Source organism: Syngnathus floridae, chromosome 20, assembly GCF_059516105.1.
Source record: "Syngnathus floridae isolate MCC-2025c chromosome 20, RoL_Sflo_1.0, whole genome shotgun sequence".
NCBI classification, from domain to species: Eukaryota; Metazoa; Chordata; class Actinopteri; order Syngnathiformes; family Syngnathidae; genus Syngnathus; species Syngnathus floridae.
In genome coordinates this window covers 5,074,343-5,310,319 of record NC_142432.1, presented here as the reverse complement: position 1 = coordinate 5,310,319, position 235,977 = coordinate 5,074,343, and the positions used below count along the sequence as shown (strand labels likewise).

The following is a 235,977-nucleotide window of genomic DNA, read 5'->3' as shown; positions in this document are numbered from 1 at the left end:
ATACGTTTTTTATTTTATTTTTTTTTAAATAAACAATCTGTGTGTGAATTCTCAGAGGCAGTAAAACAACAACATTTGATATTGACTTAGTAATTGTCCCCTTCGTAAATTAATTTTTTGGGGTCTTTTTTCTTGCTTTGTCCTTTTGATTGCGATCTGCAAACTTCACATTATGTGTTTCCCTTTCCAGATGATCCCTTCACATATTTTCACAAATGACATTGCGTCACAGGAGCTGAGGAGGGATAACTGGACCAAAATATTTGGAGCGACTTCCTCACAGGAGCCATTCCAAATTCTTCAAATGAAACTGTAATTGTCCATCTTGACCACTTGATGGCGCAACTGCACCATCATTGTGCACAGGATTTAAATTATGGGCTCAGGTGTCAAGATGTTTGTTTAAAATAGTTTTGCCGCGATAAAGACAAACGATAGGTTCAGTTTTTGCATTATAAAAGGTTAAAGCAGTGATTGTCAGGCGGTGGTCTGCGGCCCTCTAGTGGTCCGTTGTGGTATTGCAGGTGGTCCGCGAAATTGGAAATGGAAAATTGTAACATTTTTGAAAATATATTGATTTATAATTTAGACTTGATTTATTTTCTAGCTAATTTTGTGTGACATTATTAGTTGCCATTTGAGGAAGCTCGTTCTTCAATTCCAAAAGTAACATTTTTGAAAATATATAGATTTATTATTTAGACTTGATTTATTTTCTAGCTAATTTTGTGTGACATTATTAGTTGCCATTTGAGGAAGCTCGTTCTTCAATTCCAAAAGTAAGTAAAAAAGAATTAAAAATAAAAGATTGCAGGAAGGTTTTTTTTTTTTTAATTGGGAAAGACATTGATTCATATCAGTTGAATTGCAAAGTGTGGCCTTGCACACGACTAACTCCAAGGCAAGGTTGAAGATGGAATTTTTGATGTTGTGCGGGTAAAAAGAAACAGTCCAAGTAAGGCAAGATTAATTACACTAAGCAGAATACTTTTTCCTATTTGATGAACTGAGCCCAGCCCTGACTGGCGACTCCTGGTAGATGCGCAGGAGTTCATTTTTTCCATCTTCTTTTCCGCTGGAATCCGGAGCCTGCCCAAGTGTGGATGAATGAACAAAGTCTGGCTGCCTGGCTTACGCACCCCCCCACCACCCCCCGACCCAAACACGGAGCCGCGGCAGTGTTCAATTGTCGTTTAGTTCAAGTTGCAAATATCACTTTCACATGCCGTTTTCAAGCTCATCTTTTGATTTATTTCTTTGCATTCGGCTTTGAGGGACGAAATTGTGGAATAGTTGCGCTTTCCTGGGCGACTATTAAAAGCAGACGTGACCTTTCGGCTCGAGTAGCTGCCAGTCATTCTTAGCACAGATAGACAAAGATCCCAAGCCCCCCCCCCCCCCCCTCCATTCCATGCCCCCCACTCTTTGGAAACTTTGGTATTCATGCTTTTGTTTAATTGGTGTTTTGACGCTGCAAGTATTTCAAGAAAGCTGACTTGTATGACAAAGAATCTTCTCAGACATGGCAGAAATCTCCCCAAAAAACAAAAACGGAGGCCACGGCGCAAGGTGCGAGCGCCTTATCGGCAAGACGGCCTCTCTGCCGGCGTCCCTCGCATGCCGGCGTGACGCTTTTTTATCAGTCCCTGGAACTCCGACTGAGCGCATCTTTTATCTGCGTCTCTGTGTTTGTTCAAGGAAAATTCCAAGCGGCCCACCCCGAGAAGCTCCCGAGGCCAGACGAGGTGGCGGACGAAAGGACGATGACATCAGCTTCTTCCCATAGAAATTACAATTTTGTAGCATCATTAGCATTGTGCTAACCGATCGGTGCCGAAGATCGTTCTAGGCCGCTCAAAATGGGAAAAGAAAGTTTGAAAATGGCAGACAGCCACAGTCCCCCCCCATCTCCAGGGACGAGCTCAGACGTGTGAGCAATTGTTCTTTGGGTGGCTTGCTGAGGGCTGCTTGCTCTCAAGTGCTTTAGCTGCTCAGGCCTTCTGCTTAAGTCAACAACTTAGGCGGGATTGCATTTCCAAATCCCGCCAGGAATGTTTCAAGATGGTGAAGCTCAATGTATTTGGAGGAATCCAAATTGTCTCAAAATAAAATGTGCTCCTCGCACATTTGGGCGGCTCGCTGTCCAACACATCCTCCGTCGCTCTTGATGCTGCAGAAGCCTGATCAGCATCTTGAGGGAACATCTCAAAGCCCTGAATCCTGGACACTAGAAAGTCTTTACCCAATAGTGAGCCAACAATTTTTTTTCCTCCTGTAATTCAGTCTCCATGATGAGCAGAATGATTTTGATGAAGTTTGTTTTCTCGTATATATTCCAAGTCAGTTTGGGGATCATTCAATTGAAATCGATGGCTGTCAAGATGTTTCGAGGTCAAGGCCACACAGAAGAGACTTTTACTTCAAAGTGAAAGTGAGGAGGAGGAGGACTTCACCGCTGTGTGTTTTGGATGAGGGGGGGGCAGCATCGAGGAGGGACGGGATTAGAGGCCGGTGGTCCGGAATCAGGTTTCAAACTCCCCTTCCCGCCCATTTTTGGAGGAGCCAGTGCACTGAAGCTGCTTTGTTTGGGGCAGGAGGAGGCGGGGGAGGAGGAGAAGCCGGGTTTTTAAGCTCGGCGAGAACCCGCAGGAGTCAGAGTGGACTCCATCTCTCTCTCCAGAGCAGGCTTGAGTGCTGATCTAAAGCTGTCAAGATGGACCCACGGTACGGCAAGCGAAAATCCAATTGAATCCGTCAAAATGAAATGAAAACTTTGGAGTGAACTTTAAAATGTGACTTTGTGTATTGTTGACTTTTGCAGGATTCCTCCCTGGTGCATTGGATTATTTCTGGTGCTGAGGTTCTCGGCAGCTCAGCAGCTGGACGGTGAGTGTCTTCTAGTTTACGTTACCATGACGATGATGGGATTGTGGCAGACTGCAGGTTGAAGCTCGGAAGAGTTGAGCAAAACTAAAGTAGCTTTTTGGAAGCATCACCAAAAGTCATTTGGTCACAAATCAAAGATGGAGCAGATAAGTTTTGGTCTTGAGTGCAGTCAAGGTTGGTCATTTTTAGAAGGCCTAAAAAGTTCTGGGCTGCTCTAAACAAATGTAAACACAACGTTGGCCAGATCAGCTGCTGTCAACCCATTTTGCTTAGTCAGCATTTTTCCTAAACAGAACCCCCAGCGTGTAGCTGCATGGCCACCTTGTCTTCATTTGTGTTTATTTTTGAGACTCTGTCGAGATGCTGAGTTTGTGTGAGACGCTCATACGGAGCAACTTCTTAATAACGACGCCGAGTGTGTGTTTGATAAGATCAGTTTTGAATGTGCACTGATTGCACGACCTCCCGTGGGACTAAACACGCTGCGATTAGTTGATGGGAAGGCGGAGGCCCACTTAAGTCCCGATGAATTTTATCAGGAGTTTTGTCGCCACGGTTACATCGTAGCTCAGACGCTAGGTACATTAATGTGAGATCTGGAATTGGGAACAGACTTTGAGAGATTTGCTTACGTTGTGATGTTCCTTATATTTTGACCCTCTGAGCGCGACTCCGGGTCGGCCGGGTCGGCGCCGGCCATCCGAGCGGCCGCGCGTTTATCTGGAGACGCTATCAGCGTGTGACAAAAGCTGCATTGTGCTCGTTGGCTACATCCAGCGCAGGAATTGGGGGACCTTCCTTAACAAGAGCGGACCCCCTCAAGACAGAGCAGGATTGTTTGGCATCACCTGGCCGGGTAAAATAACATAAAACTCATTTTAAGAGGAAGGAAATTCAAGTTGACACTTTATACTTTGTAACTAAAACCAAGATACTAATCCAGCCAGCTACTTATCAAATGTGGCCAACCTGGATACATTTTGTTGGCAATTTTTCTGATTGACTCCAGTGAGAATATTTTTTTTTTTTTTAAGAGTTATTTTTTGAAGGATTTAGTGTTTCTGGAAGCTATTAGTGATTTGGAGGCAAATAATTACAAATTGGCTGTATGCTGGTGTTGTTGCCCAATCAAAAAATGTCAACGCCGCGTGTCCTCTCATCCGTAGTAGCTCAGCGTCGTCATTCTTTCCAAAAGCTGCGTCCTGTCAGGATCTTGTCCAAACACTGCTAAGCTTTGATAGCAGCCATGATCAGGTCCACATAAATTAATGAGATCATGGTATAAAAAATGAATAAACACAAAAAAGGCGAGAAAAATACAGGGCGCTTGATAATCGGAGAGGTCAGCCAGTTTTAGCGGGGGTGGTCTTCAGAGGCTCAATAAAGAGCTCAGGCCCTCTCGAGCTGAGGTCAATAAAGACGGGAAGAGTTGTTCAAACGTCACGTTCCACTTACCACCAAACTGTCAAAGGTGCCTCCTTATGAGCTCATTCAGAAGTCGGCCTCCACATTTTGTTTTGCGCATGAACATCAAAGTGTGTTTTGAAAAGGAAACGTTTAAAAAGCCCCCACGCAGGAACTGACGGCGGCGTGCTATCTAAATGGCAGGCCGCAAATCAAAACAGGAATGGCTAAATTTACTCATGACCAAACAACTTTGGGGTCAAATGTGAGGACAAACGCAGGGTGTGGTGGCATCACGTCACACCTGGCTTGAGTTTTTTTTTTTTTGCTGGCTCTTTTATCATGTGGATGGCACAAAGTTGACTGCGTTGTTGCTAGCTTTTAGCATGTTAGCTCACATGTCTCTAAAGCCTGGGAAAGGATGACTGAATGGCGTATATATTTGAGCAAGTCCAGCTTTTACGGCATTAAGTGACAACGTTTGAGAGGCAGCATGAAGATGTTATGAAAAATTGGAAAAGTCTGCTTGAATGATTCTCGCCGGTCAAGCTTTAGGACACAGATGGTTTGGGAAACATCTCTGTGATGCTGTTAGCTTTTAGCGGAACGTCCCGACCCAACGCAATGTTTGTTGACGGGGGAGCCAGCGCCTGGCATCCCGGTTGTCTGGAGCTCGCATGGAAAGAGTGGCTCAGAGCGGAAAATAGAGACAAGCCGAAAACAAGCAGGTACTGTTCTGGTGTCATAGCGCAAGTATTGAGAGAGGGATGACTTCAGCATCCTCTAAATCACTTTTTTTACAAGATCATGATAGCACCACTGGAATGAGTCAATGTTTGTAACCCCGAGCAACCATGACATCCAACCAAAGAAACATTTCAAATATGATTTTTGAAGTCATTTCACAAACTGCTCCTCCAAGTTGTCTTGTTGTTTTGTTTACTCAGCTGGGCTGCAGTTTAAAACCCGAGGTTTGCTCCGATCGTTGGCTGGTAAACGTGAACAATTGGCTTCCCGTCTTACAAGGTTGCTTCAATTAACCAAAGTTTACGCTCCGCCAGCCAAACTTGATAAGCCGAGCTCTTCTGTTTCCAAATATTTTGATTCGGAAAGTCGCAACCCGTGGCAGAGTGCGAGATGAGGACTGGAGACGAAGCTCTTGAGATGTTTGCCTCTTATATTATTTCACATGACAAGTTGACGAAATAGATTTGCACAAGGACCGACGCTCGTTAAAAGGAGCAGACAGGTCGTAAAACATCAAACATCTCTGAAACGCAAACAAGGCGAGAAGGCACTTTTGGTGTCCCAGCATCAAATTGTTTGCTGGGGACAACCCAGAAACGATCATCTCGCAAATCATTGGAAGACGGCTAATCGAAACGGAAAACACAAGATAAGCAGCCAAACACAGCCTAAAAGCAGGTTCTTGCTTGTGGCTGACAGACACATGTGACTTGCTCCATTTTAGGAAAGCGAGGAGCGAGGGAGGCTGCCTCTTCCAAATGTGGAGATCTTTTGCAAAGACAAACTGTCAAACCGACTTGGAGCATTGAGTGCTAACCCTAGCGCTAACACTTTTTTGCAACAATAAGCTCATCTGCCACTCTTTGTAAGATATTTAGAGTGATGCCTTTGGAACTGAAACTTCTCCAAGCGTGTCTTTGTGAAGTTTGATTTTGTGTCCGCCCTTTGATTGATTGATTAGGGAGCAAGAATTTCTTGCCTGCTTTTGGTGATGATGCTTGTGAATTTGCTGAGGGAGAGATTCTGTTTTATAGACTTTGCTTTGGACACATTTGGAAGCACAAGTTTCAAGATTCATCCGGACCCAAGTAATTACCTACGGAACTTTGAATTGGACATGAGTCGACGTTGCACTTTGTATTCGACTTCCCGTAATTGCTGTGTGGGCCCGCCTCAGAATGTCTTCCAAGGTTTTCAGGCTGATCGGGACTCTCTGGGAGTCGACTTGACTGAGTGAGCCAGAGCAGATGGTATCACTCAGGAGCGCCCCCCCCCCTTCTCCCCCCGCCTTCCCCTCTTCTCCCTTTCCATCACCCCCCTAGTAGGAACAGTTTGATACAGTTCCACAAGTATCTCAAATGTGATGAGCACAAACATGGCAGACTCCAAAGCTTTGGCGTCCGTCACTGAGTGGCTTAGAGGGAAAGGGGGGCGGGGCTAACTTCATGTCTGCAGGGGTTGTTTTATGCTGACTAAGATAAAAGCTTGCTGCAGATATTTGAGTCACACCTCGGCACATTTGCAGGAGTTCAATGTCGTCTTTTTGGGTGCTCCAAATCACATCTAGGTCTGGTTTGGGTTGTTTCCTCGCAAAAACCTAATTGGCTCAACTATTTGTTTCTTCAAGGCTGCCATCTGGGGACAGGCCGCCAATAAAAGTGTAGTCCCGATCTTGCTTAAAATGAATTTTGGACCAAATGCAAGAATGTGCCGCGCACTCTGACACGAGCCCCTCCTCTGCTTCTTTACCTGTCTCGCAGAAGGCCTTCATTGTGCTCAGCTCCCATGTTTTGTCCACAGGGACACACATATATGGCTTTTTTTGGCTCTTGATCTTCATTTGGGATCCATCCAAGCCGCTCTCATTTGCCATTGCGGGTTGAAGGGCTCGTTTGGCGGCCCGTGATCCTGAACATAGCAAAGAAACGGATCTCTTCCATCTCCCATTCAATACAAATGACCAGCAATGGCCTCCCGTGGAATTTCCCTCCAAACATTTGGTGTTGAAGATCAGCCAACGAGGTCATCGGGCTCTGTTTTTTTTTCTTTTTCTCATTATTGGTTCCCAATGCTAAATGAAGTCAGCTTCAACTCAACTCGGTTTACTCAAAACATGAGCAGCGCGTCACAGTTGGCAGCGACCTTTTGTTGTGTGCGTTGCAAGTTGCGCTGGGATCATCTGAGCTCTCTGCTTGTGTGTGTGTGATCTGCCCCCTCTCTAATGAATTCGCTTAAAATTAGTTTTGTTAATCGCAAGCAAATGTTGAAGTGATCTCACAGCATGCAGCCGCCATCAAGCATCGGCCTGAATGACCACATGACAAGTGTGCATGTCTTCATTCTGCGCCTGCTTCTCATCAGCGTTGCCAGTGCTTTTAAATGCTGGAAACAGTTTTATTTTTTTTTATCTATAAGACCCGAACCACAATTATAACTTTGTCGATGGCTGACCTGGACATGGCACTCAGCAGTTCCTTGACAAGTTGGATGGGAACATTGGACATGCCTTTGTGTGTGTCCAGCTGTTTAGTCAGGACATTAAGCGATCACGTCACGGAGCGAGCTGCGGGAATGTTGTCCCGAGAACCTCGCCAGGAACCGGCTGCATCCCCTCGCTCATCATCCGGCCCTGCGGGGAGGGCACAGTCATGGGTGACATGGAATCAAATTTAATTAAGGAAATTCCCATGGATGGCACGGCAGGAAAGTGGATTGGAAGAACAGATGAGGAAATGATTCTGACACATGTGAGCAGCCATTTTCAGCAGCTTGCTGAAAATCTAGAAGAACGTGTCATCACGTAAGAGGGTTTGGAAGCCCTGCTCAGGCCGCCTTGCTCGTAATTAGTCAGCAGTCAAGTGGAACAGGAAGTGCGTCAGACGGCGAGCTGAGTCAGCTGCTTTCCGCCTACAAATGTCAAATATATTTGTTTTGCCTTTCGTCACAAAAAGGCCTCGACAAATATTGGCGACATCTTCTAATCTAGGCGAGGGAAAACTCAAAAGCCAATCATAATGATGTGAGGCTTACGGTCCAATTAGAAAACATGGCAGAAGTGTGCCTGCGGGGGGCGTCACTAACCCGCTGTGAATCTGATTTACAGGAGCCGCCTTTGTGCTGTATTAGCGCAGCCTTAATGCCTTCCAGATGTGCAATGACAAGCTGACACTGGGGGGCGCTATATTAGAGGGTGGCTGCTGTGGAAAGCCAGCTGTGTGTGCGTGCACGAGCAGTCTTCTGGCCTGTCTTTGTTTATTATCCTATTAAAGGTGCACAGAAGGAGGCAGCGGGTTTTCCACGAGGATGGATAAATGGTATTTCTAGTGCATGTTGTCAGACTCCTGGCTGTTGTAGAAAGACAGATGACAACTTTCCGGTGAGCAAAGCACAAATTTTGAAAAAAGATATCCACCTGAAAGCACAAGACGTAATAGAACACTCTGTGGACCTTTCATTAGGTACACAGCCCGGATCCAACCCTTCGTTTCTCAAACATGTTGCCAGGAGAGCTAATGTGCTACCACATTGCTTTGTTGTTAGCATTAGCATGCCTCGGTTGTGGAAAGGCCTCGTGTCTGACCAGTGTTGTGTCTCATCCCCAGATGGAGGGTCTCGGGACAATCTGGATCTGACCGAGTTCATCGGCTTCCCTCTCCCGGAGTCGGTCTCCTTCGTGACGGGCTTCCAGGGTTACCCCGCCTACAGCTTTGGACCCAACGCCAACGTTGCCCGTGTCACCAAGTCGGTCTTGCCGGACCCCTTCTACTACGACTTTGCCATCACTGTCATTGCCAAGCCCACCACGCGGCAGGGCGGCGTCCTCTTTGCCGTCACAGATGCGGCCCAAAAGGTGCGGTCCTCGTTTCTACAGCGCCGTCGGTCAAATTGAGCCCCCAACTACTTCCCCCATCTTACAGGTGGTCCAATTGGCCGTGGCGCTCTCTGAGGTGGAGGATGGTTCCCAGAGGGTGCTCTTCTACTACGCCGACCCCACCACCGGAGGCGAGATCCGGGAAGCGGCCTCCTTCAAGATGGCCGACCTCACGGGAAGGTGGGCCAGGTTCACCTTGACGGTCGAGGGGGCCGAGGTAACTGTCGTTATTCCTACAAGCGGCACGATGCCGGTCGAATGGTAAAGCTTGACTGGAGATCATCCTAAATTGTCCTCTTTGCTCTCATCTTTGTTGCCTCAGGTGAGTCTCTACATGGACTGCGAGGAGTACCGTCACGTGGCCTTCCATAGGAGCCCTCAGCCCCTGACCTTTGAGGCCAGCTCGGGGGTCTTTGTGGGCAGCGCTGGGGCCTCGGGCCTGCCCCACTTTGTGGTGAGTTCCCCGACGACGTGGCACCCTGGCCCGCTTTAGTGACGGCCGCACCTTGTGTGAGGTTCATCAAGTTCTTTAGAATTACAGAACATGCTCTTAATCTCTTCCAGGAAATGTAAACTTAAAAAAAAAAGGCCAACCATCATTACGCTTGTGTGGTCAAGTAGGTTGGTCCACCTTGTGGCTTCTGTCAGGACCTCAGATGTTCTCAGATGTTCGCAGATGTTGGATGTTCTCAGTGGCCCTTTATATTGGCAGATGTTACACTTGGTGCTCTTTGGAGTATCTGGCACAACATTACACGCAGTACAGGAATAGTACACACACAGCAAGGCGTGGAGAAACCCACGTTTGTGTGCATGTGCGTGCACGATTGACAGGCCGTTCATCGAGAAGAAGACTTGCAGGCTGACGTCGCCCAGAAACAGTGCAAATGTTTTCTCGCCTAGTCTTCATCTTATCTTCCACGCCCCCCTTCCGCCCCCTCCGGCTCCCCTTTGTTGGGTTCCAGCTGTTTGCGCTGGTGACTAACAAATCTGATAAATGAGCCACACAATGTTGCGTCATAACGTTTTGGCTCTCATGCCCCGTCAAGAAAAAACATCATCCTAATGACAAAGTACAGCTGCCCCCCCCCCCGAAAAAAGTATCATTTATATTGTTGCAAGCCTATAGTAAATTCTGCAGTTTTTTACATTTAATTTAGTTATTTTTTGCACACCGCTAGAGGGAGCCCGCGTACCACTACTCGTAAAAAGTGTATTGTGGAATTCATAATTATATCATACATATTAAAAAAAATAAAAAATTAAAAAAGGCAGACTGTGCAAATGACTGATGGAGTGCTCCACGACACGTCATCATCTTTGTTCCTTTGCCTTTAGGGTTCCATCCAGCAGCTGCTGCTCAAGTCCGATCCCAAGGCCCGCGACGACCATTGCGAGGAGGACGACCCTGACGTAAGAAAAGCGCTCACGCGTATGGAAACAAGCGCGCGAGCGCTCTCTATTGGCCAAAATGTACATTGCAGGATTATTCAGCAATAGCCTAACCAACCAAATAATAAATTAAAAAAATAAATCGGGGCTCAAAATGCTTCCTGATTATTTTTCTTTTTTGCATCAGATAAAATTACCAAAAAGTAATTAACATGATTGAAAAACTGCTTAGCATCATATTGAGCAAATTTTCTAAAATAAATTAAAAAATGATTTTTACAAAGCAAACAACTCTCCTCTATATTTTGAATGGTCAGGTGTCTGGAAGCGGTGACGACACTTACGAGGACATGGAGAGAAAAGAAGTCAAGAAAGTTTTCGAAGAGAAGAAGTACACAAAGGTAATTTATAATGAAACCTAATTTAATATTTATCCTGTATTTCACACGATATATCGTCAATGTCCTTTTATAAAATGGCAACAATTGAACTTGTTTTAGCTTCTGGAGTTTGTCGGAATAGGAATATTCAGGGTGGACAGTAAAAATCCAGCCTTTGGTGTTTTGCACTAAAGAGCGCCACCTACTGGCATGTGTAAGGGACGTCCTTTATAACGATGATGATGATGTTGCCATGGTGGCAGTCCGATCTAGATGGAGGATAGAGAATAGAACAAGCATTGCATTGCCATTGTGCAGGATTCATAAAGGTTTTCTGTTATGTCATTTTATTAGGAAGGGGTGGAGCCTAGCTACAGTAGCCCGGTCCAAGCCCCACCCACCGAGTTGCCTACCAGCTACGACGACGATGATGAAATTGGAGACGACTTGGAAGAGGCTTCCGGGCAACAAATACAGACCACCACCCCTGCGGGTAAAGAAAGAAAAAATGGCATTTATTATTCATATTGATATTTGGTGGACAATCTTTTCATGATTGGACGTTTGCTCTTAGCGACGGTGCAACTCGACCTTTCACCAACAGCAGCCTCCAAGTCCAAACCCGTAAGTCCACACGAATGCTTTTAGACTTGGTGAAGCAGCATGAGGCTCACTGCCTGACGTTTCACTTGCTCCTATCACAGAAACATCGACGATAAATGCACAAAAGTCGTTGAGTTATCTACGCATACGTTGATTCTGACCAGGTGTCTGCGGGACTGAAAGGCGAGAGAGGTGAGCCAGGCCCACAAGGCCTCCCGGGACCCGCCGGCCCACCGGGACAAGACTCAGAACTTGCAGGCGAGCCCGGACCCCGCGGACCGCCGGGACCTCCGGGACCTCAGGGCCATCCTGGACCTGAAGGCAAAGACGGACCACATGTATGTTTTGCTCACACCTATTTCCACATAAAGCCTCAACTGAAATGAAATTCACTGCTTTTTGCCCTGATTTTTGTCTCACAGGGAGCAAAAGGAGAAAATGGCACTCCAGTAAGGCAATCACGTCATAGACTACATCACATCAAACCCTAGAACAAGGCAGAGTCTAACGCAGAGTAAAAAAAACAAAGAATACAAATTGTGCTCAAGACAAAATGGATAAACAGGAAAACAGCAGTGGCCCCAAAATTGAGCCCTGAGGAACACCATCTGACATGTTAAAAGGGTTGCACGATTTGTGTGTTTATGTTTCATGATTGCTTTTTTTAGGGAGCCAATGGCCTTCCAGGATTCCCGGGCCTTCGAGGAGAGCCCGGATCCAAAGGCGAAAAGGTACAATGATGAGAATTTTCACAAAGTGCAAATTGAAAATAAATATGAATCAATATTATGTTGTAATCGACTTCAGGGTGATACTGGAGTCGGACAGCCAGGCCTTCCAGGACCTCCCGGACCTCTGGGCCGCTTCTCCTCCAAGTTGCTGGTAATTAATTGTTGTTTGTAATGTTAACATTGAGTTGTCGAATCATTTTGACGCCATTGCGTTTGTCAGGAGGGCTCGGCTTCGAACTTGGATGAATTTGACGCCGATATGGAGATCATTCGAGTGAGAACGAGGCCGGCCGGCGCAAGCAATGATGTCATCACTTTTTTTATGAGTGATGCATTAATCGTTTCCTCTGTCAGGGACCCCCCGGCCCTCCTGGACCACGAGGCCCCCCCGGGGCCCCATCTGAAGAAGTCATACCTGGACCACCCGGGCTTCCTGGGAAAGACGGAGAAAAGGGCCAAGCTGGACTTCCTGTAAGCACAATCGTTTCCAATAGCAGGTCCTCTTAAATAGTCTCGAAAAAATCTGTTTCCATGGTTACCTGTTTCACATACCGGAGAAAGGAGAGGGAGATGCAACAAAGCAAAGGCACTCTTGAAACTGCAAACTAATGCAAGTCAAATGTAGAATTCAAAACCTTATCATCGCCTCCTCCTGGTGGCTGTGATGTGGCACTGCTCCATTTGCCCCTAACGGCCATAGACTAAATATAGACGGCCTAAGAAAACAAAAAATAATTCCAATAATAAATTTAAAAGTGTGTTAGAAATCAACCAAATATCTGTTTCAGGGAGTTGATGGACACAAAGGAGAACAAGGACCTGCTGGAGACAAGGGAGACATGGTGAAGAAGAAATAATTTTTTTGATTTCATTTTGTGTGTGTTGTTGTTCAAATGTTAATCATTGTAATCCAACTTGCTTGATTGAATTCAAACAGGGAGAACCTGGAGTAGATGGCCAACCAGGACCAAAGGTATCGTTCACACTTCTTGATTTCTTGTACATGTTGATATACCAAAGAATCTTGTGCTAACTATTGTCTTCTTCCAGGGAGAGCAGGGCCCTCAGGGCTTGCCCGGACTTCAGGGGCCCGAGGGTCCAGAGGGCAGAGTCGGGTCCCAGGGTCCAGCGGGTCCCCCCGGACCGCCCGGCCCCGCCGCCAAACCATTTAACATTGAGGTACGTGGAATGGAACACTGCGGGGTGCGCTCCACCAATGCAATACTGACAACACACTCGGATACTTTCAGGATCTGCAAGGTTCACCGTTGCTCAGCGGTCCTGGTTCGGAACTGTTTCGGGTAGGACTCCACGTGGGGTTTTGTCAAAATGGGATGAATATTTATTTGGTTGCATTATCAACAGGGTCTTCCGGGGACTCCTGGACTTCGAGGACCTAAGGTAATGAGCACTCCTTAATACCTTCCATTTGGAGTGAAGTTGTACTCTGAGTCTGGTCAGCCATTACTTGCTCTCATCGTCATTTCGTTTGCCTGATAGGGTGAAGAAGGCCCCCATGGTCCTGCCGGAGAGCCAGGTCTTAAGGTCTGTGTCCAGATGTGGACTGTATGCTGGTCAGTTCAGCATCATGCGTGCTACATGTGTAACTTGTGCAGGGGGAGCCCGGTGATGTAGGTCCACCCGGCTCAGCAGGACCGGAGGGAGCCAAAGGTTCTGAGGTCAGTGAATGTGCCACGACAACAACGAAATGTTGCGTGACTCAGAAAAACGATGTCCGCTGCCACGTGATTCTTCGGACATCTGTCTCACAAATGGCTAACGGCACCATGTGGCTCTCTGACGGGGAAGTGACCGTCATTAGCAGGCTGCTACAGAGAGGCTGCCAGAAACGGGCAGGCAATTAATTATGTTTGTGTTGCATTCAGGGTCTTAAGGGAGACGCCGGCACTCTGGGACCAAAGGTAAAAACCCTCAGCTGACTTTGCAATTGTTTTCACTTCCTGACCCACTCACTCACATCTTCACTCCGGTCCTCAGGGCGAACCAGGACGCGATGGGCTCACACTACCCGGCCCTCCAGGACCTCCCGGACCTCCGGGACCCATCTTCAGCCTCAGCGAAGTAAGTCGCGACCACGTCGGATCACTTAAGTTTGGAAACTTTGTTTGTTCTTCATGCCTCCTCTCCTCCTCTTCCTCAGCTCCTACTCAACGACACGGACGGCCTCTTCAACCTCTCTGGGATTTTCGAGGCTCACGGATTGGTTGTGAGTGTAACAAAAACTGGATCTGTTGCAGTCCAGTGAAGGAACATGTAGTGACGGTCTCTCCTCACTATCCAAAGGGACAACAAGGCCCCAAGGGAGACACCGGTGCGCAAGGTGTTAACGGACTTCCAGGACTCAAGGTAAGTGTGCGCGCACACACAGATTGGGCCACAACTGAAACCAAACCACGTCTGGAGAAGGACCTTTGAAGTTTCAAGGTGTTCTGCAAAAGAGTGAACAAAAAAACACAATGACAACGTTTTTTTGTTTTGTTTTTAAATTTGCATGAAAAGTCCAATTTTGACCTCAGTGGTACTTTACATACTTTTACATCATATACTGTTTGTACATAAAGTATTTTTTAAAATAGATATTGTTTTAACACTTGAAGAAATGTCATTCTTCTGTAAGAATACTTTTTTTCTAGACTTGGTTCCCTTTCAGATAGTACAATTTATTCTTTTCGGTGTAGCCTGGCAAGTCTAATTGCAATTCAACTTATATCCACACGGTGGCGGCAGAGTATCAGAAACAGCTTGCCTGCTCTTTTTGTGAGCTAAGCCATTGCAGCCTTGGAATAGAATAGGATTGAGTGAAAAATGCTTCTGAGCTTGATAAGAAGTAAAAAAAAAAAACATGTTAGCATTTGTGTGTTCATGGCCGGCCTTTTCTCGTATGCGCAGGGGGAGAAAGGCGAGCCGGCGATGATCATATCTGAGAATGGCTCCACCTATGACCTGTCTGCTCTAAAGGGGGACAAAGGATACAAGGTACGCACTTCGGAAACTTCTATAACGCAGCCGTGAGTAATAAATAAATAAATAAATAAATAAATAAATAAATAAATAAATAAATAAATAAATAAATATTCTCTGTGATTGTTTGCAGGGTGATGTTGGTGCAATCGGACCTCCCGGACAAATCGTGAGTCTTGGAATGCAAATGGATGAGTGAGGACGATGCGTTCAAGGACTGCGGGAGCTGACCATGTTTTATTCCCAAACAGGGACAGATGGGAATGCCAGGACCAAAAGGGGACTTTGGTTTCCCCGGAAGACCCGTAAGCACTTGAAATCACTTGTCGTGATATGATACCAACAAATATAACTTGCTTTATGTATTTATTGTCTGATATCAGGACAGGTATTGAGTGGATTGTTTGTGCTGCCTTTAGGCTCATTGACTCAGTCGTTTTGACACAAACATTCCATTTGTTCACGAGGATGAGTCCCTCTAGGCGTCGATTTGATGGGATTAAGACAGAGAACTGGTCTGGATTTATAAACACGAGTCAATGTTTACAAGAGCTTGGTGCCAATGCTATACAGCGTCGGGTCACATCATTAGGGACGGTAACAGTTTTTTAACAGGATGTTCAGTGACAAGCGGCGTATTTGTGTGTAGGGCCGTGTTGGGATGACGGGACCCAAAGGAGAGAAAGGAGAATCTGTCGGCAAACCCGTGAGTGGCTGCCTCACAACTTGTTGAAAAAGTGTTGAGTTGTTTTTTTCTTGACTGGGACCTCATCCGCAGGGACTCCCGGGCCCTCCCGGACGACCCGGCCGCCCTGGAATGTTCCGATGCTACAACGGAGTAAGAAATCAATACAAAACAATCATTTAGTCCTGAAGTGTTTTTTATCCGGGAATATTTTCCAGATAAAATTCTTAAGTGAAAATTATTTTTGCGGAAACCAATCGTGACACTCTAATATATAAACACAAAACGCTATCGAGGGGCAAAAAGAAATGAGTGTTCCTCTCTGCTGCCTTTTTCAGAGCGTGTTTCCCGTCCCCATCAGACCCTTCTGCAAAACTCCGGCAAGTCACATTCCTACATGAGAGCAGAATGTCTCACTTCTGCCAACCAATTAGCCTTATCATGAGTTTGGAATTACTGACAGCTGTGTTTAATCCCCAGCTCAATCCCGACGGGAGCGCTACGATGGGTAAGTGGACCGCTCGTTTCCCATCACTGATGGCATGTTTCGAAAGACTTGTCGCCAATGACGGGACTTTTCAAAACAATCTTGTTTATGCTGCCAAGGTGACCATGGGAAAGGACAAAAGGGAGAACGAGGCCTTCCCGGCATTCCGGCGCCACCTAGTGAGTTAAAACCTCCAAAGTTGTCACCTTCATTTAAACTCTTGTGCAAGTTTCCAAAGACATGCATTTATTATTTCTAAAAAAATTTCCTTCACACTTCAGATACATTCAAAGGACGCTTGGTAAGTTCCAAAGACATAATCATTATCTTTCCTGTTCAATGCCCAAAGGCAATGAGACTTTTGTACGTGTGTTAGGGAGTGAAAGGCGAGCCGGGCCTCGATGGAGAAAAAGGAGAAAAGGGCGAGGCGGGGTTGCCCGGGAAACCGGGTGCTCCGGGGAAACAAGGGCCAGTGGTGAGAGCTGTTGCCGTGGCGATGCAACCGTGCAATGTTCAAATGGGGTGACTCGGGCTGTGACGTCTATTTGCGAACCCTCCAGGGACCCAAAGGTGAGTCTGTGCTCGGACCACAAGGCCCCCGCGGGGAGCCGGGAACTCCGGGTACCCCGGGCTACGGCAGACCCGGTCCGGCAGGACCCCCCGGACCACCGGGGCAGACGGGAAGCTGGTCGCTGGGCTTTGGCAAAAAAGGTATGTGGATCGTGTTCTTGATTTGTGTCCAACAGTAAGCAACTCTGAATGACTTTTTATGTGTTGTTCAGACGTGCGTATCCCCGGACCACCAGGACCACCCGGGCCCCCTGGACCCGCCGGATCCCCCGGCACACGTGGGCCCTTCGGAGGTTCTGCCGCGGTATGTTGGACCGACGCAAATCCTGGCTGGATCGGATTGTCTTCATGAAGCTGCAAATTTTGCAGGTGACGACATTTTCCTCGGTTGAGTCCATGATGCAGAAGACGGCCAGGGAGGCAGAGGGCATGCTGGCCTACGTCGTGTCCGTAGGGCGCCTCTTCCTCAAGGTGCCCGAGGGCTGGAAGGAGATACAGGTGCGTGCATTTCAATTGGCAAAAGATCTCTCGGTGCACAAGAGAGGGGGAAACAGTAAATGATTTTTTTTGTTTTTCATACCCCCCCCCCCCCCCCCCCAGCTTGGCAGCCTGCTGCACCACTCCAGTAGCGTCCTCCCACAAGACGAGGTGCGTGCATATACCAACATCAGTTGATGACTAAGGTACATTTTCAACACTGGCATATTCACGTTTTGGTGTCTGTTTAGCCTCGCGCTGCCCAGCAAATTTCCAGCGGCACAATCGAGCGAGTGCGCTCCATCGACAACAGGGTGAGTGAGGGGCACTTGAATTTTCCGAGTCCATCTATCGCCATGAACTCACCACGTTCTTTGTTCAGCTCAACCTGGTGGCTCTGAACCAGCCGCACACGGGCGACATATCGGGCCTGGACACGGCCGACCGGTTGTGCTACGAGCAAGCCAAGGCTATGGGCCTGCCCCCCAACTACCGTGCCTTCGTCTCCTCCAGCAAGCAGGACCTGGTCCACGTGGTCTCCCCTGGCTTCAGGGACACTCTGCCCATCACCAACCTCAGGGTGAGACGCTCCCTATTAATTGGCACAAAATGGGTAATGGTCTGGAAGACTCTCAGTTCTAAACTTGACGGGAGCGAAACAGAGTCAGCCCACCGGAATGATCTCTTCCTCCTCACAGGGAGACGTGCTCTTCAGGAACTGGAGGTCCATCTTCAACGGTGAAGGAGGAGCCTTTGATACCAGGATACCCATTTATTCTTTTGACGGACGCGACGTGTTAGCCGATCCTTTCTGGTTAGTGAACAATACAGAGAAAAGAATAGCTCAAAAGTAGATTTGGTATCAAATTAAATGTGGCTGGTTTTCTTACAGGCCCGAGAAGAGCATCTGGCACGGCTCTAGCCAACGAGGTCTGCGCGCGGTGGACAAGCACTGCGAGACGTGGCGCACCGACCACATGTCGGTGGCGGGCCAGTCGTCCACCCTGACCTCGGGCCTGCTGCTGGGCCAGCAGACACGCAGCTGCTCCAACGACTACGTGGTCCTTTGCGTGGAGACCCACAAGAACCCCTGAGAGGAATCGGAATCCCCCCTCGTCCATTTGGCACATAAAATATGAAGCATTGATGGGGCCACTTTTTCCTTTTTTTTTCTTTCCCAACTCTGGCTAGAGTTTAGGTTGCTGCAACTCTTGCCCACCCGAGAGTCTTTTTTTTTTTTTTTTTAAATGTTCCCCAAATAACCAGCCATTGTCCAATCCAAGGGAAGTAAACGACAGCTCTTAGGGGCTGTTTGGTTTTGTTTACAGGTTGATACATTTGATGCACTGTACTTCATTTCTTTGCTTGAGCTTTCATTTGTGGTGTTGGCTCAGCACCGGGCTATTTAATTTAAATCCATTATTTATATGTCATAGCACATAAACATGAAATCAGAAAATGAAATCTAAGAATGTAATTTATCATTTGTTGTTTGTTGTGTTTTTATACTTTTGTTTTCTTGCTAATGGAGAAGAGTTGGGATGCTTATTCGAAGGGTTGCAAGACTTCCATATGTCTTGCGACATATTTTCATGCCGAAAGAAAAAAGTAGAAAAAAAAATCAGGTGTTGGTTGGTGCTTTGTTAAAAATAATAAAGTTTTCTCCTTTCAAAACGTCTGCCCGTGATTTTTTGACGGCACAAAAAATCGCCTTTCAATCGTGCAAACATTGTGTCGGTGTTTCTTTCGCGGTAATCAATAGAATCAAATTTGGGTTGTCGGATAATTAATGGAATTATTTACAAGAAGTGAACATTACAAGGAGCAAAGTAATAATAAAAGAAAATTATTCTTTTTTTTTTTCACATTTTACATTGAAATTGCAGAAGTGCCTTGAGACGCACTTCCGGCCTGACACAATCCGCAAATCCCAGGATTGACGATCTGGATCCCCTATCCAAAGGTTACATCTCCCATTTATCGATTTTCACGTCGCTTCCAGATTCTTTCTGATGACTGTTATTGACAAGTTGTTGACCAAGCGAGGCTGCCGCACGCTCGAATCGCTTCTGTCCTCCTTTTTTTCCCTTCGAAACATGTTTGTGCTCACGTGTTGCGTTTCTTTGCTTGTTTTGATTTGGCTGCCGGCGCTTGACTCGACGCAAGTTGGCACCAACGACAAGCCCATAATAGGTCAACTTCCTCCATTTTCAACTTTATCTTCTTCTGAGCTGTTTATTTTTTGTTTAACGTGTGTTCATTCTCTTTCGTAGGCATACTAGCGCAGGATCTGTCCAAGCCTCCAGAAAATAAGACTTCTTACATCGCTGCCTCCTATGTCAAGTTCCTGGAGGCGGCAGGAGCTCGAGTGGTCCCCATCAGGTTCGGCTCCACATCATTTCCATCAACTCGTTGTCGTGGCGGTGCATTGGAGCTTCTCTTTTTGCAGGATCAATCAGACTGATAAAGAGTACAAGAGACTCTTCGACTCCATTAATGGGTACGTACGGTTTCACATCAATAAAGCCATGAACATTGCTGCTTCTGGCACATCTATGGTGATTGACAGAAAACATGTTTCATAGGTTGACTGCTTGGTGACTCTGCGGTCACTAACCCTTTCCAAAGTCCATGAATGTGTGTGCAAGTCTGTAAATCTAGCACGTGACTCACAAAAGCAGAGGGGCAATATTTTAACCCCCACTGCTTCATTGCAGAAGATAAAGTCCTGCAGTATATTTATGGCTCTGTGGCCTGGCGTTCCAAAGTTTTACCACGAAAACATCTCAAATGATCAAATCCATTTGGCGTTGGTCAGTTTGGCACATTCTCATGGTTGTGAATTCTCGCCGCTCGTTGCAGCGTGCTTTTCCCAGGAGGCGGAGCCAGCATATTCTCATCAGGCTACCAGAGGAGTGCCGAGATCTTCTACAAGATGAGCCTGGAGGTAGGCACGTGGTTGCGCAACAAACGCCCGCTCTTGTGAGTGAGACAGAGGATGTGTCCGGCACAGGCCAAGGAGAGGGGTGACCACTTCCCCATCTGGGGAACATGCCTGGGCCTGGAGCAGCTCCTCCTCTTGACCAACGGCGTCTCGCTCCTGACACGCACAAACACCAGCGACGTGTCCTTGCCGCTCGACTTCACCAAAGGTGTGCTCTTCGCCACCCGCTTGGCACCTTTATCTCAACGTGGTCATGGATTAGGGTTACCCTAACCTTACCCCCAGAGGCCAAAGGCAGCAGACTGTTCCGAGACTTCCCCGCTGAGCTCATGGATGCGTTGGCCTCGGAACCGCTTACGGAGAACTCACACAAATGGAGTTTGCCCATGGAGGTATGACCATCGCGCTGCGACATTGCTGCTCTTTTGCCAACTTGTTGTTTTTCATGCAGGCGTTCAACAGCAGCAACAGTCTGACCTCTTTCTACAAAGTCCTCTCCACCAACACAGACGGAAAAATCGAGTTTCTGTCCACGATGGAAGGTACACGGAATGAGCCGTCCACTCCCGCCGCCTTACGCTTTTCCTGACGGACGGCCCGTGTGCTCCGCAGCGTTCGACTACCCCATTTACGGCACGCAGTGGCACCCGGAGAAAAACGCCTTTGAGTGGAGGAAGCCGTATGTGAAGCACACGCCCTTGGGAGTCCGCCTCACCTTTTACATGGCAGAGTTTTTTGTGGGCGAAGGTAAGAAAGCGGCCTGTGGGCTCTTGCCTCGCTGAAGGTGCGCTTGTTTTGTTTGCGCTCACAGCCAGGAAGAACTTCCACCGATTTGCCACAAAGGACGAGGAGAGTGAAGCGCTCATCTACAACTTCAGTCCCGTGAGAGCCAGCGCAGAGAGCATCTTTGAGCAAATCTATTATTTCTGACACCCCCTCACAGTTCACCTCCCGATAGACTTCATGTATAGTAAGGCATACTATGTATAGTGAGGATATCCTATGCAATCATTTTTACACAAAATAAAACTCGTGAACTCTGCAATTTATGCTCTTATTTATTTACTTTTATTTTTCTAATGATTTTGTCCTTTTGTTTCCATGTTTTTCTGATGTTTTGCAGCACTTTGGAGACTTTGTCTGTTTTAATGTGCTTTGTGGATTAAAATTTGGACCTTTGCCTCTGATTTAAAATAAATTATCCCACAACTACACTGTTAGTGTTCGTCACTATATCTTCTTTGCAAGAACCACAGTGGAGACAGTTTGCAATTGCAAACACATACACACACTGTTCCTTTTTATTTAGTTTTTTATAAATCAAATAATCAAAAATCATGGTCAAAGCTTCACGGAAAGTGAAAAGTGCCACACCTGCCCTTACCCCCACTTTCTGATTGGCTGTTTGATCTGTGACGTCACTTGGACATTCCATTGGGTACACCGCCATTTTCAAGTGTACCTAATAACAGGCAGCTCTAGTCCTCGGGGCCGCATTCCAACATGTTTTCCAAGATTCCCTCGTTAAGTGCACCTGCGTGAAAAGTTTTAGCTCCCGAGGACGTGAAACTAAGCTAAATCTTTTCACGCAGGTGTGTTTAACGAGGGTAACTTGGAAAACATATTGGAACGCGGGCCCGAGGACTAGAGCTTGATACATGTGACCTTTGACCATGATATTTCCCTAATAAAGTGGCCTGTTATTAGGTACACTTGAAAATGGCGGTGTACCTAATGGAGTGTCCGTGTGATTCCCTCGTTAAGTGCAGGTGCGTGAAAACTTTTAGCTCCTTTTGAACGTGAAAGAAGCTAAAACTTTTCACGCACCTGCGCTTAACGAGGGTCACTTTGAAAACATGTTGGAACGCGGCCCCGAGGACTGGAGCTTGACACCTGTGATCTTTGACCATGATATTTCCCTAATAAAGTGGCCTTTTATTAAGTTCACTTGAAAATGGCGGTGTACCTAATGGAGTGTCCATGTGATTCCCTCGTTAAGTGCAGGTGCGTGAAAACTTTTAGCTCCTTTTGAACGTGAAAGAAGCTAAAACTTTTCACGCACCTGCGCTTAACGAGGGTCACTTTGAAAACATGTTGGAACGCGGCCCCGAGGACTGGAGCTTGACACCTGTGACCTTTGACCATGATATTTCCCTAATAAAGTGGCCTTTTATTAGGTTCACTTGAAAATGGCGGTGTACCTAATGGAGTGTCCGTGTGATTCCCTCGTTAAGTGCAGGTGCGTGAAAACTTTTAGCTCCTTTTGAACGTGAAAGAAGCTAAAACTTTTCACGCACCTGCGCTTAACGAGGGTCACTTGGAAAACATGTTGGAACGCGGCCCCGAGGACTAGAGCTTGACACCTGTGACCTTTGACCATGATATTTCCCTAAGAAAGAGGCCTGTTATTAGGTACACTTAAAAATGGTGGTGTACCTAATGGAGTGTCCGTGTGATTCCCTCGTTAAGTGCAGGTGCGTGAAAACTTTTAGCTCCTTTTGAACGTGAAAGAAGCTAAAACTTTTCACGCACCTGCGCTTAACGAGGGTCACTTTGAAAACATGTTGGAACGCGGCCCCGAGGACTGGAGCTTGACACCTGTGACCTTTGACCATGATATTTCCCTAATAAAGTGGCCTTTTATTAGGTTCACTTGAAAATGGCAGTGTACCTAATGGAGTGTCCGTGTGATTCCTTCGTTAAGTGCAGGTGCGTGAAAACTTTTAGCTCCTTTTGAACGTGAAAGAAGCTAAAACTTTTCACGCACCTGCGCTTAACGAGGGTCACTTGGAAAACATGTTGGAACGCGGCCCCGAGGACTAGAGCTTGACACCTTTGACCATGATATTTCCCTAAGAAAGTGGCCTGTTATTAGGTTCACTTAAAAATGGCGGTGTACCTAATGGAGTGTCCGTGTGATTCCCTCGTTAAGTGCAGGTGCGTGAAAACTTTTAGCTCCTTTTGAACGTGAAAGAAGCTAAAACTTTTCACGCACCTGCGCTTAACGAGGGTCACTTTGAAAACATGTTGGAACGCGGCCCCGAGGACTGGAGCTTGACACCTGTGACCTTTGACCATGATATTTCCCTAATAAAGTGGCCTTTTATTAGGTTCACTTGAAAATGGCAGTGTACCTAATGGAGTGTCCGTGTGATTCCCTCGTTAAGTGCAGGTGCGTGAAAACTTTTAGCTCCTTTTGAACGTGAAAGAAGCTAAAACTTTTCACGCACCTGCGCTTAACGAGGGTCACTTTGAAAACATGTTGGAACGCGGCCCCGAGGACTGGAGCTTGACACCTGTGACCTTTGACCATGATATTTCCCTAATAAAGTGGCCTTTTATTAGGTTCACTTGAAAATGGCAGTGTACCTAATGGAGTGTCCGTGTGATTCCCTCGTTAAGTGCAGGTGCGTGAAAACTTTTAGCTCCTTTTGAACGTGAAAGAAGCTAAAACTTTTCACGCACCTGCGCTTAACGAGGGTCACTTGGAAAACATATTAGAATGCACCCCCGAGGAGTAGCGCTTGACACTTATGGAACCCTCGCTCACATTGAATGGAATATATATGGTTTTATTGAGCAGCTCACAAGTAAATAGTTATAATGGCTATATGGGGCAGCACACAAGAAACTGTGTTGCAAAGTGTTTTGCTATGATAAAACATGTTAGGTTTCACTGGGATTAGAACCCGGGTCACTGGGGTGAGAGTCCAGAGCACTAACCACTGCACTGTGGAACCCTCGTTCACCACGAATGGAATCTGTATGGTTTCATGGAGCAGCTCACAAGCAAATATAATTGCTATACGGGGCAGCACACGACCAACTGTGTTGCAACTATTTCTATGATAAAATATTTTAGGTCGCACTGGGATTTGAACCCGGGTCACTGGGGTGAGAGTCCAGAGCACTAACCACTAGACTACTGAACCGTTGCTCACATTGCTTGGAATATATGTGGTCTTATAGACCCTAGCCCTAACGCTAACCCTAACTCCAAACCTAACCCTTGTGCTAACTCTAACACTAGCTTCAGCTCTAACCCTAGCTCTAACCCTAACGCTAGCTCCAGCTCTAACCCTAACCCTAGCTCCACCTCTAACCCTAGCTCCAACTCTAACCCTAACCCTGACCCTAGCTCTAACCCTAACCCTAGCTCCAGCTCCAACTCTAACCCTAACCCTAGCTCCAGCGCTAACCCTAACCTTAGCTCCAGCTCTAACACTAAGCCTAGCTCCAGCTCTAAGCCTAACCCTAACCCCTAACCCTAGCTCTAACTCAAACCCTAGCTCCAGCTCTAACCCTAAACCTAGCTCCAGCTCCAACTCTAACCCTAGCTCCAGCGCTAACCCTAACCTTAGCTCCAGCGCTAACCCTAACCCTAGCTCCAGCTCTAACCCTAACCCTAACCCTAGCTCTAACCCTAGCTCCAGCTCTAACCCTAACCCTAGCTCCAGCTCTAACCCTAGCTCCAACTCTAACCCTAGCTCCAGCTCTAACCCTAACCCTAGCTCCAGCTCTAACCCTAGCTCTAACTCCAGCTCTAACCCTAGCTCCAACTCTAACCCTAGCTCTAACCCTAACCCTAACCCTAGCTCTAACCCTAGCTCCAGCTCTAACCCTAACCCTAGCTCCAGCTCTAACCCTAGCTCCAACTCTAACCCTAGCTCCAGCTCTAAACCTAACCCTAGCTCCAGCTCTAACCCTAGCTCTAACTCCAGCTCTAACCCTAGCTCCAACTCTAAACCTAACCCTAACCCTAGCTCCAACCCTAACCCTAGCTCCAGCGCTAACCCTAACCTTAGCTCCAGCTCTAACCCTAACCCTAGCTCCAGCTCTAACCCTAGCTCTAACTCTAACCCTAGCTCCAGCTCTAACCCTAACCCTAGCTCTAACCCTAACCCTAGCTCCAGCTCTAACCCTAGCTCCAGCTCTAACCATAACCCTAACCCTAGCTCCAGCTTTAACCCTCGCTCTAACTCTAACCCTAGCTCCAGCTGTAACCCTAACCCTAGCTCCAGCTCTAACCCTAACCCTAGCTCCAGCTCTAACCCTAGCTCCAGCTCTAACCCTAGCTCCAACTCTAACCCTAGCTCCAGCTCTAATCCTAACCCTACCACTAACTCAAGCTCTAACGCTAACCTTAGCTCAAACCCTAACCCTAGCCATAACCCGAACACTAACTCTAACCCTAATCCTAGCTCTAACCCTAAATTTTAGGGAGGCGTATGGTTATATGGGGCAGCACACGAGTAACTATGTTGAAAATTTTCTGTGAAAAAATTTTAAGGCCCCACTGTAATTCGAACCCGCATCGCTGGGTTCAGAGACCTGAACACTAACCACTACACTATGTTAGCCACGCTCATAACGCTTGGACTATATATGTATTTATTGAGTAGCTCACAAGCGAATAGACTGGTCTCCAACAATTTTTGCGCCACGGACCGGTTACGTGTCAGAAATATTTTCGCGGACCGGCCTTCGTATGAATAAATAATACATTTATGATAAATATATAAATACGATGAAATAAAATGATGCGACTATTTCTTTCTTTTAGTTTTAGTTTTGTGAGTTTTTCCTTGCTCTCTTGGGAGCTTAAGATCAGGGGATGCTTTGAGTATAATTGTCAATTATATATATGTATGCATATATATGTGTCCTTGGTGACATTAGGTACTGTAAATTCCTGCCGTTTACAAGCTTCTACCCAGCGAAAGCATTATGGCCACCGCGCATGCGCAGTTTGTTGTTCTAAAAAGTTCATATGATTTCAACCAGTAGGTGTAAGTAATGCCCATTGAAGCTGGTGCCACCTCGCCGTAAAACAAAACGAAGAAGAAAATGACGTCACGTGAGCGATTTGCATTTCATGGAATATACATAGTTTTATGGATCCTTTTTTTGTTTTCATGCCCAAAAAAATAAAAACAAGGAATAAAACACCAGACAAGTTTTAACAGGTTTTAATGTTTATTAAAATAATAATAATAATACAAGTAAATCTCAAACCAGCAATCTAATGTGAAATTGCAGTAGATATATTGGATAACAATAGGCGTATATATGCATACACGTTATTTAAAAACAACTATAAGTGTTATACTACTATACAGCAGTATTTACCAGCTCAGTGGCCTTGTGTTAGAGTGTCCGCCCTGAGAGTGGGAGGTTGTGGGTTCAAACCCCCGGCCGGGTCATACCAGTGACCATTATAACAATGGTACCCATTTCTTCCCTGCTTGGCACTCAGTGTAAGGGGTTGAATGGGGCTCCGCTGCTGCTCACGATCATTGGGACTTTAATTTTGTAAGTTAAACTTATAAAATCAAGATTACCCAAAGAGAAGCATAATCTCCCCGTTTTTGCACAACGGCGCATCCCTTCATGCAATAAAGTTAGCCGTTAGCTTGGAGAAAACGTGCATAAGTTCTTTCTTTCCTTGGCAAATCGTGAATCGACATTCTGGCTTCCATAGTTCACGCCAGGAGACGCAACACATTCACTGACTGATCCGTTGATGCACGGGAAGACAGTTCACCCATTATCTCGTTCGCGAACGGTAAAGTCAGGATTCGTTCCCTCACTGATCCGTTCTCGCGATGAACTGGAAACTCAAATTACTCACTGACTCGTTCACTCACAGATCCGTTCAGTTGGCGAACAGGAAATGCAATTCACGACTCGTTCGTAAACAGGAAGTTACGTCATTTTCTTTTTCGTTTTGTTTTACGGCGTGGTGGCACCAGCTTCAATGCGCATTACTGACACCTACTGGTTAAAGTCATATGAACTGTAAAAAGAACGAATCGCTTTAAGAAGTTATTCACTGAAAAGATTCGTTCTTTTTGTTCACTCACTAGATACTAATGGAGCATTTTAGACAACTAAGCAAGAGTGTTTCCACATCTGGAAACTTTCAACAACCGAATGTGGAAAGTTTCCACGAGTCAAGGTGGAAGGTTTTAACAAAGTTAATGATTCTAGTCAACATTCCAATACAATCATACAATCAAAATCATTTGTCAACAGTTTTATTTTGGTGGCCATGAGACTGCATTGTGTCATCAACCACAAACACATTTAACGATGAAGCCAATTGATTAAAAAGGTGTTTATTGAATCCGAATATTGATCTGCTTATTTCCATTTTCCATAGTTGCATTGACATACTTATAAAATATGGTCTTTCTTTGAGTAACATTTACATGGCAGAGAGGCTCATCTCACAACGTGGAAATAGAATCAATGGTTTCTGTGAAGGAACATTCAAGATGTCAAACAGACAGTGCGGCAATATTATTAATATGTAATGAAAGAAAAGAAGACGATGGAAAGAAAATGACGCTAGTGAATTTAACTTTAACTCAACACTATTGTCTTGACCTTTGTTTACTAACTCTGTACACGTTAGCCTTGTGCTCATGTAGCTCATATTCACTGACACAGTAAAAACAACTAAAAAAGCTCTCCAATTATCAAAACAATCATTCCAGAAATATCACCAGTAACATTTTAAGGATTCAAGATAGCTTTATGAAGTGCGCTTGCTCATGAATGCATTGTGACGTAAATATCTTTGTGACAAACGAAGGCAGTATGGTGACAAAAGTGAGGAAATGTCATCTTCCCCAACCATTTCACAATTACACGGTGGAAACATTTTATCGTGTGCTATTTTACAAACATCGTGAACAATCGACAACAAAAGAGAAATTAGAGAACACAGTGCAACATGAAAAGTTCATCACAACTTTAGAAAATTGCCACCCAAGTCCCATAAAATGCAGTTTCATCACTTCGATATAATACAAGATTTGACGCGTCCCCTTCTGCGAGCGTCAAGTCCACGTGAGAGCTCGTCCATCGGAATATTCCCGAGTGTGTCTCTGGGAACAGTTTGGGCTTTCGCGGACAAGTTGAGAGATGGAGGTGATCCTCGACTGCTTCGGAGGCAGTCTCAAGTCCAGCGCGAGGTCCACGTAGATGCGTAAAACCCAGGACTCATCCGGGGTGGGCGCGGTGGGGTGGCTAGTCGTTTTTTAGGGGCGTGCAAGGAGCGAGGGGCGGCAGTCCGGGTGCGGTCCGGGCTAACCCTAACCCTCGTCTTCATCGTCGTCGTCCAGCTCGTCGTCCAAAAGGTGCTCGGGTAGTCTGAAGCACTCCTCGAAGAAGTTGACCAGCGATTGGCTGAGGTGCTGCCGAGTGGCCTCGTTGCGGATGAAGTGGCCCTCGTCCGGGTAGATCTGAGGAGAACATATCGGAAAAATATGGCTATCTGTCAGGGTTCGGGGACTAGCCGTAATTCACAATGAACAAAACGAGTCACTTTGCTGTTTATTTAAAAAGCTAAATGTTCTCTTCCTGTTACGGACATGAAAGCAAAAATCTCAATGTCATTTGTGCTGGTTGGTTACCTGTAAGGTGTAGTTGGCCTTTTCGTGGATGAGCTGAGCAATAAGTTTGGCCGAATGCTGGAAGTGAACTTTTTCTGCAGGAAAGATAAAAAAAGCTAAATTCAGCATGTTGGTACACCGGCCGGCGACTGCGTGGCTTTCTTACCGTCCGCCGTCGGATGGATGATGAGGAACTTCTTGTCTAGGAACTGAGCCGCTCGGTGCGCCAGGTTGGCCATCTGACCGGTGAGCAGACACCAAAGGACATGGTGTGAAAAGCAGGACACAGTAAGCAAGGCAAAAAGGTCATCGATGGAATTGAGGCGTGAGTACCGCATAAGCGCGAGGGTCGGGTTTGGGCATCCCCAGGTAGCGCTCGGAAAAGGCGGAAGCTGGAACAAAAGGAGACGCATTAGCATTAGCTATACCCTGGACTGGCAGCGGTTTGAAATCAAAAAAGGATCCTCACCGTATAATTCAAAGTCTGTGATAGGCGAGAGGACGGCGCCACATCTGGCAGGAGATAGGTCGCCGCTTAGCAACAAGCTAGTGACGTAACCGCCGTACTCCTACGATAGCACAAGACAGACGGTTAGCATTCTTAGCATTGTCTTAATTCACTGTGGTAGGGTTAGTCTCAAAAGTCTCCACAAGAAGGGTTCAAATTGTGCTTTGGAACATCTGCGGTCCTGGTGGTTGAGAATCACACAACCGAGTCCTCAGATCAAGACGACGCTTACCTGTCCGAAGACTCCCACTCGGGTCTTGTCGATATAGGGCTCCTTCAGAATGATGCTGCCGCAAACACAAAGGCGTCAGATATGTCGATGGGCAACATGCCTGGAATTTGTCGGCCGCACCCACTTGATGGCCTGCCTCTGGTCCAGCTCCTCCAGGGCGCCGGGCCGCTTCTGGATGCGCTGCAGCAGGTCGGTGCCCCGGAAGCCGCCGCCCCGCCCGTCGCAGCGCGCCGCCACCACGCCGAAGCTGCTCACCAGCACCGTGGCCCAGTCCAGGCGGAAGCGCTCTGACACGCTCTGGCCACCGGGTGTGCTGTCGCTGCGCCGGCACAATCAACCATTTTGCACGTTGCTGCACACACTTGATCCGTCCGCAAAGCGCACACGCGGCACATACATGAGCAGCACGAGAGGATAGCTGGCCGACTCCACAAAGCCGGCAGGTTTGAGGATCTGCATGGCTAACGCTGAGAAACACAAGACCAAACACAAGATGGGTTACGAAAACAGTATGGAGCCGCACGGGGCGTTTTCACACGACGCACTGTAATCGTCAACGCCGACATCCCGGAACTCCGCGATGGGCGTCTGCATGTTATCCAGCGTCCACCTCAGCGGCTGGTTGCTCTCCACTTTGTACACCTCCACCATACCTGAGCACCACAAAGCACAAGAAGGAGTCAGTGGAATTCAAAAGTCCTGCATCACAATACTTTTGTTCCAGTACGAAGTGCAGCAGGAGAATCGATCGAACATCAGTATTCGAGCAACCGGAGGGGAAAAATATGATTACATGGCTCACGTACGCTTGTAATTTCATGAGAAGGTATCCTTTGAGAGGAGTAATCAGATTACCTCAAGAGTGGACAAACATCGTGAATGTTGTTATTGGGCTATAAAGGCTTGTGTTCTATACACGCTCGATTACTCACTGGATCTGTCCCGCGTCTCCACGTCGACATGGGCATCCACCTCTTTGCGATCCGTCTGCGTCTTGTAAATGGACACGAACGGCACATCCGGACCTAGATGGAGCATGGCGATAAAATGTGTTGACAAATTGTAGCCGTGCTGAGCTTCAGACGTCCGTGTGTCGCAACGTGAATGTTTGGTTCTGGTTTGTGGAAAGAAATAAACACACCAAGACCTTGTAGGTAAAGGTGGCAAAAACAACTTTGTTCCTTTTAGGAAAGTGGCAAGACAACATCTCCGCAGACAAAGAAATGAGTGGAGTGCTGCTCTTAATAAATTGGGAGCACAGGTCACACTTGTTCTTGTAGCCGCGCTCGCAGTCCCGCTGTGACCGTGATGATGTCACGACTTTATCAAATCATTTTTACAGGCGCCCCAGTGGGCCGACGGAAAGCGCTTTCCTCGAGGAATCTCATTTCCCCCGACGACAGATGATGATTGGATACTCGCAATGCTATTCTGTAAACCTGATATAGTTGCAGAACAAAATGGATCTTCAACAACACCTTGGCAGTGGAGAAGGAAGTAGCTCATGTTGTGGCAGAAGGAGCCGGCGACGTAGCCGCACGCGTCAGGCAGCCCGCACGACAGGCAACGGCGGTTGAACGACCCGAAGGTGTCAGCGCTGACGACAAAAAAAAAAATGTTTGAGTCTCGTTTTGGCCCTGGGAAGTGCAGGAAAGGCACCTGTAAAGATGCCGACGCTTTGGACCATCTTCTGTACTCAGGAAGTATCTGGAATGATGAAACAAGGCTCCTTCAGAATCGGGGGCTCGTATCCTGCCGATCACGGCGGGCTGACGTTCACTAAGCGAATGCCGACTCACATGCGCTGGCTTTGCTCATCGTAGGCCAAGACCTTGGTGACGTCCCAGTCACCAGACGTGATGGACTGCAGGGTGTCGGCGCTGGTGTTCGGCTGCAAACAAAAATTGGACATTTTAAGTTGTACAAACCGGGAAATAGTCAGATCCCAAACACTCTGAAGCATTGAAATAGACAAGCTGATTTGTACCTGCGAAATGGACATGGAAATGTGGAAGAACTTTCCACGGCCACCTTGCGGGATGGCCCTGGTGAAGAACAACTTGAGGCCATCTTTAGAGAAGAGAGGCACCTCGTTCTGAAAGACGAGCGGGTGAAGGAAATCATTTTGACTGGAAAAGTCACGTGCCCGGCTCCTGACGTTCTCACCTGCCGGTAAAGCCATCCATCGCTTTCATCTTCGTGTTTCTGGAGAGAACAGTGGAGTTGTTTAGAGCTCATTTTCAATAGCTGTGCCCCATTGATGCTAAAGTCCGACCTTGGTGCAGACCCCCGTAGTGGCCTGGCACAGAGTCAGCATGGAGATGTTCTGCGCTCGGTTGAGCCAGTTGACCGCCAGTTTGGTGGCGGTGGCCCACTTGACCATGGTCACGTAGAACTCACTGCAAGGTACACCCGCAACGCCCTCATCAGCCTTGTTGAAACGAGGCGGCGGTCACCTGATGCGAGGCTCTCGCCTTGCCTCAGTCGGGGGTCGTCGGGTCTCCTCATCTCGATAGTGTGAAGAGGCCCGTTCAGGTTGACCACGTACAAGGTGATCGTCGGGTTCTCCTCGCCCGCCTGGACGCAAATGCGTTTATTCTAGCCAAATAGAACGAGAAAATTGAAGACGACTGGAAGCAACCTTGGGGTAGTGGTACTCCTTGCCCGTCGGGTAGGGCATTCCGGTGAACATGGGCAGCTCCATTTTGGGCACCAAGGTGTCGTTGATGGTGGCGTACGCCAGCCGAGCGCCATCCGGAGACCACCAGTGGGCCACGTGGGAACGGAAAATCTCCTCTGAAATATCATGAGATCAAAACATGGGATCGTGACATGGCTAACGTGCAACTCAAAGTACGTTGTGACGTAACAGAAGTCATATTTGACTTGCGTTGAGCACATTAGCAAGTGCGCCCCCTGGTGGAAAGACGTCATCGGCAGCAAATACTCATCCTCGTCCTGAACTGCTTACGTGTGACTTTTGTTAGCTCGACAAACGAGATGTTCTCCGTTTTTGAGCTGTGCCCTTGATGACCTTTGCGCTTCAGCTTCTCCAATATTTCTAGCAAGCTTTGCTCCCGGCTCTTGCTTCTTGCAGAACATACACACAAATCTTGACACAATCAATCATCGCTAAAACTGTAAAAGTACTGAAAAGGCCAAAAGGGAACCACTAAATGGCAAAAGACGATTGTCGTGAAATAGAAAAAAATGCGTTAGACTGTGGTGTGTCTATTTATTTATTTATTTATTTTTTCCTCTTTACTGCCTAACCTTGCTGTTGTTCTCACGTCTGTGTTTCTCTTGGTTTGCCATTGACATGCAGATGTTCAAGAAGACATTTATTGTGATTCAGTCTTCCACCTCAATAGCTCAAGTCGCCACACGGCTTCCACTTGACTCCCAACAAAGGCGAGCAAAGCGGCAGCTCGGGCTAATTGGCTCTTCTCAAAACGGCGACGCGCGTCTACCATTCAAAGCGCGAGAGGCGCAACTGCTGATCACGACCAACTCGACGATTGACTCAAGGACCCTTGAGCGCGGCGGTCTCTAATGGGCCTCTCCGCCTTTAAGGAGAACGATCGCACGTGGTTGGGCAAGTGTCCAGGAATGGCCACCGGGCTCATTTGGTGCAATTAGCGGAGGCGGCGGCGCTATTGTGCATTCCAATGAGCTCGATTTTGTTCATCAGGGTGCACCATGTTGAGCAATATGATTTTCTTATCTTTTGAGAGTCACTTCTTGAGATAATAAAGACATCAAGTGGAGCAAAACTAGCATCATTAAAGCAGCCAATTTAATTTTCAATCCTTTTTGTCTTCTTGATAAATGACAGTGAACCCTTCAGATTCCTAACGAGCAGACCCAAGTGCTGCGGGGGCGCTAAAACTACTTTTAATTCTTTAATACAGTCCAAAGAGGATTTCCATGATCAAAAGTCCTAGAGTTCTATTTTTTTTGTGTTTCTTTTAAAATTCCCCCTCTACATTGGTGACCTGAATGAAGATTAGAGAAAATGGATGGATGCTTATTTCAAATGGAATTTCGGGGGAATAATTTTTCAAAATAATGGCGTGGTTTTATTTATTTTTTTGTTATCTCACCTACGAACGACTTTAGCTTGCTGTTTGTTTTTCCCAGCCGTGCGTGAGCGAGTCTTTATTTGTGAGGCAACGAACAAAACAATTGATTCGAACAGAGCGCCGCTCGCTCCGCCCCGACTGCGGCGACGGCGTCACAAAATCTCATCAGGGATGCTTCTGTGGGATTAGGAGGTGAGACGGCAGCGAGAGCCTCAGCAGCGATGCAATCTTGTCAATTTATTAAAAACGCCGCCCCCCCAACCCCCACGCTGCCGCACTTCAAAGAGAGGAAATCTGAGGTTGACATCTTTACTTGGAAGTCGGCCGCAGGAACACAAATACCCGTAAGGCAAAAGTGACTCAAATCAAAGTCAGGCAGGTCTTTTTTTTTTTTGGCCTTTATCAGGCCTCAGCAGAATACAAGGGGCCGTCAGGGACATAATTCACGATTACCTCTCACTCCATAGATCTAAAATAGCCGCCCAGGAATCATCAAGGCGGTTGGACAATTGCACACACTCCTGTTTTTTTGTATTTGCAGTCTCCTCCGTCCACGGAAGACAAAAGCCGTGATGCGAGAGCCGGAGGAGCTTCAAGGCCGAGAGATTATTGGCGAAGCTTTTCAGCCGCCCTGTTTGTCTCAAATCTGCCGCTCAGTCACAGGCAGGCGGATTTTCATTTCTATTCGGAGGCAGCCTGAGCCTCCGCTTGACCTTGACCCCCCTCCCCCATGGATAGACCCTTGAGGACCGCACAAAGTTAACAAGATGGGTGGCTGAATAAACTACAATTATCGCTTGATCGATTTTGGTCCAATTTGTGCTCGTCGTCCAGATTCTCATCGAAGTGAGCGGTCTAAATAAAAACTTTGTAATCCCGCAAGTAACCTTTTTGTGACAGCGGGCGCACAATTATATTCAATTAGATTGCAGCGGCCGGCGTGGCTTTTGCTCGCCCTTCTTGCATGTTGTACAGTCGGCGCTAGTTTGTCTCCATCTTCCACTACGTTGCCACGCAGCTCCAATATGAATCGCTGGAGCGGAGCGTGCACGCCAACGGCGCCCATACAAATTCATTAGCGGGATGCTAACGCAGCACCCGGCCCTCCTTTTGCTCCTCTCGCTCTCTTTTTCATTTCTTGACTCATATGTGGTGTCGTCCACATTTTCGATGCAATAAGGTTTGAGCAGAATGCAAACGAGGCATTTTTTCAGCCGCCAATCTCCACCTTACCTTCGTAGAGCCAATCGCCGAGGCCATTGAAGATGACACCCTCCTTACCGGAGGAGACCAGACGGATGGAGCGGCTCTCCACCGTCGAGCGATAGTAGATGTTGTTCTCGAATATGAAGATCTACATGGAAGGGGGTAAGAGGGGGGGGCATAAAGATGGTGTTACGAATTAAGAGGAAAATGCAAACGGTGTGAAAATGTTGGCCAGAATCCGTCATTGTTGGCAAGCTGGAGTTATCGCGCTGCCTCACCCTAACGCGTCTACGGGGCAAATCTGCTCACCACCTTATCTCAAATTGAGCCTCAAGCTTTCTTTTCCCATTTCTTAACGTGTCCTCGGCCATTGCGCAAATAAAAGTTTAAATCCTTGCGCTGATCTCTTGCGTGGGGCGGGTTAAAGGCATGGCGCTAATGCGCCGTCGGCGGATTGTCGCCTGAGATAAGGCAACGCCGCGCGCACCTCGCTCTCCTCTGCGTGCTGATAAGCAAACGTGCGACTTTTCATCAGCGGCTCTCGATGGCTTCCGACTATTTGCTGGCCTTGGCAGAGGTCCAAACTGCGCTAGATTTCAAGATACTTGCACAGGTTACATTTGTAGGAACACGCAAAGGCTTCCGGCGGGCAAGGTTTCAAATTCAGCTTTTCAGAACGTGTCAGGATTTCAAATGAAAGCTAGCGTTTCAAACGAGGACTGTATTTTAGAAATAAGCTTTTAAATCAGCCTTTGAAGACAACGCTAGGTTGGGTTAGACTTTCAGATCGGGCTTTCGAGCTTGGCTTAGTGGACTTGAAATAAGATTTCGGTTTGCGGCGGATTTCAAATGATTGTTTCCGAGGCATTTTTGTCAAGCTGCACAACCTCGACATTCACACCACGATCATTCTTTCTACAGTATTAACTCCCTGAAAAAACAAAACAACAAAACATTGTGACAAATGTCAGCCATCTTGGGGCAAAACCAATCTAGTCGGCGTGCTAATGAATCCAGCGGCAAGATAGCAGGTAATGAACAGCGTTGCGCTGCAGGATGTCATCAATTTGCTCGACGCAAGCTAATTACGTTCCGGCGAGCGCTCGCTCAACTTTGTTGACCTGCAAAAGTCAACTTCAGCTTGAAAGCGCTCCACTTAACTAATGACCATTTTCGCCATTAATACAATGAAGCTTCAATGAAGCTAGCGCGAATGTTTCTGGAACGGCGATCCTCACCAGTTGCTGGCCCTGCGGTCCCCAGCCGGCGTACTGCAGCTGAGCGTTGCGTACCTCGGGCGGGTTTAAGTTCACCGTCTCCCTGGAGGCCCCCCGCCCCAGAACAAAAATAAATAAGCTCCTTTCAACAATAATTCATAGGCGCAATATTTACACTGCTAACTTGTGGTGAAAAATGGAATGGAGAGAAAATGGCCACTTTCTGCCTTTCTGTCATTTTGGAACCACGTGAAGCACTTTGAGTCATTTCAACGATTTATATCGAGACTCGAAAGTGTGCTAGTTTTCTCGTTCGGTGTATTTGTCGTATTTTGCGATTGTACAGAAATGAAATTGGGGTGACTTACGGCGTCTCCAGGCTGCAGATGATGTAGAAGGCCGTGTAGGAGTACTGGTACACCTGCAAGGAGGCACACAAATAAATCCTTGATGGTGTCGAGGGTGTAAAAGAAAAATCTGACATCCAGAAGCAGATTTTTCGGCAAGCCGAGCTCACCGGCGCCACGTTATAGGCCAGCAGCACATGCTTCATGTCAGGGGACACCTCGTACTTGCTGGCTTTGTACATCTCCTGCAGCAGAAAAATGTCACATCATTTCAATTCACGGGCTGCTCACATTCATCTCTGCGCCTCCTTGGAGACCTTTACAGCCAAAAAAAAAGGATTAACTACACGCAGCACATTTTTGACTCATAATATTCGATTTAATGAAGCTTTAAAATAAAGTGGGGGGTGGTGGGTATTAGTGAAGCTGCGGTAAAATTAGATCGGAGTTCCTCGCTGACTGTGCCTTCCTGTAATTGGACGACTTACAAACTTCTTGTGGTGCACCAGTACGGTCTTGTCGTCGTTGTCCACGTTCAGGAGGACCACGTTGCCGTCACGGTCGCGGTACAGCAGCTCATTATCTGCAGAGGGCAAGACAAGAAGCAGTCCACGTTAATTTACGGAAATACACGTATCATCAGCACGGGTGGGGGGGGTGTTGTGGGGGGGGGTCGTCTGTCCTTTCCTTCCCTCGTTTGTAAAATGAAAGGCAAGCGTGTAAAGCCCTTCAAGGTGGGAAGACGGCGGACGTTGACGCTGCTTGTCCTCCTCGCTTAACAAGCCTTTCACGTCCACCTTTAGCCCATCAGCTCTCCTACGCTAAGCCGGACACACACGCGAGCTCACACAAACACACACACATTCAGCGGTGGCTGAGCTAATTAGCACCCGGAGATTGTTATGCGGCGTGTTTGCTAGCTGCTAGCTAATTGACCATTAGAGGTGACTAAATTACCATTACAGCGGCTTTGATTGGCGACGTGCTCGGGGGAGCAAGGGAGGATATTTTTAGATTGTTAAAGTGCTACGTTGGCCGCCCCCTCCCTCTCCTTTCCCTCCATTGTCTTGTCTCTTTGTCACACGGATCCAGCAGAATACTAAAAAGCCAACCAGTAAGAAGAGTGGTTTCATTTTGGGATTCTCCAAAAATCGCATTGACATTTCAATAAATATAAGTACAATGGCAGATGGAGAAGGAAGACAAGTAAGCGCTGATTCAAAAGTAAAAGTTGTCCACGGCTTTTGAAAAGCTGACCGACTGACGCGCAATTTCGATGTCATTGATATAAATGAAAAGTTTTTGAAGAGCGGCGGCACCGCGCATACGGAAGACGAGCTGTCAAGTGCGGAACCTGACGTGCAACTTTGCTGTCCCTCGTAGACAAGAAGAACTTTCAAACAGCCGCAGGTAGACAAAAGTAACTTTTGAGTCCACTGCGGCAATCACAAAAAAAACAAAATGATGACAGAGAATTTATGTGTGAATTCAAAAAGGTGACATGGGCATCATTACTTGTGTAGGGGTTCGAATTTAAAAATGGAAAAACAAACTTTGAAAGCTGAGGTCACACATTCTGATGACGCGACGAGAGTTCTTCATGAAGGCAATTATGACTACCGTAATGTTCAGACTATAAGTCGCACCAGACTATAAGCCGCACCAGCTAAAATTCGTGATTCAGGGTTCAAAATTTGAGAAAAAAGTAGTGGCTTATAGTCTGAAATTTACTGTATATTTTTTCCTTGCAGTTTTGCGTTATTGGCGGTCGGGCTGTAAACGGGCACGACACGTGCTACAAGGACAAAACACACGTCGCCGTTACGGGACACTGTCAAAGTCAACATTTCTTTGCAGGATCCCCAGCTGGGTGAGAGCAGAACAAACGGCTCCCGCTCGCTAAATTAAAATGGCCAGCAGCTGCTCCAGTCCCAGCGAGGTGGCCCGCGGGGTTTTGAGGGGGGGGGGGGGCTTTCACCTTGGCTGAATAATCTGCGTCTCCCAACTGTAATCACCAGGCTGATTTTGAAAGACGTCTCGCCATGCTGATGACGGCGAGCATGCCAATATGTCTATGATATATCTTTAATCGCACACCCATATCAAAACGATCCCTTCTCAACAGGATGTGCCCTTTGAATTCTGATCCGCACAACCTGCTGTGTGATCTTTAGGAATAAACGACACGACGTCCACGAAGAAACGACTTTTTTCGTTATCCTCCGATCTTTAATAACAGACGATAACCCGGTTGTCACCACGGAAACCTGCAGCAGCTGTAAAAGTCCTTGTGGCCTTATCTCAAATGTGATTTCGCCGCCGTCAAACCTCACGCTCTATTATTCAAATCGACCTTCATGTTCATATTTGATTCTCTTCGAGCAGAGGCGGCCTCCTTTCTAGCTGTGTGAATGTACGTTGTGTAGCATGCTAATATGTAGCATGTTAGCAACATGCTCTGACTCATCATCTTCATTTGAGAATGTCTATCGAATCGACACTGTAGTTTTTTTGCTCCATGCTAACACGTCATCAAAAAAGGATAGCGAGACAATTGCGAAAACATTAACAACCAGAGTGGGGCTCAAAACCTGAGCAGCTTGGCTAAACACACTGTTTTTTTAACAAAATATTTACTTGGCTGTATAATTTCACACTTGAGAGCAGATTTGCATACGAGCAATTAAAAGGCCCAATTTCCATAAGATCCCGTTTAGAGTCAATTCTCATTAGCCAGACTTTGTTACAACGTCTCGTATCGGAACTTATTTTGCTAATTGGCCGGCGCCTTGTTCTAGAGGAAGCGGTACGAGCAAAGTCGATATTATTCTTTGCCGATAACGAGCATCAAAAGAACTCATCGGCAAGGAGCTGATGAAGCGCAAATTCATTATTTCATCATCTTGAGCTAGAAGCGCTAAAGTTTTACGCGGCGTAATGAAAGCGCCGCATGATCACCTTTTAATGTCTTAATTGTGTTAAGGAAACATAAAAGCGGCGTTCGGCGTCCAAAAAGGTCAAATGTGAAACGCGTGTGCGAGAAGATGCCGTTGGACCTTCAAATGAACCCAAGAATTTGCTCTTGACATGCGATTTAGCGCTGCTTGACTCTCGGCAACAACGTGTTGAAACTCCAGCGGAGATAATCAAATCTCGTACGCTGGCAGCCGCCTGCCGCGTAGCTTCTGTTCAGCTCCACGCCGAACAGATGTTGGCCCCCAGATGTGTTCATGGCACTTGTTCTCCGCTAAGCTCATTGGACCGTGATGGACTCGTGTTTGGGGCGGTGCCAAAGCGGGCCACCGGGGAGGAGTAGCGGGCCTCCGCAACATACGGCGAGCAGAGGTCACGACCGCCCGGCAATCACGCTGCTCATCGGCGCTAATGGGAAAATGTACGGCAGCCAATCGGGGAGGCGGGTAAGATCGGGGACAGAAAAAGAAAATCTACCTCGTTATCCCGTCACGTCTGGGCGGTGAAGCCTGCCGGCGGTGTGAGCACAGAGGAAAATCAAGTCTATAATTTGCCTTCCTGCAACCCTGCGAGAGTTTGCGGCACGCTGCGTTTTATTTATTGCGTCAATAGCGGCGGCCCTCGCGCGCCTCCTGCGGCGCCCTTGAGAAATACGAGCACTGCGCTCGAAGGTAATTGGACGTGCGCAATAAATGGCTCGGCCCGTGGACGCAAACGGGCTTCCTCGATGGCTGGCGACTTTATTGGACCACAACAGCGTTTGACAAAGATGCCTCCAGATTCGGTCAGATGAGACTTAAAAGGCCGACTTACTGCTGATCCATCGAGCGTTGGGGTCGTGGACCTTGAAATCTTTTCTGAAAAGGTCCTCCACGCTCACTTTGCCCTTGAGAGCCAGACGGTCATCTTCGCCTGTGAAGAGAAAGAAGCCAACACGTTGTGGGAGGTGCAAATGAGCATGAATACCTGAATACCGTGACTGCCTGAATATCAACGAGGACCCGAGACCGAGATCCGATTGAGTCGAGAGCGGCACCTCGTCTGTTCTCCAGACGCGGCTTCCACGCAGGAAAGCGACGGACCTCAACCTTAACTTCCGACTTTTCCGAGCCACCTTGGTCGCGCTGATGTTTGGACAAAGGACGGCGCTTGTTCTTCGCTACGATTTATTAGTAAGCTAATGGCTACGTCTGTGCGCGATAACGCCCCCCCCCCCACACCAGGTGCGGCATACCTGGCGTCAACAGGATGACGGAGGTGACGATCAGCGAGCAGATGACCAGAATGACAAGGAGGGCGATCGCTATTCCCTTCCAGTTCCTCTGCGGCGGGTTGCTGCCCACCAACTCCTGCAACGTGGGAGGGGAGGGGGGGGGAGGCAGATGCACCGTGAGAGTCAATCAGGGCGCAATTTGCACGGAGATGAAGACAGGATGACAGAAAATTGAAAGGAGCAGTGTGTTGGAAATGAGAGAGGAGTGACGACACGACGATCGCTCAACAGCTAACGAGATGAATCAGAGGGAGCGCAGTAAAAGGGGCGGATGGGGGGGCCGGGGGGAACAGTTCCCGCCTCGTGCATTTCAAGGAGAAAAACAACGGTGGCGCTGGGAGAAAGAGGGTGAGGAGGAGGAGAGGAATTTTCCTAATGATCCGCACACGGGCCGTCGATGGATTTGACAGGCAAACACAACCTGTGACACATCTGCGCTTGAACGCATCGCAGTAGATGAGGATCGGAGGGGGGGGGGGGGTCTGCCAAGCAAGATGTGGGGGGGTGCCTAGTTAAAAACAACCTTGACAACCTTGCAAAAGTAGGAGAGCAGAAAATAACCTGCTTCCCTGACAGCCCGGGAGGATTTGCTTGCAGGCGTAATATTTTGGACGGAATGCGGCAACCAAGATCTTCTCCCTGCACTGAAGCCCCCATCATCGCTTTCAGTTGGTCTGTTGCATTCATGTCATTATTTCCAAATTGTCCCCCACTTTTAGTAACCAAGCTTGCGCCGCAGTTCCAACATCATTTTGTAATTGGTCCAAATATTATGAGTCAAAGTTCTTTTTCTCGCGGGCCACATCCAAGTCACAGTTTCCATTAAAATTGTCAATCCAAATAAATGTATGAACGTCTCGTTATATTTATAATATCGGCTACACAACAAAGTGACGAATAACTAGTTTACAAAACAGAGTAATAAAAACTGTATAAATATTTAAAAAATAAATTGCTAGCAATGTTTCAATTTTTTATTAATCAAAACAGTTATTTTAGTATTGACATGAATTTCATGCGCAATTTGTCTTTGCAGGCCACATTAAAATTACGAGGCGGGCCGTATCGAGCCCCCTGGCCTTGAGTTTGACACATGGGGTTTAAAAGGACCCAGATCGTGAGATGATGATGGATGATGATGGATGATGATGATGACAGAGTTGCTAATTGGTTGATAAAACGGAAAGAAGAGAGCAAATCAGGAGCAGATGAGAAGTGACCCCCGCGCTCCGTTCGTAGCTTCCACCTCGTAATTGAAAAAGAGCCCGAGGCCTCGTTAGTCGGCGCGAGCGGACCGGTTGTGATGATCCAAATGAATTACAAGCCAAATGGAAGACAAAATGAACCAGAGTCCAACAATTGCAGGTGCAGACAATAAGCTCAGCCGTGCCTGCCATGCAAAATGCCATTTTCTTCTAATTATGTGTTGATCTTCTGCTTTCAGAACAAAGCTTCTTTCATTTGGACTGGACATCCCAGTGAGAGGGTGTGTCACTTTGCCAACACTTTATAATTTCGTGTGTGTGTGCATGATTGCTCGGCGCTGGGAGAAGATAAGTGGGCAAAATGGCGACAGGATTGTAGAGAAGAGGAGCGACAGCACATCGGCGTGGTTGTGGGATGCGAGATGCGATGATGAGTCACGTTATAAAGGCTTCTTTGTGCTCGTCTAATAATAGCAAGCAGCTGATTGGGCGCTAGCTTGCATGCCTATTGTGGAACCGCAAAAAATTCCTTCCTGTCTTTGTCCCAACTAAATAATAAAAATAGAAAATAATGGAGCGCAAGATCCATTGATCCTCAAAGTAGAGTGAATCACATCTTTTCTTAATGCACGTGCAGTGATACACACTTTTTTTTGCGCACATTCATCTTGTCGACAAAAGCGGAACAACGCCGAAGCCTTTCCGCCCGTTTCATCACATTCGCCGACAGCGAGCGTGAGCGAGGCGGCGTGTCGGCAAATGCGATTCGCACAAACGCAGCTTGGCCTTCATCGTTACACCCAACGGGCGTCATGATGGATTGCCGTGGAGGACGCAACTACCTTTCAACTGACTGAAATACAAAAAAAAGAAAGCGGTCGAGCTTGCTGATAACGTTTAATTCCCCCCTCGGGAATGATATCTAAAAAAAGCGTCAATGAACATGTGCTGCTTCCACACAACTCGTGTTCTGTAAATTGTCAAGCAACTTTTATCAACTATGATGGAGCATTCAATGGAAGGTAAACAAGGAGACACTTTATAAATTTATCCTTGCGGTTTTGGCGCCTTGGCCATCGGGAAATGCTATCATGCAGCGTTGGTCTTCACCCATCGCTTAAAAAAAAGCAAGACGGAGAAATTGTTTTTGTTATTGTGCCGCACCGAGAGCATGAAGGATTGAAAAGTAACTTTTCTTTTGTTCTTATCATCTCGCGCCTCCATTCCGTGACGTGCCGCCGTCCGTCTCGCCACCATAGCAAAAATAAATTGCCGTCACGGAAAGAATGCAAAAGCTCACATAGACTTGCATGAAATGAGATGCGGCCGCATACTCGCATTTGTGTGCGCTGGGGTCTCATAAAACGCGGCCCCTGCTGATGTTTGCTCAGGCTAATATATTCCGGCCCGCTGCTTTTTCTCGTCTCTTCTTTTCTTTTTTTATTATCGCCTCCTCAAACAAAATATGAACATCCATGTGAAAAGAAGAGACCCTGGACCACTTATGGCCGCCGTTCAGTTTGATTGAAGTGCTCTCTAGATGCCAAAACTCAGATGCTTGTGAGAACTTGTTTCCGCTCTGTTGATGTGAAAGAGCGACCCAAAAAAAAAGAAAACGTGTGACAAAAAACAAAGCTCTAAACGACCAAAATCTAAATTGAATTACGACGCTGGACACTTGGCGGCCATTTTGCAGTGTTTTGACTCATCCGTCAAGAGCGACGACATGATGTTCCGCCAACGACAATTCCAAGCGATGTGCGTTTATCGTACTCTCAAAAAGGTTTCGACTGAAATGTCACGATGAAGCGTAAATGCGCTAACCTTTACGGATGAACTGATTTTGACCTTTTGAGTGACTCCAATTATTTGAAATGCAGACTGAAAGTTTGGAATGATTTTTACTTCTCCTGCCGCTTCAACATGGCCACCACGAAGCCTCGACTTAGTTGTCAGATGAAAAGTTCAAAGACGCTTGGCGAGGGACGGCATGAAACGGAAACGTGAAAGTGGCGGCGGATCGCTACGTGGTAGCTTAACAAGCTTTTTGTCGAGTCAATAGTGTCTGGCCACGAGCGGCGGGTCAGGCCGTCCGTGTTGCTTTGACGACGCAAAAATCTTTCACCAAGGTGAAAGCACAGCCTTGGTGAGGTCAGGCAATCGCTCTTTTTTTTTTCAGACGTGGTGAAGCAGTATTGGGCTCAGGTCCCGAGACCTGACCTCAAAGCACTCTCCGCTCTTAATAGCTCGTCGAAGCGGTCGTCCCACTGAGCATCTTATCCAAATTAGCGCCGCCTAAATTTACATTCTCAGAGTAATGAAGTCAATTCGCCATCAGGATTCCGAGACGCAAAAGTTCCACATCGAGGGACTGTTTTATCGATTTCGACGACAATGGAGAAATAAAGTGAAACGTGAGCAGGTAGAACATTTTCGATGGTGGCAAACATTTGCTTGACGTCAACTTGAAGCACCGGTCTAAGCGTGACCGAAGGGAGCCATCACGTGAGCGCCGGGCCAGCGGCGTCATGCATTTTTCATGACAGCCAAGAAAGGAGGAGTGAAATCAAATCTGCAATTTAAGAGAACACAAAGGTGATCTGCTCGCTGACGTCTGGCAGCCGGCGAGCGAAACACGGGCCCCGGGCCCGGTCCCGAGCCCGGGGCCGGTGTAATTGTCAGCCATATTGATTTGTGGGCCCGTCGTCACGGGCGAGGTGACCTTTTGTTGGAGAATAATTGCTCTATTAGCGACTTTATTCAGGCACCTGCTGGCTGGCGTGCGCCATTATCGTGCAATCCGAGTTCTCGGGCCGGTAAAACAGTGAGCCGCTTGTGATATGTGTGGCGGGCCCCGACAGCCGCGCTGATTGCAACCTTCACTCGACGAGCGGCAAACAAAATCACTTTTGCTACATTGAGCCAATTCAACAAGCAGCTGCCGGTGCCCAAACACAAATAAGTCCAAAAAAGGGCCCAGTTGTTTTGCTAAGCCGCTCACTGCGGCTTTCAAACCAAGGTTAGCCATTTTTCATAAACACTTTTTCTGCTAACTGTCACCAAGCACAATAGAAATAAAAATGGCTACCAATAAAAAAAAAAGCACACAGGACTGAACATCTTTTCATGCAATGACTCATCTGACCATAACATATGTGCCAGCCACATCATTCAAGTTCTCTTTTGTCCTGTCAGTTATTTGCGCTAATCAGCACTGGAAAGCCAAGAAGTGCCAGGAAGTCAGCTTTGCGTTTGCGTAGCACGGCCATGAAAATCCCCCGCCGACCGCATCGACTTTAACGAGATCGATAGCGCACTCGGCTCGCCATTCCTCCCCCTGACTGCTGTTTGCCTTACCCATTGATCGCTCCCGTTCACTCGTGTCCAACTAAGCGTCTGGCTCATCCCGACTCAGCTTTCCCTTGCATGGCAGATTAGCTCATCTTCACATTTTATTTGTGGGAGCCGATCGGCTCTGAAAACTGAATCGTTCTAATCGCTGAATATTCATCACGGCATCTGAGAAACATTTAAGCGCTGCTGACAATGGAAAGTAATCGTGGACCGGCCGACCGGCGCCGCCTGAGCGTGGGCACGCGACGAGCTTGCCGTCAAGGACCAAGTGCAAACGGGAAGCCGATTATCAGTCTGTCAAGCAAAGCGCTTCATCTCGGCCACGCATCTTATCGGCCTCATTAGCCCAAGCAAATCATCTCAAGAGTGTCAAGCGCAATCGCGACGGGTGACCCGGCAACCAGCCCACCTCCTGGAAATGAAAATGAAAGGCTGTAATCAGAGCTGACAAGGTTGTCACCTGAGTCCGGCCTCATGTAATTGACTAGATCCGGAAGATTCCAAAAGAATGCAGGCGTTTACACAATTACGGGTGAAGGGCAGGAAAATTTTCTCATTTCCATAGTAAGGCAAAATAGTGAATTTTGCAAATATTCCAGTTGAGGTTCATTCAACTCGGGCTCAGAATGAAGCGGTCAGATTTGAATTTGTGTTAAACGTGACACACCTGAAATCAGTGCCTCGGATTGAGCTCGGCTGTTCTAGGGGGCTTTTCCTGACATTTGCAAGCCGCGATCAGCCGAGAGACTCCAGCGACTCTTTCTTTCTCAACCGGTCCGGTCCGGTCGGACACATGCTGACTGCACACGCGTCTCTCAAATGCAAGCAGTGCCGCTGCTGTTTGCTCCCGTCTTGACTTGATACATGTCCGGGAATTTTTTTTTTTTTTGCTGCCTTCCTGTCCTGTCCACATCTGCACGTTTCTTCAATTAAGTGTGCACAAAATGACTCATACGCCGCTGCCGCACATTCAATTCCATTCAGCCGTGGTAAAGAAGATAATTTTCCTGATCACCCGCGCAAGCAAAGCTTTTTTGAGCCTCTCGTCTCGTGTGTGGCTTCAGCCATCGATTGGAAGAACATGTGAGAGATGTGGAGTTGATGAGCGTGCGAATGCAATTCCCTGGCAACACACGCAAACCACAACGCGGGGTGCAAGTGAACGCGACTCTGCAGCGAGGAGACGCCGCGCACTTTGTGCCTCAAACGGGCTGCGATGGATGTCGCATGCCGGCTGATTTGCGCCGCTACCTGCTCCTGCTGCTGAGCCGATTTGAGCGCGTTGCTGTCCTTGGCTGTTGTCATTGTCGGGAAGCGGCGCGGGCAGCCAAACAAAAATGAAGATATGCGCCCGTGTGGCGGCAACCGGTGGGTGCCGGCTCAGACAGAGGAGGATGAAGAAGGAGCTCGTCCAATGAGGAAGGTGAGGAAAGGACGCGCAGCTCGGGACTAAGAGGAGGAGGAGGGGGGAGAGAGAGCGAGCGAGCGAGAGAGAGAGCGAGCGAGGGCTGCCGCGCCGACGACGCGCATGCAAATGAAGCCCCGGGACCTCCATGTTGAATTCATGAGGAATGCGAGCTCATTGACTATTAATTGGCCACCCCTGGAAGTTGCTCATTTGCATGGCTAATAGCTTAACGGGAGAATAAATGCACCTCTGGGCAAGTCAGCGGGCTGAGAGAAGCCTCACTTGCGCGGCAATTGCTCTTAAATAAAAATAAAAATAAACTTTTATGAAAGGGTTTCATATAAGTCGTCTGCAGCGCCAACAAAACTAGAAAGTGTCCTCTCCTGGATTACAAACGTTTAGCTTTTGTCTTTATTGCGATTAACACCCAGCGGGCCGGAGGTGAAAGTCCCATCATTGCTCGAAAGTGGCCTCGAATATTCAGCCAGCCTTATTAGCTCACGAACAGAGGCCAGCCTGATGGTCATTCTGATTTTGCCATCAGCATGGCCGCCAGAGAGCCAACTATTCTTCTATCCATCTTCCATTTTCTCTCCATCCCTCCCTCTTTCTTGTCTTTCTTCCCACCCCACTGTTTGCCTTGACTGCTTTCTCCTCCCTCCCTCCCTGTTTCTCTTGCTCTCTTGTTCTAACTACCTCCAAAGCCACGCCACACTCTCCGCGTCCTCCATCATGTTTGTCAAACGAGAGCGTCAAGGAGCGCAGCGGCCACCCGCGGCGTACGAAGACGAGGAGGCGGCGGCGGCGGCGGTGGGGGGTGAACCCTTCCAGAAAGCATTTAATCAAAACAAGTTGCAACTTTTGTTTTTGGGAAGCCCGCCAGCAGGCTGCAGGGCGTCTGGGGATTTGACGAATGATGGATGATGTCGGACTTTGGCGGCCTCGGCGACGTCTTCCTGTCTTGTGACAGACGATTATAAATTTCACGCAAAAGTGAGCCCTTCCTCGCATTTTGCAAAATATTGCAAAGTATCATTTCATGGCACAATGCTACGATATCAAGTACAGCTTATATAAGAGTGACAGTTGCGTAACCCTGACGTAAAAATGTCCAATTGACGCCCAATGAGTCATTTTACCTTCCCGATCTCACGTGCGTTCTTTGAACGTGTACCTAATAAAGTGGCCAGTGTGTGAACAATAAATGCGTGTAATAAATGGACGCGGTGTAGGTTCAAGAGATGCTTCCATCTGGACCGAGGGGGCCGATAATGGAGCTTAGATTTTGTGCGTCGAGTTGCCTCCCGGTGCAGATAAATGTTAACGAGCCTCTCAAAAGGGAAGCAGCCGTGGCGGCGGCAACACAACGATAACAGCAAAAAGGCTTCACACATCCGGCGAGCTTTTGTTTCGCTTTGTGTGGAGATCACAAAAGCCGCTTCGCTCCACTTTCTTTTGCAACCGAAGCCCGCCTCTTTCCCTTCCTTTTTGACCAGGACAAAAAAAAATCGACCAACCCCTCTCGGAAAAATATTGATGGAACACCGCCGTGACTCGGCAAGCGCGCTCCAAAGAAGATCGAGTGACAAATAATCCTCCCCGGGGAGATGACGAAGCCAGCAGCGAGTGGATTTGGATTGGAGCGCCTCTGGACAGACGGACGTAAGGACTGAGTACCAATCAAAAAAAGGCATCAACTTCTCATGGCGGCAGCCAAGAGCATGCTAGCAACACATCATGATCAAAATGCTTTTTCCCCTCGCCACTAATTCTTTTCCAGAAAGCCACTTTGCAACATGGGAATGCATGTGAATTAAGCCACAATCGATGGGAAAAGAAAAAAAAAAAACATTCATGAGGCCAAGGAGTGAAGCTCTCTCTCCAGAAAATGTTGTCTGGGACACGGGCCAAGGAAGAGAGCTTTTCCATTTTGGTGTGTTACCAGAAAAAAAAGTGCTGATGTTGGATCGGAATTTACATTTTTGTGAACATGGCAAGATGGGCTAATTCCCAAGCAATTTTCCCCTTAACGTCCGCGTGAATAATGCATGAATGGTAATGGCTGCATCCGCGCGCTCGCATGAGGAGTATTTATGGATGCCCATCCAAAAGGCACTGCTTTGCAAACGAGAAGATCAGGGCTCATTTGGAAATGCAATGGAGGCACTTTGACAGCCACACTCGCGGGCCTTCCTACTCGAGCGAGTCAACGAGCCCATCTTCTGCTTTCCACTGATACAAATAGATAATGGCCAGACGAGATGATGGCGAGAATATTAAATTGCTTCACTCAGTTCGTGAAGAAAAGCCAGACGTCGTTCTGAGGAGAGCGTCATGGGAAGGAGAAGCCGCCACTGCCGCATTCCCCCGTTGCACGAAAAGCGCTGGGCTCAGCCTTTTGCCGCTCTCGCCCCAAATGAGAAATGTTCCAAACAGCCTGCTCGTCTCGCCCCCACCCCGAGGGGCCAGGAGACAATAGCAACAAGAGCGTGACTGATGCACAAGTGCCGCCTCGCCGCAGCTCGCCGTGACCTTAAAAGCGGACAACAACGCCAGCCGGCGCTTCAGGTGCGGACAGCGACTTGCGCTCTGTGAAAAACGGCGTTCGGCGGGGGAACGGATTTGTCACGCTGGGCCAACAAGTCCCCTCATCACAGCGAGACATTTTTTTTTTATTCTTCCCCTGTGAGGAGGAAAATTTTGCATGGACACGGATCTTCACTAGCCGAGGCTCTTAGAAAAGCGGACGAGTGCCAGCTTAAATCCGCGTCCAATTAATGGCGGCGTCAAAACGTGTCACCCGGCTGCTGCTCGGACAAGACCAAGGACAGCGTCCGTCAAATAGCGCCCCTAGGGGTGAAATGGAGCAAGTCATAATGCATTCGAAGCGGGCGGGCCAATAGACAAATGCACCGTTAAGTCCGCGCCAAAACGGGCACGCTCATTAACGTCGCAGTTAAAACATAAATATTTGATGGCAACGTAAAAGGCTTCTCGTTGAAGGCGGCACGCACGCACAAAGCGGGAGAGCTTTGGCTTGGCGCCATGCCGCCGACAATTACAAACGTCTCGGAACCGCAATGTTGTTAAACCTTGCCAATGAAGGCATCTTGCGCGGTTGCTCGAGTGAGCGCAACCAATAGAGAGCAAAGCGCTGAACAAAACATTCAACTTGGGTTCATTTCTGCTCGTCTCTCTATTCAAACGGGAAGCCAACTCACCAGGCAAGGCAAACATGAGCCCAGCTACCGACTTGGACCCGATTTGGCTTGAGTACAAGTTAGCGGCGCACGGAGGCATCAGGTCAGACCCGATTAGGTTCCGAAAAGGGGCTGCCTGGCATCGCTATTCAGGACCAGCCGGCGCTTTTATTGTCCCGCAGGTGGTTGATATCGACTTGCCTTGCCTCCGCTCCTCGGACTTTGAGCCTGGCAGAACCTTTTAAAAGTTCAGGAAGGCTTGCGAGAAGCCTCTCAGGGGCAGATGGATCTGTCACATTACTTTTTTTCTTGTGCTAGTTCCGCCGCACTACATTTGTCTGACAAAAAAAAAAAACGGACACAGCTGCTCCCGAAACCCAAAGATGGTGCTCCCAAACGCATTTGTTTGACTCTGACTCTGCTGAACGACTCATTTAGATGCGTCCGAGGACCCCCATTAACGTAGCTTGTTCGTTAGAGTTGAACAAGACAGACGGCGGCTCGCTGACAAAGAGCACAATTGGCTTTGATGCCGCGTCACTCACTTTGCTTCACTTTCCTCTCTCAGCGGCCACGGAAGGCAAAACTTCAACTGGCATGTCTTCACGTCTTTGCTTCTCATCTTCTCACGCACGCTCGCCTTTGTGCTCATCTTCAAACGTGTTATCCAAGCGCAACGCCCTTTCAAGAGGCAGTCAGCGGGTCCGATTGTCGGCGGCGGCGAACTTCGAGCGCGATCGTTGCGGCACGTGACTTACTCACGTCGTTTGCAAACCTTTAAAAAAAATCAGGAGATTGCAAAAAAAAAGCCCATTTACAAGTGGAGTAAGTTCCATGATTGATTGTGTGGGTGTACCTAATGAAGCGGCCAATGGGCATGCTCCACATGTGGCCGCATTCGCAACTCACCCTCCAGTATCTCTTGGCTGTCTCCACCCTGGAGGGCTTCCTGCCGAGGCCCAGCGGCGTCGCCAAGGGATGCTCGAACATCATCGTGGCGACGGCGTACACCTTGTCGTCCTTTCCACAGCGCGGAGGTTCTGCCCCGGCATCCCACGGGCGCTTCCCTTCTTCAGCCGGCCCCGCCCCACCCCGCCCCGGGCTGGCCCATTAGCGCAGGCAGACAAAAACAACATCCGTCCATCCAGCCCTCCATCACCAAACTCCACCCCGCCCTTTCATAAAGGCTAATGGAGCTCGGCCGAGACGGCCTTTTCTACTCCGGGCTGTTCCAGGAGTGCCTCGTAATAAACTGCAACGTGACTTATTGACGACTGGCGAGTGCGGAGGGGAGGTGCGGCGCGGGCGGAGGTAATTCAACACCTGCAAACGAGCCGGCGCAGAGGGAACAATCAGCGCTAAAGTGTTTACGCCGCCATTAGAGCCAGATGATGAGCCTGACCCAAAAAGTCTGGCTCAAAGTGTCCTTTTGGAAATGCACCAGGCACCATGTTGGTATGTCAACTTTTTGGACCTGTCAAAGAAACCCGCCGTGTGGCAGAACGGTAACCGTGACGACGACCTTGGCCCAGCCCACGCAAAGTGATTAAAAGCATCTCGCTGATTTTCGACATGCCGTGAGCCGATTCAATCCAAGCGGGAGCTCGCGCGCAAACGACGTGGGTGTGCAGAGCGACTCTTAATAAGTCGTCGTTGCCTCGGTGCGTCGCCCACTCGTCTTCAAAATCCGAGTTTTGATCACGGCAACACAAGCTTGACTTTTTTTGAATGCCACGCTGACAAAAAAGGCAGTAATGAATTATCTCTATGCCCATCTCATTTCGATTTGGAAAATTCCATGAGGGACTCTTCCGACACAGAAGCTCCACCTTATTAAAATAAAACACACTGCAATCAGAGAAAGCAAAAAAATAGATAGGATCTTAATCACATGAAAATGACATTTGTTCATTCTTCATCCTGCTGGTGTCAGCGGCGGCTTACGCAAGTTGAAGATGGAGACATAAATACATCAACCAAGAGCGGGCCACGACAGGTTATTAACGATGCTCGGCGTGCTATCAAACGACTCGTTTCACTTGCGGAATTTATCTGAGGACCAAAAATTCCTAAAGTCGTTCAATTGCGAGTCTGCGGAAAAATCTCCAGCCTCAGAAGCCGTGTTTGCGCCGAAAGAAAATGACATGAATGATTGATAAGCCCCATCACTCAGCCATCATTCAAACGCCCAAGTGGCCGCACAAGACGCTCACGTGACGCCGCAGCAGGAAAACAAAAATGGACTTCAAATCACAGCAGTCTTACCATGACATCATCATTTGTGTCACTCTTTTTGTTTTGTTTTCAAAAGCTTATTTTCTCCACTTTTTGATCGCAAACGTTGGCGGAATACAAAAGCTCTCAACAGGGGCCTGGCAATATTAGCTGTGGAAGGAGAAAACAACTCGAACGATACACTCTCCGACTCCCACGGCAACCACTACTGGAGTGTGTTTGGGGGGGGGGGGGGGGGGCATCATTTGTAGCGCTGCAGTCGCTTCCCATCTGAGGGTCGTTCCTCACGCGGGCAGCCGGGGCAAGGCACATTCATCCACCGGGATGGAGCGCACAGCCGCCCAACAAATTAAAAAAAAAAAAAGATTTAAAAAATAAAAAAAATCCCGGATCGGCCCGGAAGCTTCATTTGGACCAGCAACCCACCTCTCCAAAAACAAGCTTTCCGACATTTTCCAAACGAGCCACAAAGTTGATTTTGGAACAACAGAGCATCTGCTCATAAATAATAAGTGAAGCATCAAAAGCGAAAATGCGTGCGCGCTCTTGTGTGGAGTGTGCTTCATTTTGCCGGGCCGCAAAAGCCTGGAAAGCGCAGCGGCCGGCAATAAATTTTGCGCTCGTTATCTTGCGCCATCTGTCGCTGCCAGCAGACGGAGCGGGAGGAAAAAGTTAAGTCGCCTTACCCTAAGCCGACTTTGAAGCCGCGTTCAGAAATTAGCCTATGTCAGCAAATTAGCCAGATGAAGGCGATGCCAAAATTATATTGACGCCTCATAAGTGGCAAAGTAACGCACGCCCCAAGTGATTACATCATCTTTGCAGAAGAGTCGAACAAATCCATGATCGATTCAAAGCACCCGAAAGAGAGCAAGCAAAACGACTCCAGTTCATCGAAGGGAGCACTAATGGACGAGGCGGAGGGAACATCAAGTCAAAGTCCTTAGCAACCTACTCTTAGAAGGTCACAACACACAAATGCTGGACATCCGTTGCTATGGTGACCTCCATTAGGCAAACTTGTGAGGCTTGTGATTGTGCTTTTCGACAAGGAGCCTTTTGACCGGGCCCGCCGGCGCTTTTACGCCAATAGTTTGCCAGTGTTAAATTTCATGCGCCGCTTTTAGCATCCCCACGAACGAGCGCACACACACAGACACACAGTCGTAAGGTTTTATGACGTGAAGCCCGCGAGTGAGCCCGGATGTAATCTGCTGAGTCAGGCAAATGATCGCACCATAATGTGTTGCGAGCGGCGATGTTAGCACAACCGCGTGAAGTGCACACCAACATTGTCAGCGGCTGTGCTAACAATTTGTTGCTCATTCCGGAGTTAGTACTTAAGGGATATATAAATATAGTAATCCACAAAAAAACGATATCATGATTAGATCGTTGAGATGAATGGAGATGCCACTCCCCCTCCTCACACACAAAAACCGTAATGTGTTTTTTAATAATTGCACTTTGTAATATGGTACCTTATAAAAAACATAGCAATGACATCATCGGAAACAATGAGCTACTTTTTTTCTTCAAATGAATGGATATTGATCTTTACTTTAAAAGCGTTTGGGCAAAGTTAAGTGCTTACTTCAAAATAAATAGTTACTAATTCTAAAATGGCTAACGATGCTAACCGTTGGAGCGTTTGGATGGCAGCTGCAGTTTGCTAGCGTCTTCTCGAAGAGCTCGAAGGTTGAATTGAGGAACGTCTCCTCTGCATTTTATTTTTGCATTTCCAACAAATCTTTCCTTCCAGTACTTGAGGAAAAGAAAGCAAAAAAAAAAAGAACCCACGTGACTTTCTAGAAAACAGGCATACTTTATTGTTGCCCATCCTGGAGGGAGAATTTTCCATTTGTGCCTTCTCATGGATGGCAATCAGAGAAATACAATTTCCCCTGCGTGTGTGCGTGTTGTGATATTAAGATGCGACCGTGTGTGTGTGCGTGCGTGTGTGTGTGTTTATCTGCTCCTCCCCGTCTTAATGCAACGTGCAGCCGCAAAGCCATTAGAGTGCAGACTTAAGTGTGACGAGTTGGTTGGCAAAAGTACGTGACGGGAGCTTCACACACACGCGCGCACACACACACACATCGCGCCCAGCCCGTGTATGCGTGTCACCGCCAGGTCTGCCTCTGATATCTCCAGAGTCTCATTACCAGTGTGCTGATTGGTCCACCCCGACACAACAAGATGACTGCAAAAGAAAAAAAAAGTAAGAAAGAAAATAGATGTTTACTCACTGCGGAGAGTGGAAACAAGAAAATCACACCACCGGGACGACACCTTTGATTGCAAAAGTAAAGATCTATTTGGACTTTTGTTTTTCTTTTAACTGTTTTTAGTTGAGCAGCCTAAACGCTACCCGAGGAGCCGTCTAATTAACGAGTGTGAAACGAGAGGTGCTGGGCTGACTTAAAAGAGGAAACTGCAGAGGCTCGGAGCAGAAACAAACAAAAAGGGGAGGGGGAGGTGACGATTTGAACTCAACTCCAAAATCAACTCGCTTAAGACCCAAAATATCAGAAGGAATCAGTCATGGTCATTAAAATCTTTTTTTTTTTTGTCCAAATGCAATCAAGCTATCATTCTGGTATGTGTGCGCCTTGACCACACGGGGGCACTATAACACAGACAGTACTGCACTGGCGAGTCAGCTCTTCTCAGCTTCTTAGTACGGCAGTAATGTCACTCTTTACAGAGGCGAGAGACTATATACCTTGTTATATTAATAACTTGTGTAATAAGTCATGCTACCACTCGAGGGCATATTTGGAGCAGAACTCAAGAAACAATCTTGCAACGAGATGACCAAAACACGTTGGCTGATCTCCAAAATGACATCAGTCAAAAAGATCTTGGCTGTGCTGCTTGAAAGCAGAGGCTCGAGTCAAAGGGGGTTTTGAAGTTCGCTCGACGGGGGGCGGCCCAGCGGGCAGGCGGGCGGGAGAGCCCTTGATCCCGGTGGGACGGAGCCCTCGTCGGCTCGGCGCCCTGGTCGGCTTGGCGGGATGAAAATGTCACCGGCGGCAAGGGGGAAGGCCTCATTACGACACAAAGCGGAGGCCTGACAAGGAGAAACTCTCGAAGCGCGAGGAAAGGCTTTTAAAATGATCCTCACGTGGACCGTCGCAGCTCGGATGAGAAGTCATCCATCCGTCTCCCTTCAAGATTGACAAGGAGGGAACATAACGGAGCGCTTGCATCGATTTCAGCTCAGCCGGGACTTAACGCGCTAACAAAGACCTCGAGCGGCACTAAATGAATCAAGCTCATGTTCGGCTCAAACGCACTGATGATCTGCACAACCAACACCAGCTCGGTGGGGACTCGGGATGGACGAAATGCACAGCAGAGACTTTTTTTAGTCGAAACTTTAGATAAACTAAGAATAGAAAAAAATACTAAGATATAAATTAATGTATCAGGTTTTCAAGTTGCTCATTTCGGTGTTGCATACAGCTCTCCAGCCAATTCAGTTTCAGCACCAGGGCTAGCACCCCACCAACGCTATTTTCAGAACCATGGATAGCACTGCGGTCAACTTCAGTTCCAGCACGGCAGTAAACTCAAATTTCAGCACTGCGGTTAGCACCATACCAAACTCTAGTTATAGCACTGCTGATAGCACTACAGTCAAGTTCCGTTTCAGCACCACTGACAGCACCTACGGCTTTCAAAACCACAGACTTCTATTTAAACACCGCAGGTAAGACCATCCAAACTCCATTTTCAGAACCACTGATAGCACAAGCGGCAACTGGTATTTCAGCACCACGGATAGCACCTCGACCAACTCCAGTTTCAGCGCTGCTAACAACCCTCCCCCCCCAAAAAATGGTGTTTCAGCACCGCGGTCACTGCAACAGCCGATATGTGCTTCAGCACAGCGGAGAGCGCTCTCGCTGTGAGTTTCAGCACCACGGACAGCGCCAAACCCGATATCATCTCTCTAACCAACTTCAGCTTCAGCACCGCGGACAGCTTAAACAGGCACCGGATGATCAGACTACAGAGGGATTTGACTTCATGCACAGCGTCGCCCACGTGCACGTTTGAAGAGTGGTGACGTCACAGCCGATTATGAGCCATTCGAGTGTAAAGAACCCGCAGCCTCTTTTTCCTGCGTCTGAGTGGGGTCGGAGTGAACGTGACGTGACGACTTTAATCGGCATTGCGAACTGTGCGAGTTCCGTGCAGAGAGCAACACCGCCACCGTGTGGATTAAATGGTGCAAGAAAGCCTCAAAGGCTGTTTTTTTTTTCTTTATCGATCCCATATTATTTCACTCCTGACTGACTAACATATGAGCATCTTTTTTGATGGAAGCTAAAATCATCCTAATTGATTATCAAAAGAATGGCGGATATAGAATAGGTGGTCACACATGTCGATTTTTTTATGAATATAAATAAACGGAATGTGACATTTGCTACAATAGGTGCAAAAATCAGTTTGTACTTCAAGCTCTGTCTGCTTATGTGCAAAGCATGCTGGGAAAGAAGAGGCTGGCGCAAAGGTGGTCTGTTATAAAACGGCACAAACGCAGACAGCTTCCTAAATGCATTATACCCACGCTGACTCAATTACTCGGCTGCTGCAACACAACAGACCGCTGCAAAAAATGGCTTACCATTCACCCCCCCCCCCCCCCCCCCTCGCTGTTTATATATAAAAGAAAAGTGCACAGCAGTGTATCCATGCGTCACTGACCAACCGGAAAAAAGAATAGTGAGGCAGCAGCATTGAAGTTGATCTAAATAAGAAAGACAATATCAAAGTATTTATCATTTGCTTTTGGGTTAGGTCCGATTGATTGATAGATTGATTGATTCATGACATGATTCCTAGAATGATTGGCGTTGATTTAAGACAGTAGTCCACTAGGTTGCAGCAGAATGGTGCAGTTCATGTTGCTGAGCACAAGCACGCGCTTAATTTGCATGACGCTCAAGGTGCAGGGGAGACCAAATATTAGGAATGGCCCTCACCGGGACCCAGCGCACGATTGTCAGCAAAGGAGCAACCGTGCCGCATCTTGATGGGCTGTCTGACATGATGTTTTGCAGCTGGCTGACTCGGATGCATTCTTCTGCCCCCCTTCAAAGACCAACAGGTCACAACATCATCTCCATCACTGATGACATTCTCTAGCTGTACCTAATGAAGTGTCCAGTTGGTGTATTTCAACATGCGCACCCCTCAACAATGCAGCATGTTTACCCCCCTCCCCCCCCTCACCTCATCCAAATATGTATTTCAGACTGGTTGTGAAGGCAAAAGCGTGGCCGTCAAAAACATTCACATTTGCGAGGGCATCCAACCCATCAGTGATTTATGACGGCTGTGTTCTCATTTCATGCTAGCACGCCTCACGCAGAGCCTCCCAGGAATGACACGCACAAAAACACACACACACACACCATATTGAGTGCACATGCCTTCAGCGGGCACACGGAGGCGGCAATCCAAGTGACAAGCTACATGTAAACAACGACAGAGACTCACATATGATATTTCTTTGAATATCCAAATAGCGGCCAACCTAAATGTGCTCTCTAATTTATGATTTGTGTCGTTAAATTCTTTTTAAAAATGTGTTAATTTGCACAAAGATTCAGCTTGAAATTCTTATTTTAAATGGATTTTTAAAACCCTCGTGTCTTCTCTCCATTTGATGGAAGTAAATTGATCGTCTAGCCGCGGTAGTGCTTTGCCACAGGCGTTGATATTGGTGCAATATTGAGCCGAGAAAAGCGCTTTGGGGCGCCATCAAAGTTGACACAAGTCGTACGCCAACGAGCGAGCGTGTGCAGCGAGAAATGTGAGCGAGCTTTGACCTTGTCAAAAAAAGAAGAAAGCCTAGACGGGAGAGCAAAGAGTAGAAAAAGACGCTCGGCTGTGTGAGAGGCAGAGAAGCCATGAATTTTGAGCACCGTGCCACATTTCTCTGATGGGGGCCATTTTTCACCGCGAGTACTATCATAAACCTGCACGCACCTTCAATCCCGCGCCGCTCGCTTGGGGGGGGGAGTGGGCGAGGAAGGGGGCGGTGTAATCAATGGGGCCGTATAAAGCGCACATTTGGAAGAGCGAGAAGAAGCCAATTTGCAATAGAGACGTCGAGCTAGCGCATTTCAAAGCGGGATTTAAAAGGCAAGCCGTACCTGCTGGCTGCTTTTCCCGCTCTGAACCGTTGGGGTCGGAATGACGGGACGGGGGCCCGACTAAAACCACTCTCGGACTACAAATCATCGAGACTTGGTCCTCATCTCTTTGCGGCAGCCAATAACAACTTTGAAGAACGTAGCTCCGCTCGTCGTTGCGGCACTGATTTCACTGTTGTTCCATATGGAGGATAAATACTACACGAGTGTGAGGCTCCTTCCGAAGTCTAAATATTGCTGTTCATTCATCCGTCCATTTTCCGAAGCACATCTTTTTGGCAAGTACTTTATGACTGCATCTTCTCAACGCTGTGATTCATTTGTACTTTAGTTGCCACTCGATTGTCTACGTGCGGATTTATTGCAGCGCTTCGATACTGCACAGCGCATATTAAATTTTACGGACGCAATGAACGTATTATTTACGGCTTCATTTCATGTCGTAAATGTATCAGTTGATGAAGAAAATGCCACTTTTGCGACCGGTACGACTGCTCAACACAAAAACCTTTCATGATGGACAACCGAGGAAGTTGGAGGAGCAAGAGGGGCTGGATCGGCTGACACACACACATCAACATTCACGAAGCGAAAAGGCCTAAAATAAGACTACGAAAGCCTCACACATCTCACTTCTCTCACCTCCGACCACGCGTCAACGCTCTCGCACGGACGAGAGAAGAAAAGACGGCTGGGGAATTAAAAAGACAAAAAAAATCCCCTGAGGCTTGATTTGTAGTTTTGACAGCTCAGCGAGATGTCGACAAATCCAACAGTTGATGGAGAGAGAGAAAGCAGCTATCGAGTTCAAAAGGACCCAAACGTGCTACAAAACAGTCTGCTCGGGGCTGTCCAGAAACGTCAAACGCAACTTCCACCGTTCCGCACAAGTCAGCCACCTTAATCGCCGCGCTTCCCAGAGGATAAAGAATATATGCGTGAGAGAGCAAAGTGCAGCACTCAGTCTCAAGTGAGGAAACACGAGCGGCACTTGGTTCCGCCTCAAAAGCGGCAAAATGGAGAAATTGCGTGCCACTCGGCTGCACAAGTGACACATAGCGTACCGCAACACAACATTGGAGAGCGAGCAAAAGCGCCAAGTCAGCAACGCGGGTCAACACAAAGGCCGCAGGAACAGCGGCGTTCGCTCTACCGGAACGCTGAGTCGTTCGCATTCGCCGGCGCCGGCGTAAATCATCGTGTATTGTCTTTCGAGGATCGTACATCAAGAGAGTTTTACTTGACAAGGCCTGACGGGGACTCTTTCAATCAATCGGCCTTAATTGCCTCGATGAAGACGAATGAGCTGCAGTCGCGTGTACGCGATCAGTATGCGTGGCGACGCACAGCCACACGTTGGTGCTGGCCACTTTGGAGGCGGCTGCCTGCACGAGGCAATTAGCTACCGATCATGTCGTCGTTGCTCACTCTTAAAAAAAAAAAAAAGAAAAAGTTCCCGGCGCAAGAGGAGCACCCCCAGGCGTCCCGGTCATAAAACCCGCCAATCCCGGAGCGGGTCAGCAGGCGCCCATCAATCACATCGTGTCACACTCGGTTACGTGGGGATCCGTTCGGACTTTGCTCCCTCTCTCCTGTACACGCCGCATTCTTCCACCTCTTTCTTTCAAGAAACCTCCAAAGTGGGTCCAAAGATTTGAAAATGAAATCATGCAGCCGCTGACAGTGACGCTCTGTATGTGTGAAGGATGTTGAAGTCCAAAAGCAGCCATTTGTTCATTGCAAGAAGAAAATAAAGCACTTTCAAACCGGGAAAAAATAACTACTGTACATCACTTCAGGCCCAAGACTGCCCAAAGTCAGTAGAAACGAACGCCGTGACGAGATTTACGCCCCCCCCGCAATTTGCCCTCGTAAATTGCGGCAACCATCTCCCGAGGATCGCAGGGAAGCTGCGGGCAGTGAGAATTTATGTTGCGTTTAAAAAAAAAAAAAAGTGCAGTCGCGCATTAAAGTCAACGCTAAACGGGCTCCATAAACACTCAAGTATGTGGACAAAAGTATTGGGACGGGTTTTGCATCCAGGAATTGAGATGCAGTTACTCAAAGCGGCCCATCGAGTCACGGCAAGTCTTTGGCTGAGACAATTTAGCCAAACACTGACAGAGCAGCCAAGAGGAGGCGTGGCCATCTCCGCCTTTCATTTGGCCAAATCCTCACTGCGGACGTAGCGGTGTCCCCTCGGGTTACCAATAAAGGAGGAGACAAAATGAAGAAGAAAAAAAAATAGCCCCGGAGGTCAGGGGAGGTAATTCCAACTTATTGGCCGGTTTGACGAGGCGCTGCCGACGCTCGCGCTCATCGAGCCTCTCGACGACCTCTGAGGGGGGGGGGAAAAAAAATTCATGGCGGCTTTGTGTGGCGGGCAACACAAATCTCTGCCATTGTTTCTCAGTTTAGCAGTACTTCGGATTTGACTCCTGTATATTTTTGTCCAAGGTCAGAGCGCTCGACGGCCCGCCGGTTCATCTGGACCGCAGGGCTGGGCCGTGAGCGGTGGGGGTTTGCGCAGGCCCGCCATGACGGGCAGCCAAATGCAACCCACCGCATCGGCATCAGACGTAACCTTGCTACTGCCGTTCCGCCCATCTGCTCCTCGTCGCCCCGTCCGACAGATAACTGGAGCTCGTCCAACTTTGAAGCGGCGGACGGGAGGAAACAAAACGTGAAACGGAGTCTTTCTGGACAGTCAAGCGGGTCCTTGTTAGCACGCATGGAGTGAGTGACGCCCCCCCACACATCACTGCCCAAAGATTAGAAGCAGGAGCGACGTGCAAGACGGACAAAGCATTGCCACATCCCCTCGGGCCGCTCCCCCCTCCCCCACCAGGAGGCGGCCTCATCGCTCGGCAAGATGAAAAAGGAGCGTTGGAGTCTGACGGCCCCGAAGGTGAACGTGGCGTGCGTTCACAAGCAGCTCCTCGCTTTTGCCAGACGCGTGCTCGTCTCGTCGTTCGCCGAGGTCAGCGGTGGCGTCAAATATTTCATTTGCATGGCGCCCGTCGCCTTATCGCTTTATTTGAGCAAGCGATCAGGCGGCGGATAAAGTCGCCGAGGTTCAAATGTCTCCTTGGCCTCGCGGGTGATTGACGCAGCGTCGCCGGCGTCTGCCGTGTTTGCCGACGGCTAATGCGACGCCATAAACAAGGCAAATATTGGGCCAGGGTTGAGCTGGCCGCGTCGATACATCTCATCGACTCTCGACCTCGGCGCCCCGTTTTGAAATGAAAGCCGAGACTCGCCGCGGCAAAGTAACAAACATCAAACATCAACAACTTTCTCCCGATCCAGCGCTCACGTCATTCCTGTTTGTCTTTCGGGGAAAAAAACTGCCAACGTCAGAGATACCTGCCTGGACGTTTTCATCTCCATCTGAAAAATTACAGCAATATCGACGCAACTCATCGAAAGCTTTGCATGAGTCACCGTCATTAGAGCGACATCATCATGGTCGTCATGCAATTTCGCTGTGGGACAACAGCAGCGCAGACGTTCCCGCAGCGGAGCAATGAGCCGCGGCAAACCTGATTAGGGCTCGCCGTAATGGATGAACAAGACGGCCAGACGAGGGGGCGACTCAGGCTGCAAACAACCAGGAAAATGAGCCACAAGTGTAGCCTGGGCTAATCTTCAACTCTATTCTTACGATACCCTGCGCTAAGCTTAAGCATACGTCCACGAGCTAATGCTAACCACCTCGGCCCGAGGAGCCCACTCTAATCCCAATTCTGACACTAAGACGCCACCCAAGGGCCGAATCCTGAAAGCCGAGCCACTCCATCTAAGCGCTACACTAAGCACCTAATGTTGCACAGGCGATTGGATTGGAGAGCTACGTAAAGATGCCATCGATGGAGTTGTGGATATTTTCTCCCGGGCCAAACGTTGATGGCGACATCAAAAGCAGCTGCTGATTGATTTACAGCAGACAGTTTCCAAGCCGGGCTGGGCAGATAGTCGGCGAGTGAACTTTAAACTCAGCACGGGAGCATCCGCGTCCAGCTGACAGCGCCTGATGTTTGATTAAGCAGCACATTGACCTTTGCGAGGCGTCGGCGGAGGACTAGTGGGGGGGCGGGATGCACCCTCACCTGACAGCCTCCGACTTAAAGCCTCTCATTATGTCCAAATTCCATCAATCCGGCCACATTTTCTTGCTCGTTTTGCCGCCGGGGAAAAAAAATGGAAATGTCACGCGCGTGCGGATGAGAGGCGCACTTTTGACAAAGATGCAACGGCTCGGAGGGGGGGGTTAAGCGAGATGAAAGGAAGCGAGATGATGGCTCGGAAAGACATTCCGAGGCGAGTGGCGGCCGGCCTCTCATCAGCGCTCGCCAATGACAAGGCAAAGGTGAGCGAGCGCCACTCAACCGTGCATCCGTCAAGAGGATCAAACAAGTGTCGCCACAGATCTGGCCCTCTCATTCCCATCCAAGCAGAGTAGGAGGCCACGCCCTTCCATGCTGGCTGATGAAGTGGATCGAAACGCTCCACCATGCTCAACTGAACTTGATTGTTTTAGCTTTCTTGTCTTTACTGCCATCAAGTGGCGCTGCTAGCCCGCTAGCCGCTAGCTTCATTTGCGCACGAAGGAGCGGCAACAGTCTAAATAAGGCCGGCCGCCTCCCCGGCGTGCGAGCAGATTGGGCCGACGACATGGCCGGCGAGCATCTGCCCCTCCGGCGGGGGTCTCCAAACGTGCCCTTCGCACATTGGTTCCGCTTCACCGAGGCGCTAGCGCAGAGCGCTACATATTCCGATGGCAGGCTCGCTCCAAAGTAATTAATCCAACAAACGAATCCCCCATTTTGTTTCATCTCTGTCCTCGTGTCGCGTAGGCCTTGGCGTGGCTTTTCCCGTCGCCAAATAAAGACAATCAAAGCAAGATGACCTTTGGCGGCAAAGAACTTTTGATGAACTCATCAGAGAGCCACTTATGAGTTTAGATCCAGAGAAAAATACGTGATTGTGCAGCGAGAAAAAGTCCACGAGGACTTCAAGAGCCCTCCAATTAATTCAAATGAATCTCCAACATCAATAGGATGATTAAAAATGAATCGGTAACGACGTGCGATTATGGCGGCGAGGAAGCTCCTGCGAGCTGATGTGCCTCCAGTATGGAGCAATTGCACGACAACAGGTTCTCGCTCGCTCATTCATCTTCAGCCCGGCGAGCTTTAATGATCTCATTAGACGGCCCAGCCGCTATAACAAAGGGGAGGGAAGGGGGGGGGCTGGCATCTTCTAATGGAGGCATCCAAACACAAGATGGACACGACGGCGAAGCTAATCGAATTCTCCAGCCCGCTCCCTGGAGACTATGTGACAGAGTGCATTGCACGCCACTCAACCGATCCCACATGGGAGCTTCAAGAGCTTCCTCGGCGTGAGGCCGCTGGTGGTGACAAAGTCATGCGCAAAGTGCTTAGTTTGCAACATCAGGGGCAAACACAACATGGTTTATTTCCCGCGTGGGTGATTAAAAAAAGTGCAGCTCAAACAAGCAACAAAGGCACACTTGAAAAGAATAGCTTTTCTCTTCGTTGACCTCAAGTGAGCGAGCGAGCCTGTCTACTCAGCAACAACATCCAATAAAGCTAACTACTGACTGATTAACTAGCAAAAGATTTGTTTCTAAGCCTCAAGAAAAGCCAAAATTTCCAATTCAACATGGCTGATTCTCACGAGATGGCCTGGTGAAACAATATTTTGTTAAAAAAACTGAGCATCATCTCCGCTTCTCAATCATTCGATGCAAAAACAACATAACATAAATCACGACTTTGGTAAGACAGGTTCAAAGTGAGTCGTTACTTTTTCCGGTTTGCTTTCATTTAATCTCCAACTCTGATTAAGCGTCTCCTTGAATGTTTATGGAGCAATAAACAAATCACACTTCACTAGTGCAAAATGAGGCATCACATATCATCAGAAATTGCCCCAAGGTCAATTTTGAAGCCTGGAATTCATGACAAAGAAGTGAAATCTGTGATGTGAGCTTGACAACTTGTTGATGCAAGAGGAAAAAGTCAACAGCATTTGCAAATTCGTAAATATCTATAAATTTCAGCACTGCTGGGTCGGTCAGCAACTAAAGCCACACAGTCATCCAAGCGCAATATTCCTCAAAATCCAAAATTGAAGTATCCACGCACGCACGCGTCCACGCAGCAGAAGAACATCGTAAGCAAAAGAAAGAGCTCATAAAAGAGGACAAAACTTTCTTGAAGTGCAATTCACGTGCAGCGGAAAAGGGCGTTAACCCCCAAAAACAAATTCTCCGTTTCGAACATAAGTCCACGCACGAAACGGAGTAAAAACCGGAACGGCTCACTAACCAGCACGTTGCCTTGCATCTTGGCCGTCTCGATCAGGTTCCTCTCCTTCATTCTGCAATTTGCGTGACTTTGTTTGGCGTGGAAAGCTTCACTCGTCGTGGGGCTCAAGCTCGGCTCGTCTGTGGTCAATGCGTGCATGCGCGCAGGCGCGTGCGCGCGCGTGCTGATTGGCCAGGCAGCTGCGCGCTCCCCCGCGTAAATACAAAGCAACGCTCGTATACGGGGGGATCAAGTAACGTGATTTAGGGGGGGAGAGAGTATTGCGCGCGCACGCTGGCTTACAGAGTCATTTCCACCGCTCCTCACATTACCGCAGCAAAGCTTTCTTTTCTATTCAGGCAAAAATGAAGCTTCACTTCAAAATTACCACTAAGATGCCACCAGATGGTGCCAAAGTGCCATTTTGATGTCTGACCTGGTCTTGGCCCGAGGACAAAACGAGTCCTTGGTTTTCTAGTACTTTTTCCAGGCGCAAAAACCAACGCGAGCCCACTCCAAAGAAATGAGACCGCTTCGATTTTGTGACCCGCAGTCCAACTGAGCCAAAAAGCTTCAATTTACCGTCAATGAAGCAGTTGGACAGGCTAAGAATGTTTCATGGTCAAGCAGCCTTCAACCAACATGAATTGGTACTTGGGGCAGAGATTTGAAGCACTTTAGCGGTTGTTAGCGGCCTTGAGAAGAATAAACACACAGACACAGCTCAAGCCTCACCTCGCTCAGCGCCCTTCATTTCAGCTCAGTCCGCTCTATAAATCAATAACCCTCAAAGTCTGAATTTAGACAGTGCATTAAAAGCTGTGATGGCGCACCGCTGGAGAAAAATACAAAGTGAACAATTACACGTCTCGCATGAATCCCACTTAGTGAGGAAAAAGATGAGGGGGTCGACGGCGGGGGAGCTATTAATTGCACGGTGTCAAAACAAGCTAGCGGGGCCGCAATAAAAAGCGGACTCAATAGCGACTCAACTTGTTATGGGCCGGCCGCCGCGAGATGTCACAGGAGTAGCCGGCTTTGAGGCGAAAGGACGGGAAGGAGAGAAAAAAGCCCCATGGCAGGCCAAAACGTCAGCCAGCAAAACGACCAAGCAAAAATCTGCTTGGACGAAACCGCTCAAAATGTTTCCACCAGAACTACAATTTGTAGAGAAAGTAACAAAAGCCTGCAAGTCGGCACTGAACTCGAGTAGCAATCAGTGGACACCCTCACAACTTGGCAGACTTCTCACCTCAACTTTTTGATCTCAAATTTATCATTGAGACACTTTCTTGTATGTTCCAAGCATCTCCTCCTATTGGTCCTGGATGAAAGATGGCAGGCACACATCTCCCAAGCCCAAGATCATTTGTACAACAGCTCGGGGCCGACTGACCTTGCCCGCCCCGAGCTGTCGCAGAGGACGGATCGTTACCGCCTCTAATGAATCCGGCAGAAGGGGGGAAAAAAAAGGCTGTTCCTCTGCACCGCCTTCATCTCGCTCACAGGGGGTCTATTAGCGCTCGTGCCGTTCTGCGGATGCATTTGCTTCATAAAACTTTGCTGGACTTCTCTGCCTGGACCGGAATGGCCATTTTGAACACGCACCAAAATGCAAGTCCAAAACGTCTCCGAAGCACGGCTGTGTTGACGTCACCATCTATGATCAAAACTTGTGAGGTCAGAGGCCACTCGAGCGCATCACAAGACAGAGAAGTTGCTGTGGTTATTTTCCAATTTATCCTCACCCCATAGTGAGAATTGTAATCAAGCAGTTGGCTGGAGCAGCAGGCGTCTGTCAGAAATTCGAATGGGCTTCACGACTCCACGCAAAGCCTCACAAGCGTAAAATGAACAGAAAAGTCCAAATTTGGACATCAGTTTGTCAGCCGCGCAAAAGTGGTGGGAGGAAGAATTCCAAACGGCAACGACGACGTTGCTGCCACGAGACGTGTGCAATTAGGAAAAGCGAGATGAAGCTTTTAGTCATTGTCACCCCGCCGCCGTAAGAAAGCTAAACATTTTGCCGCTTGAGCTGGCAGGCTAATGATAAAAGATGAGGCCTTTAAGAAGATCCGCGCTCGCATTAACGTTCAAGTCCGAGCGTGGTGTCAAAGGATGAAAGGCGGCGCAACTCTAACAAGCATTAAAGTTGACGGATAGCTCCATTAAATTGGCCACAGGAGGCCGCCGCATGCCGATTCCAGCGGAGGCCTCCCGTGTTGGGTCGTACCACAAGCTGACATGGCCGCTCGAGTTCTGCACTCGGAATGTTTTTATCGGTGGGAAACATCAATATTTAACCAAGACGGCGACGGCGTTTATGTTGTGTGCTGCAAACGCATACACTTCTGAGCGCCACTATTTATCAAGTCAACACATATCGGCCGCCGCCAGCTGCAAGTATGAATGTGTTTGCAATAAATCCAGAAAATTGCCCGCGTCTGTTTGGCGGCAATGGGATGTCACGCAGTTACAAGTCAATACAGTGCTACCTTGACTTACAAGCTACAATCCCTGTCCAAACTTGTAACTCAATTTACTGGACTCCAATTTTCCCCATTGTAATAAAATCAAATCAGCAAAATGTCACCCAGACCACTAGGTGGCGCACAAACATGACAAAAGTCCCTAAAATGCAATTTGATACACATTTAACAAACCAAAACAACAAAACAATCCAAAGAAATAAATGTTTGCAAGAGTTTCGGCTTACCTTTGTAATCAGCACCACAGGCTACGAGCGCGAACGAGAACAAAAGCTACGAAACTCCCTGCTGGGTGGCTCGCATCATCACAAGATTTTTTTTAAACGTGCATTTAAAGAACAAAAAGCGGAAAATAATGAGCAAGACAGGAGTGATAACACAGGATCTACAGTTGTGCTATCTTCCAAAAACACCTCCAACTCAAATCATGCAAATAATTAATCCTTGAGCAGAATGTCACGTGACCAAAGGTGAAATCTAATTTCCCCTTTTTTTTAACTAACTTAAACACACGATATGATACAGGTGAAGCCTAAGCATCATATATGATAGACTTAAATATTAAAAGAGGCTCCATTTGTAGCTGTCAGCTTCCGTGATTATTGGGACAAGTCACTTATTGATTTTCAGCCACCACACGTGAGCCAAAGTGAAAACAAATGGCGACGTTTGCAGTCAAGCTCCAAGGGGGGGAAAAGCACGTAGAACAAATGTGAGGTACAGCGACAGAAAAAAAAAATCTCTGCAGGTGTCAATGAGATAGTCGCACCTCATTCCATGAACTTATCTGCAGTGTTTCTTTTTCTTGTCTTGGTTTCTATCTGCTTTAGGAATTTGCTTTTCACACTCTATAAAAGATGAATAATTCCGCCTGAGGCGTAAAAACTTTATTTGCACGTCTATAGGTTTTATGGTGCTATCAATATTGCAGATGGAGCTGTTTATCTGCTCGCCGGGGAACGCCAAACAACAAATATCAAATTCTACAAGAGCGAGCGTTAAGCGAGAAAGATGCTGAGAGGAGGGCCGCTCTGTTTTCACGCGTTTTTTTCCGTATTCGACTGTACGTGTTATTTAAATAACATAAATAAATTAAATTAAAAAACGAAATAAATATTTAAATAATACAGAATTCTGTGATAAAAAAAATCACAAACGCATCCATGTGTCAACAGAATCATGTTCGTCCAAACAAACGGAGAAAAGTGACGATGAAGACGACAAGCGGAAAGATTTCCGGCGCTAATTAGCGACGTGTGGCCGACAAATTGGCGACGTGATCGAGACAAACGTTGGGCCGCCGGAGGACATCGATAATCATTTCCATGGAGTCCCGCGAGGGTGTTGAAGGAATAAACGTGCAAGATGAAATCCCGCAGCGTCACAAGCCAATCCATACTTGGCACGTTGGCCCGTGCAGCCGCTAATGAACGAGGCCGCCCCGCAGCCCATCTTGGAGCGATACATTTGCTGCTTTGGCAAACTGCAACAAGAGCTCCAATCACACCCGGAATAAACCCTGGAATAACACTTGGAATCATGCCCAGAACAACACATGGACCAGAAACAAACATGGATTAAGTCTTGTAATAAGGCCAATAATAACATTCTGAAGAACTCCTGAACAAGTCCTGGAATAACACCAGGAGGAACCTCATATTTAACATAACGGGAGTTTACGAGGACAGCAATATTTTTAATTTATCTTACAAAAATCGTCGCAGTATATTCAACGTAAAAGATAAGTTATATATCCATATATAAACAAATACTTTCTGTTGATGGCCAGCAAAGTCACTGAGGCCAACGAGTTGTGTCATACCGCCACCTTGTGGCTAAAATCAGCACTACTGCTATTTTCTGTGCAAACAAGAAAGTGCTGAGAAAGCGTTGAGAAAGGGAAATGAAGCGTCAGAGAGCACTACAATAACCAGAAGTACTTGGGAAACCGAAATGTGACGTCACACAAAGCCATATATATATATGGCTTTGTGTGACGTCACATATTATATATATATATATATATAAAATGAAATATAATAAATATATTAAATTAAATGTATTAAATAAAGAAATAAAGAAATATATATATATATATATATATATACAATTTATTTATCTATTATCATTTATTTATTTATTCTTTGTGCAGACTTTTCACTCCGTCACTTCATTAGGGACACCTCCTCCAGTACGACTGATTAGTTTCACAATATGGAAAGACCTCAAGTGCCTATTGAAGTCAAAATATGGGAACGTGAGCTCCGCCAAGGACAGATAAGACGCTAAACGTGTCGTGAATTGAAATGATCGTGCGATTTTGCGTGTTGACAGCGCATACCAACAATTACGCACGCACACCCGTAGGGTTTCTTTCTTCGCGTTCCACCCACATTCTCTTGTTTTTTTTTCCCCCCCGCAGTCTTTCACATTTTCATCTTTCCCCGCAATCGCCCCACTCCACACACACACACAGCTTCGCGACATAAGAAGAAAGAAAAGTTCCATCCGACCTTCTCCCCCTTGGAGCATCTCCGGTAAGCATTGGTGGCTCCCGCGGTTTGGTTCATGTTGCCAACTTGTCGAGTTGATGTTCAAGTCTGCTGGACTGAGTTCCACAACGACCTGCTGAATCTGGGCTGCAAGTTGGTTTGTTTTCTTCAGATGCTGGAGCGCGCGCCTGTGCGCTACGAGTGAGCCCACTTTGCGCTCGCTCTTGTGGCTGCATGCATACAAGAGATGCGATTGCGCATGCGCAAAACATCTCGCAACACTTGGCGAGAGAGCCTGTCAGAAGCATCTCACGCGCTCAAAGGTCCATCCCTTAGTGAAGTTGGACCCACTATATAATATTGCACTGCTGTGCACAACTAGGTTGTGCAAGTTCAACAACTGGGACATACTAGGAGAAGGATGATGTCACAGTCATGATGTGCTTTTCACCATGCACTTGTAAAAGTGAATGATTTGGGTGTACAGTGTGAGTTCCCCTGAGGAAAAAAAATCCGAGCTCCGCCACTGATGTTAACTCGTGAACGGTTATATGGCTGCAGGAGTCATTGCTAGCAAGATGCTAGCCCCCCCCCCCGAAGTCTACGAGTTCCAAGCTTTTTCTGGCCTAGTATGTCAAGGTTCCTGCAAATTGCCGCTCCATCAATACTTGTCCGACAATGTCAATCTCATGCATAATTGATGCATCAGCTCGCCATCCATGCATTCCCGCGGCTGTGTTTTAAATACTTGCACATCCGCCGAGCCGACCTTGAACGTCGGCTAGCGGCGGCGATGGTGGCGGCGGCGCCATCAATCAGTCTCCTGGTCAGCAGTTGGCTCGATGACAAGCAAGGGCACCCGACGCAGCACCTCCACTTCCTTGAGCCTCACCTCTGACCTTCGCTGAAGGCCTCCACGACACGGCACATTTTGTTCGGTTTTCAAGAAGACCGTCTGCTTTTGAAAGTCAAACCACAAATGCAGCACAGCTCAAGAAAGAAAGAAAAAAAGGCAAAGGGATTCTCTTTGTCTGAGGAAAGTTGGAAATGTCAAAAAGTAAAATCCAATGGGCGAGGGGGGAGGGGGCCTTCTCTTCCACCAAAGCGTCGACATGACAGAGATTATCTTGATTTTCTAACCTTTTGCTTTACGGCGCACAGACGCCCGCTGCTGAATGTTAATTTGCTTCTTCCTGCCTGGCTCAGAGCGGAGCGCATAATGGATTTGTGCATAATAAAGCTTGCCGGGGATAATCTCCTTGTGGATAGCATCTTGGGATTATCAAAGGAGCCTTTTGAATGTGGGCTTCGTATTAAAACGTAGCTTCTGCTCAATTAGTGTCTAATAACGCTCGAGGTCACACTTATTAAAACCTGAACTGAAAGTACTGTCATATATATGTGTGTGTGTTAGGTGGTTGCTTTCAGTCTATCTCTCTGATTTAAGCAGATCCTTTTACATTCATCTTTAGTAAAAGGTAGATCGTAGATTTGAGCAGGAGCTAGGCCGTACGCGGTTGCGGCGGTCAAAGGACTCGCCGACGGACGCGTAGGATGAACGCGCCATCTGCTAAAGGTGTCGTTGTTAACTGCATAATGGATGACTCCCGAGAGTTGTAATTGTGTCCTGCCAGGAAATGCTCATCTTAAACGGATCTATTTCAGCCATGGCGCTGGAAACATGAGCCCGATGAAATTCCGCTAAATGAATCTCAGGAAGCGGCAAGAAGAGCGCACAGCGAGCGCACGGCATCCTTGCTTTTTACCGTCGCGTATGGAAATGAGAGGAGCGATTTGGAGCTCTCGTGGGGGGACGCCATTTGCACGTAACTTCCAGAGTTGGATGACAGCAGGAGAAATGGATGCAGGCAATTCCTGCTGCTCGCTTGCATGGGAAAAATTTTGTCTGTCTTTTCTGAACAAGATGACAAAACAAGTGCTTAGACGCAATTAGCACTTGGGCAAGAAGATATTTGCTATTTTTATCCAAGCGCCTCAACTTGTCTTCTCTTTTCTTGCGTCTTTTGAAGCTATCTTAAAAGACATCCGAACCATGCAGATGGACGAGGCCTGGGACCCGACCGAGCACTCGGAGGCGTCCGCTGTCTTTGAGGCTTTTATTTTTTCCACAAAGGACACAGCTGCCACAAAATCTTTCAATTGGCGCTGTGACTAAAGTTCATGTTCCAAAGTTTATTGGGCTTCAAAGCGTCAAAGCTCACAGCGGGGAAGCGCTGGAGGGTTTTGTCAAAATGCAAAAAGAAAAGTGCCCCCCAAGTGACAGCGTGAGTGCCGTCTATTTGGCTTGAAAGCTCCTCTTTGCCAAATTGGCGACAGACAAGAGCGCTCCCATGTGAAACCTTAGACCCTAAAGGAGATAAGCATGGATTTTATGGAGCCGTTTCAGATTGCCGGTCAGGGAAGAGCATTTGCTTTTCATTGTTTCCTGTGCAGCGGACAGCCAATTCTCAAAATGGCGTCCAAGCGGATAACTCAGACAAGTCAAAAGGAAAGCAGCCGAGCTAAGAAACGGAGAAAGTTGAAACCAGCTCATATTGCCGAATCAGCATTTTGCGTGTCCGAATCGACCCATGCTGCATCGATTCTCATACTAGCGAACGGAGCGAGGCGGAACCGGCGCGTGAACTGTCCTCACGGCACTTGATCATCTCCACAAGCCCGCAAACGACACGGCCGTTAAACAATTATTGAACGTTTTGTCGTCACATCTAGGCGTGTGAAAAGCGTCTGAGACATCATCAGCATCATAAAAGTCTCCCTGGCCCGCTCGACGACAGGAAACGGGACGAAAAAAGCTCAAACGAGAACTATTTTTAGAATGTCCGGGTCAGAGTGAAAATTCTATTTTGGAGAAACAAAAGAACTGCTGTTTGAAATCGAAGACAGCGCTGTGTTTCTTCGTCAGCTTTTGCAAAACAACAAACTCACAAAACTTGGCTGTAAGTTTGTGTACGGGCGGGTTTCCACAATTTTGGAGCAGTAGCGCCCCCTCTGGGCAAAATTCAACCCCAGATGCCAATTTCACTTGGCAATATGTCTGGCACAAGTCGACTCTCCAAAGCTCACTGAAATTATGCTCCCAGTTTCTTTGCAACCAACTCGCACGTTTTTCGTTCCCGCTTGTTTTTGTTGGCAACTGACCCGAGTGTAGCGGCGCCCCCTCTGGCAGACAATGTAAAGAACCCTGACTGGGATTCACCAGCCAAGCAGACAAATTCCGGTTAGACAAAGCAGTCTGAAGTGTTTGATGAAAGACTTGCACAATGAAATCACAGAGCCAGTCGCTCCGAAGCGCGCCAGATGTGTAGCACAAAGAGGATGTTGGATAAAAAATGTATATTAGACCTTTACTAATAGATTAGGAGCTTCTTGAGCTTCAATGGATTTTTGTTTTGCGCTCAACCTGTCGTAGTTTGAAGAGCAAAACATCTTCCGCAATGTGCACACACTGAATTCAAAATAATTCCCTCCTTTATTTTTGAATCTGGAAACATATCAAACTCATCTAACCCAAATAAACACATAGATTGCAAATTTCAAATGATCTATATTAGAAATATGTTTTTAAATGGAATACAACTTGCTGAACTAATGACATGAATGACTGAATAATGAGCGTAAAACATTTGATGAAGACGAGGTGTCCAGAGTTCAAAGTTCACTGACATCTGGGCGAGCGTGAGGCTTTGCAAAACCAAACAAACGGACTCACCATGTTTGTGACAAGACAAAAAGTCAGGCAAATAAATCCGGCACTTCAAAACTAGCCAAGTGACGACACAACGAGCCACACTTGCACAGCCACAAGTGGCTGGAGGAAGCCCATTGGTTGAGCCTTTGACTTTTACACTGCCACCTAGTGGAAAAGTCTGCAATTGCAGAGCAGAGGAAGCTCAATCACTGCCCACTAACAATTGGATGTCTTAAAATAGGACAGTTTGTCTGTGGAGCTCGTTGAGGACCACGTCGCCGCTGGAAACCTCGGACACACCACTGTCTGCAAACACCGACCCTGCGGGGACAACCGAATTCCAAAATGGCGCATTAAAAATGCCTCAATGACTTTTGGCCCCAGCGCTAGACGTACCGCTGGCGTTGGTGCTGGCGAGCGAGGAGCTCCGAGAGGCCGGCCGGCGGCTCGAGACCCCCGACGTGCTCACGGAAAAGTTCCGCTTGTCCCGAGCGGCGGTTCGACTCCAGTCTGCAAAGAGCTTGTGCCTTAGTTTGCTTTTTTTTTTTTTGAGGGGCATACTTTCATGCGTGACATCACCTGAGTTTTCAGCCAATCGCAGATGCCCGCAGCACAGGAAAGTTCGCCACTGCCTGCGGACGTTTTCCTTGCAGGCACAGTGGAACACAAAGAGAAAAAAACCTGCAAAAGAGAAATGGCGTCAGCAGTAAAAGTAGTGCTTTGCCACCGTCTCAATTTGAGTACTTGGGTGGGAGCTGACTTGATCTAAAAATCCCTGTGGCACCCTAACCCTAACCCTAACCCTAACCCTATGCTGCGGTGGGTCAGGTGCTTCACTTAGACAAAAGTAGTGCTTTGCCGCCATCTTGTGCTATCTATAGGCAAACGTAAACCTTGTCAATTTACCAGATTGTCGCCTTTCTATTTTGGAGCCAGGTCAAGGAGTCGAGTCGTTATCGAATCGGTATCATGTGAGTACGTTTGCCACGTCTGCTCAAAAAGGAAACCTTTGTGGCAGTGACCTTGCAGAGAGTTGAAAATGCTGAAGAGGTAGACGAAGGGCAAGCGCAGCGGGCCCCAGGCGAAGAGTGCGAAGCCCCAGGCCAGGCCCAGAAGCGCCACCAGACCGGCCACGCTTCGCAGGTCGGCCGCCGGCCCGCGCTGCGGCAACCGGTGCTGCGGGTTCTGCTTCTTGATGCGACGCAGCTGGGCCATGACCACGCCGAAGACCAGCAAGCAGGAGGCCAGCACTAGGAGGAAGTAGGCTGCCACACCTGCGTAGAAGGCCACGTCGCTGCGCAGCCAGCAGCTGCAAAGCACACGCAAATTCATACATCATGCCGTCGGGCCGTCGAGGTGCGTCGCTTACAAGTCTCCAGAGGAGCCATCTGCATCACGGCTGTATACAAGCGGGCCATAATTGTCTTTGTCCACCGAGATCACCACCACCACCACCGCAGCCGGAACCCCTGCCGGCCACGACAAGGAAGAGTGAGAAGTTTTTTCCCGAGCGCGGCGCCACATCAAGAGACGGACCCCAGCCGATGAGGGAAAACTTGAGCATGTATCTGCTGAGGTAAGGCGTGAAGACCCGCACGATGCTCAGGTACATGTGCAGGGCCTCCAGCCCCGCCCAGGTGAAGGAGGTGAGCAGGAAGTAGTGCAGGAAGAAGGCGGCGCCGATGCAAAGACCGTCGTACGGATACGTCGCCAGCCAGCCGTCCAGCAGGTACGCCAGGTTGAGCAGGAGCAGGGAAAAGCAAAGCTGCACCAGGATCTTGGCTGGAATGTCGCGCAGCAACTTCCTGCACAGTTCAGAACCCAACATATTCAGAAAGAGCCCCCCGAAAACCGGATCGAGGATCCTTACCCGAACGAAAGATACGTCAGCAAGGTGGCGGCCAGAAAAATGGCTGAAACGCCGCAGCCAATGTACGTGATGAAAGTGAGAATCTGAGCCTGCCGGGGGTCATCCAGCCCGCTTCTGGATAGATCCTATATTGTGCCGCCAAAGCGTTAGCGGGCTTGGCTTGTGCTAAAAGTCACGTGTCAAGCACTGACCAGCAGGACGGCGAAGGAAGTCAGGTGGTTGCAGGCGCACGTGGTCGTCCACGACGTGGCGCTCACTAGCGAGCAGCCGGCCGAGCTCCAGCCACCCGCACCCCCTGATGCAAATTCATCCCATAACATCAAAAACTGGGTGTTGCCGCGTGACACACGAGCTCACCATTCAGGGCAAAGTCCCAAAAGCAGCAGACGGCCTCGTTGTTAGCCTGTCGCGAGCGATGAGAAGAAGTTAAGAGAAGCATCGACGTCAGAACCGTTTGCTGCTCGCGTTCATGAGCACGCACATGCATCGCTCGGCTGTTGCGAACGGTGAAGTGAATCTTGTCCGTGAGGTTGCTGATGGACACGTTGCTCACGCTGGACGCCAGCACCGGACTAACGGTGGTCTGCTTGGTCAGTGTGTGGTCCTGGAACACGCTCACAAAAAGTGACATTCAAGGATTCCCGATGGACGAATATAGACGTCAGTGGCAGTGAATGCACTCAAGAGTGCACGGGTGAGAGCACCTGGAATAGAATGGCTTTAGTGTAGAAGGTGAACTGGACCCTGTCGACCTGTTTGCGCTCGTCACCGCTCAAGTTTTCCGTGATGGAACGCGGCAGGTACACGGAAGCCAAGGTGGAGTCCCGCTTCCTGGTCCCGCCCCCGCCGTTGCTCATCTTCACAAAATGCACAATCAAAACTCAGCGAGTTGTCAACCGGGACGGTCTCACTACCTGAACTTGCTCGGTGTTGAAGATGTCGACGGACATCTCAGGAAAGTCGGCTGCGTCCACTTTCCGGACGGCCAGAACCAGCGAGTTGGACGAGAGAACTGCAGGGGTGTCGCTCACAAGCAGCTTGAGACCCAAGTCCTCCACCACTCTGATGATCCTGCAGAGAACCGACCGAGAATCTGACATGCATCTATGCATCTTTTTTTTAAATTAAAAAAAAATAAAAATGGAAGGACCTGTTGGAGGACGGGGCAAGGGCAAGGGTGTCGCCCTCCATTAGGTTGCTGATGATGCTGACAATTTTCTTGGCCAAAGCTTGAGACACGTTGGGAGCATCCAGAAGCTTCTCCAGCTCCGCCACCAACCTCGCCACCTGCCATGTCCATCACAAAACAAAGCTAACTACTGGCCAATGAAATCTCGCAACTCAGGAGGATCATCAGAAGATGAAGACGGGTCCAAGCTCAACTTTAATGTCATTGGCTTTGATTTGTACCTGTGAGGAGTTGAGCTGAGATACATCCCACGTGCTTTCAAGAAGTTTGTCGGCTCGCTCCTCCAGGTTCTTCTTGGTGCCTGAAGACAACGTGGTAGTCTTTCCGATACCTTGAGGGGAATAACTGATTGGCATCATTTCACAAATGTTGGGGAGGGGCATCTTACCAGATGAGGAAGACTCTGGACCGACGTTTGTAGTTTGAAGCGTCTCCGCTGTAGTGGTGGTGGCAAAAAGTTCTCGGGAGACTCCAAGTCTTGTACTTAAATCCACTCTGGCTCGGGAATCGTTGCGTGTCGATGCTGTGGGCGTGGCCTCGTGATTGCTGCTTGTTATAGAAACAACCGTTTCACCGGTGGCCTCCGCAGTGCGGTCGCTCCCTTCCGTCACGTTGTTGGATGTCGTCGGACGGTGAGAACCAGGATGTGGGTTTGTCATCGTATTGCGGTTGAGTACGTCCGTGGAAGTCGACGTGTCGGCCATTGTGACTGCCGGGTCATTTGCTTTACTTTCACTTACATTGGCAATTGGTGTCCAGGAAGTTAAGTTGTATGGCGACGTGTCTTTGATGAGAAGGTTTTCTGTAGCGACATTATTCTCGAGCGGTTGTAACAAATCAGATGTAATGTTGCGTACCGTTGATTCTGTTACATTGTAGCCTGGTGTTGAGGAAGCCGTGTTGTATCGTGACGTGTTTTTGATGAGGAGTGTGATCGTTACATCGTGCTCAGGTGTGTTGTTAGGTTGGAAAAAATCAGAAAAGGTTGTGTCATTTGGAAGATGTGAGAAAGTCGTTACACTATAGTGAGACGTAATGGATGGTGTACTTGAGCGGGACTTTGGGGTGTTTTGGAGTGTTATTTCACTCCCGGTAGTTATATTTTCGACAAGATTATTGTTGGTAGACATCAAAGTGCGGCTTGTTGTGTTGACCATTGTGTCATTTGGAAGATGTATAGATCCTTTGGGGTGTGTAGTTACGTTCAAGTCAGATGGAGAGGAAGTCGTGGTTAAGTTGGAATGTGACGTGTCTTTGATGTGGTGAGTAGTGACACTTAATGTAGTAACATTAAGTGTATAGCTAGCAGAGGGTAGTAATGAGTCAGCTGTAGCACGCTTTGTGTAGTTTGACATTTCATGAGGCGTCATGGTGCTACTTGAGATGTGACTGGCTGGGCTGTGGTCAGTGGGTGGGGCTAAACTTTGAGGCAGAGATCTGATGGGTGTGGAGTCACTGGTAGTCATGGCGAAAGTGACGTTGATGTCCAACGACGTCGTGGCACTAGGAGGTGGCATCACGGGTGGACTGGGTGTGCTTGAATGGTTTTTTTCCCCGTGGCCACTAGAGGTCACTGTGACTGGCAGAGTCTCACTCTGAGGGTGGCTGTCAATGGATGTTGAAACTGAAAGCAAAAAAAACAATATGGAATAAAAATTTAGGCGACTGTGCAGAAGTGAACACAAGCCGGATGCGGGCATTGTGATCGACTTACCAGGTGGAGGGGAGATAGAGGGTCCAAATTCAGGTATTTGAGCTAAAAATAACGCATGTGCTGGTTAACACTTGCTCCAACATATCCTCCAAATAATGAAGACTAAAAGGGCTAGTATTCACCACAATGGAGGTTGTGGTCCGTCTCCCGAGCCTTGGGGCTGGTCACGCCCCAGAAGCGAGCGCTCCAGCCGATCACGGTGCCGTCCTCGCAGGGACCGTGCTGAGCTAGGTCGGCCCACACGCGGAACATGTAGACCTCTACCTGGCCATGCGCCGCACCGCGCGGCCGCCGCCGGGGGCGACAGCCCAGCCACAGTGACCCCGAGGGCGGGACGGCCTGAGCGATGACCGTCCGCTTGGCCACCAGGCGGCCGTTAAGCTGAAACCCAAGTCCATCACAAATGGCTCCCCAAACAAACACTCGGACTCCTTACCTCCAGACTAAAAGAGTTTCCGGGGACGTCTCTCCTCAAGCATACAGTGTGCCAGCGAGCTAGGGACAGACTGACGGGGAAGCGGTGCCGCACCCCCAGGAGCCACCCGTACACCGCCCCCTCGTTGCCCTCCAGACCCAGCTCGGGCCTGGGTGCGTGCACTGAACTATAGGAGAAGGCCACCCACTCTCCAGAGGAGAGCACTCGCACATCCAGGCAGACGCTCATCTGCAACAAGACGGGCATAGACGTGCCGTCCTGCAGGGTCCAGTGGTCTTCGCAGCCGTCCAGCACCGCCTTGGTGTCTCCCAGGAAGTAACCAAACGCTTTCATAGAGGACAGGCCATTAGCTTCTGGAACCGGTTGGGTTCTGGTTGTGAATTCAACCCCAGAACTGGCTGAGCACCAGAACCAGATTGGATAGCAATGGGGTATTTGTACCTGGGACTGGCGCAGCTCCCAAAAAGAACAGTCTAAGGACTTGGAGCAGAACGTATGCGCACCTCCACCGTCCCTCAGAGTGACGAGCCCTCCTCCTCCTGGAAACACAAAAGTCACGGGGCAGATTCAATCTGAGGCTGGACTCGATCGAGTCCTTCTCAACTGCTCATCTTCAAACTTGGTGGCAACACATTTGGAGCTCCCTTGTGGATTTCCATCACATTTATTTGACACCATGTGACCAAAGAACAAGACGATGCACCTCAAGGTAGGGCCGCTGTCTGCTTTTGTTGGCCGCCTCATTGTCCCGATGCTCGCACGGCACTCCGCATATCGCATGTCAAACTCTCACGGGCTTTGTTGACACTAAGTCACGCTATGTAGTCACCTTCTTTCAACTCGCATTGAAATTAAAAGACAGACTCATACAACAGAAACTCGAAACAAGCCTTACCTGATGCTTTTCGTGCTCCTAGGGTCCATTTTGCATCTGTCCTAGGTTGGAAGAGTGGCCTCATGGTGCAGATGTCCCGCCATCGCACTTCTTATCCATCTTCTGCTGCAGAACTGAGTCTCAGGCACTCTGCAGCAGGAAGAACACGCCTACAAAGAGGAGGGCTGGGCATGTCCGTCCGTCCCACCTGCCGCACTTCATCAGGCTGCGTTGTCCATCCTTCTGTCTGAGCCTCCCGTCAACCTCAGAGAATCATTCTGTCCATCTCTCCACTCCACTCCAATCGGGCCGCCTCGGGGCGACAGCTGCAGCTACAGGATGCAGGGCCAGACGCTTCCTGGACAGAGTATTAACCTTTATTTGATCCGTCTCACTGTGCTCACCTGCGTGCGTGCTTGTGGGACAACAAACCACAGAAGAATGTTAGGATTGTATAAAATAGTTGGGCTCAACTGTGAAATGGATTCCCGTTAGCCAAATGCAAAACACACACACAGTCATGGGTGTGGCTGTGAATTTGAGGAACGGGTTCAAGTCATCCGTAAAGTGAAGCGGACTGAAACGTGCTCAAGGCCAGGGCGCCGTGACGGGCACCGACGGCTCGAGTGTCAGCCAGCTTTTGTTCAATGCCATCAGACAAAATCGGATCAGCGAGCGACCTTTGCTTCCGAAGGATCTCTTTTCATTTCGGTCCTGAACGTTGTTGTTGTTGTTGTGGTCGTCGTGGCGGTCTTGTGTTGCTCCTGAGATTTAAAACGCGGTTTGCCGGCTTCGATTAAGATTAAGGACTAAATCGGGCCTGAGCAAAGAAAGTGGGGCGAAGCATTTTGAAATGAAGTTAGCTTTATTTTACCGAGAAAAACGTTGCAGTTGGAAAGACAACCAGAGCAGCTTTCAATCACTCTGACTTTATTCGTCCGGCATTTGTATTGTGATACGGCTGATTGGCTCCTCAGGTTGTGACCGATAAGAACACTGAAACGAACAAAAGTATTGGGACTCCTACGGGAAGTGAAAAGCAAACGTGGAGGAGTGTCCACCTAAAGTTACTTCCAAATTCTCTTGATGATTCAGTAACTGGGACCGTGCTTTATGTATTGCAAACAAAGAAGGCCTCGGAAGCAGATAATTGTCTAAAATGTTCTTGATGAGATGGGTTGGCGTGGAGGTTCCTATTATTGATTGCAAGGTGCGTCCCAGAACTTTTGTCCACGCGGAGCGGCGCTCAACTATACACAAACAGTCGGCAGCAGCTGAACGATGAGATCGGCCGTGCCTGAGCTCGGCTCTTTGGTCGTTTGCCCGTCGCCATGGAAACGCTACATCCAGCTCCTCCATCCAAGGTCAGACCGTGGTGATTTGGTCGACCACCCGAGTGCCGTCTTCCATCTCCAAGCACTCGGCCTCCTGCCGGAGGGCGTCGCCGGAAGCGGGCCGGCGGGCTCGGCTTTTGGAAGGCGGCAGGAAGGTGAGCAGGGCGGGCAGGAACGCCAGCGCGTGCAGGGCGGAGCATCCAGCCGTCAGCACCAGGCAGCGGAAGAGCGTGCGCGTCAGGTTGGAGCGCACCGAGCCCACCGGCGCCAGGGCGGCACCGTAGCAGAGTAAGGCTTGGAGTGAGGGCACACCGTGCCTCTCGAGGGCCACTCGCACCCAGCGGGTCCTGCCGTCGCCCCGGCCCGCCGCAAAACCACACAGTAGCGGCCCGCTGCAGTCGGTGGCGTGTCCCAACGCCAGGATCAGGCACATGACGGACGCGCAGTCCAGCTCCACGCCCCACAGGCTCATGAAGCCCAGCACGCCAAACTGCACCGAGAGCAGGGTCAGCCCCAGCCACACCGACACCAGGGGCTCCACCAAGGCCAGGGAGGACAGGCCCAGCAGGAAGAGGGCGGCCAGGAGGGAGTGGCGCAGGGGTGCGCTGACGGCACCAGCATAGCGGTCCAGGTAGACGAAGGACGGGTTGAAGACCAGGAAGCGCACGCGGGAGGTGAGCGACAGGCGCCGCAACGTGTCCAGCAGCACCGACATCTCCTCCCGCTTGTTCTCCGTGGTTTTGGCCACCAGGAAGATGCGAGACGCCGCCACCTCGGGCTCCTGGCCCGGACCCCGCTCGGCGAAGATGATGTCGTCGGCAAAGTGGGCAAACTGAGGCTCGCGTAGGAAGTCGTGGCGAAGCGCGTAAGTGAAGTTCTCCCGAGAGCAGCTGCCAGACTGGTTGCGCTCCGCCAGGTAGGCCAGGTAGGCCTCCAGCCAGCTGATCCGCCGGAAGCCCTTGGCGTACTCCAACAGGTCGCTCTGCACGGTGGCGTTCCAGTAAGGGGCGCTCTCATAGATGTAGAAGCCGATGACGGGCGAGTAGGAGCTGAAGTAGAGCTGCTGAGCGTGGGCGTACGATGCCGTGGCTGTGTCCATGGCGACCAGTGCGCTGGGGTCCGAACCCTGGGCCACCTGGCGGAAACACAAAACGGGTTCAACTTCAAACCTTTCCTTATTGAATTTTGTTGAAAAATGTTTCTTGTCTCACCTGCAGGAAGCCCATGAGTCCAAAGGAGACGTAGACCAGGTAGAGCAGCACCACAAAGGGCTTGACGTAAGTGTTGGTGATCCAGTCACCGTAGCAACGCCTCACACAGCCCAGCAGAAGGTGCGAGTCCTGGGGGCGAGCGTCCGAGGCCCGAGGCTGGCCGGGTGTGCTGGGCGGCTGGTCGTTGACCGCCCGAGGGTGCACGTAAGTGCGCGTGTGTGCCACATTGGCCGGGTAAGGGGCGTGTCCTGGGCCGTGCGGCGTCCCGGTGGCGGTCTGCGCCTCATCCTGGTAACGGGTGTACATCAGGCATCGGTACCAGGCCGGCTTGGAATCCAGCCGCTCCTGTCGGGGCACTCGTCGACAAAAACAGCCGTGCCGATAGCCCGTCTCCAGGTAGCCGGTGAAGACCAGGCAGGAGCTGTAGAAGGAGAGCATGTAGGCGTAGCTGACGGCCACGGCGAGCGCGGCCGTGCGGCAGAAGAGGCGCACCGCCTCCATGTTGGTGAGCGGCGAGGCGGCCAGGCCCAAAGTCATCAGGTGGAGCACCGTCGAGCCCGAGAAGCGCGGCATGACGTCCTCGAAGACGCTCGCCACACGCTCCTTCACGTGCTGGTCCTCGCGCGTGCGTCGCCATGACGACAGCATCTCGAAGGAGCCGAAGAGGCCGTGACCTGAGGAGGGGGGGCATTTTTATCAAATTAGGTGTAGCGTCAACACTGTTGCGATGAGCTAAATTGAACCATTAAAATGAAATATTTTCAAAATGTAACATGAAATAAAAAAATAAAAACATCCAATGCAGGTTCTTTTTTTGTTTACTATTTTACCGAACGAGATTTCCAAGTAGAAAGCTTAAAATTCATCAACATCCTGAACGATCACATTGCAGTCACTCTGCTTCAACGGGTACATCTCGCGGCTTGTGGCTTCTCCTCTGGTTGCCACGGCGACAGTGATTCCGTCATGGCACACATAAAAACCTCATTTGTACGACCTCAACACGACAAAGCACTTCACACCTCAGATGACACCTCACAGGGCGACTTTCATTTAATTTCAGCACCTTGCCTTGCTGAAAAGGACAATTTCATTCGCATTCTCCCCAAAAAAACACGTCATGGCTCCTCAGTAAGCCGCAGTGATGTTCTTTGCAGAGGATAAAGAACGGATGTCTGCAAGTACTGCTGTTATCTTTCTTTCTGTTTCACAAGAATCACGGCTACAACCGGAGACTAGCGGTCACTCACTCACCCAGCATGACGAAGGGAATGCCCAAGTAGGTGGAGTTGTAGGTGGAGCCACTGAGGTTGAGAATCCCAGCGGCCGTCAGTCCCGCCAGTGTGACGGAGAGCAAGGCCAGCGTGCCCAACCAGGGCTTGGACCGCACGCAGTCCCGCATGGAGCAGCATAGGATGGCCAGGACACCGCACAGCCCCAAGCCGGCCAGCAGGGGGCGGCGCGCCAGCACCGAGGACAGCTGGAAGTCTGTACCGAGGGACGACGAGGTGGCCGGGTAGAGGCCAAGCTGCGGGTGCAGCGCCGCAAAGTCCCGCAGCCGGCCACAGAAGGCCTTTTCCCATTGGCCGGCCACGCCCTCCATCAGCCCGCCTCGCGCCTGCAGGTAGTAGGTGAGCTGGAGCGCCCGGGCTGAGCGCACCCCCTCGCCGTCGGGGCCCCGCGTTTGCACGCCGCCCAGCTGGTGGCCGATGTACGCCCGGCGCCCGCCGGCCAGCTGTGTAATGGGGTAGCGGAGCGTCGGCGCCGAGCGGTTGGCGGCCCGGGCCGAGCGGATCTCCTCCAAGGCGCCGATGATGTCGTCCACAATGCACGCCTTCTTGTCGTCGGGAAGACACAGGTGCGAGAAGGAATAGTTGAAGCTGTCGGGGCTGCTCGAGGGCACCGTCACCTGCATCTGGTAGATGAGTCTGTGCAGCTGGCGAGAAAGGAACGGCGTGCCATTAGTCGTGAATGACAAAAGTAGTGCTTTGGCACCATCTCACTAACTCGAGGGAATGACGCAACCTTGCCGGCAAGCTGAATTCTGGCCGTATTTGTGAGTTTGAGTTTTTGAAGCCTTCTCTCGCACGTTTGGGGGGTTGCAAGCATGTTGACAACATCCCTGTGCAGCTGCCAACAGCCGCACGGTTGCCTAGCAACAAGCTGGATACGCTCAACTTTTTCCTGCTGTTCCATTACCAGTTGCCTAATGTTGCTTTTCATTTTACGCTCAAATTCAAATTGGCTTTCCGCGTGAGCTCATTTGTCAATTTAAATGAAGTCAGTGTGGGGGGGAAATACCAAGACTTTTTAAGATAAAAAATAATAAAAAGACAATAAAACCTCTTCCGCAAGATGCGTTTCACTGGCCTATATTGGGGAGAGAGATACTGGCTATTAATACCTCGGAAAATGGGTGGCTTGTAGTCTGCGCACTTGTCCACTTGCAGAAGACAAACGGAGGGTTGAGACTTGAGAGCGGGTGGGCGTGGGGCGGGGCCGGCGGCTTTTACCTTGAGCACGGCGTCCAGATTGGGCGGCTCCAGCAGGCTCCCGCGCCGGGCGGTGACGATGACGCGGCCGTAGCGGCCGGGCGTCTGCAGGTCCGAGTAGAGGGCGTGCTTGGAGTGGTTGATGGGGAAAAGGCTGTCCACCAGGTTGCCCTCGATCTTGGCCAGGCTGTGCTTGGGCGCCAGCAGGCTCTGCACGTCCTCCTCCACGCGGTAGCGGCTGAAGCTGGCGCCCAGCAGCACGGCCAGCAGCACCGGCGCGGAGGCGAACAGCACCGGCTGGCTGGCCACGAAGCGGCCGAGCGCTCGGAAGCCGCCGCTCAGGCCGGCGTGCAGCGCCTGGCGCAGCATGGCAACGCGCGGCCGAGGAGCCCCCAGCGGGCCACCCAGCGGCCCCCCCAGCCTCTCCCAGCCGGCGGAAAGCCCCGAGGCGGCGCCGAGCTGCATCAGGGGCGGCCGGGCGCATCCGAGCACGCCCCACTTGTCTGCATCTGCAATGCGGGGAGGGGGCGCGGGGGTGTGCTCACTTTCTTACTCCCGGAGCCACCGGGAAGGGTCTCGGCTTGGTCTACGGTCCTCCACTCATCCGTCAAGAAGTCTCTTTACAAATTAGATCGACAATTAGGTTGTGAGTCATGTCGCCAGCTAGCGCCCCCCGCCCCAACCGGCCTCCATCCGCCTACCTGATGCTGCAGCGGGCATCCCCGCTTAAGACGCGTCTTCAGATCTACGTACCCCTCTGGTAAGACCGAGATATGATATCTGCACCCCTAAACACTCAGTTCAGCTCAGCCCAGCCAGCACGGCGCCGCTGTTTAGCCGTCTTTGCACGCGCGCGCGTGTGTATGTATGTGCGTGTGTGTGTGTGTGCACATGCACTCTCCACGCAGGAGGAAAGATTTCAAAATAAGAGCCTCATTGACAACGACAAAGCGAACCAAGTCCAAAAAAAAAAAAAATGATGACAGCATTAATACAAGTAAATGCTCGGGTTATAGGCACGTGTGCGCCGCACTTAAATTTAGAAACATCCGATTAAGTATCTAGAGCGAGACCATGACGACAAGGGGATCATTTTCAAACTCGGTGACACCATTATGGTCCATTACAGCTGTCCAAGACAGAAGGCTGAGAAATGGGCGGGGCCGGCTCAAAATTTAATTACAGGCCGGAAAAGGCAGACAGGGAAACGTGCAATGTGACAGAGAAGGCAAAAAAAACATCTGGGCAGTTTTCTTAACCACCCAACACCGAACAAAAACAAGTGATGTTAAATACAAACAATTGTTCTGTTGTTAAACTCTATGACTGTATTTCAAAACATGCATAGTTTGAAATTAATCGAGTGCTTCTTTCGCGGACCACTAGAGGGAGCCCAAGTAGCCAAATTGGCGCACTGTACAAACTGCGCCTTTCAGAAAGCCGCTGCGGCTTCACACTTTGAGCTAAATAGGAACAATTCTCAGCATTTGCTTTCAACACCAATGGCTGAACATGGCTTATTTACACACACACGCACACACACACACGCACGCGCAGGCCAATGGGTGGTTTTGCTAATTAGCGCTTGCCGCTGCAATAGCCGCCAGGGTTGCCACAGATGCAGCCGAATAACAGCGATGCCTGCTTGCCTGTCACTCAGAAATCCCATTTGGGTGACCCTGATAAGAGCGACGTCACAATGAGTTGCCATGGCAACGCTGGCATCCATAAGGGTGAGACAATGCCTATAGTATGTGTGTAATGAATAGCCACTGCTCAATAACAGAGGTCAAAATAAATGGGGGGAAAAAAATCCTTGGTCTAATATCTGGTCAGGCCTGCAGGGCAACATGTTGTTAAGCAGAATCTGTAACTTGTTATTGATAAAATAATTCATAAACGGTGTCATCTTCAGTTCACAATGCTGCTGAGTCAGTTGCCATGGCGACATGTGCATCACAGCTCCAGCTGCTTCTGAGGTAACTATTTGCACAACCTATCTAAAATTACAAAATCACATTTATTTTGGTCATTGAAAAATACATAAATAAAAATACAAATTTGATTTTATCCCCCAATGATTAGTCTCAGGTTAGTATCAAGTAAAATATAGGTAACGCAATTATACGATCGTACAGTGATGACTTCGAAAAGTACTTGGGTAATAATTTCAAATGAGTGATTGATTTCTTCATTTTCATCATTCGTGAGATTTCAAATTTGCTTTTAACAGGAGTTTCACAAACAAAATAAGGTCACCACACTCGACAGGACTGCGCCCCTCTGTTCATCGCTGACGAGTCGGGGCAGTTGAAGGCCTTGCTGAATTCAGGAAAGTTACTCATCGCTCCGATCACCCTGGCACAGGGGGAAAAAAATATCTATTATTTACTTTGCATGGCGGGGAGGAGCTCAATTTAGCCTGGGCTGGAAGTGGAAAAGAAGGAAAGTCCAGGGTAGGTCTCCTTCTCCTCACCGCTGAACTCCCATTCATACGCTCACCTGTATTTTGGCGGACTATGCGCCCCACTTTGCACTTGGTCCCTGGCGGCCTCGGCTCTGAACGCGTTGCAGCGGACCTGCGGGCACAGCACGAGCAGATCAGACCCCGCGCGGTGCTGACGGCCGCAGAGCTTGCACGCTTGCTTACGTGCGAGTAGCTCAGGAAGAAGAGCTGGTTATTGTCCAGTCCCACGCCGGGCAGAAGCGGCTCCTCCGCACCTCCTCGGTTCTCGTCCACCCAGCGTCGGTACGCCTGAGGTGGAAAACAACAATCGGACCTGCATCTGTGCCGCCTGCGCTAACGTGGTCGTACCTTGAAGGCTTGTCTCATTCCACCGTTGTCTGCGATGTTCTCCGCGAGCGTCCTCTTCCCACGGACCTGCAGATGCGACAGTCCTCACAGCACTTGCGATGCTAAATGTTTTGCATTCTGTCTTTGCATTAAGCTGAACTTTTTTTTTGGAAATAAAAAGTGTAAAGCCTCGTTTATTGCCAAAAATGTTCTCAAACTTCTACTTGTTGTGCAGTAAATCGAGTTTGCCGCGGCACTCTTAGAGCTTGTATGCTCCAGGTGAAGCTTAAACCTATTTCGGGTCACTCGTAAAATGTGTTTTGGCGTCCTCTAGTGGACTATTAGGGCATTGCAGGAAAAAGCACCAAATTTTGCAATGGCAAAGTAATGTCGTTTAGAATCTGACGACTGAGAAGCAACAGCACAAAGCTCCCGCTGTTGGGGGGGATTAGGGTTAGCTGCTTCCCAACAACTACTTTTGGAATTCTGTAAATGATCTTCAGATGAGAACTACAAAAGAAGAAAGTTCTCACATTTAATCCCGCCTCCTCCCAGTAGTAGTCGTTGTACTGCTCCACCATGCACTGAGTCTTGTCCGTGAAGGCCGCCACCGATGAGTTGCTCCACCACTGGTCCAGGTTGCCATCCTTGTCATATTTACGGCCTGGCCCGGCCGGCGAGGAATAGAGAAAAGGCTCCGGTTAAATCGCCAGCTGGCCGGCCTGCGTACTCACCGTTGCTGTCGAAGCCGTGCGTCAGCTCGTGGCCGACAATCACGCCGATGGCGCCGTAGCTCAAAGACCTGCAAGGGTGGCAGAGGATGGTTTAGTCCGCCGGTGCTATCTAGTGCCCAAAGTATGTCTGCTCGGAGACGTCTAACTAGGGTGTCACCTGGGATAGTCCTTGCCCCAAAAGAAGGGCTTCTGAAGCTCGCCGGCAGGGAACCCTGAGGTGACATTTTTTTTAACACCAGAGATTGCTTGGCCAAGTAAAATCTACATTTCTCTCAGTTTGGTAGACAAAACGAATCCTTACGGATCTGGTTGGTGGAGGAGCTGTAGAAGGCGTTAACGGTGGTTGGGTTAGTGAACCACCTGCAAGGCAAAACAAAGGCCCGGCAGCTCCGTCAAGCCTCCCGTTCCATTTGGCAAAACAACAGCTTCGTCTTTTACGGCTCACTCCGTGCGCGGGACTGTCTTTCGAAGCCAGGCCACGTCGAACTCAGCGATGAACTTCAGCGTCTGCATCACGTTGCCGTAGTAGTCGTTCTCGTCAAAGTCCAGCTGGAATTCGCCGCAATGGTTGGTTTCCGCAAAACCGCGACCGTAATAGGAGGCGGAGCACTGACCTCCTTCAAGTCCTGGTTGAGGTAGGTGTCGTTTAGGATGAACTCGGGGTAGCCCACTTTGGCCAGGACGGCGTGCGCCTGAGGCACGACAAGGTGATTTCAAAGCATCGCCCAGAAGGAAGCAAAAAGAAATAAGGAAGCTCGTGCGGAGCGCTCACCTTCTCCACGGCTCTCGTCTTGGTCGCCTCGTCCATCCAGTCGTTTTCTTTCTGCAGCATGTCGATGAACGCCCAGCGAACGCCGTCGATGAGCTCGTCCATCTGCCGAGAACGCGAGAAGCCTTCACTCAAACCGTCATCATGAGCGAGAGAAAGACAAAATGCCCACCATGTGTTTCTTGTCCTCCTGGAAGTGGTTGTCGACAAAGAGGCGACCCATGGCGTAGCGGAGCGAGTTCTCGACGTAGTTGATGCACTTGTCCCAACGCGGTGTCAGAGAAGTGGTTCCCGTGGTAACCTGCCAAACCAGGTCACAAGCATCAGCACGAGCGGGATTCCTTGCGGTCTCGGCGCGATCGGAACGGCGCCGACCCTGGCGTAGTCCAGATATCGGTAGAGGAAACGGCGGCTGAGGGTGGTCAGCTTGGAGAAAACCACTCTCCACTGCACGTAGTTAGCCACCGTCCTGTAGCAAGAGAAAGAGAGAGACATTCATGAACCTCCTCAGTTGAAGGACTCGGCCATCACTAGGGACAGGAAGTCCCTGCATGCGTCTACCTCGGGTGGGTAACGTTGAGGAGCTCCACAAGGTCCCGCAAGTACTGCGGCGCCCGTACGATGACAGGTTCAGAGGAGGAGACCACGCGTGATGGGTCGCTGTCGGACTCCACCACCGACTTGACCAAGAACAACCAGTCCAGCTGAGGGAGGAGGAGCTCACAATTTAGCGAGCAGTGGGGGCAAAATATGCTCGGACCAAATGAAATGAAGGTACCTGCGGTATCTGGCGTTGAAGTCGGGACAGCGTGTATCTGTTGTACATGTTCTCGCTCGTGCGGTTCTCGTAGGGAATGATCATCTGTCCCAGTGAGAGACAAAACAAAAGATGTCTACGTGTGTGTGTGTGCAGCTTCTGATATATTGCTCGAGTTTTGTTTACATGAGCTAGTTTGGTCTCAAAGTTTAGCACTTCCTCCATCTGGACCCGCGCCGCTTTCTGGGGAGCACCCAGCATCACGGCCGTGTCCACCATCAAGCTCAACAAGGCCGCGCGGTACTGCACACACACAAACATGTTACATTAATATATAAAAAGTCTACACACCCCTGTTCAAATGCCAGGTTTTTGTGATTCAAACAACAAAGGCAAAACATTTCCCACCATTGACCTCACATTTATAAATCAAAAAATTGTAAAAAAAAATTGGGGAATTGATTCAACCTCAAATAATCCAAAAAAGTTCTTTAAGTTACCGTCTGTGCAGCGGAGGTGTTGGTGATGTAGTCCTCCCTCGACGGCAGACACAAGGAGGCCTGATCCAGCTGTGAGAAAAAAAAAACATCTGGAGTTTGTTTTTAATTTCACTGGAGCGTAAAACAGCAAAAAAAAAAAAAAAAGCAGCTTCTTTGACAGTCCATCACAGTCCACATCACACATGTGAGTGCACTTGGTTGCTTTTACCATCTGGGGGAGACAAAAGTCCCACAATGCACCTGAGTCTAATTCGGTTTGACAAAAATGACTCCACCTTGATGATGTATATGGAGGAGTTCTTGTCATCGGGGGAGACGAAGATCCGGATGAGGACGCTCTTGCTGTGCTGGTTCCTGACGCGGGCCAGCGTCCGCAGGAGGTTCCAGTCTCGCTCGGACCAGCGGAAGTCACCGCCTCGGCCCTCGCCCAAAACGGGCCAGCGGAAGTCGGGCTCCTGCAGCGTCCTCAGCATGGGCTGTGCGTCCAGCTCCTCCAGTAAACCTAGACAAAAAAGAAGCAAGTGTGAAATCTGTTGCTGACGATTTGGTTCGGCGTCATTTTGTGTGGCGCTCACTCTCGTTTATGCAGGAGCGGTAGAGGATCTTGGCCTTGGTCACCGCCTCTAACTCGCCGGCCTCAGTGGGAGCTTCCAGTAACTCTAGGAGACAACAACTTTGAACCTCAACATATTTTGGACCCCCCCTCCTCCTCATGCCGAGCACCTTTGAGCCGCATGTCCACCTGCTGGCGAAGCCACGGGTAGATCCCGTACGTGGACGAGTCTTCGGGAATGGGATTATTCTCAAACCAGCCGCCGCAGGAGAACATGTAGAAATCCTCGCAAGGGTCCACCGATTTGTCCATTTTACTTAGAACGGCTCCAGCTAGAGAGATATCATTACATGGGCCACGGAAAATGTAGAAGAAAAAAGAAAGGGTGTTGCTCTCACCTGCCTCGATGCATTCCGGAGTCAGACAGAACTGCTGCTGTTTGCTTCTTTGAGAAACTGAGGGCAAAAAAGGTCATGATGGGGACGAGACAAACTCAAGGCCACGGGTGTCCCCGATGTTTCCCGACTGGCCAGTGATTCAAAGGCTTGGAGGAAAGCCTCGCTTTCTTTGAGCCAGTCTTTGCAAGCCCGTCAAGAATTCAAAGGACACCAAGGAGACACTGTGAACTTCCGTCTCAAGCTGGCGACGCCTCATTTTGACAATTTCCACGCTGCGTGAACCCGCACGAGTAAATTGCAAGAAGCAAAAAACGGAACACTCGGCATTCTTGTGTGCGGCGGAGGAGCCGAGGCTTGGCTTTGGAGTGGGCTTGCGTAATTACACTTTGGCGCCGCCACAAGAGGGCGTGACGCGCGCGTGCACTCGAGCGCAACGCTTCAAATCTTGCTAAATATACCAGACAAGCAAAACTGTTTGGGATGATGTGAGTATTGCCCTAGCCGCGAATTTGAATGTCATGGCCGTGTTGAAAAACCGCAACTTCCCCAAGGTGACCCGCAGCAGTTCTGTACTTTGTCGGGTAAAATTAGACATTTGGTTCTTGCCCCAAAAAAGGCATCATGTTGTTTAACATGCCCGGATGTCCAAATGGGGCCAATTTTGGGCTGGTGCTAGTATAGGAAGGCAAAATGAGGTCAAAGGGCAACTCGAAGGATGCGGCCTTGGAAACTCAAGAAAAATGGCTGTTTTTAGACATTTCCTGCTGAAAAAAATTGTTTTCATTTGTTTTAAAGTAGATTTGTTAGTATTTAGTTTGGAGAAAATGGGTTGTTTCACTTTAGTTTCTTTAAGGTTTGGGCGAGTGATAGATAAAAAAAAAAAAGTTGAATTCTCCACTGAGCAACAAAAACAAAGAAATAGTTTTAGTTATGTTGTCAAGATGAAATTTTGCTTCTTCAAGCCAAATCATTTTTTTATTTTGTCAATCTTTGATGTAGGTGTTCAGCAGCTGTTTTTGGGTTTGTTTGTTTCAAGGCAGTTGAAGGCTTGAAAACATCCCAGAAGCCAAATTGCAGTCTTTGCGTGTTTCTCCCGTCCCAAAGGGCCTCCCGGGCTGAGTGAGTTTGGGAGAGGCCGGAGCGCAGCGCAGCGTATGCTGAAACCTTAGAGCAACCAGAAATAGACCCACACCAGCCAGGACCTCACTTGGGCTCCCCATGTGCACTCCGCAAATTATTATGCACCGTGAGGGAGAGTGTGTGTGTGCGTTCGGGTGTGTGTCGGGACTCACTCACCCACAATGAGCGCAAGCAGCAGAATCCCACAGAGACAAGCGCACACAATCAAGGCAATCCTGTACCGCCGGCTGTGGCCCCGTAAGGGTTTGCCCCCCGCGCTGCCCCCACCGCCACTCAAACGTTCCGCTTCCATCATTTCCAAGCTCGCACCCTAATCGGAGAAAGAGGCCGGAAATATCAGGATGAGGTAGAACTTGATGGTAAGAGATTGCACTTACCTTCTGGTCTCTCTGCAGCTCCTCCAACTTCTGATGGGCTCTTCAAGCAGCCCGCCCCCTCCTGCCGTCACTCCACCCTCCCGGTGTGTGTATGCGTGTCAGCTGATGATCGCCTCCAGCAGACTTCCAGCAGCAGATGTACGTCTTACAGTGACGCAAAAGATGCTGCTCAGCAGTCTTTTTTTATTTTAGAGAAGCGTGCCATTTTCAAACTACTCACACTACATAAATTATGGTATTTATTTTGTATAATTTTTATATTTTTCTCAAATATATTTACCAACATCATCTGTGATTTTTGTATTATCCCCATTTTTGCACATTTTATTTTTTATATTAAAAGTGTTTCATTTTTATTCATACCGTCCTTCACGCCCGCACGGCGTCCATCGAATCCCGCGACACAAAGCTTTCCATGATTGGACGCCCGGCCGGGCCCGGCCCAGCCCAGCCCAGCCCAACGCAGCCATCTGCTCATCCCGCCGCAGGGAAGAACCGTTTCCACACGTGCTCATTAGGGTTTGGGGCGCGGGCCGCAGTGTCCTTTTATAGACTTCCTGCGGAGAAAAAACAAGTAGTGGTCATCAATCTTGAGCGTGCGGCTCTCTCGATGTCGCTTATCGAGATCACGCGATAAGAAGGAAACTTGATGAAAGGCCACTCGCAACAAAAGCCAAATGAGAGCTCATGCAGGATTAGTTTTTTGTTTGATTAAATATTTTATCTTTGCTAAACATTCTTCTTTGATGACCAAATATTATTTGAGCAGTAATTTAGTCTATTTATTTGGTTCAACATTTTTTAAATATTCAACAAGGCCATGAGAAAGCACATGGAGAGTTGCAAAACAACCAAACGAGGGCGTTGAAACGCTTTGGGTGCCAACCTTGGGATTTTCGAAACTCCATCAACACCTCGTTAGTCTTCCTGGTCGCCTCCTCTCCACTTTGGCTAAACACTCGGCAGGCTGCTGTTAGTGCGAAATGAGCGAAAACACACACTTCGAAAATACACGGACTGGGATGGATGGGTGGACCTTCGAGTCTTATCCCAACACAAACAGTGGCATCCTTCAGCGTCGGCGAGCGAGCATTTTTTAAGGCTGTCAACAGGAGGCCGGGCTACGCAGAAGCGGCACCACGAAATCAACAAGTCTCAGCATTTGTCATCCCTTTGGCATCACGACGGCCGGCAGCACTTTATTGAAAGATTTGAAGACGGATACACACTCGGACGGGCGAACGCTTCCGCCGAGGCGCTTTTGAAAATTAAAGCAGGGCCAGAAAGAATTCCAACGCGCTCACTCGGTGGGAACGATTTGATGCGATTTTGTAACGTATTATACTTGTGAAATGCTGGATCCAACCAAGATGAAAAGAAATTTGAAAAAAAAAATGTCACTGAACAGCCACGATGGACCTCCTCGGTTCCAGTAAAAAAAGCCTTAAATGAAATTTTCATCCTCATTAGATGTGCTGGTTCTTTCAAGCCAACCTTTTGATGGTCCCGTGCGGATGAGTTAGAGTTTCAAAGGCAAACCTGGGGGGGCACCACGTGCTCCCTTCCCCGGTTTTGGACTTATCGCGCCGTCACCATCCACAGGCCCAGCGCCACGTTGGCGGCCAGCAGGGCGCTGCCGGCCAGCAGCAGGAAGAAGCCCAACAGTTCGCGCTTGCGTCGGTCCGGCACGGCGCCAGCCAGCGCCGCCTCCAGCAAGGCGTTCAGCATCCACTGGCCGTCCAGAGCAAAGCACGGCACCGAGTTTACGACCGCCAAGGCGCCTGACAGGGAAAACACGTACCTGGGAGGCGGGGCCATAAGGAATGCACAACTCTAAAATATTTTTCAGTACTTGCCTGTCGCTTTGGCGAAATCAAAAGGGCCACAGGAAAAAGGATACTTGCAGAATGTCTCCAAAAAGATAGGTAGGTCCAAGTGGAGGAAACCAAATCGGGGCACAAAGTTGGTCAGACTCACTGTGAAAGGGGGGGGGGGGGGGGGGGTCAATGTCAAACGTTTGGTGCTCATTTCAGGGAACGGCTGCGCTGAAGCCCTTCTGAGCATCTAAACAAGGACGGAGTCTTCGTACCGGCGTGCTGGAGATGCGGAGGGTACCCCACGAAGAGCATGGGAGCGTTGGGGGGGTGCGCCACCCGGATGAAGCGGGTCTGGTTCTGCAGGGAGGGCGTAACGCAGACGCCGCCGCCCTGGCCGGTGTGAGCGTCGCAGTCACGATCGCTGTGGCACACCCGCGTGCCCGTCACCATTTTGCGCACCGGCATGCAGGCGTACTGCAGGAGGAAAAATATATCACCGTGTCAAAGCCGAGAAAGTCGCCAATTCACTCAAGTCTTCACCTCTCTCTCAGCAGCGGGCCCTTTCATGTAAGAGAAGCAAAGGTCCGTCAGGCTGTTGTTGCTGCAGCAGTCCAACGTCCCGTCCAGCCGCTTGAACGCTTTTGGCGAGAAAACAAAACCCATTACAATTCCAGCAGGTTTCTTCAATCTGCTCTTCAATCTTGTACAGAAAAAGTGGGACAATTGCTTCTTTTAAATTAGAAACTGTGTGAAGGAATTGTAAAATTCAACAGGGCTGAGGGTTGAAAAAATTTGCTGTGATGAGCCTGCACCAACCTCGTCCGTGGGCCCAGCTGGGCTGCAGGCTGGCAGTCGGCACGCAGTAGCCCGTCTGCGGCGCGCGGGCGAGTCGAGACAGGCAGCTGTTCCAGTCATCCACCCCCGTGACGTCACACTCCTCCAGGCCCGTCACGATGTCCCCCACCGAGAGGCCCCGGGGCCCGTCGGCCGCCGAGCCCTGACGCGCACCCACACCGACATTGTCAGATTTACCGCTTTGGATTCTCGGGAATATTTGCACCCACCTGCGCCACCTCGGTGACTAGCGCCCCGCCGCCGCTGGAGTACAACGGGAACAGGAAGAGCGGCAAGAGGAAGAGCAATGCCAGGGCCACTATGCACAACACAAAATTATGCCACACTCCTGAGGAGAAGACACACAAAAGATGTTTAGGAAAGCAAAGCAGAGCTTTGCGCTCAAAGGCCATGTTTGACAACAATAATTAAAATGTTTTCAATAATATTGTCATAATCGTATTTAATCAATCATATTTAATCAAAGATGCTGACTCAAAACATAAAATATTGAGTTTACTATTTTTTGCTTCTTATAATAAACTGTTTCACAAAATAAATGAGTAGAAAAACATTATGACTAAATTAATACAAATAATAATTTTATTATTTCATTGCATAAATAAAAATGACCAACTAAAATGTCTAAACAATGCAGGATGTCAATGGCACAAGAAGGCTGGAGTTTTTCTTTCTTCGATCATCCATCCATCCATCCATCCATCCATCCATCCATCCATCCATCCATCCATCTTGTATACCAGGAATAATATGGGCAGCCTTTGAACCACAAGCACAATATCAATAAACTTGTTTCGTAATGTTTTGGTAGAACAGTAAAACTATTTTGGAATTATTTTGGGGGTCTTTTTCCTTTTGGGACCAACGCAGCTGCTTACAAGGGAGGGGGAAAAAAACAGGGGAATGTGCAGCACATGCTGCATCTGTACACAACGGGACCAAATCATCTATGCTGGTTGCAGAAAATCACGCAGAAGACAAAAGCATCAACAGCCACTCTTTGCTGCCCTCCGCAGGCTTCAATGAGAAAGAACAATTTTGCTCACCGGCACAGAAGATGCGCAGCTGCTGGGCGGGCGACACGATGTTGAGGTGCGTCGTGAAGAGGTCCACGAAGGCGCCGGGATACACCACGAACACAAACACGCCAAAGCCGTTGACGCGCACCTGCTCCCTGCGGGCACACGGGTTGAGTTTTGTTTGCTCGACTTACTTTGACTAACTGTGTATGGTTGGCGTGGCAACAGGCGTACCTCAATGCCGCCACGGCGTGGCCCAGCTCGTGTATGATGCCGCTGAGCAACAGCGCGAGGAAGAAGTACGCCAGGTGACTCGTGGGTAGGTTGACACCAGGAACCTGAAGAACATCATTGTGTCTTCAAGTAAAATTCATTTAGTGATGATTTGCTCCAACTGATCTTGCCAGGACACGTACCACCACCTGCAGGGCCTGCTGGGCTCCCATGCGTGGATTGTCTGTGGTCATCTGAGCGAGGGTCCCCTGCAGCGTCTTCACCAGGAGCACCGCCGACGCCAACATGGCCGCCACACCGAACACCAGGCCGCTGTTGAACCTGGAGAACCACAAAGTCGCGCTCCTCACAAAATGCAGCTCACCCCAACGAGAACGCGTCACTCACCAGACGTAGAGCGCTCGCGGATGAATGCGAGCACAGTACGCAAACAGTCGGTTGAAAATGGTCGTCTGCCATCTGATGTGGAACGGGGACAGCGTCAACCCTCGCCTGGCCAGCCACGACTCGTAGCTGATCCGATGAGTCGGCGACGACTGCGAAACAATGTCACTTTTCACCACAAGCATTTCTGCTTGTTATCAACAGATCGAATGAGCTTTTGTCTCAATTCAATAAGATAAAATTGTAGCTTTTGGCAACGTTAAATATTTTCAGTAGATTTTTCAGGTTTCTACACTTGTGTTGTTTTTTTATGATGACTTTTCCTTGCTACATTAGAAAACAGTCTCATTATTTTGTTTTCTACCTCCACCAAATAAAAATGACCTCAAAATGGGTATTGACTCTGTCGTAATGTGCCGTAATTTTGCCTATTTGTACTTTCTAAGAAAATGAGTATAACCAGTAATTTGTCTTGAGTCTTCTTTTAATACAAGTTTACGTACTCTTAGTCATTCACTACCATTGACGACTATGGACGGCAAATATCCATTTTAATTGGGCTGGCACTGAAAGAGTTAATTACCGGCGTTGAGTACTTATGGTCGCCTGTTGTGGTTTTTAGTTTTAATTTAGAGCACGTTTGTTGTGTTTTTGTTTTGTTTCTTACGCGGAGCAGCGTGTCCGCTAGGTACACGGCGCACCAGCCGGCCAGGACGCACACCAGCAGGGGCACGGGGATCATGGTGCGTCCGCAGCTCCGTCACACAATCAACCGCACTGCACCGCCTCCATGGCTGTCTTGCAACCGCCGCGCGTCCGTCCAGCTATATGAAAAGACAAAAGCTCCTCAAGTCCTCCATTGCCTGTCTGCTTTATTAACACACAGTTCCGGGTTGCGTCTCTCCTTTACTTCTTCGTTTAGGGTAAGTGCAGGTGAACAGTTCGCTACTGCCACTTAGAGTCGAGCGGCGGAACTGCGCCCACAAGTTGCGCTGAAATCAATATTTCGGTTTTTTGTCATATCCATCCATCCATTTTGAACCGCTTTATCCTCGCGAGGGTTGCGGGCGTGCTGGAGCGTATCCCCGACAGCACTTTCAAGACACATCTGAAAACTGGGCCAATATTTTTTTTTAGTCATTGATTATATCAATAAATAAGTACAACGGTGTGGTGCAATATATTGTTTAGAGATGATTTGTTTAAAATAAACAAAATGGATTTGCATCATTATTTTTATCATTCAAGCCATATAATTTCTGTGCCATCAACCCAACAATTTTGTTGTATTGATTAAGTCATTTTTTTACTCAGTCCATTTAAATTGATATTACTTATTAAATTCATAAACAATAAATTAACTAATCGCAAAAGTTAAATACATTTGTAATTCCAAAATGATTGATAAATTCATTCCAAATAATAACAATAATAATAGAATCCCTGATGGAGCACAAAGGTGCTTTAAAAAAGTCACTGTTCTTTTTTGACACTGCAACAGGAGGAGGAGCCAAGCCTCTCTCCCAACCAGTGAGAAGAGGCTGAAACGGGTCAGGTAGCCGAGGAGGACCTCATAGGGAGCATAGCAGCGAGGAGGTAAGAGGGCACACACGTCATTCACGCACCTTTTTCTTATGGCACCGGTATGGATGGCCGTACTGAGCAAGTGTGTGTGTGTCTGTGTGTTTGTGTGCGAGCTGATACGCAAGTGTGTGTCCGTCCAGAACTAGGCCGGTGCCATTTTAAGATTAAGAGCATCCTAGCAATGGGATCCGAGCTGAAATCATCATGTTTCCCAATGAACTCTGGTTTTGCTCCTTCACCAGAACGGTTTGCCCTAACTTCAGAAACAGCAGAGTTCCACGCTTGAACTATTTGTCGTTGTGTGTGACACCATGTGTGTGTGTGTGTGTGTGTGTGTCTGTGTGTGTGGATGGAAGGCAGGTCCCTTCTGTGTATCACTCGTCTATTTATAGTGAGAACAAATCCCAGATATGAGAGGAATCCTGCCGCCACTTAGGAGAGAAGAGAGAAGAGAGAGAGAGAGAGAGAGAGAGAGAGAGAGAGAGAGAGAGAGAGAGAGAAGAAAAGAGATGGAAAGTTAAGAGTGTGTCAAGTCAGCCTCGCTTCAGTCAATGCAACTTTTGTGTCGCCAGAAGGTACGTTACGTCTCATTTGGGTCTTGCTGTTTGGCACAGCAGGCCGTCGGCTGCCAACCTCACATGAATGTTGCATGTGTGCGTGTGTGTGTGCGTGCGTGTGTGTTTGTGTGTGATACGGGATGGACAGCAAAGTGTGTATTGAGTGTGTATTGTTGTCGCACGATCAAAGTGACGTGTAGGCTCTCATGTAAACTAGATACTAAAAAAAAACATGCATGTCTGAGGTCCAAAGAATTCGCAATGATTCGAAAAGCACTCTGTGAGCAAAAGTATTGGGACACCCACAGGAAATGACACTAAAGAGTCGCTCGCCCTTTTGCAGCTGCAAGAGCTTTCATTCTTCTGGGAAGACTTTCTACTCACTTTTGGACGCGTGGGTGTGTGAGTGTGTGTGTGCATGCGTGTGTGTGTGTCTTTCACATCAAATCCATCCTTTTTTGGCCCTTACTTTGTGAACTGGGAACAGAAAAGGAAAATTGTCAAACAGTTCCCACAAAGCTGAAAGATTGTCCAAAGTGTATTCTTGACAAAAAATACTATTCAGGGCTAACTTTGGGCTGTGGTGGAATTTCTTCTTGATAAATTGATTGTCTGAGTCTATATACTGCATTGAGCATTTCATTGTCCTCTCATCAATGATGCACGCGTCGGTTCCTTGCGATCCGCCGCTCCGCTCGAGCGTCGCTAGGCAACCGAAATGCTATCCCGGGACGGAGAAAGCCCATGGAACGTGACGCACGGTGTCGCATATCCACGCCTAATGTTTGTAATCTCTTTCTACTACCTTCAGGTCAGAGGAGACTATGTCTAAACCTTCATCCAACGTCAAGGCCCTGCAGGTAACAAATGCCTGGATGAGCCCTAAATGCTCAACGCTGTAAAAAGAGTCCATTTGTGTGCGTTTAAGTCTTTATTGGTGAAGGCAAGTGCGCATGAATTGCAAAGAGGCTTTGGGACTTTAAGTGAGGCGGAGCGCCGACGCATCATCAACTATGCAGAGATAGAATATTTGCTTGGATGTGTTGGGATGCTTTGTCGTAGCCCGCTTGTGCTCCTTTGCTCATCTAACCATGAGTCGGCAAAACTTTCCTCCCCTTCTGTCATTTACAGAAGAATAGCATCGCAGCCAGAACGCAAAAGTACAATAAACACAAAAAGCATTTTTCTTCTCCTTTTTAAAAACAAAGCGGTCCTCTGTTAGTCTTTGGTTTCACCCAGCGGAATGTTAGGCGGTGATTGTAAACAGCACGCGGCATTTATTGAAGCAAACATGCGGCGGATGGACTCCTCCGCTCCATCCAACGCAAACTCGGACAAAAAAATCTGGAGGATTGGGCGTCAAGGCTCGAGGTTATTTTATTGGCTCGTTCTCGACGTCCGTCAGGCTAATCTGAACATCCCGATGGGAGCTCTGCGTCCGGGGGCGGGACATCCTGTGAGGAGGAGAGAGGAGACGGGAGACACGTGCCAGGTAAGACATTGTGTTCGGCGCACAGATCTTCGCTGAGTTCAGTGTGGTGCAAATGTCCCTTCGGTTTTGATCTCCCCCAGGCCAGCTCGCCGACGGAGCAGCCAAGCGATGCCGCGCACCCGCCGCAAGAAGAAAAAAAGAGTTTGCCCGGCGCCGTCAAACTGCCCGGCCCGGCCTTTAACCTCTCGGAGCTGAAGAACGTCAAGAGCGAATTACGCGGGGTCGGCAAGGAATAGCACGAGGTGAACACATTTCTGCAAAAAAAAAGATCCAGTTTGGTTTGTGAATCCAAAATCCACTTTTGACAACGCCGTCGATCAAACATGTTCACAAAAATGTTTTTGCGTTTCAAATATTTTCATTTTTGTGCAACACGTTTTCGCGTGGCACAACATGTGAGTGTTTCCACCACAAGCTAAAAAGGGTCGACGAAATGCGGGGACATTGAGCTCCGCACGGCGGCGGTGTCGCTCGGCTCACTAGCATGAAGCGTAGGCAGCCCGGCTGAGTCAGGCGCTATTTATAGCTCATCAAAGTGAGCGTGTCACAGTCAAGTGTGTGTTTTGGACCTTCTGCTGCAACTAAATAAGGTCAGGCCAAGCATGAGAAGAGCTCGGCGGAGACATCAGCGTGTGAAATGTCTGATGATTGTTTTTTTCTGTTCATTCAAGCCAGCGTCCAGGCGGTGAGGGAGGACCATTCATCCATTTGCTGGTTACCACGGCGATGCTCCGAAAACCACAATCTTGGACAAAGTTTCGGTCGAGGGTCACCCAACCAAAATCCGCTTCGTCCGTTGATGTTTATCTGCCGCTCAAATCAATTGCGATCCTTTTCGAGGCGGCGCTCCAAACAAACTCTGAGCGTGTTCACCTCATTTGAGTCTTTGGGCCGATCATGATCAATCGCAAGGACAATTTTTTCTTCCGTTCTTTTGAAGAGCAATCGACTTTTTCGCTCTAAATGGCTTTTTCGTGCTCAACTTTTGTGCTATTTTTGTGTCTTTATCAATAAATCATTTTGGTTGAATAGCAATCAAAATGAAGTCGGGTTTTGGGCCTGAGTCAGCAAAAATATTTCAATGGACCCTCGCTTGTATGCTCTCTTAGCTTCAACCGTTCGGCCTTTTTAATGAGGTGGCTTTTATTTTGTTTTCAATTCACTTTGTATTAATGCGATGGTAGTTTTTAATAGTTTTGAGAAAATCGTAAGTCACTGTATTGCTTCATCGTGAGTTCTTGTATTCCATCTCCTTTATGGTGTCGCGAACTGTCGTGTTTACTTTTTCTTCAAAGGGATGGCTTTAAGCTCCTCCTAAAGCTACAAATCCATCGTGTTCAAGTACCATACACACTCATAGGTGTCCTATCCATCATCACTCCACATGCCACACACACACACACACACAAATAGAGAGAGGGGGGGGGCAATGCGGAGCAGCTGTATCTAAGTTTAGCCTCCATCAGGTCATCGTGCAACGCTTACATCCACGCGGAACAATCTGACTTTGTGTGGCAAGGAAGGAAACGGCCATGCAAAGAGGCGTGATGCTTATTTATGTGTTCAAGTGGAATGAACATGCACACCCTTGGATTCATCTCTGAGGGCGGCGTGCAACTATTCAGAGATGATAACCATAAATCACAGCCAAGTGGAAATGGCAAGTGCGCAATGAAACAAAGTCACTTTCATGCGGATGACCGCATCGTGACATGTTGTTGTTCCTGCATCAGCAAGCGAAAAACACACAGACGGCTCTGGGAGCTCCCCATTAATCAAAAGGCCATAAACACGGTGAAACCTGATAAAGGGACCTGATCTCTGCACCAAAATAAGCTTGCAGGCTTAGCATCCCTTGTTGACCTCCTTGTCGCGACACTGGCGCCAAAATATGTTTGATGCTTGACTCCTTTGAGCTAGTTGTTTCTATTCCTGTCACCATGGCGATGAGAGCACCTAAGTGCCTTGGCCAGGGCGACCTTGGATTCTGACGGGCAGCTGCATCTACCAATGAGTTCATCCATTGGGATGGACACTAAAGCCTGCCAGACTGGCTCCCTCCCTCTGCGTGTGGTATTTGGGCGATACTCCCACCCCGGGCGCAAACCAAAGGGCAGCGGACAAAAAGCAAAGGCTCACATTCAGGACATCACAAATCCGACAGGAGCCTGTTGGGTGGGTGTGTTCCTGCGGAGGTCATCCGTTGAATTTTTGACTCGTCCAGCACAAGAGAATAATATCAATGGATAGCTACTCCATCCTCTACAGCTCGTCCCACAGGACGGAGCTGCTCGCTCGCTTCCAACGTCTGCGCTCGGCCGGGAGGATGTGCGACGTGGTGCTGGAGACCGGCGACGCCTCCTTCCCATGCCACCGGGCTCTCCTGGCCAGCTCCAGTGAGTATTTCTGGGCCCTGTTCGGGGAGACTACGGCAGAGAGATCGGCAGGTTGCGTCAGGCTCCCGGCTCTAACGCCCGTAGGCTTGGATGTCATCGTAGACTTCCTGTACTCAGGTTGGCTCAGAGTGTCGGCGAGCACGCTTCCTGATGTTTTGGAGGCGGCGAGATACCTACAGGTGGACACGGCCGTTTCCATATGCGAACGCTTCATTGTGGATGAGCTCGGCACGGAGAACTGTTGCCTCTATGCTAACTTAGCAGAGCACCACATGCTTCCAGATGTGCTGGAAGTAGCTAACTACACCATCGCCACGGAGATGGCCACTCTTCTGCGAGAAAGACGGGACCATCTCCTGGGCTTGAACGTCCACTCCCTGATGGCGGTGTTGGATGCCGAAGAAATTCCAGCAGTGAAGGAGGTGGAGCTGGTGGAGCTGGTGCTGGATTGGTTGGGTGAGAACGGGCCCCTCCCGCCGCTGCAATCCAATCAGTTGCTGAGCCGCTCGCGCTTCGGATTGATCGCTCCCGAGGACCTCGCACGCCTTAGCCATGCCAGCAAAGCCATGGGCACCCCTCTAATCAGGAGTCAGGTGACAAGGGCGCTGGAGTACCACAACGCAGGTTCGGCAAGGCCAATTAGGCAGAACAAACAGTCGACGCTCAGGGCGGCCAGTCGTGTGCTACTTGTCGGCGGGGGCTCGAGTCCAGATTGTCCGGAGCAGCAGGTGTTGACGTTCGATCCCCAAACCAGGACTTTTGCATCCCTTACTTCCTGCCTTCCCCTGATACTAAGGAACCACTGCGTATGCTCCTTGGGCGGCTTCCTCTTTGTGTTGGGCGGGGAAGCGGTGACCCAGGTGGACGGGAAACCGGTTGCAGCAGAACCCTCCAACCAGGTGTGGAGGTACGACCCCCGTTTTGAGTCTTGGCAGCGGGTAGACGCCATGTTGCAGAAGAGGACCAAATTCGCCTGCTGCGCCACCGCCCAGGGCATCTACGCCATCGGGGGGCAACACACACCCGCCGATGCCGACGCACCCGCCACGCTGGCTTCCGTGGAGTTTTACGATTTAGACGCGGGGGCTTGGAGGAGGAGACCACCTATGCCCACAGCGCTCCACGGCCACGCTTGCGCCGAGCTCGAGCAGAACATTTACGTGTCGGGTGGTCTCTCGGACAACATCGGTGTGGACTTGATCCTAGGCCAGAGCCGATGCAGAAAGGAGGTTCTGTGTTGGGACAACACGGGCAGATTCTGGAAAAAAGCAGCACCCATGTCCGTCGGGCGGTTCGGACACCGCCTGACGAGTGTCCACGGTCACATTTACGCCCTTCTCGGAATGTACGAGACCTATTGCGAGATCGAGCGCTATGATCCGGGAAGAGACCATTGGACGCGCCTTCGGCCGCCGCTCACCGCTTCGTTTGGCTACGGAATGGCGGTAGCACCGACCGGGAACATCCTGGTGTTCGGCGGGAGGAAATGGAGCAATGGGCAGGAGGTGGTGCTGAAGAGCGTGCTGGAGTACGACCCCAAGAAAGACCACTGGAGGGAGATCTGTCAGCTTCCGAGACCCCTCACGGGAACCGAGTGTACGTTACTACCCGTGCCTGACTAAAGCCCAAAACAGGTAGCTCGCTCGCATTTCACGTACATTTTGCCGCTAAGATTAGGAGCTAGCTAGCTAACTAAGCCCCAGTTGGTTTGTTGTCTCAGTCCTGGATGAGGATAGCTGGGCATAAACCGTGCAAATATATCCTCTTGATTTAGCCAAGTCTTGTCACACATAGCGACAATTGAGCTGAATTTGAAAATTCCATCCCCTTTTGTTTAAAGTCAGCAAAGGCCCGATCAACAAAGGCCTTGAAAAGGCAATCCTGGGTGATTATCCTCTGGAGTGGGAGGTAGTAAGAGAGAGTTTTCCTCCCCTATGTGCTCAATATCCAGGATGGCAAGTTCTTATGTGTCAACAACACGGTGGGCCAAGTCACAACATCTTGATTGGGAAATGAAACAGGATGACAGCCAATCAGGAAGCAACCTGAAGCTTGTGCTAATCCAGACACAAGTAGACTGGCGACTGGTTGTTTACTTACTCGAGGTTCCTATCTTCAGACAACGTCTCGGAGATTTGACTTCCAACTGGATTATCCTCATTGAAAGTGCAAAACGTGGATTGTTTTCTCAGTTGACAAACAGCTTGAAACGTGCACTACCGCCATCCACAGGACTGGAGTGGAACAGCGCAGACCCAAAAGCACAGGCTTGACTTTCCATCGCAGCTGTAGTCTCGAATTTCAAATGCAACATATCCAAAATCCAGCAGATACAAAGAGAACATTTATTTTACTTTCACTGCTACCTCTGGTTTGTGTCGCAGTGCGGTAACAAGCGAGGTTATCCGGGATTTACAAGCATGTCATTGCGCGTTTTTAGTTGCCCTCGGAGTAGTAAAGTCAATAACTTTCTGCAAAAACTGTGCAAATAAATATGTGTAAATATAAATTGTGTTCATTATTTCACCTTGCACAAGCACAAAATAAACCACCAAATTTTATTAATCCAGCTACGTCTTCCAACACAACACACACAAATCATAATTTCATCATAATCGGCCAAACTAATTTATAATCATGATATCATCTCGGCACGCCTACAAAAACGGATCGAGTACAACAGCCAAGACAAGACACTCTCTAAAGTGACTGACTGCATCGAGTACTTTTGAAGACAGAACTTGATGATGGTCATCAAATAAATAATAATATTGTGCGTATTTACAGCAAGTACATGCTGCCGCTCACGACAAGCATTGGCGGCATGAAGCGACAATCCAAGCTCGGCGTTGCGTTCTTCCTGTCAATTTCTATGCACCGTGAAAGTCAGAACATTAGGAACACATCTATAAAGATATCGAAATATAGAAGAAAGAGTTTGATGCATCGCAGTCGTAGACGGCCGCAAACTGCAACCGGAATAATAATGTGTTGAATTTTCGGATTATCTTTGCATCTTTGGCAAACAGTTCTAATGTTAGATGCGGTAAGATGCGTTGGCGTGCCTAATGTTCTGGCTGAATTTGATGTCCCATTGATGTGATTTAGAAATACACTGGACAACGAATGATCCGGGGAAAGGATCCGCTCTCCTTTGCATTCTGTCCATATTCAATTGATAATGAAAATGTTTTTTTTTTTCATAATATAATTCTTGTCCCATTTTTGTCCATTTAAATATATTTTGGTCTTGGATGCTAACTGAAAACAAATGACACCCAAAGCGTGTTGAAAATGACTTCTTCCCGCTCCAAACGATGACATTCAACTCTGCCAATCACGCCAGGGCCTGCGGCCGGGCTCATGACATCACTTCCTGCTAAGTCAACACTCTGCGGTGGCTGCTCCTCACGCATCAGACATGCGTCTCGATATAGGAGTGCGTGTGGGAGAGCGAGGGCGTCGACGGCGGCCCGGGCTCGGGCTCGGCCTCAGGCCCAGACTCGGCCTCGGGCCCGGACCCGGACTCGGGCTCGTCGGCCTCGTTTGGCATCTGTGAGAAGTGCTCCTGATAAGCTCGCTTCCAGTCCTGGAACTCTGCGGACGACAGCTGGGGGCGGGCCAAGAGCCTTTCAATCAGGGCTAGCTGCCCCTCTCTGTCCTACGCACAAACACAGGAGGGGAGCGCAGGTGTTTGAGTTGTGTTTTTTTTTAGGTGGTGCGGGGTGTCTGACAAAGCGTGCCATCTTCAAAACGCAGACACACGGAAAGCAAGACAGACACAAAGTTTGGGGACGTCTGATGTTTGTAAGGTGTCAGACATCCACAATCCTAGTCCAAACATGGAAGCCAGAGCCCTCCCCGACAAAAAGCCACAGATCCTGAAGCCACAAGACCGACAAGTGAAGCTCCCCCAACCATCGGAAATGCATCAGGCGGCACACGGCAGCACAGACGAGCTCGCAAAGCTGAGCACAAGTTAGAGACGCTAACATAGCACACACAAATGCACGAACAGGGTGCAAGCCAGCCGAGCAAGTTAGCTTTTATCAACTCCAAATTTATGAGTAAGAATGAACTCATAGGTTCTTTTTTTTTCATTGATGATGTAAGTGAGCCATACGGTTTCCAATGCGCGCCTAAAATTTATTTTTCACATAATAGTTTGGACGATGTGGTGCGCACCGACCTTCAGCGTGGAGCTCAAGATGCGTAGGCGGTGCAGGCGCTCGTTGAGCTGCGGGTCGGCGGCCCGCTGGAGAAAAGACTGCCTGAAGCGGGACTGGCCTTTGGCCTCGGACTCCCGTCCGAGGGGACACACGCCGCCCTGCTCGCAAGCGCGGAACAGGTCGCCCAGGGACGCCCCTTCGCTGCCAACTTGGGGCACAGATAACGTTTTTTTTGTCACAAACGGGACTTCTACGGTGAATTCATTACCCCCGTTCTACTCCCCCCCTCCCCCTTACTGTTGTGCGTGTGCTGCTCGTCCATGGCAGGAGGCACCAGCAGCGCATGTAGGTTGCTGTCGCGTGGCAGCGTGAAGCTGCGAGGTTTCCCTCCTTGCGTTGCCATAGGGATCAGCCTCTGCATCGCCACGGGCAACGGTACATTCCTCGGCGCAGGAAGCGTGTAGACGGCCCCGGCCGAGACAGGCGTCGGGCCGGCCGGGCTTGGCTCGGCGAACACGGCATCCTCTGGAAGACGGAGGAGATGAGGGTCAGGGATATTTTAGGGAAAATGGCACCTGTATGCAAATACTCGGATCCAGGTTAAAGAAGCAGATAGGTGGAGCGATGCTGGTCTCGAGGGAATCCCAGTCTTTTCGGAAGTTTCCAATGATGTTGTAAAAAGTCACGTGATTTGTTGTGGGTTACTTTTTACCAAATAACGGGGGACGTAAAAGTGGCCAGACATAGCAAGACAGTGAGTTGCTTTGTCACATTGCCCTGACTCCGCCCCAAAGTCCAAATGGCATGCAAATGATCCGGTGTTACCTAGCGGTCCCGTCTGCAGGTAGTGCAGTCCTGCTTCCGTCAGCGGTGTCTCAATTAAGTCCTGCCAGGAACGTCTCTGAGACGAGGAGGAGCGGCCAGGTGAGCCCGTCTCGCTACTGCCCCCTGCGGGACTGGAGCGGTACTGCAGAGGTGATAAGTGGAGAGTCCAAATTTTATGCTGTATAGAAGAGGAAGGGTATTCCAAAAAGTAAAAAAAATCCGTGAATTGACGAACACCTCTGCGGGGTCGCATCGGTACGCCAGGTCGCCGCTGCTGCTGCTGCCACCCGGCCTCCTGCCACCGTGCACGGCGCCGCCCCCGAGAGGGCCGGGGTGGTACTGAGGCTCGGCGGCCGTGGCCGTGGGCTCGCTGCAAAGAAAGTCCTCCTGAGACGAGCGGGACCGCGACGTCTCGGTGGACGACAATCGCGTAGTTCGGCCTTCCACGTAAGCGCTCATCTGGAAAAAAAGATAGTGGTACTTCTCATGTCTTTTTACTCTGCATTGAGTGCATTGATCGTATCTCAAATCATCAGTTCCCATTGAAATAAACAGTGTAGCCATTAATTTGTTTCAGGCGATGTTTTTACGTTGCGAATTTTCACCGATTTGGGGGTGGGGGTCAATAAATGTGGCTTCACCATATATGGGCTGTGCACAACTCACCGACGGGGGCCGCGGGTAGGTATCGTACGGAGGCGGGGGGCTGTCCTGTTTGGGGCTGGAGGTGGCGTCGTCCTCGTGCTCGCTCTCGCTCCAGTAATCTGCAAGAAAGCCACGAGGCACATTCGCAGGCTTAAGGTAGACATCCTTCTGAATTTCAAACCCAACACCGTCGCCAACACGATATATTACACCGTATGGACAAATTTATCTGCATTTGTCAGTCAAATCCTTCTAACATAAAAAGCCGAGAGATACTCGTTTGACGTATGGCATCGCCCCTCCTGCTGTCTTGCGAAGGAAATCCTATTCTCTTGCGACGACTTGACCTCTGTGTCGATTAGTGATGTCCAAATTGGGGTGAGAATTGCGACATGGCAGCATCAATCAAGGCTCACCCTGCTCTTGGCGAATCCTCTCTCTCTCCGCGTAGCCCACAGCAGCCGTGTTGAGTCGACTCAGCCACCTAAGAGTCGCAAAGACAAAGGCGTTGGGGCCGAGCGTGTAGAGAACAGTGTAGATGATGTCGAGAACATATCGTGTTTGCAAACATCTGAGAGCGGGTGGATGGAAAATTGTGGAGGGAGATGGGTTTGGTGACCTGTTCATGTCGTCCACGCCGTCCGCCGCAAAGAAGAAGCTCTTGATCTTGGGGTGGCATGCTTTGAATGCGCTGGTGGGAAGGCACAAACACAGTAAGACACACAGACATGGACATTGGCGTATTGGCTTGTGTTCACTTACTACTTCTTTCGGCATTCACTTGCGCGATCGATTTTAAACTCTGGCAGACTGACAAAGCCCTCTGCTTTCTCATCCTGCACACAAGAGATGATTCCTAATGAGATGATGGGCAGCAAAACGAAAATATTACACCTCACAAACAGCGCTGTGTGTTTGTTTGAAACATGAGATGTTCTAAATTCGCCGCAGTCTTTTCAGGACACGTCCCGAGTGTCTCATTTGAGCAAAATGTTTAACTCGAGCGGTTCGGCGGCTGTTAAAGCCCCGGAGCGATCGTACCTCCTTGTTGATGTACCAGTAGAGGCAAGTGTCCTTCAGAACGAACCAGTACTTCTTCCATTTATGAGAAAAATAACCCTTGGCATCTCTCTTGCGCCACAACCAGCCCTCGCAGTCACCTCGGCCCAGCGCCTTGCAGGAAACGCGCCGGCGGCTCAGGCCGGCCAAACTTCGACCTGGAACAAAGAGAAATGTTCACGTGCGAATTTGCAGTAGGTGCATTTCTGGGTTTGACAAAATCACTGCACTGCAGTAGGCCAGGGTGTGTTTCATAGCTCCGGGGAGGGGAGGGCTGCTTTTCTTTCACCGTAAGAATTGAGAAACATTTTTCACAGCGGACTTACTCATTAGGGCCTGCAGCGGCCAGGGAACCAGTCATCCATTTATTTCAGAGCAAAGAGCAGATTGCAATAGTGCTGAAAATAGGCAAAACTAACTTGGAATGAGTTTACAGTGCATAACGTAAACTCGAGAGCCACGACAGAAGGTTTACAAGCCATTGAAATCCAACAAGGGACACGCAACAGCTTTACAGAGACAACAATGCTCATTTTTAAGTATTATTTTAATGGCATGTTTATTATTTTGCTTGAAGAAAAGCACAACGTCAGCCTATTTAATTCAGGTTATGTGCTCCAGGTTGCGGCCACAGAAAAGAAAGTCTGAATAACATTTCATTGCCTACTTAGTGGAAGAAGGGCTTAGATTTGATCATGTTCATTTGCAAGCTTTTGTCACAGTTTTGTAAACAAACACACTCTGCTGAAACATGCGGATGGAGCTTTGAGCAGATGGTGAAACCAACCAAAAGGCCAGCGGGAACCCAAGGAAGAAAAAGTGACAGTAATAATAATGCATTCTGTTAAAAATAATAAAATGCATTTCAAAATCATGTTTTAGCGGGAGAAACATGAAATAGACATATGAAAATACAAGGAGGATATGTTGTGGAGAAAATGCCAAATAAATTGAATAATTAACAAATTTATTTAAAATAACTAATTCCTTGAAACTCACGATTTAATTGTATCAAATATGCGTTAGAATGTTTTCATGTTTTTCAAACACAAGCTAAAATTCGGGATTATCGTTTCCATCATTATTACTCACTACTATTTTTTCGTTTTTTATATAGGGTCTACTAATGGCAGTAATTTTAGCCAATCAAATTTGAGCATATCAAGATGGGGCGGGAGAACAGGTGTTCGGTGACGTCACTACTTCCCTGTCCTTTGATTGGACAGTTGGACACTTTATCGAGTGCAGCTAACCATTAGCTAATCGCTAGCTTAGTTTTCGTAAATTGGTTCTCTTTTTTTCCCCCTTCCCCAGTATTAATTCCTTTATTCGTCAGCCTTTTGTCAGCTAACCATTAGCTAATCCATAGCTTAGTTCTCGTACGTGTTTCTTCTCGGTTTTCCCCAGTATTAATTCCTTTTTTTTGTCGGCCTTTTTTTACAAGGACGTCTGAGTATATATATTACACAACAAAAGGACTCACAAATAACTCCACAGGAGTAAAGGTGGAAAACGAAAAATGAGCTGTATTCTACAGTTGTGGTGAGTTTGATGTATTTTTATGTAAGCCTTCTTGTTGTTGCTTTTGTCATGTAATGAATAGCACTAATTCGTGCAGTATAATGTGTAATGTAGTTCTTTCTGTATATTGTTGGCTGCACGTGACACATTCTGTTGGCGTGAGGAAGTGGGTATCAGATCTTGTGCATTTGCAACGATATAATTGACACATTCAGAGGTGTATTCATTCCATACAGTGATTGCCAACCAATGTGATGTGCGAGACCTTCAAAAAAAAAAATCACCCAATTTCACTGTAACAGTATTGCATTTGCGTTTATCTTTGCATGCTAGAGATATATAGTGACAGGGGGAAGAATTAGTAAAATATGTGCTTTGGGTTAATTAAGATTGGGAAATGCTGATTTGGTTATCTCCTTTATTGGTGCCAAACTGTCGTTAAATTGGCAATGTTTTGCCATCATTTGCTTGCGTTTGATTTACACATTTATATCTCACGTCTGTTGGGAAGCTGTGAAAGATTTTTGGTGTGTCATTTGGTTATTAGGGAGTGACAGGCATCCCGACGCAGGCGTCCGCTGCCAAACGTCAACTCGCTGGCAGGGTTGCTCATCGAGCGCCGGTGACGGCTGCGTTAACGTCAGCAGAGAATGACAAATGCTCGCTCCATGTTTCACTCCACTCCTTTTAATTCATGTGAGACGAAAGCGGCAAAGTGGTTGCTTGACGGAAGATGAAAAAAGCCAACAGCTCGCTTCCTGGCTTACCTTTATTCTTCCTGCGTGTCTTTTTATGCAGCGAGGAGGCCTGTTGATACGTCTGTCAGAGAAACAGAAGAAAAAGGGAGAGACTGAGAGGGTTAAACAGGCTGTCAGGCTGTTGAACGTCTCGCCGACCTTTCTGGTTCCAAAGCAGCTTGGCTAGTAAATGTGGTAGATATCAAGGAATCCAGAGGAGAAGATGATACCGGCCTTATTTCAAGGTATCAAGTCTCAAATGGCGAGATCGATCACTGATACTTCAAAAAAGTCTGACCTTGAAAGTCTGTCTTGCCAATAGTTGGTGCTACACTGCTGCTATGCGACATTATCTGTCATTATGCTAATTAGATTTTTTGTATGATAAATACCAATGGTATCGATACTGGAGAGTACTCAATAGTGGTGTCAGTCTGAAAAAAAGTGGTATAAGGACTTGCATGGTAAATGGAGGCGGGGTCTCTGGGTGGCGACTCTCTCTGATTGGCTTGGAGAATGTAGTGGGAGGGACTCTGACTGTGGTGGCTCCGCCGCTTGGCGCGCCCGGCCGTGTCATCGCTCCGCTTGCCCGGACGGGCCGTGTGGCAGGCGTAGACGTCGGGCGCGGTCCGCTCTCGCGCCCCGCCACCCGTCAGGCCCACGTAACGCAGCAGCGATGCCTCTGTGGAAACGGGAAGAACCATTGCAGCGCCTTTCGGGGGCACTTGGTTTATTTTGAGGAGGCTCTTCTTGGTCCCAAATGGACGGAATGACGCTCGTGTGGAAAATGGGCCAAATGATGACGCGTGTATGTTTGCAGGTTCTCGTCCAAGGCTACCGCCGGGATACCTGCCGTGGCCTGGTTGCTAGGCAACGAGCGAGCGGCCAAGAGAAGCGACAAGAGCTGTCGGCGTTGTCGTGGCAACAGTGCGAGTGATTCGTGTGGAGGTCAGGAAGAATCGTCTTTTTCTTCCCCTCCTTTCCTCTTTAGTTTTCTGTCTGCTAGGACGGATAATATTTTTATCCATGCAGCCGGCAGCCAGCCTGTCTTTGATTTTTTTTTTTCTTTTTTTTTTTGCGCCATCTCCTGTCCTCTCACCCTCTTGTGGCTTACGCAAATCACACAGGGAATTAGAGAACATGAAGGTGTACTGATCTCCAACTGGTTGATTTCACCAAAGCTCGCGGTTTCTGCCCAAGTAGCAGAGAAAACTAGCGCGGATGCTGACTTTAATGCTAATATTTGCTGGCTTTTCATGGCCAAATCTAGATTTTTTTTCTCAGATCTATAACAGCGCCTGTGAACAGGTACCGTGATGCAAAATCTTTGTTCTACGTAGTACACATGAACGTACTCTGCTCAAGTGCGAGGCGTTGGCGTGTCTCCCCCTCACGAGCGTCACGACCAACCATACTTGACGAATATATGCGTCAGTGGCAATAGAGGGTTGGATTCTGGTTGATGAAGAAGAATGTTAAGTGCCAAACGGTTTGCTACATCCGCTGATCTTCGAATCGTGTCTTGTGACGGGAGCCTATGACAGGCCGGTGCGCTAACACCGACTCACCTCTGCGGCTTTCTCGGTGAAATTCGGCGGGGTCTTCATAGTCGCCCCCCCAGTTGCACTCTGCAGGCATGGAAATGGGCCTGAGCCTGCCTGCAAGCGGCCACAAGTGGCAAGTGAGAGCCTCACTCTGCCCATCGTTTCTGTCCAGTGGCTCGATTCGGGAGAATGAGAACGAAGGCGCCGCCGCAGCGATCCGATTGATAAGCGCGTACCGTATGTCGGCGCGGTGCAGTAAAGCGGCTCGTCCTCTTCTCGCCGCCGGGATTCTTGATCCAGGAAGGAGTTGGGCGAATCTGATCGTTTGGCCGCGCTGCTGTGGCCGCGAGATGCCTCGTCCGAGGCGACCGTCTCGTCTCTGAGTTAAAGGAAACACACAGAGGTTTTTGAATGATCGAACGTTGCCGTTACCTAAAGTCTTCCTCGGCAGACCTGGGCGCGTAAGGCTCCGCGGGCGGAGGCGGAATGTAAAGTTCCCGGAGGGCGGAGGTCTTGGTGGGGGTCCCCGATGGTGTGGCTGAGCCGCTGCCCGGGCTTCCGGTCGGCTGGAAAATGGGAAATACGGAGCCGTTGAAAATTGATCAACAAGTTCCGAAAAGGCAAGATGACCGTTTTTCACGGACATTTCCAGAAAAGTTACACACGGTTCAGGCAAAACCGCCTCTATGTCTATAATTGAAACGGATGGCGGCTTATCAGTGTAACCCGTTCCCTCTGGTCTGATTCGTTGGGCAAACAAAACCGGCGCTCTGTCCTAATTACACACTTAAGCCGAGGCCCGCGAGGCACCAAAGTGGGTCAGCGGGTTTTTTTCATTTTCATCAAGTCTATAATAGGTAGCGACCCACCTGTAGGGCCAGTGGCTTCCAGCGCATGTTTTTGAGCAGCGCCGGGGCGGAGCCCAGCGTGCTCTGCGGCCGCTTCTTCAGCGTTAGCGACACCGAGCCCTTGTCGGCCCGCAGCGAGCCCACCAGGTTGCGCAGCTGCCAGCCCACCTGCAGAGAGATGCGGGCGGCTGGGCGTCAGGCAGTCTTGCCAGTCGTGATGATTGCAGGCGGAGGTGGCAGGCTAGCTCGAGAGCTTTCTTACGTAACCTGCCCCTTGTGAAATGATTTTATGTTCACCTCCAGATGTTAAAATGCGCACGTGTGCAAACCCACCACGGTCTGGTGATTAACTTGAATGACTTCATCCCCCGCGTGGATCTTCTTGCAGCGGTCAGCTGGAGACTAGAACAAACGGGAAACGCTTGAGTGCACGGCAAGCGTATTGATCGCAACCCGATATGACGTCAGCCTGGAAACGAGTTATTCGTCCGTTTGAGTGCCGCTTCTCACCCCTTCCGTGGTCCCCGTGATGACATGGAGCCCGTCGTAGGTTGACTTGATGTACATCCCCTGGTGGCGAACACATTGCTTTTGGAATAGAGCAATTCGTCATTTGCCCCCGCTCGATCGAAGCGGCATGTTTACCAGGCCTTCGGAGGCTTTGACGTTGGCGAGGCGGACCAGCTCCAGATGGGCCGACTGAGACGCAGGCGGGTCCGACGACACGCGCACGATGTGCTCGCACACCTCGGACAGAGTCTTGCACTGGAGCGGACCGAACGAGAGGTGAGAACACTTTAGAGGACCTTCAGTCGGCGACTTAAGCAAGCTCGGCAAAGCTCCGAGCTGTTGGAATAGCTCGAGACCCAAAAGCAGTTGAACATACGCAGGTGTATTAAATATGAACGCCAGATGGATGACATCATCCCTATTTGGAAAATACGTGCCGATAAGATGAGAACAAGGCGCTCAAGCGAGAGATTTTTCTGAACCGGCATTGTCAGCGCTGACTCGAATGTGAAGGCCGACTCACCACGTGCAGGATTTTATTCTCCGTCTCAAACACCGTACAGTCCTGAGGGGCACACAATCGCAGCGTCAACCACGTCTTCTCAGCTCAGCTCATCCGCACGTTTACGAACCTGCTGCACGATGGTGGTGAGCTCCAGACAGAGCTGGATGACGTTATTTCGCGTTACCGAGTAGTCGGCCACCGCGGCGAATGGAGACCTGCAGAGAAACGAAAGAAGCTCATGGTTGACGGGACGTCCGATTGGGGGGGCAGTCTGACGACTTCTAAGCAAATAGCCCAAACGATGTAAATGGCGCCCACCGGTAAAGCTTGGTAGCCGCCTATAAGATCTCGCTCTCACCTGTCCAGCCAGGCCAGCAGGCTCTTGGCGGCGGCGATCAGGTCAACCACAGAGGTCAGCAGGTCGTTAGGGAGCCGTCGCGACGTCCTGCTCTCCGATTGGCTGCCGCGACGGCGGCCCGAAATGAAGTTCTGCAGGTTTTTGGCCGAGGCGCCCAGCTTGTGCGCCAGCGTCCTAACGCTCTCCGTCTCCAGGCCAGAGTTCTGCGTGATACGCCAAGGTGACCCGTGTTGTATTCTTCTGTCATAAATCATCGGACACCTTACCAGCGCACAGAGCAGGTCGACGGCCTCCAGTATGAGCTCCTGGTGTCCGATGCGGGACACTCCCAGGTCCTCCAGTTCGGCGTGGCTGATCCTCAGCAGCCTCTCGCCGCACACGCCGCCATGTTCAAACATGCACACGTACTGCTGCAGGCAGTCATCCAAGCCTGCAACGTTGCTAATATTAGCTCTTCTACGTAGAGGAGAAAGAACCCACGCATCTGGTTATTTATATATTGTCTGTCTACGTGTGCCACTGCACCGTTTGTGTTGAATCTGTTGCTTGCGGACTTGTTACCAAACTTAAAGGTTGTGAAAAGTTGGTCCAAAACAACAAAGGTCAAGCAGCTTTTTGTTGGAGCACTTGCCAACGTGGTGTCTTATGTGATTTCAGGTGCATTTGTGCTCTCTGGCGAAGAAAACGTGCCCACGGAGCTTCTGCGCCCGCCTGCCGAAACGACGAATATATCCATCCTCTGACCTACGAATAAACACGCCTGTTGGAGGGCAAGTACCCACACACACTCGTTCACGTACGCACACGCGGTCCTTCAGTGAAGGCACGAGCATTGATTTCCCCTGCTGCTCCAAGCCCCAGCTCCATAACTCACTCATCAGTCACAAGCCCTCCAAGCCACATGCAAACACAAGGGAGGAAAGAATGAGTAAGGAAGTTCTTCAAGCGGCTGTTAAATTGCAGCCCCCCTCACACACACACACACACACACACACACACACACACACACACACACACACACTCTTGCGTCCCCATGGACAACTCCATCCTAAATGAAAATACAAATCCTTCCTCATTCATCGGGTTGCAGGCACAGCCGCAATATATCGAGACCATAAAAAAAAAAGTCTTATTTACAGGCAGTTCCCTAGAGTGTTTAAAAGTGTCCCGCTGAACACCAGACAAATTATCCAATAAAAATGCACACTTGTACAGCATGTACAGTTTCAAGATGGCCACCATTCGGCCAGCCCACCTGCATGGCCAGCCTTTTGCAGGACTTAAGGCAAAGGTGGGAGATTTCATATTTGCCTACGGAACACGGTGAGCATGCGCCACGGAAAAAATGCATGATTCAGATCTGACTCACGCACTCCACTCCCACGGATGCACACTTTGCACAAGAGCAGGCCAGCCAAACTCCCACACGCGTGCACGCACACGCGCAGCAACTCCTTGAACGTTTAAAAGGTGGACAGTACCACCTTGTGATATGAAAGTTTAATAGGGGGCAAAGCTGCAAGCGCAGCAGGACGGTATCGAGAGTTTTTGACAAGTTGCTAAACCCATTAGCGACTCGTCAGCTGATGCAACACTTCCATACAGCACAAAATTGCGCCTTTTGTGCTCTTGACACAATCGTCACACAAAAAACACACATAGTGTCTCCCGTCCCCCCGTGTTGCAGACACACCCAAGAGGCCCGACATGGATCAAATAGCAGAAGAAGGCACGGCACACGCGTGTTCTGGAGCGCGTTGTATGCACGCCCCGCCGGTGGCCTTCTGTTCTGTTGGGTTCGGGCAGCCGTTGCTCTCGTCAGCTGTTGAGCACAGACGCTCGGAGACCAACAACTCGCCATACGCCCACATGCCGAGCACACACACACACACACACACACACCATATGCACATGAGCAAGCGGGTCCCTCGCGGAACAAAGTGGCAATGTCCCTCACGATGACTGCTTGCACGTCACCGAGTGAGGCATCCTTGACCTGATTTTTAGCCATCAATATTCGACGTCTTGGCTCTGTTATTAGTTCGACATGGAGGTCTGCTGTTTGCTAAACAAGCCGTAGCCTTTGCCAGTAATGGAGCAAGTATCATTTAAAAGAGTGCACACATCATCAAACAAGTCCTGTCTGACTCCGCTCCGATATGAAAAATAAGAGAAAGGAATTTAGAAGCCTTTTTTGCACTCTTCAAGTTTAATATCACAATCGAGTGATTTACTTTACGACTGCAACTTTTTGATTCACTAGCTTGATTCATAGCGCTTGGCTAACATGCCTGACGTTGTGGATTTAGGAGTCTCCTTTTGTTGCGTTCGTTCAGTCGGCTCTCCAAATTCCGTGTTCTTTTCAGCAACAGGTCGACTCGAAGACAGTTTTGTGGTGCCAGCGTGCCTGCGGCTGACGGTGGCTGAATTATGCACGGTCGCAAGCTGTCATCTACTGTGAAATGAGAGTCGAGGAAGCTTTGTTCTCTCAAAAAAGCCGCTAGCAAAAAAAAAAAAAAGTCTGGCCTTCTGCCATTCACTGCTTCATCACGGCTTGATATTGCTTTAAGCTACGTCGTGATATAGCGGGACTGTGCGAGACCGATATTGGCGCCATGGGTCGTGACTCGTGTTGCTGAAGTAACATCGGCCGCGATGCTTAGCGCACATGTACGGAACAGACTTTGCACACGAAGCTTTGAACGATGTGCGCAAATGAACGACAGCTGACGTTGCCTTCTGACACGACATGCGCATCTGGACCCCTCCACATGATCTGCGGACCCTCTATACTTCAAATATTACCATTGTAATCGGCACGAGTGAGAATCTCCCAAAAGGTGCGCTAGCCGATGTTGCGAAGGCTAAACGAGCGGCGATTCTCAATGTACCTTTCATCCAGTCCACCACCTGGCTGGCCGTCCACTTGCTGACCGGCTCCATCACCAGCGCCATTGGGTCAACTTTGCGCCTTCACCCCCGTCCTGTCTCCCCCCCCCTCCCAAAAGGAAAAAAAATCGTGCACCTCCTGTTTCCCCCTCCACCAGGTAACTCCCCTCCTCTAGTCCGCTCTGCTCCCGTTAGCGCAGCGGCGCGCGTGGCGTCAGGCTGCGGCCGTCTGCCGATGCCGGGCTACATTCCTGAGCTGCTGTGCGCGCCCGCGTCGTGGCTCCTCTCCTGGCAACGGGAGACGGCGAGATGAGGCGCGTGCGTGTGTGCGGAGGTGTGTGCGCGAGAGCGGCATCGAGAAGTCACACGCATTCTCTCTCTCTTTTTGGCTGCGCACGCGCCTGGTGGGTGGTTCCTCGCTCACGCACATGATGACTGTGAGGCAACGTAGCGAGGCAGATCGGGCGGAGGGAAGATGTCATCCTCCAGAGGTCTTCGCTGTGCGAGGGAGGGAAACACCACCTTCAGCTGCCTTGTGTGGGAACCATAACGAATCCTCAGCTGACCTCCTCCTCGTTCTCCCTCCAGGGTGCAGAGGCGAGTCGCAACTCCCGCTCCCCCCCCCTCCCACTTGCACTTTCTCCATGGGGAACTCCCATGAAGGTATTTGCAACGTCCCCTTTCATGCTTGCCGCATCATGATGATGACTGCATCAAGAATAGCAGCAATGAGCAACAGCGACTGCCCCCCCCCTTATGCTTACCCTACCAAAAAAGCCTGAAAACGCCGCAAACACTACTTTTGTCTAAATGACACTCCCCAACCGACTTTAGCAAAAGCGTGCTCTTCCAATCAAACATAATTTTCAGTTTTAATGAGAGTCTTGATCAGTCGTCTCAAGGGACTGCGATGACGTCACGTCCTGCAGGTTGTCGCTTCTCTTTTCTCCTTCCTCATTCGCATCAAAGACTCGATCCTTTGAATCTTTACAAACAAGTGGAAATGGATTGTGAACCTTCGAGGCCTTTTCCTCACAGTTTGCGTAACTCTTTATTTCATTATTCTGAAATACCATGCTTTATTTTGAAAATGTTATCGGGATGTCACGCGTTATCTCTTCTTTGATTGAATCGTCATTACTTTTTTTGTCAAAGCTGACCGACTGACTTTGGAAGTTTTTTATAGAAACCTTTTTTGAAGTCTTTTTTTTTTTACTGTGGAGAATTTGCTGATGGAAGACCGCCATTGGTTGAGAGCAGGCCAAAGTGTCCTATGGTGTTGGTGGTGAATCTCAATCAAGGCGTGGCACACTTTGACTCAAATTAATCTGAGAGCCGTGATTGTGAGTAAAATCGTATGCAGTTCCGCTTTTATTTCCATTTGGTATGAAACCTAACATAACAGAGAGCAACTTCCTCCTTTCGTTCTGACTGTGCAACCCTGGATATTCCGCACGAAACTTTCTCAGCCCTTGTGAGCCATTGAAGAGACCACACGCTCTCACTTCCTCGCACGTGACAGTGAAGAACAGGATTCCCACACTTAGAAACACAACTTTGACATTTGTGGCACAGACTGCTTTACGAGCTGCTCGGAAAGTGTGGAAGAGCCTTGATGAGCCTCCATCCGTGGCGTCCTTCTCTTCTTGATTTTGAAGGTTACTTTTCATATTGTTCTTCAAATATGTCCCGTTCTGAATGGACCTAATTTATACTTTTGGAACAACGAGCTAGAGCGACTTCTCGGACGATGGATGATGGTAATGACCCCAGAAGTGGACGGTTCTCGTGGTTGAGCTTTTGTTTCGTTTTCTCTCTGAGCGCCAACTGTTGCGCCGGATACGTACTGAAGGACTGTAAAATAAGCTACGACAACGCCATCTGCTCGAGCAGCAAGCTACGAGCCGTCCCCCGCGACATCCCGGCATGGATCAAAACCTTTGACTTGGCCGGGAATAAAATCTCCAAGCTCCGAGCAGGTGATTTCCTCAATTACACGCTCCTGACGCAGTTAGACCTGAAGCGCAATAACGTTTCACAGATCGAAAAAGGCACCTTTGCCAACCTGCGCTTGCTGCAAAAGTTAAATCTGAATAATAACCGTCTGGCACATCTAGGAGATGTGTTTGAGGGTTTGAGCAACCTGAGCGAGCTGAGACTAACGAGCAACGTCATAAGAACTGTGGCCCCTTCCTCCTTCAAGCCCCTGACAAACTTGACAGTCTTGGACTTGTCATTCAACAAACTGCGGCGCTTGACTCAGGTCCACTACGCAATACAGCATCTACCCAATCTGAAGTATCTCATCCTCAAAAAAATCGACGTCACCATTTTCCAGTCCTGGCAACTGACCAACAACACCGTGGGCTTCGCGTACCTCGATCTGTCTCAGAACCGTATCGACGTCTTTGCCGTCAGCGCCAACGTTTTCCAAAACCTGACTTGGCTGAACTTGGGGGGTTCTCCGAGAACGCACAAGTTGTCGTGGGAGATTGGCCGAGGGCCTCTTCTCGGACGGCTGACCTCGCTCGATATCGGCGGGCTTCACTTGACGCAGAAGGACGCCGGGGTGCTTTTCCAGAGCGTCAACTTCTCGCTGAGCACTCTACGGATGAACGCCATGAAATCCAACCTCAGGCAGCTGCTGGACGTGTCCTGCACCATCCCGACACTGACTCAGTTGCAACTCAGACGCAACAAGCTTCGGCTGCTTGATGGCGGTCTGCTTCGGCTCTGCTCCAACGTCACCGAGTTGGATTTGGCCGACAATTGTATGAAAGACGTTCTCAACGGCTCCTTTGGAGCCCTAAAAGATCTGAAGAGGTTGACTCTCAGTCAGAACAGTCTCTCCTCAGTCCCGCCCGCCGTTAGGAATCTGTCCAGACTTCTAGAACTGGACCTGAGCTTCAATAACATCAGCACGCTCACTTGCGAAGACTTCGCCGATCTCGGCAATCTCCGAATCCTCGGCCTTTATCAGAACGGCATATCGACCCTCCACCAGTGCGTCTTCAAAGGTCTGGCCAAGCTTGAGGTCCTCAAATTGCAGACCAATCGAATCACTCAACTGGCCAGTGCATTTAAAAGATACTTACCGAATCTTAGACAGCTGAAACTAGATAATAATACAATCAAGGTTATCGAAATGGGAGCATTTGAAGGCTTGCGATCGCTCCAGAAATTATCGTTGCAGAAAAATCGACTGACAAAGCTTGAGAACGGCTCTTTCGTGGGCCTGACGATGCTCACCGACCTTTTGCTGCAATCCAACGAGATCCAACAGATAACCGCGGGCGTTTTCAATGATCTGACCAATTTAAGACGGTTATATCTGTTGGACAATCGCATCAAGTACAAGAGCAGTTTGCCGTTGCCGGCGGCGCCGTTCTCTGGGCTTTCTCGCCTGGAGTCCTTGGCCATGGCGGGCCAACATAGCAGAGGCAGGTCCCAACTGCCCCGCAACTTTCTGCAGGGTTTGACCAACCTTCAGATTTTCGACACGAGAAACGTCCTCCTCGCTTCCTTGCACCAAGACACGTTCAAGCACACACCTGAGCTTCAGAAGCTTGACATCAGCGCAAATGAGTTAATCGATATCTCCCCTAGCTTGTTTGAGCCCATCCGGAACCTGCGCAGCCTCTACATTTCAAGAACCGCTCTCCGGTCGCTCGATTTCCTGAAGGAGGCCAACCTTACCAAACTCGAGTTCCTCCAAGCACGAAAGAACCAGTATTCGGTCATCACCAAGGGACAGATTGACGCCCTTCCTTCCCTGGTGTATTTGGACCTTCAGGGGAACAGTTTTCTATGCGATTGCGACAACTCCCAGTTCCTGGTGTGGTTGAACAAAAGTCAAACCCAAGTCTTTGACGCCTACAACTTTGTATGCAACTACCCCCCGAACCTTAAAGGCATGAAGCTGCTGGACCTCGACATCCGATCCTGCTCGGTGGATGTAGAGTTCATCTACTTCATCTCCACCACCGTGGCCATACTCTTGTTTCAGTTGTCGTCCTTTAGCTATCACTTCCTGCGGTGGTACCTGGCCTACGCCTATCACCTCTTCCTGGCCTTGCTGCACGAGCGGAAATTCCGCGACAGACAGCCCGAGTTGCTCTACGACGCCTTCGTCTCTTACAATGCCGGCGACGAGGACTGGGTATTCAGGGTGCTGGTGCCCAAACTTGAGGAGGAGCAAGGCTGGAAGTTGTGCCTGCACCACAGAGACTTTGAGCCAGGTAGGGTTGCATTCATTGCAGTTTCACCCGTACTCCAAAGGATGTCGCCGTTGTCCTCATTTTATTTACTCTTCAGGGAAGCCCATCATGGAGAACATCACCAACGCCATCTATGCCAGCAGGAAATCCATCTGCATAATCAGTCGCAAATACTTGCAGAGCGAGTGGTGCTCCAGAGAGATTCAGGTGGCCGGGTAAGAGGAACAAGTTTTTGTGACTCAGCGTTTTTGCTACTTCTGCTAATGACCACGACACGTCAATGGCACTCTGATTAACTGTGTCCCGACAGCTTCCGCCTGTTTGATGAGCACAAGGATGTTCTCATCCTGATCTTCCTGGAGGACATTCCCATCTGGGAGCTGTCTCCTTACTACCGCATGAGGAAGCTGGTGAAAAAGCAGACCTTCCTGAGTTGGCCTCGGGCAGCCCAGTGCACCGACCTCTTCTGGGAGAAGCTCCGGCAGGCTCTGCACTCCAGAGACGATCCCGGCGGGGAACTGCTACTGCTCACCGTGACAAACGGACAGACAGACGGAATGAGGTGAAGGCTGGATTCACACAAATTCAAGAGCTTGATTTTGATTGCACGGATGATGTTTCATTTGCTCGCAAAATCAGACTGACCAGTCCTCGTTTGAAATTGAGCTTACAGATTTATTGCTGTGTTGCTAAATCAAGAAAAATGGTGCTTATGGGTGTAATGTTATAACTGTGAAATGTTTTGTTTGATCATTATTATTTTGTAATGGGGCAGTGTAATAGTGTTCCCAAAGTTTGCCAGCGAGGTGGCATTAGCTCATCGGAGCAGCAAGATTTTATTACGTCATTGCAGCGACTGAGGAATGGAACAACACGGACGTGTGTGGTACAAAAAAAGCTTCTTTAATAAATAAGCAGACAACCAAAATTGCACAATGCCAAAGACATTTGAAAAGCAAATCGTTCAATTCTCAAACGAGAAGATGTGAGATAGCTACTCTTAGATGTTTACAAAACAGAGCTTACATATGTCTTCACATCAAAAGCAGTCAAGTCCAGTTGAATCTCCAACCAAAAGCAACAAGTCCAACTTCATGCCGCTGTGGTGGTTTTGGCGGTTTCCTGAAGGGCCCCTGTGTTCTTCCTCCTACGCTCACTAAAACGGAAAACCTCAGTCAGACGCAGAAACGACTCTGAGAAAATCACGCGCGTCCTACTCACTCGATGCAGCGCATCACTCGTTGGGTCCAGCTCAAGGCGGGATTGGCGCACAAAAACCTTCCGGGGAGGTGAAGGCTGCAAAACCGGAAGAACCAGCGTGTTAATGAGCAGCCTGGAGGAGTGTCAGCTAGCTGATGGTTAACCCGCTGACGTACGAGTAAATTTCTTAAAACTGCTTCAGCAGGCCAATATTTATTTCACTTTGAACTCACATCAAAGTTTCTTGTCAGCTTGTTTGCATAATGCGTGGTCCACTTATTCCACGACAATGTCATTTGTCTCCGTAAGAGGCCCGTTTTGTCTTTGTGTTGACTCACTGCCAATGAGTGAGTCAAGACACCAGTGAACAAAAACTAGATGACGCAACTAAAGTCATCTGCACTCCCAAGCGCCCGCCTGCCACTTCCCCAAATGAAATGACGTCAATTCTGCGCGGCACCTTTGGAATCATTTGTAAACCTCAAAAAGGGAATTTGTTGCACCTCATACTTTTTACTCCATTCTTTGATTTACTTGTGGTTGTTGTTTATTCCTTTTGATCAACCTTGTATAATTTTTTTTATTGCTCTCACATAAAAATTCACCAAACATTGTCCAAACTTTGATAAATGATGTTATCTGGGTGAAGGAATGTGAGAATGGGACCTTTGAACCGAAATGGTACGATTTAAAACCGTTTTTCAGGTTCACTCAGCCCAAAAAAAAAAAAGGAAGTCGTGTTTGACAGACTCTTGAGAACTTGAGATGGACAATAGTCACCAAAATCTATTGAATGTGAGTGTTCTCATTTGTCAAGGTAACTCACATGACAGCGTTGATATCGCAGGACTTTCCCATGGACTGGTAGGTGTAACCTGACACCCGTTGGCATGGCAACTGCCCCCTGATGTACTTCAAACAGCAACTGGCTGCAAAAACAGGGTAAAAGTGGTTTTAAACATCATCTGGGATTTCGGCAGAAATAGAAGAAGGCGGTGTCTTACCCGAATGCGTGCCGGCCATGAAGCTGGTGAGGATGAGCAGCCCGCTGAGGAGAAAGATGGCGTGGCCTCGCATGCTGGTTTGTGTTGTTGCCTTGAGGGTGTTCGTTTCCAATGTGTCGGAGAAAGCAGCCGTCTTGATTTTATGTAGACTGCCGTCTGGGCTTTCCCACCCTGTTGGGTGGGAGGGAGCCTACCTGCCCACCTGTGCTCGTGCAATGGTTGGAAAGGGGCGGGTGTCCTTTTCATCTGCAACATATCAGGATGTGCTCACCTGAGCTCACATCATACAAAGGAATGCCGGCCAACATTTTCAGGACCTGTTTCATCATCATGTCATACTTGATGTTGCCAAGGTGTCCCGAAAGACACAGGCTCACATTTTGCAATGATTGTCGAAACCACCCAACTAGGTTATGGGGACAAAACAAAAAAATCAAGGGCGATCAACGTCAGTATGTTGGAAGAGTGGGAAGCATGTGCGCCTCACATTTCTGGGGTTCAGGGTTAGAATCCCAGTTCCAGGCTTATCGTCTGGAGTGAGCTGCATGTGAGAATTTTCTTTCAGATTTCTTTCGTTTTAGAGCAACATTTACTGGAAATCAATATTTATATATATATAAATATATTTTATGTATATATATATATATAAAAATATATAACCTATTTCTACTGTACTTGCTCTCAGCCGCCGACTTCTTTGGGTGGCGTGAAGTTGCTGCATGGAGCGTCACGATCAGCCCATAATCACCAGTCACTATCACCCGACCATTGAAATCTGAAACCAGACAGCTAAAAAAAGAACAAGGTGGAGTCGCCAACAAGAGGCCATTAACACATCACAGCAGCATTACGTTGTTGATGATTTCCTCGTTCGCAAAAGATTGCATCACTGTTGGCACTCAATCGTCTTTTCCGAGCTGAGCACATTTCGATCCATTGATTGAACGATATAAAGATTCTGATCTTCGATTACCTCGTACCGTATTTCAATGACTGATGTTGAAACTAGCCTTGACTTCACGTCATCTTAAATGTTTGTTGTCTCGCTCATTCAAAAAGTGTCCGAATTTTCTAAACCCTGACGCTTGTCGGCTGTTTTTCACTTTTTACTTTGAATATAACAAAAGCACTCCACCCCCCGTCCATATCACTTTATCACCACGCAGGTCCATTAACCGTGTGTACGTCAAGGAAATTTCACCCGCTTGATAAATTGTGGAAAGTTTGACGTTTTGTGACGTCTCAAAGGCACTTAGATAGTAAACAAGTTTATCTAAATCATTCGCGGCGTCCGATAACACACACGTGAAGGGAATTGTGTCACATTGGGCAATCTCACCTACTTCAACGGGATTAAGGATGGCAAAGTCCAATGGTGGAAGGGGAGTGTAACGGCCTTGACTTGCATTTTTTTTTTCCACAGTGGACAAAGGGCAAAAAAGACGAGACGGATGCGCATCATTTCCAAGTTTATTGCAAAGCAAACAGGAAACACTTGCAAAGAAAACATGGCTGACAAAAAGCTGATAGCATCCACAAGTAAAGATGGCGGCGAGTTTGCTCGTGTTGAGAAAGAAAACAGCTTTGTCTCCGTTGATAAAAGCTAAGCTGAATTTTGCTGAAAATTACAAAGGTACGCAAATCGTTTTACTTTTCCAGCTGTCGTTCAAATAGAATAGGTGAGTGGGTAGGCCCCGCCCACACAAACTGCAAACAGGTTCACTCAGATTAACTTAATTTCTTTTGAATGCTTCCTTTGGTCCCTTTTCTCAACAACCTAGTTGTGTTATGCAGTAAAACACATTTTGGCAAAATATGGCAATACGATGAGCACACAAAGAGAGAATTTTGGTCAAGTTGGGCAGAAAAAAAAGGCACAGTGGAAGGTTGGCGGCGTCAGGCTTCGTCCTCCGAGCGTTCGTCTCCCTTCGGCCTCGCTCGCTCCCGGTGCCTCTGGATGGCCCGCCAGATCCGGCACAGGACACCGCCCCTGTGGATGAAGGTGGAGCTTAGGGAAGGCATTGAAAAGTACGCCAACGTGTTGATACCTGAGGCGGAGACAGCGTAAATCATCTCTGGTGACCTCGTTCAGGATGTCAGGCAGCGTGTATTCTTCCAGCGCAAACTACACAGATTTAGAACTATGATGAAGTGACTGGAGGAAAGGCAGTGGTGCACATCTTAACACAGTCATCACCTTATCGATAGTCTCCGGGTCCGCCCCCTGCTTCTTCAGCCAATCGGCGAGCTGCTTGTCCGGCTCGTGGTCCGCCGGAATGTGGAAGATGGAGGGAGGAGAAATGTCTGCAGAAAGCACACAAATTTGGGGGAGGTTTGAGATCCTACATAAACTCTGTGCAAATAGTAAACAATAATATGACTTGTTTTTCACTGAGGATAAAGAATATATGTCATTGGATGGATTACAAATGCGTCTTAGAACATTCCGTTAACCCAACGATGGTGTTTTCCATTGGGTGTTAGCATTAAGTTAGTGGGAAGAGCTAAAGTGAAGTTTTGGGCTTCCACCTGGTGGTCTGTGACGGACTCGGACCAGGTCCAGGTCTTGGGTGCGCTGTTGCAGTGTGGCCTTCAGCACCTGCTGGTACTCTCGCTCCTTGTGCAACAGTTCCTCCAGAAGCCTGTTGGGGGCGCCAACAGCGCGTACTGATTAAATGTGATTATTCCACCAATTTTTTTTGTTTTTTTAAAGAAGAACAAAATCAAATGAGATGAGGTCACCATAATTCCAGCCATAATGACTCCATGTCCACATTTTGTACCTGCTGGTCTCTTGCTTGAGGCGGCCCAGTTGCGCACCCATCTGGTGGTGGTGCGAGCGCTGGTGCTCGTGGGCCGGGTGTGGCACAGCCGAATGCGGCGCGGGCTCGGCGGGGGTCCCGGGCTCAGCCGAGGCCAACACCGGACCGAAGTCTGCCTCCTCCTCATCCACCTCGTCCTCCTTCTCCGCTCCCTCGCAGTCCGACGCTGGGCCGAAGTGCGTCTGAAGCTCTAGAGGAGAGACGCGACTTGAAATTAGCTGCTGTTGGGAATCGCTGGAGCAAAGTTGGCTGGATTGAAATTGGCCACATGTCCAGCAGATGTCGCCCACCTGGAATGAGAATAGTGATGGCGGCCTGCACGGCCCTGCGGATGATGTTGTCCATGGCGAACATCCAGTGAGGTTTGATGTGATGATTCCTCAAGACCTTGTTCACCTGACACAAAATAGGGACAGGTGAGTACCGTTGGCAGATATAGATGCTATCCTCATTTGAAAGTTCTTTTATGTCTTCCAATCAAATAAAGTAGCAGAAACTCACTGAGTCCTGGAAGCCGAAAAGCACCAACTGGATCTGGTTGATGGAGGTGGAGTCAAAATCCAGGTCCAGCTTGAGCTTGGAGATGGTGGCCGCCATGACGCGCCTCTCTGGGGAATGGATGAAGTCTCGCAGGATGCAGATGATCTGCTTGATGTGCTCCACCGACAGTTGCAGCTCCTCGCTGCCCTGGAGTGTGGACGACGCCGGCCCAAAAAAAAACAAGTAAGAGAACGCGGAACGCATTTTCACTTTTTCTGGATCTTCTGGGTTGGCGAGGCTATTTCTCTCTCCAATAGAGGGAGCCACACAAGCGGTCCTAATCCGTTACTTGGCACACCACTCATTGTATTTGTGTTTGCACAAGCGCACCTGGATGTAATTCTCCTTCAGGTTGGAGATGACCTTCTCCTGGTCCTCGTTGAGGACCTTGAACAAAATAGCTCTCCTCTCACTATCCTTCTTGAGCAAGAAGAGGCCGCCGTCTCTGTCCTCCGGCGAGGGCGGAGCCCCGCTGCGGTCCTCCGACACCGAACCCTCGTCCGGAACGCTGTCACACAAACACGTGCTGTCAGCTCAGCGCAGGGTTTTTTTTTTTTTTATGACGTTTGCGGATACTAGACTCTCCTGGCTACTGTGTGTGTCTAGCAGAGTCAACAGCAGTAGCTTGTAAAGTTATCAAGCTTCATTATATCCGTGCTGTAAAAGGTAGTGGTGCATGCTGACAACACTAAGGCCATCTGCCACCAACACACACACACACACACACACACACACACACACACACACACACACTTTTTTGATATTAGGAAAAAGCGCAACGTTCGCAAAACGAGGGAGTTTCTATTCCATGACATCCAACTAGTTCTGTGTTTCACCTTCAGCAGAGCTCTTGAAAAGAAAAAAAACTTTTAAAAAAATGGACAGAGTTCCCACAAAAAACTTTGTACCGATTTGTTGCCAAGGAATTTTGCCAAAGTGAGTTAAGGAGTTTTTTATTTCTAGACAAAACTAGTTGCTCAAGCACTATGTTGAATCGAGAAGACAAGAATGGTGCCTTGGTGACATCATGTGGCATCTCGGTGTCAATGTCAAAATGAGTGGAGTTGTTTTATTAAGACAAACCTAGTGCTTTGTCGCCACTCAGGGGATCGAAAACCGCTGTTCGAATGTCAAGTATTGAATTGTTCACTACATGTGGCAGGTGTTTGGTGCACGGTGGCACCTCAGGTAGTTGGAGTTTGGCGGCTTGAGCAGGTTCTCCGAGCCAGAGCTTTTCTTTTTGTGGAAGAAGACGTCGTGTTTGGAGTCGCAGTCGGGACTCATGGAACCGTGCTCACTGCTGCTGCTCCCTGCGGCCTCGCACTGGAGCTGCACCGGCAGCGAAACGTGGATGTAGTCTGAGGAAAGCGGAAAAACCTCACCGTTACTTCTTCTTGGCAAAGGAAGAAACTCATTTGCATATTCTCTGAGAACATGGCGCTAAAAATGTGTTCCAAAAGATGAAACGGTAATTGGGAACTGATTTGGACCGCACCTGAGGCCTTGAATGCGATCTTGCTCTTCTTGCCCTTGGCGTTGTGTCGCACAAAGGTGTCCCTCAGAAGGTCGGAGGCCAGCGCTCGCTTGTGGGGGTCGGGCTCGAAGCAGCGCAGGATGAACGACTTAGCCTCCGGCGATAAAGACTCGGGGATCTCCGGGTGGATTTTGAACATGCCCACCTAAGTGTTTCAGGGCAGGCGGGAGGGCCGAGACCATCAAAGCGGATACGCTCTCTCAGGATCGCCGATGGAGATGAAAGCGGTCGGCAACCTTAAACATGGCGGCTTGCGGCTCGCCCAGCTCGTGGAAGGGAGGTTTCCCGGTTGCCATTTCGATGATGGTGCATCCCAGGGACCAGATGTCGGCCGGGGCTCCGTAACCACGGGGACCCTTGTCGATGATCTCCGGAGCCATGTACTGCAGAGTGCCTGCACGTGGAGATGGAGCTCAGTGAAGCCATAACATAAAAGTTTGTCCTTGGAAGATCTGGAATTTGCCCCATATAGTACAATAAACCGGAGAAGGAGATTAGGACAGGCACAGCAACACAGATGAACCTACTAATGAAAGATAAACAGCGTTGTGCCTGCGCTTGATTAGCTGATCTAATTGCACAAGGCTCTGACAGATGGAGGAGGCCAGATGCTCGGTCAATACGCGTGTGTGCTCCAGCATGCCACCTCCGAGCGTTTCCATGGACAGCAAGTGAAGATATTTTTTAACTTCTCCCTACTATTGAATTGTTGTGCAAAATCAATCTTCAATTTGGCATTCCACAGACAGAAGAGTCTTGCGTGCAAAGCTGCCAAATTAGCTGCCACGTTACCCGTGAAGGTCTCGGTGCAGGGGTTGACTCCTGCCAGCCGCTTGGAGGTACCAAAGTCTGAAATCTTCAGGACGCCACTGTAGGTGTTGACCAGCACGTTGTCACCCTGTCGACAAAAGTGGTGAGTCAAAATGACGAGCGTTGCTTTCTCTCGGTCAGACCTTGATGTCCCTGTGGACGATCTGGTTCTCGTGCAGGTAGCGCAGGCCCTCCAGGATCTGCCGGGTGTAGAAGATGATGGTGGCTTCCTTCAGCGGACCCCACTTGGAGCGCAGCAATGCTGACAAGCTCCCTGGAGGACGAATGAAAGGATGACTTCAAGTTTCATTCGGTCCATGATGGAACTTTCAATTTACTTGGACGCCATGAACCCCACGCAGCCACCAAAAGCCAACTTAAGAATCTCGTAAGTCTAACAACTGTTTCAATTTCCTTAAAATGCAAGTAGGCCAAGTGCCTCTGGTCTTGGGTAGACCACAGATGCACACCTCCGGGGACTTGCTCCATGAAGATCTTGATGTATCCATTCTCTGAAACGGAGCCCAAGTACTGAACGATGTTCCTGTGCTTCAGGTACTTGTGGAGGGCAATCTCTTCGTGAAGAGGTTGCGAGTACCTGATTTACCAAAACAAGGGAAAACAGATTTGATTTGAACAGATTGCTTGATTGATTTGACAGAAAGATTGTGAGATGCAGTAGCTACTTCTAAAGGGACTACCCGGGAACCGAAACTCTGCAAGGGCTTGTCTCAAAGGGCTTGTCTTTGGCGGCACCCACCTGCTGTCTCTCTCCGGTATCTCCTTGATGGCAATTCGGACCTGGTTGCTGACGTCCCTCCCGGCGTACACCACTCCGTAGGTGCCTCGCCCGAGCACCACCCGGTCGCCCGTCTCGTCCGTGTCGTACTCGTACTGCAGTAGTACCAACAGTGTCACGTGTACGTTTTGACTTGCAAGTATAACGCCCAGAAAATCCCAAGTCAAGGTTCTGGGTTGCACTCACCTCCAAGGTGTCTCCATCTCCTTCGCCCTCCAACTCCACGGAGTTACCCGTGCCGTCCGATATCATCTCCTTCACCATGGAGCAGAACCTGAGTGGACGTGTGATGACCCATCAGGCTCAGTCTCACCAAAACATAACACGGAGGTGCACTTCCTCACCGAGCACACTGCTCCTCGGTGGAGAAATAAATCTGGAAGTCATCAGAGTTGTCGTGGACATAGAGGAAGCAGCAACGTTCGTCAAACTTGCTGATGCTGCAGGTAAAGAGAGAAAAAATCAACAAACTTCATTATTACACAAACTTAATTGCATTAAGCCATGACTTGAGATATCTTTGGACCACGCTCTACCTGATGCCTTTGATAGACATGGCGGTGAAGTTCCATTCATGTATGCCTTTCTGCAACACAAGAACGCAGCAGATGGTCACCAAAGGAAGGTTTCAGTTTCAGCTGTGGAAAAACACCACGGACCGTTTCAGCTGGGGACACGTGCCAGATGGAGACGTTCTTCTCTTCTGCCTCGTTGTTGATGGACACGTAAGAAGGCTGGTACACTTTAGTGGGCTCCAGGATCAGCACCTGGAACATAGGGATGTCAAAGAACCGTCTCGGGGTATTGGATCCGGCCGGATGCTCCGTCTGGGATCCGCACGGGAAAACGCAGTCGGTTGGTGGTGCCCTGTGTGGCCTCCACGATGATGTCCATCCAGAAGTTGAGTCTGTCCCTCTGGGGGGAATGTTCCACCAACTGCTTTTTAAACCTCTGGATCAGCTGTAGGTTCTGCACCACAGAACGCAGGTACCTATGAAGAGGGACACAAACCAAAAAGTTCAAGGCATTACTGTACCATCAAATTCGGGATTAGTTCTCACAAGGACATCAGATCTTACCAGAGAGGTGGCTTCAGCTTAAAGAGCTTCTCAGCAGCTTGGGTGGCTTTAGGGATATCGCTAGCCAGCATGCTAACAGTGAAGAACTGGCCCACATCCCAGTAGTTGTTCATTTTCTCCAAGGAACCTTTGCGCCCCAACAGACTGTTCAACCTAACACCTGGAAAATACAGCAAGATCTGGACTTCAGCGTGTGGTTGTGTGTTTGCCTTGGAGGTCATCCACGAGTCGGGATGGGAAAAAGAAAATTCGGTGGCCCGGTGATATTCTCTTACCAATTTTCCTCAATTCCATGGAGCTCTCAAATTGTTGGCCAGCGACTATGAGGAGGACGGCCAGGTTAATTCCTGAGTAGAGGGTAGGCTGAAGCTCAAAGCCCTTCCTGTACCTGCAAAAGTTTTTTGGCTTTGACTGCACCAGACATCTTACATGGGTTCAGATGTACGTGTATTCTTACCACTGTATAGCGTTGTCCCTGTTCTTGGTGTCCTTGCAGTCAGAGTCCAGGAAAATATCTTTGTATATTCGCCCGCACAGGCAGAACATATCAGGAGCCGGGTGTTCACACGACTGTAGGACGTGGAGCATCACACGTAGGGCCTGCTCCCTGTCGCCAGGACTGTTCCTCCTGCAAAGAACGCGAGTCACAAAATCCACTCAAATGCAAACTATTGGAGTTCTGCGTGTGACCTGTTTAACGCAAAGGCGTAGTGGAACTGGATCATGGGCTGTGTCGCCAGGTCACAAGTGGGCAGCATCTCCAAGGTCTGCACCAGTTTGACCATGGCATCGTAGTCCTGACAAAGCAAACGGGGTGATGCACGTTTTATTCTTTGGAACGGTTCATGATCGACATGAGCCCACCTGAATGTCCCTGTAAGAGAAGAGAAGATTCATGACAATGTCCTGCGTGAGGACTTCGGTGTTGTCGATGCGGAGCTTGATGCGGGAAAGCTCCTTAGCCAGCTCCTCGCCTTGATACTTCTCCCTGGCCTTTCGGATGTCGTTGAGCAAGGTGTCCTTAAAGGAGGCGCTGCAGACAGGACACGCTAGATATTGTGGCCACCGAGAACCGATGGTAGGAAACTTTGGAACCACGTCAAGTTTTGTTTCTAACCAGGATGTGACATGTATGTCCTTGAGCAGGCTGGTGAAGCGGTCCATTAGGGGGACACACAGAGGCCCCAAGAGGTTGTCCCAGCTGGGCTGCATGTACTCGCTGGCCCTCCGCTGTGCGTCGCTCTCGCAGCAGGTGTACTCGTGGTTGGGCGTCACGATGTAGGGGATGAAGTAGTAGTTGCCGCTGGATGCCTGGAGACGGAAAGGAACTTTTAAAACGAGACCTGTCCCTGGCATTCTGTCAAGCCTCGAGTCGGCCTCGGAGAATGTTGTCAGGCATCATGCCGACAAAGACAAGCTCAAATACCGAACGCTGAACCAAAATAATTTCGAAAAAGTTCAAACCACACATCAGGGCACCATTTTGTTGCCGGCAATGGCGCTAAGTCACGCTGTATTCCCGACCAAGCTTACCAAGATCATGCTGGACTCTGTTAGAGGAACAAGGTGGGCTCGCTTGTCCATGACTCAACAAGGCTCCTGCGAAACGTTTTGTGAGCACACTAGTGTGAACATTACAAGCTGACGTTCAGCCTGGTTGCCTTTTGGAGGTTTTCTTGCACAATGTGACCTCCTGTTCCTCCTCGGTTAGAGAGCACAATCCCCCAGCATGCTTTGCTACTCCACTCTACCTTACTTGATTGCGCAGGCCAGAGCCTCTGTATTCCGGAGGCAGCTGGACCCAGGGGAAACCTAGCGCTGAAGGACCAACTGCTTTCTCCAAACACAAACACAAACACCATTCAGACATTGAAACCCTTTGCTTCACAGAACAGCTGCTAAGGTCTCGTGGCCTGCTATTTCAGGGGCACGTGGGGTAGTGATTGGGACAGAGCGAAAGCGTGATTCTCAAAATAGCCCAAGAAAGTGTGTGTGTGTGTGTGTGTGTGCACACGCTCCTTTCCCATGCAGACACTTACTGTGTTCTTCTGAGCGACCATATCCTGAAAGCACACCGCAAAAGACAGTTTGAAAGCTGGGCACAGCACAAGTGTTAGAAAAGCTTTGTGTTACAAAAACGCTACCTTGAGCGACTGCGCCGTGTCGGGGTCGGTGTCGTGGTACAAGATGACGTTGTTGGCCATGTCGAAACTCTCCCTCACGCCCAGGTGGTAGAACAAGGACGGCTGGCGGAAGACGTCGCTCATGTCCACCACCGCAATGTCTGCACGGATAAGACACGCATCCATTTTTTGGAAACTTGGTGTTGTTTGTTTTCTTACACTTACTAGAAGAGTAACTTTTTGTCGGACTACCTTTTACTTGAGTCATATTTCTCAAAAGCAAAACTTGTCAAATTTATTTTATTATTTTTAGCTACACTCCTTTAATCGCTATACTGTAAATAAGATCTTTCACTTTTATTCTCAGACTTCCTTTTATACTTTTTTAAATTTTGTATGTTTGCACTAGGAAGGGAGCAGCTATCCGAATTTCGTTGTACAACTAAGTTGTAAAATGACAATAAAGGGCCTTCTATTTTATTCTATTCTATTCTATTCTATTCTATTCTATTCTATTCTATTCTATTCTATTCTATTCTATGGTCAAGTCAAATGTTTTAGAAAGCCATTTTACCATACTCACCGGTGACAATTATCAATATTCTTATTAGAAAGGCTATTGAATTTATACTTTTGCACGTGAGTACATTTCAGTGCTTCTATTTTTTCACGTTCAATTAAGCAAAGTCTGTTCCGTTTTTTGTTTTTTTTTCTCTGTAGCCTCCAGCGTGAGTACGGAACCGAAAGTCTCATCAGAAAGTAGAAAGTAAAGAAAACGCTTGCAGTGCACTTTTGATGTTGCAACTTAATCCGAAAGTCAGACCATAGCAATGGGAACAAATCACGCAGCAGCAGCACCAGCCGAACTTGGTACCTGCGTCGTAGAAGCTGTCCAGCACGGAGGTCTCCCCAAAGTCGAGCCTGCCGAAGGTGACGGTGGTGAGCAGGGCGCTCTCGGCGTCGCACGCCCGTTGCAGACACTGCAGAGCGCCGGACTCCGGGCTGCTCGCCATCACCGCCTTCAGCCCGTCGTTCAGCACGTAGACCACCCGCAGGGAGCGCTGCTTGGCCGGCGGGCTGGGACTGGACAGCTCAGCCCGCTCCCGGTCCCGCTCACGCTCCCGCTCCAGCATACACATAGCGGCCGAGTGCTCGCCCGCCATGCAATCCGCCGCTTGCGCGCTCTGGCCGGCTTCCATGTCGCCACGCAGCCTCCGCCCCCTTGGATGTCCGTCAAGACTTGCTTTTTCCGCCCGGGGCACGTCCTGCTCCTCACCCGGTGCGCACCTGCGGTCTCCTTGAGGAGAGGCGCGAGTCCGAGGTTGTCCCCGCGCATCTCCGCCTCATTAGGTCGCATCAGCGGCCCATTATCTCGCACCAAGGGGTCCGCTCACTCCTAGACCGGTTCCGACTAGATACCCGCCCCCCTATAAAAGACGAGGAAGTGCATGTGTGGAAGTCAACATTTCATTCCGTAGACATGACATAAGCCCATGGCAGTGGCGGTTCTTCACTGAATTACTCCCCGGGCATGCCTACTTCCGAGCCCCCCCTGTATAACTTTTATACAAAACATCCCCCCACAAATTATAATTTTAAATAAAAATGCTAAATATTATTAATGTAAATATCATAATAATGTAAATGCATAAATAATGATAACAAATCAGTACAGAAAATAGATAGATTAACATAATAAATGTAGGCGGCACGGTGGGGCACTGGTAAGTACAGTTCAGAGGGTGCGGGTTTGATTCCACCTCCGGCCCTCCCTGTTTGCATGTTCTCCCCGTGCCTATGTGGACTTTCCGGTTTCCTCCCACATCCCAAAAACATGCATGGTAGGCTCATCCAGCCCAAAATGGTCTGAGTGTGAGTACGGATGGAATTCCCCACACAGTGATATGACAAATAGTAGAAAACCACTTTTGCGACACTTTGTGTGAAAGGTCATCCTCATTTATGTTCCTGACGCATGGAGTACGCTGTTTCAAATAGTTTCAAAAAGTCTTTGTCTACATAACTTTCGTTATCACCTCCTGCAGATTGCGATATTGTTCGTGTTTGTGTGTAGTGCTACTTGAGTTTGACTCCGCCTCTATATTTGCATAATTGGGGCTGATCTCAAATGACGTCACGTTTGCTCATAAATATTCAGTGGATGCGGTCAGTCGGACAAACATTGTGTCCGACTGACAGTGCAATATTTTGGAAGAGGACGGCGTACTCAGTTCCAAATTCCAACACGATTTTATTGCCAAAAATAATGTGGAACTACTACAAACGTTGGCTGACACGCAGAGGCCTCAAAGTCAGCGGGAAGAAAGCCGTTTTAGGCGATAGGTAAGCGTTTTTGTGTGATAGCTCTCTTACTCAGGTGAGGTCCTGCAAGCTAACCAAGCTAACCTCGTTAGCCCATTTCCACTGACAAAATGTGTGTTTGAGAAAAGTCATTATTTACCCTCGGATTAAAAAAATGAAACACATACACTATATAATAGCTTCTTTATTCCACGGAAATACAAAAGTATATATATATATATATTTATTTATATCACTATCTTGGAGAAAGAGAAGAGCAAGTCAAGAAAACAATTTGCAGCCATGGTTGTTTTTGTTTTCTTGTAATTTGAGTGACAAAAGAAAAAAGATCTAAACGAGAGTGGAAGAGGAAGGCCACAGTGATGTGTTGCCATAGATTCTGTGCACAAATGTCGTACGAGGAGGAATCAATCGGCCGTGCATGTTAGCCCACACGCACACACTCGCACCTTCACAGCTAGCCTACATTCCCTCAACCCTGTCGCTAACCTGACTACTGCTGGCTAACAAAACACCAGTGCCAACTTGAGGCGACGTACGTCTCTGGTGAGGTCAAAAAAGTGCACAATATTTTCAAATCAACATTATTTTGATGTTGTACAAAGGCAAACTAGACAATATCGTGACCATAGACACAGATGTGCTCATGCATTAACGCACTCATTGGGAGGCAATTTTCATATAAAGCTAAAATAATTGGTGTGAAGGTTAAACTCAACCTGCAAGCTGGCTTGTCCTGTCATTGTGCCTGCAGGGGGCGCCCCGTTGCAATGATCTTTGAAAGTGGAATGTACGGTGTGCTTTGTGCCGTTAGTGATAAGCTAACCACCGGGTGAAGGACAGACTCGGGCTGGACTTAGTTCAAGACTAATAATATCTCGAAATGCTCAATCCAATTTTGCACCAGGTAGATTGGTGAGAAGAATACACCCGTCACAAAAATCTGGGGATATTGTAGATTTCTAAATGAACCAAAATAATTTACAAAATATCTCCGAGTTTTTGTATAATAGGCAATAGGAGATATGATAATGCAAGGTTAGCAACATATCAATGCTGAATAAGGACACAAACGTCAATCGTCAAGTTGGAGCTCAAATGTGCCGCTCGCAAAAATATCTCACACAGACGTTCACGCAAACATGTACACGCAGCGGAGTTTCGTGGCGGGGAGGTCACGTCGCGGCGGCGGGCGGGCCTAACCGACCGGCCTGCGGGGGTTGCCATGGGCCTTCGCCACCTGTTTCACGCGAGCACCGCTGACTGATGCGTTGCCACGGCAACACGGCGGTCACCCGCCTGTACCGGCGAGCCTGGCAAGCCAGGAGAGTAGACAGCGGAGAGAGAGAAAGGCTGCTTAGAAAATCAACTGAAGTAAACACAAGGTAAGGCGGCGATGTCATGGTGGGGTGCTTGTTAGGTGGGGGAGGCGGGGTCACATTGTTTATGAGTCCACCATGTTCGCTGCCGATGGCGATCGTCATGATCATTTGGCACAAAATGTAGTTTTGGCACGGGCTCATTTGGACAGGATCTTCTTTATGTGCTCCACTTCCATCTGTCACAGGAAACACAAACACGTGATTTGTACGTCGAGAATCCCCAAGTGCTAACTGCTCATCTCACCTGTAAACCGAGACGAATCTTCTTCTCCTCGTCCAGCGTGCCGGCCAGCTGCTTCATCTCCTGCCTGTGCTGACTCTTGAGAAGCTCCACGGAGCTGCGCAGCTCTCGCAGTTGCCTCCTCAGCTCCTCCAGCCGCAGCTCTGGAGAGGGACTGGTACCGCCGGAAGGGGATGACGGCGAGGCTGGATGACGGCCGTTGCCGGTGGATAGGCTCAGAGATGAGGACGATTTGGCGGCCGGCTGAGGTTTACTCTCGAGCACCTGATCTCATTATTAGTTTTCATTTTTTCAGTAACAAATATCACTTATAGTCCCAAAGTGAAGTTTAGAGCTTACCAAAATGATGGGAGCTCCCTTCCTCGCAAAAACCTCCGCAGGTCTGGACTGGACCGGTTCTGGGTCTTCCTTGGCTGGTGCCAGGTGGTCTGCGTCGCTGCCGGTCAGCGAGGACTGCAAAGTCGGTAAGTCCATCAGTAAATTTTTACTGGGCTGCCGTTGAACAGGTTCAGTGGTTCAATGATTCAAAGTGACCACCTTCAATCGAGGTTCATCAATAGTATTAGCTTCTAGACTTTACTCAAACACTCTTGAAATCAAAATGTCCTCGGTTCACCGCATTGGCGAAGACGTTCTCACCGATGTGATAATCTGCGAGCGAGGCCGGCGGTCCGTGACTCTTGGCCGCGACGCCGTCGGGTGACTGAGCTTCTCCGCTGCTGGGACCACTGCGTCCAAGTCCAGGTCTGCGCACAAATATGGAAACACATGGAACGGATGGCGTGACGTCATCCTGTCGGTACGCTAACCCTCACCGGCGTTCTGGGACCCATCAGCGACCGATTCAGGTGTCCAGGCCCCACCCTCAGATTTGGGACTTTCACACCTGAGCAGTCCGACCGCGCACACGGCACCAAGGTTAGGGTGAGATGAGGTGGGAAGGGTGGGGGGCATGCAGGATGTTGTGGGAGCGCGTACTGACGCCAGAGCGGGAGGTCTCTCGGGGCGTCTCGGGGGTTGTTGGCAAGTGGACGTCTTTGGAGGGAAAAGTTTCTTGGGGAGGACAGTCGGGAGGGAGGGCTTGAGGACCTCGTCGCCTACACACACAAGCAAACACACACACATTGGGGCAATCTGATTCTGTTTTTTTACAAAGCGAAACTGTAGAAGAGTAACTCAACCCAAAATGTTTAATGGCAAAATGGCAGATGGCGAGAAACAGCTCCTTAGCTTAACCTCGCTATCAATAAAAAGCTATGCATAGAAAAAAAAGGTGCACACTCTTTAACGAGGAGTTCAAGTGAGAACAACGGGGGTACCTCGATCCTGGTCTCTGTGCGGCAGGTGCTCGGGCCGCTCCGGAGGAACCTTCTTGCCATCCGACTTTTTCTCTAATGGTCAGTTTTGTCTGCTCGTCATTCCCTCGCTCTCTTGACGCATCCACATTGTAAACCGCAAGAGGACGAAGGACGAGTTTCTTACCTGCCGCCGTGTGTTTGGACGACGGTGCGCCGGGAGGTGGCGGCTTCTTTGGTCTCTGGAAAGGAAGGTGTCGACGATGAGGCAAAAGTATTGGGACAGCCCTCTAGTCAATTGAGTTATGCGTTTCGTTCTTCTCAACTGGTTGTTTTCAAACTCCCAAAACTTTGTTACCTCTTTGTCGGCTTCCAGCAGCTTGACAAAGTTGTCCGGAAAGACGCCCTGTCTGCCGCCCACCTCGCCCATCCACCAGCCCGTGTCGGCGCACTCCTGCATGGCAGCACCCCAGGTAAGGTCCAACGTAAGCCCCTGCATTAATTCCAACACACCTTGGTGATGATAGCGATGATCTCGCCCTCTTTGATGGTCAGCTCATCTTCGTTCTGCGCTTCGTAAGGAAAGAGGACTTTACACAGCTCTCGACCTGGAAGCACATTCCCAAAGAAAGCGACGTGCGGCCCATCTTAATGAGGACGAGCGCTCCAAGAAGACGGACGGACAAACGAATGAGCTCAAGTTGACCTTTTCCTCTGCTGTCGGGGTCACACTTCATGTTGTCGGGGGCTGCTGCGCTCGCCGTCTTCCACTCAGCAACCTGGAAGACGCAAACGGTACCTTCACTCTGGATGTGTGCGTGTGTGTTAAAGAGCTCCTTGTCTCGAGGTGGAAGCCCTCCTCCGTGTTTGTGGAAGCTTCTTCCACACTCACAGGGCTGCTTCTGTCCCCAACGTACACACGCTGCTCTGTTCACAGCCCCCGCCTTCCATGCCACCCCCTCCCTTCACTTGAAAAAGTCACATCTGATTCAAACTAAATGTGCAATGACGCACGCCCAACTCCAGAAATTCAATTCCCATCTCATCCAAATTGCTCCTTTGGCCGTCACGCGCGAATAAACACGTGCTGCAACTTCAGACGGCCGGGTGTGGTCTTCTCACGCCGGTCAAGGCTTGGCGGGGTTTTTGTGCCCGCTTACCTCCCACCGCTGGCATTTAGCATCTTCTCTCAAACACAAGTTGCGTTTTGCAGTGGGCTGACGTGGCTTTGGGTGACTCAACCCCCTTCCCGAATACAACCCTAAGGCCACCCTTGCATGTGGTGCAGATGCCGGCCGACGGCCCATAAAACAAGCCACGTGCGGCGGGAGGGAGGCCGCACAACATCCTCATGTGACACACATGCTTCTGCATTTTGCAAGCCAAATCAACACCAGCGCCCCCTTACGGAGCTAAGTGGTATCAAACAAGGATGGATGGAAACTATATGCCGTGTCAAAAACTTGATGCAGTTTGCAGAGGGAAGGCTGAATTCAGCACACTGCACAGTTTTGGCGCCATCTTGTGGACATTTCAGAAAACACCAACATGCAAAATGCGAATTTGTGAAATGCGGGTCAGAGCTTGCTGTACTTGGACTGATGTCAGTGCGCCAATTCACCTTGTCGCCCTCAGCGTCCAGGTCCATGGAGCGAGGGCGGAGCTTGATGGGCTGGTCTTTGAAGATGTCTCCGAAGCCGAAACCTCTCACCTACAGGGAAGACACAACAGCGCCATCTTCAGCTCTGGCAACACAGCTACGGGTAATTTGAAAGCTTGTTTGTCACTTTGGGGCTTTGCCATGAGTGACTGGGAAGACTGTCGTGTAAAAAAGGGCAACTAAGACCCTGATGACCTTTTTGGGCTGGATTTCCTCAAAGCCTGTTTCAGATCGACTGTCCCCTCCATCGCTCTCGCTTCCCGGACTGGTCTTACCTGCACACATGGATGCACACACAAATCAATATCTGAATCTTTGACAGATCGCTGTCTTATTGGCCGAGACTCACTGCTGCGGCCGCTGCGGGTGTCCTCCTGCGAGGCGGGCGTGTCGGCGGTGGGCCCGTCAGCTTCCAGGAGAATCTCTTTGGTGAAATTGGAAGGGAACATCCCACTTTTGCCATTCAGGACGCCCTCCCACCAGCCCTCCTCCACCTGCGCACGGCACAAAACACCCAGAGCACGCGTCAGACCAACGGGGCACAAGGAACAGTGTTGAGGTGAGTTGAGAAGCTTTCGTTGGTCAAAAGTAATGCTTTGCTGCCATCTTGTGGCACATGCTGACAATTCTAAACCTTTTTAGGACAGGCATCAACGAAATTGGCGTTAATATTAACGGTGATGATTAATCGTCGGTATCTAAACGACGCCCTTTGTTCTTGATTCCCAAAAACGACTTGACTCTTACCTCGGCTACGATTTCGATGATGTCGCCTATTTTCAGCTCAAGCTCGTCTTCGTGCTGAGGCACGTAGCTGAAGGCCGCTTTGCAGCGCCGCTTGCGGATCTGCTCGGCTGCAATCGACATTGGCACGTGAGTTAAGGACGTGATCCACAAGAGGGCGACATTTCGCTTTGGCTGCTCCGCATCAATGGCAGAAAGTGTCAACACCGACACAAACGAGCCCGCTGCCAACTTGACGGACGGCCGCTACATATTAGAGCAAGCTAGCTACCTTTCTTGGCCGGTCTGGCGCCGGGCTCGGACACGGGACTGGCTCGGCCGTTGGACAAGTCCGCCTTGACCTGACCGCCATCGCGCTTGCCCTCTTTCTTGATCTCCTGCAGAAAGAGAGCTGTGATTTTTGCTTGGTTGACCGGTTTCAACTTTCATCTCGTTTTCTTCTGAAACAAGACAACGTTGTGCTCGTAACGTTACACCTTGAAAAAATATTATACCAGATTAATAAGTAGACAGGACACCAAAAAGGGGCAAAGGAGCCAGGGAAGGGGAACAAGCTGAGAAAGTGGACATGACGGGTCACATGGCCAACGCTGCAACCGTGGCGACGCTATTTCGTAAGCCGCTGGCCTGTGAAGCAGACAGCCTGGTTGGACTGACTCACACACACACACACACACACACACACACACACACACACACACACACACACACACACACACACACACGCGCTCTCTCCTCACATGTGGCATGGAAGCCTTAATGAGCCACAAAATTCAACTATACGACGCCATTTCCTAGCTGTAGCTCTGACCAGATTTGAACAAATTGTGACTCTGATGATTGATTGACCTGTTCTAGATTACACGTGTGACGGATTTCCGTTCAAGCGAATCGCGATGCGTTCGTGCGTTAAGTATCGGAACTTGCCAGCAATGCCACACGTGTTCAATGCGGAGACTGCGGCCACTTTCAGGGTAGGCAGAGCAATGAGGAAGACAACATGATTCGGCAGATCTCAACAGGAAACATCTGTGTATTGTGTTGTGTGGGGGGGGGGGGGGATCTCTCACTCTTTTCACTGAAATTGCACTTCTCTATTTCAGGCCTGAGCCAAACAAGGTAAAAGTAGCAATGCCGTCCAGGATTGAATTGGTTTGCGCGAAATCAATGCGAGCGAGGAACATATCAGCCAAAGGTCAACCTCGGCATTTCACGGCTGCGGCGCTTCAATGGCATAAGTGCAATCTTGTGACACACCAGCATGCTATGACTGAGTCGACCGCACACACACGGCCATTGTCCCTCTGCCCGACAGTGAATGAGTGCTGTGACGGTGGCTCAGCACAAATCCAGCGCCTGACAAGAACGCAAAACCATCCGTGCTCATTGTGTCACTTCCTTCCAACACACACACACAATTCAAGACGCTCCCTGTTTTTTTTTCTTGCTATCTAAGCAGGTATTAAATCTAATCGACTCAAGCTCAACAACGGTTACTCACCCGCACAAAGTTGTCCGGGAACAAGCCCCGCCGGCCCCCCAGCTCGCCCTCCCACCATCCTCCGTCGTCTCGCCGTATGTTCACGATGACGTCGCCCACGCTCAGGCTCAACTCGTCGTCCCGCTGGGCCTCGTAATCAAACTCCGCCACGGCCTCCACTGCAAGGCAGAAAGTCGGAAAGTCAGCGAGTGTCCGAGGTTTTTAATTCATTGTTCGTCACCCAAGACCTCTGCCGGTGCCGAGGCTCCGGATCGATCCGGTTTTCGTCTTAACGGCGACGCAAGGATTCAGGACCAAATGTAACGTAGCTCTACACAAGCACGACGACTTAGAGCTCGATCTGAAGGTACCGGAAAGTCGCAACTTGCGAAGCTAACTAGCGCGAGAGATTAGCTCAGATGCAGATGGACGGACGGGCAGATAGATGGCTGGATAATGAAGCGCACAACTTGTTGCATAGGCCGATGCTTGATCCATGTCCAAAGTGTTTTACGGGGTGTGGTAACCATGGAAACAAGCATCTCAACGAGTAGCTGTGACTCATCCACGCTGGCTTCCCCGGTCCAAATTGATGGCTTGACGCACACGCGCGCAGCACGTGAATCATTTTGTGTCATGGAGACAAAACACGGCAAAATTCTCATGCTAGTGATGGAAGCAAGACTGTGTTGATGATGGAACGGAGAACGGAGAGATTGACGGACGCGCCGAATGCTGACGTGGGCTCTCGATGACGGCATATGCGTATTCTCGTATTTGTACGGAAGCGGCTCGCCGAACCTACTCAAAATGTGGCTTGCGCAAAATTTGCCCACGTCAAGTCAGAATGTACCCAAGTTCATCGTCAGACCGATCTGTATTGGTGAGATCGGATTGGATCAGAGATATTCCTTTCGTAAGTCCCACGTTGTGAAATTACAGCTCCGACACGACTTGAAATGCTTTTTCCGGGCTGCCCCCACACAGCGAACAACAATCTGCTGCCTTTCAGATTTATTCTTGCTTGCCAAGGAAGCTAATCTACTACTCCATTTCTGGACTTTAGCTTCTCTCTTCAAAGTCCATTCATGTGTCACTTGTAGATGGAAGAGGAGCGATTCAAAGTCTCCTTTGCCCGCCTTGAAGTTGCGATGGCAGTGATGCCACTCAAGTTAAACTTGGAAGTAAACCGGCAACAGGGAATGTATCAGGTGCTGTCAGATGCAGCCTGAGGTTGTCTCCTTCAACTTCTGTTCCTTCTTTATGCAGCTTTGGTCTGTTGTGGACATTGTTTTGAGATCCAGGACTCGTGTTTCTCTGCGTCGCAGCCCAAAAGTCCTCTTTACAAAAAGTCTCTGAGAAAATCGAGAATCGGTTTCTCCCTGGAACATCTTAGCCCAATTCTCGGTGAAGACCCGAAAGGTTTTTCCAAAACAAAATATTTGTGACATTCAGATGACACTTGGCCATTTGTCAAATAGGTCTTTTGGCAAATCCCAAATGGTGACTAAGCTGGGCTTCACTCGACATACTTTTCTGTGTTTTCAGCTCAGCGTTCACCTAAGCTCGGCTCGGTTTGTTTACACGCGTCGCGATGAGTGACTTGTCATCTCTCGTGTTGGAGAAAAAATATAAAAGTGAAAATATCGGACGTCTCTACTGCCTGTCTGCATGCACGCTATTGATGAAATAATTGGCCGTTTAGCAATGGATGACTTGGCCATCAGCCCCTCGCTGCACCCTGGGGGACGCGCTTAATGAGGAATGTCACAGTCAGCACGTACACGCGCACACGCGCAAGCGCGCGCATGGACGCATAGAGAGAGTGAATGCAAACGTGTCAACATCTGCAACTCATCATCTCATGAAACCCCTCACGCACATCCACGATCAACCATGGCGGGAGAGGACAAGATAGTATACACACACACACACATTTGAGCACCCACGGGCGGAGAAAATGAGGTCTGGGAGCACCCAGTTTATGGACATGGACTTTCCGGTTCTGCTCATCCAGATGCGCTGGGGGATATTCTAGAAGACAGCAGGCGAGGAAGAGGGAGGGAGGATACAGAGGGGGGGTCCTCCAAATATAGGGGGAGAAATGATGCACCTCACCCATTTATGTCTCCTCGGTGCTCCTCGGGCTTGGTTCGGTACCGTACCAGGCGGTCGTTCAAGGTATCGAGCGCCTTTGTTGAGCGCCGAGCTACGCAGCCTCCTCCTCCGCGCTACCACAGATCCGCTAGAACGGGAGGAGCGTCACATGAAACCATGCTCCTTCCTCTTTTTTTTTTTCTCCCCCCACCACCCCCCATCCCCCGACACCGACGCACCACAGAGAAGTCAGCGAGCGTGTGGCCAAAACGGGAAGCAAGCTGGCTGTTCTGGTGCCTTACAGTGCCCTCGGAAAAATAATTACCGCCCTTCCCAAAACTGAGAATTGAGCGCGCTTGGACGCAATTGGCTGGAGCGTGACTCTGGATTTGGATGAGTGTCACAACATGCGTTTTTACACAACTTTTAAGGTTTGACTTTCCATTTGTCATGATTTTCTCATTTATTTGTTTGTATTGTTTATTTTATTTTGTACTTTTACTCCAAACTACAGCGCAACCACAATATAATACAATGTATTGTTGAATTAACTTCTCTGTGATTTGGGTCTCATTAAATTGTCCAAGTGTTCCCAATGCGGTGGAAGTCAAGATAGAAGATCTGATCTCATCCACGTGTCGCATGTGACTCATTTTGGCTCATTTAGGATTATAGCATTTCCGACTGACATTGAAAGCAGCGTAGCGCCGACGTCCAAATCTCGCAACCGTCCTTAATTCTCGCGATGATTACAGTATGTCAGTGAGCGCTTTGCGTGTTCAAGTAACATAAAATATGAAGATTACAATTTTATTCATTCACTATATCTTGTTCGCTCCATATGTCAAGCCACTTGAGACAACTTCCGTTGTGCAATCGTGTCTTGTAACCGGACATCCCTTTGTTTGGCTTGTGATGAAACAAAATACATCCTTTTTCGCTATCGCTTGAAAATAGATGGATGGATAATAATTAGTGCCGCAGGTTGCGCTCGAAAAGTATATGTACCTTAAAAGAGAAAATTAAAAATAAAATTATTACTGATTAAATGTGCCTTTGGTGTTTTTCCTCAGACTTATTGGTTCAAAAAAAAAAAAAAAAAAAAAAAAACTACATGCCATACATGGTGGAATTTTCCCCGTAGAGACAGAAAAAAACAAGTTAGGCAGAGTGAGAGATTGGCAACGTAAAATGGCCGCTGGTGGCTTCGCTCCTCCTGACGTGTATTTATGACGTAAACGGAAAAGCTCTCACGGTTTTATAGGACAGGACAGAAGGGCACATTTCTTCAAGCATCTATCGGCAGCGGCGAAGCGGGAGCGGTCCTCAAGGTGAGATGAAATGACCTGAAACGCGCATAATTATAATTAGAATAAATCAATGTATTTTTCGACCGTACGCGGTCGCACCGCTTCCAGCCTACGCGCCATTAAGACCGTCTTGCAATGTCACGTAAACGACGTCTCGCCTCCCAAAAAAAACCCTAAATGAAAGAACCTCTGTCCGGCCATGTGCGTGCAGTCAGAATGAAACCAAATTCACTTTTACGTTATCTTAATTGTCGCAATTAATTGCCAAAGAATGGATGAGATTTTCAAGCTCCTGTTTAATTTTTATTCAATTTATTGCTCGGAAAACATTAATGCCTGATTTCTAACAAACATGCAAAGAAAAAAAGTTGACAATTTCTGACGCGCCTGTTGGATTATACTCGTCGCGTTCGACACATCGTGGATATTTGTTGAATTTCTCGCCCCTTTTAGATGTTTGTATTAATGTACTTCCGTGAAATAGTCTTAAGTTACACGTGCAAGGCCTCAATAATGAATGTTCCTCCAGCAGTACTTCGACATAAACGTTCGCTTAATGTCGTAAACTAACTTGTTCCTGTTTTGCTACTAAACGAATTTGTTTGGAAATGCTCAAATTGTGGTGAGCACGAGCTCAATGCCGACCAAAATTTCATTGCACACCTCTTCCTGGAAAGAGTTATGACTGCAAGGTGAAAATTAGCCTGCATCCTTGTGGGGCGGTCTGAGAAACCAGTTTTGATTCTATGCACTGATTCTATGTCTTCAGGTTGCTTTGTAACTAACAATTACGAAGCAGCACGTAAAAGGAAGTGTTTGGCAGTTAATAGTTTAGAACAAAAACACCCCTGCCGAGACGAGGCATGCGTGAGGGCAACTCGAGCTTTTTCCTTTTCACCTTGACGTCAAATGGCTGAGAATGAACCGACTGTACACATTTGTGTGCGGAACAATTTTGCTGAATGTGTCAAACTTAATTGCCAAAACATCTCTTTCAGAATCAAAATGGATCGAGTCAAGTCTACGTTTGACAGCATGGTGAGTATGCAACCCAAGTGAGCGTCTTTGAAAATAATGCTCTTTGTTGTTTTTTTCCAATTGCAAAATCAAAGAAATGAAAGCCAATCAAAGAAATGAATGGTTTGCATCAAAGTAGTACATGGAAATCACCACTTCAAAGTCAAAGCTTGCTCTCAAAGCCAGAAAGAAACTTTTTTTTGGCAGTCAGGCCCCAAACTTATCCGTCCTTCATCCCTCAGTTGAAAAGTGTCCGGTACAGCCGCTTCCCCACGCAGCGTGACGAGGAGACCAACCAGAACGTGATGTTCAAGCTGTCAGAGGACGACGACAATGCGGAGGACGGGCCGGCCGACGGCTCGCCAAGATTCCGGCGAGCACCTGACAGCGCCTTCAACGGCTGGCGCCTCTTTATCATCCTAGCGTTGAGCTTCCTGCTTGTCTTCGCTGTGGGTGGGTAGATTGGCGCGAGGGCGTGTTGTCTATTTGTTTTGTTTTATTAGACTATGTGAAAATAAGTGTGAGTTGGACATTTTGGCAGGCTGCTTGGTGGGTCACTTCACTGTGAAGAAGCTCGACGCGGAGTCCGCCAGCTGCCCAACGCAGTCGGTGCTGGCGGGAGTCGCGAAAGAGCAAGGGACAAGGGAAGGCGACGACAACGGTAGTGAGGACGTGCCGCAGGAAGAGGTCCCGATGAGCTGGAACGAAATCAGCCAGCTTCTCGACGACAAATTCACCCGCCCCGCTTTCGATGAGCGTTTCAAGTAAACTGCCAACTCACAAACGTCACAGGCGGCGGTTTGATGAAAATGAAACGCCGCGTGTGACAAAGACAAAGTTGCCGTTGTTTAAAGAACAAATGATGGAACGGAATCTCTCCTCAGGACCTTTGACGTGCCGTCCCGGACGGCGGGCAGCGAGGGCGATGTCAGTCTGGCCGCGGCTATCTCCGATGAATTTAAGGCGCTGGACCTGGAGACCTGGGCGGACGTCCACTACGTTCAGCTGCAGAAACCCGACAGGTGCGTCACCCGTACCCTCGCCTCGTTGGTCTCCCACGTGGTCTTGGGCTAATGAGCGCGTTTGTCCCAACAGCCAGCGCCCCAACACCGTCACTTTCGGCAGCGAGGTCTTCAAACCCACCGGTTATTTGGCCTACAGCGCCATCGGGAAGGTGGAGGTGAGCGGCGACAGCCATTCGCCGGTAATTAGCCAAGGACGGCAACGCTCAAGATGAGTTGGTGTTCCTCAGGGCAAGCTGGTGTACGCCACCTACGGCCGTCGTCAGGATATTGATGCCGTCCGGGCGGCCGGCGTGGAGGTCAATGGCAGCGTGTTGCTCTTCAGAGCGGGAGCAGGAAAGCTCACCTTTGCCGAGCAGGTAAAGGCCGACACTTTCAAAAGGCGAGAGATTATTAGTGAGACGCACTTTCCACTTATTTCTCTTTTGTGCCGATTGTTCAGGTTGCCAATGCCGAGGCCCAGGGAGCCTTGGCCGTCCTCATCTACCCCGACCCGGAAGATTTTGACAACATGGCCGACTTTGAACTCTACGGCCACGTAGGTGGCGCCGGCGTGCTGCTTTCACCAGGAAGCTCGCGCCTCACTTTGTGTCTGCTTTTGGCCTCCGTCAGGTGCACCTGGGTTCGGGCGACCCCTACACGCCGGGCTTCCCCTCCTTCAACCACACCCAGTTCCCGCCCACCCGCTCGTCGGCCCTCCCCAACATCCCGGCTCAGACCATCACCTTCCCCATGGCTACAACCCTCCTAAAGTAAGCCCGCCCCCCCCCGCTGGCCGCTTAGTCCGTATGCTGAACCTGTGCCTCTGCGCAGGTCGATTGGCGGCCCAAACAAAATGGGTGGCGTGGAGAAGATCAGCGTGGAGGTCAACAACGTGCTGGTCAACACCAAGGTCCACAACGTGTTTGCAGTCATCAAAGGATTCATCGATCCCGGTACGGTACAAGTAAATTGGCGCGTGGCCACTTTGTTGCCAGCTGGGTGCGGGCGCACGGAGTGAGTCCCGACTTGTGCGTTTGTGTGCCGCAGACCAGTACGTGGTCCTGGGGGCGCAAAGGGACGCGTGGGGTCCGGGCTATGCCGGAGCTACTGTCGGTTGCTCCGTTCTCATGGAGATGGCCAAGGCCTTCAAAGACTTGGTGGAAAGAGGTAAGACACAAGAACATCTCCATGCCTGATTGGATTTTTGGGAGTTGCTTTCTGCTCCACGTGGACACATTTTCTGATTTGCGTCACGTTTGGACGGCTTTGTCCAGACGGTGTCCGGCCCAGGAGGAGCGTGGTGTTTGCCAGCTGGGGCGCCGGAGAGTACGGGAGCGTCGGCGCCACAGAATTTTTAGAGGTGAGTGCTGCTTATGGTTTGGCCAAATCCACACTTTTCTTTTTTCAACCAAAAAAAATCTGTTTTCAGGGTTACCTGTCGTCCATCGACCGAAAGCTAGTCACCTACATCAGTTTGGATGGCGTAGTCACGGGTAGGTCCAAAGCGTGCACAATCAGCGACCCTCAACATTGTCTGTTAAGCACGTGTGCATGTGGTGTCGTCAGGTCGCGGCGGCTTTGTCGCCTCAGCAAGTCCAATGCTTCACAAATTGTTGGAGGACACCATCAAACAGGTAATGGGGCTCAATTGTTTTTTTGGTGCGCAGATTTTCCCCACAATTGACAAAGCTTTTTGCTCGCAGGTGAAGAGCCCGCTGGATCGGGGCACTGTGTACAATATGGTGGGACAGAAGAAATGGGAGGCCAACGTGTGAGTTGTGCCGCCGTGAGCCTGTGACATCATCGCGAGCGCTGTCATAAGAGTCCGTGCTCGTATTTGCAGACTGAGGCCTATGTCCGTGGACGACCCGGCCTACCCCTTCTTGGCCTTCGCTGGCGTTCCCTCCATCTCCTTCCACTTCATCACTCCCAATGTGAGTCTTCTGGGCCGCGTTTCCACTTTTTGCGTGATGTCTGTGGACCTGAGCAATTTTTTCTTCTTCCCGCCACAAGATGGAGACCTACCCTTACGACGGCACCTGCCTGGACAACGCGGACCACCTCAACTACAACACGGCCCAGAAGACTGGCGCAATAGCGGTGCTGGCTGCGCAGTTGGCCGGCCGCATGGCTCTCCGCCTGGTCCACGACCACATGCTCAGCTTGGACATGAGCGGGTACCGCACGGTCCTCCTCAAGGCCTATAGCACGCTCTACATGCATGTGCGCAACCTCGTCAAGGTGAGCCCCGGTGCCAGTTGGGAAGATCTCAAACTGCTTGGAAATGCTCGAAACAAGTCGCTTTGAATAGATTGGCTGACTCTTTAGAAGTTTGGAAACCCATGCAAGGGACCTCCTTGGTTCTGTGCCCGCATGATTTGAGCGTTTCTCGTCAAGCGTGCCGCATGTTTACAAAGGAGTCTTGTGCAGAGTGGTGAGCTGGAAGGCGTGGACCCCAAATGGCTGGGCGGCGGCTACGGATCCGTCACACGAGCGATGGCCAGCCTAAACCGCGTCATCGCTAACACCGACCCAAAAGAAGAACACGGCTGTCGGCGCGTCAACGAGAAGCTCATGAGTGTAAGATGTCCTTTTAATGGTGTAAGGTGACCAAAAACCAAGCTTCTTATCTCCGGCCCTCAGGTGGAACGCAACCTCCTCTCGCCGTATGTGTCCCCTGTGGAGAGCCCTTTCCGCCACCTCGTGCTAGGTAGAGGCAAGCACACCTTGGCGGCCCTGGCCGAGAACACGGATCCCAAGGACCTCCACATTCAGCTGGCCTTGGCCAGCTGGAACCTCAAGATGTGCGCCCATGCCGTGGTCAGCGACATCTGGGAAAACGACAATCAAGTTTAGAACGTGTGCACGTGCGCACCCCCAAAGTGTGAGTGAAAACGGCGGAAAGTGAAAAAGCATTTTTAGGCACTTAATTGGCTGTCAATCACAGCTCTGTCCCTTACAGCTATTATTTCTCTTTGACACTTCACATCAATTGAGGGCACTGCCGCTCCTCTTGTAAGAATGAAGGAAATGCTGTTACGGTGGGGGTGGGGGGCTCCTGGTCCCATCCTAATACTTGAAAACCTTGCATGCTACTGACAACCCCCCCACCTCCCTCGCCACATCTTAACCACCCAAACACTGAGAACCTTATTTAATTTTTTTTTTTATATGACGTTATCGGAAGCAGTGCCTTCCATAATTATGACGGTTATACTGTCTCATCTGACAGCAGTATCTGCTAAGCAAACTTAAAACGCAACTGTTGGCGCCGAAACGGAAGCAGCTAAAGCTTTCGAAAAAATAAATCCAATTAAGTGAAGCAGAAGAATATTAATCATGGCGTGCAAAAGCCTCCAAAAAAATAAAATAAAAGAAGCAAAGCGGACCAAAGTGCTCATTGAAGGCAATTGGCTACAAATTTTGGCTGTTGATGTCCACTTAAGGACCAGTTGGTGCAAGCGACCGGGGGCAGTGAGTCCCATAATTAATGAAACCCATTATCGGGGGCAGTGACTCCCATAATTAATGAAACCCATTATCGGGGGCAGCGTCTCCCATAATGACATCGAGTGATGGTAGTTTTTATCTACCAGTGCGTGTGTTTATTTTGTCTTTTGTTTTTTTACACTTGTATTTATCGGGAGCAGTGCCTCTCATATTTCACTCCAAGGGTGGAACAACTTATCGGGGACAGTGTTTCCCAGAGTTTTATACGTATTTATTATGATTTTTGCTTTGTGGTAGCTCCTTGGGGTTTGTTTTCTTCCTCACTGAATTTCCTTCTTTGTCGCTAGGGAGAAAAGTGTCTCATCTTCTATGCTTGCTGCAAAGATGCTTTTTTTTTCTTCTGTGTTAAAATTGGAAATCAAATGATTATTGTGGTGACAAATTAATGTCTAAGTCGGGTTTCTTTTCTGTGACGAGGCAATTTATGGCATCTCTGTTGAATATCAAATGTGCAGCGCTGAGGGGGTTATTTAAATGTTATTCAAAGAAATGTTATGCAAAATCAGAGCGCCCACTCCCTCATATATTTAGAACCTGTATTGGAGAATTTGCAAGATTTCAAACACCATGTGTCCTGAAAAGAAATGTAGTTGGTCCATACGAGCAAATTGAATTGCAGCTCATTAATCAACTTTGTTACACTTGAGGGAAAAAAACATCACGTCACCTTAAGGTAATTTGTTACATTTAGTGTGGGTACTGAATTGTCGGATTTGGGATTTCTGTCACTTTTGAAAAAATATTTCTGCTTTGATGTTTGGGCGAAGATCGGAATAAACTGCTAGCTATGAATCCAAGTTATATTTGTATTCGTATTTTTTCCCCATTAAAACTATAATTTATATTTTCACGTATTTCTATTTTTGCTCCATCGTTTTGCTACTTCCGGCATACTGTGCGACGCGGATGAATCTCAACGTGGTGCTCAGACTCTGAGCTTTGCGAAGGGCGACGAAGCACGACTCTTACCACGGCGGAAGAACGCGACAACGGTCCCGTTAAATCTCTACTCATTTGCCGATATACCAACACGTCCTGCTCGAGATAAGCCGTGCGAGAAGACAAACCACGGCGTCGAGTGGTCTTCAAGCCCACCTCCACTGGTCGGTGTGCTCCTTTTTCGTCTACGGATCAGCAAAATGGGGAAAATAATGATAAACGAAACGTGATCATCGCCATGTGGTAAGTTCCTATGTTCTAATTCAAAGCACGAAAATTATATAAATTTCATTCATACGTCTTTATTTTATTTTCCTGACTTAATTCCTTCAGTTTTTCTAGTTGCATTTGGAGGCTGGCGTCTCACCTGCAGCCACGCTGACCTGCTATGACTCCTATTCCAGTTTTGATCCAGTTCTAATGCATCAACAGCGCGTGTGCAAGGTAAAACCGGACTAACTTAATATGGGCTTTTCTACGGAACGCATGCACAAACATTTTTGTGGTACCCGACTTTAGAACCCTGGACTGGATTAAAAGATTAAACAATTAGCGATCGTCTACTGGGTAAACAGACGGGTCCCAACATCCCTGCAGTTTTAGAAAACGCTGGAAACTAGCTCGTAGTAATTATAATAATAATTACGCGTCGGTGTCACCACAGTAGTGTAAGTCTCTAAAAAAATAATTTCAGTTATCCTGTTTTGACTTCTTGTACTAATATTTCAAATGAATAAGAATCGCTAGATTCTGTAATATGCATTATGTAACTGCAATTTGAATATGTTTTTTTTTTTTAATAAATTAATTGATGAGCAACGTGCTTAATGTAGCCCGAGCTGCTATATTTGGAACGTTGGCCTGTTCCGAACCAAACGCGTTCATGCAGATGGGAGCCTGCGGCCAGTGGTTGCCATGGTAACCGTGGGAGTGAAGGGGGGGTGCTTAATGTGTGCATAGAAAGAGAGCTACTACATATAACACATTTAATCTCATCGTGTATAACATCCACTTGGCTGTGCCTCCCTTAAGTGCATGCGGGGAAGTATCCATCTCTCCGTCCGTTTGTCTGCACCTTTATTTGCTGCCTCCCCCTCTTCCTCCTCCTCCTCGATAGCTCGGCTGAATTATTTAGCAGGGTGGCCGAGAGGGAAGCGATGGAGGTGGCGGCGGGACGTCGTGACTCGGCAGCGGCGGCCAGCGTTTGGATAGGAGGACGCAGTGAGACAGAGGGAATGCCAATTTGTCTTTAGGTGGATGCCGGCATCTTGACACTAGAAGTCTTGTGGCAGATGGGGGACGGCTACATGTACCGGAGACTCCCCTACGCCAGGGGAGGAGAGGCGGCCGACGAGGAGGACTCGGAGGGGAGAGCCGGGATGCCGGAGAATGCCGGGAGACAAATGGTGAACGTGGGGGGAGGCTGCGCTACAATCACTTTTCATCGGTGGGGGGGGCTTTGTCCATTTGCTCCAAATGCAAACTGGCATTTCGTAGCTTGCAGTCAAGCTCCTTCGTCTTCCGGTAGCAAACACGAAGCTCTGTCTTAGCGAGTATTGGGATCTGACCCTAATTTTGTCAAATTAAATTCTGTCAGGATCTGAGAGCAATGTAAACAGACGCTGCAGTTTTAAATGGAACTCTGATGGGATCGGATCCAGATTCCACAGCAGTGTAAATGCAACTTGTGTGTTTTTGGTGCAGATGCAGGGAGAGGAGGGCACGGAGTGGCTTCTGGAGCTTCTGATGGACGTGCAGCTGCAGCAGTACTTCCTGCGCATTCGCGACGAACTCAACGTGACCCGGCTGTCGCACTTTGACTATGTCAAGAACGAAGACCTGGAGAAGATCGGCATGGGCCGACCCGGTCGGGTTCTCGACGCCCACCGGCTGCGTCCCGTGTGCGTGTTTTGATGGAGATCGTCTGTCTGCAGGTCAGAGGAGGCTGTGGGAGGCCGTCAAGAGGAGGCGAGCACTGTACAAACGCAAATCCTGGATGAGCAAGGTAAGGTGCAATCAGGTCAACATGACACGCTACAAGCTGGAATGTCAAATCCATTTCAGATATCACGTTCTCTCCTTTCCTTGCGCCCGCAGGTGTTTCCCGTCAAGCGTCCTGACGCCGAGCCACAGCCGGCCCCTTCGCTCGGGGCGACGGCATCCGGTGGCTCCTCGTCCGCTGCCGGGGAGTCGGCAGCCTCGCTCACCTGCCTGATCCGAGAGGCGGAGCTGCAGCTGTTAGAGCGTCTCGGCGACGGCACCTTTGGAGTGGTGCGCCGCGGCGAGTGGAGCGCCCCCGATGGTCGAGCGGTGAGACACAAAAACGTCATATGACTAAATGACATTTTGTATTTTTCAGCTCCGCTTACAACATACTTTGACAAACAACAACCCAAATCATTCGGCAATTTTAATTTGTGCTCCGGCAGCTCTCCGTGGCGGTGAAGTGTCTGAAGGCCGGCGTCCTGGAGTCAGACGGGCTGGACGACTTCATCAGAGAGGTGAACGCCATGCACTCCCTCAGCCACCAGAACCTCATCCGCCTCTACGGGATCGTCCTGACGCAGCCCATGAAGATGGTGAGCCACACAAGCGGGTACACATACGGGGGGCGGGGTAAATTTTGAGTGGTTCGGCTGTGGTCAGGTGACGGAGCTGGCTCCTTTGGGTTCCCTGTTGGACCGGTTGAGGAAGCGTCAGGGTCACATTCTTATCTCGTCGCTCTGCAACTACGCCGTGCAGGTAAACACACTCGGACGTGTTGCTCAACTTTTGGAGCCTTTTGTTCTTTCCGTCGTGGGCAGATTTAGTGGAAAACTTTTTGTTTTGTCATTCTTTACATTTATGAGTAAAATGTAATTGTGTTATTATAACAAAACAAAAGATCAGAATCAAGTAAATAGTTTTGTCTGGGATTTTATATTTTGGATTTATTTATTTTACAAGACTCACTTGTCCGGTTTTGGCTGCGGCGGTGCAGGTGGCGTGCGGCATGGCCTACCTGGAGCGGCGCCGCTTCCTCCACCGCGACCTGGCGGCCCGCAACGTGCTGCTGTCCACCAACGAGACGGTGAAGATCGGCGATTTTGGCCTGATGAGGGCGCTGCCGTCCCACTCCGACCACTACGTGATGGAGGAGGGCCACAAAGTCCCTTTCCCATGGTGCCTTTTGAAATATCTGCTGTCCTATGGCGCGGACATTAGCGAGCGTGCTAACTGCTCTTTTGCTAAATTGCTCAAAGACAACCCGAGCAAGCATTTCATAAAAATTGCCCCGCGTTGATTCATTGCAGGTGCGCTCCGGAGTCGTTGAAGACTCGCAGCTTCTCGCACGCGTCCGACACCTGGATGTTCGGGGTCACCCTGTGGGAGATGTTCACCCACGGGCAGGAGCCGTGGCCGGGCCTGAACGGGAGTCAGGTATTCTTCTCGTAGCAAGGAGTCTCAGCTGGGTGACAACTTGAACATGTCTGGCCTTGGCAGATCCTCCACAAGGTGGACGTGGAGGCGGAGCGGCTATGCAAGCCGGACGACTGTCCGCAGGACATCTACAACGTCATGCTGCAGTGCTGGAGTCCCAAACCCGAGGAGCGGCCCACCTTCGCCGCCCTCAGGGACTTCCTGATGGAGGTATCGCCGCAAGCTCCCGTGCCTTCAGGCTGGTTTTCCCGCAGCGCCAACGGAAACCTTTTGCTTGTTCAGAGCACGCCTGCCGAAATGAGGGCCCTGCAGGACTCTGCCGAGGACAACAAGCTCCACATTCAGATGAATGATGTCATCACCATAATCGAGGGAAGGTCAGTCAGCAGAGCTGCCCAGTTCAAGTTTTGGTTGTAACTCCGTGCGTTTGTCCTTCTAGGGCTGAGCACTACTGGTGGCGCGGTCAGAACCGGCGGACCCTGCGAGTGGGCCCGTTCCCTCGCCACGTGGTGACAGCGCTGACTGGCCTGTCGGCAGAAGACATCAGCAAACCGCTAAAGCACTCCTTCATCCACACGGGGCACGGAGACACCGACCCACACAGGAGCTGGGGCCACGCTGACCGCATCGACAGGTTCGTTGCACTTGGGGACAAGTCTCCCTTTTCTCCACTAGAGTGCAGCCTCGCACCATCAGCATCAGTTCAACCATTGCTTGTTGTTTACGGGACGGTTGGCACTTCGGTATTCACCCGATACATTTCTCTCTTCAGTCTCTATTTGGGGAACCCCATGAAGCCCCCCGACGTCCTCGGAATGGACCCCTGCATCTCGAGACCGACCAAACTCCCGAACCGGACCAAGAGTAACTTCAACGTGCATTTATTGTCAAAAAAAATTTCGCAAACCAATTGTCACATCTTGCCAAATTGACAGAGCAAGCCCCGCCTCGTCCTCCCCAGCCTGCTGTCCTGCTCAAGAGTAAGATTCCCTCTGCCTCCGTGCTAAGATGGCCGCCATGCGTGACTCTCCTTCTTCGTGTCTGGCAGAGCCTTTTTACGACTCAGTGATGGAGGACTACGACGACGACGAGCAAAGCGCCCGGCCCGGCTCCGAGAGGCGGAGTCTGTCGCTGGGCCTGAAGCTGCGCCGACCCGACTCCGGCGAGGTGTCGCTCATCGACTTCACCGACGACAGCTTCAGCTCCGCGACCACGCCCTCACCGCTCACTGAGACCTTGGACCAGGACACGCTTAAGGTACGCTTTTATCCAGTTGCCGCACATTTTGAGTTAAGCCAAAACTGTCAAACTGTATTTCTTGAACTAGCATCGTTTGTTGAATGGAATTACCAAAAACGATAGCTCTTACTTTAACGATGGCCGTGTACAAAAGCATTAGCAGCCCTTCCACCCGTGTGTCGGATTCTCCAAGTTTGTCATGACAGAAAATCAATCCGATTCTTGACCCGCCCACGCTTTAAGGCAAGTGGACATTTTTCTCCCCCCCGTCCTGGAAATCTCGTCAGGGGCCTTCTCCTCGGATGCACACAATGTGACAAGATGGCAGTCATTGATTGGCGTGACGTTGCTTCACGCTTTGATGCGCCACTTTGTCGCTTTCTCCTTGCTCCACTCTTACATCAGCAGCAAAAAACAGTATAACACGTATGTCCCTATGGGGTGGGACTGTCCATTTCGCTGGGGTGCTTGAATGTCCTTGACACTTGACTGAGGACTATTGGAGGCCCCGGAGAAAGTGCACAGTCGCCCATGATAAGGGACTAATGGATTTCTAGTGTATTCAATTTCCAGCACAGAAGACACGTCATCCCTGCTTTATGTACTCAATCACCTCACACCAAATACAGTTAAGCCTCACAATTCATGCGGTTTAGGGACCGAACCTCGATGCCAGGAACAAAAATGTTTGAAGACCACACACATGTATTTCAAAGTCAAAAGTAGCAGTTGACTGAAAGTGTCTATTTACATCTATGCTAATTTCGCTTAGCATGTCTATGGCGTTTCACATGATATGTTAGCATTAAGCTCGCAGAGGTACACTTTTCAAGTCAGGTTGAAATATATTCCAAGTTAAAATAATACAACGGTCTCTTAGGACACCCCGTCCATCCTGGACTGGCCCCTCCCGCAGCCGGCCTACGATGAGGTGGCACCAGATCTGCGAGATCAATCCGAGGACCAGGAGGTGCGCTCCATCAACAAGGTGGTGGTGGAGGAGCCCCCAGCCACTCCCGCCAGCGCCGTGGCGTTGGCCCGGAACGAGTCGCAGTCGGCCGACCTTTTCCAGGAACTCCAGCGAGAGGTGCCGCGGGCATTTATTTGACATTTAACCCCGGCCGTGACGACCATGTGTGCGCCTCAAACATTGTAGCTGTGCCAATGTCAATGTTTTGAAACCTTATCTGGAGTTATGCAATTTGGTACAGTGGAAAATCGAGATCAGAGAGCGTAAACTAATACAAGGCCTTGAAGCTTAAGACAGGAGGTGTCATGCTGTGCTCAGGTTTTTATTTTTGTGCTTGACCAAGGTGATGGTGAAGCTCCAGGTTCCCAGGACGACGGGCCGCTCGCTCCCCTCCTCGCCGCTCCCCCTGCCGTTGGCGCCTCAACGGCAGATCGGCCCGCCCCTACCTTCCGAGGAGCGGCCCATTCTCCCGCCCCGCAGCCCGGCATCCCTGCTTCGCCCCTCGGTGGGGGCGGCCCACCCACGTCGCAGCTCCATCTCGCTGGAATTGGAAAACACGCCCCCCCAGCTGCCGCCGCGGGAGCGAGCCCTCTCCCAACCGGGTTCTCGCTCGTCTTCGCCGCTCACCCTCCCACCGCCGCTGCCGTCCCAGTCGCCTGCGGCGCTTCCGCCGCCCCCGCTCTCAGTGTCCCCTCGCCGGGCCTCGGGCCTCCTTGGTCCCCTCCTGTCCTCTTCCTCGCCTCCTAGAGTAACGTCTTTGTACTCGTCTGGCTCCTCTTTGGACCCCCTGACTTCACGTGGAACTTCTGCTGCCATCGACGGCTCGCAGAGCTCCGCCCGTGCCCCGTTGCCGGAGCGACCGGCTCTACTGGAGAGGTAGGATGTGAAACGGGAGCGATGACAAAATGACTCAATTCACTAATTCTATCTTGACGTTAGTTGTTGAACTGAAAATGCATATGTGAGCCTTGCCCTAAAACATTATCCCAAAGTGAGTAAGTGAAAGGTTGGCTTGTCGGCACGACAAAAAAGGAACGCTGTTAAGTGAAAGATAGAATTATCAGGAGATGGGCAGAATGAGCCAAATGTCAGCAGTAATGATTTGACTTTTCGATCAGATACGGCGCTGCCAACATGGCTGCAGTCAAACCCATGATTCAGCATCCTGCCAGAGCCAAGCCCAACTCCTCCTACAACAACAACAACAACGGCCGACTGCCAGCTGACCCCGCACGACATGAGCTGAGCGTCGTGCAGGTGAGAAACCAACCGAGCGGTGGAATCTGTGCTTTTCTGATTGATTTGAAATGGATCCCCATTAGATCCAAGAAGCCGTCCACGGCGTCACACTGGACGAGTGTCACGCTGCCCTGCAAGCTCACCACGGGGAAGTCCGGCAAGCCATCAACCATTTGAAGGTGCTGCCTCATCCGTGGCACTTTTGTGTGATCAAAAGTATTGAGACACGCTTGAAATCTTTTGGCGAAGAACAATATAGCGAGGGAAGACGGAAGTTGTTGTCTTGCTCAAACAACCCCAAAACGCTTTTGAGGTATCCAAACGCATGATGTCATTTCTCATTGATTAAGGTGGAGCAGCTGTTTGGCGTTGGCCTGCGCTCCCGACGCGAGTGCGAGGCGCTCCTGCGGCGATGCATGTGGAACCTGGAAGAGGCCAGCTCGCTCATGCTGGACACGTACGGACCACACAGCAACAGGTCTTTGTTCAGATACTTTTAAAAACTGCTCACAGTCTCTCGCCCCCCTCCACCCCCGTTCCTCTTTCTGCATCATAGTTGATAATTTAATGATGTTTGGACTATTAAATTTTCCAGAAGACATTCACATAAAACTGGTGCTCTTCTGGGATCTATCGTAGGGCCGCTCGGTTTGGTGTCAAATCTTTGTTTGTCTGGCAGGAAGTGACAGCGGGAGATGACGACGATGCTTCACCCACTCAAGGACCAGCGAATGTTCATCTTGTACTGTTGCTAACTGCTTGCACCAACTGTCTCCGCATTATTCCATAGCGGGACTGCTTATTTATTTTCATTCACTTCAAATAACTCTTACAACGGTTGAAATAAAAGTAACGTGAAAGAATGGCGTCTGGCACAGCTATCGAGGAAGTCGTGCAGAAAGAAAGTGGCGAGACGGTCCAAATGACAGACTTGACTGACTTGATCAAGCAAATTGATCAAATCCCATGCTTGCAATTAGAAACTGAGAGGGAACAAAATGATGAGTCACTGCTGGCCGGCCAGCCTGTCCTCAACTTGACCTTCTGACGGTTGTGGCTATTTCCACTCCCGCTATCCTTCCATTGCGCAATTTTCTATTTGACTATTTTCAAAGTTTTGACGGCTGGCATACAAACAGCAAATTAACACCGTTATCCAAATAAAAGCAAATTACGTTAAGAGTTGGTGCTTTGCGGCATCTCCGACGACCTTTGAGTCAGTTGCCGCATTATGTCGGGCGGCATACTTTTCCGAAAGGGAAAGGCCCGGTCTTTTAATCAGCCTCGAATGTGCAGTCGGAGCAGCAGCAGCAGCCACTTAGGAGGTTTTTTTTTTTTTTTAATATCCCTAAAGATGACCTTGGACGGCGAACGTGCGTCTGCACATGCAGGCTTGGCGTATCACGTCGCGCAAAAGCCCGTCGGGGCACTTTGACTCAGCGGAAACCGACAAGAAGAGAGCGTTTATGTCTTTTCCTAGCTGTATTTGAGGTTTTCTGCTTCGTGAATGCAACTTGGATTTTTTTTCCCATCGCCTCTGCCCCACGCGCGTGACCTTGACTAACGTAAACAGCGCCTGTGAAGAAGTTGCGGATCCCTCCCGGCCTAAAAAAAAAAGCCGCTTGAAAGCCCCCTCCGTCCCATCCAAGTATCAGTACCCACACACATGAATATATTTGCACGTTTCTTTAGTGTAGCTTTCAGATTGTCAATCGTGCCGCCCTCCAATCCGAATTGATTCGTTCTCGTTTGTAATCATTTTCCTTCTCTCTTATTGATCGCATGTTGCTCAGCAGAAGGCTGTAATCACGAAGGTTTAGAGAACAAGTCGGCCAAGTGACTCATCCTTGAACCGGAGCGCGATCGAAGGTGTCGGAGATGTTCCTCTCCCTCGAGGAGGCCGGGAGGAACATCAAAAACAAAACGAGGTAGGCACCCGAGTGCCATGAACAACAAAAAAATGCAAATTGGGCCCCTCGGCGCATCACCCGCACTCTAATCGAATCTGTGAAAGTTGAACACACGCTGACTGTGATTGTTCTTGAGTGCGCGACTCCGCGGCGCGCGCACTGGGTGAGAAAAGCGCAGACTTGTGAGGGGAAGAAGAAGCGCACTAAAGGGGCGGAGCCACCACCACACTTGTCCTCTCGCTGAGCCGAGCCTCGACCCGCTCACCAGCTCGATCCTCTTGTCAGCCGTCGCAGCCCCATGCTACTTCCGTGCGTAAAAGGCGCACGGGACGGAGGCCGCCGGGCGCCTCATCGTTCTCGACCTCCTCTTCCTGGTCTTCCTTCTTCAGATGGCTTGAGTGAACTTGACTCGGGTCCGAACTCGGCGGTATGATCGACTGCGACGTGAGCCTGAGCTGCGCGCACTGCCCTGAGGGTGGAGGCGCCGCCGTTGCCGCCGCTGCCGCCGCCACGTTCAAGTACGAAGAGGTATCCGGCTCGCCGCCGTCGCTCAGCCCGACGGGTCACCTCGTGGTGGCCGTGTGCCTGGGCTCGATCGGCACGCTTGGCTTGGTGTGCAACTCGGTGGTGCTGGCCCTGTTCTTGCGCTACCGGGCTCTGCGCACGCCCATGAACTTGATGCTGGTCAGCATCTCGCTCAGTGACTTGCTGGTCAGCGTGCTCGGGACCCCCTTCAGCTTCGCCGCCAGCATCCACGGACGATGGCTCATCGGGCGCGCGGGTTGCGTGTGGTATGGCTTCATCAACGCCTGCTTGGGTGAGTCGAGGCGCCGCCAGTCAAGTTGCGTGTGTTTTGTGGACTGTGGCTTTGAGAGGGATGTCGAAGTCATGTTTACCTCGCGCCCGTTTTGGGAGGGGAGGGGACGAGTGGGTCTCCAGGACCGGCTCTCGCCTGGGCTCATTAGTGCTGATTGCATCTTTGTCACTCCAGACAATTGACAATTGAGCAATTAGCAACACAGGATTTGTTTTTCCAGTCGGGGTAGGGTTCAGGGTCGGCCGCTCTCCGCCGATCATGACGACCTTTGTCCCGCTTAGGCATCGTGTCGCTGGTCTCGCTGGCCGTTCTGTCGTACCAGCGCTACCGCACCATGACGGCGCCTAACGCGGCGGATGGGCGAGACTTCCGTCCGGCGCTGACCGGCATCTGCTTCTCCTGGTTCTACTCGGTGGCCTGGACACTGCCGCCCTTGCTGGGCTGGAGCCGCTACGGGCCCGAGGGTCCCGGCACCACCTGCTCGGTGGACTGGCGCTCGCGGACGGCCAACAACGTCTCCTACGTGGTATGCCTGTTCGCCTTCTGCCTGGCGCTGCCCTTCGGCGTCATCGTCTTCTCCTACGGCAAGCTGCTGCGTGCCATCACGCAGGTGAGCGAGCGACGAACGGCTTGTCCCCCCAAACGGTCCAAGTTTGCCTCTGTCTCATCAGACCCCGACTGCTTGCAGATCTTCTTTTGCGGGGCCTTCTTTGGAAGAGGCTTTTTCTTGCGGGACTTAGAATGATGCTGAAAACGCAAAGACGCTTGTTTGCTGACCAATCTTGCGTAAGCCAACTCGACCTTGATCATTGACCTCGCTCTGCTTAGCGAGACGTGCTAACTTCTAAGCCTTTGTTGGCCCGACAAAAATTTCAATGCGAGGAATGTGTCTTTTGGTGGAAGCGGATTAGACGCTCTACTTTGATCCCTTGCAGCTGGCAAATAGTCAAAATATGGACGGTACGCGAGTCGTTTCTTCATTTTTGTCCATTTTCTAAAAACAAGTAGGAAACAAACTCGCAAGTCCTTAAGAACATTTGAAGGCAAACTTTTTGTGACTCTTGTTGCAGGCACGCAGCACCAGCTCTGTGGCAACACGGCGGCGGGAGCGGCGGGTGCTGGTCATGGTGGTCACCATGGTGCTCTGCTTCCTCCTCTGCTGGCTACCCTACGGCGTGGTGGCCCTGATGGCCACCTTCGGGCCTGGGGAGCCCCCCGGCCCGGAGGCCAGTATCATGCCGTCGCTGCTGGCCAAGTCCTCGGCAGTCGTCAACCCCTTCATCTACATCTTCATGAACAAGCAGGTAGGCTTGACGGCAACCTCCATCATTCAAAACAGGAGACGTTTATCCACGGTTTGCTCTCATATTCTAAAAACATGCTCAGTAGGCTAATAATGTGTGCCCGGATGGAGGGTTGAAGTTTTTGAGATGCGCTTAAACTCCATGCCTGTCCTCAGTGTGTGCATGTGTGTAGTTCCACCGCTGTTTCAGAGCCTTCTTCAGATGCTCGGCCGTGGAAGGAGGCTCCACCTTCTCCATGGTGACCAAGACGCTACGCAGCGTCCAGCCGGACCTGCGCGACCGCCACGTGAGCACCGCCGCGCCGTCGTCTGCTCACACCACGCCGCCATCCGTCCGCCGGTCTTCCGAGGCGGACGACCGGCCGCCGAGTCTCTCTGACCGTCCTCGACCCAGACTCGCTCTGGTGGCTCATTACAGACAGTGACTGATGTCTCTTGACTAGAGAGGTCCCGGAGGTGCTTGAACACAAACGGCCCCTAACCCACAAAGAGGTCACGGATGAGCAAATAAAAACAGTAATGGCTTGAAAATGAAAACAGGCTCCAGCGCTGAGTGGGGAAAGGCCCACAACAGAGTGATGTTTATTTTGTTTGTTTTGCTGAGCAGGTTGCTTTGTTTATTTGATATTTGCTACATAAAAAGAATGTACATATTTAAATTACAATTTAGTAGTTGTGTTCTTTATTAAAAATAGCTAACATGTTTATTTTATTTTTGTAATATTGCATCTATATTTTTTACATGGTTTAAACATGTGACATGATTAAAAACATTGTTTGCACATTCATGTTAATGGTTGGATAAAATAAAGCATGTTTTTATTTAGATTCAAGTTCGATTCATGTCATGAATCGAATCAGGATTAAAAGCATTGTTTGCACATTCATGTTTGTAATGGTTGGTGTTTTCATTTCGATTAAATTTTCATCATTTTGGCTAATGTTGACATCAAGATGAGCCATTTTTGCGTTGATGTCATTTACCTCCATGCGGGGGTGTCAAACTCATTTTTTTTCACGGGCCGCATAGCTTCTTTCGGAGGGCCATTATAACTGTCAACCCAAATAAATGTATAAGCACCTCATATTATAAACAGTAAAAGCTACAAAACAAACTGACAAATAACTCGTTTTCAAATCAAATGAGTAAAAACTGGTTAAATATATTTTTTTAAATATATATTAAAAGTGAGGACAACTTGCAATTCTAGTAATGACACGAATTTGATGCACGATTTGTCTTTGTGGGCCACATAAAATGATGTGGCGGGCCGTATCTCGCCCCCGGGCCATGAGTTTTACACCCGTGCTTTAGACCTTCACCAACAGAACTCTCCATCTTTTTATTTTCGTATTTTCAAGTGCAAGGCGCACGTCCAAACACTCCGTTTTTCAGCCCCAGGAAGCAAATAGGGTTTAGTCACTTTAATTGGTCAAAAACGGCTTCATTTTGGATTATTCGCGGGATTCGTTTGGAAATTCCGGAAGTGAGGAGGGCAAACTTTTGCGGTTGCCGAAGACTGGAGCGGCGTCAACGCTCGATTTGGGGTAGGCTTTCATCAGCCATGTTTTATTCCATGTGATTGTTAATCCTACTTTTATTTCTTTTTTTTTATTTACGGTCTTCATTAACTTCGTGACTATAACGGCTGAAGCGGCAGAACGCTAACTCGCCAAAGTGAAAATGGTGAAAGTGCTGATGCGAAAATAATGTGTGGTTAAATTAACACCAAAGGCATTGTTAGAAAAAAAAAAAGCAATAAGAAAGACTGAATTTGGCATACTGAATAACATAAAAGAATCATACACCAGGCGCACACGTTTTTATTAGGGTTAATGCCTGCTGTTGAAGCAAGTAAACATGATATTTGGTAAATTGCTGAGCGTTAAAGAAGTTATTGCGGGTGTAAGCTAATGGCTGTGTAACTCTAAAACAGACTCAGCCACTAGACTCAAGTCTGTGGTAACTCAAGTCAAAATGATGGTTTGTCAGGCAAAACTGAAATTCAAATGGCGGGAAAGGAATGACAGAGAAACGAGCTTGGAAGGGGAAGATGACCTTTGACCCTTATGACAGTATCTCCAACGTGCAGTCTCAGCACTATGGCTCAAGTCATCCGTCCACTTCTTCAGCTGCTATGCGCAAGAAGGAGAAATACGCATTATAACAATGTGAATCTAAATGGTACAGAGGAATGAAAAGTGGCTGAAACTAGCATTCAAGTGCTTTTTAATAGAATATTCCAAAGCAGAAGTAAACTAGACTTAAATCATGCGGCTTGGACTGCTTGGAGGAAGTCTGGTGAGGCTTGGTTGCCCCCTGTGGAATGCAAGCGCAGGGCCACGCTCATGTTCATTGGCTTCATGGGGTCTGGTGGGATGTTTGTGTTTTCGAGTCCCTCTGCAAGCTGGTACGCGTTTGCGCTCTACTTCTTGCGATAGTCGTCGTGCTCAGGGAAGCGGTCACCGTAGCTTCTCAGTATGTCCTGGAGACTGGGCATTCCCTGAGGGGACGTCGGCATGTTGGAGATGTAAGGCTCCTCCTGGCCACTTTGGTAAGGCTCGGCCTCGTTTGGGTCTTGTTCCGACGCCTCGGGTTGGACCTCGTGGCGGGGCTGTTCGGGTTCGAGACGGCGCAAGCGGCAGTCGCGATCAAACTCAGGGTCGCAGTGTGGGTTAGCCGGCTCCAAGACGCCGCGGCGGCTCCCGTCGGCATTCAGGTGGGGCTCGTAGGATTCGGCGGGATAGGGGACGCGGCGGTGGACACCCGATCGGGGCTCAGCCGGCTGCTGCGGGAAGCAGTCACGGTCATACCCGACGTAGCAGTCGTAACCTTCTCTGGTTTTTCCTGGGGGGCCCAGAGGGTGGCGCTCTTCCATGGTTGGCTCCTCAGGGTGAGAGAACAGGTATTGTTGGCGGGCACCGTGGCGGTGCATAGCAGCGCTATCTCTCATGGCCGAGAAGGGATCGTTGGGGTCTGTTTCGGGCGTCGCTTCCGTGCGCGGTGCGTACGGGTCGCTGCCTTGAACCTGCGCCATGAAGCGGCGCAGCATCGCGTATGGGTCGTTGGCGGGCGGCTCGGCTGGGGCGCTAGCCTGATGGTACGTGGAGTAAGGGTCACCGACTCTGTTAGCATGAGCGTTAGCATCTCTATACATGCCGTAAGGGTTGCTGTAATGGTCAGCGGCGGGATGGGGGGCGCGGATTGCGGCCGCCTCCTCGCTCGCCTCCTGTTTGTACGCCTTAGGGGGCATGGCGAATTTGCTGGCGGTGAGGGGGTTGCAACCCTCATCAAAGAGGGGGTTGCAGGACCCTGGGCCAGCCGGGGAAGGCGGGTTGTGTGCTCGGGGAACCTGGAAGGAAAAATGTAGCTGCATGTCATTTCTGCCAGGATACTTGAGTACCTTTTTCAGGTATCTGTACTACAGAGGGGTTCACTGTACTTGCCAGGACATAGATAACTCACCAGTGGGGAGGCGGCGAAGGCGCAGTTTGGGTCCCTGAGCGGGTCACAGCTGGGGTACTGCGGGTAGTGGCCGTAGGGGGCCTTCTTCGAAGGCTTGCAGGTAGGGTCCGCTTGGGGGTCGCAGTCCTGGTGAGCGTGGGCAGGAGGAGCCCCGGCGGCGGGCGGGTACCCGTATGCGGCCCTCAGGTGGTACTGCTGACACTCGACATCATCGGCTCCGCAGATGCGCAGCACCTCCGCCTTCTGTTCCTGAAAACGTTTCTACTCCATCGAGTCGATGGTTTGATGGCAAAGTCGAGTCAATATTGTGTGCTGTCATTTCTGCCAGGATACTTGAGTACCTTTTTCAGGTATCTGTACTACACAGGGGTTCACGGTACTTTCCAGGATGTCGACAACTCACCAGTGGGGCGGCGGCGGAGGTGCAGTACGGGTCCCTGAGTGGGTCACAGCTGGGGTACTGCGGGTAGTGGCCGTAGGGGGCCTTCTTCGAAGGCTTGCAGGTTGGGTCCACTTGGGGGTCGCAGCCCTGGTGAGCGTGGGCAGGAGGTGCCCCGGCGGCGGGCGGGTACCCGTATGCAGCCCTCAGGTGGTACTGCAGACACTCGACATCATCGGCTCCGCAAATGCGCACCAGCTCCGCCTTCTGTTCCTGAAAATGTTTGTACTCCATCGAGTCGACGGTTTGACGGTAAAGTTGAGTCAATATTGTGTGCTGTCATACCTTGGAGAGGAACGAGACTGACGAAGGCGCGTAGTAGTAGTGAGGCGGCTGAGGATCTTTGGCTTGGGCGGCAGACCGTACAAAAAGAGGGGCAGGGGACTTAACCGGGGACGGGACAGAGGCAGGCAGCACCAGCGGCAGGTAGGGACTTTTCCCGGCCATCAAGGCAGCATACAGGCAGGAGGCTTCTTTGGTGGGGTCGCAGGTTTTGAGCGGCGCCGGCTTGGGGGGCTCGGGCTTGGGCCGGCTGATATAGGATGCCACGCAGTTGGGGTCATCTGACTCGGAGCAGGACTTGTAGACCTCCCCCAGGTGGTTCAGGTAGGCCTTGTAGGAGCGACGACCTTCGGCACGGTTCTTGTTCTGGAGGTAGGCCAAGTAGATGCGGTCCAGCTCCTGTACCTGTGTGTATGTGTATGGGGGGGGGTGTTAGCCGATGTTGTAAAATTCGGATCAATTTTCGACAGTGTGGACTCACCGCCTCCTGATTGCCGTTGTCGGTGAAGTACTTGTACCAGTTCCAGAAGTCCGAGTGCTGCTTGTACCAGCTGATGTTCCTGCGATTGCGGATCAGTCTCCTGTGGGAAGCCGCCGCCTCCGCCATCGCCTGGATGCCCCCCCCTCTCGCTGAGGGCAAGACAAAGACGCCGTTAATGGTTTGCACATCGCCGAGACGGCCAAAGTTGCAAACTACAGTTTAAGTAGGGCGGGTGTTGCTGCATTTACCGTCCTTTTTGGCCTGGCTGGCGACGGGTCCCGCAGACACGTCGGCTGCAAACACAAGGGAGCAAAGACCAGTGAAGAAATTAGTTTGTGGCCCGGGTGTTTATCATGAGGACGTTTGGCTAACTACACAGGCGGTTGCTGGCCTCCGCCGCCGCAGGGCTTTCTGGCTGCAGCTCTTTGTACATTTTATAGGTGGGCCCGTAACACGGGGCCGCATGCTGCGCCATAAGTGAATTCAGCTTTCCTTTCATCTCCGCAGGGGAAAGGTGTGAATGCTTTCCAGAAGGACGAGCGGCAGGGCGATGATGACTTGATGCTGAGGAAGCACTAATGGGCTTTACAGCAAGAAGAGGCACCGCTGCAAAATTAGCAGTCTCAGATTTTGCTGTTTATAGGAAGACGGACTCAAATGTTTTTGTAGAAAGTATCGTTTACGAGTTTTACATTTTTCTCAGTGCTGCTTGTGATGGGGAAGGATCTTTAGACTTTTTTTTTCTTTTTTACCCAATCAACAATCAGCATCTGGTACATGTAAAAGCAAAGGAAGCCTTTGAAAAGGCAATGCTGACACGTAGTCATTTTTTTCAACAGGGGCAAAACAATACGCCACTGCTGTTCAAATTGGAAAGGAGCGGGCGGGGCTTGCGAAGCGGCCAATCACCTCCCACCTTTGCCGACCCCAAGCAGGTGTGCGGAGGATGTTGATTCTTATTAAGACAAAGAGAGCACATGAGCAGAGCCCCTCGCCATCGTGGCAGGAATGGAAAAAAGAACCACGTGCCTTTTAGCAGCTTGAATATTTGCGTGTAATCGGGCATGAATATGAAATACAGACGAATGTAGCCATTGCAAAGCTATATTAGATTATGACCTAGGGTTGACCGAGAGACAGACACCGACAGACTTGCAGATTTTGTCAGCTTGTCAGAAAATGGGCTTATTTGAGTAAAAAAAAAAGGTAAAAGATGATTTTAACTTTGACTCCATGAGTTAAATCAGTACTTGTACTTTGACGAGCATAGGTATTTGATCATCCCACAAGTATCGGTACTTGAGAGCGGGAATACTTTCGCCACCTCCTATTCCACGACGGCCACCCTCAAAAACTTTGGAGCAAATCTTGTCCGTCGGCACTTTTGACTTTGGGTGAGCGCCGTTCCCGGCTCCATTGTGGTCAACTCACCGGGCAGCAGCAGCAGGACCACCACGATGGCGGCCAGCGTGGCGGCCGCTGTTACGGCAGAGAGCCCGGTCCTCCTCGCTGCAGCCATGACTCTGCTCATCTGCCCTAGTCCGATCTCCTACCGGGGTGGTAAAAAAACACTCCACGACTTTGAACCTGCACTGCACAAGGTCAAAAAAGTTCTCTTACCTGCAGTTGCTCTGACGACAAGAATTGATGGCGGTTCGAGTGTGTGCGATGCAGACCTCCCTGAGACAGACTGGCTTGCACGAGGACCTGGGCCAGGTTTTAAACCGGGCCCGTCATCACAAGCGCACGAGAGGTATTCATTAACACACGCACACACACGCAGACAGAGCAGAGGGCCACCTCAACAGGGCCCCCCGTTGGCCGGCCAAGGGCGGCGCCATTGCGAGGAAGTATCATTAAAAGCAGGAAGAAAAAAGGTGGGAGGGCCACCCCCCTCCCTTTTGTTTCGGGGCAATGCTGAGCCATGGGCCTTCACTCCAATATGGTGCGTGGAAGTGTTCATTTCAAGGCCGCTATGCAAAAAGTAAACTGAAACAGCGTTCCAGAAGCCAATAATTCAAATTGATGGAAATCCTTGCGGTTGGGGTGAGGGCAGTGTACCCCAACGCACAGTGCTTCCTTCTTGGATTGTCATTGAGGTCACCTCTTAGCACACACAGGGTGTTACTCCTTTCTCGGGGCACGCGGTTGGCGAGGTACTGGAAGACATAAGCTCTTCTCGGCACACACCGCCATACCGGCAATGGCAAAACCGCAGCTTGCAGCTCAGCATGAGCACGCGTGCACGCACATGCACCAGCGCCAGCTGTTTTGCACGAGGAATCTGCTTAACTGCAGTCCGCCATACTTGCGCCTTCAAGAGACACATTTGTACGCGCCGTCGTCGAAGCTTCGGTTCCTCGGCGGACAACCACGACGGAGCATCTCGTTTTGTGGCCCGGATCTTTGTTGCCATGGTAACGAAGCCAGCGAGACCCTAATGTAGCACACGGGCCTTTGCGATCACGCGTGCATCGTGCGCTAAACAACGTCCGCATTGAACTCTCCACCTCTCCCGTAATGTGGCCAAGCATTTAGCGGCCGTTTTAGCTGGCGTCTCGTATGTAATTACGTTTCGCTAACAGGTGTTTCTGGCCCCCCAAACCTACCCCAAAAATGCATACGCATAATTTTCTCCAAAGCTGGAATGTCCGCCATGCCCGCGATTGAGAGAAAAACACCTGGTTGCGCCGGCTGGTTTTTTTAAAGACTTTTATTGGACAAGTTATTTCATTTCATTTCAGGTGTGCGTGCGGGTGGATAGTTACTGCAGGTCATCGTCATCAAAAAGGTCCTCAAAGTCTGAAAGCAGACAGAAAAAGTGAAAGTGGGAAGAAAAAGTTAGTTGATGATTTGAGTTTCTTTATTTCCTTTGCTCATCCCCAAAAACAAGTTCCCGCGAATTAATTCATCAGAAAAGCCAACTTTTGAAATTGATGGTCTTGGTGCTGCAGTAATGTATTTGGGAAGACGCCGCCCGCTTCTCATGTGCCGACTTAACACGCATGCGCGCCGTTAACAGGCGCCGCGTGTGCTCGTCGGCGTGCGCGTTCAAAGCGGCCGAGTGGCGAGGCGCCCTGCTGCGTTTCCGTCATAATGCATCTTTACCGCGTCGTTAACAATCAGCGCTTTTCGCTCTGCTCCCGTGCCGCTCAGCCTAAATTGTGTTGAGCCGGCGGCTAAACACTGCGGGAAACAGAACACATTAACTATGGTTCTTTTTTTAACCTTGGTTGTGGGCGCTACCTGGCACAGAAATGAAAAGTTTTATGTCAGATGTATTCAACTAAATTTTCCCACTCTAAATATGAATAAATAAAAACAGGGCAAATAACATTGTAAAACTATTTACAATTATTTATTGATGAATTTGATTATTGGTTTAAATTATTAGTAATTTTGCAAATCTATCTCACAACACTAATTTGCAGTATATTTAAATGAAAGGTGTATATTACACTCAAACATATTTCACCCAACTTTTATATGAGAAAATGCAGGATTCCTTGATATGTTAATTAACATATTTTGTCTATTCCTGTTACATATGAAAAAATAACGACTTTTAGATGTTTTGTCGCTTGGTAAAATGGATGCGTGATTCGCAATGTTTACCGTTGAAGAAGTCCAGGTGAACCGCTTTCTCATTGGCTGCCAAGTCCATCAGAAGGCCGCTGCTGCCCCCTGCCTGCAAACACGCAGCGGTGCAATAACATTATATCGCTTCTTCCCCGTCAATCTAGCCATTAAAAAAAAAAAAAATATATATATATATACCTTAAAAAATTATACTGCTGTCGGTGTCTTAAAGACGTGCGTATTATTCAGAGCAGTGTTAATGTTAACTAGCTTTCGCCGTGTTGTTTATAACGGGCTGACAAACCTCGTCCAGATCCACATACGGTCCGGCTCCTTCCGGAAACATCTCGTCGACGGCAGGCTTCATTATTTCTTACGTTTTATCTTTCTGATGGACCAATTTGAGCCGGGTGACTTACAAGCCTGTGCCGGTTGCTGCGCTACGCTAGGAGCAAAACAAGCGTGTGCGACGCCGAAATGTGCTCGGCTTCGAACTAGAGTCTATTGACAGACGGTCCCCCTCGACGCGACTTTCACCATTTGCGATCACGCTTCACTATCTGAACCATTTAACTTAGTTAGTTAGACGTGGGTTAAACGTCATCCTAAAGCAGAATACAGCATACAGTTAGAATTTTCATAAATGACAACACTTAAAAAACTGAAGCCAGTAAGGGTCTAGTAATTTACGACCGCGCCTAAATGCAACGTACCGTCCGAGCAGGTTGCATAGCAACAAGCCAAAGCAGAGTCCTCAGTGAACTTTCCAACTAAGGTTGGTTAGCGCGGCTCGTTTGCGTATTTTCCTGCCATTTGACGACTTCATTTCTACTCCGTGTGACACTTTCAACATGGCAAAGACGATTTTTCCCCAAGAGAGCATCTACAACTATTTACCCGAACGGGTTCACAGTAAAAAGCCGAAGTAAGTCAGCGAAAAAAAAAAAGCTAAGATCATGTCAACTGGGAGTTTTTAGGGATTGGATTAGTGTCTGGGGAGATATTCGGGAAGATTTCACAGATTTTTTTTTTCTTAAATAGAGGATATTCATTCTGCACTGTTTCTGCAGGAACACCCCCAAATTAAGACCAGTTACCCTGAAGGACAAGCCGCTCAAGAATGCAATGAAAACGATGGGACCAGCAAAAGTGGAGGCTCCGTCTCCAGATAAATACCTCAAGAAGCATTCCAAAGTGCCGGAAAGTGAGTTGCCTCACCAACCCATATAAATCCGGCTACTTGTTTGATCGTTTCACTCCCTTTTGTCACGCAGCAAAAGAACGTTGTCATCGCACGTGCACCATGAAGAAACCAGCCGTCCCCTTGAGGTCAGAACACCCGCCTGAGGGCCTCTGCACCAAGAGAAGCATCATCAAGCCCACGACCACCAGACAGCAGGTTGCTTCCGTCGACACCAACCGAGGCCACAAGGCCCTCCTGGAGCATTCGGGACTGGTCCCCAAGTACACCAAGAAAAAGGTAATGATTAAAAGCGGCGCGAGACAAACGTTTGAGACCTTCAAACCTCTACGGAGCTCCAGACGTGACATGGCGGCAAAGAAAGAAATAGAGAAACAACAAGTGCACAAAATGCTAACTTGCGGTCACAATATGGCGTATAAATTTTTGGAATCGAAACAGGTGCGCCCCAAATAGTCATTTGTGGACGTATTCCAGTGTTATGGTCCTACTCGCTTCCAGATTAACTGGCTCCCCGAATCCAAAACCAGTTCACACGTGGGACAAAACGTCTCGTTTACATTAACGACTGGACGCTCCCTAATCTGTGTCTCGGCCGCCTTCAGGGCTACGGCCAGGTGCCCCAGTACTTACGGCATCGCAGCGAGGAAGAGCAGAGAGCCGTAGATGACTACGAGTTTGTGGAGAAGCGTAGCCCCTTGAGGCAGCTGTCGGATGAGGAGCGACAGGCCAACCTGGAGGTGTGACTCTCCATTGAAGCTGGACAGGCAAAACAATCTCTGAAGTTGCATTGTCTCCCCCCCAAGAGCCTGAAGAGCACCTTGGCCGAGCTGAACGACAAGTACCAACGCCTGCCGGTGGTCGTGGACACGCCGATGAGGAAGACTCGCAAGGAGCAGCTGGAAGCGGAGATGAAGCAGCTGGAGAGCGATGTGGTCCTGTTTGAGAGGTTCAAAACCATCTACATTGCCGATTAGATCTCCAAACGCGAGCGGTATTTCATACTCAGTCCAACTTGCCACATCTTGGCCTCAGACTGTGTGCGTGGAGAAAGATGCATGAACATTTTGTACACACACTCGTGGTTTGGTGACCTCATTTTACTGCCGCAAGATATCAGCAGCACGCTATGTTCTTGCACGTCTTGATGCAAGGTAAGGGTTCGAGACCCTCAACAAAAAAACAGAAAAAAATGTGACGTCATTGCTGTCAGGTTATTAAAAAAAACACGAACAAACCCGTCCCCTTGCTGCTATAATATCTACATCACGCGGGCAAGCGTTCGCTGCTGAAGCTAAAATCTCAGAAATCGGAGAAATATAAATGATTGTCATTTCAAGAAAGTCGACCGGCTGAAATTGGAGTTGAGATGCAACTACAAGTGCGCTTCAGATCTGCGCCGCTAGAGGGCAGCAGCTATCTGGTTATATTGCTTGCAGACGTCAACTCTGCGACATTTGGTTCAGGCTGTAAGTTACTTTGTCACGAATAGGTCCCGCTAGCGATGCATTAGTGCCGACGTGGATGTCAAGTTTACACTTTCATGTCAAAGCTAAAAATCCAGACGGGAGGGGTCATCGGTATCTCTCACTGGCTTCTCCTTTGCTGTGTATATTCACAGATAAATATATATGTTCGATACATTCCGCGTTCAGGCGCGTATAGCGGGAGTCCGTCGGTCGGTCCAAGTGTCAATAGAAGGCGGGGTCGGTGTGCTCGATGACGCATTTGCGACAATGGCGTCGCACGAAGCGTAGCGCCTCGGGCGACACCTCACACTCCTGCACGTTGAGAAGCTGCAGCTGACAGCAGTTGGCGGCCAGCGCCCGCAGGCCGCGTCCCGTCACACTCTCGCAGGCCCGCAAGCTAACGCGGCGCAAGGCGCTGCAGTAGAGTGCCAACTGCTCCAGCCCGCCGTCGGACACCAGCGGGCACTTGCCCACGTCCAGCGACTTGAGCTTAGGGCAGCTGCGCGCCAGGTGGCCCAGGCCCTGGTCCGTCAGGCCCTCGCAGCCGCGGGCGTTCAGGTAACGCAGTTTGGGGCAGTAGCGCGCCACGTAGCGCATGCCCACGTCGGTGATGCGCGCGCAGTGGGCCACGCTCAGGTAGTGCAGGCAGCCCTCCAGGCGGGCCACCTCGCGCAGGCCAAAGTCCCCCACCAGACGGCAGTCGCTCAGGCTGAGCTCGCGGATGGACGGGCAGTGCAGGGCCAGGTGGCGCAGCGCCTCGTCGCTAAGCCGCGCGCAGCGCCGCAGGTAGAGGTGTGTCAGGCGGGGGCAGTGCGCCGCAATGAGGCGCAGACCCTCGTCCTCCAGGCAGGAGCAGTCGCTCATGTCCAGGTAGTGGATGGAGATCTGCTGGCCGTGCAGGGGGGACAGCTGCAGCAACGCCTCGCGGGTCAGGCCGATGCACGTCACCTTGGAGCAGCCTGCGGCCGAGAGTGACACGAGAGCAACAAAAACTGAACCAAATGAAAATCTTTTTTTATTTCTATTCATCATTAAGCTCAAGGAAAGTGCTGTCCTGTCAGAAACATGCATGAGCATGCAGATGCGCCTTGTGAATGACTGACTACCTGACAGGTCCAGGTGCTCCAAATTGGGGCATCGTGACACCACCTCAAACACGGCCTCGTTGGAGATGTTGTAGCAGCCGGCCACCTCCAGGCGGCGCAGTTCCGGGCAGCACTGGGCCAGCGCGTGTAGCCCGCGATCTGTCAGCCTCTTGCAGCCGCTGGCCACCACCGTCTCCAAGGCCAGGCACACGTTTGGCGTGTCCTGGCACAGCCGGCGGGTCAGCGCCCGCACGGCGCGGTCGGCCTGCAGCAGCTCGCCGGCTAACCGCACGCTGCGCCATAGCCGCGGGTCCCAGGCTACGTTGTACCAACGGCGGCATACGCGGGCGCAGCGGCACACTTGGTTGGTGGAAAGGTGCGAGAAGATCCGCAGCAGGACGCTGTCAGGCAGGAGGTCGGCGGGGCAGTGGCCCCTGCAGGTGCGGCCTCGGGAGCCTGGCTGTGGGTGGACCACAGCCACCGTCTCGGAGGCGGCGGCCGACGATGACGTTGTGGAGTTGCTGTCGTGGCCGTTGCTGGACAGTGCTGGAGAAGACAGAGACGACGACTTGAGGCCCGGACTTGCCGTCCTTGTGCTGGAATCCGCACCTGAACCGCCGTGACGTGGAAGGAGACGACATGACCAATCAAAGCATGTTGGAGGCATCACTCCGGGCCATCGGTCAGCCCGGTTGTACGCCGCACGTCAGCGTCTGCCTGTCACGTTGGCCCCCGTGTGGATTTGCGTGTCGGGATTGTCAGTGGGAAGGACGACGATGGCTATTCCAGACCCGGACTCCATCTCGGAGTCTGATGACATCCGCAGACTCTTGCGGATCAAGTCGCCTAGCTTTGAAGAAGGCTCGGCTGGGACTTAAATCGCACATCCGGACGCAGGCGCAAGTGTGCTGTGGTCATTTTTTGTAGAAGTTGCTGCCAACACATTTTGGCTCCCTGACGGAATCTAAAAGGCGGAACTTTACACCTCTTCAAGGCACAGGAACACTACGCTATGAAGAACTAACTAAGAAGAAGAATTTTACTCTTTACATTCTCATTTTTCTCTCATGACGTCATTTGGGTTGTCTTTCATTTGCTGCATGTTTGCATGTCGGTGGTGAGACGGAAAGCCTACAGGAAAAGTGCACAGTTTGCATGACAACACTTTTTGTCTCCATGACAACCCCTGATGAAGAACATGTGATGTGAGCAAAAGGACGTTGACTTCATTCGTGAATCAACCCAGTGGAATCCGCACGTGGCCGTCGCACCAACGTCGTGTTGACGCACGCGCTGGAGTGTGCCGCGGGAAATCCAGGCAAACGAGTCAAACATCTGGACTTCGCCGCCGAAGTGAACGAACAGGGCAGCTGCGCCGAGGCACACTCGGGCTGGAATTATTTGCCGCTAACTGCTAAATTGGATACACGGTGGTGCGAGGCAAGCGGGGCGGGGGAATCTAATTAGTGTCAACTTAGCCACCGCTTTGATACCCATTTTTGATGCCGTCCTATCTTTATGGCTCTTCCAAAGGAAGCGAGAGGAAAAGGAAGGAAGATAAATTGGCAGGAGCGCCTGCCGACTTTAGCAGAGATGGAGGCGAGCGCACGGGCAGAGTGACTGCAAACTGAAACTGCAGGGATTCTTTTTTTTTTTCAGTTCAGCGCTCCCACGTAGACGGAGCTCGGCCGAGTCAAAAAGTGCAAGTTTTCCGGCTACGTCGGTTTCTGTACGGCACCATTACGGCAAGCTTGTGACGGAAACAAGGAGCCCGAGACGCTGCCTGGATTGGAATTGAATACGTGGAAGTGGACGTTAGCGAGCGGCACTATCGCCGAAGCCTTTGCTCCAGGAAGCGCTGAGGTCACACCACAAGTCGTGGGACAATAGACGCCACTGTCAGGAAGCGGACTGCCCTGCTCCTAACCCTTTATCTGCACACCACCACCATTCTCTAGACCAGTATTTCCCAACCACAGTACTGGAAGAGATATTCAGCTGTGCCATGAGAAATTGTCCAATATTAATTACAGCGCACATTGTAAATAGGATCGCCAAATTACTGGTCAGTTAGCGCAAGGCCTGGTCAGCCATTTGCTAATCGCGCATGCGTGGCTAATAGGAGAATCATGTGTTGGTCTGATTGTGCTGCATCGGAACATATTCAGTTTGCTGCTGTGTGCTTTTGATAACTGACTATTGTGGTGCATTCGCTAACTAACGGAAATCCCAGCATGTAGTTCAACCGATGAACCTGGATTGTTCATTTCCACCAACATAAGTCATGACACCTTGTCTGTGATAGCCACTTAGCTGCTGCCAGAACAGCAGAGCGTCTGTAAACGTGACTTTGTTCTTATTGTTGCAATATTTTTAGCGCTAGTCTAAATCAGTAAACAAAGTCATGTTGATTCTTTTGGATTTTAATCACTTTCAATAGTTTATTCCTTACACTGTCTAAAACCGTTTTAAAAAAAACTGTCACTTTTATTTAAAAAAAGAAATACAATTTAAAAAATATATATATACAGTGATCCCTCGCTACTTCGCGTTTCGTTTATCGCGGCTTCACTACATCGCGGATTTTTTTTCCAAATTAAAAAAACATCTAAAAGTCAAAATAAAACTTCTAAATTGAGGAAACAAGTGTCTAACCTTTAGGACAATGTAGTATTGCTCCAAATGTTCGTTTACATTCCTTTGGAGGTCAGTTTTCGTGTGTTAGCACGATCACGAATTAGCATCTTTCTGCTAACTCGTTAGCCTGCCCAGTACTTCTTGTTGGTGACCGTACTTCGTGGATTTCACTTATCGCGGGTGGTTTTTGGAACCAATTATCCGCGATAAACAAGGGATTACTGTATGTACGTATATCTATCTATCTATCTATCTATCTATCTATCTATCTATCTATCTATCTATCTATCTATCTATCTATCTATCTATCTATCTATCTATCTATCTATCTATTGTTGTAATATAACTAATTTTAAAATAGCTGGTGTAGCACCTAACAGATTTTTGTTGGTGGTGTACCTCGAGATTTTTTCCAATGAAAAGGTGTGTGGTGGATGAAAAAAAAGTTGGGAAACACTGCTCTAGACACGGATCCTCGACATACGTCTTTTTGCTGTCTCTCTGAGCAGGTGACGTCACTACCCGTGCTCGGCGACACAGACCGACGGCACCAAAACTGCGGAGGTAATGACATGCTAGCACTTTGCACCACTCTGCCTAATTACAACCCCGCGGCGGTTCTGGTGGTGCCGTAAAAAGATTGGATATGTCTTCAACTGGTAAACATTTGAGAGCCCTGTTTGGGCAAATGCGTGTGAAGCAAATTACAAGACGGAGCTTCTGTCGTGTCGTCTGGCCAGGGTTGTCAATCAATTGTGGCCAGGGCGCAAACTACCCCGACAAATCTTGGAAGAGCTCGGCTAGAATCGCGTCTTTGTCGGCTCCCGTCGGAGAGCCGTCTCGTCTGGTCACCCGCATGAACATGTTACGCCGCTAGCGTGGCGACAAAAAAATGCTGACGATGAAGAATGTCGAGTTTTTGTCCAAAGCTCCATAAATGGAAGCAAGGATCGCCGGCCTGTTGTAAGCCATCACCTGGCAATGGCTGTCCTTCGGCGACAGCCGCTTAAGCGACGCTTCTGTGCCGCGCAGCTGTTTGCTAAGCGGAACTCGAGTTGCGTCTGTCACGCTTGAGATGCAAGCGTGAAGTCGCCTTGCGTGCAAACGTTTTTCCCAGCAAACTTTTTGGACTGTGGGAGTGAGCTTTCCGTGTCAGCGTTATTTACCTTGACTTCCCGTCTCAGTTGAATCTACTCAGTATTGCCTATTTTGAATAAATTCCTACGAGTTTGCCTTTGAGGGTCATCCCAGGAGCAGCCAGGTTCCTCTCCCAAAATAGGCAGCGCAAAGCGTGGATGAGGAGGGAAGAGGGCCAATGGGAGGGGACAAAGAAGGAGGGGGGGAAGGGGGCGCTGTGACTTAATGAGCACCAGATGCTTTACCTTCGCCGGGAGTCGCATTCTTGGGAGCTTTGGTGGGCGTGCGATCCGTACTGGAACTTATGTCGGATGAGATGCTGGAGCTGCCTTTGCCTGTGGAGGAAGAAGAGCACAACTTGAAAGTCTTTTCTGCTCCGGTCACGCTCGTTTTCTGGCATTTGCTCGTCGCTCGGTTTTGCAAAAACGGGGCTATTATGATTCATGATTCTCAAAAGCGTGCCAAGAGACCAGTGTCTTGGGGGACCGGCCGTTCCTGTTCCTTGGGAACGCCGTGTGGCGGGCGGCGCTGGTATTTTAAATATCACAACTTCCAATCTTTTCTCTGCCGGTATTGACTTAGGATGGGATCAGGAAGGAATGTTATTTATCCAAACATTTAGGCCGGGCGGACACAAATACTGTGGCCTGCCTGAGATTTGGGGGAGGAGTGTGTCCAAGTTGGAAGATTAGGCTTTTGCGATGATAACGCAGAGGTGAAGCTGACATTTCGAGTCGGGAGATTGTATCGCCGTTGTGGAATGGCGTTATCGCAACATCCGTGCTTCAAAAGAAAAGAAATAAGCGCTCCCGAGATTTGTGCAGCATTCCATTTAAGTGAAGCACTCTCCCTCTGTGGATGTGCAAGATGGACAAAGTTCACTCGATGGACTCGATATTCATCAAGTGTGTTTTTTGATGGAAGAGGTCGGAGGCGGGAAGAGCAATGCGAGCCCTCGGTGAGTCTCCGTCGCTGTAAATGCGGCCCTCCAAAACGTCTTGCTTCAGTTTGAGACACCACAAAACTCAGTGGCCATATGCAAAAATTAATTCTGAGCCCCCAGCGCTGCATCCGGTGATGAAAGCTTCGCTCTGCCAGATGAAATTCCTCCGGTGCTTTTGCACGTGGCGTTCAAACGACAGCGGCGTGCAAAGAAAGCTCCTGACTCTTGTCAAGTCCTTGGCGCCTCTGCAGTTGGATGGATGGAATGATGCTCATCATGCATCCATGTTTGGCTCAAGCTAATCAGATGATACGCTTCGGTTCGAACGTGTTGCTGTTCCAAATTACAGTGATGTCTAAAAGGCAACTGGCGAGTGTGGCTGGAGTCTTTTTTTGTGTCTGCTTTCTTCTGCCTTCATTCAAACGTGGCTGCCTGTCAGAATGCAATTGACTTCATCTTGCACGTACATAAAGAGAGTTGTGTTGTGTAGCTACACAAGTTCCCCCTTTTTGGATGACAAGAATGAAAAGCAGCAGTTGTAAAGTGACTGTCAGATGGAGAAGAAAAGAATTTTCCCTGGCTGCACTCATGCATGCTTACTTGCTCCAACTGCACATTAAGTTGGATTTTAGTTTTTTGAGGTCCACGCGCACGCCAAAAGTTTGCCACTTTGGAGCACTCACCCTCGCTTCCATACAGTTTTCCGTTGTTGGCACCCATTTGAGAGGACACATAGTCGAGCACCAAAAACTCGAGTGGAGATTCCAAAAGTCTAAATTGTTAATCCAGATGTGGACGCGAGAAAGACGCCTCACGGCCCGGCCTTCAGCCTCCTCGTCGTCGTCTTCTCCTTCCAGCGGTGCGCGCGCGGCGCGTCTACATCCTCCCTCCCTCCCTTCCTCTCTCTCCCTTTCTCTCTCTCTTTCTCCCTCCTCTCTCCTCGCCTTCTCCTTTATGCGCGTGCGCACAGGAAATCTAGACAACCGAAGAGTGTGAAGAAAAGGGCTGAGTTAAAAAAACTTTTGGAGCTGTCCTGAATGGCAAGCAGCTGTTGTCGTCCGCCGACCTCATTAATAACGTGCAAGACGTCGTGCACGCGCATGGGGGGGGGGGGGGGGGGGGGGGGGCTGCGCAGCGTGCGCGAGCCTCGCTTGCTCTTTATTTAAAGGCACGGCAGAAGTGCAAGTCTGCAAACAATGGGGCTAACGTCGTAATTAGAGGGACGGCGCCGAGAGAGGAATATCAAAACGTGCATATAAATAGATTTTGGTTGCAAGTCACAAAGTCCGTTGGGACTTGAGTGGTGAAATCCTGCAGATGGCGCTGTAACGCAAAAAAAACAAAGCAAACGTCGACATGAGAAAAGATCCAAAGTATTTACAAAATGTCCGTTATATTTTTTCGGAATGTTTGCAGGCGGGTCGCGGTAAACGGGGGTTCACGGTCGTTGCGGACGCCCCCAGCCGGTTAGGCTTATCGTAAGAACGTGGAGGGGGCGGTGGGCAACTGCAAGCAGAGAATGGCTTCACCGCACGTTTTGGAATGTTTCTATGAATAGGGTTAGGGTCGCTGCCACGCAGGTCATCGGATACCTCGACAGAGCAGCTGAGGTACTCGAGCCTCGCGGGTCAATTTTGATGGACGTGCAGCAAAATCAGAACAATTATCTGTCATGTATGCGCGCCCCTCGTTTATACCACAGTAAAAAAACATCAGACTCGTTCTCTTGACTGAAGTCGCTTTTTGAAACTCTGGCCAGAAGATTGTGAAATTGCGCCCTCTGCAAGTCGGCGTCCGGTACTGCAATTTCTGGGAACCAAAGGAAGCTGATTGAGCGCCGTAAACGTTCAACGGGCCTGCCATACAAGTCGACGTGCCAGTTTAATAATGACTTAACGTGCAACTTTCAAGTAGCTGCAAAGTCTCATTCCAAGTTTTTGCTGCATACTTGCAGCTGTGATAAGATGGAGCTCATCACTGTGAAAATGCAGAATTCTTGTTTTCAGCGGTCTGTGAATGTTCACATTTACCTGAATAAAGAGCTACTCTTTTGGGTGCGCAAACCTTTTAGTACTAATACGGGTTAATCATTTCAAAAGAATTTTTATTATTAACATGATAGATATGAAAGCATTTTGGAACCATGCCGCCAGGCGATAAGGCGAGCAAACATTAATTGAATGAGATAACTGGTCTTCGGAGACAGGGCGGAGGCTCTCCAAGCCGAGTATAGCCGAGAATAGCCGAGTGAATGCCGAGCGAAGGGCCAACCGCAGGGGCTCGCGGAGCCGACTTAAGCCGAGTATTGCCGAGTCGAGCCCAGCCCGTTGCCTGCCTCGTACTCATCACTGCTGCGCTGCTAACGGCTAGCGTGAGGAACTAGCCATGAGCTAAGAGAGCAGTTCTCAAGGAAGCCTCTTTTTTCCCCTCCCTTTTAGCCACGGCAACTTAAAACCCTGCCCGAGGCGCCACCTACGCGAAAGCCTTCAACGACGCCGGTAGGTGACGTCTCACCTGTGACGAAGTGCTCGGTCGCCCGCATTGCACCGCTCTTAGCTGTTGCTGCTGCTTAGCCCAGCTTGCCGTTGAGTGGCCGCCGCCGTCCGTGCCGGGCACCCGGGCGACATTCGAGCGAACATCTGTGGCCGTCAATGATGGCATTTACTCGGTCGAAGCCGTCGCTTTTTTTTTTTTTAATTAAAACGCCGCTAAGGCATAGGGTCATTTTCGTCGCTGCAGCGCCCACCGTAGAGAAATCAGCTAGCTTTTCTTAACGTTACTGTCAACGGGACATGTGCAATAGAAAATGGATGGAGAGTATTGTACATTTCTTACATTTATTCCTATGTCCGAATTTGTCCGGAGTTCTGTTTGCCAAATTCTGCTGGTTCAGCACCATAAAACTAGCTCCTCTGAAAGTAGTGCAGCATCAGAATGGATTCCATCACTTAAAAGCTATTTGCAGGTTGATCCTGGCTTGACAAACTGTTCACACCTTTGCCAAGCGTCAAAAGGCGTGGCTGTAAAACAGTTCTTTCAAAAAGACATTTCACTACATGGTCCCATTATTGTTATTTCTAACAGGTTACCCGGAAGTATCCTTGCACGTCCTACGCTGAAGTAGAGAAAGGCAAACGATGACAAGCTCATTCCACCGTTTGTTTCAGGAATCAAAAACTTCCCCGCTGCAGTTGGCATTGTTGGTCTAATTGGCACAGCCCTCATCCCCCACCCCAGCCCCCTTACGTAGAGCCATGGCGGCGGCGAAACCCAAAGGGCAGAATTCTCTCGCCCTCCACAAAGTGATCATGGTGGGCAGCGGCGGAGTGGGCAAGTCGGCCCTCACGCTTCAGTTCATGTACGACGAGGTAAGCGCCCGCGCCGGGCTTGCGTGGATGTGGCGCAAACGCCGAGCTTGTTGTTCCTTGTGGCTGTCGCGCTAGTTTGTGGAAGACTACGAGCCCACCAAAGCGGACAGCTACAGGAAGAAGGTGGTGCTGGACGGCGAGGAGGTGCAGATCGACATCCTGGACACGGCCGGGCAGGAGGACTACGCCGCCATCCGCGACAACTATTTCCGCAGCGGCGAGGGCTTCCTCTGCGTTTTCTCCATCACCGAGCTGGAGTCTTTTGCTGCCACCGTCGACTTCAGGTTCGCCCCGGAAAAGCTCACCCGCTGCCAAATCCAACCTGATTGACGCTCGGTCAATGCGCAGAGAGCAAATCCTGCGAGTGAAGGAGGACGAGAACGTTCCCTTCCTGCTGGTGGGCAACAAGTCGGACCTGGATGACCGGCGGCAGGTGAACGCCGATGAGGCCAAGGCCCGCGCCGACCGCTGGGGGGTCTGCTACGTGGAGACCTCGGCCAAAACCAGAGCCAACGTGGACAAGGTCCGTCCGATTGGCCTCACTTATAAAATGCTTGGGGAGCGAGTAACCTTCCTGTTGTGTGTTTGGAATCACCCCCCTAACCCCCAAAGGTGTTCTTTGATCTGATGCGGGAGATCCGGGCGAGGAAGATGGAGGACGGCAAAGAGAAGAACGGCAAGAAGAAGAGCAAGAGTCTGGCCAAGAGAATCCGGGAGAGGTGTTGTATTTTATAGTGGCCCAACGGCAATGACAACAAAAATAGCCAGAGAGCTGCTTGTGTACATAATATACATTTGTCAGACTTTTTGTTTGAGACCCCCCCCACCCCCACGTCAAATACGCTCGCTAACTTTCCAATCGATCCTTGCAGGCGTCCGGTCTCTTCCTTCACAACGTCCGCATGTGTGCAAATTGAGGCGGGTGTGTGCTGCTTAAAAACAAAGTCAGCATACGTTACAGATCATTTCAACGTACACACTTCTTAGTGCCTATTGTGATTTTCCCGCTGTCGAGAAATGGGCGACTATTGCATAACATCGCCTGGAGAAAAGAAGACCCCCCCCCATCCTATTGCACAATGAATGCTTGTTATTGAATTTGCTGTTAATGCTTCGTATTTTTGCGTTTGTGATCGAATCATGTTTGGTGCTCAAACGTTTCGGTCGAGTCATGCCACAAGCCATGCTGGCATCTGGAAGGCCAATTTGACCAAACTGACAGAGAAAGCAAACCGCTCGCCACTTTTGCGCCGAGTGCGCTTGGACAACAGTTTTACAAATTACCGCTTGGTTCCCTTTTTTTTTGCAGAGGGCTGAGCCACGCCCGTTATGATTATCGTTCCCTTCGGCTATTTCCTCCACTAAACAAACTGGACGGGCATGCCCGGAGACTATGGACTTTGTTGTCCTTTCCAATTCCTTTTCAAAATGGCTCAGTTGATTGCACTCATCACCAAAACTACAAAAGCGTGCCGCCGCCGCTCATGCGTTTAGCAAAAATGCTGGGCTCGCTTAAGCTTCGATGCGTTGAGGTGAAGCCAAAGTGGAGCGATGAGAACCGTGGCACGGTTGGAGTTTAAGGGCTAACCTCCGCGTCCCTCCCGAAAGACAAAACGTTGACATTCCTCTATTGTCAGTGTGCTCTCGTTGCTACAACTACTAAAAAAAAATAACAAATGACCACCATAGTGCTTGCTTAGCAGATGACCACCGTGAGCTTCTTTCTACTCCATCTAAAGAGTATAGTAAGGCAGCCAATTCAAAGAAATTGTTTTGCTTTTTTTATATTAATGCTATAAAAAAAAGTGATATCTTTATGTGTTGGTTGCTGGTGGGGGATGTTTGCCATGATTGAATTGCTCCCTTCGTGTTTCCTCTTTCATGTTCTTTCGGAAACATAACCAACCACGAATGTCGCCGATTGTGGTCCGTTTGTGCGCTTCCATTTCAATTTGTGTGTGCGTGTGCGTTCTTAGCAAATGGCAAATAAAGGCGACGTGACTACTGGTGCTCATTTTCCATCTTGTGCGGCCGTGGAATCGACTGACGGGAAGAGGAAAAATGTTGGCTCATATATCAGCGGTGCTGAGAGATGAGCTGAGCTTTATTTTACTTTTCTGCAACGTTTACTCCATTTAAAACAAATTTGTATTCACAGCGTTAGCACAGGCTGTAGTGATGAGAACAACGCATCATTCATAAAGGTCCAGCTGATGCATAGCGCGTGATGTGATTTTCACGGTCGGAGAAGAGTGGAGACAATTGTGTGATAAAATGGGAGAAGCAATGGTAGCCATCACACAAAAATTGCAATCCTGACCTCCACGTGCCCAAATTCAGCAGGTCAAGGGGCACCGATTGCTTCCTTGTTTGCAAATATAGCTGCGCTCACATAAGTACAGACTAAATACATATAAGAAAAGAATAATTGTGCCCACATCCATTGGTGTTAGCTCAAAGTGTTAGAAGAAAGTACGTGAAGGAACGCAGCCGCACTTGCTGGCACTCGAGTAGTGGGGATCAGGGGTTCCCTCGGCGATGACGTGTCGGGCCACGTCGATTCGCACTACGCCGTGATTGGCTGACGCCGGCGCACGAGGCCTGTAGTTTGAAAGCTCGTCTAGGGCAGCCAGTCAGCGGGGCCCAAGAAGTGTTGGATAGCACTAGCTCAGTAACGCGCCTGCCTTGCCTAAGTTCACGCCGTTCGGGAACTTCATTCAAATCAAGCACGGTGCTCGCTTGGGGGCGCCTTCGAGAATGATGACGCCACCGACGGGAGCGAATCACTCGGTGGATCACACGACGGAGGACGCGGCTTTCTGACGGCAGTTGCGATCGAGTCCACGCTGAGACAAGAAAGCTTCCCAGTTGGCTAGCGACTTGGCGGCTAACTTCCTTGTTGCGACTCGGCGGTGTCAAATGGGAGGCCGACAAGTTTGCTTTTGACTTCGGACACCAAACTACGGGTGGAAGTACCCGCTCGTACCGCACCAGCCGCAGTGGGTTAAAGGAATCGGGGCTTTAAATCCGGACGGGCCTCGGGCCTGCACTCTTGTCCACGAATGCGGTTTGTCGTCGGGTACCGTTAGCCCCCGGAGGCTAACCTAGCTCACATTTACTTAGCATGTGCTAGCCAATTTGTAAAAATGCACACCGTGGAGGAGTCCGGATGTTTAATCGTCGACTGCTAGCTGAATGTCAAATTGTGCGTGTGGCCGAATTGGGTCGTGATAAAACTCTCGTGGAACACATTCAAAACATAATCTGTTAGCTTTGTGATGCTAACGTGAAGCTAGTGATCGCGATAGCCGCGGCATTCCGAACGTGAATTATGATGCTAACTAGCCCGGTGTTATTATGTCCCACTGCACAGCCGGAAGCTTAATAGTGTAAAAGGTTCTTTCTCAGTGAGCGTGGCGTTGATGTAACCCTCTGGATAAATGCCGAATTCGGATGTTGTTCGGGATGGCCGCGGCCGGAGTCCCTCCGCGCAGAGAAATGCTAGCAGGCAGGACAGGCGTAACGTCAGTAAGCCGGGAAGCAGCACGGCCCAGCGGGACAGACACCGGGACAATAGACGCTCCTCGGCTTCTCGTCGGAAGAAACGCAGACAGGCCAAGGACAGAGACTTGTGGCACATTGGTGCAACGGAAGGCACTGTCAATGACCGACATGGCACTTTGGTCAAGGAGGCTGAACTTCGGACACTGGTGGAGTACGATGACGTGAGCTCCCAGTCCGAGCGCTTCTCCGGTAGCCCCTCGCCTAAACTGGAGCGTCACGTCGATCGGTTCTCCGCGGACTTCGGGGAGTGTAACGGCCCGGTGAGGGACCGCCGGGACGTTTTCCCCATCAGGGACGAGCATGCCAAAGGACCCGTGGAAAGGAGCAAGGACCTCGACCGGAGGAAGGAACGTCCTAATCGTGAGAGAAACGCCAAACCTCGTGGTGGCCTCAGCCCTAGCATCTCTAAAAACCACAGAGACGTGATGAAGGCTAATGACAAAAATGGCAAAAGGTCGTCCGCCGGTCAGTCATCGCAGGCTGTAGACAAACGGGACTCCAAAAGGCGACAGAGTAAAACGAGAGCTGATAAAGAACCGCCATCTGCGTACAGAGACGTTCCTCCTCAGTCATATCGAGACGAAGAGCTGAGAACCTACAGGAGAAGCCCGGGATTCAAAGCTGAAAGTCCCTATGGGACATCCTACTCGTACAGCTACCAATCCCCGCCTGGCTACAACCAGATGATATCGCGACGAAGCCCCACTTACCCGAGCAAAAGAAGCTCTCCCATGCCCAACTACTACAGCCGAGACGCTGACGTGTACGGAGCTTACGGTATTGCCAAGTCACCCAGCTCGTACCCGAGCAGCAAGAGGAAGCGATCCCCTACCAGTCCGGCCAACTGGCGCAGATCTCCCAGTTACGGCCGGCACAGTCCGTACGAGCAGGGGGAGTTTGTCGCCAGTCCGTTCGGAGGCCGGCGGAGATCTCGAAGTCCCTACAGGAAATCCCTCAGCCCGAGTCCGGATGTCAGGTGAGGTACAAGCCTGAGATCTGGCGGAGGATTTCTCACCTTATCTGGACAATGTAGTCCAAGGCCTGTAATGAATAGCCAAATTCCGACAAGACACAATGTAGTCCGGCTGTACTTTGAAACGTGCAAAGTGCTTGTAAACACGCTGCGTCTTTTTTGTTACAGGCGATCGGTGAGGTCTCGCAGCCGCAGCCCGTATCCTCCCAGCAGGCATTCTCGCTCCCGCAGCCGCCACCGCCATTCCCGCTCCCGCAGCCGGCCCTCCAGCCTCTCACCGAGCACGCTGACCTTCAAGAGCAGCCTGGCGGCCGAGCTCAGCAAGCAGAAGAAGGCCAAAGCAGCCGAGGCCGCCGCCAAAGCCAAAAGCGCAGGCAACTCTTCCACGCCCACCAAGGGCAGCACTGGCGCACACCAGCCCAGTCCCAAGACCAACCACGCGGCCAGGAAGGGCCGCCCGCCCTCGCCACCCGCACCTCCAACAACAGCGGTGGAGAAAGGCCCACGCACGCCCACGTCCGGCCAGCCCCAGTCGCCCTCCAACCGCACTTCTAAGAGGAGTACGGAGCAGCCCACCCCCCGGAACAAAGACGCAAAGGCAAAAGATGACTCCAAGAAGAAAGCCACGACGGCAAGCGGGCCGAGCAAAGAGAAGGAACGAGCCAGTGGGACCTTCATCTCTGGTGTCCCGTCCCTTCCGCTTCCCTTGAGTGTTCTTGAGCAAATTGATAAAGTTGACTGGTGGGTACCTGTGAAAATCCACCATATAGACGTCATCGTGGTTTTCTTTAATGTCATTTCTTTGTAGAGCCATACATAAACAATTACGCAAAAATCCATCAATGCTTTTTTCTCCCCCCTCAGCGCAAAGGACTCTTCCTTGTCGGCGAAGAAGAAGTCCGACCGAAAGGGTCGACAGCTGCTTGCCGAACTGCCGCTCCCGCCGGTTCTCTCCAGCCGGACGTCTTCTCCTCGCAGTCCGGCCGACGACAAAAAAAACCAAGCGCCGCGTAGAAGGCCCAAGTAAGTTAGCGTTTTTCACACTCGTCACCTGTTTGAATACGAACCAAATGTCCCTCTCGAAACACGCATCTCAGAATGTGCGGCCCCAGATACGGCGAGATCAAGGAGACCGAGATCGACTGGGGCAAGCGCTGCGTAGACAAGTTTGAGATCATCGGCATCACGGGAGAAGGCACGTACGGCCAGGTGTACAAAGCCAAAGACAAGGACACAGGTGGGGGAACGCTCTCCTTTGCTTAAGTGGCACCCCAGCGAGACATGCTGCTCGTCATGCTGTGTGCAGCGGAGATGGTGGCTCTGAAGAAGGTGCGTCTGGACAACGAGAAGGAGGGCTTCCCCATCACGGCCATCCGAGAGATCAAAATTTTACGGCAGCTCAACCACAAGAGCATCATCAACATGAAGGAGATCGTCACCGACAAGGAGGACGCGCTGGACTTTAAGAACGATAAAGGTACGCTTCGTCTCGTGTGCCCCTTTGGATTTATTCTAGATGCCACAGAAACCTTGCAACAAATCCCTTCTTCTACGGGCAGGTGCTTTCTATTTGGTCTTTGAGTACATGGACCACGACCTGATGGGGCTGCTGGAGTCGGGCCTGGTGCACTTCAACGAGAGCCACATCAAGTCGTTCATGCGGCAGCTGCTGGAGGGGCTGGATTACTGCCACAAGAAGAACTTCCTGCACCGTGACATCAAGTGCTCCAACATCCTGCTCAACAACAAGTGGGTCCCCTCCGTGCCACCGGCCAGCCTGATGATGACTTTGACTCTTGGGTTTCCTAACACATCTTCTCTCTCTCTCTCTCTCTTTCCTATCAGAGGAAAAATCAAGCTGGCAGACTTTGGTCTGGCTCGCTTGTACAACTCTGAAGAGAGGTGAGCCCGCCCGCCCGCCTTCGCACGCACCTCTTTGGTTATTCGTCCAACTCCGGCAAGGCGTTTTCACGTCATGTAATCCCATTGAACAGAATTTGAATTTATTGGAGAACTCTTAAGCGTCACTTGTCACGTTGAGCGTTTGAGTCGCGCCGCATTTCAGTTTCGGCCGCTCAACGTCTGCGTCTCGTTCCCAGTCGGCCGTACACCAACAAAGTCATCACGCTGTGGTACCGCCCCCCGGAGCTCTTGCTGGGCGAAGAGAGGTACACGCCGGCCATCGACGTCTGGAGCTGCGGGTAAGGACACAAAGAGGACAATGGCGTCACAAACGAATGTGGTTTGGACAAACAAAATGACACTGTTCGCAGATGCATTCTGGGAGAATTGTTCACCAAGAAGCCCATCTTCCAAGCTAACCAGGAGCTGGCCCAGTTGGAGCTGATCAGGTCTTAGAACTGCACTTTTGGATTTTGTCCATTTTGTTTCTGAACACATAGCTTCAAGAAGACAGACAGAAATCAAACCTCAGTCAGTTAGTCGTGCCTTCCAACATCATGCTCACATGCCACGCAAAACGTTACAAATGTTGGCGTTACGACAGTTGGTGTCCATCGTTGCAACAACTTTCTGGCTTCCCAACTTATTGGAGCACTTTGCTGTCTCGCAGTCGGATATGCGGCAGTCCGTGTCCGGCGGTGTGGCCCGATGTCATCAAGCTTCCCTTCTTCAACACCATGAAACCAAAGAAGCAGTACAGGCGACGACTGCGGGAAGAATTTGCCTTGTAAGTTTTAAGTCCTGCTTTACTTTGACTAGTACTGCATTTTGAGTCGATAACCTTGAGGCCTTGTCCTTCCTTCAGCATTCCTCCGACTGCGCTGGATTTGTTTGACCACATGCTGAACCTTGACCCCAGCAAGCGATGCACGGGCGAGCAGGCGTTGAGCTGCGAGTTCCTCAAGGACGTGGACCCCGACAAAATGCCCCCGCCAGAGTACGTTCATCAGGAGGCGGCTTAGTTTGTTTACTTTTGAGATCACGACCGTTTGGATACGAACCACTGAAGTTCCTTTTGTGTCTCCAGTCTCCCACTGTGGCAGGACTGTCACGAGCTGTGGAGCAAGAAGCGTCGGCGTCAGAAGCAGATGCCCGAGGAGTTGGCCGGCCCGCCCAAGGCGCCGCGCAAGGAGCTGGGCCTGGACGACAGTCGCAGTAACACACCTCAGGGATTCCCGGCATCCGCCGGCATCAAAGCCCCGAGTGCGGCTGCTTCTTCACTGCTGGGTGAGGGCGAGAAGATGCTGCACGTTGTTGCTATTCGACTGTTAATATTCGCATTGCGTACGGAAAACAGGCCAGCCGCATAGTAACCCCTGTTGTACTGTTTTATGGGCAGACGCGAAAGCTCCAAACTCCCAGTTGACCCAGGAGCAATTCGCCGTCCTGCTGAATCTCCTCGGGCCGCCCAACAACGCCGCCGCCGCCGCTAACCCGGCCCAGTTCTTCCAGGCTGTGAGCTCCAAGGTCAACCAGGAGACGTTGCAGCAGCTGTCCAAAGTGCTGCCCCCCCCTGAGGCGGCTCAGCCACTGGTCACCAAGCCCCCGCGACCACGCACCCCGCCCATGCCCAAGCCCCCTTCTCCTCCCCCCGAAGGGGATGCGGCAGCGGCCGCTGCTGCAGCCGCCACTCAGACGGCCGTCACCATGCTGCTGGCTCAGCTACTGCAGGCTCAGAGGCAGGAGGCTGGGGGCGGGCCGGAGGCGGCCGACAGCAACCTGTCAGCGGGAGCAGATGTGCTCCCTCCCGATACTAAGAGACCCACAGAATCCAGCCCAGTCACCCCTGGTAATCCATTTTAGTTGTCATTTGATTTAGAATCGCACGTTGGTTGGACCACTCTGTCTTTGTTGGTCTTACAGTGCCGGACCTGGCCGCTGTCCCCATCCTGCCCCCGGACCAGAGACCCCCCGAGCCCCCGGAGCCACCTCTGCACTCCGACCTGGACTACAGGCGGCCGCCGCCCGAACCCAAGCCCGGCCACGCCCCGCCCATCGCGTCGGCCGGGGGAGGCGACGGCGGCGCCCGCCCGCCCGAGCCTGACTACCCGCCCCTGCCCACCGCGGAAGGGCCCGGCTACGGGGGCGACTTTGGCCACCCGGTCCCGCCACCCCCCTTCACTCCCACAGGCTTTGGGGACAGCTTCATGGGTCACATGATGGGCGCGGGGTTACCGCCTCACTCACTGAGAGAAGCGTTTAGCGGACCGAGCCAGGCCCCACCCCTAGAATCCTTCCCCCCACCGGGCCCCCCCACCACAGGAGGAGCCCCTGGGATGTTGTTTGCCGGGGACAAGGACCACCGCTTTGAATACAGCCCCCTCCCAGTGGAAGGCCAGCCCAACCCCGGCGCCCTCCACCTGTACAACCACACTCTGGCCCGGAAGGACGGCATGCCGCCTCTTCCCCCGCCGCCCGTCCCGCCACCAGGCCGCGCTTGGGCCTCGCCCTCCTCCCAGGTCCCCCTCGGCTTTGTCCCTCACATCAACTCCACCGTTCGAGGTCGAGGGCTGCCCTTCTAGACAAACTGGAAGCGACACTTTGTGACTTGACGCCCCTCCCCCCGTCCAAGACGGTCAAGTTTGTTAGAGGAGCTTTTCTCAGACCATTTTCATATTTTTGTTGTAATTTGTTTTATGAGTCTTTTAACGTCAATCTTTTGAGGGGGGGGGGGGCGGTGGACAGCTAGTCTTATTCTGGTGCATTCTTACCCGACCAGTGACTGCGACCACTTAGACAGTACTTCAGGATTGTTAGTAGTCATGTTTTGCACTACTGACTGAAGTAAGTTCAAAAACACTTTTAGCAGGTCAAGGGCATCGCATCATTTGACCCCCGCCTTCCTCGTGTGTATTTTTTTTTTTTTTTTTTTTTTACAATAATGCTCCTGTGTGATGACACTTGGATGAGCAAATTTCATCATGAACGCGAGACTCTGGAGCAAATGTAAAAGTTGTAAAATGGTTCAACGTAAAAAGGACACAAAGTGTTTCTTCTCTTTTCTTTTGGTATTAAAAAAATCCCGACCACACCAGATTTCCCTTTGGCAAGTGTTTATTAAAGAAATGCCACTGTGTAAAACTATTGTCTTTTCAGTTACTATAAAGATTATTTTTCAATGTCTTTTTGCTGCGTTTGACTGTATGTTACCTATGCTACCACTGGGTGGTGCCATTTTGTAAAAGTTATTTTCTACTCTAGGGTATTCTCAGCGGAAGACAAATGTGCTTGCCATTCATTTAGCACGTTTTACACTGCCACGGGGTTACTTCCACAAACATTTTGAGCAGCTCGTGAAGTATAATTTTTTTTGTCTTTATTCAATACTTTTTCTTTGTAACTAATAATGACGCTGATTTGGAGAAACAAAATATTTCCCCATCCATGACATACTTTATGTAGTCGTCTCCAAGAATGATTTGCAGCGAGCAGCAACTTGGACGTGCTTCTCCAGCTTGTCAAAGACCTCAAGAGCCCCTTTAATGGTGATTTTAATAGAAATCACTGGTGTCGCGCTGACATTTTTCTTTGGCAATCATCAAGCATAATATTCAGTGCGTCGTCGTAATGACATACAAGACAGAATAGGACACAATCACAGCGCTTTTGTGATGTATAAATAGCAATTTTGTCAAGTAAAAATAGCTTGTCTGTACATAGCTGTGTAAAGAAATTAAAAGCGAACGGAAATGTAACAAGCAGAATTTTAAACGTGTTCTCAATGGGGAAAAAAACAAGCAGTGGCCATGACATTAAATAGCAATACATGACATTGAAGAATGTAAAATAAAACATTTATGCAAATACAAACAAACTAGCATTATTTGTCATCATTCCCCCCCCCTTTCTTTTTTTTTTTTTTACAACTCCCATTCTAACTCTAGGGGGCAGTAAGGCGCCCCTTAAACGGAGTGTCCACGAAGAAGTAAAGACGTCATCATTTGTTTAGTCCCTTTTTGGTTGAGTTTAGCGAGTGATTCGTTCTTTTTAGGTGAAATATATTTTATTGAACACATTATGCAACATTATTGAAATGCATTGGGTTATTTTAAGACAAGAGAGAGAGTGCGCAAGGACAGCAAGTGACAGAAGCCATAAAGATGAAACGGAGGCCATAAAGATGAGCTGCACAACATGCGGAGGAAATTGAATTGACTCCTTCCTTATTGGAAATCCATGTGCAGGAGCGTGAAATTTAACTCTGCTCTGTACGTAAAGTCAATAGTGTGAACATCAACAAAGAAAAGAGAGCGAGGTGTTTGCTTTTGATGCTCCGTGCAGGCATTCTCGGGTCCTCCTCATGTTGGAGGCCATCAACGCGTTACTAGGCTAAGGCCTTGGGGCTTAACGACTGCTCATGCTGTACACTCAATTGAAATTAAATCAAGTGCATTTTGAAAAAAACTGCATTATCTGCATAAAATACCTCAGCAAATGATTTGTGCTCTACAAATAGAGTGGAGTGAATTTGCTGCTTTATCTTTTGCAGTCAAAGAATTAGCAAGTAAGTCACTAAGTGAGCTCGAAATGGGAATGCTGCTTTACACGTAGGTTGGATCATTACCTCTTGGACTTTTTCAAATATAGTATCACACAACAAGTCCAAGGGGCAATTTCCGAAGGAAGAGTAAAGTTTTAGCCGGCAAGTTGCCCTTCATCTATTTGGTGCAGCCGCTCGAGGTGATGCATCTGCCGTCACTTTGTTTACCGCGCTGGCTGACCTTTTCCCTCTCTCTTCCTATTTTACCAGCAGCGTGGAAGAAAGATGGCTACGTCTCCCTCCCGCCAAACGTGTCAGCGGCGGCGCTCGTCTCTCACTGCACAGGCTCACCTGGGAAGAGATCATCAGTGTATGCAGTTGGGTAGAAAAAAAATCACGTTGACTTTTTACTGGTGTGCATTTCAGGGATTGTCTAAAAGCAAGCGCTCTTTGGCCAGCAAGAAAGATGGCTCCGAGCGAGTAAGTTGGAACGTGAGCTAAAAACGTCTCTGTGTGCGACTTCAAGCTAACTTGGTGACGCTAACCAAGCCAGCGATAAATCCAGTCCTAACGCAAAACAAGTTTGACACCCGTGAAACGACGATGGCTAAGTAAATGACAGAATATGCCGATGGATCGAAGCGATTAAAAAGTAACAAAATGACTTCTTTGCCACCAATTCAGAATTTTTCCTTTTTTAACACTAGAAGTTCAGCAAGATATTGGGAGGCCTTTCTTTGCGTAGCGTCGACGCTGATGCTTTCAGACCTGAGACGCCACTCGATGTCAAAACACGCCGGGATTAAAGTCTGTGATCTTGCACTGATGTTTTTGGGGCGGTGGGGGAGGAAAAGCGCATTCCTGAAAGGCCGTCATCCTGCCGGGAACTGCGCATTTGGACAAGAACGTTCTCGGCATGCACATACTCGCTTTCTCGCATCTTTCTTATGAATAATTGATGCCTTTCGCTCCTTTCATGCTCAGCGTAAGTCATTTGCCGTTTTTTTTTTTTTTCGCTCCCCACCCGAAGGCGAGCCGGAAAAGAGAATCTCCGAGGAGCGAGATGACGGCGGCGTCATCCTCCTGGGCCCTTCAGCTCGTCTGTGTGGGAATCTGCAGAGATGAAGTGCGAACAGGCACGGGAAAGTCACGTACGTAGACAGGCATGGTAAAGTCAAGCCCTGAGTGTGGCTTGGTCATCCACTGATGGAGAGACGCTTTTTGGACAGGAGGGGGTCACGTTTACCTCCTCTGTCCGACTGTTTGCAGAGGGTGGCGTCGAGGAGATTTACTCTCCCCATCCTCAGAGTGGCCTCGTCGTTTATCGGCGGGTGCTCCGCTGTGACGCGCTAGCCGCACCCATCCATCTTTGGGCTGGTAACGAGCAAGCGGCCGGTAATTTAAGCCCATATCTCTGACAGGTGTATTGATCGAGGTGGCTCGGGTGTGGGGGCCGTCCCAGGGGGTCACAAATCATGGCGCAACACCGTCCGCTGGGATGAATCAGAGCGGCGCTCATTTGTCTTCCTTGTTGCCGCTCAGCACTTTTCCAAGGCTGCTTCTTTCCGTCACACATTGATGCAATTGTTGCTCGCCAAACTTTTCCAATATTTGCCTTTGGGGTGAAAATCCAGACGAAGCAGTAACGATGTAAAAAGGATGCCCGCCCTCCGACTCGTTGGCTCCCGTTACCCGTTAATGTATAGCACCATTTGCCGCATTACCCTTGTTTCCCTCCTGCAGGAGTTTAGCCCCTTTACCTAGAGCTAAAAGTAATTTTTCTGGAAAATTGACTTGGGCCTCTGCCTTCCACCCAATTTCCCCTCAGTTGCTTTTTGGGATTTCCACTCACCCGTATGCAAATTGTCAACACTGAAGACGAAATTGGCGTGTCACGTATTCTCGCAGCGCGCTAATTGTTTTGTTTTAGTAGCGCCCTAAACCAATTCCGGCCCCCCGATCCCACCTGGCTTTTGATGCAAAGCACACGGCGGGGAGTGTCGATCGATGCCTCGCAGGCGCAACACCGCAAAATGTTGATGAGGCTTTGCATGCGGGCCGAGTGAGGTTACACATCCCCGGAGCTCCCTTAAGCGTCGCCGGAGACTATTGTTCTCGGATTTTCATTAACACTTTGCCCTTTGCGAGCTGCAGGCAAATCACACAACTAGTTTGCTCGCAGACGCATTTTTTTTTTTTTTTTTTGCGCTTTGAATATACCTGTGCGCCGCAAATTGGCTGTCTTTTTCTTGGCCAAATGAAACTTAAATGATGTTTTTTTTTAATGCGCGGCGGTGCAACGGCAGCAATTTAAATGCAAATGGGGCACAAATGGAGCCCTGAGGTATGCCTGCATTCATGCCCAAATGAAACATGTCCATCATTTTCTTGCCGGATGTAAAGACGGTATACATTGTTATTGCTTGCCGAAAATCTCCCGTGTCCTAATTGGGTTTATTTTCTTTCTTTCTTTCTTTCTTTCTTTCTTTCTTTCTTTCTTTCTTTCTTTCTTTCTTTCTTTCTTTCTTTCTTTCTTTCTTTCTTTCTTTCTTTCTTTCTTTCTTTCTTTCTTTCTTGCCTCCCATGCCATCATGAAAAGGGGAAAAACAAATTAAATTGTCATATTCATCAAATTGTTTTTATTATAATGTAATTTTCCTTTTAATTTCAGTAGTTTTGTATCATTTTGAACCAAAATCGCTGAATTTTTATAGTTATGTTGAAACCAAAGACGAGGCAAAGAAAAAAAGTTCTCCAGCTTTATGACAGGGGGCGCTAGTGATCCCGGGATGCTTCATGCGCCCACCCGTAGAATAAGTTATCTCCAGTTCAAATTAATAGTGAACACCTGAGGAGCAGTCGTCCATTTATTTCGTTTTACATTCGTTTTTGTTTTTCGTTTTTACATTTCGTTTCACAATGGAGGATTACATATTCAAACTCAAACGATTTTCAACTATGGATTTTCCGTCGAAGCAGGAGGTCATCAGTAAAGGAAGAGCAACTCCGGAGTTAAAAGGTTTGATTCGGACAACGGGACTTCGGAGCAGTGTGCTTTATTGAATATTTTTATGTGTGAAGACTGTTCATATAGGATTTTAATTAAAATTGTTCAAATTAAATAATGAATAAGATACTCTAGAGCAGCGTTTCCCAACCTTTTTTGTGACACGGTTAGGTGTCGGACAAATTTTGTGACGTCAGTGCCTCACCGCACGTCACTAGAACTAATTATCACTCCCCATCTTTGTTTTCCTTGTTCAACGACGGACATCTTGAACAAAATGCAACATTATGTCTAGATTTGTTTTGTTGTTCTTCAACAGCCAAAGGCCACGCCCCCAAAAAGTCTTTACCACATCATCACTGTTTCCATTTGCGACAGTGATGTTATTCTTTTTAAAGAGTGGCCTGCGGCCGTGTGAGTCGCCTTTTAAATATTTCAAGCCTAAAACAACAAACATCTTCCATTCCCGAATCTTCACTGGGCAAGAGAGCCAATTAGAAGACAAGCTTCACATCAGTTTTCTCCCTCAAGACGCCACCGTCGCGGAGCAACTCATCCGCGTCACATCAATATATGTCTTTTTCTGATTTAATATGCACGGGAGGAAAGAGGCCAGCCCCATCATCACAGCCGTTAACCACCAGTTACGTTTTGAACGAACCAGAGATTCCCACGCCGCTGTGGCTCCAAGCTTCTTTGCTGAAAAATGCAAAAAACATCAAATACAACATAAAACATTGGCAATCATACAAAGATAATAACGCTCTGTCCATATGAAGCAATAGATGAAAGGGGAGAGAGTCAAAGTCTCTTTTCAGTAGTGGATCAAAGCTACGTTTGAAAAGTCAACAATTAGCCGTAACGTCCAACAGATTGACAAAGAGATTGTAAAATTGCGTCCCTACCGCCTTATCTATCTGTTGCCGCCGGACACAACGGAATTAAACTAGCATGGAAAGCAGACGCTTTGTGGATTGAAGTCTCTCCGAGACAGGGCAGGACTTTTAGGGCCGGCCGTGATGGAGTGTTTCCGACGTGGCGAGATGCCATCCATTGCTCTGTGCTGTTCAATTCCCGAATCCATCCGCATGGCGCTGCTTGATTGCGCACGACGAGTGCCAATGCTGGGCTAAACCATTCATTTGCTCCAACGAAAGTGGCGGAAAGCGCCCGGCGCTCTAGCAAACAGCTGCGTTATTAGTTGTTGATTAAGTTTGTCTGGGAGCTGCTTTTCATTTCCGAAGCTTGGCCGCCGTCGGGAAGCACCCCGTGCCCGATGTTGATCAAAAACAGAAAGTCTTTGCCGCCACATTTAGTAATTCTGCAGAAAACGCCAAGGCTCAGGAACAAATACGCACAAGAAAAAGACGAAGGGCTTAATGCCGCTGAGCCGTCTTGTGTCAATACCAAATTTTATTTCAGATGGTATCGCTCCCACGCTTGTTGCGGCCGCCTTGAAGAAGACATTACGGGCCGTAACAGATGAAAGTTCTCCCGGGATGACTCCATGGTTCAATTGCTAGGGCACAGCCGAGGCACCGCCGCTGCGTGTCCTTTCTTTTTCTCGTAAAGGCAATCAGTCAAGGAAGTCGTCGCATCTCGGGGAACTCGCCGACAGGAACGGTGTTTACTCCATCAAGCCGCCGGCGCCGGCTCTTGTCTCCCGAGATGAACAAAGTAGGCGGGCAAGTGTCGCTGAAATGACGCCTTCCCGCTGAGACGCCTTTGTCAAACTTACCGCTGTGTACAGTCAAAAGCCAAAATGGCTCACCTCGAGCAGCAAACGCTAAACCAACTCTCCTGAATGATGTGTTGAGCTAGCTTCTTTTTCAGTTTGTCAGCTAAAAAGATATGGAAGGCGATTAGATATGGGAAAGCCTGGCCTGTTTATGGTCTACTCGTCTCTAATTCTGCGGAAGCAGTTGTTTTTTTGCCACATTTTATTTAATGACACTCGGCAGATCCTCGTGGTAAGCCTTAAACGCCGCTGATTAGCCGCCCGCGTAAAGACGCATACTAGCATGTCTTCTATAAGCAGTCAACAAGTGCCAGATAGATTTAAGTTGGACGTATTTGGCGGCAGCTTATGTTTTATTCAACGGAGTAAAGGTGGCGGATGGCCGCGTGTGAGTCAGCTATCGTCTTTCTCAGCGCTGCTTTTCTGACGCTCCTCCTCAGCCAAGTCTGGTCTGCTCCTGATAACAGAGAAGCCACCTGAGGGGGCTAGCGCGCGACACCACCTGAGGCCGTCGTAACACCTGACAAGCGAGGAAGGGGGAGACGAGGCTCTTCATCGAGCTTCCGGCGTGTCTGATAAGAATGCGGTGGACATGAGAGATTGAGATGTTTCTGCCTAAACTGCTCACTTCTTCGTGGGTTGCCTTTGGCTTTTGTGGCTCGGGCTATTGATTATCTTGCTCTAACCGAGACTGGCGTGTTGTTGAGCCCCATCCAATAGAAAAGCAATGTTGAACATTATTATGCCGGGCTTCATATTTGATAACTTAGACATGCTTGGTTCTAAAATGTTTGTTTTTGTCTGCTGCATTTGCAGCCCCAAGGAAAATCCATCATTTGTTGCTTTTCTACTGGCTGGTGATTGAAAGTTTCAAGAGTGACTATCAAAAATTTAAGACGCAGCGCCACCCCTGTGTTTGTGGCGTACTTTTGTAATTGCAGTTAAAAAACCTCGTCGGTTTTGGAGTCATAAGACAGGAATGGGTCGTTTCCCACCAGATTCCGTTTGATTGGATGCAAGCAGATCCAACCGGTGGTGTCCTGGCTTGCACGAGCCTCATTGTTCATTTGGTGTGGGGTCACGCCACTGGAGGGCTCTCAATGAGGAGGGGGGGCGCTTCAATTGCAGCCGAGTGAGAATCTCCCCCAAAATGGGACACTTAGCCCCCGTGGGTAAACCTGCACCAGTCGGTTATTTCCCAGTGCCATTTGCAAATTTTCCACCCCGCAAGTGACTTTCTCGGTCGCTTTCCCAAGGTGTGCGCCGCTCAAAACCGGGGCGGGCTGCTCCAGATGTTCCACCGCCACACCTTTTGCGCACATGAATTGTTTCATGATAGCAAGAGACCCCATGGAGCGCCCTCATCTGCTTTTGCTAACATGTGGGAGCGTATGCTAAGAGAGCTAACTCTGTTTGGCAGGGTGGTCATTTGGAATCTCTGGTGCTGAAGGCAGAATGAGCCCACTGGGTCGTCCCACAACCATCTGTCTTTTACGTGCACGCAAAGTTAGGCTGCTGCTTGGGTTGCCACAAATCTTGAAGCAAGGAAGAACGAGATTCCACGTGAGGTGGACACCATCCGTGCTAGCTATGCAAAAAGGCAAGGGTCGGTAATGTTGGGATGATTTCTTCTTGCTTTTCTTCCGAGGCTTTGGCTCTTATAGAGGAAGGCTCCGTGCCAGATGGAGAAATCGCTCTTCAGCTTCTATCTCATATTGTTACTCGACCTTGCACTGTCGCTGCCGAGAAAGAAAAGAAAAACATCTTTTGTGTGGAGTTTGTTCAACGCAATTCAGAGAAGCGAATCGAACCTCGTCTCAAGGCTCCGCTTGAGTGTCTTCTGCTTCGTCACAGGAATCGGCGAGCCATCTGCCGAGTTGTGAAATGCACGTGTCCTCTCTTTTGACACTTTAGCCATCGGGCACGGTAGTAGTTGTTTTGTCCAGCGATTCGCTTTAGGCAGGTCATTATGACCTTTGCCGCGACTCGTCGAGCATTTTCAAACTGCCCCCAAGCTGTGTGTTTGAGGACATTTGTCGGGAGTGGATCGGATTTGCCTTCGGGGCTCAGCCAGGTTCAAAACAGGCAGGCTGTCACATGACCACGAGCCCCAAATTTGACTTTTTAAGGAGCCAAGCAAACATTTGTCACACCTTTCAAATTAAGAGTCTGGGAAAACAAACCTTTGAAGAGCTGCATGTCAAATTATGCTGTCAACGTGTGATGACAAAAATCATTTCCAGCTTCCAAACTCTCACGCACTCACTTATTTTCTCCGGCGCCCCTCCGAGACGGACGTCCGGGTCCAGGCTTCCCGGTCGGTTGCCGGCTACCCAGCGGCCTCGATTCCGCGGCTGCCACATTCGACTCGGTGACTCCCCGTCTTGTAGGTTTCCGTGGCAACAGACGACGACGGAGCTATTCTCAGGGTCGAGCCTTTCATTTTATTTGCTCGAGATGAATAAAGCTTAGAGTCGGAAAGCGAGGAGGAGGCGACCCGGGAGCTGACTCGACGCTCACTTTGTTTGTTTTAATGCTGTGAGCAAGCGTAGGCTATGAAATTCCCCGCTTACAACATAACCCAATGTGGCGCAACTAGCGACTTAGCGAAAAGCAAGCCGGTGCCGCCAAAACTGACTTGGCCTAGCACGTCGCAACCCAAAGTGATGCCCTTCCTCCCTGGGAGGCGCCAACCTAGTTGGGATTGTTATTGTGTTTTGAGAATTCCTGATAGGTCTATTTTGTTAGTTTGCATTGAGTGTTTTTGTGTGTGTTCTTCAGTGGCACTCCTGTGGCGTTTTTGCTTTAGTCAAGTGCCCTCATTGTGAAGGTAATTTCCCTGGCGGGGGCGAGTCTCCTTTGCACGCACACACACTGGCTGTGTACTTGCGTGCCGACATGCTTTTGCGCCTTATTTGTCTTTGTTCTGAACAAACTCAACCCCCGCCCCCCTCCCTCCCTTCCCTCCATCGGCATCACCCACCCGCTGCGTCTGGCGACTTTCTTGTCACGGCGATGAAGGGCACCTGCTGTTCTCAGCCGAAGCCGCCGTCATCTGCTCCCCCCCCCACACACACACATACACACATTACTGACGTCCGCCTGCATGATTCACAAGCGTAGCTCCCTCAGTCGCTTCACAGTTGAGTTTAGGTGAGGCCGAGGCGAGTCACCTTGCGTCACCTTTGATAGCTTTGCGGCAAAAAAAAAAAAGCCTCCCACAGTACAATAGCAGGTCTGTATCTGATAAGATTCTCGCGAGGCCGACTTGCCGCATCGTCACCGCAAATGAAGGACAGAGCATGCCGTAGGTGGCAGAACGCCTCGCGAGATGACAATTCGCGTCAGCCGTCGCCGAGAAGCTTGACAAGGTGACCCAACCCATCGTAACGTAACGCACTGAGCCAAGACAGTGTCGCCTAACCTGCTGCTTTGTCGATACGCGTGGGCCCGCAACGCCATAAAGCCGAGTTGAATGTCCTGCCGAATGTTGCGTAACCTCCACAAGCGAGGAGACGCTCCATTTGCCGCAAGAACGTCTTATTTCTTCTCCAAAAAGTTCCGCGCTCGCAAAGTGCTCCCGGGGGAAACATGAGGAGGAGGATGTGAGCGCACACGTCACTTCAGCCAGACTAAGTGTAGCACACTTTTAAACACCCCTGTGTGTGTAGGTGTGTGTTTGTGTGTGTTCTTTTATTACTCTGCCATTTCCCCCTGCACACATTTATCCAGCCTCAGCTTTACAGCTGCTGTCACTTCCTACCGGGACTAAATCGAAACATTACAACCCAAAAGTCCTCCATCTTTCAATGAGACACACACACACACACACACACACGATGAGATTGCGTCAAAAGCAATGCTGAGTCATGCATCGCCGTTGAAAAATGCCCCTATGGAGCAGACCCACAGGACTATTTGTTTCAAGACGTTTTAAGAGTTGAGCGAATTGAGTTCCGAGCACAGTAGAGGAACCAATTAAACTCACTCGTCAAAGCGGACATCTCAATTTCCATACCGCCGAGCCATCTGTCCCACGTGTGTCGTCACATCTCCCGGCCCGTTAAGGCCACGCGGCTGGTTTGTACACTCATTAAAGGACTAATGAGCGTAACATATGGCGCGGGCGTACTGTTAGCACCTCACCGTGTCTTCTGCGGAGCGAGCAGCTGCCACCTTCACACTTTGCTGCCCTCTAGTGTTGCTTGGGAGCTACGTAGCCAATCAACTCTTCTTCAAAAGATGCACAACCTTAATATACGTGTCGGTACCGGCGGCCGAAAACAAACGAGGTAGCTCAGAACCCGCCGGAGTGACGACAACCTGAGGGCAATCCTTTCCAGAAGGATTACCAACAAGTGACACGTGTAAATACAAAGAGCATTTGAAGCGTCCCACTGTTAAACGTTGGCCGCTCACGAGATGAATAAGAACTTACCCATCCTGAAGACGACTAAAGTCGACAGCAGAGAGGGCGCAGATAAGAGGCAAAGGATTACGGCGCCGAGAAGCTGTCGGCGCCATCTAAGTTCATCTTTATGGCAGATTAGCACAAGCAGGCAGATTTGATGAGTACGTAAATGCCGTTGACATGCGTTTGGGAGATTGCCGGCGCCAAATGTGTACTTTTGTGTGAGCCCCGATCTTCTGTTGATCATAGAACTCATATTTTTGCCTTTATGTGTCAACGGCTCGGCGAAACATTAGCCCAGTCAGACAATTCTCGCTCGAGTCAATCTGCATGAATTGCGTGCCGCTACCGCTAATAGTTGCGCTCCAACGATATTTTAGCCGTTTGATTTTCAGGGTGGCAGGTGCTGGACGCCTCGCGCATCACTATCGGACGAAAGAAACGTTTGAACTGCAGGCTCCCCCCCCAAAAAAAAAAATATGACCGAGGCCGTCGGAGACAAACCAGGGATCCGTTCGTCACGCCGCGCGGCTGAGATTTACTCGGGCATCCCGGCTCCTAAGTGGGCGCGCTGTCGTCTCGCATCAGGACCGACGAGTGTTTGTCGTCTGCGCCGGGATGGCGCGTGCCGTCCCCGGGGCGCCGCTTTCCGCGCCAGATAGCGAATTGAGGTCGAGCCGGAATCTTAAAAGATGGCTTGTGTCAAAGACGGCTCGAGTGTCCAACCTGAGCAAAGGGCGGAATGCTTCCGGCAAGCCGCCGCTGACGTCTTGGAGACAAACGCTAATGCGACGTTCATTGTCGTCTCAAGGAGACGTTGGGAGATTTCAAGGAGGATGGCCTTGACGCAAACATTTGCATCTGATGCAAACATTTGCATCGGATACGTTTTCCAGTTGTGCTGCAGTCCTCATGGAATCATCAGGACCACGACTTATCACAACGCTAGAACCTCGACCTTTCAATCGCCCCAAGAGCAGAACAGTGATTAGTGGTCGGTTTTCCGGCTAATTAAGAAAAACTGCCCGAGAATCCTTAATTATCCCGGAGAGGCTATCTATGAATGAGCTTCTGATTGACCCTGGCCGCCAAGTCTCAACATGATTGGTGTCTCAAAAGATTGCTGGCTGTTGAAGGATCATACATCATTGCCCGGGTTGGACGCAGCTCGTTCCAAACGGTTTTCGTGTTGTTCAGTATGACAAGGGATAAGTTGCGAGAGGCCTCCAGGGGGGGGGGGAGCTTTTTAGCATGCGAACAGGTGCACCGTCAGATTCTGGATGCTAATTAGCTTTGTCGGCATAAAGAGCTGCTAATTTTGCTTGCCGACACGGGTGGCGTTCCCAGCGCGCTTGGCATGCACGTGCATTGTGCCAAAAGAAAGAAAATCTCAGAAAATATTTCCAGGGACGTGCTTGCTTTTGTGAGTTACCTCTACCGCCTGCCATCGCACTGATTTGTGGTTTGACTCCATTTAGTTGGAGTTCAAGTTTGAATTTTTCGCCTACCACTAGCAAGATATTGACTCCGTTTAGTTGGAGTTCAAGTTAGTGCCTTTGAATTTTTTGCCTAGATATTGGTGGCACGTCGTTCCTCTCGAGTACCCCGGGCGACCTTCATCTATCCCAAACAATGAGTCACGGCGGAGGGCGGTGAGATAATGAAGCAACGTTGTGATTGATAACGAGATGTCCTTAATGGCAAACTAATAAAGGGACAACGTGTCACCAGGCGCCAAAAGATGAATTCATTGCGCGTCGGCTTGGCTGGCTCATGCTAATTGTTCCATCTTTGTCCTTGGAAGAAGTTTTGCTCTGGCAAAGAATGATTTTTGCACATTTTTGGCTTCAGCACGACGTGCATGTCACGTGTCCAAATTGAAGTGAAAATCTTTGAGAGGTCTAATCCATGAGATTAACATTAAATTCAAAAGGTGGACAAAATATTAGGAACAGCACCTAGCAATTAATATGTAGTGCAGAGTTGTGGTCTTCATAATATTTGTGAAATTTGAAGACTTACCCCTGAGATTTCAAAATGGGCCTTCAAATATGGGAAAATGGTGGTCCATCGAGCAGCTAGAAGAAGTTCTTGTTAACGAATAAAGTGTTTCTCTCGCTAACAATGAACATATTAGAGTCTCGCATGTTCAGTCAAGGTCAAATATTGTTCGTGTCTTTGCCGCCTCCGCCTCCCATATCCCATGCGACTAATTAGTTTTTCATCAATGAGGACGGAAAAGAAAGAGGAAAAAAATATCATAACAACATTGTCGGAGGCGCGTAGCAACGTCACTGATGGACTTCCTCAGGCGAGACACATGTGAGTCAACCTCGTTTCTGCTTATGATCAAAAATGAATTCAGTGCAAAGACGTCAGTGGATAAAAAAATGTGCACGTACAAAGTGACGCAAGCAGATGTGACTGGAAAATGGTCCATGTGTAAATTGATCATCTCGATCGCTGGCATCGGATAGATCCGAATGTCATCTGCATAGCAATGAAGGGAAATGATGCGCTTGCTTCAAATAAGCCCTGGGGCAGCGCCTCCAATGGAAACAGCAGGGGCCCCATCATTGAACCCTGCGGAGCACCGCACGACAGAGCCAGACTCTTGAGCTCTCCCGTCATTGCCCACCTGGAAAAGAAAATCTGAACACCAGAAAAAAAATTCTCAGTTCTGTTGTCGGGGTAAAAAACACCATCTTAAATTGGATCAGCGCCAATTTGTGCAATAAACGAGCTCGGCAGAGAAGAGCGAGATAATTTGTTGATTTCTACCGGTAGCGACATTTCCTTGGTTGCGGGAATCCAGCTGGCTAAGTTATCTGCCGCTCAGACTCCATTCCACAAGCACACGAGTGGGCTCGCAAATTCCCCCCGTGAGCTGACGCCGCTACCAACATCTGTCTCTTTTGTGCAGTAGCTGCGCTAATTGGCGTCCTCGCAAAACGCTTTTGTAATTAAACCAATCATCGCTGATTAATAGAAATGTAGAGTCAAACTATTTTGTCGAGGTTCTATATTTATCTTGTTGATTCTTGTCTCTTGGCTGATGTTGATTAGGTGTGTGTCACTGTGCACTCATTAAGGCCGCTTGTGCGTGATGATTAGCACTAAACGAGGCCGCTCTTAATTTGGCGGGACATGCTTACGCAGAGTTTGCTTAAAGAATCACTTTACCTTCATTTGGACTTTTTGCTACATGCATAAAAAAGTGGCGGGAATAAATTGTTGACTATTTCATCGCGGACTGAAAGGAGCAAATTGAGGGCTAACAAAGAACTAACAAAAATCTTCTGGCCACTGGGGGCTTTAAATGGCTTTATTGCATTCATCTATTGTGTTTTTCTTCTGTTGAAAAATTGTTCTCCTGCTTCTTAGTGAGTTGCTTGCACGCAACTCACCTGGGAATTTGCACGCTAGCATGCGGGAGCGCTACAAGAGCTAATCGCACGTGATTGATGCCTCAACCCGACTGCACGGAAATAAAACATTTAATATGACATCGTCTTGACTTTTTAGATTCAGAGCCGTGGCAGGGTTAAATATTTCATAATTGGCACTGAAACAAATTAGGGACCGAGCTGCGTGCCTTGTGGTGCTCCGCATGTGATCCAATCCGTCCCAGCCCCGGTTTGTTTTTTGACTTTCTTTGCATTGACTAAAACTAACATTAAAACAATAGATGACATATTTCTGGACATCTTTCTGCTGCTGCTCATTGAGTCGTATCAGCATCAGGACCAGAGACAGCTCCCCCCCCCCCACCCCTTGGAGCTGCACAAACGTCTGCATGCCCGGTACCGTTCTTTCCTACCCCCCTCCAATATAACTCTCCTCCTTCTCCCCCCTCCCACCTGTCCTCCCGCCCAATCAGATCCCACGAGAGCGCGCAGGGAGAAAAGCGCATCCGGCCCGGCGCCGATGAAAGCGAGAGAGGGAGAGGACGGCGGCGTCATCCGTCGAGCGAGCGAGCGGTGTTGAGATATGGCGCGATAAGGACGAGCTGCTGGAGCTGCTGGAGCTGCTGGAGCTACTGGAGCTGCTGGAGCTGGCCAGCGGGTCACATGACAGCAGAGCAAAGCGCACGCACACACCAGCGCAGAGCCCGCCACTCGCTTTTTAGCTGCTTTTTCAACAGCCTGCTTTTGCTCCCGACGCTCTGTGAGTACATTTTTTGCTCCTCTCCCCCTCCCCCTCCTCCTTCTTCATTCTGCTGCCAGTGTTGAGTGAATGCAGCGCTGGCATCCGAGTGCTCGCTTTTCTTTTTTCTTCTTTCTGGCACTTGTTCTTGTGCCTCGCCGCACTTTGCTTTTCAGGCTCGACAGCCTGCAGACGATTTTAGTGTCAAGTGTTTTTTTTTTTTTTTTTGCTGGGGGAGGGTGGCTGTTTTTCTTTCCCATTTTTTATTTTTCTGTCTTTATTTTGATTTCTTTGTGGCTCTTTTGCTTTCGGTGTGCAGTGGAGAATTCTTTTTTGTTTTGTTTTTTTCTTTTCAGGGGACGTTTGGGTACTTTTCTTGCAGCCAAGCTCGCAGGTTGGTGCTTTCTGTCTTATTTTGTCTTTTTTCTTCTTCTTTTTGGAACATTTCATGTCGGATGGACCGTGTTTTTATTTTGCGCCGCCGCACGGGTGAACAGACACCCCCCCACCCCCTCCCCCCAGCTGGTATCCGACGTTAACGTGTGCACAAATCAGCGGAGGTGAAGCAAACGCAACGAAAGGCACCTGTGGCCTTTCTTGCGAGCTGCGGCAGCTTTTATTTTGCCGATTTGGCTGGAAGCTTACCCGACAGAAGCGATCGACGTCTTCGACCACGCGAGCGGCGGGATCGGCACGCGAGCTGTGCTCGGCGGACACGTCTTTAGGTACAAGTGACGATACAAACATTGAAAAAGATAATCGTGCTCACTTTGGAGCTATTCTTTTTTTTCGTATCATTTCATTCTCTTGTAATACTTTTACATTAGGGAATAAGTTTGACGGCCCAAGATTGAAACAGCCAAAAATATAATCATTTTGTTTGTGTTCTAAACTAAATATTGACCAGTGCGGGAATGGGCGTCCACGGTCCAGGGTGAACCCACTTCTTTCACGAAAAGCCTCAATATGAAGCAAATATGAATTGACGAGTCGCTACACAATGTGGGTAATCCCGTGTCGGCTGACTGGAATGTTTCCTCGCCAGCCGTGTTTAATCACCTTGAACGGCAACCTGGTGCCAAAATCTGATCCTCTTTGAACGTTCCAAATCGTACGTCTTCACCCTAAGCCCCTCCCCAATCACATTCTCTTCTGATGTTTGTTATTGTGGCAAGATGGCTCACCGGGTGCCATGACAAGACTTTTTGTGCAAACGTGTAAATGTAAACACGACGCCCCCACCGTGTCTAGGATTCTGGTTTAGTGCCATGCTTTTCATTTCAAGCAGCGTTTGCTTACTTTGTGTTCTATATTTCAAAACATCACAAAACAGAAGACTCACCAAATAAGATGTGTACTCAAGATGTTGACATTTCACTCTACAGAAAAAAAAAAGCATGCTTTAGTTAAATCATTTCAGCCCACTATCTTCATGCTAACATGCTAAAGACTATATTTGCTAACTAAAATTAGCATTTATGTTGCACTAATTTTCAAATACACACACATTGGATCTTCTTCTTGCTCGTAATTGCATCTCTTTCAGTATGCTGCCCGGCATTTTGTGGCACACTGTGGTATGACACTAAATTGGGACTTGCCTGCCACCTAAATTAAGACCATCTCGTTGTTCTGCCGGCCATTGTGCGTCACTGGCGTAGTGAACAAAGACATTAAAAGTAAGTCATCTCATTAGTTTCAGTTTGGTCTTTTTGGAGCCCTTAACTGGACCCAAGGGGCACGTGTGTGTCGTCTGCAAGGGCCAATTAGTCACACTGGCAGGCCAAAACCTGGATGCTTTCTGGATATCCCCGCCACCCCCACGCCATGCCTCTTCTTCTCCCACCGGACCGCTTCCTCGTTATCTGGGCCGAGCCCGGCGCTGGTCGCTCGGTCGGGAGCTTTAAGATATAGCTAGCGTATATGTGGCTGCGTGTATGAATAAAACATCCGGAGCAAGCGGCTTGTATCTGGAGTGCATGCCTCCATTATGGGTAACAATTGGTCTTTTCAATTTTTGGGACATACCATCCTCCACTGGCGTGCCAAGTAGCCAAACGCTCAAAAGTGCCTTGTCGAGGCGAATTTGTTAAGAGCGCATGGCTCGTTCCTTCATTTGTGTCTACGCTAATTTCTCTTGAGAACGAGCTTCCAAGACCTTCCGGCGGGACGGCCAATACTTTGCTGATGTATTTCTACGCGCGGGTTCATCGAGTCCACGCGCATAATGGATCGGGCCTGGCCGGGGGCTTCTCGCAATGAGGCCGCGTTCGAAGCGGCGTTAATTTATTCATTGCGCCTCTAATGGCGCCGTTCATCACATTATGTGGACGAGCCCCGTAACAAACACGCCGCAAATGAGTTTGCCGCGTCACCTATTGATCCGAGCCTCTCTGTTTCCATTGTGCCCTTGTTTTGCTTTCGGCCCTGTGTGTGTGTGTGCGTGTGTGTGAGTAGCGGCGAATGCCACTTTTTGTAACACACAACCGTCATCGTCTTTTGGGATTGATGGTAGCGTGATGCCTTCAGAGATTGCACGATCGGAGGCTTTGTAAGAATTAATATTGATCGTTGCTATGCAGCACGGATGTTATGGGCGGTTGCCATGGTGACCACATGACTGACAGTCAGCTGGCTTTGTGGTCATCGGCCGATGAGAAGCAGACGAACCGGGATGAAAAAAAACAAAAACAAAAAACAAGCGCGTGTTTGAGAGCAGGTGTCGGCGACGCGTCGAAGCGTAAAAGAATGCGCCTGACGGGAACTTCCTGGAGGGGAAATTGCGCGAGGCGCTCTGCCAAAATGCTCCCGCGGGGATCGGCTGAAAGTGCCACAATCACTAGCGCCCCCTGTCGGGACACGTTTGTGCAACTGTTTTGAAGAAAGATCATGCTTGGCGAGTCCAAGTCCAGGGCGCTTTCGTTGCACACGCAAATCGCCGCTAATTGCGCCAAATTAGCGCCTATGTTTAGCCGAGCGGCTCCTGTCCCAGAGAGCGTGCTGCTAATTAGCTTCGCGCCGATCTCAAAAGCAATTTTCGTTTCCGCCGAGAGAGACAAGGAGAGCAATTCGGTGAGCCATGACGAGGACATGTCCGCAAAAAGCATGGCCTTCGTGGAACCTGAGAAACGATTTGCGCGCAATGGAACCTGAGAAATGATTTGCGAGCAATATGTATGCCGGGTCTCCCCTTGGTAGAGGGGGGGGAATTACTCACGCACTCATTGGGAGTAATTAGGAATGTGCCAGGCGCGGGAGTCAACATTCAAGGGATTTTTTTTTTTGGCGTGTGTCTGTTGCCTTACGTAAGTGCCGGAAGCGAAACGAGCGCCGTCCGTCTGCGCACCCAAGCGTGCTCGTCACAGCCGGCCCTCTTGCGATTAGCTCGCGTGCCGTCCTCATTTGCCGCGCCGCCGACAAAGCGGATCTTAAAGGGCCCCCGTGCAAAAAGCACCGCAGAGTTAAGGCGCCTGCGTCATCGGGGAAATCAAAACGTTGAGACGCTTTGCCTTTCTTCTTGTCTTGGCCTAGCCTCCTGGTCACAAAAGCCGTTTATGACGAGTCCGCGAAAACGTCATTAAACTCAGAAAAGGCAAATTGATTTAGCGCGGGAGGCAATTTTGTGCCAAGGCCAACGTTTCCTAAAGACGCAATCTCTTATTTATTCCTCTCAGTAGCATTGTAAAAGAAGTGAGGACACCCCTAAGTGACAAAGATTCTGTGTTAGGCGCTTTCCCGAGGAGACATTTGAGCTCCACTTAGGGCCAATGCGCATTACCTGCACTTGGGTTTTTCCTTGCTGGAAAGCGGCCATTTTGTTCCTCATTCTCGGCGGCTCGTTGAAACGCTTATAAGATTGCCGACGTTTGGCGACCGGCCCGTCCCTCTGCGCAAGGGCCGCCATCAACAACTGCTCAGTGAACATCTTTATTCATTTAACTCACTAAATATGTAGTTAAAATAATAAAAAGGAGAGGGGAGGGGCTACCATATAGCAAACCAGCTCCAGATATTTAGGGCAAGGGCTCACCCTCTCCCCATGGGGGTTGGAGAGGCTTACGATGGAGTGCTGCGATGTCTTTGTTTCCTCCCGCGTACTTGTGGAAGCGCGGCCCACGCGACATCTTTCTTCCCATCAAGCAAGACGAGAGATATTTGTCACACTGGAAGTTTTCCCAAGTGATGCCACTTCATCTTAGGCTAATGAGGCGCAAAGACACGAGCACCACAGTTTAAATCCTGCCGCCAGTTTCCGTTCCGAGGGACGGACGGGCCGGGCCAAAGACTTGCCCCTCGGAGAAGGGGAGGAAGGGTAGCGCAACACCTTCATTTGTAACCTTAAGCTTTGCTCAAAACCCCAACAATGATTTGAAACCCTAGCCAGAAACCTCAAGTGGTGAGGCTAATGCTAACTTGTTTAGCATGTGCTGAAACCCGATGAACGCTTCACTCGTTGACATTTACATTGTGCCGCGGCCTTTTGAGCTCGTTCAGTGCTTAGAAGCTCCAAATGAGCTTATGACAAATGAGCTTTATGAAATGACACACCAAAAACAATGCTAATGTAGCGGCAGTGCCAAGGAAAGGCCTTTCAAATACTAGCTTAGCGGTCGCGCATGTTTAGCCGATGGCGGCTTGATGGATGCCGCGATGGTAAATAGCCCGCGCACCGGATGTCACCACGGAAAATAGCCTCGATGACGGATGAGGCGAGGGGAAGGAAGGCAGAGAGCGACCGAGCGAGACAGCCCCGGGGGCCGCATTCCGAGCCGTTATCCCGTCATGGGAGCCCGGCCGGACTTAATCCCATGCGGGCTGCTCCGCCGGGCAGACGCAAAGGGCCGTTTTGCTACGGCGGCACTTGCAACTTTGAAATAAGACGCCAGCCGGCTGATTCCACGAGAGGGGAGGCTTATGATTCATACTTTGCAAATGAGCCGCTTCTGCGACCGTTGGAAAACCAGACGACGTCTCGTCTGTCAGCGCCTTGATCTCCCGCCGAGCCCTTTGCCTTTCCCGTCAAACGACGGAAAGCGGCTTCACCTCATGCCCCGCTTTGCATTTGACGGATATTTGTCAGCTCACTGATAGCGCTCTATTTTTAATGTTTGTTTCCTCCGCCAAGCAGGTCACATTGTGAGTAAATTTAGAAGTCTATCTTTTGCTGTTTGATGAGCCGAGGTAGCAGTTCAATTAGATTGGATGATCTTTGGTTGAGAGGGTTAGGGTTAGTGGAAAAAAAAGGCTTGAGGTTCCTTAAATTCAGACCTTCAATTCAGGCACATTTTCTTTGTCCTCTGCAAGGGGCTGAGGTGTCTTAGCTGAGGCGTTTTAGTGTCTATTGGGCACAAGATTTCAAACAGCCTCTATGGAGTTGCTACTGACGGGGGAGAAAAGCATCTGTGTCGTCGCCATGGTAACCCTGCCTCGCCTCCTGTGCGTGAGAACGGTCGAGCGCCGACGCTACTTGATGGAAGCGAAGGTGCGCTCTGTTTGCGCTAAGCCACTCGAACGGATATTGCCGGCTGAGGAGGATTCCGGCGCCACGTTCAGCACTTTTCCAAAAGTCAGCTCCGAGTTTTGGACGCTTCAATTGGGCAAACAGCGGCAGAGGTGTGTCGGCCTTGTTTGTTCGGTTCCGTCCAGGCGAGTGGTGTGTTTCCTTTTGTCCTTTCCCGTGCATATTATTGTTCATGATAGAGGGGAATGTGTCTCCATTGCAGGACCACCAGCATTTTTTGGGGGAATTCGAGAAACCCCTTGTAGGTCAAGGGACAACCCGACATCATTCATAGCTGGATGAAAGTGAGCACGCACGCAGGTGCAATTTAATCCTTCACCTCTCATTCGTCATGTTGAACGCTGAGAACATCAATGCCGACTGCGGATTTGCAATTAGCTTGTGTGTGTGTGTGTGTGTGTGTGTGTGTGTGTGTGTGTGTGTGTGTGTGTGTCTAATTGTCAGTGCCGCTGATAAATGTCAAGGCCACGCGCACGCACGGATGCGCACGCACGCGGAGTCGATCTCGTGTCTTGATTGTAACGATCGCAGCTCCTCGGTGCTTCGACGGCGACATTCAAGTGTCATGTTTGCCGTTGAAATGAACGGAAATGTCGATATGTTTGCCGTTGAAATGAACGGAAACGTCAATATATTTGCCTGCAGTATTGTCACTTAGAAAAATGCTCAGTCAAAATTAAACGGAATGTAAAAAAAAGTCATTGAGGGAATCTTTTTTTCCAAAGTAAGAACGTACACGGAGAGTCGTGACACTTAACGTGTGGTTCTCGCGTGTGTCAGGAGTGCGCCCGGCGGAGGATGACCGGCAAAAACCAAACCAGCAACGTGACCAACAAGAATGACCCCCGCTCGCTCAACTCTCGCGTCTTCATCGGCAACCTCAACACGGCCATCGTCAAGAAGACCGACATCGAGGTGATCTTCGCCAAGTACGGCAAGATCGCCGGCTGCTCCGTGCACAAGGGCTACGCCTTCGTGCAGTACATCGGCGAGCGCAACGCCCGGGCGGCGGTGGTGGGCGAAAACGCCCGTGTCATCGCCGGACAGCCTCTGGGTGAGTCGGGACTCGTCGTCCCAGCGACCTGCCCTCTTCTGCGCGCGTGCGCCGCGGTGCTAAGCTAGCCGGGCGAGCGACTCCCAATTCGTCCGTAGCAACCAGAGGCTTCCCTCCTCCGCTACAGCGAAACAAATGCACGACAACACGGTGGACTTGATGCAACGCCCGGCCAGCCCGCTATACGCCGCGTGCTAGCCGCTAAACGCTACGACCCGCTTTCTTCTTGCCGCACATGGCTCCTTCTTTTTGCTTTGCCGCTCGTTCCCGTTGTGATTGACATTCTTGACTCCACATTGGCCGCGTACAAATTGCAGCCGTTTAAAATCCCAACGACTTCTTTTGGGGCCTTTAAGGGGGGTGTTACATAAGATGAGCTGCAGTCGGCCTGACAGCTTCGGAGCATGTCATTCTTGACTCGCTAAAAACCCCCGCCCACCCCGCTTTTCTTTTTCCTTTCTGCCCCTCATCTCCAGCGAGCGAAAACAGTTTGAGCGCTGTTCTGATGTGCCACGGCGGCGCAGGCCTGATTTTTGCCAATGAAGGCAGCAGATGTATGCCATTGGCAGTCGCTGTTGGGGAAGGACAGTCAAAGTTGAGCTTTTTTTCTTTCCCTGCATGATGCTGATGCAAGCTGTTGTGTAAGGGGGCCAAGTGAGCACACACGTGCGTCCTGCCCGCTTTGCATTTCAGCCGCCACACGCCTCCTCGGGGCCTTAAGTAAAGTCACATTTAGCGCCCTCTCTGTTTCTTTCCTAAGTCGCTCGCCGTGCACTTTAAACAAAGCGGATATTTTGACCCAGCAGATTGCATCCATGACTTGATTTGGGCGGGCTGAAGAGCCTAAGCGGCTCCTGAGTTGGCTTCTGCCCGGTGGGGACTTGCTGGGAGCGTCCCATTACAACATTAATGCGCCACGCTGAAGAAGAACAAGTGATGGATCGCCAATCGCGGCACCTCCAAATGGCAGCAGGCGAGAGATGGGCTACATAAATAATAACCCGATTGAGATGCAAAGTCCATCCAGAGCGGATTACAAGGGCAGTCGCGTCGCAATCAATCGTCATTGCGCCAAACGCGTCGCGCGGAAAGCAGCGAGCGTGCAGGCGAGGCCGCACCGAGCGTGTATGGCCAAACGTGGCGGCCAAATTGTTCCGACCGAAGATGGTGACACACGATGGCGTCGCGTTAAAGCGAGCCAATGCCCAGAACATGCAAACTCCACACAGAGAGGGTCGGAGGTGGAATCGAACCCGCACCCTCATAACTGTGAGGCGGACGTGCTAACCAGTGCTCCACCGAGCCGCCCTGGCAACAAATAAGTGCAGCTAATTCTCTGATTAGAAAGGCTCACTTGAGACGCCAGCGGAAGGCCAAGCCGTGAATCAGACGGCCCAGCGCAATGTGTGTGTGTGTGTGTGTGTGTGTGTGTGGTGGGGGTGCATCCGCCCATGTCTGTCAGTATGAGAAACAACCGCTTCAGTGCGCTTGTGTGCGGCTCACCACCGATGGCGTACTCGCTTTTGTGGGAAATTGTGCCACAGTCCAAACCGCGTTGTTCCACCTCACGAAGAATTTTGACACTGAGCGTGATTTTTCCATTTCTCATCGCCGCACCACGTAACTTCAGGTGTGAACCGTCCCATTTTGAGATGTCACGGAATAATAACCGCTTAAAACATGTAGCACATTGTTAGCCGTCCTTGTCATTTTATGGGAAGGGAAGGTCCATGACAGAGAGTCCACGCATTGGCAGGCAGCGTGACCTTTCCGAAGCCGAGCCGTCAATGCCGGCGTGACGGAAAGCGGAATACGGGGAGCAAAATTGCGGCAGAATTATTTGGGGAAACTCGTTTAGCCTGCGCGGCCGCCACAGCGTCTTTTCTGCGACCCGCCGACTCTCCTGCTTAGTGTGCAAATGTGGAGTCAATGCGACGCGCCACTCGAGTGGAATAGAAATAGAAGAGCCTTCAAAAGCGGCCCTAAACTGGCCCCGGGCCACGCTCGGAGTCGGTCCCTCCGCTGCTCGTTGCCTGTGTTTTTGGCCCTCGCATTGATTCGATTAGGACACCACGTTGGCTGCTCACTCGAGTGCGGCAATGGCGTTGGGTGGTGCTCCAAATTGGCAAATGAGTCATTTCAGAGCTCACCATGAGGGAAGCCAGGAACAATCGGGCCAAGAAACTCGTTTGTGCTGAAATGCAGATCCAAATCCATCATGTGTTAGCTCCTCTGATTAAAATGCTTTTGAATTACGGCGCAGTAAAGCATGTCCATCGGGACTGAGACGGTGTCGCACTCAGTTCTGTCAAGGCGTCGCATCCATCAGCGACCATATTTGAGAGGCTGTGAACGTGACGACTCCTCTTCCCTCTCTGCGATGTTTGCCTCCATCTAGTGGACGCTGGCTGTTATTACAAAGCTCCGGACACTTTATTAGCCCTCCCTTCCCTCGTTCCCATTTGGTATGCTCCAAAAGAAGCGTCTCAAGGAGCCAAACAATTCCTTTCACTCAGTGCCTCTCTGCTCAGGAAGTCTTTCTCTCTATATTCTCTCTGGGTTCATCGAGCCCAGCCGCAATTCTGGAGCGCCGTGCCGCTTGAAAATGACCGTGTACGGGGGCAAGTGTCGCACCCGTGGCTGTGAGTTTTCTTTGTCTTTTTTAAGGAGCGTGTGCCGGCCGGCGTCGAGCTGTCAAAATGGCCAGGTGACGTCAAAGTTTGCCCACTTGATGACGTTGACCAATTCATTTCAGCCGCCGCGCGGGCGTATCAGCTTTGTTTGTCACGATTGAAATATTCATATGGCTTCTTCTCGAGGGAGATGTTTTTGTCGCGCGTCGACTGGTCCTTCCGACTTGAAGAATGCAAGATGGCGCTTTGACGTGGAATCGCTTGTGCTTGGGCTTGTGTGCGTCTTCAGACATCAACATGGCCGGCGAGCCCAAACCGTACCGACCCAAAAGCGTCTCCAAGAGGCCCCTCTCGGCGGTCTACAGGTATTGGCACCTGATTCGAAGTTGATTCCATTATCTTCTCCTGTATTCAAATTATAATCTTAATGATGAGACAAATTTTACTTATGTCATGAAATATTTGCTTGTTCTCATCTACAGACTTTCTAATAAGATATTTGGAAATCCTCATTTGCATTTTCTCAGCAAGCGTAAGCGGGATCAATTTGGAGAATCACTCACGTCAAACTTGAAATGACTTGAACGTTTGTGCAATTCGGGGAGCGGACGTCTCGCTCCGCTTCAGTTGACATGGCGTGCGTGCCTCGTCGTTTGGCCTCATCGCGGCCACTCCGGTCCAAGCCGCTTTGCTCATGACGCGGCTGGAATCGGAATAATCAGCCGTCTTCCTGATTTACCTTCTCTCTCCCTCTCGCAGTGGTTACGAGTTTGACTACGAGTACTACAGAGATGACTTCTACGCCAGGTATGTTTTACCTGATGCTAATCAATGTGATATTCCCAACAAAAGCAACAGCTTAAAAATGGTGTGGGTGGGGGGGCTACTTGATTTGAAATTGAGCAGGTCTGATTTGGTTTGAATGCAAATGTCCACTGTTGCTAAGCGACTGTTGGACAGCCACCCCTTACGTGTTATTTTCTTCTCCACTGGTGGAAGAACTTGACTTAAAGCTCTGTTTTGCTTTTGCTGAACACTTTGGCATTGTCCACCACTGAAATATATTTGATTCCATTTTTGTTTTGAGGCTTTTTGACTACCACGGGCGAGCGGCTCCGTCCCCGCGGTCCGCCATCCCCCTGAAACGCTCCAGGGTCCCGCTGGCCTCGTCCCGCCGCGTCAAGACCTCTTCGCCCATCAAGTCGTCCTCATCCTCCACGTCGTCCTTGGGACCCCCCGCCTCCTCCCCCTGCCCCGCTGCCGTCAAAGGTACGTACGGCAAGACGCTTTCTTTCCTAGACAGGTCACAAAGGATGAACCCAAAATGCCCTCGTGGAACTCCCACCAACAAGCCAGCTGAAGATGTTGGCTAAAGAAGCCACGAGCACTCATACTTGATAGCAAACTTGTTGTGCTCCTCGCCAGTCAAGACGGAGCAGCTGCAGACCATCAGGAGGGAGCTGACGCAGATCAAGACCAAGATCGACTCCCTGCTAGGACGCCTGGACAAGATGGAGATGCGGCGGCGAGGCATGTCCGGTGAGGGAACGCTGTCAGCTTAAAAGGGCGTCGGCCGCCAAATCGAAGCGACCGCAGCCTTCTCGTGGAGCTTCCAAATATCTTCTCATATATATCTCCCCCACCATGAGTCCTTGCCTGCATTTTAGACATAAATTCCCGTTTGCTGTGATCGCTGTGCTATGCCGTGTTGATGTCCTCGTGTTTTTCATCGCCGACTAGCACGGCCGTTGATTTTGATCCTCGCAGAGGCTCAAAGGATGTACGAGGACAACCGCGACAGAGGCGACGAGTCAGCGTCGGAAGCGCTCGATGACTCCGGCGAGGAGGGCAATGACGGCGCACCGACGGACGCCGGGGAGATGAGCGACGCCGGTGACGACGACGAGGAAGAGGAGGAAGGCGCCCTTCATCTGGTAAACAAAAAAAAAAGAGGAGCGAGTCTCAGTCTCATGCTCAAGTAAAAGCGAGCGGGCTTATTCATGGACGCCCGGGCCGACGCATTTGTTTCTTAGATTACAACGTGCCGCAATATGAAGCGCGCTCACGGTCTTGACACGTCTTTCTTCCTTTCTTTTCTTCTCTGATCTGCTCCTTTTTTGCAGATGGAAAATCACATTTCCGACGTCGACAACTGAGCACTGGGTAAGCGCATTTCTCTGCACTTTCTCTCTCTTTTTTTCCCCCTCCCTCTTTCTTTCTCTCATTTCTAGCATCTCTTCCAGTAGAGCTCAGTGCTGCCTGGTGCAATCTGGGCTGACTAATAATGCTAGAAGGACTTTTTTTTTTTTTTTTTTTACTTCATTAGCACTCTATATTTACTCGTCATAACATAATTAAATACAATCTCGAGGATTGGGCAATTTGCGCGTCATGATCCATTCGTTGCGACGCCTTGTGTTGTGGGGTGGTGTTCGCGACCTGGCCACCAGGGGGCGGCAGACGTTACTAAAGTTACAAAGCAAGACCCAGCACCGCACAAATGCAATAGATCAGATTTTGAGCCACTTTCTGGGATCTTAGTAAAAGAGTTCGCCTCGCTGCAGGAGGTCGAGGAATTGGCAGTTCCCTTCGCCTGGTGAGGAAGGACGACAACATCAAGATTGGACTGCTTTGGAACTAAATCAAAGCTACCTTATGTAAAAAAAAAATGAGGCAAGCAAGAGGCGGCCACGACTTGGCACTCCCGAAGCTTCCGTTGTGCGCTGGACTGTCATTGTCTCCCATCGAGAAACTTTGGATCATTTCCTACCGTTTGGTCGTCCACAATGGACCGCCTACGACAATTTGAAATCATTTGATTCTCTGCCGGGATGCACGTTGCTTGTCTACAACCGTGCCATTGTTTTCCCTCTTCACTGTTTTTTGCTCAGTAACCAAATGCCGCGTATTTTTTCGTGTATTTTTGTGTGTGCGCACTGAACACGTGTTTACATTTTGTGATTACATGTTATGATAAAAGGTGCCAACTCACCGTGGCCAAAAATTTGACGGCATTCATTGTGCTCCTCTGAATCCGTGAATTTGTTTTTGTTTTTAAATCCTCCTCCTCTTTATCACTTCGTTGCTCTTCTCTGGCCGTCCAGATTCGGAATCGACTGCTGCGCTTTCAAGGCTCACTGCACGCAAATTCCACCTGCAAAAAAAAAATGTTCACAAAAGTCCAATGAATGATTCCAAACATTTTCGTCAAATATGTTTGTGTGTGTGTGTGCGTGCTCACTCCCACCCACTTTAAATATATTTATTAAAACACAGTTAAAAAAATGTTCCAGAGCTGTTGTCACTTTTTAGCTTTCAAGAAACTAAAAAATATATATATATATTGCTCACACAGCTTGAGAAGAAATTCTTTCGTGGAGCTAAAAAGCTCCAAATCCAGACCGATAAAATAAAAGATAAAAAAAAAAAGAAGCGCCGCATCGATGATTTGTGTGCACTGACCCTTTAAATCACAAACTCATATCTAGAATCCAAAACGGCTTGGAACAATCCTTTCTTACCTTCGTTCATTTTGCGAAGCGTTGTAAGTAGAGAGGTTGTTACCATGACAACCGCAGCTAGACTACAAGCGCAGTTGTCTACAGCCCTAGCTGCAGAAAACTGATGTATAGAAAATGTACATTTTTTTGTATCAATATTTTTATCAAAAGCATGTTTACTGTACTTTGTTTTTTTTCAGTTGACGCTCAAATAGAACAAATAGAAAACTATGATAGAACACAATATAAATATATAAAACGGCTGTAAAGAAAAGGAAAGCTCATTGTTGTTTATTGTGTATATAAAACAAGTTGTGTTCTTATGAAGTCAATAAAATGTGTCACGTTTACTTAAATGTGGCTTCTTTCTTAGCTTCTCACTCCAAACAAAGGATCATTTTCAGTTTTGTCTTTGAAATGCTAATGCTATCAAATCGCTTGGGAAATCACCACTTACTTGAATACATATGGAAATTTCATTTGGCATTTCTGTGCCAAATTGGCCGAATGGCATAAGTAAATTATTTAGTCATTAAATCTAAACATCCGACTCTTAAATGGAAGTAAACGTATGTATTGGAAGTTCTAAAGAAGAAGTTTTAAACGTTAGTCATCCCAATTCTCTCGAGGGTGCAAATTCTATATTTGACGTATTCAGCTATAAATAAATGTTGCCATAATAAAATGTTTGTATTGTAATAATTACATTTTGACGTCATTTGACCAACGCCCAGTTACCGACTCATGTGATGGGACAGCGAAAGAAAATTGCTCAAACCAACTTGAATCATGTCCTTATTAATTCTATTTAAAACAACCGCCGAGGACGACGGGCTTTAAGCGTGCCCGTTCCTGATGGTGAGTCTTTTTTTCTCCCTCTCGGTCTTCGCAGGCCACTTTAATGCTCGTTGTGGTCGGAAGAGGGCGAAGTGCGTTAAGATCTCCCGTTGAATCGCCGCCTGCAGAAAATATATAAATATAACAATAACATCCCTCCCTCCATCCATCCCTCCCTCCCTCCCTCCTCTTTCTTCTTCCTCTTGGTTTGGATTCAGTCTGCAAGCAGGAGAGGACGCCGCCGCAGAAAGACCCCCGCCCCCCTGCGTCCTCCACGGAGACTCCACGAAGCGTCGCTGAAGCGGTTTGCAGGAAGACAACCGGGGCTTTCCATCTTTGGATTTCTTTTGGGGCGAAGGGGGAAACGACATTAAAACACAAGCGAGGATTAGGAGAGCCCACAAGTGGCCCGGCGATGGTTTAACGCTGCCACCGGTTCGCATCTTTGCCGCTCGCACGACCTGCCTGCAAAATCCATCCTCCCAGGCAAACCAGCGGACGCGACCTGGAGGGCGATGGAGGCTGTCGTCCGGCTGGCGTTGCTGCTGCTCGTCGGCTCCGTCATCGCGGCGGCGGCAGCCCGGCCGGCAGCGGTGCGCGAAGGCGATGGGGCGCACCTTCGCGGCCGCCGGCTGGCTCACCTTCGCGGCGGCGGAGGCGGCAACGAGGAGCGGGAGCGCCTCCCCGCCGCGGTTGCCGACTTCCTGCACACGGGCGACTCGCGTGTCCTGGAGCAGGCCAATTGCTCGCGCAGATTCGAGCTGCCGTGGGGGGGAAGGTCACCCGAGAGCACACATCGTTCGGCGCTGGATGCGGTGCTGCACGCCGCCAACTTGCTCAGCTTGGTGCTGCCAGCCAACAGGTCCGGGGAGCAGAGCGCGCGGCGAGATGTCGACTGGTACCATGCCATAGTTCGCAGCCTACTCCTGGCGGAGCAGAAGATCCACCGGGCTGTGGTCGCCTCCTCGGACGGGGTGCACGTGCAGGCCACCAGGGCCAGAGGCGAGATCATGCTCCAGGACCTCTCCGGCCTGCACAACCACTCCGGGGATGGCGAGTGGCACCGCGGCGTCAAGCACAGAAGAAAGGCCACCTTCCAGAAGAAGGTGCCAAGCCAGGATTTGGCAGCCGTGGGCAACTCCTTGAGGAGGGGTCAAAGTTTGATCCCGGACGAGATGCACGTCAAGTGGTCGGCACCCTACCTGGAGTGCCACAACGGCAACTTTGTCCCTCGGTGGCTGTCCACCTTGTCTGCTGCCTTCTACAGCATAGGGCCCAACATGGCTCCGGAGTTCAGGTAAGAAGAACTCACTTCTGTTTCGGATTTATGTCTTAGCACTTTTAGGCCATGCGGGGCTTTCCCACACTTGACTGGTACTTCCTTCAAATGGCTTCTGATGCTAGGTTTGGAACAGTTTCTATTATTTAAAACTTCTTCCATTATGTGTTCCCGCGCCGCAGAGATTTGTCATTTGTTGGTAGACCAGGTTGTCCCGTCACCCTAAGGTCGGTTTGAATCCTGCGCCCCGCCGCTGTCAAAGTGAAGCTTAAGTCGCCTTCAGGTCCTCGTAAATGAAAACCAACCTTGTCAAACAAACCATTGGTGCATTTGTCCATCACTGTGGTACAAAAGTGACCCGGGTAACATTTGGGGTTGTCTTTTGGCAAATCTGGGAGTTTGTCAAATGAGCCCTGTAAATGTCTCAAATTGGTGGACAATTCTTAATTATGTCACACCTAAGCCAGCGTCAGGTGTAATAAGGGGCTCATGCGTCTCCCAAAACATAGCACCGCTTGCCTCCAACCAACCCCCCCCCCCCCCCCCCCCCAACAGGAGGCTATAAATAGCTCAAACCACGGTGGAAACCTCTAGCCGCAGGCGTGATTCATTTTGTTCCCTTCCAAACTTGCATTTTTTTTCTCCAATGAAGGGATGAGTCACACACACAGTCGCATGCAGCGGTAAAGCAAATCAGTGAAATCCAAATCATGCGTTTGGCCTCCGCCCGTGGCGCCGCGTCACGTGTGATGTTTGCGCGTATCAGCGCTTACTTGCTTGCCTGCAAGAGTCAAGTGGGAGTCTGACCGACATCATCTCAATGAATAATTCATGCGCATCGCTCGTCGTGTGTGTCGGGTCTTGACTGAATGTTGAACTGATACACCTCCGAGTGGCTTGCAGACGGGCAGGCACAGATCGCAAATTGAGTCCAAGCGGCTCGGAGCACCTCCGCTTTGCGCACCGGATACGTCGTTAGCCCGCCCGCTATTGTCCAAAAGTGCGCCGATTGATTTAATTGCAGCTTCAAACATTCTTCAGTTGTGTCTGAATGTGATTATTGGTTGCCCCGCCCCCTTCCACGCCACCTGAACGCTGGCGTGACACAAAAGTGGCGTTTGGGATTGTTTAAATGTCCCCAGAGATTTGCTTTTTTTTCGCTGAATAGGCAATCAACGCGACAGTTAATTAATCATAAAAGATATACACAGGCCATCTTGATTTGGTGCCCTCCTGTGGTTTAGGATCAGGCTGCAGTGCGCCAGGTGGGTGACTTCTTGTTGCTCTTTTTTCTTCATTCTTCATTTGCTATCTCGGGCAACAATACGCTGGGCACTTGAACTGTCCAGTGAGACCGTTTTGCCATCTCGATGCAGGGCGGAGGAATTTTGAACGAGCGTCGCTAAATATGACATCACGTGGCAGCTGAAAGAATGAGAAAGAGAAGGCGGCCTTTATTTGCTTTGCTTTGACAGCGTCTTGGCCACAGGCGGTGCGTCCCGCCTGATGAGCAGCGACAGGACTCAATAAAAGGACCCGGGTCGCCTCGTCACGGGAGTGCTCTGCCCGGCAGCATTCATTTCTCCTCCCCCCTTGTCAGCGTAATGCATTTCTGTCACTTAAGAAACATTTTCCCCAGGGAACGTGCACACGTGGCTTTTTTTACGCCACATTCTCCTTCTCGTCTTGAAACCTTTGTGAAAAGTTCGTCGGGTCATTCGTGCGTCAGATTGAGTCACCTTGCAAAGAGGGTCCAAGCTTTTGCCCGTCGGAGTGACTCAAATGTTTGCTGCTAATCTTCAAACGTTGACATTCCGGGTTCCTCTGCCAAAGATGAACTCGTATCAAAGGCGTCCCTTTGGAGGTGATTACCCAGATAGCGGCGCTGCCCCAGCAAAACATTAGCCAAGCCTGAGTGTGTTTGTGCCGGCCTTTGTCTTGCCATTTCCCTAAAAATTTTTTAGTCTTGGTCGCTAGTGGCCAGAGTGAACTTGATGCTTGACGCCGGCCTCCTGTGTTGCAGGGGCGTGGTGCGAGCCGACATCAATCTCCAGGATGTTGATATCGACCAGTGCTCTACTGATGGCTGGTTTGCTGGAACCCATCGCTGCAACCTGACCACTATGGAGGTGAGTGCGCCTGTTCCTGCACGTGCAATAGACAGAACATCGATCCTCTTAAAGCGGAACCTCGGCCAAGGCTCACGCTCGGTCAGCGCTCCGCGAAATGACACCAAGGCGGTAAAACGACCGGATGGTTGTTCCTGCGAGGTCCCGTTACACGCCGAATGCTACTTAAGCAAACCCTATTAGCCGTTTTGTACACGCTCGCGAATGCCTCGTCCTAATCCGAGTCGGTCGTGTGTACCTCGAGACGTGATGTGATTTGTCGAGAGCCAAAGTCAACAAAGCTTTCCATTCCCTTTGTTGACAATCATCAATCCTAAACGGAAGCAAGGTGTGGATAGCAAAGATGTGCGCTACGTTCTAAACGTGACCTACAGCCATGAGATAAGAATGTCTTGATGTTTAGTCATCTTCATCAGATACCAGGCTGAAATACTTTCTTTCAAATGTCCCCAACGGTGCGCTGCCATCTAGTGGCCGACAGTGCAGTTGCACCCAAAATAAGCAGGTGAAAATGATTGTTTACAAAGACAATGACAGGACACTGCCCGTTTCTCTGCCATTTTGGGCCGAGCTGTAGATCTGCTTCATAATGCATGCGATGTAGTGGATTGCATTGAGCCCCCCTTCAATAATTCATCACCCCCCCCCACCTCCACCCTTGTCTGAGTACTTCCACCTCTCTGTGGACAGTCGATGCCAGAGACGCGTGTGTGGACAGCGGAAGAAGCAAAGAAAATGGATGGTTGGCCTTGCAAACTTGTGTTAGGCAGGAGCACGCTTTGCTTCCCGAAAGGCGTCTTGCCACTCAACTCAACTAACCTTCCTTCACCTCTATAAGCACGCCAAAGAGCCGTGCCAGGAGCATGCACGCACGTATGCGTGCGCATGCCAAAATCGCGACTGCAGAGGTTTTGATCCCAATTGTATTTGGCCATTTTTAGCACTAGAGCTGGAACATCTTGTTCCCTGATGTGCCAAATTTAGATTCAGCCCGTCTCGTTTATTCCAGGAACCGGAAATAAATTCTATTTCGAGGATGTTTTTGAAGGCCTTGACGTCAAGGCGATGACCTCCTGTCTGCAGCTTGAATGCAACCAACTCCTTCTACTTCACATGCGACTCAATCATCAGCACAAAACGATGATGGCGTCTGGGGAATTTGTTTCCTCACACTCCAATGTAAGATGCCGTAATTCATTTGCAGTAAAGACCACAGTTTGAGTTTAGCCAAGCGACTTGCCAGATAGGCCCCGCCTTTTGGTCTCCCCTCCCCCCCTCCGTAATCAGAGCTCCGTGTGTGTTTGTGTGCATCTAATGAGGTGTCATGAGAAGAGCTCCTGCATATGCTGCTGCAGGGAGCAGAGCAGAAAAAGACAAAGCCTTTAAAATAAACAGCGCTTAATTTCCCGGGTGCCACCCTGAGCTGGCACTTTGCAGATTGCGCGTGCACACACACTTTCTCCATTTTTTTTATGCGTTCCTCCCGTCATTATGGCACGATCCACGTATTTGTCGTTGCCGCCAATGGCTTCCCAATTAGCCAGCAGAAGCCAGTCCAAGAAGAAGAAGTAGGAGCTGCCCTCAGCGTCAATTAGCCTGACCGGGATCTTATCTTCCCTTGTGTGGTGTCGCGCAGAGGTGACGGTGGAGAAGGTCTGTTTGAGAACCCGCCATGTGTACTCCAAAGATGCGGCTCAATTAGCGGCACGTCGCAAGGAAAACGTCAGCGCGGGGCAGGCTTGAGGTGCCTTCATTAGAGGTGCCAGAAGCCCGAGTGAGTGAGCTCCAAGGGGGAGGAAAATACCTTAACAGTCACGAAAATGCCATTTTGGGCTAAAAAGTGCCGCTTGCACATCTGTATCAAGGGTCAAAAGGTCAAGAAATGTACGACACATAAAACGAGATAATACAGAGTAGTGTTCCATTGATTCAAACAAACCAAAACACTTTCAGGCAACGGTACGGACAGCTAAGGGTCAGAAACCAAATGCATTGGTCAGTGCTCTTGAACGGGACGCGGCTCTCGACGAAACCAAGCGTCCTTCCGGGAACTGGGAAATGAAGCTTGTGTGACAGCATGAAGCGCGCTGATAAAAAGAGCCTCACCAGTGCACGTCGCCATGGCAACCTGCGAGTCAGAGCGCCTTTGACCGACAGCCGGGATGCAGACGGAGCTGAATATTAGCAAACAAATATGCATGAGCTTGCTAATGTCCGTCACACTGCGCTAACACATGATGCTCGGTTTGTTATCGATGTTGACCGCAAAGTGAAATCATTTTTGGGTTCAGTGTTTGCCCACGCGCGGCCATGGCTTCGTCTTGGACAAGTACAAGTGCCTCTGCAGGAAAGGCTTCTACCGAGCTGCCGCCGCCGACTTTACAAGTAAGTCGGCCGCCGTAGCCGAGTTAGCAAACGCCGTCACGGTTGACGCGAGACTCTGCCGGGCTAAGCGGCGGGCGTCTTCCTCCCCCAGGGATGGGCGGCGGGAACACAGCAGGTGGCGGGAACGTGGCGTCCTCCGGCGAATGCCTGCCGTGCCGGCCGGGCTGCGCCTTCTGCAAGGACGACACGCCGTGCGCGGCGCGGCGGGACGGAGCGCTACGCACGGCCGTCATGGCCTTCCAGAGCCTCTGCATCCTGGTGCTCTTGCTCAGCATGCTTCTGGTCTACCGCTTTCGAAGGAACAAGGTAGTTCGCTTCCTGCAGCCAGAACGTGAATTTGGATTCCAAAGTGAGAGATGGTCGTTTTGTGTGTGCGCAGAGTATCCGAGCGTCGGGCGTGGTCCTTCTGGAGGCCATCCTGTGTGGAGCGTTGCTTCTCTACTTCCCGGTGAGGCTGTCCTAACCTGAACGTTCTTTCTTTCTTTCTTTCTTTCTTTCTTTCTTTCTTTCTTTCTTTCTTTCTTTCTTTCTTTCTTTCTTTCTTTCTTTCTTTCTTTCTTTCTTTCTTTCTTTCTTTCTTCATTTCATTTCATTGGGGAATACTGATTGGCTGAAGAACTAAATTCAACATCTTTGACCTTGACCCTCTACCGACATTCTGCCGAGATGCCAATTAAGGTTCCCGAGCTGCTTTGCCCGCTCAGCACCAAACAATCTCTATGAATCAGTCGCGCCGAGCCCACGTAAGCAAACCTTCGGTGGGCAAGCCGAGGTACGAGGTGGCCGCCCGCCGTCGCGGGGGCGTGATGGTGTGCTGAAATCTGCTGCAGCCAAAAATAGGCACCGACAAATGATTGCGCAGCGTTTACAAAGGTAGCTTGGCGCAGGTAGCGAGGGGGAAAAAGAAGAACACAAAACGGCGCTTCTCGGCGCATGCGGTGAAGGTGCAGAGATTGATCCACACACAGCACGTGGCGAATCCCACAAGAGCCGCGTTGAGACGCATCGCTGGCAGTCTAAAAATAGCCGCCCGCCGACGCTTGCATTTGCAATGCTTGTGCTCCTCTTGAACAGCTGGAGACAGACGCATTCCATCCTGTTCCTGCGGCTTTGTGGAGCGCAAATATTTTGGGGGTCGAGAATTGAAAATATAATCCTCGCTTGTCGCTTTCTTCAGAGCGCTCCCGGCACTCACCCGAGCTGACCCGACCCGCTCGTCATTTTTTTCTCCTCGTCCCGTCACAAGAAGGCGGCAATATCTCCCAAGCGACGAGGAGCCAAGGGAACGGCGGCACCGAGCCGGGCGTAATTTACACTCAGCCCACCTCAGGGACGCAGAAAGCATTACCTCCTCTCCGGAAAGCCGCCGCTCGCCCCCGCCCCCCAGCCCGCCTGCGTGTTGGCTTTCATATAAAAATGGATCAATCGTTATTAGCCTCCTCCTCTTTCTGCTCCATCGCCCGCCAGCATGCTTCTTCCTGCTCGCCGAGACAGGAAGTGCAGGTTGGAAGCAAGCCTGCATCCAACGGCCGCCATGAACAGAGGAGGCGGCACTGTCGAGACACATCGGTCTCGCAGACTAACATGGCCGACATTTTCTGTGGTGTCCTCCCCAACAGCCCCAACGCTTGACAGCACTAAAAGGCTGAAAAACGCCATCCAGGTTTTTTTGTCTGTCCTGGAACGTGATCTCTGGACGCTTTTTTCCTGGTCGTGGTCTTGAGTTGCAGCCCGTGCTGCAGGACCGTTTTGGACTTGAGCGTGTCCCTTAAATGACTCGGACCGAGCGACAATATCCACGTTTCGTTTTGCGCCTGCGGGATTCTATGAATGCCTCGGCTAATCCGATCATTAATTCCACAGGGGGAATCACAGCACATCTGCAGCGCGAAGATAATCAAAACAATTTTTTGGAAAAATCCATTTTGAAGCATGGGAGTGCACGTACATGAGGCGATGAGCAAAAACATTGTCATGTGGTGTTCCACAGGGTTCAACTTTGAGGCTCCTCTTGTTTTCACTGTATTTCCTTTCAGCTTGCACTTGCTAATGATGGCCTTTCTCTTCTTCCTTCGTCTTCCAGGTGGGGATCCTTTACTTTCAGCCCGGCGTGTTCCGCTGCATCCTGTTGCGCTGGGTTCGACTGCTGGGCTTCGCCACCGTCTACGGCACGCTCACGCTCAAGTTGTACAGGTGACACACGGAGCAGATTCTTCTTCGTCTATGTGACTTTTTGCCTGATGATGACGAGGAGGAGTCTGGACAGAAAACTGATATGACATGGATCCATTTTTCATGGGGTGGGGGGTGGGGCTTTGTGAGTGAGGAGGGGGCTCATTAGCGCCGGCCAATGCTGCTTCATCAATCCGCGTGAAGGGCACAGACTAATAATAGCAGCGTGTGTGTGTTTGATTGATGATGCCTTTGGAATTCATCGTGTCTCGTCTTTTATTTAGGCTCCTCCATAAAAGCGGCCGCCATTCACCCCGGAGCGGCTGCTTGGAAATGACAACCATGTTCATACTAGCTCATAAAAAATGATGCGGGTGCTATAGAACAGCCATCTCACGACGCTAATTGAAAAATTCCGGTCCTTTTATCCGTCATGTCGAGGTGCAATATCGGAGGCCGCGGCGGTATAAAAGGCAACTGTTGCATCTGCAGGGTCCTGAAGGTCTTCCTGTCCCGCACGGCTCAGAGGATTCCCTACATGACCAGCTGGCGGGTTCTACGTCTGCTGGCCATCATCCTCCTGGTGGTCTGCTGGTTCCTGGTGGCTTGGACGTCGGCCGTGTGCCAGGTGGCCGACAGGAAGTCGGCGCTGATCGACGTAGGCTACACGCCCGACGGGCTGCAGTTCAGCATGTGCCTCGTGGACCGCTGGGACTACATGATGGCCGTCGGTAAGATTCAAAGTTCAGCGGGCCTTCAAAAGTATTGCAATCAGACGTTCGGGCGGTCGTTTACAGCCGAGTTCCTGTTCCTGCTGTGGTCGGTGTACCTGTGCTACGCCGTGAGGACGGTGCCGTCCGCCTTCCACGAGCCTCGCTACATGGCCTTCGCCGTCCACAACGAGCTCATCCTGTCGCCCATCTTCTACGTCATCAGGTGAATGTGGACCGAACAACAACAACGCGTAGAGGCTGAAATCTAATTGGACAAAAAAATGCCACAGGTTCACGCTGGCTGCCGAGCTCCATCCCGACTGGATGCTTCTACTTTTCTTCACGCACACACACCTGACCGTCACAGTCACGCTGGGCCTGCTGCTGGTTCCCAAGGTGCCTTCAGGCCACGCCAATTTGTTGTTGTTCACTTTTGAGATGAGAGCTTGCCGTTACAGGCTTAGCAAAGGATTGTTCAACAAGTGTGAAATCTTTTTTTTTTTTTTTTTCCAATGGTGTGCGTGGATGCAGTTTCTGTTTGCGGGCACACAGATGCGAGACGACATGGCCTCGGAGGCGTACGAGGACGAGCTGGACATGGGTCGCTCGGGCTCCTACCTGAACAGCAGCATCACGTCGGCGTGGAGCGAACACAGCCTGGACCCCGAGGACATTCGGGTGAGCTTTGGGGGCGTGGCCTCGGGCTTTTGCTAGCGGTGTAGCTGCTGTTGTGGCGGCGGCGTCTGAGCACTTTCTCCTCTTCTCTAACACGCAGGAGGAGCTGAAGAAGCTCTACTCCCAGCTGGAGATTTACAAGAGGAAGAAGATGCTGGCTAACAACCCCCATCTGCAGAAGAAGCGCAGCTCCAAGAAGGGCCTGGGGCGCTCCCTGATGAGGCGCATCACTGAAATCCCCGAGTCGGTGCACCGCCAGTGCAGCCGCGAGGACAAGGACGGCGGCAACGAGCACGGCAGCAATCGCAGCAGTCTCTGCGTTCTCAAGAAAAATCCCTTTGACCAGATGCCGCACAAAGCGGCCAAGGAGGAGAGCCTGAAAAACAAAGCATTCTCCTTGAAGAAGTCACACAGCAGCTACGACCACGTCCGAGGCCTGAGCCAAGGCCCAAGCCGAGGCCCGAGCCAAGCCCCGAGCCAAAGCCCGAGTCAAGGCCTGAGCCAAGGCTCCAGCGGCTTGGCCGTCGACAAGATGGACGTGAGCGCCGCCCAAGGCTCCCTGCTCGAGGCCCTGATGGGCAAGAGGCCGCTCAAGAGGAAGTCCCGGGAAAGCCTGGACGCCCCTGCCGAGTCGGTGCCTCTGGTCTGTAAATCAGCCAGCGCCCACAACCTGAGCGCCGACAAAAAACCCCTCCACCCTCGAGCCTCTGTGTTGCGCAAGTCCCTCAGCGTCATCGCCACCGCCAAGGAGAGGACGTTGGGCTTGGCTGGAAAGAACCAAAGCTCAGAGGATGGGCCAGAGAGCAAAGAAGAGAGCGAGCCCAAGAACGTGGCCGCCAAAGGCAGGAACGCCAAACAGCCCGCCGCCGCTGAGCCGCTCAAGGGGAAAGACCTCTACGATGTCTCGGAGGTGTGTCCCTGGGAAGTTGAAGACCAGCCGACGCCTTTGGAGAGCAAGGTCCAAAAACACGTTTCCATCGCGCCAGAGGAAAGCACCACCGTTCACGGAGGGGGCAGCAGGTCCAGTAAAGGCCACAAGCAGACCCCCTGGGATCAGAGTCCCACTGCTGGCCGACAGTCCAAGGAAGCTCTGAGGGCCCCCACTGCCGGGCAGGAAGTGTGTCCCGGGGACGAGAGCCAAAGCGGCCCAGCTTCCAAGAAACAGCCGCAACCTCCATCCAAATCCGGAAACGCCCAAAACAATCGAGCCGAGGTTTGTCCGTGGGACTTTGGAGAACAGACTTTTCCTGCAAAGGCTGAGGACACGTCACTTAAAGCCCAAGTCTGTCCCTGGGACAATCCGGCATCTCCTGAAGGCTTGCCCAGCCCTGCTGGCAGTTCCAAATCGAAGGAAAAGAAGGGAAGCGGCGGCGACGACAAGAGGCAAACAAAAGGAAAGGACAAGAGCAAGTCATGGGAGAAGCGGCAGAAAATCGCCGAGGTTTGTCCCTGGGATGCGGCCGCTCATCAGGAGGTACCCGCTGTGGAGAAACGCAAGAGCGCAAATGTCAACAAGGCCGAGGTTTGCCCCTGGGACTTTGAGGAGGCCGGTAGCCAACCCGATCCCGCAAACAAGGCCGGCGTTTATCCCCGGGACGTCCACGACAAGACGGCGTGACACTCGGCCCCAACGGAGCGCCAACCTTGGACCTCGAAAAATTAATTGCGTTCCACCAGTTGCCTTCCTTTCCCGTTTGTTCTACTTTGTAGACGACACCTTTTACAAACAAGACCATCCTGAACATGACTCTCAGACCAATTATGCAACGTCTCCGCCACTTTGGGCACTCGCGCGGGCGGGGACTCGGACGAGTCGTCGTAAGGAGCTCCAAGTAGCGGAAAGGGGAGAACGAGCCCACGCCGGTCAGAAATGGCGCTCGCAAACGTTAGCCGTTACCGCTCACGTCTGAAGCACTTTAGCTGACTCCACCAACAAACAACACCTGGCCAGTGCCAAGTGGGCTTTTCCCGCATCTCAAAATGGCACTTTTATGTCGGCACCAAACCCTCGCCGCATCGCATTCTCTTCGACCGGGCACACGTAGCGACCGTGTGTCCCGTGGCGTGCTGCAATTTCAACCCTGCAAGCAAGCGAGCGGCGGCTCGTTCGTCTCTGCCCGCGATCGTGTATCAGTGCTAGCTGGCCACTCGCCACCGGGTGACGGGTCAAAAGCGAAACAAGCGAGCCCTCCCGTCATCGGCATTTTTCGTATCTGACGTTTCCATGTAGCAGAGCGCCCACTATGTCAACCAAATTTTACTTTGTTCCATGTTATGTATCAAAGCGTTTGATGCCGAGAAAGGCTGCGGAAAATTTACCACCCATCCATCATTGGCAACGTTTCACATTGACGACCCTAAGCTAGCTAGATAGCTACACATTTTTGGATATTTCCAATCAAACACTCGCTGTCTCCTGCCAAGTATTTTCCGTGCGGCCAAACTAATCTTTAAGCCTCGGTTCGGTCCAGAGTGCGCGTTCGTTTTTCGGAGGGGTCTTTGGAAGAAGCACTGCCACGTTGACTTGTACTGCCCCGGCCGGTGATGACGACCAGTCAGCTCCAAGTTTGAAAAGGAGTTGGCCTATTCTCTTGACTTTTATGCTTAGGTTGTGCCATCTGCGCCTCGTTGAGGGTCACTCTGACCATAAATTGCATGGTAAGCGCTTCGGAGAAAAGGAAACAAATTGCGTCTTTGACCTGCTGTGTTTCCAGACGAGAGGGAATAAGAGCGCAATGTTCTGTCTTGACGTGATGAAAGCGTGCACGCTCACACACGCGCACGCCTCCACTTCTCTCGTAGCTCCCCGGTCACCAATCAGAGCCGAGAACCCCGGCGGGAATGAAAAACCGCCTCCTCTTCCTCGTGTATTCCTCCTATACACTGCTGTAACGTTGTAAATCTCGTGGCTTCTGCATGAATTTGAGAAATTAGTCGGACCAACGTTTCACTGCCCTGGATAGAACAACATCAGATGTTTATGGACTGTTACGAGTTGTTTAGCGCCTGATTGTGTCTCTGACCCGCCCGCCGTAATACGTGCTTGTTCTGACGACGACAAGCTTATAGCGTCCGTATATGACAAAACTTTGGTAGATTTCTATTGTGTTCGATTGTGATAGCATGTACATAAAAAGATACCTCCTCTGCAATAAATATTTCTATAAAAAGATGTACGCTGTTCTGCATCTTTGTACATGAACAAAAATAATATGGATAGATAAATAGATAAATAAATAGATATAGATAAATAGATAGATATGCATGTATATAAGTATAGTGTCTAAGTCTTGTATGTAAACTATATTTATATGGCTATAGGCAAAGACTGAATGAATGACAAAAATCCATGTTACCAACAACCTCTTATTTTCGTTTCTGTTTAGCTGCAGTAAATGAGGAGGCGTCTGGCGGCCATCTTTGTAGTCTTTCTTCGCCATACTCGTTCTTGAGCTCGTATTTCCCGCAAGCGTTTGAAGCTGGCACAGTCGGTGAGTCATGACTGTGTCATTTAGTGAGGGTGGGAGTGGGTGACTCATAAAAGATGTGCGTGGGGTATTGGGGTGGGGGCTGGGGAGAGAGGGTTGGGCGGGGGGGGGCAGCACCTGGTGGGAGGGGGAACATTTGTATGAGCTTGTGTGTCAGGCATCTGAGATTCTAGCTTTGGAGCTGCTGGTACTTCTTGAATTTCCAATCAGGTCTGCGATTGCTAATTGGCCTGTTTCCAAAATGATGGTGGAAACCAGCTCGCCAATATTTGCGCTCAGGCTAAAGTACTGACAGTGTTTCTTTGACGCCACCAGACGGCGCCAAAGAAACAATAAATTGAGACAAAGTAGTCCTTTGCCACCATCTTGTGGCAGCTATTGGTAATTACAGTGCTGTGTCAACCGTTTTGATTAAAAAATGTTCTAACAATGATCTGTCATGTTACAAAATCATAAAGCTATGATAACAAAGTTGTATTGCTCCGATAAAAAGTGTCACAAAAACAAACTAGAAAAGAAAATAGAAATATATGTGATAATTCGTATACGTTTAACATGAACAGTGTCACTACGTGTCGATGAAACAGTTGTGAGGTTACGCAAACAAAAATAGGTCGCAATGCTCTGAGGACAAATTTGAAGGTCGGGAGTAGTTATCCCAAAATAAAATAATCCAGTCCAGACAATTTAGTTCCTGACTTGCCACAAGTGCGCACGAATCCTGCAGGGACACACACCCCAAGGCCGTGATGACACACCACTCAAGTGTTCATTCAGAAAAAGGAAACAACAAAAAAAAGCTCTTTGCTCTGACGTCAGTAGCCTTCATCAGCTAATTTTAGCAACTTGCTAACCGTTTCGTCTCCTCTGGCTGCACACAGACTGCAGGTTGATGGACACCTAGTGATTCAATTAAGTCTGTCCTTCAGAATGGAAAACCAAACTAAACTTTTTCTGTGTAAACAATCAAAAGCATAAACCATTTATATTCCGTTTATAGCGTTTTAATAGAAAATAGAAAAGACAAAAAATCTATATTGAATTTCCAACGTGCTGTTAACATCCACTCGATGTAAATGTTCGTTTACATTATAAAATTTTTTAAAA

At 49.7% G+C, this 235,977-nt stretch overlaps 25 protein-coding genes and 2 long non-coding RNA genes across 58 annotated transcripts; 15 read left to right on the top strand and 12 right to left on the bottom strand.

The window, feature by feature from the left end:
- The first annotated feature begins 2,594 nt into the window (after nt 1-2,594).
- LOC148380929 (uncharacterized) lies at nt 2,595-18,889 on the top strand. Of its 2 annotated transcripts, XM_088362860.1 has the most exons (44): nt 2,595-2,724; nt 2,822-2,886; nt 8,640-8,887; nt 8,955-9,125; nt 9,231-9,362; nt 10,247-10,321; nt 10,618-10,701; nt 11,035-11,173; nt 11,255-11,304; nt 11,448-11,621; nt 11,706-11,732; nt 11,952-12,014; nt 12,091-12,165; nt 12,235-12,288; nt 12,369-12,485; nt 12,803-12,856; nt 12,952-12,987; nt 13,065-13,193; nt 13,265-13,315; nt 13,380-13,415; nt 13,515-13,559; nt 13,631-13,693; nt 13,901-13,936; nt 14,013-14,096; nt 14,176-14,241; nt 14,319-14,381; nt 14,925-15,011; nt 15,130-15,165; nt 15,248-15,301; nt 15,646-15,702; nt 15,775-15,834; nt 16,020-16,061; nt 16,162-16,189; nt 16,288-16,347; nt 16,450-16,469; nt 16,545-16,643; nt 16,729-16,879; nt 16,951-17,042; nt 17,108-17,236; nt 17,339-17,386; nt 17,467-17,529; nt 17,598-17,795; nt 17,914-18,029; nt 18,108-18,889. In XM_088362860.1, the coding sequence occupies exons 1-44, from the start codon at nt 2,714-2,716 to the stop codon at nt 18,307-18,309; spliced, it is 3,690 nt and encodes a 1,229-aa protein (XP_088218986.1). In that variant the 5' UTR covers nt 2,595-2,713; the 3' UTR covers nt 18,310-18,889. The 2 variants fall into 2 exon arrangements, with proteins under 2 accessions (XP_088218986.1, XP_088218987.1); XM_088362861.1 differs by lacking the exons at nt 2,595-2,724; nt 2,822-2,886 and adding an exon at nt 8,284-8,413.
- A 307-nt stretch (nt 18,890-19,196) lies between these two features.
- On the top strand, nt 19,197-21,373 carry ggh (gamma-glutamyl hydrolase (conjugase, folylpolygammaglutamyl hydrolase)). The gene is made up of 9 exons (XM_088362868.1): nt 19,197-19,408; nt 19,489-19,597; nt 19,665-19,715; nt 20,078-20,162; nt 20,229-20,367; nt 20,445-20,551; nt 20,611-20,701; nt 20,772-20,906; nt 20,971-21,373. Exons 1-9 carry the CDS (start codon nt 19,228-19,230, stop codon nt 21,087-21,089), a joined length of 1,017 nt encoding a protein of 338 aa, XP_088218994.1. The 5' UTR covers nt 19,197-19,227; the 3' UTR covers nt 21,090-21,373.
- Nucleotides 21,374-27,261: 5,888 nt separating this feature from the next.
- Nucleotides 27,262-69,514, bottom strand: LOC148380927 (A-type potassium channel modulatory protein DPP6-like). 4 transcript variants are annotated; one of them, XM_088363835.1, is made up of 26 exons: nt 69,309-69,514; nt 40,358-40,472; nt 39,937-40,035; nt 36,639-36,733; nt 36,321-36,395; nt 36,172-36,224; nt 35,825-35,906; nt 34,614-34,734; nt 31,940-32,094; nt 31,778-31,875; nt 31,574-31,697; nt 31,465-31,503; nt 31,286-31,393; nt 31,098-31,189; nt 30,958-31,005; nt 30,777-30,895; nt 30,231-30,323; nt 29,844-29,951; nt 29,696-29,765; nt 29,423-29,617; nt 29,299-29,353; nt 29,028-29,127; nt 28,892-28,950; nt 28,725-28,797; nt 28,580-28,653; nt 27,262-28,408 (listed from the first exon to the last, which is right to left on the bottom strand). In XM_088363835.1, exons 1-26 carry the CDS (start codon nt 69,363-69,365, stop codon nt 28,259-28,261), a joined length of 2,457 nt encoding a protein of 818 aa, XP_088219961.1. In that variant the 5' UTR covers nt 69,366-69,514; the 3' UTR covers nt 27,262-28,258. The 4 variants fall into 4 exon arrangements, with proteins under 4 accessions (XP_088219961.1, XP_088219959.1, XP_088219960.1 ...); XM_088363833.1 differs by lacking the exon at nt 69,309-69,514 and adding an exon at nt 64,328-64,546; XM_088363834.1 differs by lacking the exon at nt 69,309-69,514 and adding an exon at nt 50,473-50,632.
- A 3,276-nt stretch (nt 69,515-72,790) lies between these two features.
- Nucleotides 72,791-79,388, bottom strand: adgrg2a (adhesion G protein-coupled receptor G2a). The gene is made up of 20 exons (XM_088363417.1): nt 79,104-79,388; nt 78,650-78,747; nt 78,209-78,534; nt 77,895-78,153; nt 77,773-77,814; nt 76,447-77,682; nt 76,280-76,389; nt 76,020-76,156; nt 75,784-75,940; nt 75,574-75,726; nt 75,351-75,473; nt 75,227-75,272; nt 75,061-75,164; nt 74,870-74,994; nt 74,536-74,804; nt 74,369-74,468; nt 74,022-74,308; nt 73,579-73,680; nt 73,396-73,509; nt 72,791-73,320 (listed from the first exon to the last, which is right to left on the bottom strand). Exons 1-20 carry the CDS (start codon nt 79,130-79,132, stop codon nt 73,232-73,234), a joined length of 3,906 nt encoding a protein of 1,301 aa, XP_088219543.1. The 5' UTR covers nt 79,133-79,388; the 3' UTR covers nt 72,791-73,231.
- Nucleotides 79,389-79,928: 540 nt separating this feature from the next.
- On the bottom strand, nt 79,929-85,973 carry ptchd1 (patched domain containing 1). 2 transcript variants are annotated; one of them, XM_088364001.1, is made up of 6 exons: nt 84,821-85,973; nt 84,141-84,737; nt 84,032-84,070; nt 82,882-83,563; nt 81,628-82,301; nt 79,929-81,551 (listed from the first exon to the last, which is right to left on the bottom strand). In XM_088364001.1, the coding sequence occupies exons 2-6, from the start codon at nt 84,582-84,584 to the stop codon at nt 80,448-80,450; spliced, it is 2,943 nt and encodes a 980-aa protein (XP_088220127.1). In that variant the 5' UTR covers nt 84,585-84,737; nt 84,821-85,973; the 3' UTR covers nt 79,929-80,447. The 2 variants fall into 2 exon arrangements, with proteins under 2 accessions (XP_088220127.1, XP_088220128.1); XM_088364002.1 differs by lacking the exon at nt 84,032-84,070.
- A 321-nt stretch (nt 85,974-86,294) lies between these two features.
- Nucleotides 86,295-93,175, bottom strand: phex (phosphate regulating endopeptidase homolog, X-linked). 2 transcript variants are annotated; one of them, XM_088364006.1, is made up of 25 exons: nt 93,028-93,175; nt 92,505-92,698; nt 92,142-92,285; nt 91,921-92,074; nt 90,625-90,681; nt 90,397-90,558; nt 90,249-90,332; nt 89,949-90,175; nt 89,674-89,742; nt 89,360-89,476; nt 89,195-89,278; nt 88,978-89,120; nt 88,792-88,885; nt 88,589-88,717; nt 88,420-88,521; nt 88,262-88,339; nt 88,093-88,196; nt 87,949-88,007; nt 87,805-87,859; nt 87,648-87,715; nt 87,447-87,577; nt 86,935-87,000; nt 86,770-86,874; nt 86,622-86,698; nt 86,295-86,477 (listed from the first exon to the last, which is right to left on the bottom strand). In XM_088364006.1, exons 4-25 carry the CDS (start codon nt 92,057-92,059, stop codon nt 86,375-86,377), a joined length of 2,253 nt encoding a protein of 750 aa, XP_088220132.1. In that variant the 5' UTR covers nt 92,060-92,074; nt 92,142-92,285; nt 92,505-92,698; nt 93,028-93,175; the 3' UTR covers nt 86,295-86,374. The 2 variants fall into 2 exon arrangements, with proteins under 2 accessions (XP_088220132.1, XP_088220133.1); XM_088364007.1 differs by having other exon boundaries at nt 92,142-92,264.
- Nucleotides 93,176-93,302: 127 nt separating this feature from the next.
- Nucleotides 93,303-97,377, bottom strand: mbtps2 (membrane-bound transcription factor peptidase, site 2). Its single transcript, XM_088364009.1, has 11 exons — nt 97,118-97,377; nt 96,454-96,602; nt 96,249-96,387; nt 96,067-96,170; nt 95,860-95,987; nt 95,023-95,141; nt 94,775-94,955; nt 94,499-94,596; nt 94,231-94,432; nt 94,042-94,117; nt 93,303-93,942 (listed from the first exon to the last, which is right to left on the bottom strand). The coding sequence occupies exons 1-11, from the start codon at nt 97,190-97,192 to the stop codon at nt 93,720-93,722; spliced, it is 1,494 nt and encodes a 497-aa protein (XP_088220135.1). The 5' UTR covers nt 97,193-97,377; the 3' UTR covers nt 93,303-93,719.
- smpx (small muscle protein X-linked) lies at nt 97,257-101,233 on the top strand. 3 transcript variants are annotated; one of them, XM_088364013.1, is made up of 6 exons: nt 97,257-97,373; nt 97,952-98,046; nt 99,403-99,451; nt 99,997-100,083; nt 100,164-100,325; nt 100,755-101,226. In XM_088364013.1, the coding sequence occupies exons 3-5, from the start codon at nt 99,416-99,418 to the stop codon at nt 100,317-100,319; spliced, it is 279 nt and encodes a 92-aa protein (XP_088220139.1). In that variant the 5' UTR covers nt 97,257-97,373; nt 97,952-98,046; nt 99,403-99,415; the 3' UTR covers nt 100,320-100,325; nt 100,755-101,226. The 3 variants fall into 3 exon arrangements, with proteins under 3 accessions (XP_088220139.1, XP_088220138.1, XP_088220136.1); XM_088364012.1 differs by lacking the exons at nt 97,257-97,373; nt 97,952-98,046 and adding an exon at nt 98,502-98,609 and having other exon boundaries at nt 100,164-100,321; nt 100,754-101,233; XM_088364010.1 differs by lacking the exons at nt 97,257-97,373; nt 97,952-98,046 and adding an exon at nt 98,503-98,609.
- On the bottom strand, nt 99,504-118,204 carry cnksr2a (connector enhancer of kinase suppressor of Ras 2a). Of its 2 annotated transcripts, none has more exons than XM_088364000.1 (24): nt 118,092-118,204; nt 115,467-115,630; nt 115,201-115,403; nt 114,970-115,057; nt 114,861-114,902; nt 114,473-114,592; nt 114,338-114,397; nt 114,161-114,229; nt 113,849-113,995; nt 113,433-113,545; nt 113,216-113,358; nt 113,004-113,093; nt 111,897-112,117; nt 111,466-111,517; nt 109,160-109,335; nt 108,881-108,954; nt 108,738-108,809; nt 108,535-108,602; nt 108,140-108,237; nt 107,711-107,932; nt 107,474-107,615; nt 106,946-107,173; nt 106,669-106,856; nt 99,504-100,045 (listed from the first exon to the last, which is right to left on the bottom strand). In XM_088364000.1, the coding sequence occupies exons 1-24, from the start codon at nt 118,153-118,155 to the stop codon at nt 99,998-100,000; spliced, it is 2,892 nt and encodes a 963-aa protein (XP_088220126.1). In that variant the 5' UTR covers nt 118,156-118,204; the 3' UTR covers nt 99,504-99,997. The 2 variants fall into 2 exon arrangements, with proteins under 2 accessions (XP_088220126.1, XP_088220125.1); XM_088363999.1 differs by lacking the exon at nt 99,504-100,045 and adding an exon at nt 105,018-106,140.
- klhl34 (kelch-like family member 34) lies at nt 101,519-104,942 on the top strand. The gene has a single exon (XM_088364008.1). It carries the CDS (start codon nt 102,326-102,328, stop codon nt 104,099-104,101), a length of 1,776 nt encoding a protein of 591 aa, XP_088220134.1. The 5' UTR covers nt 101,519-102,325; the 3' UTR covers nt 104,102-104,942.
- tlr22 (toll-like receptor 22) lies at nt 110,405-124,120 on the top strand. 3 transcript variants are annotated; one of them, XM_088364005.1, is made up of 5 exons: nt 110,405-110,719; nt 115,858-119,432; nt 119,559-122,327; nt 122,404-122,521; nt 122,617-124,120. In XM_088364005.1, the coding sequence occupies exons 3-5, from the start codon at nt 119,840-119,842 to the stop codon at nt 122,870-122,872; spliced, it is 2,862 nt and encodes a 953-aa protein (XP_088220131.1). In that variant the 5' UTR covers nt 110,405-110,719; nt 115,858-119,432; nt 119,559-119,839; the 3' UTR covers nt 122,873-124,120. The 3 variants fall into 3 exon arrangements, with proteins under 3 accessions (XP_088220131.1, XP_088220129.1, XP_088220130.1); XM_088364003.1 differs by adding an exon at nt 112,256-112,383 and having other exon boundaries at nt 115,858-122,327; XM_088364004.1 differs by lacking the exon at nt 110,405-110,719 and having other exon boundaries at nt 115,843-122,327.
- ccl20b (chemokine (C-C motif) ligand 20b) lies at nt 123,189-124,670 on the bottom strand. Its single transcript, XM_088364014.1, has 4 exons — nt 124,511-124,670; nt 124,333-124,435; nt 123,528-123,602; nt 123,189-123,462 (listed from the first exon to the last, which is right to left on the bottom strand). The coding sequence occupies exons 1-4, from the start codon at nt 124,581-124,583 to the stop codon at nt 123,399-123,401; spliced, it is 315 nt and encodes a 104-aa protein (XP_088220140.1). The 5' UTR covers nt 124,584-124,670; the 3' UTR covers nt 123,189-123,398.
- Nucleotides 124,671-125,962: 1,292 nt separating this feature from the next.
- On the bottom strand, nt 125,963-135,658 carry map3k15 (mitogen-activated protein kinase kinase kinase 15). Of its 3 annotated transcripts, XM_088363997.1 has the most exons (30): nt 135,092-135,658; nt 134,239-134,378; nt 134,134-134,157; nt 133,851-133,931; nt 133,212-133,405; nt 132,959-133,127; nt 132,785-132,891; nt 132,552-132,722; nt 132,370-132,482; nt 132,095-132,254; nt 131,856-132,006; nt 131,675-131,782; nt 131,552-131,601; nt 131,360-131,455; nt 131,202-131,289; nt 130,977-131,110; nt 130,687-130,814; nt 130,360-130,490; nt 130,199-130,304; nt 129,643-129,800; nt 129,368-129,551; nt 129,056-129,230; nt 128,203-128,380; nt 127,834-128,019; nt 127,623-127,728; nt 127,294-127,522; nt 127,040-127,152; nt 126,708-126,814; nt 126,559-126,635; nt 125,963-126,500 (listed from the first exon to the last, which is right to left on the bottom strand). In XM_088363997.1, exons 1-30 carry the CDS (start codon nt 135,414-135,416, stop codon nt 126,407-126,409), a joined length of 4,083 nt encoding a protein of 1,360 aa, XP_088220123.1. In that variant the 5' UTR covers nt 135,417-135,658; the 3' UTR covers nt 125,963-126,406. The 3 variants fall into 3 exon arrangements, with proteins under 3 accessions (XP_088220123.1, XP_088220121.1, XP_088220122.1); XM_088363995.1 differs by lacking the exon at nt 133,851-133,931; XM_088363996.1 differs by lacking the exon at nt 133,851-133,931 and having other exon boundaries at nt 126,559-126,622.
- Nucleotides 135,659-136,396: 738 nt separating this feature from the next.
- LOC148380915 (uncharacterized) lies at nt 136,397-146,487 on the top strand. Of its 2 annotated transcripts, XR_015854666.1 has the most exons (8): nt 136,397-136,560; nt 138,107-138,410; nt 138,543-138,626; nt 139,622-139,731; nt 139,834-139,930; nt 140,013-140,252; nt 141,093-141,220; nt 141,440-146,487. It is a non-coding gene; the product is annotated as an uncharacterized LOC148380915 (long non-coding RNA). The 2 variants fall into 2 exon arrangements; XR_015854665.1 differs by lacking the exon at nt 139,622-139,731 and having other exon boundaries at nt 138,107-138,626.
- On the bottom strand, nt 136,706-145,664 carry sh3kbp1 (SH3-domain kinase binding protein 1). Of its 4 annotated transcripts, XM_088363741.1 has the most exons (18): nt 145,460-145,661; nt 143,363-143,520; nt 142,133-142,238; nt 141,865-141,971; nt 141,467-141,611; nt 141,313-141,392; nt 141,079-141,168; nt 140,164-140,236; nt 139,971-140,065; nt 139,816-139,911; nt 139,645-139,699; nt 139,482-139,553; nt 139,145-139,259; nt 138,978-139,048; nt 138,802-138,908; nt 138,502-138,615; nt 138,166-138,426; nt 136,706-138,097 (listed from the first exon to the last, which is right to left on the bottom strand). In XM_088363741.1, exons 1-18 carry the CDS (start codon nt 145,461-145,463, stop codon nt 138,059-138,061), a joined length of 1,788 nt encoding a protein of 595 aa, XP_088219867.1. In that variant the 5' UTR covers nt 145,464-145,661; the 3' UTR covers nt 136,706-138,058. The 4 variants fall into 4 exon arrangements, with proteins under 4 accessions (XP_088219867.1, XP_088219868.1, XP_088219865.1 ...); XM_088363742.1 differs by lacking the exon at nt 139,482-139,553 and having other exon boundaries at nt 145,460-145,663; XM_088363739.1 differs by having other exon boundaries at nt 138,978-139,259; nt 145,460-145,662.
- A 171-nt stretch (nt 146,488-146,658) lies between the features above and the next one.
- On the top strand, nt 146,659-153,076 carry tfr1b (transferrin receptor 1b). Its single transcript, XM_088363735.1, has 19 exons — nt 146,659-146,769; nt 147,747-147,786; nt 148,008-148,218; nt 148,307-148,529; nt 148,650-148,787; nt 148,861-148,945; nt 149,018-149,146; nt 149,230-149,325; nt 149,400-149,539; nt 149,601-149,722; nt 149,817-149,936; nt 150,044-150,129; nt 150,199-150,262; nt 150,336-150,403; nt 150,473-150,540; nt 150,613-150,703; nt 150,783-151,010; nt 151,200-151,349; nt 151,413-153,076. The coding sequence occupies exons 2-19, from the start codon at nt 147,754-147,756 to the stop codon at nt 151,623-151,625; spliced, it is 2,265 nt and encodes a 754-aa protein (XP_088219861.1). The 5' UTR covers nt 146,659-146,769; nt 147,747-147,753; the 3' UTR covers nt 151,626-153,076.
- A 137-nt stretch (nt 153,077-153,213) lies between these two features.
- tnk2a (tyrosine kinase, non-receptor, 2a) lies at nt 153,214-160,949 on the top strand. 9 transcript variants are annotated; one of them, XM_088363731.1, is made up of 23 exons: nt 153,214-153,461; nt 153,552-153,662; nt 154,357-154,439; nt 154,511-154,624; nt 154,923-155,085; nt 155,153-155,223; nt 155,316-155,528; nt 155,648-155,797; nt 155,865-155,960; nt 156,199-156,380; nt 156,512-156,638; nt 156,702-156,848; nt 156,921-157,015; nt 157,078-157,272; nt 157,411-157,502; nt 157,574-157,618; nt 157,687-157,895; nt 158,758-158,964; nt 159,191-159,723; nt 159,966-160,104; nt 160,170-160,265; nt 160,437-160,564; nt 160,766-160,949. In XM_088363731.1, the coding sequence occupies exons 4-23, from the start codon at nt 154,511-154,513 to the stop codon at nt 160,770-160,772; spliced, it is 3,009 nt and encodes a 1,002-aa protein (XP_088219857.1). In that variant the 5' UTR covers nt 153,214-153,461; nt 153,552-153,662; nt 154,357-154,439; the 3' UTR covers nt 160,773-160,949. The 9 variants fall into 9 exon arrangements, with proteins under 9 accessions (XP_088219857.1, XP_088219856.1, XP_088219855.1 ...); XM_088363730.1 differs by having other exon boundaries at nt 154,357-154,451; XM_088363729.1 differs by having other exon boundaries at nt 154,354-154,439.
- Nucleotides 160,950-161,244: 295 nt separating this feature from the next.
- On the top strand, nt 161,245-165,001 carry tmtopsb (teleost multiple tissue opsin b). The gene is made up of 4 exons (XM_088363745.1): nt 161,245-162,813; nt 163,095-163,423; nt 163,884-164,117; nt 164,290-165,001. Exons 1-4 carry the CDS (start codon nt 162,426-162,428, stop codon nt 164,539-164,541), a joined length of 1,203 nt encoding a protein of 400 aa, XP_088219871.1. The 5' UTR covers nt 161,245-162,425; the 3' UTR covers nt 164,542-165,001.
- A 528-nt stretch (nt 165,002-165,529) lies between these two features.
- LOC148380909 (enkurin-like) lies at nt 165,530-174,801 on the top strand. 2 transcript variants are annotated; one of them, XM_088363747.1, is made up of 5 exons: nt 165,530-165,664; nt 173,434-173,567; nt 173,638-173,843; nt 174,170-174,304; nt 174,371-174,801. In XM_088363747.1, exons 2-5 carry the CDS (start codon nt 173,489-173,491, stop codon nt 174,539-174,541), a joined length of 591 nt encoding a protein of 196 aa, XP_088219873.1. In that variant the 5' UTR covers nt 165,530-165,664; nt 173,434-173,488; the 3' UTR covers nt 174,542-174,801. The 2 variants fall into 2 exon arrangements, with proteins under 2 accessions (XP_088219873.1, XP_088219872.1); XM_088363746.1 differs by lacking the exon at nt 165,530-165,664 and adding an exon at nt 172,602-173,288.
- On the bottom strand, nt 166,313-170,577 carry and1 (actinodin1). Of its 2 annotated transcripts, none has more exons than XM_088363736.1 (8): nt 170,405-170,577; nt 170,216-170,355; nt 169,033-169,077; nt 168,785-168,933; nt 168,307-168,708; nt 167,986-168,234; nt 167,583-167,843; nt 166,313-167,469 (listed from the first exon to the last, which is right to left on the bottom strand). In XM_088363736.1, the coding sequence occupies exons 2-8, from the start codon at nt 170,313-170,315 to the stop codon at nt 166,543-166,545; spliced, it is 2,133 nt and encodes a 710-aa protein (XP_088219862.1). In that variant the 5' UTR covers nt 170,316-170,355; nt 170,405-170,577; the 3' UTR covers nt 166,313-166,542. The 2 variants fall into 2 exon arrangements, with proteins under 2 accessions (XP_088219862.1, XP_088219863.1); XM_088363737.1 differs by having other exon boundaries at nt 170,216-170,333.
- On the bottom strand, nt 171,480-172,898 carry cops9 (COP9 signalosome subunit 9). Its single transcript, XM_088363750.1, has 3 exons — nt 172,668-172,898; nt 172,400-172,472; nt 171,480-171,586 (listed from the first exon to the last, which is right to left on the bottom strand). The coding sequence occupies exons 1-3, from the start codon at nt 172,728-172,730 to the stop codon at nt 171,549-171,551; spliced, it is 174 nt and encodes a 57-aa protein (XP_088219876.1). The 5' UTR covers nt 172,731-172,898; the 3' UTR covers nt 171,480-171,548.
- LOC148380908 (F-box/LRR-repeat protein 7-like) lies at nt 174,628-183,482 on the bottom strand. 2 transcript variants are annotated; one of them, XM_088363744.1, is made up of 4 exons: nt 183,350-183,482; nt 180,138-180,227; nt 176,140-176,727; nt 174,628-175,992 (listed from the first exon to the last, which is right to left on the bottom strand). In XM_088363744.1, exons 1-4 carry the CDS (start codon nt 183,375-183,377, stop codon nt 175,256-175,258), a joined length of 1,443 nt encoding a protein of 480 aa, XP_088219870.1. In that variant the 5' UTR covers nt 183,378-183,482; the 3' UTR covers nt 174,628-175,255. The 2 variants fall into 2 exon arrangements, with proteins under 2 accessions (XP_088219870.1, XP_088219869.1); XM_088363743.1 differs by lacking the exon at nt 183,350-183,482 and adding an exon at nt 181,519-181,867.
- ralaa (RAS like proto-oncogene Aa) lies at nt 183,136-186,212 on the top strand. Its single transcript, XM_088363749.1, has 5 exons — nt 183,136-183,333; nt 184,003-184,203; nt 184,279-184,487; nt 184,552-184,726; nt 184,816-186,212. The coding sequence occupies exons 2-5, from the start codon at nt 184,090-184,092 to the stop codon at nt 184,936-184,938; spliced, it is 621 nt and encodes a 206-aa protein (XP_088219875.1). The 5' UTR covers nt 183,136-183,333; nt 184,003-184,089; the 3' UTR covers nt 184,939-186,212.
- Nucleotides 186,213-186,807: 595 nt separating this feature from the next.
- Nucleotides 186,808-193,825, top strand: cdk13 (cyclin dependent kinase 13). The gene is made up of 14 exons (XM_088363725.1): nt 186,808-188,743; nt 188,909-189,481; nt 189,605-189,763; nt 189,838-189,977; nt 190,047-190,217; nt 190,300-190,489; nt 190,586-190,642; nt 190,840-190,941; nt 191,014-191,091; nt 191,313-191,429; nt 191,508-191,639; nt 191,730-191,929; nt 192,042-192,491; nt 192,566-193,825. The coding sequence occupies exons 1-14, from the start codon at nt 187,644-187,646 to the stop codon at nt 193,222-193,224; spliced, it is 4,128 nt and encodes a 1,375-aa protein (XP_088219851.1). The 5' UTR covers nt 186,808-187,643; the 3' UTR covers nt 193,225-193,825.
- Nucleotides 193,826-194,608: 783 nt separating this feature from the next.
- LOC148380905 (uncharacterized) lies at nt 194,609-197,726 on the top strand. The gene is made up of 4 exons (XR_015854671.1): nt 194,609-194,910; nt 195,456-195,662; nt 196,213-196,333; nt 196,452-197,726. It is a non-coding gene; the product is annotated as an uncharacterized LOC148380905 (long non-coding RNA).
- Nucleotides 197,727-198,027: 301 nt separating this feature from the next.
- Nucleotides 198,028-221,548, top strand: LOC148380904 (RNA-binding Raly-like protein). Of its 4 annotated transcripts, none has more exons than XM_088363758.1 (11): nt 198,028-198,201; nt 208,219-208,505; nt 208,841-208,878; nt 214,786-215,059; nt 217,982-218,057; nt 218,452-218,499; nt 218,780-218,961; nt 219,118-219,231; nt 219,460-219,626; nt 219,816-219,855; nt 220,257-221,548. In XM_088363758.1, the coding sequence occupies exons 2-10, from the start codon at nt 208,409-208,411 to the stop codon at nt 219,846-219,848; spliced, it is 1,029 nt and encodes a 342-aa protein (XP_088219884.1). In that variant the 5' UTR covers nt 198,028-198,201; nt 208,219-208,408; the 3' UTR covers nt 219,849-219,855; nt 220,257-221,548. The 4 variants fall into 4 exon arrangements, with proteins under 4 accessions (XP_088219884.1, XP_088219886.1, XP_088219887.1 ...); XM_088363760.1 differs by having other exon boundaries at nt 198,031-198,201; nt 208,841-209,209; XM_088363761.1 differs by lacking the exon at nt 208,841-208,878 and having other exon boundaries at nt 198,031-198,201.
- A 689-nt stretch (nt 221,549-222,237) lies between these two features.
- Nucleotides 222,238-234,554, top strand: LOC148380903 (metabotropic glycine receptor-like). Its single transcript, XM_088363941.1, has 11 exons — nt 222,238-223,326; nt 225,332-225,437; nt 227,729-227,822; nt 227,914-228,128; nt 228,202-228,270; nt 229,906-230,015; nt 230,487-230,725; nt 230,792-230,930; nt 230,998-231,103; nt 231,239-231,385; nt 231,483-234,554. Exons 1-11 carry the CDS (start codon nt 222,545-222,547, stop codon nt 232,998-233,000), a joined length of 3,525 nt encoding a protein of 1,174 aa, XP_088220067.1. The 5' UTR covers nt 222,238-222,544; the 3' UTR covers nt 233,001-234,554.
- The last annotated feature ends 1,423 nt before the right edge of the window (nt 234,555-235,977 follow it).

Coding starts and splice junctions, on each gene's coding strand:
- LOC148380929 (XM_088362860.1), top strand. Junction 10,322..10,617: donor GCGAGGAGGACGACCCTGAC/GTAAGAAAAGCG, acceptor TTGAATGGTCAG/GTGTCTGGAAGCGGTGACGA. Junction 18,030..18,107: donor GTGTTAGCCGATCCTTTCTG/GTTAGTGAACAA, acceptor GTTTTCTTACAG/GCCCGAGAAGAGCATCTGGC.
- LOC148380903 (XM_088363941.1), top strand. CDS start 222,545: ATGGAGGCTGTCGTCCGGCTGGCGTTGCTGCTGCTCGTCGGCTCCGTC. Junction 227,823..227,913: donor TGCCGCCGCCGACTTTACAA/GTAAGTCGGCCG, acceptor TTCCTCCCCCAG/GGATGGGCGGCGGGAACACA. Junction 228,129..228,201: donor ACCGCTTTCGAAGGAACAAG/GTAGTTCGCTTC, acceptor GTGTGTGCGCAG/AGTATCCGAGCGTCGGGCGT.
- tlr22 (XM_088364005.1), top strand. CDS start 119,840: ATGGATGATGGTAATGACCCCAGAAGTGGACGGTTCTCGTGGTTGAGC. Junction 122,328..122,403: donor CCACAGAGACTTTGAGCCAG/GTAGGGTTGCAT, acceptor TTTACTCTTCAG/GGAAGCCCATCATGGAGAAC. Junction 122,522..122,616: donor AGAGAGATTCAGGTGGCCGG/GTAAGAGGAACA, acceptor GTGTCCCGACAG/CTTCCGCCTGTTTGATGAGC.
- and1 (XM_088363736.1), bottom strand. CDS start 170,315: ATGAGCAGAGTCATGGCTGCAGCGAGGAGGACCGGGCTCTCTGCCGTA. Junction 169,078..170,215: donor GGTCCTGCTGCTGCTGCCCG/GTGAGTTGACCA, acceptor TTGTGTTTGCAG/CCGACGTGTCTGCGGGACCC. Junction 168,235..168,306: donor CAGTCTCGTTCCTCTCCAAG/GTATGACAGCAC, acceptor AAACATTTTCAG/GAACAGAAGGCGGAGCTGGT.
- LOC148380904 (XM_088363758.1), top strand. CDS start 208,409: ATGACAGCAGAGCAAAGCGCACGCACACACCAGCGCAGAGCCCGCCAC. Junction 208,506..208,840: donor GCTTTTGCTCCCGACGCTCT/GTGAGTACATTT, acceptor TTTTCTTTTCAG/GGGACGTTTGGGTACTTTTC. Junction 219,627..219,815: donor AGGAAGGCGCCCTTCATCTG/GTAAACAAAAAA, acceptor CCTTTTTTGCAG/ATGGAAAATCACATTTCCGA.
- tmtopsb (XM_088363745.1), top strand. CDS start 162,426: ATGATCGACTGCGACGTGAGCCTGAGCTGCGCGCACTGCCCTGAGGGT. Junction 162,814..163,094: donor CTTCATCAACGCCTGCTTGG/GTGAGTCGAGGC, acceptor TGTCCCGCTTAG/GCATCGTGTCGCTGGTCTCG. Junction 164,118..164,289: donor ACATCTTCATGAACAAGCAG/GTAGGCTTGACG, acceptor GCATGTGTGTAG/TTCCACCGCTGTTTCAGAGC.
- ccl20b (XM_088364014.1), bottom strand. CDS start 124,583: ATGCGAGGCCACGCCATCTTTCTCCTCAGCGGGCTGCTCATCCTCACC. Junction 124,436..124,510: donor CATGGCCGGCACGCATTCGG/GTAAGACACCGC, acceptor CTGTTTTTGCAG/CCAGTTGCTGTTTGAAGTAC. Junction 123,463..123,527: donor CGAGTGATGCGCTGCATCGA/GTGAGTAGGACG, acceptor TTTCCGTTTTAG/TGAGCGTAGGAGGAAGAACA.
- ggh (XM_088362868.1), top strand. CDS start 19,228: ATGACTGTTATTGACAAGTTGTTGACCAAGCGAGGCTGCCGCACGCTC. Junction 19,409..19,488: donor CAACGACAAGCCCATAATAG/GTCAACTTCCTC, acceptor TCTCTTTCGTAG/GCATACTAGCGCAGGATCTG. Junction 20,163..20,228: donor TCTACAAGATGAGCCTGGAG/GTAGGCACGTGG, acceptor TGTCCGGCACAG/GCCAAGGAGAGGGGTGACCA.
- map3k15 (XM_088363997.1), bottom strand. CDS start 135,416: ATGGAAGCCGGCCAGAGCGCGCAAGCGGCGGATTGCATGGCGGGCGAG. Junction 132,255..132,369: donor CATGGAATTGAGGAAAATTG/GTAAGAGAATAT, acceptor TGTATTTTCCAG/GTGTTAGGTTGAACAGTCTG. Junction 131,456..131,551: donor ATGTCTATCAAAGGCATCAG/GTAGAGCGTGGT, acceptor CTTTACCTGCAG/CATCAGCAAGTTTGACGAAC.
- cdk13 (XM_088363725.1), top strand. CDS start 187,644: ATGCCGAATTCGGATGTTGTTCGGGATGGCCGCGGCCGGAGTCCCTCC. Junction 189,482..189,604: donor CAAATTGATAAAGTTGACTG/GTGGGTACCTGT, acceptor CTCCCCCCTCAG/CGCAAAGGACTCTTCCTTGT. Junction 190,643..190,839: donor TTGTACAACTCTGAAGAGAG/GTGAGCCCGCCC, acceptor TCTCGTTCCCAG/TCGGCCGTACACCAACAAAG.
- mbtps2 (XM_088364009.1), bottom strand. CDS start 97,192: ATGATCCCCGTGCCCCTGCTGGTGTGCGTCCTGGCCGGCTGGTGCGCC. Junction 95,988..96,066: donor CACGCCGTGGCGGCATTGAG/GTACGCCTGTTG, acceptor GTGTGCCCGCAG/GGAGCAGGTGCGCGTCAACG. Junction 94,118..94,230: donor TCCGCATCTCCAGCACGCCG/GTACGAAGACTC, acceptor CCCCTTTCACAG/TGAGTCTGACCAACTTTGTG.
- smpx (XM_088364012.1), top strand. CDS start 99,416: ATGTCTAAACCTTCATCCAACGTCAAGGCCCTGCAG. Junction 99,452..99,996: donor CCAACGTCAAGGCCCTGCAG/GTAACAAATGCC, acceptor GACGTCCGTCAG/GCTAATCTGAACATCCCGAT. Junction 100,084..100,163: donor AGACGGGAGACACGTGCCAG/GTAAGACATTGT, acceptor GATCTCCCCCAG/GCCAGCTCGCCGACGGAGCA.
- LOC148380908 (XM_088363743.1), bottom strand. CDS start 181,555: ATGGGTGCCAACAACGGAAAACTGTATGGAAGCGAGG. Junction 180,228..181,518: donor AAAACTGTATGGAAGCGAGG/GTGAGTGCTCCA, acceptor CTTCCTCCACAG/GCAAAGGCAGCTCCAGCATC. Junction 175,993..176,139: donor GGAGCACCTGGACCTGTCAG/GTAGTCAGTCAT, acceptor TCTCGGCCGCAG/GCTGCTCCAAGGTGACGTGC.
- LOC148380909 (XM_088363746.1), top strand. CDS start 173,215: ATGGCAAAGACGATTTTTCCCCAAGAGAGCATCTACAACTATTTACCC. Junction 173,289..173,433: donor GTTCACAGTAAAAAGCCGAA/GTAAGTCAGCGA, acceptor CTGTTTCTGCAG/GAACACCCCCAAATTAAGAC. Junction 173,844..174,169: donor CCAAGTACACCAAGAAAAAG/GTAATGATTAAA, acceptor GGCCGCCTTCAG/GGCTACGGCCAGGTGCCCCA.
- cops9 (XM_088363750.1), bottom strand. CDS start 172,730: ATGAAGCCTGCCGTCGACGAGATGTTTCCGGAAGGAGCCGGACCGTAT. Junction 172,473..172,667: donor CGTATGTGGATCTGGACGAG/GTTTGTCAGCCC, acceptor GCGTGTTTGCAG/GCAGGGGGCAGCAGCGGCCT. Junction 171,587..172,399: donor TCACCTGGACTTCTTCAACG/GTAAACATTGCG, acceptor GTCTGCTTTCAG/ACTTTGAGGACCTTTTTGAT.
- LOC148380927 (XM_088363833.1), bottom strand. CDS start 64,465: ATGCACGCATTGACCACAGACGAGCCGAGCTTGAGCCCCACGACGAGT. Junction 31,504..31,573: donor CTACGGGGGTCTGCACCAAG/GTCGGACTTTAG, acceptor TGTTCTCTCCAG/AAACACGAAGATGAAAGCGA. Junction 30,896..30,957: donor AAGCGTCGGCATCTTTACAG/GTGCCTTTCCTG, acceptor TTTTGTCGTCAG/CGCTGACACCTTCGGGTCGT.
- ralaa (XM_088363749.1), top strand. CDS start 184,090: ATGGCGGCGGCGAAACCCAAAGGGCAGAATTCTCTCGCCCTCCACAAA. Junction 184,204..184,278: donor TTCAGTTCATGTACGACGAG/GTAAGCGCCCGC, acceptor CTGTCGCGCTAG/TTTGTGGAAGACTACGAGCC. Junction 184,727..184,815: donor CCAGAGCCAACGTGGACAAG/GTCCGTCCGATT, acceptor TAACCCCCAAAG/GTGTTCTTTGATCTGATGCG.
- sh3kbp1 (XM_088363739.1), bottom strand. Junction 140,237..141,078: donor TGGACGCTGAGGGCGACAAG/GTGAATTGGCGC, acceptor TGCGTCTTCCAG/GTTGCTGAGTGGAAGACGGC. Junction 138,616..138,801: donor GCTCGCAGATTATCACATCG/GTGAGAACGTCT, acceptor CCGACTTTGCAG/TCCTCGCTGACCGGCAGCGA.
- phex (XM_088364006.1), bottom strand. CDS start 92,059: ATGATGGAAGCGGAACGTTTGAGTGGCGGTGGGGGCAGCGCGGGGGGC. Junction 88,886..88,977: donor CTCAACGTTACCCACCCGAG/GTAGACGCATGC, acceptor CTCTTGCTACAG/GACGGTGGCTAACTACGTGC. Junction 86,875..86,934: donor GAATGAGACAAGCCTTCAAG/GTACGACCACGT, acceptor TTTCCACCTCAG/GCGTACCGACGCTGGGTGGA.
- klhl34 (XM_088364008.1), top strand. CDS start 102,326: ATGGATAGCTACTCCATCCTCTACAGCTCGTCCCACAGGACGGAGCTG.
- tnk2a (XM_088363727.1), top strand. CDS start 153,639: ATGCATCAACAGCGCGTGTGCAAG. Junction 155,961..156,198: donor TCTGCAACTACGCCGTGCAG/GTAAACACACTC, acceptor GCGGCGGTGCAG/GTGGCGTGCGGCATGGCCTA. Junction 156,639..156,701: donor CGGGCCTGAACGGGAGTCAG/GTATTCTTCTCG, acceptor TGGCCTTGGCAG/ATCCTCCACAAGGTGGACGT.
- cnksr2a (XM_088363999.1), bottom strand. CDS start 118,155: ATGGCGCTGGTGATGGAGCCGGTCAGCAAGTGGACGGCCAGCCAGGTG. Junction 115,631..118,091: donor GGTGGTGGACTGGATGAAAG/GTACATTGAGAA, acceptor GCAACGTTGCAG/GCTTGGATGACTGCCTGCAG. Junction 108,810..108,880: donor AGTGAATGCCGAAAGAAGTA/GTAAGTGAACAC, acceptor CCTTCCCACCAG/CGCATTCAAAGCATGCCACC.
- ptchd1 (XM_088364001.1), bottom strand. CDS start 84,584: ATGCAGCTCGGCGCCGCCTCGGGGCTTTCCGCCGGCTGGGAGAGGCTG. Junction 83,564..84,031: donor CAAGCCACCCATTTTCCGAG/GTATTAATAGCC, acceptor CTTTCTCGCCAG/CTGCACAGACTCATCTACCA. Junction 81,552..81,627: donor GACTCATGGGCTTCCTGCAG/GTGAGACAAGAA, acceptor TGTTTCCGCCAG/GTGGCCCAGGGTTCGGACCC.
- adgrg2a (XM_088363417.1), bottom strand. CDS start 79,132: ATGGACCCTAGGAGCACGAAAAGCATCAG. Junction 75,474..75,573: donor CTAAAGCCATTCTATTCCAG/GTGCTCTCACCC, acceptor AGCGTGTTCCAG/GACCACACACTGACCAAGCA. Junction 75,273..75,350: donor GCAACAGCCGAGCGATGCAT/GTGCGTGCTCAT, acceptor CGCTCGCGACAG/GCTAACAACGAGGCCGTCTG.
- tfr1b (XM_088363735.1), top strand. CDS start 147,754: ATGGATCGAGTCAAGTCTACGTTTGACAGCATG. Junction 148,946..149,017: donor GCGCCATCGGGAAGGTGGAG/GTGAGCGGCGAC, acceptor GGTGTTCCTCAG/GGCAAGCTGGTGTACGCCAC. Junction 151,011..151,199: donor ATGTGCGCAACCTCGTCAAG/GTGAGCCCCGGT, acceptor AGTCTTGTGCAG/AGTGGTGAGCTGGAAGGCGT.